This window comes from Nyctereutes procyonoides, unplaced genomic scaffold (assembly GCF_905146905.1).
Source record: "Nyctereutes procyonoides isolate TBG_1078 unplaced genomic scaffold, NYPRO_anot_genome, whole genome shotgun sequence".
Taxonomy (NCBI): Eukaryota; Metazoa; Chordata; class Mammalia; order Carnivora; family Canidae; genus Nyctereutes; species Nyctereutes procyonoides.
In genome coordinates, this window is record NW_026575048.1 from 5,839,105 (window position 1) to 6,127,462 (window position 288,358).

Sequence of the window (288,358 nt, forward strand, 5' to 3'; positions counted from 1 at the left end):
CCATCTGACCACAACTGCACGCAAGACCCTGAGTGAGAACACCTGGCGAAACCCAGTCAGCCCCAGAACTGTAAGAAAAATTATATATATATATATATATATATATATATATATATATACACATACATATATATAACATAGCATAGAGTCATTGTTTATGCCATCCAGTTTGGGGTGATTTCCTACACAGCAATTGGTAACCTGCACATGAGCTGAAAAAATAAGACATTATGCTGTTTAAGAAGGGTAAGCTTGGGGCCCCTGGTAGCTCAGTCGGTTAAGGGTCTAACTCTTGGTTTCAGCTCAGGTCATGATACTGGGGTCGTGAGATCAGGCCTTGTGTTGGGCTCTGAGCTCTGTGAGAAGTATGCTAAAGTTTCTCTCTCCTTCTCCTTTGCCCTCCCTATGCTTGCACTTGCACACTCTCTCAAATAAGTAAATAAATCTTTAAAAAAAAAAAAAAGGATAATCTTAAAATATCTTGTTCATGTAATCTCCTGCAAGGACTTTGAAAAACCATGTATCTGCCCACACCTTTTTAAGTTGCTTTCTACAATTTTTGTTATACCTTTAAATGGCTGCAAAATAAAATTTCACACAAAATCATTACATCATTCTCTTAAGTACATCCACTAGAATATCCACACAATTTGATAGCTATGATCACCCATGTTTAAAATATAAGAACCTGGGCAGCCCGCGTGACTCAGTGGTTTAGTGTTGCCTTTGGCCCAGGGTGTGAGCCTGTAGACCTGGGATCGTGTCCCACATCAGGCTCCCTGCGTGGAGCCTGCTTCTCCCTTTGCCTGTGTCTCTGTCTCTGTCTCTCTCTCTCTGTATGTCCTATGAATAAATAAATAAAATCTTAAAAAATAATAAAATAATAAAATACAAGAACCTCGGGCACCTGGGTGGCTCAGTCGGGTAAGTGTCTGCCCTGGAATCAGGCCATGATCTCAGGGTCCTGGGATCGAGCCCCGCGTTGAGCTCCCTGTTCAACAGGGAGTCTGCTTCTCCTTCTCCCCCTCCCCCAATTCATGCTCTCTCTCTCAAATAAATAAATAAAATATTTAAAAAATAAAATACAAGAACCATTTCTCCTTTTGGAGTCAGAAATTTCACATTGTTCCTTTTTTTCCTTGACCTGGTGTTACTAGTCCGAGCCCCTCACAAAGTTTCATTCTGTGTTTGCATTTGAAAATCATTTCTCATCCTATTGTGCCTTTCTGCAAAAGGAATATATGCATGCACGTACATATCGAAATTATAAGTGTTTTTGTTTCCAGTTATCATTCCTCAATGCTTAAAAATTTTTATACACATTAAGATAATATTTTACAGAAAATAACATGGGTAAAAACTGTTTTTCAGTTATTTTAAGTATCCACGGATGAATATTACTATTGTATGGAATAAGCCAGAGTTCAACATGAAATTTAATCCCTGTTTGTATTTGTATAGATTTAAGTGCCAAGAAATCTCACTCACATAAAGAAGTAGATGGAGTTGGAAGCAGTTTTGATAGAGCAATGTCATTGATTCTTTCAACCTCGTCCAAGTCACATGCTAAAAATTGCACAGCAATTCAGTCTCAAAGTTTATTTTTAGTGTTCTATACCATGACAACTCGGTCACATCCAGCTTCCATTTTATTGGTGGCAAAGAACTGGAAATCACTTGGCTTGAACATTTCCTGGGGAAACGTTCTGGAGACTGACGGGAGGAGGAGAGGGCTTTAGAGGGCGATGGGAACGTCAGCCAGCCTTCAGTTCCCCTAGGAGGTGGAACCCTCTAGGGGGTTCCACATTTCACCTCTGCCTCTAGGGGGTGACCCTGGGCTTCCTGGGCCATGCGGGGCTTGCCAACTCTCTTCTCTGCAGGGGCCCCCTGGCAAACATGGGTTACAGTGTGTGTCTCTGCTTTCCAGACTCCTGTCCTTGTGGGTCGACATGTCTGGATGGAGAGGAAAAAGCTGCATGTGATCCTTCTCCCCCACTCTTAACTGGTACCGAAGTCACTACTTAACAGAAAGTGGAGTTCTTAGACTTACCCATACGAATGTCTTACACTCTAGAGCCTTGGGTGGAAATCATTTACACAGGAACAACATGATTTTTTGAACATGCTCAGCAACAGATTTTCTATATTGAAATTTCTGGAAGTCATTTGGAGGAAATGCCTCAATTAAGCCAGGCTCATTACAGGATGTTCTGTGGAATACTGTCCTACACCAGGCTCAAGGGAAACAGAGTTTGGGGTAGGATTTGATTGGAAGAGATCGCACACCATTCTATCTCCTTGAAGTTTTGAAACATACATTGAAAGTTTTAATAAATTCTGTAACAAAGAAACCCATTTGACTGGATTTTCTAAGCCCATCGGACCACGAATCCAGACTGTCCTCACATAACCAGTCTTCCCCAAACGTCCGAGGTAAAGGCTAAAGTCTGTGACAAATTTGGTGACAGATTTTGGTTAGAAATTGTTCAGCTGGGTCCTGGTGTGGAGAAGCCAAAAGACCCCACTCAACCCTTCACTTTGCAAGGCATCCTGTGGCTCTTCAGCATGTGTGCATGACGGGATTGATGGGCTTTTGACCTCCAGTTTGAACCATCCCACAGATGGCAGAGAGACAAAGCAATGTGCTCTTTATTTGTGATTTTGACATGTGTGCTTTGGGGGATACTGGGAATGTTGTAATTTTCCAGAGCAAACTTTGACATTTTGTTTCTGGGTCACAGAGAAAGCACCACCTCTCATCACCAATTACTGTTTTCCTCAAATCCATGCTATTTTTGTCCAGTTTCCTTTGAAATACCAGAACAAATGCTAAGCCTTTGGTTTTTCCTCTTGTCATTCAAATGAATGGTACAGATTTTTTTTTGGGGGTGGGGTGGGGAGTCTTACCTTGGGTTCAAGTTGTCCTTCAGAACACATGAGTGGCTCTCAAAAGCCAACTCTTCTCCCAGCACCTGTCTCGTTGCTAGAATCACAGCTCTTACTTCTTTCATGACAGTGTCACCAACTGTTTACTTGGATGATCATCGATATCATCTGTACCTTGTTTAATTTTCAGGGTCACACTCTCGCTTTTGATATCATTTGTGTCCAATCAAATCTCCTTTTATGTATCTACAGTTTACATGAGAAACTGACTTCACGTGGTCATTGATGCTCTTCACTCCAGCTAATGATCATTTCTTTTTAGGCCAGTGCGTCGTAATGCAGTCCTCTGTTAAGGCTGCTAGAACAAGATCAGTTTAGACAATGTTGAGATTAATGCTGTTGCAAGTTGAAACAAGTTGTGACATGCTGGGAAACACTCTGAGTCCGATTTTTTAATTTACAAATGAAGGGTGTTAGACTCAAATCTTTTCAGGTCTCTTTGGAGAACTTTATGCTTCTGTATGTTGCTAAGCTCAGGACTCTTCTATTTCCTTAAGTAATGTGATAGCATTCTTAATCACCTATCATTCATTAAATTCATCTAAAATGTTTGAGATCCAATTACTTTTCAATTTACTGCAACTCCTTCAGCAAAATATTCTGTTTACTCGCTACACACCAAGTTCCAGTTTGACTCTCGTCCCCATACCTTGCATGTGTGGTGGCTGCATGCATAAGGGCACAAATAACACTCCCTGGGCTTGTGAAAAGTTTCTAAGCAAGCTTTAAGGGAAATCCCAGACAACTGCATTTCAATAGGATATCGTGTCAAGAACATACAACACCCAGCACATGAGGAAGAGAAGAGCACACACCTGAGCATGGATGAAGTGAGGATAAACCCACAAAATAAGGATCCTCTGTGAATTTAGTTTTCTGAAGATCTTTGTAATACTCAGGAAAATCTAGGTAAGTGGGCAACTTTACCTTAGAAATCAATTTGCACAGGAGTAAATTGGGGCCATAACTTATTTGCAGAGTCTTGAGTATCCCTGGAAGGTCACTATAATTGGATACCTGGCGTGGCCAGAGAGGCATCACCACTGTTCAGCAGGAAATGATGAACGCCGTGATTTGGGGGCTCTGTCAGTATTTGTGTGCAGTCAATGAAGAAGGGAAGAGTGGGAGGCAAGTGATGGTGGGGGCTAGTTTCAAGGTGAAGACACCCTAAAGGGCAATTCTGGAGAGACATTACAGAGTACAGCTAAGAGCTTGGTTACAGATGGGATGAGAGGATGGGAGAGACAGGAGGCAAAGATAACTCTCTTTTCAGAAAGCCTGAGTAAGGACATCATTATGGCACCAATGACCAGGAGGAAAACACAGAAGGGAGAATTGGTTTGGGGGAACAGTTTTGAGGTCAGTGTTAGGCCAGGACAGGAGATGACTGCCCACATCCAGGTGGTGTCCCGCCAGTGCTGGAGGAAGGGCAGGTCTGGAGTTTTGGGGCTTTCTGTGCACACACACGATTTCCTGGCCATACCCATCGCAAGGCCAGTGCCTTGGGTCACAGTTATTTTTTTCCTTACATCATTCCAAAATGAAAGGTCCCAATTTTGGTCTGTTTCCAAACAGCAATTTCTTGTGCTGTCACTCACTGTTGATACTTGCTCCCAGCTCCAAATACCTTTGTTAAGATTTCACGATGGTCACAGCACTCTAGACACAGATGTACCCCAGGGGGGTTCAGAGATCTAATAAACCTAGGAGAGTCTCTTCTGTTTGTACTATTCTCCTGATTACAAAAATACATGTTTCTTCTAGAAATAACTCAAACCCAGAAATTTGAACATAAAAAGCCCAAACTCTTGCACCTGTATACTAGGAGACATGTGAAACACATTTGTACAAACACTGTGATAAAAATTAGAAACAAACCAATATCCAATAAGGTAAATAAGGAAGTTATAAATATTTATGTCATATAATACTATTCTTCAATGACGATTAATGACTCATAACTATGTACAGCACTACGGCTAAATCTTAGTGTTCAATGAAAAGGGCACGTCAAGGGTAAATACAAAGTATGATTTTATTTATATGAGATCAAAATAGTCACACATAAGCAAATCACATACATAAATACTATGAGTGATATTATTTGTATGAGATCAAAAGCAGGCAAAATTGTTCCAGGAGAGAGACACAAGTGGTAACGTCATAAAGCTAAGCAAGGAGAGGATAGTTCAAGCAAGGGAATGGTACTTTTGGGGTACTTCCAGAAGAGACACACACAAGGCGTCTAAGATATTGGCAGTTTCTATTTCTTAACCTTGCTGTGGTTACATTGATATTTGCTTTATTATTGTGGCACAATAAGAAAAAAATATATATATATAATAAAATATATGTATATATTTGATCTTTGACCCAGGTTCCTGACAGAGCTCCTGAATCCCCTGGAATTTCCTGGGGCAGAGGCACAACTTGCCTTAGATGACTCTCGGTGGGTTCCTGGATGGCTTCAGGATGCAACCCATCGCCACAAAGACCAAGCCATGATTAGAAGCGTGAAACTTTCAGCCCCATCCCCCATCCTCCAGGGAGGCACAAGGGGATACGTCTGGAAGATTCAGTGGCTGCTTTGAAGTTTGAATAGTGCCTCTAGGTCCTGGAGGGAAGATCACCTTGTTTCCAGTGATAAGGGACCACCTGCAAGAGGGGTCCTAATGGGTGAGCGGGTCCAGGGTGAGCCGCTAATTCTTGACCTAACGCTAAGGCTGAGTCTGGCTGGACACCACACGCTGCGACCTGGCCTTCCCTGTTCTCTGCCAGGCCTATCACTCAAGCCCTGCCACTCAGTTCTGGGTTCCTTCACCAGTGATGGATTGGCCAGCCAACCCCTAATTCAGTGACGGGCTCAATCAAAGCAGCTATCTGGCAAGGTGAAATTTTATTTTTTCAAAAAAGATTTATTTATTTATTTATTTATTTATTTATTTATTTATTTATTTATTTATTTATTTCAAGCAAGCAAGCACACAAGCAAGAAGGGAGGTGTAGAGGGAAAGGGAGAGACTCCCAGCTGAGCAGGGAGCCCAGCACAGGACTCGATTCCAGGACCCTGGGATCATGACCTGAGCCAAAGGCAGACGCTTAACCTCCGAAGCCACCCAGGTACCCAAGGTGAAATTTTAATACACACACATTGCATACACATGCAAGCGCGCGCGCACACACACAACCAGTTTCGACATTTCAACTTGGTCATTTATACCAAATGAATAGAGTTCAGTTCAGGAGATCCTGTCAATGAGGACAACGTAGCCAGACAGGGCACTCATTCTGAGATACTCGAGGATTTGCAGGTGTGGGATGACCTGATGGACTCCTTCACTGCCAGGCATCAAAGCTGCTGAGTTCTGGGGAACAGCACCGAGACAGTATGTGAGAGCTTCTATGGGAAACCTGAGAATCATTCAGCTGAGTGTGAGGACTCGGATGGGTTTACTGCTCTCCACTAACATTTTCTCTGACAAGGGAATATGGAAAACAGAAGCATTGCAGACCCATGCAGCACCCGGGGAGGGGTACTGGGGGAAGAGAGGTAGGCAATGTGGTGTTTCATGGGAAAATCAGGAAATCTGGAGGCAGAAAACCCAGGTTGGTGCTTTTGTTCTGTTTACTTGCTGGATGATCCTGGGGGTGGAGGGTCAGGGATGGGATGGGCCTCCAACCCTGGAATCTTCAGGTTTCTCAAAAACAAAGATAATACTATTAACGCCAGCGTTTTAGGGAACAGTTATAAATATATAATGCATGTAAATTTATGCAAAAATTACAACTTCCTGCATTGCAGTCTCTGCATCCTTAAGGTAGAGATGATAGATAACAGGATCTACTTTATCGGTGGGTTAGAATGTAATGTTAGCCCATGTGAACTACTTACAACAGTATCTGGCTCAAGTAAGCACTCACATCATTAGGCAGACAATTATATAAAGCTGGGCACCATCTCAATGCACTGCCTACCCACTATTATTGATGTATCTATTAGCTTCTTGCCATTGTGACTAGTTGTTTTGAAATACAAAGAGTCCAGCTTTGCCTATTTTCCTTTCTTATCTTCTTAGGAGGCAGTGACCAGAGTCACTTAAAAATAAAAAAATAAAAACTCTACTGCAGTAATGATTTTTAAATAGACATATATTACTTATCTCTTAACATTTATTAAGCATTAATTCTGGCCAATAATAGGATTTAAATTAAAAATACATATAGTGGTATTTAGGATTATAATCTAACATAGTATGTTGATAATAGACATAAAGAAGAACAAGTGTATGAAAGCCATATAACAACAAGTCTGCAAATAAAATCAATATTTTCAACATAATGTGCAAACTTTAATGTAATGGTCTCTAATCCATGAATACTACTACTACTACTACTAATAATAATACCTTTTTTAAAAAGTCAATAAATTTTTAACCAAAAATCCAACATTGTTCCAAAATAATTGGAACAACGATGTTTGATGTTAAACAATTTTTTCTCTACAAACGTTATTTACATGGCTATAGATTTTTTTTTAGGTCTTTATCTTTCTAAAACAAAACAGCTTTTTGAGAGACCCCGAACTCTATTTTAAAACAAAGAGACGATGATACAGTAAATAAAGCTAAAATTAAAATCTATCTCAGAATATGTAAGAATTGATTCAGCCCTAATGAGCTAAAGAACAATAAAGATAAACATAGCATGAAGAGGGGGCATTCTGGAGACACACTGCCTGGGCTTGATTCATGGCCTTCACTGCTTAGTAACTGTGGGACCTTGGGAAATCACTTAACCTCTCTGTCACTCAGTTTCTCGTTTGCAAATTGAGAATAATAGTAATTACTTCATGAAGTTATTGTGAAGATTAAATTGGTTAATACATGTAGAGTTCTTAGAATATTGTCAGGTGCATGTGTGTTCAATAAATGTAAGCTATTTTTATTACAATAAATGCCTAACAATATTTTAAATACCCAAAATGAATACAGGATGAGTAATAATGGAGGACACAAATATTCAGCACAAGATGTTGAATTTTGGAGGTCAGTTAGATACACATAATCACTAGCTCATTGCTCTGGCTAAAGGTGCAATCCAGCGTGACCATGCCGTATAGTGAAGTCATATCGTGCTTTATCAACCCTAACAGGCCTCCATCAACTGTAGGGTATATCCTTACTTTCGGAAACATTAAGGGAAAACGTTGCCATTAATGATGTCGGTCGTCAAGACATTTCGGAAAAGTCAAGATGATCTGGAACCACAAACATGCATCTTGGAACCCACAAAATACTGGTAGGAAAAAACTTTCAAGTGGTCAATGGAGCAGATTGCTGAAGTGTTCATTTGAAAACAAAACTGTGGACCTGAAGTCTAATTTTTCACTGACTTCTGAGGGCGGGAGCACTATTTCCCGGACAGGGATGGTCGCTAGCAGGGGGCTTAGCTTCTCTGGGAAGCAGCAGTCACCCCGCAGCAGCACACGGAGCCATCTCTCACCATGGGAAAAGCAACTCAGAGAGTCACTGTGGGCCCTGCTCTAGGAGCAAGAGATTGCAGAGAATGGATTCTGGACTGAGAGTCTTTGGAGAGAAGAGCACTCTAGAGGAGTTGTGAAACTTCATTCTTTTCCCACTCGTCACACTGCTTAGATCTCCCTGCAATCGGTCCCTGTCAGAAATCTGTTAGGTTTCTCCATTGTCCAGAAGGAACCGGCTTATTGAAAACCAACCTGCCCTAAAAGCCTTCTTCTAGGTTAGGTGTTATGATTTTAATGGACTTCCCTACCAGAAGGAAAAACTGCATACAAAGGAAAATTTAATAGAAATGTCCACAAAAAGAAGGAACTATTAAAGTTGAAAACAAAATGAGCCGCAATGTTTCATCTGCCACAGATCATTCACGTCAAGTATCTAAGTAGGAAAGGCTCCTACATGCTCACTAAAACGTTTGCTCTTCCTTCAGGGCAAGCGCTTCTCCTCACATCCCAGCCTCCCCTGCAGGGCATGCGGTTCACCTCACATCCCAGCCTCCCCTGCAAGGCATGCAGTTCACCCAGCATCCCAGCCTCCCCTGCAGGGCATGCAGTTCACCCAGCATCCCAGCCTCCCCTGCAGGGCATGCAGTTCACCCAGCATCCCAGCCTCCCCTGCAGCCCGGTGCTGCGTCATGACTCAGGGAGGCCCCTGGCAGGGGTGTACACCACCTCCAGTCCTGGACCATGTGCACTGGACTGTGTGTGGTCCTCCACCCTCTCTGCTTCCCTCTGTGTCCGCGCACTGCAGGAGATGGCCCAGAGGACTCGGAAGCCTTGGAGACTGGTGAAGCCACAGATGGAGGAGCATGGGTCCCCAAGTCTTTATGTCAACTTAGAGGACAGTGAACTGTCACAGGAACAAGAAATAAACTTTAACTGTATTAAGTCAATGAGATCAGGGGGTTGTTAGCCTACCTTATTCAGAAATTCTCAAACAATATGCACTGGCCCACTCATCTGTAATAGTCAGTATAGAATCCCCAAATAACATGCTCAGTCTTGCTCAAACTGAGAGTGAGCAACGTGAGAGACAGAAATGGCAGAGAGCAATGAAGGGTGCTCAGTGAGAACAATAATGCTACTAAAAGAAAGGCTGAAAGACTGAGCTATAGATAGAGTAAACCTACGTACCAGGTTCTCTGAGATGGCCCTGGTATTAAATGTTCTCATTATAATGATTTATCCTCTGGGGGCTCTGAGAAATCATGCTCATGCCAGGTTATTTATTTTCAACCCCCTAACGTAAGATGGATTTATGGTGAAGCATTTTGATTTGACTCCACAATTACATTAACTGCTGAGATGGGCACCTCCACAAAGTACTAAACCAAGGGCTTAAAGGGCATGAGGATTACAAACACACCCACGTGGAACCCGCAGCCCTGGCACTCTTTCAAGTGGTGGGGCTCCTCGGGATGGGCTGTGGGTCCTCCTCCCCAAGAGTTCTTGACAAAGCCAGGTGTATGACAGACCCCCACAGCCACAAACAGGACAGTGGACAGGGCCCAGACAGCAAGCACGGCAGGTACAAGGTGATGGGGAGCCCTGGGGCCTGTAGGGCACTATATAGCACAAAGCCACCATGTTAAGGCTTTCCAACTCTGCATTTTTAAGACACATTGTAGGATTTGTGGGCAGGTCCTCCAGGTTTACCGTAACCTTTATTCACTCACTGGACAAGGACTGACTGGATGTCCACTGGCTATCTGAAATCCCAGATTTAGTCTAAAAGCCGTCTTGAGGTACTGTCCTGTTGTTCTGCTCTAAGGAACGCTTTATAGTAAAATAGGATGAATATATGAGGTAAAAAAAAAAACACTTAAGACAAAAAAAAGAGCAAAAAAAGTGAGGTTAAAGGCAGAGGAAGAAAAGCACAAAGAGCTCAGAAAGAAAGAGTTTGTTTTTTTTAAAATACAAGGAGTTTAATGTGCATTAACTGTAACAATACATAGTGTATGAATTCTCAGAATCAACTAAAGACGTGCGAGTGCCAGGAGCTATAATTTTGAAAATAACAATCTAACTTTGTATTAGCTATTTGACCAAGAAGATGCTAGAAGATACGAAATGTCAGGTTATGTCGAGTTCATTTACATGCTTTTTGCTATACATTTGGGCTTTTATCTAGAATTTCATAAGCGGAAAACTTCATTAAAACTAAGTTTTACAGCTATTAGGAACAAAGAAAACTGGTAGAGGTGAACAAATCTCTTCTGCAGCGACTGCGTAGCAGGATTACTGAGTGGTAGGTAGTATCTTCTTTACCCCCTTAGGTTTGGTGAGGAAGCCGACCGTGAGAAGCTAACCGAATTGTCACGAGAAATGGTCTACGGGCAGGGTACTAAGATCTAGAGCCCTTGTTGCCTTGAAAGAAAACAAGGTAAATAAGTATAAAATATATGTTAAAATTAGAAAATGATAGTGGGTAATCAAGACGATCCTAATTTCAAACAGCTTCTTAATTTGAATATGGAGCATATAATTCTATATTCTTTTTAAAAGTAAAATGTCATTTATTTAAGTTTTAATAATTCAGTTTATCATTTCACATTTTGTTAAATCTTGGAAAACTAAGAAAGGGCTCCTGATATCTATCACTGGTGTAAATAGCACTACAAAAACCATATTCAGCCTCAGAAAATTCAGGACTGACGTGTGTTCTCTGTAAACAAATGACTGCTGATTACACTCCACAGGCACATCAGAATACTGTATGCTCGAAAACAATCACACCGTCTTTATCACACAGTATTGTGTAACACGTTTCTGCCAACTTTGGTCTTCACTCCAGTGAGGTAAATTGTTGACTGTTTATGGACTTTTCAAAGAGTCCTGGACATAATTGCTCTTCCTTCTCCAGGACCCTTTTTATATGCTTATGAATCCTTTATTTTCTTAATGCCGCACTGTACCTGGAAATTCAGGATGGAGCTAACCACATACGCCACCCAAGCCCCATTCAAGCAGTTCTCTGTTCCGAGTTGAGTAAGGGCACGTTAGTGAAGCCTTTCAGCCACCACAGGGACCTGGCACAGCAGACTCAGGATAGTGTAAACCAAGGCTGTGCTTTACTAGTAATTTTACTTACAAAGCTTTGGCCGTGTAGGTGACAGTGGTTCATTTCCAGCGATGGTTTTGGATGTTTCTTACTTAATTCTGTTTTTCTTTAAGTAGTAAGCATATAAATTCTCTAGGTGGCGAGAATTGTGTCCAACAGCTGGCTTAAAACCTAGTTGAGTGTGAAAACTCATTTTTTACATACCTTAGTTTAAAATGGATCCTCTGAAGATGTATCTATCTCAAGGGCCGCATTTTCTTCCTAGACATGAAAGGGTTTAAAATTATGTAAGATTTTAACTTCTCTTTCTACTTAATCATTCTCAACCAAGGATTCTCAACCTTTCTGAAGTGCTGAACCATTAAAAGACCATCCAGTGTGGGCTCACTGTTAAATTTCTATTTTTCAATTAATTTTATTATGGCCTATGCTTGAAATTATGGGGTAGGAAGGATAGGGGGCACCACCGCCTGGAAATTAAAAACGCAATAGTTTCAACTAGCCAGCCCTCACCCGTATCCCCAAGCAAGAAAATTTCCCCACCTGCTTCTTCCCTTCTGCCAAGTGTCAGCATAAATCTAGAAAGGCAGGTGGGCAATAAGGGAGCCTAGATGTTCAGTCTCAAGTCCTTGCCAAAGTTAATTTCATCACACCTTCCCTTTTACCTGCTTTTCCCTCAATGTCACTCATCCACAAAGTGAAGGGACAGTGACCTCTAGTTCCCTTTTCTCAGGGTAGTTGTGTTGATTTACTCAAGAGTGAGCCAGGAATTCAAGGATTTTTAAACTCTGGGATACTTCTAAATAGGCTGAGAATTCCTGGTGTAACCAAAAATTATGTAGTTGTAAAAAGCTTTTTAAGTTTAGTATTTTAGCTGGAAGAATAAAGAATTTAATTTCATTCAAACAGCATTTTATAATGGTTAGTATTTGTAAGGAAAAAAATGATTACAAATGTATTTTACTGCAGCACTACAACATGCAAATGATCTAAAGAGTTCTCAAGTTGAGGATTTTAACAAATAAATTTCTAAAATTACTTGGCTAGGCAATTAAAATTATTGACTGCTATCTAAAACTCACATAAAATAAAACACAAAACAGATTTTCCCATCAATTTTGGAAATGCTGGTTCAGATACAAATGCTTAAATTTCCCAGAATTTGAGGGCTGACCTCACATGTTCAGCACTGTGAAAACTGTTTATCAATTGAGAGATGTCAATAGCTCCTTCCATTTCCAGGATGCCCTGAAGGAGGGCCATAATCATACGTACCCTCCACATGTCCAAGGTGAGTGACTGGGCTTAATGTTCTGTTCAATGAACAGAACTATCTGTGGCTTATAGTGAAGGTAAAATGGCTTATAAAATACGGTAAAACTCTAAGTGATACAGAATTGAAGTAAGACTAGCAAGATTAAAGCACCAATTTTCTTTCCTATCATTTTCTACCCAGCTTAAAGCAGAGTTTTGTATATGTGAGGATCAGACTGAGCTATATAGTATAAATAGATACACATACACGCACACATAGACACACAGATTCAAAGGAATGATGGTGTGACTCAATAAGCCATCTGGCTTGTCAATTTCTGTAGCAGTAGGAGAAAAGAAAACTTTTCCATAATGCTCATACAATAATTAAATCGATATCCGGACAACCTACTTCTTGTAGCTACAGAAATGCACAGTACAGAGTCATGCTGTTGGGCACTAATGCTGCGGTACAGCACCATTCAGCCACAAGGACCTAGGAGCCATGCTCTCTCCAAAAGACTAGAGGGGCAGCTCAGCAAACAGCCAGCTGTGTGACTGCTACATGAACCTGAACATTTTTCACAAACTGTACACACGTAGGACAAAACAAACACACAAATTACTCTTTTATTTGTAATCAAAATGTGAATCATCATCGCTGTAGTGAATAAAAATTCATGAGTCAGAATAACATGCAATTTTTTTATTGTTTTCTAAATCTATTTGTACACTTAATACTCTAGTATTAACTTCACAAACAGTGTAAAGAATGTACTACAATGATAATAGGCTGCATCTACTCACCGGAAAGAGAACAAAATATTGCCTCTGAAATAATTACTAATTATACAATATTGCAAATGAAAGCACTATAAATACTAAAATGTTAACAGTTCAATATATGTCAATAACATCCTGCCTTTTTTAAATTGGTTAAAAACATTTGTTAAAGTCATGCGAAATAAACACTTTAAGGAAATGTTAGATTATACTCAAACATCAAAGCAATGAAACCCAAAACAGCAACTATTTAGTGCACTGACTGGTCAACTAAATAATTTATTCATCATATTAATAAAAATCTATTAAGTGAAAACCATCACAAATGTAACACTAAATTTGGGTAATTGCACATTCTATGATCTCATCATCTATGATCTTATCTGTGACTGAGGATATACTGCCAAAATTAATTCTACATAAATAACCTATACTAAAACAACAAAAAAATTCAATGCATGATTACAGGGTCCACTTCTAGTCCATATGATACTTAAATGTGCTCATTCTCTTAACCCTGCTAACAATAAATGGAAAGTCTCATCAGTTCTATCTGCTTTCTTACTCTTGCTTTGTTACATTTTTAAACTTTTTAAAGAAGTGTACCCTTTCTTATGGTCCTCCCCCAGGGTCAGCATGCTAATTTTGGAATAGTTGAAGTAGACAGACATACTCTACCCTGTAGAGGGCAATAATTTAATTTTACCTAATTTAATATTTCCTTGTCATTTGTCAAGTGACACTGATCTTTGATATAATTATTTCCTCATTCTTTTGGTCCATGAATATTTATTAGATCCTATTATTACCCATGTCTTTCTAATTCTCCAGAGAAAGAATTCATGTTTTTCCTCATTGGTAGGCTAAGAAACTTGGGCACACCATTTAAAAGAGTCACAGAAGAGACCAGGTTCTCAAGCTGGTTCTCAAGCTGGTACTTGTAGCCAGGTCTGGGATTTGGAGGAGAGCATCCAGGTCCTAAGGAGGTTCTTGGCCCCTCCCCACAACCATTCTCCTAGCAGCTCATAAAGGTCTCATCACTGGGGCTTCATTTTGAGTACTATTCATTCATCTTCTTATCAATTTTTAAAGCCCTTGTTAAACAATTTGTCTATTATATACAACACTGGTTCTCAATTTATAGAGCATTTAGTCTCTGGACTACTCCATAACCTATAAACTTTTATCTGTTACCCTCTAAGAGCAAAATTTGATTCTAGTTCACCTAACACCATGTCTTCCTTTGAATATTTGACAAGTGAATGTTGTACAAAGAGAGAGTCTCTACCTTTCTATTTTTACACCCTTTCCATCTAAGAAAATATTTCTGACTTATCTTTATACTCAGATCTTGTCTCAAAAAATTTTACGGGGGTCATGTGCCAATTAAAGGTACAATAACAATAGTGAGTTTTCACCTAATTAAAAAGACAGTGGAAGCTGATTAATAAACCATCCTTTCTTATACTTTCCTTTGTTGTATAGTGTGTTTCTTTTACCAAAGACCTTTCCACTCATTATTTGTGAATGAAACATACAAAGATGACGCACATGGATGGATTCATTATAAACTCAGGTCAATTTTGTCATAGGGGTATAGTAATACTATTCTGCTTTTGCTTGTTTCTCTTAAAGAATGCTTTCTCTTTCCTCTCCAAAGCCTGTACTATCAGAAGAGGCCACTGCATGGAGCTCTGAAGAATCCTTGGAAAGCCTTGTGTAACTTGAACGTTGGCTTCGCTTATGCGTCATGCTTTTTAGGTTTTCATTCTGAATAGCAGTTGGGTTGGAACTGGAACCAGGCCTCAGAATGACTTGGGAAGTCTCCCTCATTCCTTCCATGTCATCAAAATTCTGATTGGATCTGTTAGCTGGCGCACTGTTGTTGTTCAGGGTCACAGTACTGGGTGTTCGATTCAGGTTGTAGGCTTTTTGACACGCTGGCCAATTTTCTTCAGGACTGCTGGCTATCAAGCTACATTCAGAAGGGCTTTTCTTGTCTTCGGAACAAATGGACATCCGAGCTATAATTGGATCTTGTAGGCCACTCAAGCTATGTGGTATTCCCCTTTTTCCACTGTGGCTATCATCTTCAAGCTCAATGAGATTTGCCTTTTCAAGCTGGGAATCATCAGCCCCCTCATTGTGAAGAGAGTGATTGGGAGAACTTTCGCTGGATCTCACTCCTGAATCAGATGAGTCTTTTTTGTCAAGGAGGGCATCTGACAAATATTCTTTTGCTTTAATGAAGGTTCTAATCGGCTCAGCGCTGTGTTCTGGAGACTTTGATACTCTTTCTACTTTCCCTTCAACTTTTTTATCTTTATCATCTTTGAGCAGTGGAGTATTATCTGATTCTTCTGTCCCAGATTCATCCTCATCACTTGGAAGTTTTTGATAGCGCAATCCACTTCCCTTAAGCTTCAAATCTGTCTGGAAGAGACTTGACCTTTCTGAAGACTTCTTGCCTGGGAGAAGCTTACTGCCTGACTGATCAGATTTCTCATCTTCTTCAGTTATAGGATCCAGGGGTGAGGCATCATTAGTGGAAACCCCTGATGAAGAATAATCTATAACATCTCCCCTCTTCATTAAAAATGACTTCCTTCCATCATCTTGCTTTGGTTCACTATCCTTCCCTTTTTCTGGTTCTAGATTAGAATGAATGGAGCCCCCTGATGAACTCTGACCCATATAATATGTGCTATGTGGAGAAGATCTGCCACTAATTGTTGTGGAACCTGTACCCCCTTCTAACTGAGACATCTGAGCAATATATTCTCTATAGGCATCTCTATACTCGGCCTGCACCTTATCAGTAAGCTTTGAAATTTCAATACTGGAATCCTGGGAATTGAGACTCGAAAGACTTGGGGTTCTGCGAGTTTGTGACTGTGAAGACAGAAAAAAATAAATTTAAGAATTCAAATAAGCAAAAAAAAAAGGCATAATAAATATCAGCTTAGGAAATATATATGTACACTCAGAATTTTTAAAGTCCTCAAAATACCAAATTCTTTTAAAAGAATTCTACATAAAGAATTAAACATAACAGTTTAATAAATGCTGAGAACTTATGGATAATTTTACTGTTATTAGAAAGCTTTATATAAGTTTTAATAAAGTTATTTTATTATTAATATTTAAAAGTATAATTAAAGGTTGTATTAACAAATAATCTTAGCATCTGTTTTTATAAATTCAAACTTTTAGCTTTTATTTAAGGCAAAAGTCACTTTCGCTGATAAAATTTCTCTTAGAAAATACAAAGATTAGAGTTAAGATATATCTCAAACACAAAATACTCAAGTCTTCAATGTATGTTAAAAAGAACCTTTCCCTAATGAGCACTGGTTATTGTATGGAAGTGCTGTTTCACTATATTGTACACCTGTAACTAATATTACACTGTATGTTAACTAATTGGAATTTTTAAACAATTTTTTAAATAGAAAAAATAATTATTCACTAAATGTCCTTGAAATTTAAAAAAAAAAAGCAGCTTTCTCAACCTGTACAACGTAATTTCAATTGAGTAAGAAAATGTACTCTAAATGCCAAAATAATAGTAATAATTTAAAAGGAGTAAAGTATAGAGTACAAAAGAAAAGACAAATACAGACTCCAAATGAACAGAAATGGAAGCCATGAGGCCAACAGTCAAGTCCTAGTAAACAGAGAAATGAAGTATTTTTAAAAGTTTGATTTCCGATGTGAAGTTTTGGGATTAGAATTGCTTCAGATCTCAGAAAACCTAATAGGGGAGTAATAAAGAATACAGATTAGGAAAAAGAGGAGGGAAATGGAAGAAAAAGAACCAAGGAAGTCTAAGAAGGTATACGATAAAGGCTGAAGCAAAGAAGCAGAAATAAGGCCAAGAGTCTTCCTCCCACAGGGAAAAAATGACCCCTCTCCTCGAGAAGGTCCCCTGCTACTGGATTCACACTATATGGAGCCACTGTCCATTTTTTTTTTTTTTTAGATTTCATTTATTTATTCATGAGGGACAGAGAGAGAGAGAGAGAGAGAGAGAGAGAGAGAGAGGAAGAGACACAGGTAGAGGGAGAAGCAGGCTCCACGCAGGGAGCCTGATGTGGGACTCGATCCCGGGTCTCCAGGATCACACCCTGGGTGGAAGGCAGACTCAACCGCTGAGCCACCCAGGGATCCCCCACTGTCCATTCTCAAATGCACTGTGTACACAGGACTTCGGGTACCCAGGAGGTCTAAACAATTCTCATAGGAGCGGCACAGGACGTTAACAGTGCTTCTCACTCTCCCTCAAAGAGTGTCTGGTGGAGTTTCTTAGAGGCTCCCCGATATGTGAGGTCAGATTTAATCAGAAGCAGATTGTTGGGGGCAGGGCAGGGGAAGGGGGCCTCTGGCCGCCTTCTAGTGAACCAAAAATTAAAGAGATTGTGCAAAGCCAACCCATTTTCACTTAAGTTTGTCTTGTTTTGGAAGATATTGTCATTTCTCATAAAAATGTTATTTATGTTAACACAGAAGTGGTTTATTTTTAAATAAATATTTCTAAAGTTTCTCAGTTTTTATTTCTAATGCAGTAAATATGGACAGATACAACTTACATAAATAAAAGCTCTCTGGGGTCTTCAATCATTTTAAAAGTGCAAGGGATACTCTGAGATTACAAGACATTTTGAGCAGCAGTTTGAGAGTTGTTGCATGCATAGAAAGGCCTGGAGTTTCCAGGTCACAGGAGGAAATACCAAGTGTGGAAAAGCAGAGAAGGAGGATTTTTTATGAAACACTAAAAGGAATCCCAGGGAAAAGAAAGGAAGCACTGCCGCAGAAGCACAGGGACAAAAGGGTCAGGCGTGAACTTATCTTCTTATAAAAGAATTTTTATCTCAATCAGTACCCAATTATAAAATGGTTTCCCATCAAGAAAAAGTACCTGGTAATATAAAAAGATAATGACAACAAAAAATGTTTTTACTACCAAGCCAAACCAAACCGTCTTAAAAATGGCAGACCTACCAGGTGCTGCTTTTCCTAATAGAGCTCCCTGTCAGCACAGTTTCTCTTTAGCTACTCACTGTATTTCCTCCGGGGCTTGTCTCTTCTTTTCTGCATCATGCTCTGTTTTTCCCAAGTTTATTTTTCTTATTCTCTCCTTTTTCCCTCTCATGTGTCTCTCACTTTCCTCCTAATTCCTGATCCTCCCCTGCCCCTGTCTGCTAAGAACATCCAAAGAAGAAACACCCATAATCAGATAATAAAAAATGAATTTCCATAAACACTGGGTACAGCTACTGAGAACCAGGTTATGCTGCTCAAAGGGATAATATGTGGCAATTTTCCACTAGAGATGTATCCTATCCTAGCCACCAATGGATGAATTTAACAAGAAAACAACATGTGAAGCCTGAACTCTGCTAACCAGCCTAACCAAAGCAGGCCTGTTCTCATTTACTCTCTGTGCCATTACCCTAGTTGATTGTTTTGACAGTTCTTACCAATTTCCAAAATGATCTTATTGCTTTTCTTTCTTTTACTCACTGTTCTCTTCAGAAAAATACAGTTCCTCAAGAATAGGGAGCCCTCTGTCTTGTTCACTGAAGTACTCATTAAGTATTTTCCAAATGACTACATAAATGCACCAACATATTCTCAGTGAATTGAAATCACCATATTTCTCTTCAGTAATATGAAAAATGACATTTAATAAATACCTGCCAACTTAGATGACTGTGACGTGGAGCACCTTCATCAAGGCCAAGTGTATTCAGCTCCTCAAAGCTGAAGTTCAGTGTGTAGGGAGTTTGACTGGAAAGCTCGGTATGAGGCAATTCATTGTGTGAAGAGCGACGAGCAGATTCACCATGAGGAACTGGGCCACTGCTGTTTTCATTAAGTAAACGTGGGTCTTCAGAGACCACTTGGTTTTCTGCATTTCTCATTTCCAGTACCTAAACAGAAGGAAAAAATAACATTAATATCCACACTGACAAATCACATTTTAGAAGCCTTAGAAATTATTTTTAAACATAAAACATTATAAAGTTATTATAATGAAAATGAGAAAGCAGACTTCTTGTGACCTTCTAATGAATTTGAAATAATATATCTGCTTACCTCTCATTTCAATTATACTAAAAGAAGTAATGGCAAAACCATCATATATATATTATACTCTAAAAATGTCCATTTGTTATTATTACTTTAGTTTAAATAATATATAACTGGAGAACAAAACAATGCAACTGTAGTGTGTTGAAGAGAACCACAGCTGGACAGTAGCTAATGCAGTGAAAGCAGATTCTAATCAGAAACTACTACAATTGGGGAAAAGCAACCTCGGATAGCACTGGCCTCCATCCAGAAAGCAAAATGGACAAGCGGGCATTTATAGCAGGCAGTGGGGTCGGGGTCAGTGGGTAGAAAACTGCTAAGAGGAAACATCAAGATTAAGGGGGAGTTCTTGCTGAACCAACTTGACAGGATTCCCACCAAAGGCAGGCCAGTGTGATCAGATGTCATCTGGGGGTGGGAGGTGGGAATGAGGAGTTTGATCAGGTACCAAGGATGATCAGATGGTGAGGGTAGAGACTGTTTCTAAAATGACTTAACATGATCCTTGCTAAAACTGGGCGATGCAAGCCTGAGAAGAACAGACACCAAGGTCGAGGCTTAGGGAGCCTGACTCGAGGCAGGTCAGAGAGAAAGCCTTTGTCAGTGAAAGCATGGAAAATCTGCAGGTCACCGCTTCCCCAAATTTCCAAGTGAAATGCCCAAAGACAAAGACTGCCACATGTTGCTGTGTATATTCTGCATGACAAAACAAACAAGGGTTGTATGTAAGTGTAAAACACAGTTTTTACATGTTTTTAAAAAATGCAGAAAAAGAGCAGTTTGAACCAATAATGATTACTACTTGCTGTATACAATACTGTAAATAATTCTATAAATATAAGATATCTTACTGTGCTTCTAAAAAGATGCCAGTCCCCAAAATTCATACTCATCTCTTTCTTCAGTTCATCAATGTTACACTGAGCTAATACACGGCCATTTATGTTTGCCTGAATAAAAATAAATGCAAGGATAAAGACAAAATATGAGATACCTGAATTATTAGTGATTAAAAAGTACATTTATATTTAATACTAAGAATGTTATTACAGACTAGAAAATATTGACCTAAAAAAGACTACCATCCTATGTAATATTATAGTAAACAAGCTGACTTTGAACATCAGCCACGCCATATTTTTCCAAGAGTCCTAGGCGCACAAGTAAAACAAATTACTCCTCAGGGACCAACCTAAGAGCTAACCCTCCCAACTATTTCCAAAACTACCTACACCCTGTCATGAGCAATAAAAAAACCCGTTAGTTCTTCTCCTCTAATCTTGTAAAATATGAACATGAAGGAAGCTCCCGGGACAGGACAAAGACATCTGTCCTTGTATGTGCATCAGTCACAGACAAAGTTCTAAATGAAGTAAGCCCTGACAAGCTTGTTTATCAATTATATTAGATAACTTCAGCCATAAAGAATGTCCACCAACTAATTTCCCAATTTATTAAATTTACCAGAAATGACTGTATCACTATAGGGTCTCTGTAATTCTAATTTCCCCCGAAGAAGAACAGATGGAATTTTCTTTATTAATAGGTAGCTTGCTGATTTCACAAACTACAAAACCTGGCTTTATTAACTATGGTAAAATTATGGAATATTCATGTTTAAAACCAATGGAATTTTCAGTCTCCAGGTTAATTCTGAAGATACGAGTGTACAGAGCAGGCCTGTGACAGAGGTCCTGCTGCAGAAATGCAAGGCAGCTGAAACACTTCAGAGACCAGGTGCCAAGACGGGCCTGGAAAGCCAGCTGAGGGGGAGGAATATGCTATCATAATGGAAACAAAATGCCAAGGATTCAAATTGGAGGTTTCATCCATTCCTGAGATGCCCAGGCTGCCAAAGGAGTCAGGCTTGCACCTCAGAAAAGCAGTGTTTGATGCATCTGCAAACAGGGATTAGCACTAACCAGATCCATAAGGAAACCGATGTAAATGAAGTAGGTTGAGATTAGTAACATGCTATCTATACCTGCTTGTAATTCTTTACAAAACATTTTAGATGCCATTCTTTAAAGTACATAAACAGTAGAGGTTTGTTATTAATGTTCTACTTTACTGTAGTTCTCTGCTAGAAAAAGTATAAAAAAGCGTATTTCGTGGAAATATTTACTGTAACAGGGATGCAGCCTTGTATAATATGGGAAGCCTTCCCTGAATCCCAGGCATCACTGTCCAACTTTGTGGTAGCTACTAGAATGGCAAGAACAGGATCTACAAAGAAAGAAACTTCCCCAAATGTGTTAGCTTTACAAACCAAACCTATGAGGTTCATCAAATGGGACACACTCCTAAGTCCTATTAAGACATGAAAATGACGGTTTGGGGAAAATGAAGCAAGTGTGGTTTACTCTAATAATTATTAAGTTACAAATAAATAATATAATCAAAGAAAATAATGCATAAAAAGCCTTCAAACAGGGATCCCTGGGTGGCTCAGAGGTTTGGTGCCTGTCTTCGGCCCAGGGCATGATCCTGGAGTCCCGGGATAAAGTCACACATCAGGCTCCATGTGTGGAGCCTGCTTCTCCCCTCTGCCTGTGTCTCTGCCTCTCTCTCTCTCTCTGTGTCTCTCATGAATAAATAAATAAAATCTTAAAAAAAAAAAGGCCTTCAAACATTCTATGCTGCATACTGGAGATGTGAGTTATTGTTTCCCTAACTGTGAAGCTAAAACCAAAGCGTTCATTGTCCACATAGCCCAATTTCCCATGCCCTCAGCCAGGCTTCGAGTCAGCAGGTAAGTGTGTACATCACCTTTTTGATTGTTGCACAATACTGAGGCAGCATACTCTGGTCCAGCCCTTCTATTTGTTTCAGTTTCTCACATACTGCATCCACATTCATTGAATTCAGTGATATCACTGCTCCTGAGGCTGGGCCTGACCCCTAGATGAGCCATGGAAAAATACACGTGTGAATAGCATTTAATACCAGATGTATGCACCACATGACAGAAACACTCGTGGAGTGGCACTGTGAAGTACTCTGATTAATAACAAATATTCAAACTAGAATTAAAAACAGCAAATGTGTATAATATAGAAAATGCCATTAGCAAATAGATTTAGATACTGTTTTACTTTAATGAGTAGCCTTTATTATTGCAAATACAGTGTGATAACAACCACTGTTCTAAGAAGATAGAACATCCCATGAATCAAGTATAGGCCAACTTGTCAGATGTTTGCAGCCTGACTGTGGAAGAATAGGGTGCAGCCCTTAAGAGCAGGGGTTTAAAAAAAAAGAAAAGGAACAAAGAGGGAAAACTACTGATGCCTATATTATAAAAATACAAAATGTAAAAATATAAAAATCTATGAAATAATTTTTAAGTACCTACAGTAAACAGCTTTAAATGTCTCTACATACTACCTTAATAGTCTATGACAGCTGAAGTTTTCAGATCTTGATATTTTATATCCAAGGAATTTAAAACTTCCCTTTAAGAATCCATATATAAGCATATAAATATAAAACAATATTACTCAATATTACTTCTTAACACATGCAAAAGTAAATACAATCCATTAAAATTTGGTCTTATTTAAAAGAAAAATCACAATAATATATAATTTCATATTTACTTAGAAGAAAAATGTTTTGTGAATGTGGTAACATACGAAAGTACCAGCCCTTGGCCCATTATATACAGATCACCTCAATTACAGATGTGGACACTGAGGTCTAAAGAGGTTAAGTTTTAGCTTCAAAGTCACAGAATAAATAGCTTGTTAGTAGAAGATTTGGGCCAGAACCCTAACTTATGAGGTTCTTAACAACTTCCTACTTTCCTTATTCCAACTATTTTTGAAAATTTTAAAGAAACTATAACCACAATGAAGAGAAGACAAACCAACTCATATAGCAGATAAGGAGAATGTTCCAAATGATCTGCCCTGTTTATTATTCAATCTAACCTTAAAAAAAATACAATTTATCCTATCCTCAAGGATGTGTATTTATATTTTCTACTTCCTCTTTTACCATACTGAGGACAAAAGTACACTGTAACACAGCCAAAACTGCCTAGTAGCCAGTTGTTAAACTCTATTTGTAACGTAAAAGCAAAAGCATAAATAATACTGTCGTACAAACTGGTAAGTAAATATATACAAATAGCATATATACAGTGTATATCTATATTACATATAAATACAGCAAGGTGATAAGACCATATTGAACAGAGAGTTGGAGTATTCATTTTATGACAGGGAGTCTCTCAGCAAGTGAACAAGCATGAGATGAGCATATAAAAGTCCTGAAATTAATGATTTGGAATATCCTGCACCAAATACGTTTACTCAGTTTATTTTTAATTAAATATAAATTTTAAATATGCCATATAGTATATGGTCTGAGGTACAATGCTTCAAAAATAGTAATAACAAAACACTAGTATTTCCATAATTTAGTTTTCATATCTCTATGCGTAGTTCTAATTTCTGCCTGAATGAGTATAGCCAGTATTCAGAGTGCTAATTTTCCAGTATTTACAACAGAAATTTAAAATGCTTTCTATGAATTTCTAATAACCATATTTGTTTTATCTTCCTTTCCTTTTAAACAGCTTTATTGAGTTATAATTCACATACCCTACCATTCACCCTTTTAAAGTGTATGATTCAATGGTTTTTAGTATATTTGCATAGTTATAAAACCATCACCACGATTCACTTTAAGACATTTTCACATCCCTAAACCGAAATGCCTGTATCCATTAGCAGTCATGCTCCATCCCTCCAACATCCAGCCTCAGCCCCAGTCAACTAGGAATCTTTGTTGTCTCCAGATATGTCTTTCCTAGACATTTTATATAAATGGAGCCACACAACATATGACCTTTTGTATCTGGCTTCCTTCACTTAGGATAATGTTGTCAAGCTTCATCCATGTGATCGCATGTACTAGCACTTCATTCTTTTTTATTGCTGAATAATATTTAAAATGATCTTTAATAGTGTCTTCCAAACACTCTTACTCCTTAACCTGTCTCTTCTCTCTAGATATGTTTCTACTTTATATATTCTTGGTTCAAAAATCACAAATGAACAGTTTGATCACAAAAATAAATAACTATCATACTGTATTATAGCTTATTCTATACAGAATGAGTCTATACTGATAGAAATAATTGAATAGGTGAAAATAAATCATTGAATAAATGAGGAATAAAAGACAGCTTTTTCTTATAGAGTTGGATTAATAAATGTGAAAGGAAAGAGAAAATTATCATTAAGAAAACACCACAGTAATAGTGGTTATACATAAGATACATCAAAGTATACTAAAATTAATGGGCAAAAGTACAAGCAGAAACAGGTTATTTGCAGAGGGTCAAGGTCTCTCCCTCCCAAGGTATTTATTCGTTACAAGGGAAAAATAAAACTTCACAGTGCTGAAATCTGGCAGATGCCACCTTAACCAACTTACTACGGTTAGCACCACCAACAGTAAGACTGTGGCCCAGCACAGACCCTCTAATAGAACATTCTGAAGAGGGGGTCTCTTCCCAGACATACAGAACCTCCAACTGACAAACCCAAGTAGAGGAAAAGTCTCCAAAACACCAGACCAGGATTCTTCAAAAATGGCAAATTAAAGTCAAGAAAGACAAGGAAGGACCAAGGAATTGTCACAGACGAGAGAACTCTGAGAACTAACTAGCAACAAACACAACTGGAGTAGATCTTGGATCAGAAAAATGACATCAGTGAAAAAATCTGGAGAAATTAAAGTCCATAGTTAGTCAACAGAATTGTACCAATTTTCATTTCCTGCTCTGAACGGTATACTACAGTTAGGAAAGATGCTAACATGAAGGGAACACTATTTTTGTACCTTCTCTTTAAGTCAAATTATTTTAAAGTAAAAATTTTTTTAATCCCCAAAAAACTCTATTTCTGACTGTGCTAAAAAGGAAAAGTATAATAGACATGGAACAAATGAACTCTGCCAGCTTAGGGGGAAATGTAAATGTTTAGAGTATCTTATTTCCACAGGGGAATCTGAGAACTCAGCAACAGAGACCTGCTGCTGCTATGCTTGTCCTGTGAAAGACCAGTAATTTTACTCTTATGAGCCTTTTAAACTTGCATTTTATCAGTTATTTTAAAACATAATTTCTCAAAAAAACCCATAATTTATCATTGGGGATTATGTGGAAAATATATATTCCCTGAATGACTTTTAGAAATTTTATAAGATAGACACATACGTGAATGTAAGATCCCAGTAACTCCATCAAAGCTAGTCTTGGCCCTTGATTAGATTTAAGTAGGGCTTTATGAAGATAAAGAGTAAATTATCAGTAAATTAAAATATGTTATAAGATGCTTCTTTGAGTAGGAGAAATGGTAATTACCTGCCAGGTCTTTTCTAAAGTAATCACATGTAATACAATTATTTTGAAACTAAATCAATCTTAGTGACCAAAATAATGATTTTTGGTTGGAAATCTCATAAAAGGAAGGAGAAGAGTATAAAAGTGATACAGAAAAAGGCATACTTAATAATTCAACAGGTAAATTAATAGAAAACTAATTATATTACTTTGACAACACAAAGAATGGTAATACTTTCAAGTTTATCATGCATTGTTACTTAAAATATACCTGCTATATATCTAGAACAGATCATTTCAACAAATATCACAATTTATTTTTTTTAATTTCTAATGCAGATATTTGAATATAGAAGGTGTTAGTTTATTTAAACTGTTAAATATAAACTTCAAAATGCATACAAATTAGAATTTCTTCAGGAAAAAGCAAAGATAACAAAACAGACTAGAATTACCTTGATGTAACTGTATTATTTTATATTGTAAGTAGATTGAAACTATACTCTGAAACATTATCATTTTGGTAAATTTATTAATAAGCTCAGAATTGATTAGCCAGAATGAGTGCCATGCAAAGGCTGAAAGCAGCTATTAAAATAAATCCAAGGCACTGAAATAAGCACAGATTTATCAACAGCCCAGCGTGAAGGAGCCAATGATTGCTTCTAATAGTCTAGTAAGAAGTGAATAGATTTCACTGAAAGTTTCTGTACCTGTCTTTGTTTGTTAAACCCAGAGTCACACGGCTTTAAGGAAGGAATAAAACAGAATGAACGACACAAGCTTAAGTAAAACATCAAACAGGTACATATAATAAACACATGCAGCACACGTGTCATTCCTCAGACATTCTGTAACTTTGAACATACCTCTGCAAGCAGCACAAAGCAAAGGATGCTCACATGCACACACACGCACACACATACTATAGTTTAATGACATTAACATGTGCTTGGTAACTTTAAAATTGTACTGTCAAAATCTATAGTCTTCCCATTAAAAGAATGAATCATGGGCCATACATTCAACAAGAAAACTGGCTACATAAAATTTGTTCTGAAAGTCAGTATTCCCACCACATATCAACATAAAATTAGTATCTAAATATTCTGATTAAAACATTACAACTAAAGTTAACCAATTTAATAAGATTTAAGCACTTGGAATTCACGTGATGACTTCATTATACGAAATATTATCTAGCCACACTATACTTAATATTCAGAAACGGACTTTTCAAACGGGTTTTGTTTCAGTGGGCATTCGGCACAGGACAGATGCACTAAAACACCATTTGAAAAAAAAAGGCCTTGGGATGCCTGCGTGGCTCAATCAATTAAGGGTCTACCTTCGGCTCAGATCATGATTCCAGGATCCTGGGATTGAGCTTCGCATCAGGCTCCCTGCTTTGCAGGAAGTTTGCTTCTCCCTCTCCCTTGAGCATGCTCTCTCCCAAATAAATAAAATTTAAAAAAAGAAAAAAAGGTCTTCACAGCCTTACAGTTCTAGAAACCATAAAGGTAATGGTGAAAATATCTGCATACCATGATTAACTAACTATTCTGGTGATGTGGATTTTTTAAAACTCCCATTCAAAGCAGATGCCACTGCTGTTAATTATTTTTCTATGCCCATTAGGTTGGTAGCAAAAATTGTTAAATAGTCCAAATAATCTACAGATGACTGACAATATTGATTCAAAATTAATTTCCAATTTTTTAAATAAAGGGCAGGGCTTTGTTAGTCTAATGTTAGATGTTCTCAATATCTGCAATAACTAATGGAAATCTTTCTAATTTACATATCGTTATAAATAGGATTTTGAGAAAGTTACTATGTATCTATCTATATTACTGTGAAGACTTGAAAAAACATCAAAAAGGAGTCCTAATGAAATTATGGCTTAGCCAAAGATACCCAAAAAATAAAAGAAAACTACTATTAACCTAGTTGGAAAATATAACTTACTCTTCAAATCACATGAGAAATAATAATGTGGTCAAAGTTTGACAGATAAGGCTTAACACTACATTTTAAGGGCAATCTTTAAAAAACAAAAATACTAAAAACCACAATATTATTTTGTTATTTTTAACTTCTAATTGTACTCTAGTATCTCCGTGATCTCCCAACTACAGTATATATCTGTGGAAATCTCCATCAATTTTGTGGCAGTTTATTAATCGTTTAGGGGAAAAAGTTTTCTTGAGTTTAAATCTGGCACAAAGATTTTCAAGACCGAAGCAAATACAATTTTCCACTATATTATTAAAGGAAAAATAAGTGAATTCTTTTTCACATTGAAATAGAATAATAAAAATGCACTTCTAGTATACTTTAGAAAGTGTGGATGACCCTGAGAAAAGCCACCTGAGAGGTAGCAGTGAGTATCCAGATCCTACACGTTAAACAAAACCTAAAACATGCCCATTCCTTACCCATGGCATCTTTAACTTTCTTGTCCAATTCTGCTCCTGAACAATGAGAGACAGCTTGATTTGGACATACATTTGTTCAAAAACAGGTTAAAAGTTCTAAGCCAGTGGTGGAAATAAAAATTATCTATAGTCGAGCCCATCTTTTTTTACTTTACTTTTTTTTTACTTTTTACTTAGCTACCTAGTTACTGTGCCAATTGGATCCAGTTTAATGAAAACCAAGACCTTCATTTTTAATACTTTTATTAATTCAGCAATTTTCATTGATCTTTAATAACACACTGGAAATAAGGATACTATCAGTGAAACTGCCTTTGCAATTCTGAAGTTCTTCCCAATGACACTGGGTACTAACTCTTCTTGCCTTTTCAACATGGTATATAAGTGTTCTAAATATAGCTGCCTAAAGGTTATCGAGTAAACCCTGTGGCACAGAAGGCTAAGAAAGAATAGTATCAGAGCCTTGTATAATTCCGTTGGCAGTCTTCGAACCCACAAGCTCAAGGTGGACAGGAGTTTCATCATTTTTGTTCACTACTGTCCCACTAGGATAGTGCCCAGTAGACACTCAATAAATTTGTTTAGCCAATGAGTGATCACATAGGCATCTATAGAACTCAGTGCTAAATAATTCAAGGAAGAATAAGAGAAAATAGAAATGCTATGTCGTCCCTGCTTTTGAAGAACTGCTTTCCAGTGAAATATAGTTTCCACCATGAACAGCATACCTTAAATTTAAAAAAAAAATGACTATAGTAGTCCTAAGAGCAACTCTGAAAAACCATAGCAAAATGCCACTGAGGTGCCCTTGCCTGAGATGAGCCCTCCCTGTTGGGTTCCTCCCTGGTCCTCCCCTTTGTGATCACAGAATGCTCAGAAGCTACTACTTCCTACCTAGTGGGACCCAGACTGAAAGAAAGCACAGGCACCAAGTAAATTCCCCAGAAAGCTGTCAACCATTTTTTAAGTATTTGGAGCATTCAAATAACCCAGAAATCCTTCTAAATTCTAAGAAAACAAACTAATTGATAGCTTTTGGGCCAGAGAAGCATCAACAGATAAAAGGCTGAGTTAATCTACACAATTTTGTGTATCTGTACACTCCTCCTACTACTGAGACAGAAGTAATTAACATGAAACAGTTTTAGTTCCTGAGTCTTTCTTTAAAGCTCCATGAAATTTGGCCTTTGGTGTAGTAAAAATAATAATAATAATAATTAAGTCCTTAAAGTGTCCTAAGGCTGAGTAATTCTTACATCAGACCTATGTGGTAGGTCTGCTTTTTCCAGATGATGAAGATGGCTATCCAAGAGTTGAAGTAATTTGTCCAAGGCAAAGAGCTAACCACCAGGGTCTATTTAACTTAAGATCAAATACTTAAGTCATGCTTAGTATTAACAGGAGCAAAGGCAGCAGCATGGTTTGAGGAATGGGCTGTGACACACACCACGTGGATTCTAGTCCCACATCTGGGGCACCACTTCTGTGGGCTTCAGGCAAGTCTCACTGACCCAGGCCTCAATGTTCTTCTGTACTGCGGAGCTCAATGAGACCATGGGTCCTAATGTTCCTGAGGATCCTCAAGAGGGAAGGCAACTTCAGGGTGTAGGCCATACTTCTGCTTTTACTGGTTTTATGAAGTAGCATTCTGATTAATAAATATTTCATTTCTGAAAAAAAATTCTCTGCCTAGAAGTTTGAAAATCACTGGTCCTTTCTAGCTCTAATATTCTGGGGAGCATATCTTGAGTCCAATGTTAATTCCCCCCCCCCCAGTTTTATAAGATTTGGCACATGGCACATATTTTTTCTATGTAAAATTATTTTTTAAAGTTAGCATAGAGTCTTATATTTTACATCTTCCCTTTGGTGAAACACTTGGATGTATCTATAACTTCTCTGGAAAATCCTTGGCTGGCCTTCACAAGTTATAATCATTCTAATGTTCCTTAATGTGAGGAAACCCAATTGTTTCATTAGGATCTGCTTTTTAAAGATTACCAGAATTCCTTGTAGTAAAAAAAGATGGGACCACTTACACTGAAAATACCAATTGGTTAACTCTTTATGGTCTTGCTCTATTGGTGGTGGTGTTTATTTTTACTCATTACTCTGTGTCTGTAATGACAAGACAATTTATCCAAAAGTGTTTGTTAGCTCTTGACACTTATCTATAAGCAGCTCTTGTCAACTCTTGCATACAGGGGGACAGTTGAATGAGCAGATAGACGTAATCCACACTCCTGCTATCTTGGAAATATAAAACTTTCTACTATAGGACTGGAAAGCAGTATTTGCCACGAGGGGCTAAATAATTTTTATATTAACTTCTATGGTGATTGAGCCATAAAGATTCTAGACAATGTTCCCAGGTACAGGTACTTCACATTTCCACCACTGCTTTTGATTTGGCTTTGAACTAAGTGTCTATTTTTACTAGTCTTCTACCAAACAAATTTTACATGCTATTGTCATTGTTAATTTCTTAAAAGCAAAAAAAGCTTGGTAAGCATTAATTATTCACTAAGCCAATCACAAAACTATCTTTTAATATTAAAAGAAGAGCAAATAGTATGGTTATTATGCTAAACAAAGGCACTAATATATGCAGAGCTCCTTTATTCTTTGTTATTGGGTTTCTAAACACATCACAAGATTTGCATTATTTCCCCTTCCCCAAAAACTCATTTCAAATTTGCTTAATGCTCCTTCACTGGTCCCTAAAAGAAACTACAAATATCTTTTAATTACAAGTGTTTGTCCACATACTCAAGCATAGGAATAGCTACTAATTTCAGCATGTCTGTGTCATTAAGACCATCAAATTCTTCACAGTATCTGATTTTCATCAAAAGTTTGCTAAGGAATTTCAGCTTAGAGAATTGCATTACATGCATGAATGTATGTATGAAGAGCTCTCTGACTAAACTAAAAGTCATTCTTGCATATAGTGGCAATGATCCACGCATTAAAGATTCCCCAACACCCAAACAAAATGATTATGGTTTACTGTGTCTATTATTCCTGGATAATTGGAGTCACTCAAACACTTCATCTGAAATGTTAATGACTTAAAAAGAATCATCAGCTCCTCAATGAAAACACCAAAATGGTTCTCTTTCTCTCTTTTACTACCATTAACTCAAAGAAAATTAAAAAAACTACTGCCAACCCAAATGCAAGTTTTAACTTAAAAATTATGGATAAGCTCAGGATGTAGTATTTCCCCCACATTAATTCTAATCATCATGCCACATTTCAGCAGAGCTCTAGATTAAATTGATCGTGTCCACATGGGCATAACATTCTGTAAATATATCAAGAGAAGTTAAAATACAAGTTGGGTTCTAAATTCCACATTGAATAAATGAAGATATTAAGGCTCATCATATTAAAGATATTTCTTATTAAACACAAAGTCTGGAATAATAAATACATGGAGTGATTTCCTATAGAAGTTTTTTTAAAAAATTCACTGTAAGGTGTTGGCCCCAAAAGGTTTAAATAATTCCCTTTACATAATGAACTACCTCTTGTTTATCTAAAAATTTTATTTTAATAAATATACCTATAAAGAAAAATAGTACTATATTCACACTAAGGTTTCATAAACTGTGGACACCCAAATTAAGAATGAGTCACTACAGATCCATTTGATCTGTACCATCTAGCTTATAATGTCCTTTTGTGGTCTCAAGGGTGATTTTGAATCTTTCAAAAGTATTCTATGTGTGCAGTACCAATTGTTTAAGAAAAACAATCAAAGGACGGCCTGGGTGGCTCAGCGGTTTAGCACCGCCTTCAGCCCAGTGCCTGATCGTAGAGACCTGGGATCGAGTCCCAGATCAGGCTCTCTGCATGGAGCCTGCTTCTCCCTCTGCCTGTGTCTCTGCACCCCTCTGTGTGTGTGTGTGTGTGTCTCTCATTAATAAATAAAATCTTAAAAAAAAAAAGGTGAAAATATTGCTCAACACTAAGGGACAAATACCAACTAACTTCTCCTGATGGCTGCTAGAAAACCCATCCTTCTTGGACAATAAAAAAAAAAAAAAAAAAAAAGCCCATCCCATGTCATTGAAAAAGGGGAAAAACAGGAGGAAATAAAGGGTAAAGTTAAACATTAGCTTTTAAATTAATCTATGAAATATAATTATTAGTATTCAGCTACTCTACTCTAGTGGCCATCACAGCATGGATGCAGAGTTAGGGGACTGCTGTCACCACAACTAAGACAATTGTTACTGCTGCAGAAGCAATGACAGGCTCTTGTTCCCACCACAAGACTACTCCGTTACCCGCAAGGAGTCTGTGGGTGAAGGAAGCCCCTCAGCAGCATCCTCCTTGATAACCTCCTAACAACACAAAACAACAGTGTGGGTGAAAGGTGAGGGGGGGCCAAACTAGGATGATGAACACGATGCTAACATGATCACAGACAACACTGAAACCTGAACGTGATTAGAGTTTCCCTCAGTGACATTTAAATTTGAAGTAACAGTTTAAGTTCTATACCTTTTACCTTCTACTTTATAAAAATATATTAACAGGGAATTTCTATTTTTAAATTGTTAAACTAAGCTGACCATCAGAAACATGTAGTATTTTACAATGTATTTTGTTTTGGATTAGAGACAATCATACATTTGAATAATTCCCTTAGCCTACTTAACTTCTGCCATTAGATTAAAATGCTCTTCCAATGTATCCTCGAATTTTTATACCATAGGGCTAACACACAACACACACAACACACATATATATATATGTGTGTGTGTGTTTTATATATATATGTATATATATATACATACACACACACATGCACACACACAGATACCATGTATATATGTTTTTTTTAACATATTAGAAATTAGCAGATGTAAAGGTTTAATTTTTTAAAGTTTTGGTAATAGACTCTGCGCTATAAGCCAGAAACTCTGGTTGTAAACAACTCAACATTTATTCACTGAGGCTGCTAGTAATTTTCCTTCCATAGACATTTACTAGAAATGAAAACAAAATACACTTTATGTTAGTAATAGCTTATGTGTCTTAAAACTATTTATAAAATAAGTTGCATTCTTTTGCTACAGAAAGGAAATAACCAAACTTCTACTGCTGTCTATGTGTCTTATTAGATTAATACTTTAGTTACCCTTTTTTATACTTACTAGGCCATTGCTCTGATCTCTGGGCAAACTCGTTTTTACTGATGGACGTGAGATGAGGTGTTGGGAGCCGCCAGGGTAATACCTTGGCGTGTAAAGGTAGGGGGCAAAGAATGGCTATGGAAAAAACACGTAACAAAAGAAGGGGATAAACAATTACAGAAATCAAAGTGTGATGAGATTTATCAAATGAAACTAACCAATAAAATACAACTCCAAATTTTTAATAATGCAAATGACAAAACAAAAGAAAAAGAGCCTTACTCATAGTCTGTAAGATATCAAACCCAAATTTAAGACCCAGTGTTTAAACTGTCATATTGTTGATTTAACATAAGATTTTTTAAACAACTAAAAGTTTTATACCTTACAATCTGAAAAGAATTTCTCCTAAACATTTTTATGGGCTTATCATGTGTCACTTCTTAAGTGATTTACAAATATTCACTCTTAAAATCTCTTAATAAAAAAAAAAGCAGAATGGACTCTTAATAAAATACTATTCTTTATCAAAAAAAGAAAAGAAAAAAAAAGGCTAGCCTTAAGTAAAACCAAAAAAAAAAAAAAAAAACCAACAACAACAAAAAAACTCAATACATATGAGAACACCCCAACATGGAGTCCAAGAATATTGTTACTTTAAGTTCCTAGAGCTTACTTTATGTCCTATACCCATTTTTCTAATGGGGAATACATTGTTTAGCGAGATTTATAACTACAGCATTTATTTGTAGCCAACTTCACATAAACAGGAGATATCAGATTATATGGGCTAAACATAAAGATTAAAACTCATTAAGCTTCATTACACTGAAATAACATCTTACTCTACCTTTTTACTGCTGCCATTTAGGAAAATTATTCCCCTTTTAACTTTCAGACTAAAAACCTCAAATAACTAGAACAAAAAATAACTAGACCTAAAAACATGAGAAAACTTTAAGTGTTTTTAAATGATAAAATGCTATTAAAGTACATCAGCCGAAATGGTATGGTAAATTAAAAAAAAAAATTTCTTGGTTTCAAAACCTCAACTGTCATCTACTGATCAATGAGCCATTTTATGTAAAATTACAGCAGATTTTAAGACTGCTAAATAAAACCCTGCATTTCAACACTGTCTACCACACAGTTAAATTTTACAAGGATGGAATACATTATAAAATGCTATTGTTCCACCTTCTTTCTCCTTGTCTGAATATAAGAGTAGAATAACATCCATAGGACCTCTCTGAATAGTGCCCCTCATTACAGTTGAGCTTGAACAACACAGGGTTCAGGAGTGCTGACTCCTCTCCCGCACTGTGTACTTGAAAATCTGTGTATAACTTTTGACTTCCCAAAAACTTAACCACTAATAGCCTACTGGCAATTGGAAGCCTTATTGACAACATAAATAGTCGAATATACATATTTTGTAAGTTGTATGTACTATATACTGTATTCTTAAAATAAAGCAAGCTAGAGAACAGAAAATATTAAGAAAATCATAAGGAAAACACATTTACAGTACTGTACTGTATATAAAAAAAATGCTGTGTCTAAGTGGACCCACACAGCTCAGACTACTGTTGTTCAAGAGTCAACTGTACTTCTATGGCCAACATTTTTTTAAAACTGAAAATTCAATTTAAATTCTGGAATTCCTTCCTTGCCACATTTATTATTCTAAACTTCGCTTTCTTCCTAGCTCATGTGACATTTACTTAGGCATGCAGTTGGCTTCTGTGAATCCTAGTCCCTACGTTTTTCTCAAATTAGACTAAAGAGGGAGACAAAAAAAAAATAAGAAAACTGTAATGGACCTTAGTGTACAGTTCCAGAAAGTATAATACTAGGGCTCAAGCTTCATTATCCTACAGGAAATACTAGTGTTTAAGATCAGTAAGATGGGTATAGCTCAGGCCACTAAACTTGATAAGGTCTGTATACCAGTGATCATTGTACTTTCATCTCTTTCAGTAGAAAATGATATTTATATAAGTAAACAATTACGCAGGACTACAAATAACTTGAAATAGAATTCTAGAAATGGGCTACAGTGCTATTATTTGGCAATAACATCTGAATCCTACAAGCAGCATCTTCCATCTCACATTTAAAAAGTTGTAATACATATTAAATATAGATTTACTGAATACTGAGGAAATTTAAGTTTAAGTTAAATCATTGTTTTAAATGCCAATATAATTACACAAAATATAACAAACATAATAAATGTTTATGAACAAATAGAGAAACAGTTCCCTTTGTTGCACAGGTTAGTCACTGATGACCCCGGAGTTCACTTTCTTATAAAAGCAAAAAGCATTTCTAACATTCAAGATTCAGTTGAGATCTAGAACCCATTAAAGTTAGAAATTTTTGATTTTTTAAAAAATCATATATTTTAAATTCAAACTTAACATTTTTCCTATTTTAAAGCTAAAGTGGCTTCAAGACAATAATAGAATCCGTCATAGAAAACTTCTGATATTCCTCGCCCCGCCCTTTCTTAAAATTAAAGATTTCTAGCACTTTCTTACTCTGTTGTAGAATGGATGCTGAGGTCCTGTCATCCCACTGTAATAGCTGCTGTGCGGCTGTGGTGACACAACCCCACCTCCAAATGGTCCATTGAATGAAGTGGAAGAAGAACAGACAGATGGAGGCTGACTGTACCCTGACGGTGGTCTAGGAGGAGCTTCGTGTAAAGGCAGTGGAGGATACGCAAGTCCTCCGATGTTAATCTGGTCTCTTGCAGCACGAACATCTAAAAGATTAAATGGCACCCCAGAAGGCAAAAGAAAACAGACTTTAGTAATTAATCCAACTATCACTTTTTCATTTAGTTACCAGATAGAAACATGCTTTTTTCACTCTTACCAAGGATTCCAACTGACATAAAAGAGACAGGAAATCCTGACTCAAAAAGTCTTGCCCAAAGACATCTAGCGAGAAAAACTCAACAACTTTGCATAAAAGCTTTTGTCACTATTTGAAAAGTCACCAACATCTGGATTCTTCTCTTTATAGTTACCAGAACAATAATTATTTCTGACTTTTTAAGGTATTTGTGCTATTCTAATAATGGTTATGATCCATAAAGAATTACTATTAAAAACACACACTTGTCTAATTTATTAATTTATTAAAATATAATGACCATTAAACTGTGGGTTTGCAAACTGTATGATTTATTCTTCTCTGAACAAACAATTCCACAGCCACAAAATACACCTTGATATTAGTCTTGTAACTGGTACCTAAAAAAGAATGTAGAAGTAGTTTTAAGCTTTCTCATCATAACCCCCAGAAAACTCAAAGGTGGGTCAGCAATGCCACACAAAAGATGATGTTCCAATTAAGGTTCTGTGTGTACAGGGGCAGCTGGTGGTGCCTCAAGAACAAACGAAATTATTACAAAACTTTAATGTCACTATCCTCAAGTTCCAATCTACAAGTTCAAGTTAAAGTTTAGAAAGTAATATAAAGATATTTTTGCTACTTTGGATAGAGACCCCTATTAAGAATAGTCCCAGGAAAATTACAATGGACCAATATCTTAAAGTGGTGACTCTATCTTAAGAGGAATTTGGTTCCAAAGAAGCAGCCAGGTGTGTGAGCTGAGAAACATATTAAAATGGTTTAACAAGTAACATTTTCTTGACATTCTCTAAAGGATGTCAAGATCCCTAATGTTCCATTTCATTAATTCTCCTGTGTAGTGCTTGGTTTAGTATATCCTGGTTTTTCATGGAGTAAGACAAACTTACATAGCTAAGTTAGAAATGGGATTTTGAGGACTTCAGATAAGACAAATTAAATTCACTACAAATACCCACCTGCAATAATTTCCCGTAGCTTGGGGTCTAAGTTTACAGTGCATGGCAAAAAGGTTTTTACATCTCGAGCCACAAGAACTGGGGTCCTTGAAGACAAAAACACTTCAAAGTTTCTTATATCTCCATCTATTTCAAGCAGTGGCTCAACATCTTTAGTTGTTGGAATATTCTTTGATATTCTTCAAGCAAGAAATAAATGAAAAATATCATTAATATCACATTAAAAAGGAAAATTCCACATGTCCCATAAAATTTATTTATAAAAATAAATAACACACCTTGTTCTCATTAAAATTTTTCTTAAGGAAAAAAGGGAACAATAAACTTGGTACATTTATAAAATTACTAAGATAACAAGTATGAGGTCAGAATTATAATGCATTTGACCAAAGGCAAGACTGGGGCTAGGAACCAGGAAGGAGGGCAGTGTATTCTAGGCACTTCACATGTTGAAGAGGCCCTACCAGTGAATATTAAATGAATTATCATTATCATTACACACAAGGAGAGTGAGCTTCAGACAAATGAGGCAGCCTGCCTAAAGCCGCACAACTGCGCAAGAGAAACTGATCGGCTCTAAACTCCATGCTTATTATGGGATACCGTGCTTCTTGCCTTCACAAAGGAAAGAAGAAATAAACAATTTTTAAAGAAATTGCATAAACTAGAAAAAAGTTAGTATAGGTTTTTCCTTTTTCAAAAAAGGTTTTATTCTCTGTTTCTTCACTGCTCAGACCCAATCCTGGGCTAGTAGCCAAACATTAAAAGCCATCTGAGGGAAAATCCAGAGAACAAAATTAGCAAACAAGAAAAGAATAGTGTGCTGGTGAGAAGATAAGGACAGCAATTTTGTCTTCATGAATTTCAGGGAGTCCCTCTTACAGACTCATGCACATATGCACAAAACAGAAAAGCCCTCTGAAACAGGATTACTTAATAAACTAGAATGGCATTCAAACTGATTATTAATGTATTTTAAATGGTAGGAAAAATTTGGAGAACTGTTACCAAGAATTATTTAATGGAAGTGGCCAAAATTTCAGAGCTTAAACAGTTAAAAAGGTAGTTCATCTGTTTCAGGAGTTTAACATAAAATACTAAGAAGAGAAGCTAGAAAGATTTAGATAAAAACACACAGCTGACAAGTCACATGAAACAAATTAACTGAATTTTAATGCCAGCTCTGCTTAAACTTGAATGTGAACAGTGTTCTCAATATGATGAACAATACTGCTGTTCACAAGCCAACAGTCTACTGCTGGTTTCCAGATTGAAGTCTCGATTCTAACCTTTTGAGCTCAATACATTAAGCTCTTCTACTGAAAGAGATATTTATGTAAATGATAATCTTTTGGCAGTGGGCCACTAAAATCATATGTGTCTTTATTTTTCAGATATTTTTCCAAAGGTTAGTATTTAAAGAATTTAAGTAACTTCACTTTTCAATTAAGAGTGAATTTAAATTTCCAGTATTATGAATCATGTGAATTAAAGTTGCCAGCAGTTAAATGGCCCACAGAAAGCATTATGAAACCTCAGGCATCCATGAGCTCCTAGTAAGTTTAAATGCAGTTTCTTTCTATGCTACCAATCTAGCAGCACTTGTTAATGCCAACATCAATGTAAGTTAAAAGCATTTTGATTATAAACGACAGTGGTTTATAGAAAGTCCATATTAATTCCTTGGCAGAAATTACATAAGCCATTCAAATCACTTCCATTCAAAATGAGGTCTTAAATTACAGGGAAAAAATTTCCTATTTTAAATAAAAATATAAACAGATTCTAAAAGCATAATTTATGAAGAAGGCATTATTTATCATATTTTATCTAAAAGTAGCCACCTAATAATGTCATTATTTAATCATTGGAGGTTAAAAATAAGTTTTCTTTAAAAAACAGGGAAAACTCTCACCTGCCTCAGAATTTTTTACCTTAAAACAAATTTAATCCCTAGTTGACTCAAATACTTTCTATCAGTGAAGGCCCATTTATTAAATAATGTTCTATGCATTCTGGTTAAGAGATGGAACGTACAGACTGAAAACAGCTACTCTGCACTGTAGACAACGGGCGAGAAACAAAAGACGAAACAAAGTACACATCTGTGGAAACACAAACCAAAACCCCTAACGCATTCGGAGCTAAGTATGGTCTTGTGTTCTGTCTTCATCCAGTTAATTCCTACTGGTCCTTCATATCACCCAACTCACCCATTCAAGGAAGTCTTTCCCAAGACCAGACCGTCACAGCACAGACGCTTTCTTGCACACCACGTATCACAACTGGAATTTTATGATCATTAGTGGAATTATTTTATTACCGTCTACTCCCCCTCTGGAGTCTAAGTTCCTTTAAAGCTGGCAACAAGTCTGGTTTTGTCACTATTACATCTCCAGTGCCTCGAGGCAGAATACTGTCTTATCGCTTTTTCTTAATACACACACACGGAAAAATGCATTGTTCCCAAAGAACTCTTCTTTCATAATAATTTTCACTTTAATTACCCTTTCTGATATTGGAAAAAAAAAGTATGCTTGGAAAAGAGTAGGTCGATCCACTTTTAGTTAATCTTTGCACATGTTGTGAGACAGAGGTCCAACTCCATTCTTTTGCATGTGGAAACCTCTTCCCAGCCCCATGTGTGGAAGAGACTATTCTTTCCCCTATGAAACGGAATTAGCACCCTTCTCAAAGCTCAATTGGCCATAGATGTAGGAGTTCATTTCTGAACTCTCAATTCTATCCATTGGCCTATATGCCTATCAGTAGGCCAGTGCCTCATTGTATTGATTACTGTAGTTTTGTAGTAAGTTTTGAAATGAGAAATGTGAGCTCCCTCCAACTTTATTCTTTTTCAAGATTGTTTTTGGCTACTTGGGATCTCTTGCAATTTCATAGGAATCTGAGGATCAGGTTTCTATTTCTGCAAAAAAGGCTACTGGAATTTTAGTAGGGATTGTGTTGAATCTGTGTATCATTTGAGTAGTACTGACATCTTACTATTTAGTCTTTCTGTCAATGAACAGGAGTCAGATTTGTGTTTACTTAAATTTTTTCTAGATCTTCTTTAACTTAGCAATTTGTAGTTCTCAGTGTACAAGTCTTTAATCTTGTTGGTCAAATTTATTCCTGGGTATTTTATTCTTTTAGCTGCTATAGTACACAGAATTGCTTTCTTAATTTCCTTTCAGATTGTTCATTTCAGGGGTTTAGAAACAACTGATTTTTGTGTTGATCTGTAGCCTGCAAGTCTGCTGAATTTATTAGCTCTAGCAGCTTTCCTGTGGATTCCTTGGGATTTTCTATATAAAGGATCATGTCATTTGCAATACAAGATAGTTTTATTTCTTCCTTCCCAATTTTGATCCTTTTACTTTGTTTCTTGCCTAACTGCACTCACTAGAACTTCCAGGATAACAGTGAATAGCAGTGGTGAAAGTGGGTGTCTAGTCAACTCGGGCTGCTATAACAAAACACCACAGACTGAGTAGTTTAATGAACATTTATTTCTCACAGTTCTTGGAGTCTGGAAGTGTAAGATCAGAGTGCCAGCTCAGTCAGGTTCTGATGAGAACCCTTTCCCTGGTTTGTAGCTAGCTCTCTGGTCCTACTTTATAAGGATGCTAATCCCATCATGAGGACTCTACCCTCATGACCTTATCTGAACCTCCTTACCTCCCAAAGGCTCCATCTCTAATATGACCACATAGAGGAACAGCGCTTCAACATATGAATTTTGGAGGGATACATGCAGTCCAGAGCAAAGATCCTTGTCATGTTCAGTCTTAGTGGGGAAATTTGCAGTGTTTTACCATTGAGAATGAGGTTAGCTGTGGGTCTTTTACAAATGCCCTTTTTTATGTTGCGTAAGTTCCCATGTATTCCCAGTTTTCTGAGTGTTTTTATCATGAATGGATGCTGGATTTTGTCAAATGCCTTTCCTGCACCCACTGAATATTCTCTTGCAATCCTTTTTATTTCTGTATGACTGGTGGTAATGTCTCCACTTTCTGATTTTAGTTGTGTCTTTTTCTCTGTCTAGAAAAAGGTTTATCAATCTTGTCAATCTTTTTCAAAGAAACAACTTGTAGTTTTTGTCAATTCTCATTATTGTTATTCTATTCTCTATCTCAGCTCAAATCTTCATTATTTCATTCCTTCTGCTAGCTTTGAAATTTTTTAAATTTGTTTTTTTTCCTAGTTCCTTAAAGTCTAAAAAGTTAGGCTATTTAGGACTTTCTTCTTTTTTAATGTAGGCATTTATAGCTATACATTTCCCTCTGAGCTCTGCCTTTGCTGCATCCCTTAAATTTTAATCACTTCTACAATTCTTATAAAAGTACCTTAGTAACAATTCATGGGCCACCTTTCATATTATGTTGGAAAGGCCATAAGCCTAGGGGGTGAGAAAAATAGACATATTCCTTAGCTATAGCTAAAGTAAAGTAATAAAGTAGTAAGAGTAAAAACTGCCCAAATGCAGAAGGCTGTGTTGAGTGCAAAACAAACTCAATGGAGCAAAGACCTTGTTAGAAAATGAAGAGGCATCTGCATGCAGTGGTCAGAGCTGATTCTCAAGACAACAGTGCACACAGTGTCAAGTATTCTCAGTAATACTACTTTTCAAAGCTTACAAAAGTAATATTGTATCGTAAAAGCATCCTATTCAGTAAGTGCACTAGGCAACAACAAAGCGCTTGTATATGTGGCACAGAGAATGCATAATTATCCCAAACCTTCAGGTTCATTTCTGGTTTCAAGTATTTAATGTGTTTATGTGTCCAATTTAGGGTTATTATATTATACAAACCATAAAAGTACTTGTCTGTTTCCAAATAAACCACTGAGAAAACTAAACAATGTTATTCTTTTACCAGAGAGCTTATTCTACATTAAAAAAAAATTATTTCACACCAAAGGTGTATACATCCAAGAAGATGTATATTTCCTATCTGGTTGAAATATTAGGGCCAAAGATTTTTTTTTTTTTTACACTGGAGGAAACATGTAGTCATATATATTTTTTTTAATGTTCAATACACAAACTTTGTAGACTATCATTAGGAACACAATATGCATATCTGCAGCTGGGCTTCAGCTAGATCTACAGGGGCAGCACAAGATAAGACCTTGGTGGCAGAGATACCACTATATCCAAGACCTCATGTGACACAGCTCCCCCTTTTCCCAGTTATGTTCCCACTTCTGAATTAGAAGTCAGTATTGCTGGCCATATCTTGTTTTTATGTTTCAGCTGTTCTTATTTCTTGCTTTGAGTATAAATAACAAATATAGTCAGAAACTAAAAAACAAACTAGGCCTAGAAATAATAGGAAAATTTTATGACCATAAAAATCTCCTTGGGATTAAGAGTACATTTATTGTGATGACCACTGATAATATATAGAGTTGTTGTATTACTATATTGTACTAATATAACACTGTACATTAATTATACTGAAATTCAAAAAATCTCCTTTATAAATTTTTTTAAAAGCACTGTATTATTTTGACACAGAAGCATTTACACTCGAAAAGAAATGCAGCTTAATAATCTCTAGTGATGATTCAATTCAATCCAGTGATGAACATGTGTGTTCAACTGCCAAGGACACTTTGTATACCAAAGTCTGGGGTAAAAACCTCCCTTTGAAGCTATTATATCAACTTACTACATATTTACATATTAGATGCTTTCCATTAAAGGTAGTCATTTTTAGGAATACAAGCAACTTGGCTGGATTCTGATAGGACAGAACAGAGTATTTACTGCAATGGCTTTCCTTAAATCCAGATTTGACCATCTCAGAGAAGTCAGAAAAAGGCTATGATATCTGACAATTAAAAGTAAAAGCAATGAGGGGCGCCTGGGTGCTCAGTCGGCTAAGCATCTGCCTGCCTTCAATTCAGGTCATGATCTCAGGGTTCTGGGATTGAGCCGGCTGGGGCTCCGTGCTCAGTGGGGAGTCTACTCTTCCCTCTCCTTTTGCCCCTCCCCCTACTCATGCTCTCTCTCTGAAATAAATAAAATCTTTAAAAAAATTAAAAGCAACCAGTTTAATTTTTTTACAAGGCCTAACAAAATTTATTTAAAGTCTAGGTCACTTGTTAATAACTGTGTGATATGGGACAAATCATGTAACCTCTCTTGATTCCAGTTTCCTTGTTTCAGAGGGCTGAAGCAGATCTCTCAGATCCTGTCAATAGTCCTGTAGATGCTTCCCACAAACTGCCATGTGGGAGATGGTCTTTCTCTCAAAGTAATGAAGAAAAGCACTGGCCTACACAATCCCTTCCACTTTTGAACTCCCTTGGTTTGTGGTATAAAAATGACACTGGAAGCACAACGTCACTTGGCTTTAAGGTTGCAATTCTGATAACTACAGGGATGAGAAAGGATCAACAGACAAGCAGGGTGAAACATGAAAGCTCAAAGAGGTATCTGCCTGCCTACATTACTGATAAGGCACTGCCTTCATTTATGTGTGTTGTGGGAAAACGCTCTGAGGAACATATCCCTTTTCATACATACAATCTAACAGGAAGATTATCTTTGCAAGTCCTAAAAGACTTGAGAAGAAAATTTTAAAAATAACTAGTATATGTAGAATACCTGCAACCTGCCATTCTCTGAGCCAGGTGTTTGGTCTAGTTCATCTAATTTCTATCTCCCAGTATTCCATGAGGTATTTCAATTTTTAAAATGAGAAAACTGAGGTTTGGAGATGTGAAGCAACTGGCCTGACATTACCTCAGATGTAAGTGGTACAGCTGGAACCTATCTAGCCTGATTCAAAAGCCTGTGCTCTGTTCCCTGCATCAGTTCAAACTGGATGCCACAGATATGGTTCAAAATTCTTAATGATTTACATATTTGTAACTCCTTAAAATATAATAAAACAGAATGTTATTACATACTAAATTTTAACACACTGAAGACCAACACAGAAGCCTATAGTACCAAGTCAGCCTGGTTTTTTGTTTTAATTTTTTGCAGACTCTGAAATAAAGTTTCTCCTCCATCTTTATGTGCATAAGTTCTTTCATTTTTTTAAATCCAGTTTTTCTGTTCATAAAATTAGGCAAGTAAGTGCAGTATTATTCCACTCTATCTGCCTGAGTGCAGAGTGTAAATAACAGAAAGTCACAATGTGGGGCATCTGGGTGGCTCAGTTGGTTAAGCCTTCGGCTCAGGTCATGATCCCAGATCCTGAGATCAAGCCCCACATTGGGCTCCTTGCTCAGCAGGGTGTCTGCTTCTCCCTCTCCCTCTGCTTGTGTGCTCTCTGTCTTGCTTACTCTCTCTCTCTCAAGTAAATAAGTAAAATCTTAAGGAAAAAAAGGGAACAAAAAAAAAGAAAATCACAATGTTAATTCACACAACCCAGGTGATAGGACCCAGTCGGAAAAGCAGCACCCAACACTTCAACCAATTAGAAATGTGAGCAATTCTAATACTGGTGATTGACCTATGAAGCCAACTTAATTGAAAATATCCTGCTACTGCAAAGCAGGTTTAAAAATTGGTAACACTTGTATCTACTTAGGATTTAGAATTTCCTTGATATCACAAAACTAAGTAGAAAAACAGAGATTTTTTTTTTAAAAGATTTTATTTAATTATTCATGATAGTCACACAGAGAGAGACAGAGTCACAGGCAGAGAGAGAAGCAGGCTCCATGCACCGGTAGCCTGATGTGGGATTCGATCCCAGGTCTCCAGGATCGCGCCCTGGGCCAAAGGCAGGCGCCAAACCGCTGCACCACCCAGGGATCCCGAAAAACAGAGATGTTTAAACCAATGTATGACTGCAAGGATCAACCATGTTTCAATTCCAATCTTCTTCGGCACAACTCGTTTTTTCTTACTAACTGAATTTATTAGGAAATGTTGTAATTTGAATCAATTTATATTCATCCTACTCTACGTACTGGGATTGTGCCTAAGATTTGATTCACAAAAGAGTTTCCACTAGGGGGAAAAAGCCTAAAAAACAATGTACTACAACATGATGCCTACCTAATTTTTAAGACTGCAAGTGATCAGATAATACCAATTCAAATGGTAAAAGAAGAGTTTCAAGGCAGAATAGTAAGAGAAGACTTCAGTAAAAAGGCTAAGAGAGGCAAAATAATTCACAACTGACTCAATATAAAAACAGTATCAGGGATCCCTGGGTGGCGCAGCGGTTTGGCGCCTGCCTTTGGCCCAGGGCGCGATCCTGGAGACCCAGGATCGAATCCCATGTCGGGCTCCCGGTGCATGGAGCCTGCTTCTCCCTCTGCCTATGTCTCTGCCTCTCTCTCTCTGCATGTGACTACCATAAATAAATAAAAATTAAAAAAAAACACAGTATCATAAAAAAGTAAAAACCACTGTTTTATATCAAGTTTGTATTATGATATTATGATGTATTTAAAAAATACCTGACAAAAGTAAATGAGATCCAATTTTCATAGCTGTTGGAGGAGCATTAATAGTATTGTAAGGTGCTACCAAGCAGTAAGAGATACTTATGTCATCGTTTCCTTTTAGGAATTTTATAAATTGTTTCATTAACCAGATAGAGGAAGCAAATGTTTTGCAGTAAAACTCTGAAGAGCAGATACGGAGAATGGAGGCTTTGAAATCAAAGCCTGGGGATCCCTGGGTGGTGCAGCGGTTTGGCGCCTGCCTTTGGCCCAGGGCACGATCCGGGAGACCCTGGATCGAATCCCATGTCGGGCTCCTGGTGCATGGAGCCTGCTTCTCCCTCTGCCTGTGTCTCTGCCTCTCTCTCTCTCTCTGTGTGTGTGACTATCATAAATAAATAAAAAAAATTTAAAAAAAAATGAAATCAAAGCCTGTATGAATATGCCTCAGATTAAAGCAAAAACCTTTATTAGACAAGTTATCTTGAAGATTTAATGTCCAATAAGCATAGAATCCAAGATCTACAATGGTTTGAATACTTTTTCATCCAAATACAAATTTTTAAGCAGATCAATTTTAAACTTTTCTTTTTCATGTCTACCCTTTTCCTAAAAACTAATTTAAAAGCATTTTAGGAGAAATAGGTATTACCAAACTTAATAAAGACTATGCCATATGATCAGATAAGCTTTCATTTGCCTATGATCTTGATTCTCAGTGCTTATGAATGTCCTATGAAGCCATTTAAAAAATAGGAATAGAAATTAAAGTTTAAAATATTCATATTTAAACTCAGTCATGTTTTCCTTGTTTTTCTGCTATGGAAAGAGAAAAGCAAAATGTGTTATATCTTATTTCTTGGCTGAACATGCTAATAATGTCTCTAGTGAAATACTCCCATCTTGTGGACTTCTCAGATACTGCTAACAGAAGCTGCTTGAAGCATGGCTTTACAGTAGCATCTCACCTTAGTGTTTCAATTATGTAGCATTTTTGTTGTTTATTCTCATATTTCAAGGAGTTTTAAACCTATTTTGATTTGATATTCTGAAATCATAAACCTCTGTTGAAAAAAATAACTTCAGGTAAAAAAAAATTTGATCTTTGAAAACATATATATACATATATATATATGTTCTCTCTATATATAGACTATAAATATATATATATATTTATGGTTTGGTGGCAAATGTGAATTCTTAAATAATCAGAGTTAGGTTTTCTTAATATAAATGTGCATATGCTCTTACTGTATTACAAAATAAACTGTAAGCCTTTGTAGGTAATATTTTTGTTTCACATATTAAAACATATACTTTAGAGAAATTAATTTTTCTATTTCTGTGTTTTCAAATAACCTTAGCTAATACACTTGATCTTCTTGTTGGAGTTAGAAACACATAACTTTGGAATATTTAAAATTCTTTCTTTGTTCTACATTACCATAAAATTACTGAACATGGCCATCAGGAGTTTAAATAAGAAAATATTTTAAAAATCAACTTTATCCTATTTAAGGCAAAAGAAAAGTTATTGAAAAGCTACCTAAAAAATATTACAGCCAATTAGTGTATATAAAAGTGGTATAAAGTTAAACAAACAGATGTACCAGCTGTTTAAGTGCCAAATATTACAACTGATTTTTTTAAGCAATCCCTACAAAACCTACTGCAGTTACTAGACACAATTAGAACTGAATAAAACATTTACTTGGGCTTTACACAATTGGTAAGAAGTTGCATTTTTTAATAGATAATATATCCAATCCTCTGGAAAAATTTCTATCTGCCCACCGATACATAATAACATTCCCATGGATATATAATAAATGAGTCTAAATATTTATTTGAAAAAATGAGTAAAATATATTTAGAAATAAAAATAAAATTAGCATTTTAAAAATAAAATTCTGTATTTCTAATCTCAGAACTAGTGCTCCACTATGTAGTGACAGACCATCTCCTGGCTTCCAGAAATAGGCCGGGGGAAAGTCCAACAGTGATAGCTTGTGATCTTAGGTAACCCTCACTTTCTGCCTCCCAGAGTTAGTATTAAATCAAATAACCTATGTAAAATGCTTATTAATCCAATGTGTGACATATACTGAGGACTCAAGTAATACTAACTAGTACTTTTATTAGCATGTACCCAGTACTTAGTAGACTCTATAAATATTTGCTTAATGAATGAACCCAATCAAAATGTTTAGCATGACAATAATGGAGTCCAGCTAATTCATAAGGCCTTTCTAAAACAATACTGACAACAGTCTGTAAGTAGGGACTGAAGTGGGAGGGACCTGTCGAAAAGCATGCCAATATGAAGCAATTCCAAACCATGGCATTCATAAAAGGATTATAAATGCAGGAAACCTTAGAAATGCAGCTGAACTCAGAGCTACAGGGAAATGCCTATGAAAACCTGGCTTTCATTTTAGTATCACCCAACAAAAGGTGGAAACCACTAGGTGTTAACTGAAATATGTAGTCACCATTCAATTGCGTGTACTCAGAACTTAGCCTGACCCAGGGATATGCTGGCATAATAACAAAGGAAACATTTTACCCACATTTAGAACCAAAGAACAAGTGTTGGTATGAATAGATTTCTCAAGATAAAATGTGGCTTCTTGCTTACCACCCTCCTCAATCCATGCTTTCCTCAAGCCAAATGTCATCAACATACTACTTTACTCTTTCAGAAATAGTCACCACTGCTGACTCTATACCAAGTGTGTCTAGAAGCAAGGGATTCAGCAAGGTTTAAGGAAATTACAGTCCATGGATTTAATAGTCTAGTTCAAGAAACAAATATTAAAGAAAGCAATGCAAATATTTAAAGAAGCATAAGTATGGTAAGTGCTATGAAGGAAAATACCAGTATAGAATTAACACATCTAGGAAAATCCTGAAAGAACGGGATATGCCTAGTCACAAAGGCTTCCTGAGGTTGTGGTATTTAAGATGTGAAGGAGGTAGGAGAGGGGAGGATGGACCACAAAGAAGCGCAGGTGGGAAGGCGAAAAGCAAGCAAGAGAAGCATGAGAACAGGCTAGAGAGCCAGGCTAGGCCTGTTTAGAACTCCAGATAAATCTGATTCCTATGTATCAAATTTTGACCAATTCCTTCTCTTTATCCTTAGACCTCAAGTTGACATGCTATGACCATCATTTCCATCTTATAGTATTCATAAATCAAATTCAGTATTACTCTACAAGCACCTCACTAGTTGTTCTCTACACCTAACAGTCAATGCTATGGAAACTACCTTTCATTTAGTCTCAACCAGGGGTTTAAATGTGAAGAGTATAGGACAAGTCATGCAGCTGTCAAGTCCAAAGGAGCAAAGGCAATTTAAAAAATGATTCCAAGGACGCCTGGGTGGCTCAGTGGTTGAACGTCTGCCTTCGGCTCAGAGTGTGATCCTGGAGTCCCGGGATCAAGTCCCACATGGGCTTCCCTCCACGGCACCTGCTTCTCCATCTGTGTCTCTGCCTCTCTCTGTCTCTCATGAATAAATAAATAAAATCTTAAAAAAAAAAAAGGATTCCAAAAGTAGGCTTCTAAATCCAATATTTTACTAGAAAATAAGGAATAAATGATCCTAAGAAACTATTAGAACAGTAAAGATATATAGGGAAATTATTGGAGATGTTTAGAAAAACTAAACATTTTCTTTAGTACATTGCAATAAGACTACAGAGAATGTTCACTTCTTAGCTTTTTCATATTCATATCTATGGGCCATTCTCTATCACTCTTTCATCTTTATCGTGGGATCCCCACCTACTTTCTGCACAACTTGCCATTTACCCTAACTTTCCCACCGAGATTCCTTTCTATCCCCTTCCCAGCACAAGATTATCAAAATATGTTCCCTTATGTCAACAGAATTCCCAAACTCAGGCCAAGTTATATTGATGCAACAAAATACTAAGGGCATGGATACAATTTTTTCAAGACTGCAACAGATCTCCTTTTCACTCAGGGTAAAAGCTAAAACCTTTACAATGATCCACCATGTCCCATACTCCTCTGACCTCATCTCCCACCTCCTTCTCTTTACTGAATCCTCTCTAGCTGCACCAAATCCCTTTTCTTGCTATTACTGGTATATTCCTGGTACTCTCTGGTCTTAGGACCTTTGTCCATACTATTCCCTCTCTCTAGAAATACTTTCCATACATAACTGCTTGCTAATTCTCTCACTTCCTTCAAAGTCTTTGCTCAACTTTTTCCTTCTCAACAAGAACTACCTTGAAAACAGTATTTACATCATATATATTAAGGGGAACTGTGCTTGGAGGAAAAAAAAACCAATAACTATATACAAGACAGTAATTTAATAAATGTTGAATGGCAACAACACCAAAACACACAGAGAAGTCACTCATATCAAAAAGAATTTCATTAAGATTCTAAACTACATATAAATAAGCACCAAAACAACACACATGGAATGTTTGGCGTAAATATTTCTAGTATCTCAAAATCTAAATTAGAGATATCATCAGTACAAAGGATGTACTTTGTACTACAAAAGAGATGAAACAAGTTCTTCACAAATCTAAACTAACCAGTATCTGGTTTTTCATGCTATTGAAATTCATGACTTAAATCCACATGCAACAGAAATAAACCTGTGCATAACCTGGGTTACATGACGGGCAGAGAGGCAACAAATAATCACCCAGAAATGAAGGAAAGAGGAAGGAGGTCAGTGAGGGCTAAGGGAGGCATGAGGTAACTAGAAATGAGCAAATTAAACTCAGAAAAATTTTGGCTGAATATCAAATAAAATCATAAGATATGAGGTTTTATTATGAAAATGTCAAGTAGAGAAATACCACTACTTGAATAATTTAAAGATACTGAATTGAGTATAAATGTTATAAATTAAATGTCTATATGCCTATTCAGGAAACAGCTATTTCAGTGAAATGGAACATGGCTACCATTCCAAGTCTCTCTCAAAACTTATTCAATTGTTTTAAATAATCAAAATAAAGTATGGCACTATCCTTATCACAAAACTATTCTGACCATATATCATCCTGAGTAAAAGACTGCTTGAGTAGTGTCAAAACAGAAATCTAAAACATTATCTTCACGAAAACTACTTAAATTGATCTTTTAAAAACCTCTACAATTGCTTAAAATGCTTACTGAAAAATACCAGAAATAAAGTCTTATACTAAAATGTTTCAATGGTTATCTAAAACGTTGTAATAAAAAGTAGACTGAAAATCTTTATCTATAGTTTTTATTTTACTCCCTTTCTTCTTACTAAATGTATGTTAACAAAAAAAACCCCTCAAATGATCTAGACAAAAGCTTTTAGCTCAACACATAATTGCAAGAAAATTACAATAATTGTACCAATTAAAATAATCTTGAATGAACAGTATGTCATCTTAATGTTCCAATGGTTTATAGAGGGATCTACTTAATTAGCTGAAATTGCTTTCCAGTGTTAGTATCAAATGTCATTTGTTAAAAGTTGAACAATTTAGAAAATAATTTAACAAAGCAATTTTACCAAACACCAAGAACCAACATTTTCTTTTTCAGCTGAATAAAGCAAGCAGATGTGTCATCAAATTGCTATAAAAATAAATGAAGCTTTTTATGGATTAAAAAATAAATTTTACTACTAGCGTTAAAAATACTATTTTCTGATTGTTTTTATCAAATCAGATTTCTTTAATAAAATAAATGAATATCAATTATATACTGCTGCTTTTGTCTGCTGTAAATAAAACTTTTTATTATTCAAATGACAAGCAATGGTATCAAAGAACTCAACTATGTTTTACTAGAAATAGTCATCTAACTTATTCTAACATATCCCAATATATGATCTTTCAATATGTTCATCAAATTGTCTTTCCATAGTTTTTCATTCCAAATCACCTGAAATTCAATTATTAAGTCAATTCCTTAATGAATTCTTAGAGATTCTTACTATATTGTTTTTATCTCTCTTCCTTAGACTAGCTACAAAATATTCTTTGTAAGTATTTGTACGCATATAAACACAATTTTTTTCTCAAAGAAAAAAAAAATCTAAAAACCCCTCTGAATCCAACCCATTAATGAATAGCAGGCCCAGCAAGTGCTGGAGTCTAAAATAATGGATCAATTTGATGGCAAAACAAAGTTCTGATTACTTCAGAGTATCTCCAATAAAGAATATTCTACATTTACTTGAACAAAATATTCCCCCTACAGAATTTTACTCCAAATTATTGCTTTATATGATGAAAAAACACCCCATCAAAAAGATTTCTTTGGCAAATATTCTATTTCATAAATAGGATGAAAAAATTACTACTTTAAGCTATAGGTGGGTGATATATTTTCTTTGTAGGATACATTTTATTAAAAATGTAAACTTTTGAACATTTCCTTGAACATTGTAAGTCATACAGCTTGACAGTCCAGCAATTTTCTATCAGCAAAGAACAGTTGTATCTATCATCCAGAAAGTGTTCTATCATCCAGAAAACAATGTTTCAGCCTGATGCTGATGAAACTTAACTGCCTGATTGTTTGAGCTATCATATATTTACTTTCCTCCCAACTATTTCCAGTGTGTATGTTTTACCCTCAATCTAAATTTAAGTTCCTCAACACATGTATTAAGTATTTAGAGATAAAAGATATGTGGTATGTAAGTTACCTTCTAATGGTTTAAAAAAAAGTGTGTGTGGGGGAGTGAGGAGCCAGCAAAGTAGACAGTGTGAAACTAATGAAAAAGCAAAGACAGAACCTCAAATGCAAATCAACTGAAGAAAGGGCATAGAAGGTTTTCTGTTATACTGTTATTCTTGTAACTTTCTTGTAAGTTTGAAGGCATTTTCAAATGGAAAAAAAATTAATTAAAAAACATGTAAGTTCCTCAAGGGCATAATATACTCATTATATTTATTCCTCTTCTCACCCCACCTCCTGTTCCCCTACAACACTAGAAAGCATAAAGGAAAACCACATAAGCCTTTGACCCAGAGTAAAAATTCACACTAAACACATGATGAGTGGAGAAAATTAACTAGAATGGAGAAACAAAAATCAAGAGAAGCCATAGGGCCTTTATCCCTTACTCATCTTGGTTTCTTCAAGAAAAAAAGAGGCAAGATTTTTAGAAAACATATTGTCTTCAAATGATAGTATCTAAAATGAAATCAAATTACTGCTCATCCTTTCGTATCTTTCACCTTCCTGCCACCATCCCAGCAAAGATTAATAGGAAACTCCCTAACTAGAACTTCTAATTCAAAGTACTGCACAACAATAAGTTAAAAGCTCTGCTTTGTAAAAATATGCTCAGCATTTTCTATTTAGTTTAACAACGTGCTGGACTAAGAAATTCTCTGCAAAGAACTGGACACTGTGGATTTTTTAAAATCTCTAACTTCACCTGAATAACTTATTAACCTGAGAGTTGCAGTCTAATCATACTTGACCTCATTGATGGACTGTCCATCTTCCTTCCTTACTGCAGGATCTGAAGTGGCTAACTGGGCTTCTTAACACTTGTAGATTTCAGTTCTTAACACACTAATGAGTGCTGCGCCTTCTGCATCCACCAGTACCTTTTAAGGGGTACTGGTACTGACATTAGAATCAATCAAACAACCAAGTGTGGTTTGTGATTCACCCTGCCACCATGAAACAAAACATTGTTTTGTTTTGTTTTTTAAGCTTTCAATGAAACTATGCATATATACATAATGATTCTCAACTGTATGCGGCATGTGTGTAAAGGTTACTGAACTCATATGAGTGTATTAAGAAGTACAGCTCTTGAGTGCATTCAATTTAAACTATGTCCTTAGGTAAAAATGTCAGCAAAGCAACAAATATTTATTATTCAATATCTGTATCTCATTTCTCCCACAAGGAAAATACTAGTTGCCCAAATTATCTATTTATTTATTCATTTACTCTATTCTACAATATGTTCAAAAGGACTGTGAAAGTATAATTGCAGTACTACTACCAACAACAAATCTACTAAATTCAAGATTTCTTTGCAGTTAATCTTGTCCTCAGGATATATTCTATTAAGAATAAAGAGAGTACTAAGTTCAAAGGTGACTGATTTATTTTCTCTGTGTGGTTATGTTATCAATTTCATATATTGTTAGGATTATTTCTTTCTGTTTGTATTTGATACCAGGATTCACTTTTTTCCATCCTCTTTATTTTGGAATATTACTGAGAGTCTCACCACATGAAAATGTACAGAGATGCACCATCTTCCATCTCTGCATCTGTGATAGGCAAGCATTCTCACCAGGTTCTAGTTTACCCTTTCTAGGAGTTTGTTTTCTACTTTTACAAAAAAAGAATATCTATATATAAATGTTCTTATTCCTCCTTCTTTCTTATATAAACCCTATCATGTTGTACATCATTCACACTTTGCTATTTTCACCTAATATATCCTGCAAATTCCTCCATATCAATTACAAAAGTTTTTTTCTCATTCATTTCTACAGTTAGAAAATACTAGGGTGTAGATGTGCTAAAATTTATTCAACCAATGTTCCTATACATGTACGCATGGTTTTGTATTTGTGGAGGTGTATATTCAGAGTAAATTTCTGCAAGTAGGATTACCAGATTGAAGGTAAATACACAAGTACTTATTCACTACTGTAGCTCCAGCATCCATCAGTAGGACCCACAAATAACAAACACAATAAATTTTTGTTGGATTGAACTGAAATATGAATTTTTTGGGGGGACTTTAAAACCCCTGTATTCATTTTCACAACTCTCCTGCTTCTGTCTCTGAGGACCCAGACTTTCATCACTTCCTACCCTCTTCACAGAGCATATAGAAGGCCCAGTGCCTGGGCCCTCGAAATGTAAAAAGTTGATCAGTGTTTCTGTAATCCTGAGATACAATGTACTTCTAAGCAATATACTCAACTAAAGAAAGGTAAAGAGCCTGACCTGAGTCCTCTTCTGTACCCAAACCATAGACTGACATGAACTATATATACTTGTTAAAAGGGGGAAAAAAAACCTGAAAAACACAACATAATCACTAACAGTTTATTTTAAATAGAGAAAACTGGTATTTTTACAAAGGCAAAGAAAAATTGTAGAAAACATAATATAGCAATGCCTGCTTAATAGATTAGTTGTCACTGGAGTAAATAAGACAATTTATATTAAACATCTTATATATTAAATAGAGTATTACTATCTTATAATATTCTAGAAAGAAATGGAGAACACAGAAACATAAAAACTTCAGACACTTCATTTTCATCATAAATTTTCAGTGTCTTAAGTATTCCAGACAAAGCTACAGCTTAAGAAAATTTAGATGACAATACCTGCCTCTCACACTGCCTATGAGAGGCAGTGCCCTCCACATGTGAACTCTGGAGCCAGGTACCCAGCTCTACCACTGAGGCTGTGAGATATCAGGAAGTGACTCACCTTCTCTGGGCTTCGATTTCTCATGTGTAAAATAAGAATAATGACACTTAGTGCGTCATAGATTGTGAGAACAAAAGGTGTGAAAACGAAGTGTTTAGAACCATGACAGGCACTTGGAAACAGCAATACTACTACTTAAGAGCTAAGTAACTTTGGGAAGTGACGTATACTTTCTGAACCATAATCTTCCTTGTTAATAAATAACATGGAACCATTTTAACCACTGTGCTTTATGAAACTTTAAGAGAACTAAGGCACCTGGCAGAGAACCTGGTGCTTGAGGAAGAAAGGTAGGAGATATGCATGCCAAAGGAGAAAATGCTAATGATGATGATTTAAGGAATGCAACCCTTCCTTAAATGAGGACCCCTGTGAGATGAGCAGCTCTCCTGTTGCCATGATGTCAAATCTCTTGAAAACAAATGTATTAATCTAGGAAAAATACCAATTCAGACAGACTCCAAAAATCCCGTTTATAGTTCCTAAATGAGGCTTATTAGTCTTTTCTCAGACATATTTTCATTTACACAAATAATAATTTCTCAAAGATAAGTTGAAGTGCCAGAGGACTATCTGTTCATGTTAATTAGTGCTTTGTGTAAAAAATATACCATATGAAAAATAAGTCCCATTATATTAGTATGAATTATATTTAAGAAGTTAAAATATTTAAAAAGTTACATTTTAACTATTTAATAACTGTGCTCATATAGCAAACATTGTGTTATGACGCAAAATTTATTCATGAAATAAAACAAATTTTTCTATTCAACCAAGAGAAAAACCAATTATGTCTCTTATAAGAAAAAGATAATTTCTAAAATATCAAAGAGTAGATGCAATACTACTTCTCTATAGCATGTGGTAATTATGTATCACTGCCATCTACTGGAATACCTACTTGAGACAGCACACAGTTTAAAGAATTGATCATTTTAGTATAAATTAAAAGGCGAAACCAACAAGAGCTCATATCTGTACACTATTACCACATTATCCTCTAGAATTCTAAAGCTAATAATTTAACTAAGAAAACATTAAATAAAATACGTACATGAAAAATGGGGAGGAACACCTAAGTGGCTCAATTGGTTAAGTGACAGACTCAATTTCAGCTGAGGTCATAATCTCAGGGTCATGAGATGGAGCCCCATATTGGGCTCTGTGCCCAGTATGGAGTCTGCTTGAGATTCCTTTCCCTGTCCCTCACCCTCGATCCCTCCCCCTACACTCTCTCTCTCTAAAATAAATAAAATCTTTAAAAAATATGTGGATTGAAAAATAAGAAAAACCATATGCCGACAGTACTTTAAGAAAATTTTTTTGTAATCTTAAAGGTTGCAATATATGAATTATACACTAAATGCTTTGTTAGACTTAGCATTTCATTTATATGTTAAAATAATCATTTTGGTTATACTGAGTTTATAAAATTGTAAAATTTCTTCATACTTTTTTCTAAGAGATAGTTTATTTAGCACAGCAATTGAACACTTTGAAGGAATTAAGTGTTCTGGAAAACAAAAAAATTTACTATTTCATTTATGAATTTGATAAGAAATTGTCAACTCTTAAAACTTTATATACTTGAAGTTTCACTGAACCTTACTTAACTGCGTGTCTTTCAGGAATAAATTTAATTTCTTATCAGAAGAAAACAATTTAAAAGTACTTCAAATGACTGACCTTAAAGGAACAATAAATTCTTTCATTGTTTAATGCAAAGAATGTTTTCCACTCTATATTCGATTTCAAAAATCCTCCAGATACAAAACTGAAAATACCTGCACTAATGAATGCTCTGAAAAATGTAACCACCTTAATATTCAATGAGACACTTAAAGTAAAACATAAAATGGAAAAAATAACATTTCAAGATCTGCATTTTGTGTATTTATAAACACAAAGGATATAAAAGGATGATTAATTAAACTCCTTTTACCATGTAAGTTACAATAACCAGGGAAGAATATATCCAACTAACGCTGTAAATTTTACATGAGATATTTACCTGTGCTAATACAACTCTACAATTGTAATGGAATTAATGAGAATGATTGGTTGAATCCAGAAATACATATTTCATGCATATTATTTTGTATTCATTTTGCTTTATATGCATTAACTTTTTTCTAAGAAGTCAACTAAAGCTAAGATAAAATCAAATATAAAGAGGTCAGACAAAGTACCTTTCATAGATGGTTTTTAATGTCATTTGATCTGGAATACCTTCAGTCTCTTCCAAATACAATATGAGCCAAGAAGTTCGGTATGGCCACTGCTCAGTAAGGTTGATCCAGCTAGCAAGCCTGTCCCAGTTGAAACTAATCTGATTGGCTCTCAGTAACCGCCCTTTAAGAAAATGTATAAATATTTAAAAATTAATAGATGTGTAATATTATACTAATCAAAACATTTAACATATTGACAAGTAATTTAAATTTTTAAAAGTTGCAATTTAATTTACATTACAAATTGAAATTTACTATTTATATAGCTTCTATAATCCAAAGAGCTGTACTGGAAAACTTCTAGGGATTAAACACAATTCTGTTTAATTCTAAAGTAATTTTTTTGTATCATTTGCCATTAGTGCTATAAACCGCTTTGACCATGTACATGTAGGCAAAAAGCTTTCGGAACTATGTGTCAGACAGTCTCAACACTCACTGCCCAAGATCAGACAGCAGAACATCAGTGCACCCATGATGGACCTTATCTTTTAAAATGCCATCTAAGTTGGTAAGTAAATGATATAGTGCATTAAAGGTGATCAGTTCTTTGGAATAAGTTAATAAAGCAAGGAGTATTGATGAAGGAAGTGTAATTTTATATAAAATAACAAAGGAAGGTCTTGTTGAAAGCTGACATTTAAGTAAAGACTTAAAAGGAGATGCGAAAGTCCATTAGGCATCTCTCCAAAGATAGATCATTACAGGCAGAAGCTCCTTAGGCAGGAGCATGCATGGCAGTTTCAGGGAACAGCAAAGAGGTCAGTAAGGGATGGAAGAGGGGAATAGAAGATGAGGTCAGAGGTAGGCAAAGAGGTCAAGAGAGAGACCTCAAAAAGGGCCTTGTAAGAAACAGTAAGGACTTAAGATTTTTATCTTTAGCAAAATGGAAACATAATAGAGTTTTGAGCAGAGAAATAACATGATTGGCTTCTATTTCAGTCACTGTAGCTGCCACATGGAGAATAAACTAGAGGAAAAAGTAGGAGCAGGGAGATGTTAGGCTACTACTATAATTAAGAGATAAGACATAATGATGTAATGGATAAGGGTAGTATGTTACAAATCATGAAAAGTGGTCAGATTCTGGACATAGTCCGAAAATAGAGTTAAAGAAGGTAGTACAGATTGGAGGTGGTGTAGGAAAAAAAGATATCAAGTTTTTCTTTGCCCAGGCACTGGAAAAAGAGTTGATTAACTGAGTTGGGAGACTACGGGTGGACTAAGTTTGGGGCAGAGGATGAGACATTCAGTTTTGGACATGGTAAATATCAGACATATATATTAGACCCCACTAGATATTAAATAGGTAGCTGGAGAGCAACAAGGTTGAAGATACACATTTGAGAATCCTATACATGTAGACGGTATGTAAACCTTTGGGACAAAATGAGATTACCAAAGGAGCTGGTTTAGATGGAAAAGGAAAGAAGCAATGCCCGCACCAGGAGCATTCCAACACTCAGTGGTAAGGGAAAATGATGTTTTTATGGCACTTACTGTTACACGACTTTATATCTTCTGTCTTCACCAATAGGGCAACTTTATCTTGTTCACTGCTTATCTCCACAATACCCAGACTGTTATCTGGCATATCTAGATACTCACCATATATTTGTGAAATACATATAAAGATACTGATGATACATCTACAATTATGTTACATGAAATTGTAGAACATAATAAATTTAATAAAGTTTGAGACCTCACTCGAAGGGATTTAATTATCAAAAATATTGTACATTTTTAGATACAACTACCCTTGGAATCTAGTTCATAGCATGCACCTCAACCTTAGTCTAAGAGCAAATTCCAGTGTAACTATCATAACAGTGTCGACATTATTCAATATTACAAAGTATCATTCAATATCATGCAAAGAAAGAAACATATACTTACATACTAAATTACAAGTATTTATATTTATATATAAGCATTAACATGGTGAAGAGCAGAATTCTATATAAAGAATTTGGTCATAGGGCAATGATCTTCAATATTATTGTCATATTTTTTAATTTAAAATATCATTTGAAAACTAAAACAGTAACATAAAAAATCTGAATTTCAACATTTTAAATTATAAGTTATTAAGACATCCCATGTTCATGGATTGGAAGACTTAATATTGTTAGAATGTCAACATTACCAAAGCCATCTACAGATCCAATGCGATCCCTGTCAAAATTTCCAATGACTTTTTTTCAAAAGTAGAAAAACCCATCATAAAATTCATATGGAATCTTAAGTGATAATAGCCAAAACAAACTTGAAAAAGAAGAACAAAACTGAAGGACACATACTTCCTTATTTCCAAACTAACTATAAAGCTACATTAATCAAAACAGTGTAGACTGGTATAAACACAAGCATACAGACGAATAGAATAGAATAAAATAGAATAGAATAGAATAGAATGCCCAGAAATAAGTCCTTACATATATGGTCAAATGATTTTTGACAAAGGTGTCAAGATCATTAGATAGGAAAGGACAGTCTTGTCAATAAATGGTGCTAGGGAAACTGGAGATCCACTTGCAAAAGAAGGAATTTGAACACGTACCTGACACCATATATAAAAATTAACTCAAAATGAATCAAGTTACCTAAATGTAACTTAAAACAATAAAACACTCAATAGAACAAAAAACTTCTCAACATGGATTTGGCAGTGATTTCTTGAATAAAATACCAAAGGCACACAAAAAAAATAAGACAAACTTCATAAAAACTTTAAAATTTTTTACATCAAATACCACTGTCCACAAAGTAAAAACACAACCTACAGAATGTCAGAAAATGTTTGCAAGTCATGTATCATATACCTGATAAGGGATTAATATCCACAAAAAACAGAGAACTCCTAAATCTCAAAAATAAAAACCTAAACAATCCAATTAAAAAATGGACAAAGGACCTGAATAAACATTTCTCCAAAGAAGAAATAGGAATGGTCAATAAGCATATGAAAAGATGCTCAACATGATTAATCATTAAGGAAATGCAAATCCAATCTACTATGAGGTACTACCACTCACCTATTAGGACAGCTACTTTAAAAAAAAACAAACATGTGTTGGCAAGGATGTAGAGAAATTAGAACCTTTGTGTATTGGTGGGAATATAAAATGGTGCATCAATGGAAAACAGAATGAGGATTCTTCAAAAAATTAAAAATAGAAATACCACATTACCCAGCAATTCCATCCACTTCTGGGTATATATCCAAGAGAAATGAAAATAGGTTCTCAAAAAATATTAAGATACACTCATGTTTATAAGCAGCATTAGTCATAATAGCTAAGACATGGAAGCAATCACATGTCCATCAGTAGATAGATAAACCAAAATGTGGTATATACATACAATGGAATATTATTCAGTCTTTAAAAGGAAGGAAATTCTACATGCTACAACATGGTGAACCTTGAAGACATGAAATACATCAGTCAACACAAAGATAAATACTATATTATTCCATTTATATGAGGTACTTAGAATAGTCCTATTCTGTAGAGACAGAAAGTAGAACTGTGGTCGTGAGGAGCTGAGGGCGGGTAGGGAGAATTATAGAACAGGTATAGAGTTTCAGTTTTTCAAGATGAAAAGAATTATGGGGGTGGATGGTGGTGATGGCTGCACAACAGTGTGTATGCATATAATACCACCAAACTGTACCCTTAAATATGATTAGGACAGTAAATTTTGCTATGTGTATTTTATTTAACACAATAAAAAAGAAAAAATATCTATCACTTGAAAACTAAAAAAGAATAGCAGCGTACAAAATCTGAATGTCAACATTTTAAATTATAAGTTAATTATACTCAGTCATACAAATTAGCATAAAATTATCTTTATACAAAGAGAAAAATTAAACCTGAGGTGAAATAAAAGATTTTTTAAATCACCAAGTTTTAAAAATAACAATGTACAACCGATGGTTGATCTTCACTGTCAAAACTAATGCATGTTGTATTAGATACGCTTACTGCAAATACAAGTGATATAAGCAGTATAAACATAGGAACACAGTACATCCTTTTGCTTCTGAAATTGCTTTGTTAAGGTGTTCAAGTTTATTATCTACCATAAGACAGGAAGAAACAAAAGTTACCTGTCACAGAAACGATATTAAGTAATCTTCTCATGGTCTGAGGACTTATGTCACTGAACCAGTCCTCGGTAACCAGCAGTTTTGTAAGATCAAAGGACATCTGCCGAGTAATGGTCCGCTGCATCTGCCGCCTTCGGTAAGTATCCTGAAAGATTGTATCAACAGTGAGAATGAACCAAATTCTCCAAGCCTGAGAACTTAAGACTTTTTGAGAATATATGTTTATGATGACAACAAAAATAATCCAAAATTTTAGAGAAAAATTCTAATAATAACAGGCCTTATAATTATTATGATTATTCCCCGAGGCAGGATCCTTATAGAGCAGCTATACAGTAATATTAGCAGCAACTGCATCAAATGGTGTAGTTTAGCTTCAGGTGTATTCTGATTTATAGCTGTATAGTTAGAGAAAGCTAAATGCCTTGAAGATTATAAATAGGCAGAATTATGCAAAGAGAACTCAAGTCAAACTCTTATAGGAGTTCCATTTTTTTTTTTAAGATTTTATTTATTCATAAGAGACACACAGAGAGAGAGGCAGAGACACAGGCAGAGGGAGAAGCAGGCTCCATGCAGGGAGCCGGATGTGGGACTCAATCCCGGGACCCCAGGATTATACCCTGGGCCGAAGGTAGGCACTAAACCGCTGAGCCACTCAGGCTGCCAGGAGTTCCATTTTTTTAAAAATTTTTTTAAAGTTTTATTTATTTATGATAGTCACAGAGAGAGAAAGAGAGACAGGCAGAGACATAGGCAGAGGAAGAAGCAGGCTCCATGCACCGGGAGCCCGACGTGGGATTCGATCCCGGGTCTCCAGGATCGCGCCCTGGGCCAAAGGCAGGCGCCAAACCGCTGCGCCACCCAGGGATCCCAGGAGTTCCATTTTTATAAGAGCCCTAAATAATAAAGCAAATAACTTCTTGTCTAGTTTTAAGATTTCAGCATTTTGATGTTTAGGTTATTTTAAAATGTGTGACAACTACTCCCACATCTGCATGAGAAATAAAGGCACTCTAGTGGTCAGAGTAGGGTAGAGAATCCCTTGTAATGGCAGGAAGAACCAGGCACAACAAAGGTGACTTGTCATCTGAAGTCATGGTATATGCAACCACAGGGAGCCCAAATGGCCAGACTCCCAGAAGACAAATTCAAAATGTGAAATTATACCCTCTTCTTAATTTAGTACTACCAAATATCGTACATTAATTTTGCACTCATACTCGTATAGGATAGAAACATAAAATCACAATGTCATTGAAGACACATTTTTTATATAAAATGTCCCAAATTTAATGGTAGCAAATGAGGAAAAAGAAAACAGTGCTACTGCCAGCCCAATCACTGTAACTTCCCTGCAAGTGGACATCTTCCTGTCTTGTAATACTCCCTCAATCTACACAAAAGAGAGTTCTAGGAATAGGGTAAGACAGGGAAAGCACAAGCATTCCAAGAGAAACCCAAGGTGGCTGGGTAGGACACAACATCACTATGTGGGTGTAAAAGAAAAGGCCACACCTCACAGTCATCAGGGCAGGAGGAAGGCCAGCAGGAAGAGCATGAAGCTCTTCTCTTATAAGCCTTGTTGTCCTATGCAGCTCTGGTGGCAACAGGCATCCAGAACGGGTACAACCTGGCCTAGAATGAATACAGGGGTTCTCAACCCTGGATGATATCATCTGGAGAGCTTTAAAATCTCAGTCCCAGAGATTCTCATTCAGCTGGTCTGAGGACGGGCACCTGGGAACAGGTTAGGACAGGATGGGCACTACCACACAAACCCCAGCTCCTACAAGCTCTAGGCTCACAAATTTCCTAAAAAGCCACCTGAAACCAAAAGGAAATTCAATAATAAAATTTATTTGATGAACTTAATTCAATATTTACAGTAGTATCACCTTTACTTTATTCAAACAACAGCAGTACAAACACGTGGCTCAAGACAAGGTGGCATCTTACCCGTCTATTAAGGGCTGTCTTGCTACCAAGCTTAGTCATCTCTCCAAGGCTGTTCTGTGAAACTCTTCTGTCAGCATCTTCCTGTATCCCTTAATGAATTTGTAGAGAGATCACCATTTGCATTAAAATTCCGTTGTACACGATTTTTTTTCGTTGTACATGATATTTAAGAGAAACATCAATAGTATTTTTCAAGGTAAAAGGTAAGCCACCATAAAATACACGGACTACTTCAAACCTGAAGCAGCTGAGGACTGGATCTTTACCTGTAGTATCTGTGCAGGGAATGTCCCCATTTGTTGTTGAAGTCACAAGAAATTTTCTTGCATTGCTTAGTCCACGACTATTAAGGAAAACAGGTAAATGAACTATATTGCGCATATAGTCATGTCCATTTATATTTGAGTCACGAAGCACGCTGTTGAGGTTCTGGTTAATTGCCTTTATAATAATATGTGGATCACTTGCAAAAATGGCAATGAATGGGCCTTTTGAAAACAGAACTCGGACCTGTGGTAGAAGAAATGTGTATTTATGTTATAAATTTAAAAATATCCAAAGTAACAATAAGTCTCTTCCAAATCTGTATTACCCTTTGGTGACTATATTTTTTCAAAACTGTTTTTTTTTCCGAAATATTATTTCACATGAAAACAAATTTCATTAAAGCTTCAATCTGGTTTTTCACCATCTGACAATTTTTCACCACCTGACAGTGATAAAACCTCCAAAGAAAACAATTAGGTCTATCCTATTTTAGATATTTATGGTCTACATAAAAGGAAAGATCGATACACAGAAATATTTGTGAACCTACATGAGGTGCTGGACAGACTGGTCTCTACCCACAGCTACACACTATTGCTGTAACATACCTTACAGAGAGCCACTGACGTATCCCTACTTTAACAAAAACTACAGATTTTGCAAGTTCCCTACTGTTGCCTCTGACTCTAACCACAACTACATGCAAAGGAGAGCTGGAGTCACACTATGGTCTTCAGAGCTACTCTCTCATTTTCTCATAGCCATTGAGCTAAAATTGTTTGAATCTGTCTGTGAGGAGACATTTACTCTTGCTATGCTTCTGCACTAAAAAAAAAAAAAAAAAAGGTTGGTTTTACAAAAGAAAAAGTACTATTCAAATTCCATTCGAGAAATTCATGAAGTCATTCCTCTCAGCTTCCACATGTGACAATATAAGTTTCAACAGGGCTAAGACCTACAGTGTCCAGCATCTGCAGTACTTTGTCCTGCTCGCAGGCATCTAATCCATCAATGATAACCACCAGCCTTGTCTGATTCTGAGTGAAGCTGTCAATGGTTTTTGCCATCCTGGCCATCAATTCCACTTCACACTTAAGAACCTACACAAAAAAAAGGACAGAAGCACTGAAGATATATGAAATTTAAGTACATTTCTTTAAAAGCCTGACAGAAACTCATCTAATAGGAAGAAAAGAAATCCTAAGTCTCACTGCCAGTTGTGGTTCCACTTAAAACTGCAGTGACTGCTTCACAATTTATAAAGTGACTTTATATAAATCAGAGCATTTTACCCTTAAAATAAGGTAGCTACATATCCATTTTAAAAGGACAAACTGGGCTAACTGACTTATTTGCCAAGATCAAATGCTCTGAAAGGCAAAAGACTAGGAATTGAATGCAAATTCAAATGATCTAAACACCACACTACAGTTGGTTCCTGATAGCATGTGACCTTGATCAAAGAAAGGGGCCCCAGATATTGTAATGAAGTCCCTTTTGATTCTAAAGTATGGTCCTATTGTACATGTTTTGGTGGTTTAATCTGCTTCCTCTATCAGTTTCTAGAGGAGCCCATATCATTAGGCAGGAAACCATTTACTATTAGGTAGGTAGTGACCTGTGGAGCCATCTGCTAACTGCTAGGAGTACCTTATAAAAGTCTATTTGATAAAAACCTGTTTTTAATTTTTCCCACTTCACATGTACATTTCCCCAGGGCAAATCTGGAATAAAACTAAAAAACACTGCAACATTTTGAGAGTCCACGCCCTAATGTCCCATATCAGGGTCATGGTAGCATACTCATATTACAATTACTTTCTAATGGTCAATGAGTACTTACCTTCATGAATCCTTCACTTTTCAGTTTGTGCAGTTTGGAAGCAGCATTATGGAGGCGTTTCCTTTGAGAATTCAAGAGAGAGTCTAGTACCTGCCACCACGTACGACAGTTCAGCACAAAGGCTAATCCCACTATTGACGCAATTGATATGAGGACAGCATTCACTGTCAGATGTTTTGGGTCAACTCTAAAGATAGCCAGGAGGGTAATTCCCGCAATAATGCAGCCAAAGATAAAAAGGAAGATGACAAAAGATGGCAGGCAACACGTTTTTTTCCATTTCTTTTTGCCTGTAAGACAACAAATGGTTTTACCAATTATTTACAGCCCAAGTATCTAGAAGACCCTAACCATGACAGTCATAGCATATGAATTTCTGATGTTTGATTTGTGTTTTCACAGAAATGCACTGAACATTCATCCCATCCTCATCCCCTACATGCACAAACAAAGAAGGAGGAGGAAGGAACTCCTACCTTGAGTATCTTCAGTCTTAAATACACGAAAGAGCCTGGTTGCCAAAAAGCCAAATTCTCTCTCACAAGCATCCGAGAGAGTCGCAATCATTTCAGCCATCGATGTTTCTCCACCAACACTGGACAGCCTGTTGTAATCTGTAAACAAAAACCTAGGGGGAAAGGGGAATGAAACATTACTCAGCTATCTAAAGAAAGAAATTTCCACATACTGTCATCTCTGTATCACCTACCCTACATTTTCTTAATGTCTCTTTTAAAACATTGTCATTACAGTTCCAAGGAGGGAAAAGAACTTGTCATTGGGTTCCTTTTACTTCTAATATTGTACATATTTGTCTTAGAAAAAGGCAATAACCAAAAGAAAGGCAGCAGAGCTGCATGAAGTTAATTAATTCTAAGGATAGCGGGGTAACAAGTGGCAGCAGAGCTCAGACCAGGCCTCAGAACCCCTAGCACAGGGCCTGGGACCCCAGCACAGCCGCAGGTGCAGAGCCTGAATGGGGCGCACAGAGAACGTGTGTGAGGCAGCAACAGAGAGACCAGAAGGCTGACAGACTACTCCAGTCATTAAGAATTTAAGGCCACGGGCAGCCCCGGTGGTGCAGCGGGTTAGCGCCGCCTGCAGCCCAGGGCATGATCCTGGAGTCCCAGGATCGAGTCCCACGTCAGGCTCTCTGCATGGAGCCTGCTTCTCCCTCTGCCTGTGTCTCTGCCTTCTCTCTCTACATCTCTATGAGTAAATCTTAAAAAAAAAAAAAAAAAAAAAAAAGAATTTAAGGCCACTGCAAAATTCAAGTTTTTAGAATGTTTGATTTATAGCTTACACATTTACCAAGGATTTAAAAATGAGGTGTCAAAGATTTTCACTGTTGTTCTTTGAGCTAACTGAATAATTTGTATGATCCTCTGAGTGGATAGGATTTCTACATTTGCTCCTTTCTCCCCTTCAATCCCTAAACTAAATGCTCATCTCAATCCAAAAGATAAGAGCTGCTTTCAAAATACAACCTAGGATCACACAATACTTTCTTGTGTGATCTTGGCTTTGGCTTATGTTATTTTAATTGTTTTTTAAAATACCATCTTATTAATTTAAAATATATTTTCTGTAAAAATATCTCCAATTATTTTATTCTACTCTCTCTGTTTTCTAACCTTTTCATTTGTAAATCCTTCTCCTAATGCTTAATCATATATGCTAATTACACAAGTTTTTATCTTTATCTCTTATATTCATAGTTTTGCTGTTTCATCTGGTTTAGCCTATTTATTTTCATTTTAAGTTTCACATCTTATAATTTTATGATTCTTAATCATTTAGTACACATTTAACTATTCTGCTCATTTCTATTGTATTCCTTTTGCTTTCAATTCTCTACCTTTTTTGGTTTTTCACTTGACATTCCTCTGGGGTCCTCTACCTTTCCTTTTTTCTTGACATACATGTTTTTCACCTTTTCTGAACTGTTTTCTCCTACATTTCCTATATGACATTAATACCAATTTTAGAGAGGCAAGTCATTTTATTTCCACAAGCGAGGAAAGAGTGGCTCAGAGAGCATGCTCATTTGCCAAGGTAACACACTAATGCAAGGGGATGCCAGGACTGCATCCTAGGTCCTGTGCTCTCTTCAAAGTGTTCCCATAGGATAGAAAAGATGTCATGAGTGGGGCAGGGGGAGGAGCAGGAAATTTATACTCAGATCAAATTTGGTAAATCAAAGTTAACCACAGGTGTCTCTGATCTTTTTATGTACAAGAGGAAGAAGAAGATACAATATGAAGTGTTTCTCAAACCTATTTTACCAGGACACATTGTTTTAGTTCTCATATATAAAGTTCCAGAAATCAATGTTTTTTTGGAACGTATACTGAGAAATGATACCTTATAAGTTTATTTTTGCTTCACCTTATTAAAAACTACTTCTGTCATAAGGGACCAACTCACCTCACAGGTAAAGCTTTAGTGGTTTGCTCTGGCAGTTCAGGTGGATTCACAAACATCAATTTGAGGAGAAGTTCCAAATATCCAATATGTCTTGCCAATCTAGTGCTGAGGACCCAAGCCCAATTCCAACTCTCTCCTTCCCTTCGTCCACCAAAGTAAATGACAACTGAAATGCACAGTTTAAAAAAATTACTCAAAGCAATCATTACTCAAGTAGCCTCTTTTCTCACATTGTCAAATATCAAGTAAGGAAAGATAGGTTTACATGACTTTCCCTGGTCCCTAACTACTTCTCAAAGAACTCAACTAATTAACCGACACAGAAAAGGTATATGGAAAACAGAAAGTAAACTAACTAAAATATAATGTAACAAACATAATCAGAAAGATAAAGCCTGGGCAGCCCTGGTGGCGCAGCGGTTTGGCACTGCCTACAGCCTGGGGTATGATCCTGGAGACCTGGGATCGAGTCCCACATCAGACTCCCTGCATGGAGCCTGCTTCTCCCTCTGCCGGTGTCTGCCTCTCTCTCTCTCTCTGTGTCTATGAATAAATAAATAAAATTATAAAAAAAAGAAAGAAATATAAAGCCTTAAACAGAAGCATATCACTTAGTTCAGACTCAAATGTAAATGATTTGGGGTTCCATCACTTTTTTGCACCTATGGAAGTTTGACCAGTTCCTCCGATAGTGAATCTATTTCCTTTGCTACGACTAATGCTATCCCCTAAGAACAGGACTGTAATGGATTTTTTTACTTTGCTTTCAGATGAAATAAAGATGATAGGAATGATCAAAATGCCCAAGAGAATGCCACTGATGGCTCTAAAGACTTATTTTTTAAAAAGACTTAAAAATAATAAATCATTAACATATAAAAAAGTCAGTATAATAAATCAGAGTTCTCCTTCAGTATTAAAGAGCAATACATCAGTGTTTAAAGCTACTACAACCAGATTGTAGACAATGTCTCTTTAGGACAACTTATAAAATAGCAAAAAGATATGAAAAACCTTAATTAATTATGAAAATCACTAATTACTTAAGAAAATCAACCTCAGGAGAGATACAGATGTTTTATATTTTACAAATATAGATACATAAATATAAAATATTAAGATAATATTTTAAATAAAACAAAGAGTCTTAACATTGTCTCTATTTTTTGAAAAAAATAAAAAGCAAAAACTTACTAAAAAATATATATAAGAGAGCCAAGAAGCTCAATGATACTGCTATTCCAAGATTCAGGTCCACTGTAAAAGCAAACAACAAACCAAGCCCTCCACAAAGTAGCAAGGTCAGAAATACTATAAGCCAGGAAAACTGAAAAAGAGGTTCAATCTGTTGTCCTGCAAAAGTCTTCATTTCATCTGAAAGAGAAACAGGAAAACTTTAATCTTATTTTAAAAAATACAACTTCTTTTCCCTGCCCTCCGAGTGTTTATTTAAATTCCAGTTAGTTAATGTACTGTAATACTAGTTTCAGGTGTAGTTTTGGTTTTTTCTCTCAAGTTTTTAAGAAATACAACTTCTAACTCAATTAAAAATTTTCAATATAAACGTTTATTGGGCACTAAGTCCCTAAATAGAATGTTGCTACTTAACCATGTCATCCAATTTTCTCTTTAGAGAAACATCCAAACCTCATTCCCCAGGGGTATACCTACCCTTGTTTCACCCACTTTCTTGCTTCATACTGAGGATGCACAAATCCTTTTTCATATATTCCCATTTGTCAAGATTTTTTTTTTTTTGTGGTTTATATTATATAAGCAACAAGGTATTTTTCCACATACAAAATGGGAAAATATTACTTTGCTCTATGTCTTCATACTACAGACCACCACTCCTCCTCTGTGGCACCCCTCCTCACCCCTTTTTCCTCCAATCACATTTGAGAATCACTGCTCTTAAAGCTATGTTGTATGAGGAGCCCAAACGAGCCCTGAACAAGTCATCTTTTCTACAAAACTTGATAAAAATTTTACAGGCAATACCTATCATTGAAGAAACCTATCCTTGAAGGAGTAAGATTTTGCCAATCAAAGGAGTGGTGGGAGGAGCCATCTAGAAAGTTCCTAACAAAGGTAGCAACCCAGGAAAAGTATCTAGTGTGTTCTTGCAAGAACCAACAGCCCTCTGGGAGTGCAGCACAAGGCATACACGTGAGGCAGCGCTGGTAGGTATGCCATGCAAAGTGACAAGTTTAGGAAGGGCTCGATATGACGATTATAAACAGCATGTACAGGAGCACCTGGCTGACTCAGTTAGTGGAACATGTGTAACTCTTGATCTTGGGTTCAAGTCTATGTTGGGTGTGGAGCCCATCTGCTACCAAGGTGTCTTAGGAATGTTACAATACAACTGAATCTTTGTTTTAGGAAGAGAACTCAAATTATTGTGGAAGGAGTAACACATTCAGTTAGTAAACCGTGCAACACACATACCCATACATGAAAATCAATTTTGCATTACTTCAGAAAAAAAACACCAGAGGAGCCTCGTTATTCATACAGACTTTTTACACACATGCCCTTTACCTTCTAGTTTCTTGAGTAAGAAGGATTTCCCACTCCCCCACTGTGCATACAGCCCCACACAAATGGGCGGCTGCATGGTAGGCTCGCTGAGAATGTCTGCCAGGGCACTGCTATACAAATCATAACCAAGCATGTCACCGTCTGTTTCAGTGGGAGACAAGTGTCCTATAATTATAAACACACCATATCCTTACATTAAAAAGAGACATTACCACTAGAAAGAACATCAATTCTCAATTATCAATTGTTTATTTAATTAGAAAAAAACCTTTATGTTAAATGGTTAGAACTGTGTAAAAATAGATTAAAAGATTCTTGAACACCATATTTCACTGAACTTAAGATACCTACTTATTGTAAGAAACACTATTATGTATAACTAAGAAAGAAAAAAATATGTTGCCAAATTGTGACATAAAGCTCTCTTACCCATCAATTAAAAGACACGTTCCAATTTCAGAGATGTTAAAACGTGAAATAATGTACATTGTAGAATCAATAAAATATAATTAATATACAAACTAGTACATAGGAATAAATTTAATGTGTAATACCTATATAAAGAAAGCTATTAAATGTTACTGAAAATTAAATACAGTAATCAAAGAAAAAGAGACATTATATGGCTCCAGGCAGAAAGGTTCAATGACTTCAAGAAAGCAATTCTCAAAAAAAAAAAAAAGAAAGAAAGCAATTCTCAACAAATTAAATTACACTTTAAGACAACTCCAATCAAAATCCACGGGAATTTTTGAAAAACTGAAAAGCAGAAGAACACATAAGAATAGCTAAGAAAAAATTTTAAAAGATTACCAGAGAAAGACTAGTTGTCTTTGGAGGAAAACCAAAATATACTATAAAATTACAATAATTAAAACATCATACAACCAGCACAAGATATTAGCATAAGTGGCATTTCAAACCAGTGGGCAAGGGAGGAATTAGTAAGTGATTCTGGAAGGAGCTAACCACTCATCTAAAAAAAAAAAAAAAACGAAATGAAAACTCTATACATCTTATACCTTAAAAAAAAAGTTTCAGAAACATTAAAAAAATAATGTAAAAAATCATAAAAATACTAGAAGAAAATATAAGGGAAAATATTTTTTAATCTCAGATAGAAAAGGCCTTTCTTTCTCAATATAATATTAAAGCCAGAACTGCAGGAAAGGACCAACAAATAAACTGCAAAACTGCCTAACTTTTAGATGGGGAATAAAAAACCCATCACCATAAACAAAGCAGCAGCTGGGAGGGAGGTGCAACATATAGGATGGACCCAGGACCTACATCCATAACATACAGACACTTAAAATCAACTTTTAAAAAATACCAAAAACTCAAGAGAAAATAGGCAAAGGATACAAACAGGAAAATGGCAATAATAAAAATATCCTGTGAACATATGAAAAGATTACAATCTAGTAACATCATAATGCAAATTACGTGAGATTTTTTTTCTCGTATTGATCTGATTAGCAAAGATTAAGGAGGCTAGAGCTCTCTAGTATTCACAAGGTTAGGGGAGCTACACTATAGTACATCGTCCAAGACAGAAGAAATTGTTATAGTTGTATGGAAAGTCTCCCAAAACTGTGAGCATCTCTGACTTGCCTATTCTACTTCTGGGCATTTATTCTAAGAAATAATCCTAAAAGCAATAGTTAATGAATACAATTACAAAGATGTTTACTGTACCACTAGCTTTTAAACATAGTTCGCTATTAAATACTTTTATAATAGGGGGGGGGGGCGCCTGGGTGGCTCAGTGGGTTGGGTGTCAGCCTTTGGCTTGCGTTGTGATCCTTGGGTCCCGAGGTCAAGCCCCACATTGAGCTCCCTGCCCTGGAGGGAATCTGCTTCTCCCTCTCCCTCTCCCTGCTTGCTCCCCCTGTTTGTTCTCTCTGCCAAATAAACAAATAAAATCTTAAAAAGAAAAAAAAATTTATAATATGGGATTACCCTATTATTAATTGTTAAATTTTTAACAAATTAATTATTAATTAATTTAAAAACATTTTTAGAAATGTACAGAAAATCCTACAGGGTCATTCAAACAGCTATGAATTAAGAGATAGGAGACGATGGGAAATTTGCACTTTCTACTATATTTGTGTCTTCAGTTTTGAAATGTAAGAATGTATAGTATAATCACAATCAGAAAAATTATTTTAAACTATAAGAACTCATAATACAATAGAAGCATACTTAAAAACAATCTGTAAGTAAGAAACTCAACTGAGAGGTCGTGGCATTCTACCTCTTTTGTAATTTGAGTAAAAAGGTGTTCCATATTTCAAAACACCACATATGATTACATACTCATATACATTCTTCTCAAACAAAAACTATTTGAGTACAATATTCAAAGAATTATGCTATATGTTACAGAGGACACAAAGAAGAAATAGTCCCTGTTGTGAAGAACTTGGAATCTGAAGGGAGAAAATTCTAAAAGAAATAAAAGGCCATGTATAACAAGTATTAAAAAAAGAAATATAAACACAAGTGCTTGCTTAAGTATTCAAACAAGGCAAAAATTTTGTCCAGTTTAGGCAGATCAGTTAAAATTCACCGAGAAGGGAACAACTGACAGCAGCCTTGGAGAGAGAAGATTTGGACAAGAAACCTCCATGGACAGAGGGCAGACCTGTGGCAGGCATAACAAGCAAATATGGAGAACTGAGTTCTCAAAGGACTCAGGCCACAGAGAAAATGGAGCATGTTTTGATAAAAGCAAAATATACCTGGGAGAATAAGAGGGAAAAGATTTTTAGAAAAGCAGACTAGATTTTTAGAGGTCTTTAAAGTTGATGGATAATTCTGAATGTAAATGTACTTCACATAATTGCTACAGGACAATGCAGAAGAGCTCTAGACAGGAAGGAGTATTTTTCCACAGCAAAGTAATAACTTTCTCAACTTCCATAATCTCCAGTTAAATGATAAGTGCAAAACTGCAATTGGTCTCTTAATTTTTCATGTAACGCTTATCTTTTAAAAGCAGTCAGGAATAAAACCCAATACTTACTGGCTCCAAATATTTGAGTTAAAATACTTTTTTGATGGCTACAGTCAATGTTGTAAGGAGTCTCGCCTGCTTTGTTGGGCCTATAAAGTAACCTTCCATCTTTGGGATTTCTTAGAAGAAGTTCTGCCAGTTTCCGACTCCTCCCACGAATAGCAATATGCAAAGGAGTGTCTCCTTTCTGGAAAATAGGGTATTTGAACTTTCATATACTTTACATATAGTATTTACAAAGTAACAATTTTCATCTTCTGTAAAATAATGAAACATCTAAACTTTTCATATTATTCATATAGGGTGAATAAAATCTGAATTTTTATCTCTTTCTTCACTGTAATTTTTTTTAAAAGTTCCTTTCCTAGCTTTTCTTCGGTATTATTTCTCCCACAGCCCTCTAAAATGAAGGTCATTCTTCTCCCCTCCCCTCAACTCACTGGAAGGAGAAGCAACAGGCTTTCTCCTTACAGCACCTGCCGGGCCATGGACCTACCTCTATCCATCATCCAAATATTTATTGTTCACAATGTCCTCCATTTTTCTCAACTAATTTAAATTCTACTGTACAATTTTCCTCTGCGTTTGTCTAGAAAGCTTCATAATCCACACTAATATCCCATCTAACAGGAGTAATCTCATCTACTCCATGCCCTTTGCCAACCAACCCTTAAACTTCATTCTATACTTCTCTCCCTTAGTGTCCTTCAGATCACATCTATCCATCTTTTGCCAGTACAACCTCTTCTTCCCTCCTCACCTGTCAATTCTTCCTACATTAAGCTACCTTCTTCCCTTATTAAAATCCCCAATCACATTAGCAATCATATCCAATACTAATGAAAACATGTACAAACAGGCAAAAAAAAAAAAAAAAAGACCTTAGGTCTGCACTGTGTTCTCCCACTTTTTACTTTACAAACATTTCTCTTGAAGACAATGACCCAAAAAGTTAACAACTTAAGTTCTCAGTGCTCATCGACCCTGATCTCTCTAGAACACTAAATGAAAATGACCCACAGTATATTCTCCGTATAGCTTTGATGGCACAACCTTATCTCGATTTTGACTTTCCTCTTCTGCTTTGGGTATACTTCTTCCTTTTCTAGGTTCTCTTTCCACATTCTAAATACATTACACAATAACTATGTATTGAGCTGACTCTATATAAGGCACTGTGCTCGGTACCCTAGAGGATATAAATATGGAAGACAAACAGTCCCTGACCTTAACAGCTTACAATATAACAGGAAGAAATTAGATAAATAGGCAATTATAAAACAAATGAGAATGTGACATGTGCCATAAGAAAAATAAAGTTCTGACCTCAGTTTTCATCTTTCTTGCCAGGAAATATGGAAACTTTTCTATAAAGCTAAATGTATTCAACTGAAAAATCTCTTAACTTTATGCCATTCCTAGTTTTCAATATCAAAGTTTCCCTTTTTTTATAAGAAATTATATAAACATGGTAATAATAGGGAAGATTTTGGTTTTGTTTTCTTAAACAATGTTGTTTCTTGCTAAAATAAAAAAGCAAATACATATTGATTCTGTGTTTTTTGTGTAATTGCCTCATAAATAATAAAAAGATAAACTTTATTACAGATTAGGAGAGCCCAAATCATACCATACGTTTAAATGGAAACATTTATATTTCTTATTTCATATATAAATCAATTCACTCCTTTTATGGGAGGAAATCAATTGAAGTAAAGAAAGAATTCCATTTAAAATGAAAACAAAATCAAACTAGGAATCAATTCTGTATGAAGTATTAAGCAATTCAGAGTTAAATTTACCACGGAAAATATGAACATTTCTCTAGAAGGATCATGGTGAGGACACAACAGAACACTGTATCTGCTGTTAGTGGACATTAACACTAGTCTGCTCTGAATCTGTCTTTTCCAGCCCCTTGGGTTCTTTCCCCTTGTTTGCAACAAGCGCTACATCTGATGACATCCTCTTTAAATGGTGATCAATGGCAGCTCCCCATAACTGGTATGAGCAACAGAAGGGAAATCTAACACAGCCTCTATAATCAGAACAGAATCAGCTATCAGAACAGCCAAGAAGATATCATAGCACCAAAATGCCACACACACAGCCCCGCAAGTAAACTCTCCCTCCACAAAATAAAACCAGACCCCCTTAAGTCCAACAAATATATAGGTCAGTCTACCAAGAGCCTTCCAAAGAGTTTTCTCTCTGCACAGATGTTTTACCTTATCTACAGCAGACACTTTAGCTCCTTTATCTAGCAGCAGCTCTACTACTTCAATATTTCTCATCTTGGTAGCCTTTATAAGTGGTGTTTCACCATCCTGTGGGGGCAGATAAGAAGGTTTGCCAGATTAATAGCTTTACTCCTAAATGTTTAAAGTCACATAAATGCACATGTAAGAATTCAAATATTCGACTCTAGTACAGTCTATATTGGAAATGTTCTCAAGAAAACATAGCTGCAAAAACTAATGGCAAAAATGCTTTTCCCTTCAAAACCAATCATTTGTATCAAAATAATTTTATATCACTCAGCCAAGAATGGGATATGCCCAGCTACTTACTAGCCATATCTGGCAACAGTCTCTTGCCCCTCACTGATATGACCATTCCCCATGTTCTACCACTAACACGAGGGGCAGCCCCTCCAGAAATTACTCCCCATTCACACCAACTCCCCACCAACCAACCCACAGCTTGGCAAGTCAATGTCCAGGCAAGCCAGTGCCAAGATTTTTCAGAGATCTGTACCAGCATCACTTCAGTTCTCTGTATACCTGACAACGGGTGTGAAATAGGGAAATAATTTGGTACAATAAGCATGCCTCTGGAAAACTTCAAAAAAGTTCATGATTGCTTCCAAAATCAAATTAGGGGATAATGGAAGAGACCATAGTTCAGCACTGAATTAGGAAAGACAGAAACCTGGTCAGAACCCACACATGGTCACAGCGGCTGACACATAGGTTCAAAAACAAAAATTATTATCAAGGTGTCACCCACAAACCAAAAGGCATCCCAGGAAACTTTCTGTCCTAGGATACTGAAGTTACCATAGTATAAAAAGATGCTAGTCTCAACCTCTAGCAGATAAAATAGTAATATCTTCTGGGTAACTCCACAAGTTTGTTTACTCATTAAGAATTCCTGCCACTTCAATCCAAATACATTCATTCCAAATATATTTTCCCCATGAAAAACGATAACACATTAAGGCTAAATACAATCCTAAAGTCTTATATAGTTTTATAATTTTCACATGATTTGAGAAAAACAGACAAAAGTGACTGGTTTGGGGAGCTAAGAACCATTCACATTGGTCTTTTAAAAGGAAATGTGCTCTGCATTCCAAACAAAAGCATAGAATTATGAGAAAAAAAAAAAAACCTGCCCACACTTACGAATAACTGATATATTTTCTGAAAGTACTTAATTAAAGTAACAAATTGCACACTATATTTTCCTGTGAATAAAGAACTTCAAAAGGGATACAAAATTACTCCCCAATTTGATATAGACTATTACCAGTAAAAATCAGTATAATTCTAGTATCAAACAAAAAACAATTGAAAAAAAATAAGCAGTACTGGGTATGACTAAGAGAACAGAAATGTCCTTGATACCTTTGTGCATATCTCAGTGTCAGGATTGCACTGTAAGATATCTCTCACCATTGTTGCATTTCCTTTCTCTACAGCCCAATACAAAGCTGTTTTGTTGTCCTGTATAACAGAAAACAATAATCACTTCATTTAAGATACAATATTGGCAACTACTATTTGTAAACATAAAACATCATTTTTAACATTTCTGCCAGAAAGCATTGACAGGTCTTACCAACAAACAAGAAATAATATTAATCCTTACTCTATCTTGGATTTACTCGAGAAATTCTTTATGAAATAAGCCTAAGAAAACAATATTACTATGTACAAAGCAGCAATGCCATGTATTTGATAAGGTAAAGTATGCTTCTGTTAATGTGGTTGGATTTCTGGGTCATGCAATGGAAGTCATCAATACCTGAGCTCATCCTTAAACAAGTCAAATATTCTACAAATATTCTGACCCCTGGCTTTCCATTTGCCCCATCTTTTCAAAAGATAATGCATGAGAATATACTACAGCAACAGAAGGTGAATGGTTTTTACCATGTTTTATTTTCTTAATCCCTACTCACCCTGCACCCATAAACCAATCCTGATCTGATCCTTTAAAATCCCATCTAGTTCAAAAACCAAAAATAGATCCAATAGACCCTGAAAGGAGAGCCAGAGAACAGAATAAGTGACTAAAATGTAGGAAAACAGGATTGAGAGACAAAAAGAAACTAGGTAAAATCTAAATAGGTGAGCCAGTAACCTTCATTCAGTGAAAATATGATTTTAATGTAAAAGACAGTGAATGACTTTCTGCTCTGCCACATTAAGTTTCCCATACCAGGGACACCTGAGTGGCTCAGTGGTTGAACATCTGTGCCTTCAGCTCAGGGTATGATCCTGGGGTCGAGTCCTGCATCAGGCTCCCTGGAAGGAGCCTGCTTCTCCTTCTGCCTATGCCTCTGCCTCTCTATGTCTCTCATGAATAAATACATAGAATCTTAAAAAAAAAAAAAGTTTCCCACACCCAACTTTCTCTAGTGAAGATCCCCCCTCAAAATTGTGCATCCCAACATTCCTAGCCTTGCCCTCAGACCTCTCCCTGCCCTGCCCCTTTCTATTTTTGCCTCCACCTCCACAGCTAGAGTACAGTCTTTCACTTCCCCCGCTCTTGAATTTCCTCATCCTATTATTCCACCATCTTTGCCTGAAATACCAGCCTATCTTCTATCTATCTAAATCCAGCCTATCTTTCAAACTTCGCTCAAATTCTACCTTCTCTCAGAAGCCTTCCTTAAGGCCTTCTCTCCCCACCTCAAGACTCTTACACTGGAACCTTTTACTGGGCCACCTTATACCAAAAGGCATCACTTCGTATGTGTAGTAAAAACACAAAAATAAACATAAAACAAAGTAAAACCTCCCTAACTTAAAATAATGTCTCTTACAGGCAAGTGTTCCATGTTAAGTCCCTCATAGCATTTGGCATAATATTTATTGGTTTGATTTAAAATAGATTTGGATACAAGCTAAATTCAAAGGAAAACTAAGCAGAAATGTAGACTCACCAACAACAAAATGGGTTATTAAGTATAGATTTTTTTTTTTTACCTAAAGCTCTTGAAATATTGGATGAATTCACAAGTTAAGGGGAGCTTTTGCCTAATATTAGTAACCTTTGAAGCTCTGTGAGCTATGACTGCCTTAAGCAAAGTCCATAGGCACTATTTGGGGGTCCTAGGAAAGGCAAGCAGAATGGGGAGGAAGAAGAAAAAAGATAAAAGAGCAAGAATGGAAGAATAACATATGGACAAAGAAGACAAAACAGAGGGAAAATACTAAAGAAAATAAACAAATTGCATACATTCCAAGTACCAACAACTGTCTCAGTATCATAAACTATTCATTTCAGGATTGAAAATATTTATGTATGAGTAAGAGAGGTATATTTAAAAAATATGAGCTTTGAACATGCTCCAAAGTTATCGAATGTGACATTAATAGAAAAATTCTGTAATAAAGGCAGTGAAACTTAATTAAGCATCCATTATATTAGGGTCTATTAGCTCATTTCCAGAGGAAAATCAGAAGAATGACCATGTCATCAGTCATTATGTACAAGTCATTCTGCACAAAGATGACAGTAGGATGGGAATCACACACCTGTCCTCTAATGTCTATATCAGCGTATTTCTGGAGAAGTGCTCGAACAATTTCCACATGACCACCTCTGACAGCGCCAATCAACACAGTATCCCCACTCTAAAATGACAAAAAAAGAAAAAGGTAAACTGATAATAAGAATATAAACACTTCTGAAGTTAATCACCAGATATTTCTCTGAAAATTTCTTGGAAAAAGAATATCTCAGAGTAAGAAAAAAATTTTAGTTAACTAATATTATTAATGGACATTAATAGCCCTGGAGTAAGAGAAAGTTATACCTCAAAATGAGGACTCTGAAATTCCACAACAAAAGTTTAGAAAGTCGAGTTACCCTGAATAATAAGCCATACTCTTTGAAGGTGACCAACTTCCCATTATAAATGTAAATTAAATAAAATTACACGAGAGCTATCAACAAGCCAAATGAACATTCAGAAATAACGTAATATAAAACCTTTGAAATAATGTTATGTGACAAAAACTACAGATTGTGAAAAAGAGAGTTGTAGGGCTAGAGCCATCAGTCGGTCTATAAGCACATTTCATCAAGGGAGAGGGTAGTTCCCAGACCAGTATCCATAGCCTAAGCAATGTGGCATTACAGGCTAACAGGCATAAGACTGACTCATTCCCCATGACAAGGATTAAATGTAGTTCATTACCTCATAGAGATATCGCTTTGCCCTAAAATTATATTCACCAAGCAACAAACACTATTAATTATATCTTCCTACTAATTCAAATGTAAAATGGCTATTTTGGCAATGGCAGAACTTTTTAACTCTAAACTACGCAACAGTTGCAGAAATTTGAGTTGGGAAAGTCCCCGAGCTATGGCTCATCTCAATCCTTAGTGGGCCTTGATGGGCTATAAATCAAGAGGCAAATCCTTAAAGATTGAATTTGGCACCCTAGAATATCTTAACTACTACATTAAAAGCAGAAATAAACCCAAAGCAAACCAATTTTTAGTTGAGAATGTTAGCATTAATATGGTGCCAGAGTGGTAAGTTAATAAAAGGTCATAAATATTTCATTGCTTACTATGTGCCATGTATTGTTCTAGGTACTGGAAAACAAGACAGATGAGTTCCCAGCTCAAGAAGAACTATCTACAGGAGACAGACAACATATAATAAACACAAACAAAAAATCAGACAAATGCCATGTAAATAAATTAAAATATAGTAATATGACAGAAAGTGACTGGACAGCAACTTTAGGTCATTGGAGAAGATCTTTCTGAGGAGCTCATATTTAAGATGAGGTCAGACAAGGAGACAGCCACGTAGTGATCGTGAAGATTAGTATCCCCAACAGAGAATAGCTGGTACAGAGGTCCCAAAGCAGCAAAAGATTAGTGTGTTCAAGAAAGGAAAAAAGTTAGTATTGTGGCAACCTATTAAAATAGAGGTTAGAGTGATGCAAAATGAGGACAAAGAGTTAGGTGAGGACAATGTCATGTAGTGTTTATAAACTAAAAAAGTAACATCTATTCTACATGCAAGAGGGTGACTTTAAATAAAGGAGTACACATGAGATTTATTGCTTTAAAGATCACTCTGAAAAAAAATAAAGATCACTCTGAGAACAGAGAACAAATTAGAGACAGAAGGGAACCCAGTTAAGATGTTATTGCTATAACAATGGAAGATGGTGACTGGGACTAGGGAGGTAGTTGTGGAAATGAAGGGAAGCAGACAGATACTGGATGTGTTCTAGAGGTAGAGGCAACCAGACCAGCTGAAGAATTAGATGTGATAAGTGAGGAAGAGAAATCAATGCTAATGCATAGAACTTGAGGCTATAACAACAGAGTGAATGGTGATGCCACTGACCCAGATGAAGAAGACTGAAGGAAAAACAGGGTTGGGATGAACCAAACAAGACATCTGCTTTGCTGTAACTTTTAAGCGCATCAGACATTCAAGCAGACAGTTCAGGTGGAAATACAAGTGTAGAGTTCTGAGAAGAGGTACAATTTTGAAAATTCTAAGTGAAGCTGAAAGTCTTGGGAAAGTGAGTAACATCAGCCATGAACACCACAGTCACAGACATCAAGGATGGTTACAGACTAATAGTACATGTGACATCTTCAGTAACAATATTATTTGACAAAGATTAAAAAGAACACCCTTCACAAAGATGGAATATATTTTAACTTCTTAGTTCCAAGGGTAGAAATAAAACTTATCTTTTATTAAAACAAATGTATGGCATACATGAAGAATCCCGAAAGGTGTGAGAAGTTAATCTTCCATCATGTTACCACTAGAAGACAAATCTCAAACAAGTAACCTACCCTATCAGGTATATTCACATATGTTCCAGCATCGAGGAGATCCTGTACAATCTCTGTATGTCCCTCCTTTGATGCAATCATCAAAGCTGTATTTCCATCCTTATCTGTTAAATTTACATTTGGGTTCCTTTTCAAAATTTCTTTTACTGACTGTGTGTAGCCTCCTTTTACTGCTACAATCAATGCAGTCATTGAGTTCTAAAAAACAAAAGCCCAAGAAATCAGTTAAATCTAGAAAACATATGATTTATACCACAGTCATAAAACTGATGTTTTCAAAAAGGCAGTCTATTATTAACAGTGATTTATGATAATAAATGTCAACATAAATAACCAGTCACATACCAAATACTGGCTAGAAAGTCTATTTTCTGTTATTGAAGGTACATTAATTTTCTTGAGTCAATAGGACAGTTATAACATTCAATTCCTCAAATGATAATCTGAAATTGGATTCGCTAACAATGAACGGATCCCCTCACTAATATGATGAGATGGGATGATTCAAAATTAAACACATTCTATTTTTTTTAAAAGATTTTATTTATTTATTCATGGGAGACACAGAGAGAGAGGCAGTGACACAGGCAGAGGGAGAAGCAGACTCCATGCAGGAAGCCCAATGTGGGACTCATGCCCTGAGCCAAAGGCAAACGCTCAACCGCTGAACCACCCAGGTGTCCCAATTAAACACACAGATCAGTCAGGCTTCAAAGAATTGTTTATAATAAAATATATAGGAAAAACTGAAGTAAAATAATGAATTAATAGCTATAGGGTACTTCAACACAATAAAGTATAATATATTCTTCTGTCTTTCACAAAGATCTAGAAACCACATTTTCTTTTTTTTTTTTTTTTTAATTTTTTTTTTTTTTTAATTTTTTATTTATGATAGTCACAGAGTGAGAGAGAGAGAGGCAGAGACATAGGCAGAGGGAGAAGCAGGTTCCATGCACCGGGAGCCTGACGTGGGATTCGATCCCGGGTCTCCAGGATCGCGCCCTGGGCCAAAGGCAAGCGCCAAACCGCTGCGCCACCCAGGGATCCCTAGAAACCACATTTTCAAATCTGATCTCATTTTTAGTGGTTTTTTAAAAAGCTGCACATCTGGGACACCTGGGTGGCTCAGATGATTAAGTGGCCAACTCTTGATTTCAGCTCAGGTCATGATCTCAGGGTCCTGGGACAGAGTCCCACATCAGGCTCAGTGGGGAGTCTGCTTGAGGATTTCTTTCTCTCTCTTTCCCTCTGCCCCTTCCCCTGCTTGCATGCTTTAAAATAAATCTTTAACAAAAATAAAAGCTGCATATCTTATTTATAAAATAAATCACCTAACAGAAGAAAGTGACTCATTTAAGAAAGTATTTAAGCTGCTTCCTAAGAAACTGATCTATATTGAGACGTCATATGATTTCCTTATAGAAATATTAGATCAAGAATGCCTGGGTGGCTCAGAGGTTGAGTGTCTGCCTTAAGCTCAGGGCATGATCCTGGGATCCAGGATCGAGTCCCACATCGGGGTCTTTGCAGGGGGCCTGCTTCTCCCTCTGCCTGTGTGTCTTGCCCCTCTCTCTCTGTCTCTCATGAATAAATAAATAAATAAAAACAATCTTTAAAAAAAAAAAGAAATATTAGATCAGCCCCCAAAACTGAGTTATAATTCTTTCACATATTAAAATAACATAACCTTTTAAAATCCTATTAAGAGTCAAAAATCAGGGGCACCTGAGTGGTTCAGTGGTTGAGCATCTGCCTTTGGCTCAGGTTGTGATCCTGGGGTCCGAGGATCAAGTCCCAAACCAGGCTCCCCACAGGGAGCCTGCTTCTCCTTCTGCCTATGTCTCTACCTCTTTCTCTGTGTCTCTCATGAATACATAAAATCTTTCAAAAAAAATAAAAATTAAATTTTAAAAAAGATTCAAAAATCATAGAAATAAGCCACTTATCCACTTGATAAATTGTCCAAAGAAAAGGAAAGTAAAAGGTATGAATTTCATGGCTAAGAATCCTGTTTTCCCACACAGCACTAAAAATATTATATACTCCTTAAAAAGATCAGCAATTAGCAGTTCTGTCAATGTGGAAAATAGGAAGAACTGGTTGGTATTATGTCAAGAAGCCAAGTATGATTTAGAGTTCACTTTTGTTACAGAGATTATTGCAGCCAGAGATTTGGTACTATCCTTTCTCCAAATACTTTATGATCCATCTCACATAATTTTGCAAAGAATACTCTGTATTAATCATTTCTTGTGCATAAATATCATTTTAATGATATTAAAACTGATATTAAAATGATATAATTATATCATTAAAATATTAAAAATTATATTTAAAAATGATATTAAAATAATATTATTATTTAATTATAATCTCACAAGGTCAAGGGAAAAGCCTCTGTTAGGCTTCTCCGGTACCCCCAGCACATTTGGCACAGGGCTGCATGTATAACAGGTGCTCAATAAGGAATTAATAACTGCTACTCAGTAGGATGTATTGAACCAATTTTTAAGCTTTCTAGGTTTTGACCGCTGCTTTCTGACCTTTTTAAATCTATTGGAGGAAGAAAGTAAGTCACAGCTAAAAATATCCTAAAAATTACAATATTATTTTAGATTTTTTAAAAAAGGTATTTTAACAGAACATAACTATTTTCCCTCAATTAATAGTATTTCAAACTACTTAATTTGAAGAGTATTTCAATACTGATTCAATCAAGAGCAAGATTAGAATAAGTTTTTTATATTTTAGCCTCCCAAAATTTATGTGTATTAGCAAAGGATGCTTAAAAGCATATATTTATAGTACATACAACCTAGAACATAATATATTTGTCAAGATAATAGGAAGAAAATGCTTGTTTTTCTAAGTATCACTTATGAACTATAGGGAAAATTTTCTAGACATATACTAAGAAAGAATATTCTCTCCCTTAAAACTAAAAACATATCTAATAGAAATATGTTAACCATGGGTTAAACAGAAAAGATACTTACAGCTCCTTCTTGATCAACATCAGCTCCCATGGCCAATAAATGTTTTACACACTCCAAATGACCTTTCCGTGCGGCCCAAACCAGAGGGGTAGTTCCATACTATAAAAAAAACAGTAAATTTAAAACTATTATCAGAACTGTAGTAAAAGAAACTTTCTCAACATGATTTCTGAGAAAAATCATACTGAGTATTCTTAAATTACTGTTTATACAAATTTTAATTTTAATCCTAGATAAGCCATATTTTCCCCCACTTTCTTTCTCCTAAAGAGATGATTAACCATTGTATAAAACCTCTTTTAACTAACTTTGACTTTTATAATTAGTGACAATTTTTCTATCACAAAGTCAAAGTCATACAGCCTCTAATTTTCAACAAGCTTTCATTGCTTCCTGTATCTTGTGAAATACAATTTAAAGTCCAACAGTCTTACTACAGGCAAAAACAGTAACAAGCAAATGATATGTAGAATTCCAAGTACTTTACATAGGTTAACTCATGTAATCCCTATCAGAAGAATAAGGAAAATTTGAAGCATCACATTTTCACAGACAGCAAATGAGACCCTGAGAAATTAATTACAGGCTTGAAGTCACAAAGCTACTAAGAGGTGGAGTAAGACCTATGACCCCAACAAACCTGCTTCAGTCTGAGCTTTTAACCACTACCCTCAAATCAGCCTCTATACTAGATAAAATAAACTTTCCTAGAAACTGCACTCAAAGGCACCTTCAGCTTGAATGTGATTCAAAAGACATCAAAGAATGTATGCTATGCATAAAAGCAATTCCCAACGTCTTTGGGGAGTCTGGTAATTAAAAGACATATGAATACCCACAATGATCTTTCACTACATGAGCTACATGAGACTACAGATTGAAATAAACATACAATAAATGCCTACTTTCTATAACAGCTCTGTCCAACAAAACTTTCTATGCTGATGGAAATGCTCTATGATTCTACACTGGCCAATACAGTAGCCACTAGTCTCATATGGCTACTGAGCATTTGAAATGTGGCAAGTATGACTGAGGAACTCTGGTTTTGTATACTCTGTGTTTAGTACAGATATAGGGCATTGCACACACTACTAAACATTTTCTCAAAACGTCAGAGTGACAGACTAGGTAGCATAATACCTGATTCTGGAAAGGCCTTGAATGCCAGGTCATGTGAAGCATTTTTCAATAGGCCAAGAGGAGAAATTAAAGATTTCATCATCATATTAAAGTGTCAAATCAGAAACATCAACAAAGAGAACCATATCCACTTCAGACATAAAATAAAACCTCTCCTATCTGAATTAAAAGACAGCCAATCTTGATGAGCACAGGTATTGTATGTAAGTGATGAATCACTAAATTCTACTCCTGAAACCAACACTGCATGAATGTTAACTAGAATTTAAATAAAAATTTGAAAAAAAATAGAAGGCAGCCAATCTGAATTAACGAACAGTCTCCAATACAATACTTTTAAGTGCCATACTGTTAAGTATTTGCAATGATCTCTTTATAGTCCTTGCTAACCTATTATTTTAGGTAATACTCTTTTTAAAATGAGCATAAGCTGCATAAAGTGTATAAAATACATCAGTCTAGGGGCACCTAGGTGTCTTAGTTGGTTAACCATCTGACTTGGCTCAGGTCATCTTAGGGTCCTGGGATTGAGCCCCATGTGTCAGGCTCCGTGCTCAGCAGGGAGTCTGCTTCTCCTTCTTCCTTTGCCCCTTCCCCTACTTTCTCTCCCACTCTTTTTCTGTCTCAAATAAACAAATAAAATCTAAAAAATAAATAAAATGCATCAATCTTAAATATACTACTTGCCTTTTTTATACATATGTATACATACACCCATAAAAGCACAATCCAGATTAATATAAGGATGATTCCTAATATTCCGATCAGATTAAGCAATACTACTTTACTTAAATTCATGCTCAGAATATATTCCAATTATCAAAAATGTCTAATTATTAGATATTTTCCTATATTTCGCTGAAATGTTATTAATTTGAAAAGATTACAGTTACCCACAATATCTCATATTCTAATTAAATAAACACTTATTAAATGTTTGGGATGAATATTAAGGATTTAAAAAAAAGGAACAAAACAAAATTCTGGTAAACTTTCTGAAGCAGATGGCAAATAAGCTGAGTGTGAAGGATAAACAGAAAGTAAAGCAGACGAGGAGGAGGGAGCTCTCCACACTGAAAGAGCACATGCAAAGGCAAGAAGGAAGGGCTAAGAATAGATGAATCCAGACATCCACATCCTTTGGTGGTCTAGCAGGAAAGGCAGTTTTGGGGTTCAGATGGCAAGAGAAAGGGCAGAGGGAGCCAAGGCCTATCTTCACACATCATACCAGGGATTGATGTCTTCAGCATTTTAAGCATGAGAAACAGAAAACTAAACTTGAATTTTAGTAAAGACCATTCTGGCAACAATACTTTGAAAGCAGCTAGGACTGAAGGTAGGAATAAGAGTTACAATAGAAAACTTCAAATAATAAAAATAGGGAATCATCCCTATTTTCCAGAGAATGATGAATATAATATAAAAGACAATGGAGGAACATCTAGTAGGTATTATGTATAAGGGATCCACTTAGGAGATATCTATATAAAATACATTCATATACATAAATAGAAGATTCACCAGCACAGTCATGAGATCACATGAAAAAACTTGTATTTAGACATACTGAGTGGACATAATATGGACTGGACCTGGAAAGATCCTGCTGACCTACCTTATCAGAGCAGTTGACTTTAGCACCATTTTGCAGTAAAAGATGCACTATATCTGCATGGCCTCTCCCTGCTGCCCAAATGATTGGGTAAACACTGTACTGCTGGGAGACAGGTAGGTGGGGAAGTAGGCAGACAGAAAAGAAGTTGAGGAAGGACGATGCAAGGAGGGAGGAAAAGAAAAATCTTTTAGGTGGATATTTACAACACACATTTGCTAAGAAAAGTAAATAATAAAGGGAGTAATACAAAATAATATGTTAAAAAATCAAGTCACAGATCATTCTCCATTTTAAAAAAAACATAATACTCATCAGACATAATCAGCTAATAAAATGCATTCAACTTTAAATACATATATATTATTAACACATTTATTTTTACAGATTAATACATTTAATGTGATTACCTAGCTAAAGGCAAGACTAATAAGAGAAATGTATAATATACTCCTTCCATTAACTTATATAATCTTTCCATTAACTTGAATAAGTTTCTCCTTTTTTAGCTTTATTGAGGAATAACTGACAAAATCACAAGATAAATAAAGTGTACAACATGATTTTTTGACATATGTGTACAGTAATAAAAGGATATCCCTCATTAGTAAGATAATTTCTCAATCTTCAGTCTGAGATCAAGTCTTAAGTAGAGTAGTAATGCATGTATTACCACATAAAGACATGTACAGAAAAATGGTATGGATATTTGGTCAACATCTCCTTTCTTTAAGTAAGTTTAGATTAAGAAGGCATACCCAGAAAAAACAGGCAAGATGAATTAAGGATTTCAAATTCTCCTTTGAAATGTTGAATAGTTATAATTAAAGTTTAAGCTCCAAGAGTTGCCCTTTTGTTGATAAAATCGAGAAGCTTACCTTGACTTCATTGTGATTTGAAATTATATCCTCCATTACTATCTTTAATAAGATCTAGATAATTTCTATCCAATATGAAGTCTAAAATATAACCAGCCTTAAGCACTACCTAAGAGAACTTACCGCTTGTATTACAGTGAAATTTTTAACGCTTACCAAACCAGTGACACTTGGATTGGCACCATGAGAAAGCAGCAACTCTACCACTTCCGTACGGCCTTTATAACATGCCCACATAAGAGCTGTCCAACCTCCCTAAGGAAAAAAAGGGGGTGGGGGGACTTTTGGTCATCTCCAAGCACAAAAATGCCATTCATGAAGTTCCTTCTTTGAACATTTCTATATAAAACCATTGTGTATGAAGGCACTACTATGTAGCTTTAAATTCCCAAACTTCACAAATACACAATAGGATCTGAAACAGGTCAAATCTCTTAATTCCAAAAATGATTACTCCAAATTTTCACTATATCATGGAAACTGAAAGAGAACATTCATATTAGATTTTTTAAATTTCCAATATTTAAAAATAAATAAATGAATTTCCAATATTTATTTTGGCTGTTTAAAAATTTTTTCTTTGGAACACTTTCTATGTCCCTAGATATTCTTCTTGTATGAGTCTAGACTTTTTCTAGAGAGGAATTCCAGCAGTCATATTCAACTCCTGCATTTAAACATATCCTATAAATCCCAGATCATTACAGCACCTCTTGCCAAAAAAAGAGGATACTGAGGCAGAGATCTGTAGATCACGGATTTCCAGGGTGAAGTCACCACGTATGAATGAACAGCATGATGACGTTCTATTTTCTAAATTACAGGAGCAATTTTCTTTTCTTTTTTTATTTTAAGCAATTTTCTCTTCAGTCATAATGCAGTTTAGTAAGAAAGATCAATGTAATCAAATTATACTGAGAAATGAATGTTTTGGGCTTTTTTAAACCATTTAAATCCACATTTGGTTCTGAGACTATAAATCACTTAATCCTTCTGATTCTCTTTCATCATCATGAAAAAGGAGATTAAAAAAATACTTGCCCTGATCAGAAAAGGGCACAACTGCAGAAAGAGAAAACAGATCAGTGGTGGCCAGCGGCTAAGGAGTGGGTGGACTGGATAATTATAAAGGAGCAGTCTAAGGGTACTGTTAAGGTGGTTTAACTGCTCTGTACAGAAGGTGGTGGTAGACATAAGACATTTGCACTTGGCAAAACCCATAGAAGTGTATACCCCAAGAGTGAATTTTACTGTATGCAAATTTTTTGAAAATCAACCAGAATATGGAGAGAAAAACTGAATACAGACTGGGCCAAAAGAATCTAACTATATTACAAATGAACCACATAATCACATAACTACTTAGGAGCTAACCCCAGGTAACTTTGGAAAGCAATATTTTGCCTGAATACTATAATGTTAAAGACAGAAAGTAAAATAGTTCTGTGTCTTCCCATCTACTTCATCAAGTTTGAGAATACATATAAGATTATAGAGATAAACAGACTATGTAAATTATAATTATAATAGTAAGTACAAGATGGTAGAATGCTACAGTTCCTTAAAGCTCAGACCGCTGGCACTTCATAAAGCATTATCAGCAAAGAAGTACATGTTTTATACATCAAGGCAGAGCAATTCCTTCCTCTATTCCACTGTTAAAATTAACTTTGGAAAAGGGCAAACATTTTGCAAAATAAATAAGCTAGAAATTATCTTTCTTCATCTTTATGCTTTAAGCAGATGTCTGAAGCAAATTAAGACCTAAGATGATTAAGAATCATATCTTGTTCAACCTGTAATATATATGGATGGCATGTCTGAATACAATTACATTTTAAAAATAAACTTATAAACATTATTCTGAAAATTGTAACTTCAAACAACTGAAAATATTTTTAAAACTATACTGTCCCTCTTAAAGGTCCTCTTAAAGAAAACAATTCTCTAAGTTTGAAAACACTAATATATTGGAAATTATTGCGTTGTTTTTAATAATATTTTAGAATTTTAAACTCTGAAATAAACTGAAAATGATAACCAAGAATATTCTAAAAGGTCATTATCTCACCTGGGTTTTTACACATTCTTGAGGGTTGTTTCAATGCCCGGCCCCAAATCGTAAAAGTGATGTTTTAATATCACCTCATGCACAAAAGTACAAGGTTCCAGACGTACCTGCTACTGATTAAGATTCCAGCTAATTAAACAGCACATCATAAGTGACGCACATACCATATCACGGTGCTCCAAGTTGACCCCACACTTAAGCAGTTCTTCTACAATGTGCACGTGCCCTTCCTTGGATGCCGATATAAGTGCTGTCCAGTTATCCTTGAACACACAGTCACCAATGTTACCATTTCAAAACCAAAAATCACAACGCATAGTGAGGGAAGTAAATTCAAGTTTACGTACCAAATGATCATACCAAATTGACATGACCTGACCCACTCTAAACTACTCTAAAATAACACCAAAGCATAAGCTCTGTTAAGAATTTATCAGTGTATCACCGCAGTGGTGCAGAAGTGCTTTCACAACTGCTCGTTCAGTCTTTTCACTGAACATCTAATTACATATTGCATTTTTTTAAAAAAAAGACAAGATGACTATCAAAACCTTAAAGTTAATCCTTGTGGCTGCCAACCATTACTATAAACTGAAATTAAAGAGCCGTCATCAGATTTAAGAGCACATTCACAGGCTATTAAACTAACGTGATCCCATGATATATTTAGAAACTACATGATAAAAAAAACTACTGTCCTTTATTTTTAAATAAAGGCTACAAGTATCTAAGTATATGTGCTCCCTATTCAGCCAGTACCATCTATATATAAAAAACAAAGAGCTGAGACTTTTCATTGAAAGTAAAAATTTCTCCTGCATCACCCCTTTAAAAAACTGACTTTGCATATTAGGCAAAGTTAAGATAGACCTGAAAGAACAACTGTAATCTACTAATTTTAAATCACTTCTTAAAAACAACAAAGTTAAGGAAAAGACAACAAATAGATTATTTTAATATATACCAGATCTTCCAGATTGCAATTAGCTCCATTCTTAATTAACTCCTTCACTATTTCCAGATTGCCTTGTTCAGCGGCTATCATCAACGGGGTCTGGCCACACTAGAAAATATAAAAGACACAAAGGGCTTTATGAAATGCCACAGTTAAATATACCACACTTGTGTTTCCACAATGTTATGTTAAACATTGTTTACAGAATTTCTCAAATTTAGAAACACCTTTGAAATCTTAAGTTTTCAGTTTGCTAATAACATCGAAGTCAAAGAGAAAATGAAACTTTTGACTAAAGCATTAGTAGTCTGGTTTTGGCACTACAATTTCATTCAAAACAAGAAAAGATGAATACTAGGCTCTGAGAAGTATTTACCACAATGTATATAAAAATCTTAGCATATCTATGGTAACCAAATTCTCTAACAATACCAGATAAAAATATGATACAGAATGTTATTTTAACCATATATGTAAGATGTTCGTCAGGGCAAGAGAGAGGAAAGTAAAACAATACATAAAAACCTCCAGTTGCCCCCTATGTGCCTAGAATGAGACACAGTAGTAAGAGACAGTACATCTAAGCCCTGAGAAAATGGCAGGCCTGGGGAGCCAGATCCTGGGATGGGTTCCTTCCACAAGCAGGACTCATCTACCACAAGGACAATACACACACGATCATCTTCTGTAAGGGCCATGGTAAGAAACAGATGAGCAGCAGTGGGCGAACAATGATAGTACTAAAAGTGTTAAAACATACTAAGGTATATGAGAAAAAAATCTACACCAAAAATTAAGTTCAATTAGACAAATATTTAAGTATCTACTTACTATGTATAGATCAGTGTGGGGTCACTGATATATGTGTTAAATGGTAACATGACATCGTTTCTGTGTAAAATCCCCAGTAACCACTATTGCTCTTTTGGATCAGAAACAAAATACTTACAGCGGCCATGGCAGGACTACCTCAAAACTTACTCTGTCCCATTCCCTCCTCACCAACATACTCCTAAGCTCTTTCCCACCTCTGGACCCTCACAACAGTTTTCCCTCTGTCCCACCCAATTAACTACCACCCATCCTTCAGCTCTTGGGTCAAACATCAACCCCTCAAGGAAGTCTGACTAAGCCCCTCTAATTCTCCTTTATTATACTAAACTTTGTGATTATATTTGTGTGATTAACAACTGATAACTGTCCATTTCTCCTAAAGGCTCTAAATTCCATGAGGGCAAGATGCATGTCTGTTTTTTATTTTGTTTTTTTATTTAATACTGTATTCTCCCAAAAAGAGAAGCAACCAAGAAACAGACTCTTAAGTATAGAGAACACACTGATGGTTACCAGAGAAAAGGTGGGTGGGGGTGGGGTTAAAGAGGGGATGAGCATCAGGTGTTGTATGGAAGTGCTAAATCACTAAATTGTACACCTGAAACTGGTATTACACTATATGAAAAGAATAAACACAAGTGTAGATGTAAAAATAATAATGTATCACCAGTGTGAAGGACAGTAATTGTCACACAGATATTCAAATATCTGTTGAGTAAATGAGTGAGCAAAAGCTCAAAGAATTAAAAAAATCTGTCAATGGCAACATACAAAGAAGCAAATACAATAACTGGTAAAATACAACAGATGCTATTATAAGAATAATACAAGCAAAGACTTAAAACACAAATATTGGTTTAAGCAAAGTATAAAAGTAAATTGCTTTAGAGACATTCTTATATAACAGTGGATATTAAATTATGCATCATTCAACCAAGGTCATCAGGGAATGAGGTATTATTCACAAATAGATTTTTCCAGGTGAAAAAGCTTATCCTTTAAACATTAAATTTGATTATGTATTTTATGATAACTATTAGTTTAAAAAGCAATGCACACATTACTTACTACTTGTTAAACAGATTACCTTAAACATTATGTTTGCAATTGAGTCATAACTACAGACATCAATTACTACACCAAGCTTGCTTCTGTCAGCTGTAACTTCTTCGACAAACTTTCTATAGCAACCTTTTCCTTCCTAATCGACCGTGATAAAAAGTGAGATAACAAAGACATTGATATAATACACAAATTAAAACCAAGTAATCCTGAATCCATGGCCCTAAGGATATATGAATTTTACATCAGAGTTTTCAGATTAGTAATTCCAGAGACTCAGAATTTTCCTGTTTACTTTCTGGGGTCACAGTCATTTCAGAAAGTTCACAGAGATAGGTGCTTCTTGAGTATGAGGGAGAAAATAATGTAGATGTGCATAAATATCTATAAGACAAATAAGAAACATGGTATAAATTTGATTAACTAGAAACAAGCCAAATTTATTTATTTTTAAAGATTTTTTTATTCATTTATTCATGAGAGACACAGAGGCAGAGACACAGGCAGAGGGAGAAGCAGTCTCCATGCAGGGAGCCCGATGTGGGACTCAATCCCGGAACCCCGGGACCACACGGAGCTGAAGGTAGATGCTCTTCCACTGAACGACCCAGGCATCCTGAAACAAGCCAAATTTAAAACTTGAATAGTCATTACTTTCTCTTGCAGAAACTATTAGTGGTCTCTCCAGCATTCAAAGTGACAGGATTTTGTTTAGGGGCAGCAATGTGCTCAGCTAAAAAAAACCCACACTGTTCAGCCTCACTTGCAGCTGGAAATCATCCTATGCTACTGCTCGAGCTAAGTCTCCCAGGACAGCTCAGCAATTAGACGAGCTCAGCTGCCTTCTTCCTTTTTCTTGCCCCATATGTAGACACATTGGTGAACATGGCAAGATGGCTGATGTGCAGTTACCAGCACACAGTGCAGAGTAGAGAGAGAGGCAGAAGGAACCTGGGAAGATTTCCGGAAGCCAACATATCAACCTTGGAATGGTTCCTCCAGCTTGTCCTCCCGTGCAAAAAATGAGACCTTAATTTGATTAAGACATTGTTTTAGGATCTATTACATGTAATCCTACATAATTCTTAACTAATACACCTTTACAGCTACACTAAAATCAAAAAGATAAATAACTGTCAAAAGAGGCTACCATGAAGTTTTATTAGATTCTCAAAGAAGAAAAGTTACATTAAGCAAGGCTTATAACAAAATATTTATTCTATAGTTCTTGCTTAACCAATCTTATAACTACGCTTGTAGAGACAGAGTAACTTGGAATCAGCCATGACAACTTTATTCTTCCACTTCAAAATGAATCAGTACAAGCCCCTTCAGTACAAAATGAATCAGTACAGGATTAGGCATGGCTTGCACATCCCAGTAAACCCCAAGTCCATTGCTTTCCAAAATACAGAGAATCACAGAACCCACATGACCTCTACTCCACTTATAAAGATATCCCAAGCCAAAACACATTATAACAAACATTGCACCAACAGAAGTTCCCTCAACAGGTACCATACTTATCTCAGCTTCCCAGAAGACTAGAATGCAAAAACATTTCCTATTCACCATCTCTTTGCTCTGCCCAATTCCTAGAGAAACTACTTCTACTTATTTGGGTGTACTAAAGCCTCAATAACCACTGCCCTTTAAAGTAAACCTTTAGAGAATATATACTTCTTCTGATAATTGTAGTGAAACTAAAATATTTTTATTTTTTTAAACTTATCAGTTTTTTTTCCTTTTAAAAGATTTTATTTATTTATTCATAAGAGACACAGAGAGAGAAGCAGGGGGACTCAATCCCAGGACCCTGGGATCACGACCTGAGCCAAAGGCAGACACTCAACCACTGAGACACCCAGGCATCCCAAAACTAAAATATTTTTAAATTCTCCTTTGAAATTTCCCTCAGAGCCTATTTCTAAGCATATAAACAAATCCATCCCTCGAATTTGGAGTCCCACTTTATTTTCTTGGGAAAATGGTGTCCTACCTCAGCACTATAATCTTGTACCAAGAAGAGCTGAGAGTAATTTTCTGTTCTTTCTAAAATAAAAGTCCTTCACTATCCTACCAAGGGCAAAAATCTGCCATCATTGAGAACATTCACAGGCCAAGAGCTACCTAGTTTACAAATAAAGCTCAGAGGAAAGAATGCAGGAAATTAGCATATTTACTGAGGGTAGCTAACTGTATGCTAAATACAGTACAACAATTTTTCCCACATTATTTTATTTTATTGATGTAATCTTTAAGAGAACTTTTCAAAACTGATAACCAAAACACATTAATATAAAGTAAAATATAAAGGGAGGAAAAAAAGAGAATCCATACAACTTTACAGAATTCTATAAAATTTAAATTTTATCAGAAGCCATAGAAGCAAAATACCCCAAAAAAGCCTGGAGAAAGCTACTTTCTCTCCAACTCTCACACTGAGCCATAATTAACAATCCAGGTTGCTTCAGATCATTATTTTAAAACTCTAATTTCAATTGATGCAACCCTAAACTAGATAAAAATACCATTAATGTCAGGGATGCCTGGGTAGCTCATTCAGCTAAGCAGGTGACTCTTGATTTCACCTCAGATCATGATCTCAGAGTTGTGAGATCAACCCCTGGCCTTGGGCTCCAAACTCAGTGCAGTCTGCTTGAGAGTCTCCCTCTCCCTCTGCACGCACCTCCCCCTGCTTGTACACTCTTTAAATAAATAAATAAAAATTAAAAATAAAAAAATAATAAATAACATTAATACCAGTTAAATGCTACCACATGCACGACTTAGTGAAGCTCTCTATACCAAATATGCTTCATTCTTTATGGGAAAGATTAATAATTTTGTGCTTACTGATATGCTATATTTCTCCTTCCAAGTGAAACTATTTCCTTGGTATTCTTATAGAAAATATCTATGAAGTAATATTTAATCTTTTTAAACTATCATCCTTTTGTTATTTCAAATATGCTAATAAATGCTAATAAAATGACCACTTTTTAAAGTAACTATAACAATGAACAATCTCCAATTATAAATTCTCTTACCTATTGAGAACAATTATTGACAACTTGCATAACCACAGAAGAGTTACCTAACCAAAATCTATTATATTCAATACAGAAACACTGAAAATATGGCATATCATTAGATTGAACTTACTCTGAAAACTCAAAGAATGGCAACAGAGCATAAACAGGTTATACTTTGAAATAAAACAGAACAGCATTCAAATTTGGGTTCTACCAGGTAGTAACTTGGATAGGAAACTGGCCATTTAACTGTAAATCAAGATAAATAACAGTATTATTCTTTATAGAGTTGCTATGCAATTTAAATGAGCTGATTCAATTAAAAACATTAACTATCGGGATCCCTGGGTGGCGCAGCGGTTTGGCGCCTGCCTTTGGCCCAGGGCAAGATCCTGGAGACCCGGGATCGAATCCCACATCGGGCTCCCAGTGCATGGAGCCTGCTTCTCCCTCTCTCTCTCTCTCTCTCTCTCTCTCTGTTTCTGTGACAATCATAAATAAAAAAAAAAACATTAACTATCATAAGATTATAGCAGCAACAATTTCTGTATGCAATAACAAAATTTTTATGTTAAGATTTCCTTGTGACAGTTACTAACATTTAAAGAAATTAGGTACCCTATGTCAAAAATAATTATCATAAAATAACTGCTGATTCCACTTTAAACATTTATAATATTTGCATATTCATGTTCATAGCAGCACTATTCACAATAGACAAGAGGAAGAAAAAATACTCAAATGTCCATCAATAGATAAATGCATAAAAAAAATACAATGGAATGGTATTCAACTCTATTAAAAGGAAAGAAATCTTGTCATATGCTACATGATTGAACCTTAAGAATATTATGCTAAGTGAAATCAGCCATTATAAAAAGACAAATACTGTTTGATCCCACTTATATGAGGTATCAAGAGTAGTCAAATTTATAGAAACAGAAAGTAGAAGAGTAGTTACCAGGGGCTGGGGAGAAAAGAAATAGGGAGTTGCTGTTTAACCAACATGGAGTTTTTGACTTGAAAAAGATCTGGAGATATTTCAGAACATTATAAATTAGTTACATGACTGAACACAAATGAATTATACACTTAAAAATGGTTAAGATGATAAATTTTGTTTTTTCCCCCTACAATAAAAAAACTGAAACTTCTTTACATGTCTACACACACAGATACATATATGTACACACATACATACATATGTATCACTCCTCATTCACTGGCAAAAAAAAAATTACATTGAAAATACAGCTTTAAGAAGCTTTTTCCTTTTTTTCTTAAGTCTTTTTTTAAATTTATTTTTAAGTAATCTCTACATCCAATGTGGGACTTAAACTCATCATCATGAGATCAATCGTCACATGCTCTTCCAGCTGAGCTGGTCTGGTGCCCCGAAAGTTTTATTTTTCTTAAGTAAAATACATACAAACATACAAAAAGTATGTTTGTAAGTAAAAGTAAAAGTATGTTTGTAAGTAAAAGTACGTAAGTAAAATCCATAAAATACATACAAACTTTGACACTTAAAAAATTCATACAAAAAGTATGTTTGTAAGTAAAAGTATGTAAGTAAGTAAAATCCATAAAATACATACAAACTTTGACACTTAAAAAATTCATACAAAAAGTTTTTTAGTCCCTAAAATGCTGCAGTATGGTGCTTCATGATTAGATAAGATCAACAGTCTATTTACTTATTTTGTTGAATAGAAATATCTAATAGAAGTTAATGAAAATGGTAAATATATATTTCTCTATCTTATTAAACAAAACACATAACCTATTTAACTATCCCTTAAAGATGTAGGCTCTTTAAAATCCCTAAGTGCATGAAATGAATAACTTAGAGAACCAAGGTACCATTAAAGAAAATATTTTTAAAATTTTGTCTAATCTATTTCTAGGAAGAGTGGGTCTAGAAACTCTCTAAAACTTCCTAGAAATACTTCAGACTTTAGTAATCAAACTTCCCAAATATTGGTTATTCCATCTAAAAAAAAAAATCAATCATAAATCTAAACTCCACATTCAATCAGATATATGAGTTCAAATGTATTCCAAAAGTACAGAATTTGAAGTACTTTGAACAATTTTACCAGAGCTAAGAACTTTGTATTTCATATTCACCTGTATCCTTGTACACAGAAGTCACTAGTTAACAAATATTCATGAAAAGAATTTAATTTTAGAAACTCGGTCTTAGGGGTGCCAGTCTGGCTCAATCAGTAGAGCACCTGACTCTTGATCCCAGGGTCCTGAGTTCAAGCGCCATATTGGGTGTGGAAAAAAAAAAAGAAAGAAAGAAAAGAAAAGAAAAGGAAAAGAAAAGAAAAGAAAAGAAAAGAAAAGAAAAGAAAAGAAAAGAAAGAGAAAAAAGAAAGAAAGAAAGAAAGAAAGAAAGAAAGAAAGAAAGAAAGAAAGAAAGAAAGAAAGAAAGAAAGAAAGAAAGAAAGAAAACTTGGTCTTACCTCATTTCTCTCATCTACATCTTTGCATTTTTCAAGAAGAGCTTTCAGGGCAGGAATGTTTTCTTCTTCTACATAATTTATTACACTCTGTGATATCAGAACTGACATTTTCACAAAAAGCTGTAGTTATCCTTAATCCAATACCTGTTAAAAGTAGATTAGATAAAATACACATAATTTGTGATTAGGAAAAAACTAATTTTCTACTATCTTATCATTTTTAACCTTACACCTGTACAAGGCCCTACAGCTCAGCTGTCAAAATGCCCACCCCTCCCTTCCCAAGACTCACACACATCTCAATCTTAACTCATCCAAATCCTAAACTCCAAATGCATCCCTCAATCCATCCTCCTCATCACCACCCCTTAATAGAAGAAAGTGCTCCACGGCTCCTCCATCTCTGTAAATGGCTGTTCCAGCTCCATCCTTCCATGGAACCACCCGACTTATCTCATTCTCTACAGTCTACACTCAATTTATTAGCAAATCTTAGTAGATTGGCTTTACCTATAAAACATATTTTAAATCTAACTACTGCTCACCATCTCCAACACAGTCACTGTGGTCCAAGCCACTAGGACTTCTCATCTAGATCCCAACTGCTCTTCCTACTTCCATTTGCCTTCTCTACAGTCCATCCTCCACAAGGCAACCACAGTGATATTCTGAAAACCTAAGTCTGACCAGAGCTTCTTAAACCACGACATGCATCAAAATCACCTAGAGAGCTTGCAAAACCCAGATGCCTAGGCCTTACCCTCAGACGTTTAAGTAAAAAGTGCTAAGATTGGAAAGAGGGTGGCTGGTTAGATCTGTAACTTCTTCAAGGACAAGGGCTGTCTCTCCTTTGTTCTTTTATCCCCAGAACCTACCACAGGAATAGACCAAGTAGAAACATTATAGGTAACTGTCAAATCGAAATAACTGCATAGGTGTTCTAAACGCGCCTAGTCTATAGGCCTTTGCCTGCCCACAGGCTCTGCTACCCTGTTTTCTACATCAGCCATTACCAGGGATGGGCACATGATCTAGGACATGTGAATGTTCAAAAACATAAGCCAGGCCAATGAGATTCCTCTTTTTAGAACTGGGAATTAGAAACCCAAGACTCAGTCATTATGAGCCATGTGCCAAATGATACCGTTTTGAGACAGCTAGTCAGCAGAGAGAACCTAACAGATATGAATAGAGAAAAAGATTCCTCATAAGCCAAGAAAACAAATGTGGCCCTGAGAGAGAGAGAGAGAGAGAGAGAGAGAGAGAGAGAGAGAGGTGAAGTGGCCTTGGATTCTGATTTCTTGCTGATTCTCATTAAGTCCTATAAATTTCCTTTTCCTTGAGGTAAAAGAGTAAGTATCTATTCTTGCCTTTTAAACAGCACTAATACAGTAACAGATAAATCTAAGAAACTGAGTTTTTGAGCAAAAGCAGGAAGAGGGAGATGGCACACTGGCATGATCGTAGGCAAGTTCATTTCCCAGCAGGGTATGTGGCCAGACCAGAAAAACACAAAGAATTAGAACTCTGAACACCAGTCAGGAAACCACCAAAACAACCCACAGGAAAGGGATGGGTGGTGGGAATAAAGAAAAATGGCTGATATGAGCTTGAACAATATAAAATCCCTGATATTTGACCTTTTAACCTACCAAAATATCCAGCAGAGAGATTATGGATGTAAAAATCAAAGAAACTATGTGACTGGAGATTAAAAAATCAAGGACAACTAGATGTCAAGCACAGGTGACTGGAGGAGGACATACCCATTAACAAAAAGGGGAAGTCAGGATTTTTCTCTTCAGGGTTATGGCCCCCTCCTTCCCCACCACTCCTGCCACGGATGCTTTGGCCAGGCGGAAGCTGAGGTGCTCCAAAAAAGCTAGGTTGGTTAATCCACACGGTAGCCATAAAAACAGATCTGGAAATCATTCACACAAAGAATGCAGAACAAGGATTCTCAAACTTGTGTGCACCAGAGCTACTTGGGAAGTTTGCCAAACACAAATATTCCTTGGCTTCTCCACCAAAACATCCCATCCGGTAGATCTGCGGTGGGCCCAGAATTGCCATTTTAACAAGCACCCCAAAATGATTCTGAGAGTGTCCTTGTGACTAATGCAGAGAACAAAGAACACAACCTGGCCGCCCCATTTCTCCCCCTGGCTCTCCATCAGCTCCCGAAGGGGTATTAACCATCTTTAGACGTTCGGTCCTCAGTGTTGCCAGAGTGTGGGCAATGACAAAACATCAGAATCGCCCCCCGTGGACTCGGAAGGGGTGATTCCAGAGCCACACCCCAGGCCAGCCGAATGGGAATTTCTGAGGGTAAGGCTAGGAAACCTACATTTTTAGCCAGCGCCCCTAGCGGCTGGCAGACACGGTTCCATAAACAGTTGCAAATAAGAAAACGTTCTTCATTGGTTTAAACCTTTCTCCATGTTAAAACAACTTGAAAGAAAAATAATCCATATTCCTGGCTGACAAAGAAATCGTTTCCCTATAAATAAACTGTGGAAGCGCCGTCATCAACGGCTTGGGGATGTCTTGCCAGGCGCTTCAAGGCCTGCACAGGACAATGGAGCAACGAAGCCCGATAAGAAAGCAAAGGAGGAAAACCGACCACCTCCCCGCTGGACGCCCGGGGAAAGGCACCTGGGACACCTGCCTTAACGGTACCAGCCGAGGCGGGTCCCGACACGGAGCGTGTGCCAGCGGCTGCCGCACAGCCCAAAACAAATGGTTTCACTGAGGCGAGGCCCGGCCCCTCCCCCAGCCCAGCCCCTCTCCGCCCGCCGGCTCACCGACCGCCGCGGACAGCACGCCCGAGGCCTCCCGGGAAACGCCAGACCTCCAGGGCCCCAGGGCCCCAGGGCCCCAGGGCCCCAGCGCCCAGCGGCAGGCCCCGCGCCCGGCCTCGCCCTCGCCCTCGCCCTCGCCCTCGCCCTCGCCCTCGCCCTCGCCCTCGCCCTCGCCCTCACCCTCGCCCTCTCCGCGCCCCGACCCGCCCTGCCTCGCCGGGCCCCTCCTCACCCACCCTCTCCTCACCAGGCCGCGGGCGCGCACACCCCGCCTCCCCCTCCTCACCCGGCCGCCTCACAGGGCCCCAGCCCCTCCTCCTCCCCCCCTCGGCCGCAGGGCCCCCACACCCCGCCTCCCCCCTCCTCACCTGGCCGCGGCCCTACCTCACCCGCCCCAGCCCCTCCCCCTTCCCCCCGGCCGCGGGCGCGCACACCCCGCCTCCCCCTCCTCACCCCTCCTCACCAGGCCGCGGGCGCGCACACCCCGCCTCCCCCCTCCTCACCCTCCCCTTCCTCACCAGGCCGCGAGCCCCCACACCCCCCCTCCTCACCTGGCCGCGGCCCTGCCTCACCCGCCCCAGCCCCGCCCCCCGGCCGCGGGCGCGCACACCCCGCCTCCCCCTCCTCACCCCTCCTCACCAGGCCGCGGGCGCGCACACCCCGCCTCCCCTCTCCTCACCTGGCCGCGGCCCTGCCTCACAGGCCCCAGCCCCTCCCCCTCCTCCCCCGGCCCTGGGCCCCCACACCCCGCCTCGCCCCCTCCCCACCTGGCCCCGGGCCCTCCACTCTCGGCCTCGCCCACCCAGATTCGTGGCCTCGCCCCCTCCCCGCTGGGCTCGGCCCCCACCTCCTCTCCCCGTCACCCGGCGAAGCCGACCGTCGCACTGACCGTCTCACAACCCGGCCTGGGGACCGCGCCCACGGCGTGAACAGAAAGGGTTTCCTTTGCCGCAGGTGCTGTCAGAAAACGGGAAAGGGAGAGACGGCGGCTTCCAGCGCTTCGTCCTCCCCAAACCCGGCGGCCATCTTCCTCCCTCTCCGCGCACTGACAGGTCACGTGGGCGCGGGGCGGGGCGGGCGGCAGTGGCCACGCCCCGGAGGCGGGGCTGGATGGGTGGCCACGCCCTCTGAGGGCGGGGACGGGGCGGGCGGCAGTGGCCACGCCCCCGAAGAGCGGGGGCAGGAGGGAGCGGGGCGCCGTGGGCGCCGCGTGGGGCCAGCAACTCGCCGGACTCAGCGGCCTCTGGCCTCCAAATGGGTGTATTTTTGACAAGGGCAATATTTGCTTCCTTCGGTGTCACTCCTTTAATTACAGTTAATTTATGATCCCTAGTCACCGTTGCAATCAAAATTTGGGGAGAGAGGGGATCCCTGGGTGGCTCAGCGGTTCAGCGCCGCCTTTGGCCCAGGGCGTGATCCTGGAGTCCTGGGATCGAGTCCCGCATCGGGCTCCCTGCGTGGAGCCTGCTTCTCCCTCTGCATGTGTCTCTTCCCCTCTCTCTGTGTCTCTCATGAATTAATAAATAAACAAAATCTTTTAAAGAAAATTTTAAGGAGAGAAATAAACCCAGTGGTAACCAGCAGGCATTGCTGAGACGTCGCGAACTAAGACCCGCTGAAGTCTCTTGCTCCGGAACCCAGAGGCCGGGTGTCCTCCCCGTCGGGGCGCCCGGGGCATCTCCGTCTACCCTGGTCTTCCAGGGAGCCCACCGCCTCCCTGCCCCGCTCCCCAGGCCCCTGCGCAGCCCAGGCGCCTGGCGTCCACCTGCCTCTGCCGAGGGTACCTTGGACTTGCCTGAGGCCAAAAGCGATTGACAGCTTTCAGCCCACATCCCACTGTGGACTCCTTTCCAGACTCCCTCCTGGAATGTTCCACTCCCTGTGCTTCTGTGACTCTCTCTCTCCTGGTTATCCTCCCATTTCTCTGGCTGCTGCTCTCAGATTCCACCTCCCTGCACTTGGTGACGTGTCCAGAGCTCAGCACAAAGCTGGACTCTTCACCATCCCCAACCAGTGTGATCCTCCTCCTGTGCTGGTCTGGTCTCGGGACTTGGCTCCTGTCCCCATCCACGGAGACCAGAACTGGAAGTCATTTTATACACCTCCCCTTCCCCTCCCCAATGTCATCCAGTCAGTCACTTCATCAACCCTGATCTGTCTTTATTTTTTTTAAAGATTTTATTTATTTATTCATGAGAGACATACGCACACACAGAGACAGACATAGGCAAAGAGAGAAGCAGGCTCTCTGCAGGGAACCTGACGTGGGACTCGATCTCAGGACCTTGGTATCACACCCTGAGCCGAAGGTGGACGCTCAACCACTGAGCCACCCAGGTGCCCCTACCCCAATACAGTGGCTGCAGAAGCTCTCTACAAGGACTGTCCTAAGAGTCCTCAACTCTCTCCTGCCTCTGCTGGTGTCCCACTAACTGATGCTCCAGGAGATGGCTCCCTCAGGTTCCTTCTTTGATTAAATTCCTCAACAGCCTTCCATTTCTATAGAATAAATTCCCAGCAAGTACTTAGCATGCAAGACTCCTCAGGAGCTGGCTCCTGCCAGACTTCCTGCCGTTGGTCTCTTCACTACTCTCCTCCTATCCTGCCCCCACCCCCAGGCTGGCAAGTATTTGCAGTTCCTGGAACATTGGGCCATACTGTCTCTCCTCTCCATTCTTTGCACAGTATTGTTTCCTTCCCTGGACATTCTTCCCTCCGTCTTGTCCAGCTGATTTGAAAGGATGCAACTGAAGTGGTCCCCAATTTGGTGTAGCTTCCTGGATGGCCTCAAGCAGAGTTGTATAGTCCATCTTCTGAATCTGCCGTCTTACTCCCTAATGCCTAGTAGGTACTCAGAGATCTTGTGTTAAAGCATATTTTCCTGTTTACCTGTCTTCTTCCCACGATGAGGTTCACCCCATCCTTATTCCACACCAACTCCCTTATTCTGTTTGGAACAGTGTGTGGCCTAAGCAAGCCACTAAGGAAGAAACCACACTATTTACAACCCTGTCATATGATCTGGGGAAATGTCTCCTTGTCTCTTGCATGTCACACCAACATCTGATGTAGCCATATTCCTTGTTGGCTTTTACCGAGAGTTGCTGGATTGATCCACTGGGAAATATTTATCAATGGTTCCCAACCTTGGCAAGTCAGAATCACCAGTGGACCTTCTTAAAAATTAAGGTCACATTTGGGGACTTAAAAATAACTCCCCAGAAGGGGCACCTGGGTTGCTCAGTGGTTGAGCATCTGCCTTTGGCCCAGGGTGTGATCCCAGGATCCTGGGATCAAGTTCCGCATTGGACTCCCCACAGGGAGCCTGCTTCTCCCTCTGCCTGTGTCTCTGCCTCTCTCTCTCTCTCTCTCTCTCTCTCTCTCTCTCTCTGTTTTGCATGAATACATAAATAAAATCTTTAGAAAACAAAATCTCCCCAGCAGATTCCAATGACATACCATTCTCAGTCTTGGGTTTGAGTCCTATTGTCTCCAAATCAATGATTTCAATATGAATATACTGTTATAATGTCAAATAATTTTTTGAGGGCCTACATATGATACAAGGTGACATTTTAGTAGCCACTGATTGTGAAAGTGGCATGGGAATTGGAATTTGCGGTTTCATAAGGATCTGTAGCCTCTGTGTACGAGCAACCTGTGCTCTAACCATAATGAACTCTGAGTAGTCCGCAAGGTATCTGACAGGTCTTCTTGATGAATTTGTGAACATAGAGAAAATGTGGATTGGGTCAAAAGGCACTGAAGATCTCGCTGCAGTGTTGGCTAGTGAAACCACAACTCAGGCAGATGGGGTTCTTCAATCCTTGTGTGCCTCTCCATGGGGGACACCATGATGAGAGGAGCTACCCCCATGATAATCCCCACTTCACCACTCCTCCCCCCAGCCCTTGTACCCCCTAATTTTTGTAAGGGCAGCAGCAGCATTGCCTCCACAACAAGGCCAGGGGCTTCTGCATCAGCTGAGCTGTGCCCACCACACGTGAGTCCTGCTGAGTGCCATGAACCAGCACACCAGAAGGCCTCTCTTGGGGAAAATTGGAATATACAACAGTAAGCAAGATCGGGGAGGTGGGGCAGGAAGCTGTCCATCTCTGGCTTAGGTGGCCCCAAGCACCTCTGCACTGCAGTGGGGAGTTCTCAGGTAAGAGCCTTGCAAACCACATCCTAGAAGTGGGACATGCAGTCCCAGATGCTGAAAGGACCATTGCCTCTGCTATGAGAACCTCCTCCCCGCCTCCTCCCCCTAAATAAAAATCCCTGAAGATACTCTGTGTACAAGTTGTTCTTTTAAGGAGTTGGTTTTTTTTTTTTTTTTTTTTTTAAACAGTCCAGATAACTGCCTGGGAAGAACAGGCTTTACTCCAGCCCACATTTTAATGGAGGACTAGAGGAGGGTGGGATTCCAGGGAGGCAGAGTGGGAGGAAAGAGAAGCAATGAAGGAGACAAAACACTCACCAAGTAGGGTTCCCCCTCCATCGCAAGTCTGACCTGGGGACGGGGTTTTACTATTATACCAGGCCAAGCGTTTAATTACCAAAATGATAGTTTTTACTGACTAAAAGTGACTAGATACGATCTAAGAGTGAGGAGACCTGCTGGAAATTTCATCCAGGGGTGGGAGGCCGCAAGTACTGCGAAGCGTTTACAGGTGCAGTCCTGAGGAAAAATCAAGTTACTTTATAATCTCACTGTATCCCCTTCTCTTCTATCAACATACCGGTTACATTTAGGAAATTATATCTATTTAGATAATGAGTATTTCCTAAGTCATGCCAAATGCTGCTTATTCCTTTCATACTCAAGGACTCTAACACTCCTATCTTGCCACAATGGAACTCTTGCAAAATAGAAGTGAAATGCTTTCCCCTCAGCTTTCTTTCAAACATCTCTCTCAGGATGAACCTCTGCCTTTGGCTCAGGGCGAGACCCCGGGTCCTGGGATCGAGTCCCACATCAGGCTCCCTGCAGGGAGCCTGCTTCTCCCTCTGGCTGTGTCTCTGCCTCTCTCTGTGTGTCTCTCGTGAGTCAATAAATCTGAAAAAAATAAAATAAAAATCTCTCTCTTTCCACGTTCCTTGGTCTTTTTGCAGTTTATACGGCTTGCCTAAATCTTTCTGGCAAACCCATCGTAAGGCTTTCTTGCTTCAGCAGAACACTTAAATCACTCCAAGAGTCTGACTTTTCGACTTGTTATGTGCTATTATGGGGAAGGAAAACTAGGAGTTATCGTTCCATCCCTTACCACCTTCCCATCAACACTGTAATTTTAATCACCCTTTCATCTTTTTTTTTAACAGTATCAGCATATTGCAATGAGGATTTCAGCAGTCTGATCTCCTTAACATCGCTTTGATTTCCTTGTATATGAGCTTTTTCATAGAAATATTAAGAAGTTATGGGACCCCTGGGAGGCTCAGTCTGCTGGGCATCTGACTCTTGGTTTTGGCTCAGATGGGATCAAGCCCTGTGTTGGGCTCCACACTCAGCCGGGAGTCTGCTGCTTCCTCCCTCTCTCCCTTTGCTCCTTTCCCCACTCACACTCTCTCTCTAAAATAAACAAATAAAAATACTTTTTAGAAAAGAAATCTTAAGAAGTTACACACTATCTTGCTTTCCAAACTGCTTTCCTCTGATTATAAAAGGAACATGTGTTCATCACAAAGAATTTGGAAAATACAAAAAAATTGGAAGAATCATCCCCCCTAATCTTACCACACAGAATTCTCTACCTTTTTGAACAGTTTGAAACAAAAACATCATTGACCAAAGTTATTGCTTTAAATAGCCACTACTGAAAAGGGGCAGACTAACAAGGATGCTCCTGAGATGTCATTTTTTCCGCCTTAATTCATGGTGGTGTTGCTATCACTTCTCTTGTATCTTTGCCAGCTTCCTCCCTGACCAGTTTGATTAGTATTTTCCTTCTACATTAACACACACACACACACACACACACACAGAAGTTTCTTTCACCCTACGATGGCACCAGAAAGAAGAGAAACGTAAGACCCTGTGTTCACATGGAGTGGGGAGATAGAGGGAGAGACAGGGAGAGAGCTGGAGGAAAGAAAGTTATAACGGAGTTAATTACCAAATAAGGCTACCAGCACAGCAGACACATTTTCATGTTGCCAGCCAAGGAGTCTACTTCAAGGGACAACAGGAAGAGGGAAAGAGAGAAATTAAGGATGCAGTTAATAGGAAGGTGGGGGGGGGGGGTTGGGGTAATTGGGTGATGGGCCCTGAGGAGGGCACTTGATGGGATAAGCATTGGGTGTTATACTATATGTTGGCAAATTGAATTTAAATTTAAAAATGTAAAAAAAAAGGGGGAGGGGATGCCTGGGTGGTTCATGGTTGGATGTCAGCCTTCGGCTTAGCGCGTGATCCTGGAGTCACGGGATCGAGTCCCACGTTGGGCTCCCTGCATGGAGCCTGCTTCTCCCTCTGCCTGTGTCTCTGCCGATCTCTCTCTCTCTGTGTCTCTTATGAATAAATAAATAAAATCTTTTAAAAAAATAAAATAAAAAATGTAAAAAAAATATGCAATTAATATGCAGATCAAAGAAGCTGCATATCCATTGAACCCCACTCCAACCCATAAAAATGGAAAATAAGTCATCAAGTTACATTTATACGTGTATTTGAGGCAGTTAGAGCATAAGTCACATGTACCTCCCTATCTTTACACTGGGGCACAGGCTTTTCCCAGGAGTAATTCTCTGACACAGGTCGGCCATAAACAGATAAAATTAATTTAAACTTTGATTGACTTTTATCAAGAATAACAGAAAAATTAGACAATCAGATGATTCAAAATACACCCAATAGAAGGAAATAGCCCAAATGACTATCATCTGACTTTCTGAATCAGTTTGCTCAGGGAGAAACTGACTAACAATGAAAAACTATAGAATTTTATTCCAACAATCATGTGCTCCTGACATTTTATTCCATTAGGCATTTGGACCCATAAACTACAGTGGGAGTAGGTATTTTTAGTATATGATGGTGGTGCTTTTTTGTTGGAAATTCCTATACGAATGGCTAAGCCATCCAGACCTCATGCTGCCACAGTGATTGCGTGGAAGTTTGTCTTGTGTAGAGCATAGCGTTTCAATATATTTATGTTGGCCAAATCATCTCTGTTTCCCCCAGTATTGAAAGTGGAAACCTTGCTATCCCCATGCAGCTGGGCACGGCCTCTCTTCCACACCCTCCCTCCCTCTCCCACACCCTACTCCCCAACACCTGCCACTGTCCCTGGAATTTATGCCACTTTGTTGGTAAAATACCCCCTACCTCCTCAAGTGCTTCCCTTCCATGTTCCCTCCCATGAAAACCCAGATCACTCATGAGGTCATGACTTTCCTTGCAGACCTCTTAAGTGTTAGCTGGTTTCCCTCTCTCATCACTGGGCCTGGAGGCGAGGAAGGTGCCCTCCTTCCTCCTCATTATCACATGCAAAAAAATGGGCCCTGCTTCCTTCCTAAAACACTAGAGTTTAGAAGTTCATGCCATTCCCTCCTTGCTGCCGACACCTGGGTCACTCCCCACTAAAAAATATTGGAACCTGGTTATCATCACTCTCTCCAACACATGATACTTGATGATTTCAGTATCTTTACAGAAGAACCTTCCAGCACTCTGGCCTCCCAGATCTGCCTTTCCACAAAGATCTTGTCTGCCATTCTACGTCAGGCCACCAGTAGGCGTGCTTCAGACCTTGTTGTCAACCAAAAGTTGATTACAAACTCCCTGCTCTCAACCTCCTCTCAAGCTTCCATCTCACTCCCCCTGGTACACAGGCTCCATCTGTTCTGGCACCACTACGTGTATATCCCATGACCTGAGCCCACGTTCTTACTCCTCTCCCTTACCTTGCTTAGACCCTGGTCTGTAAATAGTACTGGACTACCGCTACAGTGAGAACACTGCTCTAAAAGCACAGGGATTCTGAGGAATTTTATTTTGTGGGGTACAACAACAACAAAGTATGGTGCATCAGTAATGGTATGTGTTAAATCACTGAAATATATATATATAAATTTATTTTAGAATAGTTTTACAGGAAATGAGGTAAAGATAGTATACAGTTCCCACATACCCCACATTTCCCAAATTATTTTTTTAAGCTTTATTTATTTATTTGAGAGATTGAGAGAGGGATGTAGAGGCAGAGGTTGAAGGAAAGAGAAATTCTAAGCAGACTCCACGCTCAGCTCTGATGTGGGGCTCGATCCCATGACCCACAGATCAGACCCAGAGATCACAACCTGAGCTGAAGCCAAGAGTCAGATGCTTAACTGACTGTCCCACCCAGGCTCCTCTGTTTCCCAAATGGTTAACATTTTATTTTAGATGGTACATTTGTCATAACTTAGACCAATGCTGATACATTATTAACTAAAGCCCCCACTCTATTCAGGTTTCCTTAGCCTTTTTTTTTTAGCCTAATGCCCTTCACAGAATCCCATGCAGGATACATTACATTTAGTCGTTATGTCTCCTTAGGCTCCTTTGCCTGACAATTTCTTAGGCCTTCCTTATTTTTGATGGCCTTGACAGCTTTGAGGTGTACTGGTCGGGTTATTTCATAGAATGTCTCCCCGTTGCGATGTGCTGTTTTTCTGCTGTTTTTCTCTTGAATAAATTTTGGCAGAAGACAACTTCCTTTTTGACCAGGTATAGATCTTCCATTTATAATTTTACACATGTAATGACTGAAAAGTCATTTCAAATGCTAGCATGACAAGCCAGGAGGCTGGCTTTAGGCAGGCCCAGGCTCATGCCTCGACCTCAGAGAAAAGTAGCTCATGTTTGAAGGCTCAGTATTCATCATTATTCCTGGCACATAGTTTAAGCTCATTGAACATTTCCTGACGAGCGACAATGCGGCTGTATTCTGATGATGAAAGCAGGGTTAGCCAGGCAGGACAGGTGGTGGGGATGTGGTAGGGAGGGGAATTCTGGGTAAAGGGAAGAGCAGGTACAAAGACTGGGTGAGAGGCAGGAGAGAGAGGAGACTGGAGGAAATAGAACTATCCAACGTGGCTGGAGCATAACATAGGTGAGTGCCTTAGTCCATTCAGGCTGTTTAACAAAGTACCACAGACTAGGTGGCTTAGAACCAACAGAAACTTCTTCCTCACGGTTCTGTAGGTTGGAAGTTTAAGATCAGGGTGCCAGCTTGGTCAAGTCCGCGTGAGTTATAAGCAACTTATAAGTTGCTTTCTGCCCACATTTCACTGTGCCGTTCGTGCTGGAAGAGGCAAGGGAGCGCTCTGGGGTCTCTTTTACAAGGACACTAACCCCATTTCAAGGGCCCCCCCTCGTGACCTCAGCACCTCTCAAAGCCCCACCTCCTCGCGCCGTCACCCTGGGCTTGGGATTCCAGCGTAATTTCACGGGGGACACATTCGGTCCACAGCAGTACGTGTGTGCTGGGAGGGGCATAAATCAGGAGAGAAAAGCACCAAGAAGGATGGGCAGGGGTGAGATCATAGATTTTTATGCCAGACGTAAGAGTTTGAACTTATCAGAAAGGTTTGGGGCAACAGCTTTAGTTTTGAAGCAGGAAAATGAAACAGGCTGATTGTGGAAAGATGGCTCAAGGCTGCGGGTTAGAGGATGGGCTGGAGGAAGACAGGCCCAGAGCGTGGGGGGCAAGTGGGCTCCAAGCTGGGTGACCAATGAGGAGGTGGGGGCAGCGGAGGGGCAGCTGCACGGGACACATGTTAGCTACCTGGGAGTTGTGGAGGGTAAGGAAGGCCAGGGTGGTGCTCAGATCTCTGATCTGGGTAACCACGGGAATATTCGTGAAGCCTGATGAGACAGGCACTATGAGAGGCACCCCAGGTTCTGGGATGATGAAACTAGAGGATGGGTTTGGATGTCCTACATTTGGGGTGCCTGTGATTCTGGGGTGTGGGGGATAGAAGGGGCACTGAGGAAGTAGGACAGAAAGGTGTGTGAACGGGGAGTCTGGCCTGGGGTCTCCGCAGATGGTGATCATCCAGAAGCAGGAGGAGAAGCACAGGACAATTCAACAGACGGGAGGAAAGATCTTGAGAAGACCGTGGTCAACAGAGCCCAATGCGAAGATCACGTGACACCAAAAAAAGGGAAACCCACATGGCGATTCACCAACAGAGGTCAGAGGGTGTTCAGCAGAGGGTTGGGGAGGGGTAAGGAAGCAGAGGGGCCTGTGCTCACTGCTCTTTTAAGCAGCTTTAGTGTACAGGCTGGATTGTAGGATGGTGTTGCAGTACTTGTTTGTTTGGTTTTTTTTTTTTTTTCTTGGATGGGAGAAGCTCAATCCTAAGGCAGTGTGTTTATAACATTCTTCCTGAGGCGGATGATTCATGAATTTAAAAGGTGCGGAGTGACAAACAGGAACCCAGCTTTCTTGAGGGATTGGTGGCCCCCTTGGCCAGCCCTGGGGGCCTCATCATCTCACCAGCCCTTGGCCTCTGGGTGCTGGGCAGCTGCTTTCCCCATTGACGGTATGAATAGCTGGCACGTAAGCTCAGATCTTAGGCCTGGGTGTTTTGTTGTTGTAATTGTTTTTTTAGGGTACTCTCATACTTACTCTGCAAAAAGGATGGCAGCCAGCAAACGGCATCTTTCTGCTGGACACAGTGTCCCCGCGCTGGCAGATGAGGGCCTGCCTTTCTGCTGATAGTGAGTCTCAGCCTGTGCTCATGGAAACCACTGGTATTACTCTGAAGGAGGTGACCAAAAAAAGATAACACAAGCACAAAACAAAGCATATTTGAAAAAAGAAAAGATACATAATAAGAAAATAGAAAAGATTTTACCAGGGAGGAGAAATGCAATATTTTAATGACAACAATCGGAGCTGACATCTGGCTACAGCAACAAGCTAACTGAGCCAACACAACCCATCCTGCTACAGACACCTAGGAAAGCTATACCAAATAGAACACACAATTATTTTTTAAGTCATACAGCTAAGTTTAAAAGAAAGAAAGGCAACCAAATGAAAATATAACCAAAAGAGGCTCATACTGACACAGTTGTTACTTCTGAGGGAGGAAGAAGGGGAAGGTGTGCTGGTCTTATGTCCAATGTACTTTTTTAAGTACACAGAGAGACTGTGAGACACAGAGAGACAGAGAGAGCAGGCAGAGACACAGGCAGAGGGAGAGGGAGTCTCCACACAAGGAGCCCAATGTGGGACTTGAACCTGGGAATCCGAGATCGCGCCCTGAGCTAAAGGCAGGTGCCCAACCACTGAGCCACTCAGGCATCCCAACTTTTTATTAAAAAAAAAAAAAAAAAAAAAGCAAATGTTGAATCTAATGTGGTAAAAGCACCTGTTCCATCTGAGCAGTGGGCACATGAATGTGTATTATAGTGTTCTATAGTGAACCAACCATATGCTTGAAAAATTTGGGAAGTTTTATTTTTTATTTAAAAAAAATTGTCAACTCAATTTTTCCCTGTTATTCCTTTTTCTAACTGGAGGGAAGATAAGTTATTATTGGGTAGTTGGCACATAGTGGACATAAACGTGTTTTCTTCTCTGTGTCATACGGTATCATTCTTGACATAGGCTTTTTTTCTTCCTCTAATAATGCCCCTCCCACATCTTTTGCAGCCAGAAAAACACTTCCTCCCAAACCCAAGTGCCAGCTCCTCTGCACAGCTCTCCCCAGCTCTTCCCAGGCTCCCTGCCCCCTTCGGATTCCACAGGCCCTTTGTGCATGGCTTGAATAAAGCACTTACTGTACTATATGGTAATCATTTATTAGCTTCTTGAAGCCAAGGGCAGTGATTTATTTTGCAGTTACCCAGCACATGGGTAGGAACTCATTAAATAATTGTGGAATGAACAGTTCAAAGACAAAATACAAAATATATTACAATGTCCATCTACATATAATAGGAGGCCTGCTATCAACTGGCCTTCCGGGGCCTTCCTGACTGTGAAGCAAATTGAGTTACTGAAGCCGTCTGTCGTGCTTGTCAAGATAAACGCATGGAAGGGATGTGCTGGCAGGCAGCTCGGCTGCTGTGTCCATACTCATGGCCCAATTTCAGCACAGCCCTGCATCTCAAAATGGGGTCATTGAATCTGCCATCACAGCCTAAGGCCTTCCAGTGAGAAAGCACCAAGACAGGACTTCCTTGGACGTGTTCAGCCTGGCATCTTTGTGCAACAGTGCAAGTTTAGAGCGGCTTCCTCCACAATTGTTCATGACAGAGCCTAGAAGAGCCTCTGGAAGCATACTTCACAGTTCCCTGGAGTTTGGAATCATGCACAGAAATCTAGTGGGAGTGCCTGTGCTCTGCTATGGATACCATATACTAATTTAAAGCTTTTGTTCTGTTTTTTAAAAGGAAGTGTTATGCCCAATATGGGGCTTGGACTTGCAACCCCGAAATCAAGAGTCACATGCTCTATCAACTCAGCGAGCCAGGCACCCGTGAGTTTGTTTTAACTGTCTTCCAAAGTGCCTACAATGTGACTACATTTTGTTTTAAATAATTTTTAAGCAGTTAGAAGAGTCAATGACTCCTTAGAATATTACCATCATATTGAAGAATCCTTCAATTTAAAAAAAAGGGGGGGGGTATCACCTCTCATGATGGGAAAGGCCCGGTGTTCAGTTCTATAGACAGAATTTAAAGCCTCTGGAGTTAGCAAACACACCCACACACAACACACAAAAGTATTTTTAAACTACAGTTTAATCATTTTTAAAGACACACAAATTAGAAAAAAACATTTATATGTAAGTTAAAAACATCTTTAAAACCCAGCAATAAGCCAGCAGTGCAGCGCTGAGGACACAGACTGGAAAAAAATGAGCAGTAATGAAATCATCACATCACAGTGTAACTGACACGGGGGTAGTTTAAACTTAGAACCATACAACAAGAACTAATTTATGGATCTGTTGAAAAATAACACTTCTTTAAAAAAATATTTTGGAATAATAAAAACAAAAAGCACAGGACGCCACGTTCTAGTCTCACCCAGGGAAGGCAGACGAGCACTGTAAATACTGGCTGCGGAGCTGGGGCCCTCCCCGTTTGGGCGACACTGTCCAACTACTCCCAGGCAGGGATCAGGATACAGCTCTTAAAGGAAGGCAGGAATGAACTCACACAATCTCACTCTTCATGTGGAAGGGTTCTCTTGTTTCACCTGAATTATTCTTACTTTCATTCCTACTGCTTTATAGAAGCGTGCCCTTCTGGTTCGGAGAGGTGGTCGTGCCCCGGTGCCCAGGTGCCAGGGATGGAGGCTGGCTTGGAACATGTTTGGTTGCAGGGGGGAGGCTGGATTCCTTCCTCTTTGTGACAAGAAGCCAGGGCAAATGTACTTTGTTGACAAATCTGCACATACGGAACCAAAAATACTTCAAATTGGGAAGAGGCCTATCTTCTAAGTCTGTCGAACTCTTTTACATGTGTTTGTCTTTGAGCAAGGAAGGACAAAAAGGGATACTACCAAATTAATTTCTCAAAGAAGTTACCCCAAACAGAGACTGGGCAGGACACAGTCATTTACGACTCCGGTAAAAGGCAGCCAGTCACTTTTTCCATCTCAAACGTGTTCTTAGGAAAACGGCTAGTCATTCTACTGATGTTGCTCTGTGTCTTTCGGTTTTTCATTATTTTATTTCCATTTCTTTTCACAGGAGCAAAAATCTGGTAAAACATGCATCATTGAGTGAGCTTTAGACAGTGATTTCGCATGGATCTTTATATTATTCTTTATAGAACTACATAGTCTTGGGGTTGTTTTGATTTTGCCTTACAAAAGGGTTACCAGAAGACAACGAGTATAGTGAGTTTTAAAGGTAAGACAAATTACTCGGCAAAGAAGTGTGTGTCTTCAGGCTTCCACTCCAGAAAGTCCTCCCTATCAGTAACCTACAGAGCTTGTCAGTTGTTTACTAGGATTTCCATATTAAAAATCTATTAAAATAAATATTATTTCAAAACATATAAAAACATTAATAAGCAGCCCACCGATTAAAATGTAATTGGCTGCATCCTCTGTACAACGAGAGCCTCAAAAAAGCAGCCTAGTCATTGATTTTAAGAGCATTCCTACAAAATACCAACGTGTAAGATTTCATTTTAAATTTTCTTCTGTAATGAGAGTTACTGTAAATCGATTCGAACACACGGTGCTGCAGAAACACTGTACAGACCTCGACACGCTGATCATTCAAATCCAGGTTTCAGGTGCAACCTAGCAAATCTCTTCCTTCACCATCAGGAACATGCATGCTCTGGTACAAACCGGTCTTAGAAGGACCACTGCAGAAAACAGAACTTTCTGCATCTTAGATACCTGTAGCAATGATAAGCCATTCACTAAATGTACACTGGGTTCAGAGTAAGAGTTTAATAAGGTACTTGAGGGCAGTTAAGATTACATTTCACAGTGTTATGTTGAATTCCGCACCTATGTTAAATCTGATGTACTCAATTTCAGCCAAGATAGACTAGGGTGGCTGAGAAAACCTCCATAAAATACTGGTTTATATTTAAAACTCCGGACAAATCCTTCATTGACATCACAGTAACGGGCACCATTCCGAAATAATTATTCTCCCCAATAATCTTTTTCTTTCAATCATAACATAGAACTCTTACAGTCAATTAACTAACAATCTGAAAGTTTATAACAAGGAAACAAAACAGTATAAATGTCCAGAGCTGCTCATGAATATACAAATTAAAATTTACAAGGTAGGAATTTTAAATAGGAAAAACTTTTTTGTCCTAGATGTCATCTAGTCCTTGAATAAAAGTATACATTTTGTAATTATTTTAATGGCAAAATTTTAATGTCATTTCTTTTGTAGTTTAAAATGTGCAACTAAATTAAATGTGCCTTAACTATCTTTGAATGAAATAATATTTGAGAAGTTACATGATGGTAAGATCCTGTCCAGTAAACTTGATGGTTTGTACTAACATTTTTCTAGCGTAGAGCACCTTCAGCTTCACCTAGCACAACCAACCAAAGAAGCAGAGAAAGCAAAAGGAGAATAGGTTGCCTTCAATAGAGACCATTTCATTTTCAAAAGTTCTCTTTAAGGGCTACATTCAGGGGAAATGGTATGGCGCCACGCCTTCTGATTTAACAGACTGTAAGGTTTTCCTCTGTTGCCAAGAAAACCTTTTGAAAAGTCAGGGCTTTGAGCTCAATAAAAATAAATAACTACAATAACAGTTGTGACTGTGAATCTGCCTTTGTCCATGACTCTTACAAGTCTTGCTAATGGCTTCCACTCATTACATACACAACTGGTCATAAACTTACGGAACTGATCCTTTAATTTCTTATTAAGGAACTTTCATTTAGAAGACAAGTAACTTGCCCAAATCCCAACTGATTAATAAAAGAGCCAGATGAACATCCAGGTCTCCTCCCAGGGCAATGAGTGCTTCAATGCGAGTTACCTTTGCTTTTTTAGAGAACCATTCTCTTTTACTGCAAATTTTTCTGAAAACTGGTATCTGTGGAAATCCTGTATGTGAATGTCACACATGGCAGGGGTTGATGACACAAATACTTTTTAACTAAAAGTATGGTGGTAGCCGGACATTGTTGAAGCCAAATAAACCCTCTCTATCAGGCTAGATGTTTTAGAAGGTAAGTACATTTCCCCAATTACCCTGAGTTCCAATAAAAACGCTTTTTTAAAAAACTGAGGATAAGTTACTTGTAAAATGGTGATACCTGACATACATGAAATTAACTGTTACTGTTTTAAGAAAATGAAACTGAGGGAAGAGTAATTATTTTTGTTCAATTTTTTTTCCCTGAGTAGTATAATAATGAACCTGAACCAAAAGTCTAAGTATGATGGTCACAGATCATCTCTGGAGTGATTTCATGACAACTAAAGAGTGGAGAAATAATATAAATATGTACTGCATCTTGTTCTGTTGATTAAAAGACCAGGGAGCACATAGTACAATGAATCCCTTTATACTTAACAGTATGTAGAGATATACACCAGTTTTCAAATCTTCTACTCTAAGTAGAAGGGAAGCATTAACCCTTGTAACACTCCAAGCAGATATATTCATTTCATAGAACACAAAAAGTTTCTTCTTGAGGAGAAAAGTCAAGTTGAGAATTAGAATTATTTCTTTAGCTTTTCTACTAGGTTACAAACTTATTTTAATTCCTCCAAAATTAGAGAAAAGCTATCCAAAACCCATTTCATACCAAAAAAAAAAAACCCCAAGAAACAAACAAACAAAACTTAGTTGATCCAGGGGACGAAAATCACTCAAATTGTATAGATAATGTATTATCTTCAAAGGAACTGGAGAATTCTTAGTCATCTTGCTCTCTGCAATGACAGCGTCATGAAATAGGTAACAGTGATTTTAGGTTTTGAGGCTGAGAAATGACACAGGTAATAGAAATAAATAGTGATTATTTATAAATGGCCACTTGGGCTGAGAAAGAGTTTTGTTAAGCTTTCTTGTTTTTACTTACAACATGTCTAGACTTGTCCTTTAAACCCTAAATTTATCTACCTTTTTTTTAAAGTAGTTATCAGATCTCTGCAGCATTAATTAAGGAGATCTTTTAGGGGCAGATACTTTCCATGATTATTCTTTTCTATCCTCTCAAACCCCACAGCTGGCTTAATTTCAGTGTGTGGGAAAACAGAGAAAATTTATTTAGCTACCTCTCCTTTTCTGGGAAGTAACAGGGTTTGGCTAACCTCGGCAGGTGGAAAAAATTTACCTTTAGAAAAATAAAAACATCTTACATAATCGAAGACTAGGATATTTCTAAAGTTCTAAAAAAGATCCACTGATATTTTTGCTGATGAGGACCTCAAAAGTTCCTGGTATAGTTGTTATTCTTTCTTCTTTAAATGAAAAACCACAGAGCTTAAGCCAGATGGCTGTTCTGCGGTAACTGCATTTGCAAACTTATTCACGACAAAAATTAAAAAATATATATATATACTCACCATAGACAATTTGCATTTCATTGAAAATTTAAGGCAAGAAAGGAAATAAAGTGGTCAAATAAAGGTGGAGTCAGAAGGCCCCGCTCACCTCCTCTCTCACCTCCAAGTCTTGTGCCTGAAGCCCATACCAGGGTGGCCTTGCCGCCCACTCTTCTGCTTTCAGCCACTGCGGCCACCCCAAGACTGTGGGGTTAACAGAGACATCTGATAATTCAATGAGATTAACTGTGGTGAAAATGGTCTATATGCTAGAAGCATGTTTTTTTCCTACTCATAGAACCTAAAACTCATTAAAAAGTGTTAAGAGCCAAATTTGAAAGTGAGAATTTAAGAGTTTGGAAACTAATTTCTTTTATTCTCTAAAAAGGTGGGTCAGACCCGATGACTGTAAGTTTTCATTTCCCTAAAACGTTCCCAATTATGACTTAAGCTGTCAAGGATAAGGAAGCGATTAGACAGATTGTTACCTTAACCCAGTGATTTCTCCTACACAGCCCTCGTGCCATCTACCACTATTATTTTCCTAATCCTGCCATAATTATATATGATTTTTGCCTGGCAAATTTCATTTAAAAGTCCAACATATTAAAAAGTCATTACACTTCTACATCTTACAGAATCAAAAAGAACTCAGATACATGAAGGGGAAAAGCACTCTGCTGAGCACCTGGTCTGTGCCCTGCCCCAGCTGCCACCAGCTCCAGTCCACATGGTGCTTTCTTCATCCATGCCTGCCTGCCTTCCTTCCTTCCTTCCTTCCTTCATCATCTTCTCTTGTTCTCTTTCCTTTTTTTTTTTTTAAGAAAATAAGTTTAAAATATCGCATTACCAACCTTTAATTATGTTGAAGAAATTCTCCCTTGATGGGCTCTGACCGACACAAAGTAATTAAATTCTCCAGGAAAATAAGCTACCTATAATTTGGCATCCCTTTCTGTTTAGTTTCGCTACGTACAATGGTCATTTCAGGTACTTTAAGAAAACCCTTCAAATACTGAGATGTTTATTGCATTTTTAAAGTGTCCACGATCTTAAATATCCTGTTTCAAATTCCTCTGGAATTCCTTTACAAGACCATGACATCAAATATTGAAATAGCGTTCTTACAATATTACACTTGAAAATACCATTTAGGAACAATATGGTAGGAAATAGAGGGTTTAAGGCAAGACATTCATTTGGAAAAGTCAATTTTTGTCCATCCTCCAGATTGACACGGTTACCCTTTCACCCCGTCAGTGCCTTGGGATACGCAACATACATTCAGCAAGAGGGGCACACGTACCACCCTACAACATCTGCAGAGGTCCTGAGTGCCCATTGAGATCATGGAAATATTTTTATATAAGGCGTGGCCCCCAGGGACATGGCATGGGAGGGGTTATTCGCTCCATTCCCAATCTGGTATACTGGAAACTCCCCATCTAGATCTGTCCCATTTGCCCCCCACTTCATCTCTTTTCAAACGAACACAAATCCCTCCAAAAGGTGCTAAGATTGGTTTCTGTTAACAGAGACAAAATAGCCATCAGAGTGTTTTCCCCTTCATTGCTTTAATGATGAATGTCTAGAGGCTATTTCTTGATTCTGATTGCAAACATTGTTTGTTGTGGAAAAACTATTCTGTCCCAAAGAATTTTCTCTTTCATCGAACTTTCTGGATGGCGACAGCTGCACATTTTCATGTGTAGTCTTTCCTCTTTGAGTTTTTTTCACCGGCAGCAACAATAATATTAAGATCCCAGCAATGTGCAGGCAGTAATACCAGGAGCTAAGAGCAAAATGGACAAAGTTGACTTTATTAAATTTTGAGAATTAATCCTTAGCAACGGCACCCTTGTCAAAATGTCACATGCGCCACGGAGGATGTGCAGATTTACTCCGTTAATCTTGCATTCCCGCCCCCCTCCCCCAGCCCCACCCAGAGATGAAGCTCTCCAGTGGGTATTTATAAAGCACCCTATAAACCCAGGCCACTTATAAGCATGATACTAGCTATCATATTACATTCCTTTGTAAGGGTCATAAGTCCATGGCTGCACAGAACAAAAACAAAAAGGTACTTATTAGCAGCTGTAGTGACCTGAAAATAATCTCTCAAATCCACAGAATTGAATATTGAGAGCGAACAAAGAGGACGCAGAGCTGGTAAAGACCTTAATGCTCTGGCCTCCTCTGCTGTGTATGGTCCCTAATTAAGTTACAAATATTCCAGTGATGTGAGTAACAGATAACACTGCCTCTTAATGGCCACTGTCACATAATAAAGGAAGGCCATCTTATTAAAAATATTATTAGAAGCATCATTCCCGAAATCAAATATAAATCAAATATAAATCAAATGTGACCTAGGCTGCTTTTACAGTTGTAAATTCAAGTGAGTATGAACAAAGTGTACTTCCGATAGAAAATCTAACCAACAGCTCAATCACATTTAAATATATGTAATAGTTTTGCGAAAAGGGGAATTTTCGCTGGAGTTACTTGATGTCTTTCTGTACAAGTAACGCCACAGTCAGTGCAAAAATTTGTGACCACATTCCCTGTGCTGTCGTTCTAAATGCTGGGGTAATGAAAACGTTATAAAAGGTGAAGTTTTTGATCTCCAAGATATCACTAACACGTTGAGAGTGGAATCTGGTGGGTGGGCGAGAGAATACAGAGATCAAGCATGGAACTGAAGATGAGAATTTCTATGATACAGAGAAGACAAAGTACTCGGGAAACGTGTAAAACAGTAAGAAGGGAACAAATTCTTGAAATAGAAGTAATTTATTTTTCTTTTGACGAAAGCAATTAAGAGAATTCACAATTCCTTGTAAAGAACGAGCTACACTTTTTTCTTTTTTTAAAACCACTCTGTCATATTCTCTATTGTTCATCTTATTTCAAGCTGCCCTATCCTTTCGTCTCTGGAGTTAACAGTCTGGCGGCCTGGACTCTCGGTGGGCAGACCTTACCAGCACTTACTCATGATTATCGGAGGATGTATTTTGCTTCCGCTCCCAGAATATCCCCAGTGACTCACACGCCTCTGCTCTAACACATCAACCCCTACACCTTGACCCCAGAGCAGGGGTGAGCAAACTCTAGCCCATGGCCACATCTAGCCCTGACGTCACAGCTTTAACTTGAGGCATAACTGACCTGTAACATTATGTTAGCCTCAGGTGTACAATATAATGATTTGATAGATGTACATATAGCAAAAAAAAAAAAAAAAGATCACTGTGATAAGTCTAGTTAACATCCAACTATAAAAAGAACAGCTATACTTCCAGTTAAACCTCTTGGAGAGATCTGAGGTGGGGGTTACCCAGCTGATACTTCTCTGTCTTTATCACACTCATCTCAGGGGTGAGTGGTGTGAATCATTCCATAAAAAACTTGAGACCTCTTGGTTTAAAATGAAAAAGTAACCACAGAGAGTACGGCTGTGGTGCTATTTTTCTATGCTACCCAATGGCAAAGCGCTTGCTCTTAAAAACAAAGTTATTCCCCCTGGCATATATTTGTAAGAGTGACACTTACCTGTAAAACATGAATGATGGTTTTATGGAAAGAAGTACAAATGGCACAACTGTATAACTTATTGCTATTTGAGTCATTATCCACGTTAAAACATCATACAATAATTTAAGTTGGGGAGGTTCGATGAAATAATGTCTAAAGTTATTTCTCATCTGAAATAAAGAAACAAAAATATTGGCTTGGTCTTTAACATTGCTTATAAAACTACAATTACTGCATCCAACTGTTTCAAGCATGTGGAGTGACTGAAATTGTCACACGTTGCTGTGGGACATCGGAAATGGTGCCACCACTACGGGAGAAGTTGGTTCGGGAAAAACAAATACACAGATGTATAAAAAATATGGAGAGCGCAAAACGTGGGAATCTGGGTAGAGGGCATGTGGGAGTGCTTTGCAACTTTTCTGTAGATCTAAAGTTGTATTCAAATTAAAAGTTTCTAAAAAAAAAAAGTTAAAAACAACACTCTTCGAGTTCCTCAAATCATATTTGGTAAACTATAATATATAAATAAAGTTCTGTTTTCACTTCTTCTGCTACACTGAGATATCTTTTCCTCTTCTTTAAACTCTGCATTTGTGAGAGACAGATGGCTCTCGATACCCTGAGCTTAGGTCAAAACACACTTATCAGAATAAATGGCAACGACGAACATTATTCTCAAAATAGGCGTTTCCTAATCACCACTCTTTACACATTTTTTTAGCTTCCATAAAGGTCAAAACATTGCAGTTTTGGAATGTGTAAACTTAACCATTATTTCCTTTTTGCAACTCTGTTCCCTGCTTTGTCTAACGTGGTCAGAGGTGAAACACGGCCCTGCTATGAGGATGCCACCAAGTTTTCCAGAAGTAACCTGGTGTATGGTTAACGGCTCTCCCATGGAGAGACCATGGTTCCTAGTGGCGGGAACAGACCCTGGCACCCACCACGTCTTGCCCGGATCACCGCCACAGCAGCTACCTGCCCTCTTCCCTTCCGATCACGGATGGCAAATCAATCCTCCTGAAGCACGGCTTTCGGCATTCCATCCCTCAGCTTACAAACCTCCTCTGACCCCCAGGTATGCAGACAGAAAGAGCATTAGGCCTGTCCCCAGGCTGGCACCCAAATCCTGCTATGATTGCCCTCCCCCTGCTCCCCTGCACTCCCTTTGCCTTTCCAGAATTATCCACGATTTAGGACTTCACGACGTCTTTGCTTCAGCCAGATTTACTTGTCATTTCTAAATACACCAGGTACTTTCAAACGTGGTTCTGTTAATGTCATTTATGTGCCTAGAACGTCATGTTCCTCCCCCATCATGCTTCCCTCACTTTTGAAACAACGTTTATCTTTTCAAAGCCCAAATCCAAACTTTCCTAATGAGGCCATCTTGGGTCAACCCAACCAAAAGGATTTCTCTCACCTCTGAACGACTCCGTTACTTACTACAGAACCCACAGGATGTATCACATACGCCCCGTGGTGTTTGCGTACTCACGTGTACATATACCTTATGCCCCAATCAGGCCACAAACGAGCAGAAGGTACAGCCCTTAGAGTTAGCACTTCTCGGAGTTTCCCCTCATACACCCCCCCAAGGTACCTGACAACTGAATAAATATCTGCTAGTTTGTTAACTGAAGGCTTCTCGCCTGTAAGCGCTGCACGCAGCCGGTTCAGGCACCATCTCTGTCACGTCACTTTCTTCTGATGGACTTTCAAGGACTTAAACTAAATGTCCTTCTTTGCCCACCCATGTCAGCAACCTCATTTCTCAACTGTTTCCCAAAATATCACCCTGGGTTCCAACCAAGGACTGTGTCCCGCTTCCAGTGTGGTGCCCACCACCCCAGGGATGGCCCACCCAGTTTTCTACACCCAATTGCACCCCACTCTTCATCTAAAAGATGACTCTCAAAGGTGACCACTTTCAGGACACGTTCCTAAAGTAAACCCACCCTTCTGATCACCTTTATTTAACTCTGTTTTCAGCTCTCGTTCAGAAAATTCCGTAAAGACAATGAACGCTCTGTGGGTACCTCCCACGTGCCAACTCTTCCCCTCAGATGAACCAAGTGTGGAGCCCCTGGGAGCACTCAACAAACACGCCAGTTGCACGCCTCACTTGCGGCCAGAGTGGAGCACCGACTGGGGCCCAGAAACAGGGTCTGCCTAGGGAGGGTGTCCTCAGCCTCTTACGCCAGCCAGCTCAAGGGGACTGCACTGAAGTATGAAACGGAATTCGGGATACTTACGGCTCGCGCTGCCAGCGTCATCACCACTCCTGTTAGAAACGTCAGATAATATCCTGGGTACACCCCGTGCCAAATGGCAGACAGAATGAACGTCTGGATGGTTGGACTCAAGGAGGCTCGTTCATAACACACCCTAGAAACCAGAAAACCACAGGGAGCCAAGGGGAGCGAGTGATCAGAGTTTAGATAGTCCACAGTGATCATTCTTTTCTTATCTGACAGGAGACAGAGTAATCAGGAAAATAGCCGACGCCTAATGGCAGCAATAACTTGACCTGTGACATCAGGGAGGTGACAGCTGCAAAATATTCCTATTTCTTTAGGAAAATAAACTTGACTTTCATCTCTTTGTGGTATATGTAATAGCTAAAATAATCATTGCCAAGTGGTTAGAAATCTACACGATTCACCAAAAAACCTTTAATATTAAATATATTTTATGTTATTTTATTATTTTCTTTAATGATTTTTATTTAATTAAGAACTTTCAACTGACCTAGTAATATTTCTTTCTGGCAAGTCTGGAGGCGCTCAGTCTAAAATTTCCCTTGGTAACAGAGTAGAGGACTCAGATGAAAATAAGATTTTTCCAAAGATATCAAATTTATTTATTTCTCTATGGCCAGCGTGGGGCTGGAACTCACGACCCTGAGATCAAGCATCACGTGCTCCACCGACTGAGCCAACCAGGTGCCCCCAAAGGTGTCAAATTTAAATATAACAATAACAAAAAGCACACAACAGATCTGCTCAGAGAATCTGCAGCCACTCGGGAGACTGCAAAGTATCATGTGATGGGTATTTCAAGGGATAAAGATCCTCAACTTAGGGCAGCCCTGGTGGCTCAGCGGTTTAGTGCTGCCTTCAGCCCAGGGCGTGATCCTGGAAACCTGGGATCGAGTCCCACATTGGGCTCCTTCCATGGAGCTTGCTTCTCCCTCTGCCTGTGTCTCTGCCTCTCTCTCTTTCTCTCTCTGTGTGTCTCTCATGAATAAATAAAATCTTAAAAAAAAAAAAAGTTCCTCAACTTGTCACAAAATAAAAGACATTCCCCAGAAAAGGCTGCTTTCCACAGAACATGCTTAGTGCTATACCATCACAGGGTAAATATCTCATAAAATAAACTCGAGGTAGAGACCCATGTCTCATTGGGAACATGGAGACAGAGTCGCTGGGAGTTTCTATGCAATTTCCTAATGTTGCTGGGCTTGGGCTGCCTGTACGGACCTCCCTCCTCTCGTCCTTGTCCTTGGCCAACTCCTAGCCCCTGATCCCAGCACCAGCAAGCCCCTCCCCGTGCCCACCTGCCCCGCTCACTCTCCCTGCTGCTCCTCACTACAGGGAAAGGCACCTGTAGGGGACGCTGCTGTGCATCTGACAAGCTCCTGAACTCTCTGGCTGAGGAGGCTGGGACTTTTTGTCTGCCGGACTCATCTTTGTGTCCTGTGCCTAACAGGACGTTTGACAGAAACATATGTCAAATGGAAATATTTTAAAACTGGAACTGTTCTGGAAACTCTAGGGCATCTGCATAGTGGTTGTGTGGCTACTTTGTTTTTATTTAACCACATCTCCAGTGAATGAGAGGAGGACACTGATGATCTCAGGCCTCGGAAAGATGCTCGGGAGGGCGGCTGAGAGGCCGGCGATAACTGTATCTACCACCTGGGCCGGAAAGTTCTCCTGTTTGATAGACTCTTGCTGCGGGAGGATGTTAACAGTGTTTCCTGGCTGACATCGAGGTCACAATGTCACTCAACACAGTGTTTTTAATCAAGAATCTAACTCAGTGAAGCTCAAGTATTATTAGATACCGTGGCACAGCTCCTGAAGGCACATACCTTTTGAGCCAAAGAGCTGTCTGAATATTCCAATTATCAAGAAACATCTTGAAACTTGTTGACATCTGAAAAACAAAGAACTTTTTTTCTTTGGCCAACAAAATAACGAAGCTTGAAATATAAGTAATAATGTTTTATTGTGCTAAAAATGTGTTACTTGGCATTGATGGTCATGTACTGGTCTCTTTTCTTAATATTGCTTTTCTAATACAGTAACATCATTGTGGAACTGGGATTTGGGTATTGTAAAAGCCATCTATAAGATAAATGGATTATCACCATTTTCTCCTTATATGTTATCAGGGTCGTCATGGAATTATCCCAAAGACATTCCCAATATGTAATTGACCTTTCAGGGCCCCTTTAATGACTCTTTCACTGGGGACTGGACCCATCCCATCAAGCCACAGTCCCTTACTTCCCCACCTCTATGCCTCTTCGGCCACCATCTATGACCACCCGGAACCTTGGCCCCACTTGGAACTACCACCATCTTCCCACCCTTCTAGGCTCATCACACAAGCCTCCCCCATAAAAGCTTCCTCTAGACGTCAAAGGTTCCTCTGGTCCCCTATCTCTCCTTCTTCCCTCAATAACTATCCCCTCCTGTGTCTTCACTTCCTTCCCACCATGTAGATTCCATGATCCACTATTTACTATCCCCATCAAAATTCTTGATGTGTTTGTTTCTTTTTCCTTTTAACTCACCTACCTATCAAAATCCTAACCCCAGATCAACCACACTTTCCACCTTCCCTACTCATAACCTCTGAATTCACATGCAGAGTATCATACAGCACTAGAGACTTTGGTCCTAAACCCATACTTCTTGCTATCAGTTGAGCCTCAACCTTGCAGGTAATCCTTGTTTCCCTACACAGTTCATTCTCCTCTTCCTAAAAACAGCTATTGGATTGAACCATTTTAAATTGTCTTTTTTTTTTTTTTTTTGGTAAGTCAAAAGCAGGTAAAAATCAGCAATCCCATGAGATCCCAATGAATACTTCACAAGTTCCCCCCTTTCTTATCTCTGGTCCTATCACTTTTTCCCACTTGCCCTCCCACCCTCACAACAGGTAACTTTGCCTCCAACTTTATTGAGATGACATAAACCATCAGACTCCAACATCTCATATCAAAATTACAAAGTCAGTTGCCTCCACACATCCCTTTCTCCGTCCCTGGTTCCTCTTTCACTTGGACAATCCCTGCACCTGTCTTCTTATATCCCCTCCCTCCACCTTCCTAGGGACCTCATGTGTCCATCAGCCTCTCTCCTCCTCTACCATATTTTCACACAGTCTTCAAATACTCTAACTGGTAAACATGTGTCAATCTCTCCATTTTATTTTTTTTTAATTTTTTTTAATCTCTCCATTTTAAAACAAAATTAAACAAAACAAAAATCCCTCCTTCAACTACTTGTTCTCCTCAGCTATGACCTTATCTCTACCCTCCTTCCTTGTACAGGTAATAAATGCCTTCGGATTATATAACCTGGCTTTAATGTCTATCCCTCCCTGGAAACTGTTACCAAAATCATCAATAAACTCCCATGTTGTTAGAGCTGATGGCACTCGGGAGTCCTCCTCTTACTGCACATCTTCAGCAGCGTTTAACGCTGATTTCCTTTAGAAAAACTAACTCCTTTGTTCTTTACTTTCTCTTATCCTGTGCATCCTCAACAAGAGTGATACTGCTCCCAAGAGGATAAAAACCAGTTCTTAGGAACAAAAAAGTCTTACTCTTCTCACGTATAAAGCGCATGTATACATAAAGTACACACACGGATATACAGTATATGTGGTACAACGGTTCATGGGGGGTTGATTAGGAAACACATGTCTCAAAGTCTCTGTAGGTCCCAATAATGAACACAAGAGTTAGAAACACTGCCACATATTTATACATTCATCAATTTCCAAAATTAGCCGTTTTTTCTTCCCCTTCCCCATTTATTACTGACATTATTATGAGAATTTCAGAGCAAATGCCAGATGTCTTATTTCACCTGTAAATAGTTCAAAATTTATTGGACTTTTAAAAAACCAAGATCAGACCTAACAAAACGAATTATTACTCTTTAACATCATCTAATACTCATTTTGTGTTCAAATATCCCTGATTGTTTAAAAACATGTTTTCCCGGTTGTCTGTTCAATCAAGGCCCAAACATGGTGCACACTGTGCGTTTGGCTAAAATCCCTTTTAATCTCGAAGAGCTCCTCTCTGACCCCTGCTTTTCCCAGGTCCTTTATTTGTTGAGAAAAATTGGGTCATTTGTCTGTAGAATTTCCCACTTCTGGATCTGGTGTGTTTAACTTATTTCCCTAAACTCTACACTCCCTCTAAATTTAGCAAGAGCAAGAGACCTACTCGGGTTTAAGCGTCTCGGCAAATACTGGAGAGACAGGGCTGTATCCCCCCTGGCATCACACCCACGGGCGCTTAGCGACCGACTGTCCCACTTTTAGGGACGAACCCTCAGTGATGCTAAGGTGCATTGGTGGGTCCATCCTGACCCATTCATTATAAACCTGTCTGTCAACCCTTCACCTTAAGTTTTAGTGATTTCTACCCTTGGATCAATTCTCCCAGGTTAGCAAACTGATGTCCCTTTTTGGTTTTCTTCTTCTCTCTCTGGCTCCTCCTCCTGACCTGCCTCTTCCTCTCCCAGTCTGTAAGCACAGGTGCTCCTGTGGAGCAGGGGGATGCAGAGGGGTGTGGGAGGTTTGGGGGGTGTCTCATCCCTTCTGGGTCTCTCAGTGCTCTCTCATGACTACTCTCTGGTTTCTCCCAAAACTTGAAATGCTACACGCTGACAGTTCCCCAATTATGATCTCAAGCTCAGCAGTTGAGGCTAGTGCCTGGTCTTTTATGTGCCTGCTGGGCAACTTAGTTAAGTCTGAAATCTGAACACACAGTGGCTTTCCCTCCAAACCTAGGCTTGTTCATTGTTCCTTCTCCCAGTGAAAGGCATCACCATGACACTGGTCCCGATTCATGACTCATTCTCTCTTGCTGATGTCGATGTAACACCGAGCACTGCTGAGTCTCTGGAACAGCCCACCCAGGTGTTTAGGTCTTTCCAGCCCCACTGGCCCTACCCTGGTTTAGGGCACCATCATCAACACAACACTCCCAACAGACCACTCTGTCCCACGAGAGCAACTCATTCTACCTGATGTAGCCAGATCCTTCCAAACCACAGCTGTGATCACCTCACTTGCCTGCGTAAAACCCACCCAGCAACACTCCATTGCTCTCGTAAGAGCTCCAAACCCCCTATATGGCCTCTGAAACTGTCTGGGCCTGCCTCTGACTTCTGCTGGCTCATCTGTCACCACTCTGCGTTGTGAGCCACACACCACTTCTCACCCCAAGGGCACCCCTCCTTCTACTTGGAGTGTCAGGCGACCTCTTCCTTATCTTTTAGGACTCAGCTTAAGGCACTATTTCTTTCAGGACCCCTCCCTGACCTATCTCACCTGAGTTGGAGCCTCTCTTGTAGCACGCACACACCCTACACCTTTCTGACCACAACCTATCCTTCTGTGTCCCTGTAGCCCTCATTAGATTAAAGCTCCACAAGGGCCCAGATCACACCAATCTTACTTATTAGATCCCCTAATTAGATGGGTATTATTAACAAATAGACTTCAATACCACTCTTGGAACATCACATCATAACTCATAAAAGCAAAGCATGGTATGTAAAGTATCACATGGTAACTAACTTGTAAATGATCTACTCACCTCTATTTGTTGAATTCTCAAATTGGAAATCAAGTCCCAACGAGCTGTTCCATTTTCATCATATCCTCTGAAGCCAAAGCCTGCAGCATTATTAATTGCATCAGCTGCAGTAAACAAAGTGAAAAGACAGTATTAAGAATCCATGTAACAATCTACCACATTCTCCCAAAACATACGTTACTATATACTAGGATTTTTTTATTCTGAAACAGTAAAAGTAGATTTATTCATGCTTATTTTTATCTGATATTGTAACAAAATGAGCCTTGATCCAGTTTCTAGGATATCCTAACCGGTTTTAGGCTATTTCCTTGTATTTAGGATAGGAGTTGTCAAGTTTGTTTCTTCTAATACAGGACTCTAGTCTTTTCCAATTGGTCTTTAACTATGTATCCTCAAGAGGGCACCCTCCCAGCTAGCTACAGGGTAGGGTACATCTCAACACAGCAACAGTCAGGTTTACTCAGACGTGACTTACCTAACGTCCATGCAAAATAGTATTTGGGTCTGGCGGCCAAAAGAGAGACGTAGAGATAGACAACTTTTGTCGGCCACGAGGCTGTAGCTTGAAAACGCTCATCAATGTTATACTCCACAGATAATGTTTTAGAGATGGTCAAGTGAAATAATAAGGAAAGTCCACAGATTAAGAGTTTCTGAATAACTGCGATCTGAAAGGACAAGACAGGATTTCAAAAGCTTAATCCATACCCCTTCTAATTCATTTGACAAACTACTGCCAGGTTAATCTTCCTGAATGCAGTATGAACTTTCTTACTCTCCTTTAGTCAAAAATCATAAACTGCGTGGTGCTCAGCATTTCAAGCCCTCAGAGTCTCACAGCAGGAAAATTTCCAGCCTCTTCTCTCTGACTACTCCCTCTGGATTAGGACTCAAGTCACACTAGAAACCTTAATTTGTGTTTTCAAAGCTTTCAGTTAAAAAAAATATCTGAGGGATGCCTGGGTGGCTCAGTGGTTGAGTGTCTGCCTTCACCTCAGGTCATGATCCTGGGGTCCTGGGATCGAGTCCCGCATTGGGCTCCCCCACAGGGAGCCTGCTTCTCCCTCTGCCTGTGTCTCTGCCTCTCTCTGTGTGTCTCTCATGAATAAATAAATAAAATCTTAAAAAAGAAAAAAATCTGAAAGCAAACACAGGCATATAGGTGTGAATACACAAAAATATTCACAGTAACTTTTGGTAGTGGGTTTTATATTATACGCACACAAACACACATGGCTTATTTTTCCATTGTGCTTTCCCTATATTTTTCAAATGCTATATGTATTTCACAGACATTATTTTTACAATAAACAATTTAATGCATCTCTTTACATCTGAAAGCTCTGTCATGAAATTTCGTTCACAAATGATAAACCAAAAGAGTTACACACCCAAGAAGACAAAAAGATTTGCAAAGAAGATTCTGATGGGGGGAAAAAAGGCCACTCTTTATTATATCCTGGTAAGGTTAAATCACCTTAGAAGAATCCAACTCATGGGGACGCCTGGGTGGCTCAGCTGGCTAGGTGTCTGCCTTTGGCTCAGGTCATGATCTTGGGTTCCTGGGATCAAGCCATCAAGCCCCAAGTCAGGCTCCTCTACCCAGTGGCAAGTCTGCTTCTCCCTCTCCCTCTGTAATCTCACTCTCTCTCAAATAAATAAATAAAATCTTTAAAAAAAATCCAATTCATGGTGGTTTTGTATTTTTAATAGGCCAGAATATTTGAATCTGACTCAATATAGGGGAGATTATAAAACCTGCCAAAGGAAAGAAACAAGTGGAAGAAAGGAAAAGCTACATCCAGGTAATGGAACATAACAAAATACCTGGATTTTGAGTGTCCTGCATTGTAATCAAACAGTATTCAAAAAAAACAAACAAAAAAACAAACAGTATTCAAATTAATCTGCCAAAGAGTATTCCTATTTTCACACTTTCTGTAACAGTGCCCGAAGAAAGGGCTCAGAGGCAAGAGTCAAAGCACATACCAGAGTCACTGCATTTCTGAAAAAGCTGTGTTTGCTCTCAGGCGGCTCACTGGAGGTATTGTGTGCTTGAGGAATCTCTGCTGCAGCCAGCCCCCATTCTCACCTTCCTCAATGTTTTTTAAAGCTTTCTCCAGTATGGTAAGGCTACCTTTTCTTTATCCGTCCCCCAAATATCTAAGCTGTGCATTTGAGAAGAGATTTAAAACAAGAGAAAAATTGGAATTGTAAATGCAGTGAGATGAAACAAATAGCCTCACACATTAACATAAAAATTGGGTGGATCATCTTAGTGTCACAATGAGCAATACTGCAGCCATTAGACTAGACCCAATTTTCCAGGCCTTAGTTTAAAAACAAAAATTAAAGTAGCCTCTAGCTGATCTCAATGACCAGGTGGCGCATACACACGCCATAAGAGTCCCCACAAAGGCTCAGGCAATGTGGGGTCAGGTACCTCGGAAGGAGGGAGATGGGGCATGACCCCTGGTTCCCACGGCCTCTCTGCTTGGTCGAGTGCCACCCAGCCACCATACAGGCAGGAGGCCAGAGCTTAACTCTCAGAGAAGCCGAAGACCCAGGCTTAGGGACATGAGTCCAGAGTGGGGGACTGGGTAAGTGCTAGAATGAGAACGTGGAAACTCTGGAGGAAGTCCATATCCTAAGAGGTGAAATCCTCAGCCCCTGTGCCCAGGCCAGCTCCAGAAACCAGCAGTCAAGTTTGTATCCACCTCGTAAGATTGTAGGAGACCGAAGGATCCTTCACTAAGAAGGGACCCAGCTCCAGAGAAAAGTCCTACAGACATCACAACAGAGACTGACAAGTGTTCCCCCGGAGCCACCCTCCCCTTCTTGCACAATGATGGAATTTTTATTTGAGCACGTCTAGCTAAATTTTTATTTGACCACACAACCACGGTCCCCTCCACAGCCAAGTGTAGCCATGCGGTCCATGGATGTCAGCTCAAGTAACGTGCACAGCGCTGAGTCGAGCCAGCTTACACCGTGTGCTTGCATTTCCACCCCCAGGATGGCAGAAACAGGGGAGAGCCTGGATCCTCGACCCATGGAGCCACCACATTACTGACTGACAACTGATGCTTTGGATGTCATGTGAGGGGAAAAAGAAACTTCTACCTCGTTTCAGCACCTAAACCCGTTATCTGATTTAGACCAAGATAATTGAGAATTCCAACAAAAAGGCCACTGGCTATCTGACTGCCCTACTTTGGATCATAAGAGCCTACATACCCGACGGATGCACACAGAGCTTCCAAATGCCTTTGAGGGATTTGTAAATAACTACCACTTCTGTGTGAACTTTGTACGTGTGGAATTTAAACTCAAAACATAGTAAGACAGTACGATAGCAGATTAAGAATATTTGCCACTGCCAACAACCTCTGATTTATGATGTCTACCACCCAAGAGAGGAAACGTGGCATTTTATAAGAGTGAAAACCCATTAAAATTCAGGGTCAGGTGATAGAATATATAAATGTGAATTATTCTTTGTTGGGTTTGATTTACTAGTACTCCAAAGTTTATAGCACTTGAGATTTTTTTCAAATATTTTACATTATGTTCAGTACCTTGATTCCTAGCTTTCGGTCCTCTTTCCAGAATTCCAGAATCTTATTCTGGAATATCAAAGCTATCTATATATAATAACCCTTTCTTTCTCCTGTGGCAGTGAGACTTCTAAAGGTCTCTAAAGGGTTAAGTGGTCAGCCTGAGACACAAAAATAGTCAATGGGAGAGATGTGAATGTACTCAATTTCAAGTGTGAAATTCAACCCAGTATGATACGGCATTTATCAATTAACATTTAGCCAGTAATAGAAAGGATGAAGATAAAAGGACCATTTTGGTATAAAACACAATGAGTCACATGGCAGAAAAGAGATAAAATAGGAGCCTTTGTGAATGTGTGCACCTTTCCTCACTCATGCTTCATTCTGTAATAACTTAGGGAAGGAAGGTGATCCTTTGCTCCAAGCTCCACATTCAGAAAAAACACACTAGCCCCCTTTCTCGTCTCTCAGACCTTTTGTATCGGTTTCTGTTTCTCATGGGACTCTTAAATTTTACCAGATCAAATCCAACAGAAACTCAGCCTACACAAAGCTTCAGAGTCTTTCTTGACACAGGAGCATCTATATCCCAGCAGCTCAAGGGAAATAAAGCTTATATTGAGCTGTGAGGCAATCCAGCACAGACTTTGTACTCAGGACTGTCGGGGTCTGAATTCCAGTTTCCTACTGCCAACCTGGGACATCTCCATCAAATTACGTAGGCCTGGTTTCCTCATCTGTTAAGCAGTGAACTACCTACCTTGTGTTGTGAGCTTGGAGAGAGTAAGTGAAGTGTCCCCAGCAGGGCCAGGCAGGGGGGGAAGTGCTACCAAAGTGGAAACTATTGTTAACTTTTTTATTGTGGGAAATCAGGAAAACTTCTATGGAAAAGGTGATATTTGATATAGACCTTTATTTTTTAAAATATTTTACTTATTTATTCATGAGAGACTCACAGAGAGAGGCAGAGACACGGGCAGAGGGAGAAACAGGCTCCCCACAGATGTGGGATTCCATCCCAAGATCCCAGAATTAGGACCTGAGCCAAAGGCAGACACTCAACCACTAAGCCACTCAGGTGCCCTGATGTGGACCTTTGAAGATGAGCAAGATTTCAACTAGTGATGACCAGGAAGAGGAGAGGGAAGTCAGGAGAGGAGAACACCCTGAATTAGCTGGAACTTCAGCAAAGGGAAGGAAAAACCCTAGGAAACTTGGCTGGGTCAGTTCTGCACACACAGCTTTCCTGTAAAATACTTGGTAACTGTGAAGCACCATTCTCACTCAGGAGCTCAGCATCGCTTGTTTTTGTTTGTTTTTAAGATTTTACTCATTTATTTGAGAGAGCACAAGAGCACAAGCAGGGGGAGTAGCAGAGGGAGAGAGAGAAGCAGACACCCCGCTGAGCAGGGAGCCTGACACAGTGCTCAACCCCAGGACCCTGAGATCATGACCTGAGCGGAAGGCAGATGCTTAAATGACTGAGCCTCCCAAGTGCCCCTCAGCACCGCTTCTTAAGTAACCTTAGTTTTGTTCTTTGAGCACGATCGTGCTGCTACCAGGCATCACTACTAGGTGCGCTGTGAAGAGTCATTTATCTTAAAAATAGTTTCAAAGACATAGTAAGTTCAAACCTTGAAGACATTAGTATCTTTAAGCAAACAACACGATCAACACATGCCATCAAGGCTCAGATCAATCTCGTGGGCTTACGTTCGGGGACGGCTCTGCTCTCTCACATGGCATTTCCTCTTTCCCACTTGGGCTTGGCTGTGCCCTGTGTTGCGCCCGGCCCTCGATGAAGATGATGTAGTCTCTGTAGGAGCAGAGCGGGCCCGCCAGGATGCCCATGAAGTTGCAGGTGTAGCTCAGGTACTCCAGGAGGCTCGGCATGCGCCTGTGGGTAAAACACGCAGCTCGTGAGATGTGACACAAGCTCTCCGAAAATCCAGCAGTAATCACGGCCTTCCATCTCGTTGCTCTTCCCATTTCCTCAACGAAACGAGCTTTCATTTTCACTGGCATTCGTACGATAAGAATTTAAAAGATGAGGGTGCAGTAATGCTCAACAGTATTGCTGGATGAGAGTTTTCATACAGATCTCTGTGAGCAAGTACAAAGGGTTGCTACTGAACTTCTTCATTATAAAACAAACCTAAGACAGACCAGATATGGCATAAAGAATCATCCCTCACTAGCTCATGATTCACTCACTCAACAAATCCATGTGTGCACCAACTATGTGCCCACATGCCCCAGGGTCTAGAGAGACTGCAGTAAACAAAACAGAGGAATATTCTGCATTCACAGAGCTCACATAACAGATGCAGAAAGCAGATAATTAAAATATACATATAAAAAGTATTTTCAGAAGTGTTGGGTACTACGAAAATAAAGGGTTTTTATTATTATTATTACATTAACAAGTCAAAGAAGACCTCTTATAAGGCAACAGCTGAGCAGAGACCGGAAGGCAGTGAGACAGGGAGCTGTGTGAGTATCTGAGATAAGGATTTCAGGGGGAGGGGTCAGTGCAAAATCCCTGAAGGGGGCAGTCCAGCAGCAGGGAGGCTGGTGTTGCTGAACCAGGGAGACAGGAGGAAAATCAGAGACAATGGAGGTGATATTATCTAGGGCTTGCCTTATAAGTCATGGTAGGAACTTGGGACTTTACTCTGAATGCAATGAAAAACAACAGTAGGGTTTTTTAAAGACCATGTTTCCAAAGAATCCCTCTAGCCTCTGAGTGTGGACGGGACAAGAGTGGAAGTCAGAAGGCCAGGCAGGCACCACTGGGATCTCCAGGAGGAGGCAACAGTGGCTGGGAGCAGTGGGGGAGGCAGCACCCACATATAGTCTGCGAGATAGCCTGGTGGTTTGCCTGTAGACTAGATGTGGGTGCAAGAGAAAAAGGAATGAAGGATGTCTTGCAACGTTTTTCACTCAACTGCTTTGAGGTCTATCCAGGTAGCACATGGCATCTAAAGTTTACCGAGCTTTCTAGTTCTTAATGCAAGGAATCAGGTAAAAAAAAAATACCTAGCAACACAGGAGCCCATGTTGACCATATATATACATCATCATACAGGTGAATTATCAGCCTCTGTTTTTCTTTTCTTTTTTTTTTCTTTTCTTTTTTTTTTTTTTTTTTGAGACAGAAAAAGGGAGAGAGCATGTGTGAGAAAACAGGGGGAAGGGCTGAGGGAAACAGAATTTCAAACAGACTTCCTGATTAGCTTGGAGCCTACTGTGGGGCTTGAACTCATGACCTGAACTGAAATCAAGAGTTGGACACTTAACTGAGCCACCCAGGAGCCCCTTATTTATTTTCTACCAGCAGCTTCATTTACTAAGTCTGCTTCCCGCTGACAATTCTAAACTATCATAAATAGAAGAACTACACCTGAGGATGGGAAGCAGGCTTCTGGAAGATGTTACGATCCTTCCTTCCTCTGAGAAGCGGTTTCCTTAAAAAGCACAAACACTCTTCTGTGGCCAAGAGAAGCTCACAGATCCCTTCATATGTATCTTTATAAAAAACAATACAAAAGAAAACAAGGCTTCCTGTCCATCTGATACTAGCTATGTCACTAAAACTCCTTTTTTAGATTTTTTTTTCCAGAATTATTATTCTACTTTTAAAAGCATTTTGAGCCTTACATATTTTCTCTTGAAGGCTCAAAATTGAGGAGCGAAAATTGTTGCTGGCAGATTTTCTCTTGCATTTTTTTTTTCTGTAATACTGAAACAGAATGCTCTGCCTCAAACACTGGGGTGAGCTCCCTACAATCAAATCCACAATAGAACTTCCTGTGCTCCCATGACAGCTCCATCTCAACACCAATTACTTCAAGGCCCAACCAATGCCAGGTTATCAAGGCGCAGCCCAGTCCTCCCAAGTCAAACTATGTATCACAAATGCAAGGACAGGAGATAACTCTGAACCATGAAATTTGCTGAGGTAATTTCTGGCTCAACTGTCCTATCAAATGAGAAGTCATTTTTGGTAGTAAGTAGATAATTATGATGTTCGCTATTAAAATGAGAACAAAGCATGACTGCAATACTTCATTTATGACATTAAGTGAAAGAACCATCCTTTCGTTCCATGTTTATTTGGGATCAACTCCACATTGTTCTGGGTTCGAGCTTCTCAATCTCAGCATTATGGACTTTTCTGGACAATACTTCTTCGTTGGAGGGGGCGCTGCAGGATGTCCAGGGGCACCCTGGCCTCCACCCACTAAATGTCAGTAGCACCACCGCCTCTCCTCTCCACTGTGACAACCAAAAATGTCTCCAGACACTGAGGGACACAGGCGTCCTCAGTAGAGAACTGCTATCCAAGTGACAAGGATATAATGATAAATGGGAAGTTCTATCCTCACAGAGTTTACCTGAGGGAGGTAGAGGGAGGGACAAGCAAAAGAAATATCTAACATCAGACAGTTAACACACGTTATGAAGAGAAATAAAGCCGGGCCAAGGGCCAGAGAGTGACGGCAGGGAAGGGGGGTTTCTGACGAGACGTCTGCGCAGTTACGAGCTACCAGCTCCCGTCGGGCCTCGTGCCAGGTGGTCCTAAGCGAGTCAGTGGACTCCCAGGTAATTACCTGAGGAGCAGCGGAGGGGCCTCCCTCACGGGAGGGGCGTAATATAATCCAACACACATTACAAGACGTCTGGCTGCTGAGAGGAGAGCAGGCTGGGGGGAAAGAACACAGAAGACTGAGCCCTGCGGGTGAGGCTGCCCCAGTAGACCAAGTAGAGCTCGAGGGTCCGGCTGGGGGGCTCTTGGCGGGAGTGGCGAGAGGCCGGTCCGATCAGAGACAGTCAGATGTCACGGACAGGTGAGACACAGGCCTCCCAGGAGAGGGAATGAATCTGCAGTGAAGCGGATCTGCAGTAAGAACATGTGAGTTTGCCTAGGTTTTCGCCCTAAAAACACCAGCGACAAATGGTGCTGCGGTGAACTAGACGGGTGGTAGGCTGGGGAGAGGGAAGGGGAGACAGGAATCACGAGTTCCCCCTTGAAATGTGCTCCACTGAGATGCCTGCTCAGATCCGCGCCGGGACGCTGAAACGGCAGTTGGCTATGAGGCCGGAGCTCGGGAGACAGGTGTCGTGGGAGGACGGTTCCGACCTCAAATACGTGGACACCACTTAAGGTCACCGGGCTGCACGGGATCCCCAGAGGATGGTGAAGTCCACGGGTGAAGCCCACGAACACTCAGTGGTGAACCTCAGAGGGGAGGATTCTGGCAAGAAGACAGAAGGAAAGAGCCAGAGGCAGGAAGAGAACCCAGGTGAGGAAGGTACTTCCGGGACCGAGGGGTCCCCTGGGTGGGACGGGGTGGAGAGGCTGACGGTCACACCCACAGAGATTAAGGGTCACCCTGAAACATGCTGTCAGACCTGTGGTGAGGACAAACCCGACTGTGAGGGGGCTGAGGTGGGAATGGGGGACCAGGAAGGGGAGACTCTCACAGAGTCTGGCTCTAAAGGCTGCGGAGTAATGGGGAGGGAGCTGGAAGGGCAAGTGAGGTCAAGATGTTTCTCCTTCCAGGGAGTGGGAAAGACAGGGAGAAGCGATGAGTGACAATGCGAGGGATGGGATAGCTGAAGGAGAAAATCCCCAAGTTCAAAGAGAAGCCGCTGGAGTCAGTGAGAAGCGAGAAGCTGGCCTTGGACTGGATTATGGACAGTTAATACTCGGTATGGGGCAGAAAGGGGAGTATTTTGTAGCAGATTTAGTGGGAGCAGAAGGAAGTAGAGCTGCCTTTATTTTCTCCAGGAGTCAAACTTTGCTACCATCCTAAGTGAGTGCGGGGGAGGGAGTGCTGGCAGTCTGAGGAAGGAACACACCAGCTCACGGGTGGGAGGGCGAGGGGACAGATGCAGTGGAACTCCTAGCAACACTCCGGCCGTAATCCCAAATTTGTGGGAACATGCTCAGAACAAGTCCAATCAACAATGAATGTTTTTCCACTCCGCTTTCTTCCACTGTTTGGGGAGGCGGAGAGTTGAATTTAATAGGGTTTGGGGTTTTGCCAGGTGGGGGTGTGGGAGGGAAAGGCCGAAATGGGGGCTGAGTGTCTATTAGGGAGAGGTTACAGTGGTTGGGCAAAAGTCTCCTAAGATCAGAGAACCCAGATGAAAGGAATCTCTCATCACCTAAGTGTATTCCAGTATACGTTTACTGGTATGTAAACAATGGCTGTAGAGAGTATCAAAATAGAATAACCATAAAGATGGAGAAATTGTAAGAAGATTCCCAAGACACGTTACCAAAAGTGAACACTCAGGGTAGGGTCTCTCTACGCTTACAAACTGAACCTTATTCCTCTGACAGCCATGCATCTCTTAGTTCTAGATTTACAAAAAACAAGGGGCTTCCTGGGAATTTTTTCTTTAGGTAAAAATACATATTCGATTCTTAATTATATTAGGTTAGGGCAGACCCTCCTGAGAAATTAAGCTATTCCTCAGATTAGTCAACAGAATACTACAATAAATGAAGTAGAAACCCACCCAGAATGAATTCCTCAAATATCAAGGACAGCTTACTGGTTCAAAACATGGCATCTATGTAATATATTAACACATCTTAGCCCAGTACCTGCCATTAAGTTATTGGTCTATAAATGGAAGCAGTGATTATCACTCATTACTATATGGCAGACATGAAAACTATATGATCTTCTTGTCTTCAGGGAACTCAGAAAATCATAGGAGAGACAGAAAATGTACTGATATCCTCATGGTGCATAAGAGGCACATACTGTAGGATGATCTATCCAAAGTGCCACGGGAGCCCTAGGAGGGGTAGACAGCCTAGCCTAGCAAGATTTGGTGGCAGGGAGGTATGTGGAGGGAGGCAGGTTTGGTTTTCATGAAGTCAGTACCTCTAGCGGGACGAATCTGCCTTAACCATGAGAGTAAAGTATATCCTAGGCAGAGACAGCATGGACCATGGCAGGACACGATAAGGGGGCACGTACCTTACAGCTAAACCTCTCTGTGATGAAGTCAGTTCCTCATCCTTTCGAAACATCCCTGAAAAATACAAACAGGTACTGTAATCAATTATGGTTTCCCCCAAGAAAAGAATGGTATTTTCTCCCATTCACACTTCTTCCCCTTTTCTCATTGGAAATTCAAGCTCTAATCCCAATTTTGGAATAACAGGTTCCTTTCTTTCTCCCTGCCACATAGGTTCGATCACGTCAAAGGACCACCATGTGGACCAACATGTCTAGGTCTGTATAAGATAAATAACACTCATCGGTGCACAAATCTCACTCTTCTCTAGAGGAAATTATTACCAAAAAATTTCAAATTGCTAAATTGCTAACATATTTTAGAGTAAACACTATGACTTTCAAAAGAAGGTATTAAAGTGTTTCTATTATTAGATATTTTTTAAGTGACTAATATCAGTATTATGGGCTAGAAGCTCAACACAAAGCAAGGAATGATTTCCTTACCTCTCTACGATGCTAAGGAATGAAAAAGGTACTCCTATACCATCTCCATCCATTTCTTTACCTTCTCTCCTCAGAGAGGAGGATATGGTTTCTTATTAGATCCTAAGCCCGTTAATTTAAAGACCAGAGGAGGACTGAACTAAGAAGTAACGATATACTTAAAAATTATTTGTAGGTCTTCCTTAACAGATGGTACAGGATGGGTGATCTATACAGTGAGGCTAAAAACCCTGTGCAAGAAGCTCCCTAGACCACTACAAATGACTGGTCTGATGGGGATGCTCCTCCAGCCTGTGAAGAAACCAGAGCCAACTCATGACTCATAGCCCACACCATTAGCATTTCCTATGGCAAGGTGTCCATTCACTGAAAATATAAAATAGGAATATGCAAATATTTATGCTAAAAACATATATAACTGTGTGTATGTATTGTATGTATCATATAATAAGGGATAAGGGACACGGGGGAAAACATTCAAATATTAATAAAAATGTAACACGAGATGAAGCAGGGATTAATACAACTTGATTTAGATCAAATGTCTATTTCCTTTACATTTTAAATCGCCACTAATGCGGGTCATATGACAGGATCCCATTCTTATACTCTGTTTTTGTCACTGAATCAAGTGTGAAACCAAGATGAAACACTGCAGAAAAATAAACACACACAGAGTTAAATATTCCCTTTTCTAAACTCCCCTAATACAAGAGCGGAAAGTTAGGGTCATATCTCAGGCAAAAGTACATTTGAATAGGATTTCTTTCAGTGACGAAAATTTAATTTCTAGATTCTTACCATCATGAATCTCGTAAGCCAAACTAGTGATCTTCTGGGTAATTATCATCATTGGGCTGTGACAAAATAAAAAATAAGTATTTAAAAGCAGAAACTTAAAAAATACTTGTGATGTATGAAAAAGAGTTTACTCTGCTTATACAACTGCAAAATCCTGACATTTTTTTTAACATAAAAAAAGACCTCCAAGGGATTGCAAAGACATAATCCAGGGGCTGCCATGTTTGGGGAAGGCATGGGAGCTAGATCTAGGCCTTCTCCCTTGCTTTGAAAAAAGCAGGAAGGGAGAAAGGAAGGAAAGGGATGGGACGGAGGCAGAGAGAGAGAAACCACGAGAGACCCTGTGTGAGCAGCGCTGCTGCCCGACTGCGCCGACACCAGGCCACAGGGTTACCCGGGCATCAGGCGTGGCCCTGGTTTCATGATTTTGACTTTCCAACATACCATGCTGCCTTCTGCCTCAGCTGACTTACAGGTGGAAAGTGAGTTGGGAAAAGGGGAATAGGTAGAAAATTAAAGGAGGTTGGGTGAGAAATGCAGAACAAAACAGGAGGGATGGGCGAGGAAGAAACAGGACAATGTCTGTCCCGCTTGTCTGAGACCAGGGGCTAAGGGCTCGTGAGAGCTGCCCTAGGGACAACACCTAAAGCCCTTTATTTTTTTTTTTTAAGATTTTATTTATTTATTCATGAAAGACACACAGAGAGGGGCAGAGACACAGGCAGAGGGAGAAGCAGGCTCCCTGTGGGGAGCCTGATGCAGCAGCATTTGATTCCAGGACCCTGGGATCATGCCCTGAGCCAAAGGCAGACGCTCAACCACTGAGCCACCCAAGTGCCCAATAAAGCCCCCCTTCAATGAGGGCGCTAAATCATGTCATAATTAAGATGGTAATATCTTTTTATATTTTATAATCTGTAATTGAATGGATAACTTGGAAAGGAAAAATAAGTCAATCCACATAAGAAAGCCACCAGGATATACCTTTATCCTTTATCACGTTAGCTTAGACATTCATATCACAGAACAATTAATCACAAGGTATTTATTTATATTTTGGGAATTTCCCTAAAACCAGGAAATGGTGTTTTGCCTACAGGTAGAGTGTGAGCTCTATCTTCTCGGGGTACGCATGGCCACCGCCACCGCACAGCCAAGGAGAGGCCCTCAGAACAGGCCAGCCACACAGCCAGCGAGCGGCAGGAGGAAGCTCAGACCCCACCACGGGGACCCAGTGCTCTTCCACCTGTCCCCACCACTCAGAGCTCGAGACTGCTCGGTGTGGACTCCACCTCTGGCCGAACGCGAGGATCCTTCCACTCCTAAAGAAAGAAGAACACCATCCAAGGCAATGAGACGCACAGACCTGGGCCCCAGAACTGCTCATTCTACTGACCTGACAGGCAAGATCACATACACACACACACACACACACACACACACACGCACCCGTCATATGACAACTGCTCTCAAACTCAAAGTGCATAACGGAGGAGATTCCCCTTGGGTTCCCTTACAAGTCAGTTCCTACCTCTCCACCACTCACTCTGGGGAAATGATCCCTCAGACAACCTATCCCCCCCCAGGCTGCCAGGAACACCCAGCTGCCGTGTTAGCTTGCAGGATGTTTTCTAAGCCTCTGAGGTTTGTAAAAATAATGACTCCCACTTCCCTGGGGGCAAAGAATCACTTTTCTCATCCTGCCTCATTCTCTTCATCGTATAGCTCACCCAAGAATTACAAAATACTCTTGGGTTCTAAATTCGAATTCCTATTTTCTCTCAAAACATAATAAAAACGACTGATCAAATAACGAAGTTCATCAACTCAGTGACACACACACGTATATGATGATCCCAAACCTGCAGCTGTGTGCTTTCTGAGTGCGCGCCCGTCTTGTGGCCCCGGCGTCGGGGCATCCCCGTGTCAGGTGTGGGGGCTCCTGTGGCTGCCAGGTGTGCAGGCTGCAGCCGGCTCATGGAAATGAGCTGGGCGGGGAGGACGGGGCGTGCGAGCCTGTGGTGCTAGATCCGAGAACCATGCTCCCCGCCAGGGATGGAGGGAAGGCAGGGAGCAGAGGTGAAGGCTCCAGAGTCTTTCCAAACGTTGCTCCGTCTACTTAGACCACTCTTTCTGTTTTGCCAAGACAGCCCCTTCTTCAAGTCCCAGCCGAGAAGCTACTTTGTCCTAGGGGCCCACAGGACAGCGCCACCTCTAGTGGCCCCTCTGCCACAATGCCCACACCTGCCCTTCATTTAACCTTTGTTTGCCTCCTTCAAAATATTTTCAGGTTCATGGGTGCTTCGTTAATCAAATTACAGCGGTTGTTGTTAAATCTGTCTTTCCTTTCTAGAAAGCCCATGAGGTAAGGAACCAACAGTCTTTTTCACCTCTGAATTCCCAGGGCCTGGCTCAAGATATGTGCTAAATAAATATTTTTAAAATGCCAAATAAACAGACTCTTCTAAGTGTCCAATCAAGATCCCCTACTCCTTCTACAGGTTAATCAGGCTCCCTCCCACCTGCCCGTTCTCATCTGTGCTTGAAAGCATTCATCATACTGTTTTTTAATTTTTTGTTTACTTTCCTGTCACCACAAAAGTCACGGGCCACTGAACACCAGAACTCTGCCTTAGTTAACTCTGCACCTTTGATACTTGGCATATACAGGGCTCAAAGAACCAACTGGTTTGCAAAACATCTCAACAAACATCTCTGTTTCCTTTACCAGTGGTCATTAGCCCTGAATATTCCCTTGGGTTTTAAATAGGTGGTAGTTCCACTGCCTCTGGTCCAACCTGTCATGGGGTGGGTTCAGGGAGTGGCAAATGTGAGAGTAAAACGCTAGAAGGCAGAATTACTACAGAGAGACCCTGAAGGAGTAAGTTACAGATGAAAGTAAGATAGTACTGAAGTAAGAGGTTCAGTAAGGCACGGACAGATTAATGGGAGCTCAGAAAAGTAAACCAGAGGGGAAAACGGAGAGATGAGTCCAATACAGGCGTGTGTGTGACCAGGAAACAAAACAGAGTGATGGGGAAGGAGAACCACCCTCACCTCACCACAGCTGAACCAGGATGCAGAGAAAACATGTCTAAACGCAAACACATTACTGCCAGTGCATCTTCTTTTAAATGCAAACAACTCCAATGTTCTCAAACAGATTACGGGCAGTGCATCTTCTTAGCAGCGCACTTTGTTCATAAATACTTGTTTCGGTGACTCATACATTATTTCACTTGTAGCTTTTAACTATATTTTAACTACCTGCTGACTTTGCATCTAGTGGAGCCTCCAATAGCTAATCACTTCCTGGGTCCTGAAAGTCTGAGATCACTTGATGCAAATCAGAAAGACTCTGGCTTTTCCCCCAGGGTGGAATCTGAGGGATGGAGGAGGGAGAGGAGGTGGGTGGCCTCCAGCGAGTGAGCTCAGGGCTGTGGACAGAGCCACCATACCTTCTACATGAAGACATCTCTGTATTCAAGTGTAAGGACGCATATTTACTCCTGCTGGCACTCTGCGAGGAATGTGGGAAAATATGGAATCTAACTGTTCAAAATAAACACCGCAACTGATGAAAGAGTTGCAGGTAATATTTTTTTAAAAAGCCTTATCTGATGTAAAGAACAAAAGTTTTACACTTCCTGAAACTTAAAAAAAACAGATGCAGGAGTTAAAAATCTTTTATATGCATTTCTTTTTGGTCTCTACAAATAATGAGAATGGGATTTAGTTCTATCACACAGAATTCAATGGTAGTTAAACATTATTAGAAAATGAATGCTAAAGGGATCCCTGGGTGGCGCAGCGGTTTGGCGCCTGCCTTTGGCCCAGGGCGCGATCCTGGAGACCCGGGATCGAATCCCACATCGGGCTCCCGGTGCATGGAGCCTGCTTCTCCCTCTGCCTGTGTCTCTGCCTCTCTCTCTCTCACTGTGTGCCTATCATAAATAAATAAAACAAACAAAAAAAAAAGTTTAAAAAAAAAAAAAAGAAAATGAATGCTAAAAAGAATAGTCACTTTCTTAACTGTCCATCTCTTAGGAGACTATCTCTAAAGACATCTGCATACGAATGAGATAAAGCAACACACCTGCCAGGTCAAAGGTCAGTTTGCCACCAGGGTACAAGTCACCTGACAACAGAGAGCCCCACACACAGAATGCCAAAGATCACACAGGGAGACGTGATGGAAAAGGGCATGGGTTTCCGAGCCATTCACCTTACTCTCTCATTCAGAAACAGGTGTTCAACAAGCACCCAAAATAAACCAGATGTTAGAGACACAACCATGCACAAGATGAAGTTCTCGCTGCCACGGCCCTCACAATGTACCGGACGGAGAGAGAGAATAAAGGAATAAACAGGCAAATGCATCGTATGCCAGATGCTGCCCAGGGCTGAGCCCAGGAACAAGGCAGGGCAGGGGAAGAGGGAGTGCCAGCACATGGTGATATATAACCGGCCTCGCCTGAAGGTGACATTTCAAGGGAGAACAAGGCAGAGAGCAACCTGTGGAGGTAAGAAGGTTCAGGAAGGGAGGGAAGCAGTTCAACAGCCCTCAGGCAGAACTGTGACTGGTATGTGGGGAGACAGGAGGACGCTGACAGGCCTGGAGCAGGTGCAGAGGGCGGACAGGGCAGATGCCTGAGGCAGGAGGGGCAGCGGTCAGACCCAGGCGGGTTCTGCAGGGGCGAGTGAGGCCTGGCTCTGAACTGAGTGACACACGGACTGGACGGCTCTCAGCACGTAGTAACCTGGTTTTAAATGGACGTTTTCTGGCTCTGGGCTGAAAAAGACTGAGAAGCCACAGTGGGATAAGTGGGCAGGAGAGGATGGAGGCTCAGACCAGGGTGACAGCACGTGGGGTCTGACGTGGTGCCCAGCTGTCATCTGAAGGTAGAGATGACAGGATCTGCTGGCGACCTGACAAGGGGTTTGATGCAGGGTTTGAGATCCAATGCCGCCAAGGTTTTTGACCAGAGCAACCACCTAGAAGGATAGAGGTGCCCCCTGGAGCTCTGGGTGGAGGTGTGGGTGGTGAACTCACAGCTGGTAACCTGAGTCTGAAAACTGCCTATATCCTGCCCCCACCGGCGATCGCTTATGGGAGACTGGGGAGCTAGTTAAGTCCCCCCAAAAAATTATTATCTAAAATATCAAAGTAGGGCGGGGGATGGGGTGACTGGGTGACAGGCACTGAGGGGGGCACCTGACAGGATGAGCACTGGGTATTATGCTATATGTTGGCAAACTGAACTCCAATAAAAATTTTTTTAAAAAAATAAAATATCAATATAATGATGCCATTGTGCAGATTAAATAAAGTAGCAACATGAAAAATACCTGGAATGGTACCTGAGACACAGCAAATGTCTGACAAAACCTTCCTTTAATAAATACTGGAACTGCTACCAGGCATCAGGCACTGAAGGGACATGATAATTAGCTGTAAAGTGTGGTCTCCAGAGAGGCTTTCTCACTAAAACGGGAGATAAACAGGTATGTGAATAACTATATAAAAGTGTTATGAGCCAGATGAGCCATCTGAAGGAATGTGTGCAGAGATGAGAAAGAGCTTTACAACGAGGGCAAAACCTGGGGTCCAAGTCACGTCATATCCCCTGGGCCTGTGGGCCAAGGGGCGCTGGGTGTGTGCGGACAGCTGGCCTGCGAGGGCGCCCCAAGCAGGGAGAACAGTCCAGAGATGGTGAGGAAGACAGCGGGGACGGGGCTGAGGGGCAGGCCGGGCACACCCCGTGGGGGCTCAGAGCCTCAGGAACCCGCAGACTTCCAATACATAGTTACAGCACGCTGCCTTGCAAGCAGACAGAACAGTGGAGAAGGATCCGGGAGGGCAGAGGCCGGACAAATCAAGCCGTCTAGTGCCCTGCTCGCTCTTGCTAACTCGACCTAGGTTAGTAGCAGCTGGACAGAAGGATTCCTCCCACCAAATGTAGGTCAAGGTGTGGGAGACACTCCCCCAGGATGAAACAGGATCAACGGAACATTAAGGTTGAGCAATTGAATAATTCACATCTACCCCACTTACAACACAGTCAGTGGGCGCCGTGTGACAGGAGGGTGATGAAAGCGGGGATCTTCTAGAACTCAGCACGGAGCACAGAGAGACATCTACAACTGACTCTCAGCTTGAACAAAGCTTTCCCAAAGGAGCGCACCTAGGACACCTAGCTAGCTCACTGCGCTGAGTGTCCAACTCTTGATTTTGGCTCAGGTCATGCATGATCTCAGGGTCATGAGACTGAGTCCTGCATCCAGTTTCCTGCTGTGGGTGTAACCTGCTTAAGATTCTTTCTCTCCCTCTGCCTCTGTACCCCCCTCCCCGTCTGAAAAAATAAATAAATAAATAAATAAATAAATAAATAAATAAATAAATAAATAAATAAATAAATAAATAAATGAGGTGCATCTAGCAATCACACCTATAGCTTTTAGACCAAATGGTCTGTCCCTTATGCTGGACAGGACTGTCACCTACAAAAGTACTTCGCACCTAACAAAATGTACAGCATGTGCTCCATAAATCCTAGCTGAATGAACACACAGGAGTAAGCAGTAACAAAATGTTTGCTGAGCATCTGATACTACGTGGTTAGCTCTAAAACACATCCTTAATCCGAATGGAAAATTATGTCATGTACATCTCGTTTGGTGGATGCATTAAGCTATCCCTTTAGCACCATAAAAATCGACATCAGAACTCATCACCTTCCTGCCAAAAAAAAAAATCTGTTCTCACTTCCATCTACAAGTTATTTATCTACAAAGAAGGCAAGGATTTACCTTTCATTCTTCCGTCTCAATACCATTTACTGAATAATCAAGAAGAGCTTTCCCCACTGGATCTATAATCCCACCACTTCTATTCCGTACCTTTATTTCTCAGATCCCATGGGGCCGTTTCTCTGCCCTGGCTTTATGATTCCTGTTAGTCCTGTAATATTTAAGTGACTGCTACTTGACAAACAGTAGTGTTTTGTACTGAAATTGCTACTTGCACGCGCTCAAACTTCTAGAGAAACTTTTCAGTTCATCCAATGTCCCTCAACACCCCACCTAGAACTGCATGACACCTACAGATTAACCTGAAAGGAATTATTATCTTTATAATACTGAATTTTGCCATCTGAATAACAAGATGTTTCTCCAGTTAGTGTCCTTTCATATCCTACAGTAAAGTTTTATTGTCTTCTACAGAGGTCCTGTGCATTTCTTTTTACATGTATTCCTAGACATACCAGAGTTTTAACTGCTTGTGAAACTAGGATCCTTTAACTATTATATTTGCTAACTGGTTATTGCTGATATAAAAGGCAGCTAATTAATTATTTTATACTTTTCCTGTACCTATTTTCTGAGGCTAGCACAAAAGTCAAGACTTCAGTAGCTTCTCAACCTTTCTGTGAAAAGAAACTTCTACTAAGAAATGAGTCCCTTAGGGGCACCTGGGGGGCTCATCTGTTATGTGCCTGCCTTTAGCTCAGGTCATGATCTCAGGGTCCTAGGATCGAGTCCTGCATTGGGGTCCCTGCTCAGTGGGGAGTCTGCTTTTCCCTCTGCCCCTCCTCATCACTTGCGCTCTCTCTCGAATAAATAAATTAATTTTTAAAAAAAGCAAGTCCCTTTTATCTGATTGACATTTTAAATACATCTTGAACTCATGCCTAACTACACACGCGCAGCGCGCCACACACACACACACACACACACACACACAGTTTCCCATATATCATGCAAGTAAGATTGCCCTGTACAAAAGAGCCCCCATGTGATTCCTCAGCAAGAGCCTGGCTTTGCTTTCTGTGCTGCCAGTTTCAGGGCTGCAGGAGCGCTAAGGATAAAGGATGGTTCACTGTATTCAATACTACCTTCTGCAGACATCATGCATTTTGGATATTTACCCTAATTAGGATCAAGTTAGCATCTTTTATGCTCATGTGTTAAATACATTCAGGACTTCTAAACACCTAAATATTTCATTAGGGGAAGAGTCTGCCTCTAGGTGGCTTCTTCTCTGTCCTGTGTCCAATTAAAAAAAAAAAAATCCTTCAACTTAGTTCGGTCAGATGGCCTCCTTCAGCTAATTTGTCTTTGCCTAATCTTTATCAGTTTACTGGTGATGGTCAAATGCTTCCTCCTAATGGATAAAAATTATACATTAAACTGGGAGTTTTATATCAGGTTGTCCATCTTTAACATGCTATGTTGTTTTTCTTCCACATAAACATTTTAAATTATACTTAAATATTTAAATGACATTTTAAGTCTCAGCAAAATACTTAAAGCCATGTCATATAAAGTTATTTTTAAGCATGCATGTTGCTCTTACTGCAAAACTACCCCCTAATTTGTGGGCCACGTACAGAGTCCTTTCCAATAGGAAGTAAGCAGCAGTGGTGAGGACGCATGCACTCTCCGTTTGCTCATCAACAGGGCCTCCGTTCACTGTTCACCAAGAGGATTCCTGAGATGCTGAAGGAGGTGAAGCCCCAAGAATCTTCCCTAAATGACTGTGTGAAGCAAAGGCTCCCTCCTCAGTGGACTAAGAAATAAGTATGTATTATGCTGAGCCACTGAAGTTGTGCTGTTGTTCTAACAGCAGTTAGCCTCTCCCCAGCTAGAGACTAGTAGTAAACAAGAGTTTAGAATATCAGGTACCAGAAATAAGAAAGTTAACTACTAAGATCAAACCAAAGGGGGGGAGGGTAGGAGGACCCAGGAAACACCGTGTTCTGCAAATCTGTACTCATGCCAACCACATTCGTGAGCTCAATTTAGCTATGTTAATTACTTTTGAAATCTGACAATTTAAAAATATAAGCAGCACAGTATTTCTAAATGAAGTATTATGTGGAATCCCAAAATATAAGCTAGAGACACAGAGCAGTTGTGGTCAGAGGGTACCTCACCTGGTTAGCCCCTACCCGGTACTTGGCTAGTGTATCTGAGAACTCAAGAAGGCAATTTGCAAATTCATGGTTTACAGTGTTAACTTCCAGCTGCTAATGTTAACATTTCTGTTATCAACATGCATAGACTGAATTAGTCAACAGTATTCTTTATGTTTCAATTTCATACTAAATGCTTAATTCATTTCTAAATTCATTATAATGCAAGCACTAAAGCTATGAATTTATCTCTTAGATAGCACAGCTTCACCCACATGGCTCAGGTTTTTCTGCACTGTGATTGTTATTTCCCCTCATTCTTCTTGGTGTATTTTCTACCTTCTTCTTTACTAAGTAGTATTATTATTGTTTCAGTGTCTATTTAACACCACTACGTGCTAAGCACTAAGGATACCCCCCAATGAACAAGACCAGTAGGGTAACTGCACCCAGGAAGATTAAACTAAGTGGCCTTAACTGTTGTAAACATTCACAACTTGTTCCTACTTTCATTATACCCTAATGACAACCTGTGACCTGGCTTACATCTTCAAATTCCAAAGATTTTTAATGGCCCAATATATTCACTGATTCTGTCCATTAGCTCTTTTTCTGCAAGAATATCTATTATTTATAAGCCAGATTGCCAGCATCTAGTCTCCTTTTCTGAATTCCAGGTACATTTCTCTATTCTACCCAATATATCACTAATTTAAGGAGTTTTTTTAGTGTATTAATCAGTTCATTTCGGCTGGGTTGTGTTTGTTCTTTTGTATGCAGCCTCCTTTCGTTTAAGTCTATTTTTTAAATCAGTTTTTAAGGGCTCCTGGGTGGCATAGTCAGTGAAGCATCTGCTTCTGGCTCAGGTCATGATCCCGGGGTCCTGGGATCAAGTCCCACATGGGGTTCTCTGCTCAATGCAGAGTCTGCTTCTCCCTCTCCCTCTGCCTGCTGCTTGCCCTGCTTGCACTCTCTCTCTCTCTCTCAAATAAATAAATACAATCTTTAATAATAATAAATCAGTTTTTAAAAGTAAAACCTACTTGAATCCCATTAAGGAAAAAAGAAATTTCATCTTCTAAAATTCTCTTGTTCCATAGCAGTAATTTTTCTCTAAGCTTATACAACTTTGGTCCATTTCTAATGTTGAGTAACTTTTTTTTCCATACGTGCCATGATATACTTTATTTTTTCCACTTTGTTCATCCTTAGCCGAGGTCCCTTTATAAAGATGGTGCGCACGTTAGCTCTTAGGGACTTGGACTACATTTATCTTGGAGCATTTAATCAGTTTTGTTACAGGACATAGAGTACCATGGAGGGACTACCTTCCCTTTGAAAGAACTTTAAAAAGGCAGAAGTTATTTCCATGACTCAGTTGAATACTAGACATAAGAATGTAGAACATTCCATAAAAGTGAAATGCACACAAGTAAAATACATGCTCAAGTGTCTTCTCTAGGATATTCAGAAGACAAAGCTAGGCCAAGGACCTCTGGTCCAAAAAAAAAGTCTCAGGGGTGTTAAGAAGCAAGAAGAAGGGGTGCCAGGGTGGCTCAGCAGTTGAGCATCTGCCTTCGGCCCAGGGCATGATCCTGGAGACCCAGGATTGAGTCCCACATCAGGGTCCCTGCATGGAGCCTGCTTCTCCCTCTGCCTGTGTCTCTGCCTCTCTCTCTCTCTCTCTCTCTGTGTGTCTCTCATGAATAAATAAATAAAATCTTAAAAAAAAAAGTAGCAAGAAAAAGTGATCAGATCGTATACAGAAGCTGGTAAATGACTGTACAGAAGACTCTCAGGAGAAGAAAGAAACAGAGTCAAAGACACAAACTCCAGGGGGCTGGCTTTCAATAGTTAAAACTGATGGCAGAAATTTCCATAAAGTTAGAGAATGCTTCCAGTATCAGAATCCCATACAACAAATTTAATTGCTACATATTGGAAAGTGTATATAAGTCAACTTAAAAAGACAGGTTATTTTTGTGACTTACACAGAACCATAAAAGACCACTTCATAAGAAAATGTCTAAATTTGGGGCACCTGGGTTGGCTCCATCAGTTAAGCATCCAATTCTTGATTTCGGCTTAAGTCATGATTTCAGAGTTCTGCTGGAGATTTTCTCTCTCTCTTTCTCTCTCTATCCCTCTGCCCCTCCCCCAACTTAACGCTCACCTGCGTGGTGCATGTGCACATGCTCTCTCTTAAATAATTTTTTAAAAAAAGAAAATATCTAAATTCATAAAGGAATTTCCAACCAAAATGTTTGTCAATCACTTTTCATTTGAACTACTTAATGCAACTGTATGTTGTCTTCTCACCAATATGTTAGAATAGATAAAACAGGCTACTGAGTCAAAGTGTTCATCTTACCCTGAAAAATCAGCAGAATATTGTCCATAATCAAAGATATAGACTCTAGTAATTTGGCACACTGTGAGGTATCCCAAAGCAAACACAAAACAATATCTGGAAAACAAAAACAAACTAGATTAGTGAAAATAAAAGATTTATTTTGTTAAATAATACATTTCAAAGCAATTTATTAACCATATGATTCAAAATTTAAATGGTTCAAAACTTAAATATTTCTAGATCTATTCCACAAATAGCTTTCTTTAATAAACTGTAACAACTCTTAACTAGTATCTACTTAAGTCTACTTTTGTAAAGTTTGTACCATCTTCAATGGTAAATGCATCTAATTACTGCTTTTATTAATTTTTTCCTTCTGAAAGACCTCCAGGAATCAAACTATATATTTGAAAGTCATGTTCACAAGTATAAAACTGTGAGTATTGGTATTTCTTCTATTTATTTCTCTTCCTTTTTAGAAAACACAATTTAGCCCAAAGATTTTTGGCTAAATTCTACATTAAACAAATTCTTAATAGGATTTTAAAAACTTTCTCTCAACAGTCTAAAATCATACATCCTTAGTGTGGATCAGATGGCATTTACTCACATTTTATAGGTATGAACATTTAGTGAACATTTACTTCCACATTCTCAAGGTGCTTGGGACAGAGCTACAATAATTAAACACATAGTATGGAAAAGAATTTATGTATCAATATGAAAATAACAGAAATTCTAGAACATGATAAAGGCTGCGATGCAAATGAGCAGGGAGGGATTATTATCTAAATAGTCAATATAATTCTAGAGAAACTAAAGAATTACTGTACAACAGAAAAACCAGAACACATAGGAAATGTGGATAAATATTCAAATGTTCTCAAATTGGGGAAGGACTTTTTAAACACTGTTAAAATTTTAAGTTTCCTGGTATAGGCAATTTAGGCAGTTTCATGAAAGAAATCTTTTAAACTTGGGGCACCTAGGTGGCTCAGCCGGTTGAGCATCGGACTCCTGATTTCGGCTCAGGTCATGATCTCAGGGTCCTGGGATCGAGCCCTGCATCAGGCTCCCACTCAGCGGGGGAGTATGCTTAAAGATTCTCTCTCTCCCTCTCCCTGCCCTTCCCAACTTACATGCCAACATTCTCTCTCTCTCTCTCTCTCAAATAAATTAATTAAAAATTAAAAAAGAAATCTTTTAAACTTTAAACACATAGGTTAATTTTAATCTACTTGAATTAGTCCTGGGAGGGGGCAGAGGGAGATAGCTTCCTAATTCAAATTTTTACAAAACATATATACTCTTGATAACCATATTTGACAAAATAGCACACATACATACTCACACACACAGGAGTGACAAATCAAAATAATTTCTAAAAATCATGTGGCTGATGGTGTTTCCTAAAAATGATCATAACATCTCCCATTTCATATGCTCTTCGACAACCTGACCTGACCTTCTGCTCCCCCCACCCCGTTATGAATAAGAGTCTATTTCTCTATCCACTTAGAGTCTGGGTTGGCCTTTCAGCTCCTCTGACCAGCAGATTATGGCAGAAATAACACTTTGCTAGTTCCAGGCATGGCCCATAATTAGCCTGGTGATTTCTACTTCTCGCTTTGTGGAAGTTGTGACTCTCCTGAGACCCTGAAAAGAAGTGTGACTATCCTGAAACCACCACATGCAGAGGCTCTGGAGGACGAAACACCATCTAGGAGAGACAGACACCAGATAGTAAGATACGTGGGTGAAGCAGCTGATGCCATATCAAAAAGAGATGATCTATCCAGTCGAACCTTTCCTGAATTTCTGTCCCACAAAATCATTAGTAAAATAACATACCTATTTGTTTTAGGCCCCCATAGTTTAGTGGAGTGATAGGATCAGAACCGAAATTGGTAAGTGAAAATGAGGCACTACCATGATAAAAAATCTGGAACACATAGCCCTGGCTTTAGGACTGGGTGCAGGTGGGACGTGTAAAGGCCTTAAGGAGATTGCTAGTGAGGATCTGAAGGGCAGTAAGGAAACTGTCACTGGAAGCTATGGAACTTGGGTAACACTGGTACTCACTGGTTCCTTTCAGATGCATACGACAAGGTATGGATATAGAGAAATGAGCTAAAAAGGAGAACTATTGAGGTTTTTAGCAAAATTTAGAAAAAAACAAAAGAGAAAGGGCTCAGGACAGTCTTTCCAGTCACAAAACATTCTTACAATAATCACAGTAAAGATGAAGTCAAGAGGACTCTTTAATGATACCTCAGGAAGATGTAAGGGCACATCTTCAGAGAACCTCTCAGAAAAAAAACAACAGCTTCCAAGAATCTTAACGTTATGTCTCTTAGACTCTCTGCTAGACGAGAACGTTTTCAAGAACCTGAAGGATGCTATCCCACAGCACTTTCAGGCCACAGTAAAAGGAGATTAGGAGAGGTCTATGGGAGTGGCTTCTGTCTGTCTAATGCAGGAGATTTATAGAGACAAAGGACGCCCACACCCGTTTTTAAGAGAGTTGTACAAGACTGGAGGGGAAGGGAGAAAGTTCAGATGAAGAGATCTTTCTGTCCCCAATTATCCACTGGTATGTAGAGGACTAAGAAAGCTGTTCAACTGCAAAATCTGGCTATTTCTTATATCAAAGGAAGGACAGCTCAGGGTGTGGACAAAGAGCCACAGAGACCAACTCACAGGGATGAGATGGGGCCACTACTCAAGGAACAGGTAACGGGTGTCCCGATGGACTTCATAATTGCTATGTACCAGAGACTGTTAAGCACCTTGCATTCCTCTCCCTTTTTAACGAAGGATCTGCCATAATTATCCTACCACTATTCACCATTGTATATTCATTACTGGGTGGAGGGGTACAAAACTTGCCCCATTAGCGCACTGGTCCTCACATGGAGAAGAGCTATATTTGAAGAACCACACTGAAGCCTCATCCATAGTAGACCTGATTTAGATGACCAGAGGGAGGTGTCAAATTTGATGCCATAAGGAGGTGACGAGGTGACACTCTGGGGTCTTGAGAGGAAGTGAGAACATGCAAGATGGATGTAAATTTTGGGGGCCAAAGGACTGTCTCCAAAGATTGCTGCCCCAAGCAACAACCCGTGCATGTGTAGCTCTGAACAGCAAGAGACGGAATATAATCCTCTTCCCCTTGAATCTGAGCTGGACTTAATAATTTAGTTTACTAACAGAATACAATGAAAATGACTTCTTGAAACGTCAAGGCCCAGTCATGAGAAGTCTTGCAGCTTCCTCCATTTCATTCTTGAAATGCTTGTCCTTAGCATACTGTGAGCCCAGCTATCACATGTGCATCGAGAGTTAACATTCCCAGTCAACAATCCCAGGTGATCTCCCAACCAACAGTCAACACTGACTGCCAGAAGGGAACCATCTTGGATGCCAAGAGGTCAGGCTTTCAAATGATCACAGTTCCAGTCAACATGTAATAGCACCCACATAAGTCCTCGAGCAAAGATTCTCTAGCTAAGTCTGGCCAACATACAAAACCAAGAAAAACAGTAATAAACTGTTGTTAAGCCACTGACTTTGGGTGGTTTGTCATGCTGCAGAAGATAATTGAAGTAATTCCTTAGTAAAAGTTTAGCAAGCTACAACTTATAGTAATTTAAAATAAAATACCTCAATCAGGTAGGGCTTATTTGAGAAATGCAGGCATGATTCACTATAAAAGGACTAGTAATATCTATCATCACAGTGATGAGTCAAAGGGAAAAAGTTATAATTAATACAGAGAATGCCATTTAATAAAATTTAATATTACCATGTAAGAATTAGAACTCTCAGCAAACTAAGAGAAAAGGATCCTTTCTTAATGAATATATATTAAAAAAAATCTGTCAAAATACTCAATATTTTGTCAGCCCTGAGACACTACTAATTTGTGAGGGAAAGCATACGACAGTTTCTGAAGTGGGAAAGAAGCAGTGTATGTGTTAGTATAAGACTTATTTTGAAAATTCAAATAACATAAAGTCCACTCTTCTCAATTTAATCCCTAAATTTAATATTGGAACCTCTATCAAAAATCCTAACAATACTTTTTGGTGGAACTTGACCAGCTGACTTTCAAGGTCTTCTGGAAAACTAAACAAACATTTGATGAGGAGAACTTGCCCAACCCCAGCAGATAAAAGAACACATCAGAGTGATTTATAATGTAGTATTGTTTCATAAACAGATCAAAAGATTAACCAAACAGAGAGAAGAAAGTTATAAAAAAAAGACTCATCCAACTGGAAGTTTTTGTTTATTTTAAAGCTGGCATATGAAATTAGTGGGAGAAGGATGAATGAGGTAAATGAGATCAAAAACTTAGCTCTTGTTTCAGAAATAAAAACAGTTTCCTGGTTTGCACTACACATACACATACAAAAATCCAGATTATGAACAGATCTTAATGTTAAAAATAGGACAATAAAAAGTACCAAAATAAAATACAAAGGAATATCCTCAAAATCTTGGCATGGAAAAATCTTCCTAAGCATGACAAAAATCAAAAATGCCATGAAGATGACATCTGACCAATATTTACTATATAAACACTGGTAATTTCTATAGGAGAGATAACAGAACATTAAATAAGCAACAGAAATTGTTTACTATGTATAGTAGGTTACTATCTTTAATTTAAAAATCCTACAAATCAACAAAAAAAGGATTAAGAAATCAAGTGAAAATGGGTGAGAATGTGAATGAGTAAATAATAGAGTTAAAAAAATTATAAAGTCAGTCCATTTAGAAAAATAAATGGCTCAGCTGGAGAAGAGGATGACTCTTGACCTCGGGGTCATGGGTTTGAGCCCCACCTTGGGTGTAGAGATTACTAATAAAACATAAACTTAAGAAAATGAAATGAGATTCAAGATAAGGAAAAATCAGGAAATCTTAATAATTATAATCCAGAAGAGCACATTAGAGGCTCCTGGGTGGCTTCGTCGGTTAAGCATCTGACTCATGGTTTCAGCTCAGGTCATGATCTCAGGGTCATGAGACTGAACCCTGTGTTGGGCTCCATGCTGGGGATGGAATCTGCTTGGGATTTTCTCTCTCCCCCTCTGCCTCATCAAGTGCTATACATACATATATACATACATAAATACATAAATAAATAAAATGATAATATTTGTCCAGTATCAAAAGTTTAAAAATAGGCAATATCCAGTTTGGGTAGGGAAAACACGCATTCTCAAATGCAGTTGGTGGGGATGAAATTTTAACCAGCCCTTATTTTGGTGAGTGATTTTTGCAGTATACATCAGGATTTGTACAGACTCTGCCAATTTCGCTTTCTGGACTCTCCTAAAAAAACAAAAATACTTACATATATTTACAAGGATTTATACATACTCACTAAAGCACTGTATTTTAATGATAAACAGAAAACCAACCATCTCCAATATGATATTAAGTAAAATAAATGGAAATAATAAATAGAAAGCCCCACTATAGAATTCAATAATAGTGAATAAGGAGACATCTATAAGTACATACAAAATCAATTAAGCAGAAAAAGTGAACTAAAGAATCATCCCACCTTAGGTACTAAAAACCCTTACACAGATGTATCTATCTATCTACACACATTTGTGTTTATATAAACATATACTGATACATTATGGAAAAAGTTCTAGATAAACTGTAGTAGACACTCTAGGCTGACTCATTCCATGTACATTTCTGTCTCCATTGTCCCCTGCCTTCCTCTATCACAGAGGCAAAAAGTCTAATAAATACTCAATGCCCAGGTGCTCTTGCAACTAGAGGTGGCATGACACACGGATCTTGCCTGGGAGATGGATGCGGAAGTCTGCGGAGGTTCCCGGAAAAGATTTAGATCTGTGCTGTCCAATATGGTCTCCGCTGGCAAGAGTGTTCTAGGTCTGGGTCATACCAGCTCATGAAAGCTGTTGGTTTAAGAATTTTTGTAAACTGGTTGTTAAACACAGCCATTATTAAAAATTAAATGTGAACATAAAGCTAAATAAATAGTATTACAAACGCATTAAATATTCAAAACTCACCACTTCTCAGTTCCTTCTTATCATCTGTTTTCTGTGTTCTTGATGCTATTCACATATCCTGCATCTGCACGATGGAAATACCCTATAATGGTGAGCTCCTGAGCATTTCTTCCCAACCCCCACTCAGGGACTTCAAGTCAATCACTCCAAAGCTACTGTGGTAGAATCATTTACACTATAAAAACCAGAAATCACTATAAGCCTCCCTGATCATTTAAACTAAGGATCAACACACTAAAGGCTGTAGACCAAACTTCACTCCCTGCCTGGGTTTCTAAGTATCATTTTATTTGGCCACATCCAACCTCATTTGTTTATGTGTGTCTGTGGCTGCTTTTGCCTTACAACAGCAGAGCTGAATGGTTGCAATAGCAACTGTAATGATCCTCAAGGCCTAAAATATTTATGGGGTAGTTTATTAACCTGAATGAGAATTAAAATGATGAACAAAACAATGGGGGGGGGGTAAAGAAGAAAATGCTAGTAATGCACGTTAAACTTTTAAAAGGGTGTCATGACTATCTAGAGCCACTGTACTGTGAACAAGAAAGAAAGAGGAAATAGTCTTCCATTCTGTAAAACCTCTTACTGAGGCAGCAAAGAAGCTGCTCACACATAAACAGATGGGTGAAGTTCCAACATACGTCTTCCTTGTCTGATTTTCATCTTACTCATTAACATAAACAGAAATATCAACCAACAAACCAACATTCATAATAGAACTCCATTTGTTTGTCAATGATATAAGCAACTTCTTTACTGAACTGAACGGTTACCACACATTTATTTGTAATCTGAGATTTTGTCAAATCATGGTTGAAGTACAACCCCAGGTGAGCTGTAAGAGTTTGGCAAAAATCAACGAAAGCTTTCTGTAAGAATCAACTGGCTCTGTGGAATTTACAATGAAGAGTATTGTCTATTTTATTATTATTTTTAAATTATGTACTATATATCCACTATATTAGTAAAATTTATGATAAAGTTACACATGTATATGTATGCATCATGCTTCCCCAGAAAGCCCGTTTAGTTGCCAACATTTCCCAGGGTACCACCGACTAGCCACATGTCATTAGGGAGCACTTGAAATGTGACTAGTCTAAATTGAGATGTGCCATAGCTGTAAAACACACTCTGCTTTTTGAAGACTTCACAAAGAATTTAAGATATATCATTAATAATTTTTACACTGACTATATCTTGAAATGATAATATTTTGGGCATATTGAATAAAATATATTCTTTTTTTTCCTTTTTAAACTGCAAGTATTGGAAAATTCAGAATTACATCTGTGGCTCACAATGTATTTCTAATGTATAGTGCTAGATAGTTTTCCTGAAAACAAAAAAGGGGATAGACAGCTGGTGTGGCTTTTCACTTTTGAATTCTTTCTGCCCAGAAAACAGATGTAATGGTTGTTGTAGCAACCATCTTGCATCCGTGAGGTGGCAAACAGGCTAAGATAGCACAAAAGAACAAGAGAAGAATCCTGCTTCTTTAATGACACAATGAGCTGCTACACTGGCTCTGAACAACCTAAGCCAGAATGAATTTGCAGGTGGCAGATTTTTTCCCCTATTATCTGCAACCAAAATGCATTTCGAACTGATGGCAAAGCACATTAAACTTCTGTTATTTTCTTCTGCATTCGATCGCAGGGCAAAGTGATGGGGCAAGCCTCTGACTTTTCACACACACATCAGCAGAGGAAAGCAGACATACGAGCCAATGTGTATGTGTGTGGTATTATCATAAGAGCTATGCTCACGGTATGAGATTCACTGAATGCCTGCCTTCACACAGAAAAATATACATGCAAATCAACTCCAGGCAGAACTGACCTAGATGTAAATAATGGCCCCATCCCTTTAATGATTCCTACCTGTGACAATACAAGAGTCACTTACAAAAGGTAGACACACAGGGATCCTGACGACTCTAACTCAACTATGATTTTGTCCTCATTGCCACTGACTGGTTTATGGGGAGGCATGAGGCTGAGGTCTGGACAATGAAACTTGACACAGAGCTTCTGGAAAGCTCTGTCTATATTTTCTCCTTCTTGAAGTATGACCCTTGCTATTGTCATGCCTGTAAGTACGGCAGCCACTGTTAGCTTAATGGACAATGAAACTTGACACAGAGCTTCTGTTCCTCTGTCTATATTTTCTCCTTCTTGAAGTATGACCCTTGCTATTGTCATGCCTGTAAGTACGGCAGCCACTGTTAGCTTAAAAAAGAAGCTAGCCTATGGACAAAGTCAATACACTAGGATGGCAAAATAAAGTAGAACAAAAAGTAGAGCTTTTTTATGCCCTCATTAAGACCAAGTTGCTGAATTAACCAAAATGAGCTGCCTTGCCTCATGACTTCTTGCTTTGAGAGGTAAATCTTTCTATACTGTTCACACCACTATGCCATCACGAGCTGGGATTTCTGCTCTTTGCAGCCAAAAGCGCCATGATATAATTATTACTCATAACAAAATTAAAGCAACAGCATTTGAAGAGTTCTAGAACAGAACATTCTCTTATTTGTTGAAATATAAATGTTGAATTACTGCTTCATTTCAAAGAGAGAAATCACATCTAAAATATTTATTCATTTAGAGACAGCTACAGAGTAGAGACTGTTCTGGAAAAAACAGAGAGCTCAGGGATTATGGGATTAATGAACCAGAAATGCTGAGGGAAAATGAAAAAGAATTCTTCCCAAATAAGGAAAACAGGTAACATCACCCAAAGATTCAAGATCCTAATGGCAGTAAATACAAAATTGAATGAATGAATGAATAATTGTTTTACTGTGCTTAAATCAAATTAAACTGTTTGCTTTCCAAGGTGCATGAGCCCAGATGACCTTGGTTGTCACTCAGCTTTAGAAAAGGCCTGCACGTCTGTATTCTAACTTACTGCTTTCTTATTTTGCCTCTCCCTCTGTCTATATTTTCCCAGACTCTGTTTGTTTATACTTAGGTCTTGAAATCAGGTATTTATACTTAGTTTTGAAACTTCGAAACTTTGCTCTTTCAAACACATACTATTGGCTAGTCTGTAGTCTTTGTATTTCTATGTAATATTTGAAACAACTTTAAAAATACATGGAACACTATAAAACAAAAAAGCATAAAAGCATATAGGGTCTTGGAGAATATACACAGAGGGGAAGGCAAAATAAGGAGAAAGTCAAGTCAGTATTCTACTGCGTACAGCCTCTGAAAGGTTACTCACATGGATCAATAAGCAGAATAGAGTCCAGAAGCCAAGCCACACATACAGATGAGCAGAGAGCTAATACAGAAAAGATGGTATCTGCAATGAACAATGCTGAGACAAATTGATATATGTATAGAAAATAAAGTTAATTTTAACCTTTAACTCATAACCTACACAAAAAATAGCTCAGAATGGATCAAGTCATCTAAGCCTAAACTATAAAACTTCTAAAATAAAATGTTTGTAATCTTAGGGCAGATGAAGATTTCTTAGAAAAGACACAAAAAGCTCTAAACTATAAGAAATTGTTAAACTGACTTCATCAAAATTTCAAAGTTCTGTTTCTCAAAAATCACCACTAAGGTACACTTATCATGATGAGCACTGAGCAATGTACAGAAGTGTTGAATCACTATATTGTACACCTCAAAGTCCTATAATAACACTGTACGTCAACCACACTGGAATTAAAATTAAAACTTAATTTTAAAAATCCCCACTAGGAAAAAAAAATCCCCACTAGGAAAATGAAAAGGCAAGTCACAGATGAGGAAATACTCATAATTCATAAAATTGACCACAGACATATCCAAATATAAAAAGAAGGAATTATAATAATAAAGTTTTGAGTCAGAAGATTTGAACAGACATGTACCAAAAGAAGGTGTCCAACTAACTGTTCAATTAGCACAAGAAAAATATGCCTGATAACTAACATTAATCATGAGAAATCTAAGTTAAAATCATAGTGAGATACCACTAAACACTCATTAGAATGACTAAAATAATAAAATAGAAAAGAATGATAAGACCAAGTGTTTTTTAGAATGTAAAGCAACAGGTACCCTCATACTTCACCAGTGGGAATGAAAATTCATATAACCACTTTGGAAAAGTTTGGCCGTTTCTTATACGTTTACCCTAGGTCCCAAAAATTCTTCTCCTGCTAAACACATCCAGGAGAGACAAAAACATATATTCATCAGAGACTTGTACGAAAATGTTTTAGAAGTTTTATTCATAATAGCCTCCATTTTGAAACAACCCAAATGTCCATTAATACACAGATGAAGGGATCCCTGGGTGGCGCAGCGGTTTGGCGCCTGCCTTTGGCCCAGGGCGCGATCCTGGAGACCCAGGATCGAATCCCACGTCAGGCTCCCGGTGCGTGGAGCCTGCTTCTCCCTCTGCCTGTGTCTCTGCCCCTCTCTCTATCTGTGTGACTATCATAAATAAAATAAAAATTAAAAAAAATACACAGATGAAAAGATACATAAGTTATGGTCCATATATTCTATGCAATGGAAAGCCACTCAGCAATAAAAGGAACAATCTGTTGATAAACACAATGACATGGATGAATTTTAAAACATTAAGCTGCGTTAAAAGAGAGGGGGGCCAGACACAATAGATTACATACTGTAGAGTTCCATTTATACAAAACTCTAAAACCAGCAAAACTAACTTTAGTGACACAAAGCAGATCACTGGCTGCAGGAGCCGGAGCCGGACTGATGACACATGGAAAGGAAGAAACTTCTGGGGATGAGTAAAAATGTTCTCTATCTTGATTTGGGTGGTGGTTACACGGTTTATGCATTTGTCCAATGACTATACTGGAACTGAACTGGTGGTTTTGTTTTTGGTGAATTATACCTAATGTTGATTACAACTTATTTTGGAAACAAACACATTTTATACACTCTTCCTTGCATATTCCTTCTCATCCTGGGGCCTCAGGTTGTTTTTTTTTTTAAGATTTTATTTATTTATTCATGAGAGACAAAGAGACAGAGAGAGAGAGAGAGCACAGACACAGGCAGAGGGAGAAGCAGGCTCCATGCAGGGAGCCTGACGTGGGACTCGATCCTGGGTCCCCAGGATCACACCCTGGACTAAAGGTGGCACTAAACCGCTGAGCCACCAAACCCAGGCTGCCCCAAGGTTTGGTTTTCTTCTCCAGTTACACGGATTTCCTGGAGGATGTCACCCTGCCCCATGATTTTACGTACCCATGGTATACTAACAGTTCCCAGGTTCTCAATCTCCAGCCTAGATATCCCTCCTAATCTCCAAACTCAAACAACCAACAAGCTACTTAACATCACTAGGTGTAGCCTAGTAAGTAAACATCTGAAACTAGAAATCCTAATCCCACCAAAATCACCTTTGCCCTAGTTTTTTCCATCCTACTAAACGGTATCATCTCTCATGCAGTGGCTTTGCCCCAAAAACTAGTCCTTTTTGATGTATTTTTGGGACTCCCATCCCCACATTCCAGATCTCCAAATCCATCTTCATACTGCATATCATTATGACTCATATCCACACCCAAATCTATCTACAAAATATCATTGGACTGAGTAATTCCCACTGGGAGCAGGTCTGGGCCTGCTCTAACAGCATCCTGCCTCCTCTTCCCTCCCCCAATCCCTCCTTGGTCTGTTATAAACACAGCATCCAGAGTGCTCAACACTCCCCAGCAGCTACCCAGCATACCCAGAACAAATCCAAGTTTCTTCAAGAATGTTTGTTAACCCGGGATCTAATTTAAAAAACAAAACTCATCTTTGGTTCTACTGAATGAATGATACACATTTACAAAGATTTTTAATTACAATCAGGGAATTAGAATTCTTGAAGACTGATAACATTAGGACATTACTGAGCTCAGAGAAGCCTGGCAACACTCCAAGCACCCATCACATGTGTGCACAGGCAGATCATGGAAATTCCAGCAATTCGGGGGAAGGACAAGTTAGTTACCATCAGTGTTGTCTAAAGTTGGTCATAATTTTCAATTGGTGCTATTTTCGTGTTAATTAATTTGGGGAGATAGGGCTCCATTTCATTTTAAAAATAATTTTGTTCTTGTATAATTGTTGCTAAACCACTGGTTCCTCTATTTGATTCCTCTCCCTCTGTCTCCTTGGCACTGTGGGGTGAAAACATGAAGCTGACAGCAGTAAACTCAGGTTAAAACTGCTAGTGGGTCACAAAAGCCTTTAAGTCAAGGATCGAGTTTTGGTATCTCCAAACCTTACCTCTACTTGCTGGCACACGATCCTGAAGCCCATATGTTATCTCATAATTTTGAAAAGAGACTTCACTCACTCGAAACAAACACCTGTAAGTAAATAATTCTCCAAAGCCTATCAAATCCACTTCTCTCAAAATCTATCCCCAAATTTCTATCCACAATTACACACTTCCACTTCCAGAATGGATCACTTCAAATTAAATAACTACAATTCACCCAAACTAGCTAGCCTTTTTATTGTTTATCTAAACAGCAATAAACAGAAGCCAAGGGATGCCTGGGTGGCTCAGCGGTTGAGCATCTGCCTTCGGCCCAGGGCATAATCCTGGAGTCACGGGATCGAGTCCCACATCGGGCTCCCTGAATGGTGCCTGTTTATCTCTCTGCCTGTGTCTCTGCTTCTCTCTCTCTGTGTGCGTCTCTCATGAATAAATAAAACCTTAAAAAAAAAGGAAATTAAAAAAAAAAAAAAACCACAGAAGCCGAGAACTGAAAAATACTGGTGGGGGGCATTAGATTTAACTCTAAAGATGGCACTAATGAGCAATACAGACTGAAAGTGTTCAGTAGCAGTGGAAAGATCACTGCTTAAAAATGATTAATGTTTCCTATTTTAAAAATTTATGATTAACCAAGTTTGTCCATTTTCACTCACAGCAGTTTTGATGTGGAAGGAGACCCAAAGAATTATTTTTCTATGTGATGCCATCTGAAAGTGCCATAGCCATTGCATGCTATTATTCTCAAGTCAACATCACAAAGGGAGCTCACCTCTTCTTTCGTCCCTACTGATATCAAATTCATATCTGCACAGAGTTTCAAAGTCATCACGACCGAGCTGTGTCCAGGCCCGCACACCCACCCACTCTCCCTGACTGATCCCTGGACGGCAGGACAGCCAGGCCCCTCCACAGCACCATCCTCTGCAAGTGCTTCTGGCTTCAGCTCTTCTGACACCTTCATCTCAATACCTCTGGTAGTTTACTACCATTTCAGTGGAGTTTCAGGTAAATAAATGTGTGTTTAATCTGCTACATATGACTCAAAAGTTCATTTTATTTATTTTTAAAGATTTTATTTATTTATTCATGAGAGACACACACAGAGAGAGAGAGAGGCAGAGACAAAGGCAGAGAGAGAAGCAGGCTCCACGCAGGGAGCCCAACGAGGGACCCGATCCCGGGTCTCCAGGATCACGCCCTGGGCCAAAGGCAGCGCTAAACCACTGAGCCACCGGGGCCGCCCCAAAATTTCATTTTAAAACCACTAACAAAACGTTGAGTTTCTAAAATCTTTTCGATAATTTCTTGAATTTTACTCTAATAATCTAGGATCTCTAGTTATAAATTTAATGGAATTTTAATAAATGTGATACTGTTCTTATTTTTTTATTTTTTTTTTTTACTCTGTGTGCAGTAACACATACTAAGATATACTGTTTCTGCTGCGGTATTACAATGAACGTTTAATTTAGCCTCAGAAAACCAATAGGTGATAAACCAACTAGCCACGTGGTCTCTCTAAGAACCAAATTTGAAAGCTCCTTCCACTATTACCACATTTATAAACATACCCTCTTAAAGATACACAATGGCCATTCTTCACATTTTAAGGTCACATGTCTCATCCTTTCCTAGAGTCGGTTGTTAAAGACGTCATTTTGACTCAATACACTTGCCTTTTATGGCGGAATAGAAAGAACAGAAAGATACAACTTCTCCAGTTCAAGAACCTACCATCAAGTCAGGGATGCTGTCACAATGTCTGATAGCCAATCATGAGTAACAATGCTGGGTTTTGGAGCATTAGCTCTAGATGCCAGTCGCTCCCATCTCAATATATCCATGGTGCTCCATTTTGAAGAGCTTTACCACACTTTGTAAAAACTGGTTTCTCAGCTCCACGTCCTTCATGACGCTGAGCTCCTCCGAGGACCTCAGACATCTGACTCTGAGTGCCTAGCACTGAGCATGACAAAGAAGACATTCTCTTCAGTTCTGTTGTCTGGGACATGTGCATGTGAGGGGATGGTACTCAGAAGATGAATGTGGGTACTACAGAATTAGTGTGAAAAGATCACCAAACTAATCGTGTGGATGGAATGGAAGGCTCCCCCCAGGATGACAATGTTGATGTAGGCCCCAAACCCAGAACAAGAGAGACACAGAAGATGGCGCTTCCCAGCTAAGGTGAATGTGCAGAGCCAAGGGTCAGTATATCATCATGCCATGGCCAGAATGACATCTATCCAGCAAAAACTGGGAAAAACAACAGGGAATAAGTTTAGTTGGTAAAACAAGGTTCAAAATATTCTGAAGGGCATGAATTTCTTGAATATGAGTATTTTGGGTATTCTCCTGCAGGCATTCAAAGGTTTTTGAGCAAAGAAGTAATAGAATGAAATAGTTACTTGGAGAATAATAAAGCCTAATCGATGTGTATGATGGATTATAAGAAAAAAGACGTCTGGAAATCACAAGAACAGTTAAACAGCTGGAGAAAAGTAATCCCTGGCTAAGAGAATGTGAAAGAAAGTGCTAAGGATTTCCAAGGAAAACTAAAAAGAACTCCAACTTTTTATAACATGCTGCCTATAGAAAGTGAGAGGAAAGGTCAAGTTTTTAAATTAAGGGGTCTCAAGAAAACACGGAAGTTGATTCTGGAGTAAAGAAAAGACCCAGGTTGGGGGCACCTGGGTGGCTAAGTTGGTGAAGAGTCTGCATTCAGCTCAGATCATGATCCTGAGAACCTGGGATCGAGTCCCCCATCAGACTCCCTGCTTAGCCCGGAGTCTGCTTCTCCCTCTCCCCCTCCTCCCTCTCTCATGCTCTCTCAAATAAATAAATAAAATCTCAAAATCTCAAAAAAATAAAAATAAAAATAAAAAGAATGACCTCAACTGGAACACTGGCTTGGCCTCTTACTGGCTGTGACTTGAGAAAAGTTGCTTGCACAAAGCCTCAGCCTTCTCTTATTTTTAGCAATTTTCCCCCTGGAAGATTTCATCTAAGGCTCAAAAGCCTTTACCCGATGACCAGGCTCGTCTGCCGGGCACCCGGCACAGCCACCAGAGTCCGTTCAGCAGAGCCAGCACCTCGTGTGCACGCCCTACCCGCCCCCAACCCCCCAACAGCTCGGGCCTCCAGAGGCCCACTCCGCCTTCGCTTCGTGCCCCATAGCCAACCCTCCACCCAACCCTTCGTACTGCCTCTATCATCTCCGCCTACCCGTCCGCCGCTCTCCACGGCCCCCTCCTGGTCCCATGCTACCATCAGTCTGGCCTGGCTCCCTGGTCCCTGTGACCGACGCTCCCGCTCCACGCTCCCGGCAACCATCCCATCCACGCAGCACTGGGAGCCGGAGCCTGACAAAGTACGTCCCTGCCCAAGGTGCCCGGGGGTTCCCACCGTACTTACAGCTGCAACCGGCCCAGCCTGCCTCTCTGCCTTCATCTTCTAGCACCAGCGACCTTGCTCACCAGGCCCCCCAAAGACTGGGCCTCTTTCCGGTCTCTGACTACACCCGACACTCCGCAGGGCCGGGGGGCTCCCTCCTGTCCCAGGGCTCCCACTCTGGGTCTGTGATCTGCTGGCTCGTGGCATCAGCTCTCTCCAAAGACACCCAAGTTATTTCCTTCATCTCTCTCTGAAATAGCTCCTGTGTTGCTGACCCGCCTGCGGTCTGCCTCCCCCCCTTTACGGTACCTCCAGGACGGCAGGCGTGGCACCGGTCTTCATCTAGAACAGACTATGGCACAAAGCAGGTGCTCGGGTATCTGAGGACTTGTTGACTATAGCCTCAATTGGCTTCTCTTTGCATTGAGCTGTAAAAGTTCTTTACATATTCTGGATGAAGTCCTGAAGCACGTCTATGGTTTGCAAATATCCTCTCCCAGCTGCTTGCCTTGTTATTGTTTTAAAAGTGTCTTTTGAAGAGAAAAAGGTTTTCATTCTGAGGAAGTACAATCAGTCAATTTTTTGTGGGGGCCATTCTTTGAGTGTCACATATAAGAAGACTTTGCCTAACCCAAAGTCATAAAGAGCTCCTATATTTTCACATTTTATAGTTTAAGGTGTCACGTTTAGGTCTCTGACACATTCTGAGTAACTTTTTATGGATGGGGTGAGGGACGGTCTACATTCAGTTCTTCACATATTCGGCTGTCCCAGCACCATCTATTGAAAGATCCTTTCCCAACCTAATGACCAAGGCACTTTTGCTGAAAATCAACTGACCATACATAAAGGGTTTGTTTCTAGACTCTCGATTTTGTTTCAGTGATATAGGTGCCCATCCCTACACCATTATCACAGCACCTTTATCACTCTACCATAGTGTACAACCAACTTTGTTGTTCTTTTTTAAGAAATTATTTTGTTATTCAAGATCCTTTGTAATTTCGCATAAATTTTATGATTGGCCTGTCAATTTCTATTTAAAATGCTTTATGAAATTTTTGTGAGAGATTGCATTAAATTTATAGATCAGTTTGGGGAGTACTGCCATCTTAACAATATTAGCCTTCCAACCCAACCCATGAATATGAAATACCTCTCCACTTAATAATTTTTTAAAGTAAGCTCCACACCCAACGTGGGGCCTGAACTCACAACCCCAAGATCAAGAGTTGCACGCTTTCCAACAGAGCCAGACAGGCAGCCCCGTTTAATCCCTTTTAATTTCTCTCAGAGATGTTTTTAAGTGCAGTTGCAGATCTTTTGTTAGATTTATTCTGGAGTATTTGATTCCTTTTGATACTACTATGAATGGAATTAATTGCTTTTGTACTTTCATTTTCGGACTATCTGGAATATATAGAAATATAATTGATTTTGTCTACTCCTCTTGTATCCCTGCAGCTTTATTTCTGCAGTCTTTTGTAGCCACTCTAGCACTTGTTTGGTTACTGTTTGCAAGATACATCTTATCTATTCTTACTTTCAGGCTCTTTGTGTCTTCTAAAGAATGTGTCTTGCAGATAGCATATGATTAGGTGTTATTTTTTTTAATCCTGTCTGCCTTTTGAGTTACATTTACTGTAATTACTGATGTGGTTAGATTTATATCTGCCATTTTGTTATTTGTCTCAGGTCTTTTCTGTTCCTCCTTTACTGCCTCATTTTGTGTGTGTGTTTTTTTTTAAAGGTTTAGTAGCATACTGCTTTAATTCCTATGTTGATTTTTTTCACTATACATTTTTTAGTTATTTTCTCAGTGATCACTCTAGGGATCTCACAGTATGCATCTTAGCAGACTCTCTTTCAGATTAATGGTGACTTAACTCTGATAAAATACAGCAAGTCTGCTCCAGTGTAGCTCCATTTCCTCCCTTGTCCTCCATACGACTATTATTACATATGTGGCATCTATATATGCTATAATCCTAATAACACAGTGTTGTAATTATTGCTTCATGTAGCCCTTTAGATAAATTAGGAAAATGTATATGTATGGCATCTTTTATATTCACCACCCGTATTTACCATTTCTGGGGCTCTTCACTGCTTCCTGTGGATTCCAGTTACTGCCTCTCATATTACCTTTCAACTCAGACAACGTCCTTTAGAATTTCTTGTAAGACAGGTCTTTGTGTATTGGGAATGTCTTTATTTCACCTTCATTTTTGAAGGATAATCTTGCTGGCTATAGAACTCAGGGTTGAGAATTTTTCTTTCAGCATTGAGAGCATTGTCATTCTACTTCCTTTCAGCCTCCGATGTTTCCAGTAAGAACTGGACTGGTCCGCCTGCTGCTTTCCAGGTGTCCTCATTCTCAGTCTTTTAACAGTGTGATTACACGGTATCTTAGTGAAGATCTGTTTGTTTAGCCTACTTGGGGTTTTCTGAGCTTCTTGGGTATGCAGATTAATGTTTTTCATCAAGTTTGGGAAGCTGATGGACATTATTTCTTCAAATGCTTTTCCTCTTTTTTTTTTTAAGATTTTTATTTATCCAAGGTTTTCATCAAGTTTGGGAAGCTGATGGACATTATTTCTTCAAATGCTTTTCCTTTTTTTTTTTAAGATTTTTATTAAGAGAGAGAGAGAGAGAGGCAGAGACACAGGCAGAGGGAGAAGCAGGCTCCACACAGGGAGCCCAATGCAGGACTCGATCCCAGGACTCCAGGATCACGCCCTGGGCCAAAGGCAGGCACTAGACTACTGAGCCACCCAGGGATCCCCTGCTTTTCCTCTTTCCACTCTCCTTTGGGAACACCGACTATGCACATGTTGATATGTGTGATGTTGTCCGGTAGGACTCTGAAGCTCCTTGTTTTTCTTCACTATGTTTTACATCTTCTACGGATGGGCTAATATCTATTGATCCACCTCTAAGTTTACTGATCCTTTCTTTGGCCATCACAAATCACCAGGTAGCACATCTAGTACATTTTTTACTTCAGTTATTAACTTTTCAACTCTAGAACTTTCATTTGGTTCTTCTGAATAGTTTCTAATTCTTTTCGTGATAGTCCCTGCTTATTGACTCATGGTCATTGTATCTTTTATTTCTTTGAACATATTTATAATCGCTGCTTCGAAGTCTTTAGTAAATTCAACATCTATTTAGAGGCAGTTTCAGTGGACTGCCTTTTCCCCATTTGTCCTAATTTTTTGTTTAAAACTGGACATAGTAAACGATATAGTAACTTAATTTTTATTTATTTTTATTTCTTGGGCATTATTGTTGTGCTATTTTTGTTTTTTAGCTTGGACTTAATCCACTGAACCTTTCTCACTCATGGTATGTAGCACCTGATGTCTCTGCTCAGTTTTTAAATACTTGGGTTTTATTTTTTAGTCTCACTCTAGGGGCCATCCCGTGTCTGCAAAGCTCAGTGGTCAGCTAGGCTTAGTCAGAGCTTGTGTTCAAACACCTTCAGCCAGTAAGGCACTTCCCGTCTGCCTGTATATCTGCATGTGGCTTAGAGAACTCATTCACAGTCCAGCATTTGTCAGGTCTGTCCCAGCTTGTAGTTCCCCCTATCCCAGGCCCTCTCGGGCCTCCCCTGGGCATGGATGCAGCCTCCAGGCAGCCAGTGTTGCATGGAAATCTTCTCAAATCCCTTCACAGCTTCCTTATGTCCAGTATCTCCCCATTCAATGCATGTCCCACCTCTGCAGGAGAGCAGAGCTGGAGGCAGCCTCTGTTAGCCACTACATGTTTTCTGCCCTCCACTCCAAACCAGGTCAGCTGCCTTTGGTATGAAAGCTTCTGTTTCCATGGCCAGCCCTAGAGCAGCAGTTGCTCTGCCAAAGAGTAACGAGTCGAGATATTCCCAGGCAAGGCCACCACAGATTCCCACTATTCTTACACCAAGTTTAGCAGTTTCTTTTAATGAACAAGTGCTTCTCAAAACGTTGTTTGCTTCTGGTCAATTTCCAGAGCCTTAAAATGGTTTTAACAAGTTTTTCCAGTTTTATAGCTGTTTTGGTGGGGGAAGAAAATTTGTCAACCTCTTTTTTTTTCTCAATAGCTCAATATCCATCAGTTAGGATAGGTTTGGGAGGCTAGCATAGAAATGTTGTATGTGTGAGAGGTAAATTAAACTTCTAATATAGACCCAGAAATTAAGAAACTTACCTAAACCAACTAAAGTCTTGATGGCAAGAGGAGATTGCCAGACCTCTCTAGGAAGAGTGAACTATGTTTATCAATGGGAAATCATCTTTCTATTTACTACTCTAACAGAAGAATTTTAAAACACTAGAAAACAACCTGCTTTACCAGCAAAAGGCAGTCATGCCATCTTCACACAAGATTCAGAGGTCCCTCATCTTGTTCGCAGTCACTTTAGGATGCTGTTGTCCTCCTCTGTAGAGTAAAGGAACCATCTCTACAGATCCCCACTTTAAGGCTTCTCCCCGAGTACAGAATCCAGTGTTTGGTGACCAGAACATACTCTTGATTCCTTCCTAGAGACATGCAGGTAATCTTATGTTCCTTATGAAAAGCCCACTGTGGTTGGGAAGCCTGGGCTTGCTGGGAGATCTACCCTGCCTTGCTGACCAGGTGTTCTCTCAGCCGGAACAAAGAGACCTCACTGAGTTACAAATATAATAAAAGTCATGAGGGATTTCGTGTGTTCTTTCACAAAGCCTTATTCATGAAAAAAATGGAAAGGAGCTTAGCTGTATTCACTAGACCAGACACAATAGTGACACTGATATACGAGTCACTCAATTCTTTCCTGTTCTCACTTTGTTTACAGATGACTGAAACCAACCAAACCACCCAGCTACTGTTCAGCTTTAAAAAAAAAAAAAAAAATCCAACTTTTGCTCTCTCACCTGTTCAGTAACATAATGAAGTCACTTGACTGTTCTCAAAGCTGACTCAAATATCCAAATAAAAATTGGGTTTGGGCTGTTAGCATTAAGCAAGATTATTTTATCTTTCAACATAGACACTTCTATAGTTTACACTGAGATTTAAGATCTTTGGATTCTAGTTCAAAATATTATCTGATTAGTGGCCTCTCCTAGTAAGCCAATAAATATGCATAAACTTAAAAGCTTTTAATTGCATCAAGAACTATATCTGACAGTGTAATGAGAGATCTTGGGAGCAACTGAGAAAGACAATTATCCATAAAAAGCACATGCAGATTTCAGCCTGTTCTCACTGCTAATAAAACCAGGACTCTAAAAAAAAAAAAAAAAAAAAAAAAAAAAAAAAAGATGTTTGGAAAAGGCTTCACATCACCCCTATCAGTTCTCAATTTAAAGATCCTGGGCGTCTACCAGCCAGGAGATTAGGAACCTTTCACTCTGTCTCTCAGGGGCTGCATCTTAATACAGGGGGTCCTGGCCTCCCTCCTCACCCACACAAAAGACCACTCATCTTTCTTCTATTATACTTCAGGGTAAAAAATATGTATAGGAGGAACGTGGGGGGGAAAAGTGATTCATTAATTCTTCAAAGCTCTTTTTTAAAATAACAATTTGGTACTTCAGTTTTTTTCCCAAAGATTTTTATTCATTTGAGAGAGAGAGAGTAAGAGTGAGAGAGGGTGGGACACCTGGGTGGCTCAGTAGTTGGGCGTCTGCCTTTGGCCCAGAGCGTGATCCCTGGATCCGGGATCGAGTCCCACATCAGGCTCCTTGCAGGGAGCCTGCTTCTCCCTCAGCCTCTGTCTCTCATTGTGTCATTCATAAATAAATAAAAATCTTAAAAAAAAATTAAAAATAAATTTAAAAAGAGGGAGAGAAGGAGAGGGAGAGGGAGAAGTAGGCTCCCCCTGGAGCAGGGAGCTTGACGTGGAACTCGCTCCCAGGACCTTAAGATCAAGACCTGAGCCAAAGGCAGACGCTTCACTAGCTGAGCCACCATGCGCCCCTAATTCTTCAAAGCTCTTAAAAACAAAAGACTGTCAATTACAGTCTTGCATAATCCACATTTTATCTCATAATACCAAAGATCTAAGAAGTGGGAACAGGAAGACACCACCAGAGCTGAGCAAAAGCTGAGCTGGTCAGCTTCATACCAACTTCTCAGAAATTGGGACCCAGAAGGAGAGGAATGTACTTCAGTCTCAGCCCTCCGGTTGCAGCTGCGAGAAAATGGTCAGCTCGTGAGCAGAGGCCATCCAGCTGTGTTCAAATACACGTTCTAATCACTAGTGCTGTCGGGCGAGATTCGAGGACACAAAGTCAAACGCAGCTCAGCCCCTGTGCTCTCGGGTTCCAAGTCCCGTATGGGAAGTGAGCGCGATCCGGCCAGCACACACCTGGCACTGGCCCCGCACCACCCAAGCGGCTCTGCCTACTGTTTCTCCCTGAATCGGGCACTCACGTATTTTCCCATTTTAGCATCTTTGAAATCAAGAACGCTCTCCCAACTGACAGCAACTACTCCTCAGTAGTGGTAGAAAAAGAATAATGGCACGTCTTAGAATCTGTGGCACCCTACATTTAATGAAATACAGTATCCCTCATCTTCGCCACAGTCTTAGGAAGTAGAAATTATTACTCCTCTTGTACAAACGAGGAAACTGAGGAGAGAGAGAGGCTAAGCAACTCAGGGTGACCAAGCTGCTAAGCAGGTGCACAGGGTGGGGGGTGCTGCAGGGGAGCCTGCAGCCAGGATCCCAGCCAGCCGCCTTGTCCTTGTCCTGTACAAGTGAACAACGTGTACAGCACAGCGCCCCATGCGACATCTGGGGGCCTACAGGGGGAGGGCGACTAACCCAGCAGGGAGGAGCGGAGGGGAGGGCCTGGGCCCACGGTCACGCCCTGTGAGGCCGGCAGGACCGCACACTGGGGTGGGGGCTCCCTGCGGACACAGAGGCACCAGGCCTGGCCGAGCCGGGGTGAGGGCGGCAGTCGGGGGGGGCCCGCGCCGTCGGGGCAGAGCGCCAGGGCCAGGCCGGGGTTCAGGGGACCGGCGGGGCGGCGGAGGGCGGCAGCGGATGGGGCCTGCGGAGCAGGAGTGGCCCCGAGGCCTGGGGGGGACCCGGGGGAGGGCTCGCTACGCCGGCAGGCGCGGCTACAGGCCTCACAGGCATCTCCTCTCCGAAACACCCCGAGAGGAGACGGAGCACCCGGAGCCCCGGGACGGCCGGACGCGGGTGACCAGGAGGACCAGGCTCTGCTCCCGGGTGGGCCTCGGCCGCTCGGCGGGCGAGGCCAGAGCGCGGCGGGCGAGGAAGAAGGGAGCTGATGCGAGGGGCGCTCGGTCCCCCGGGTCGGCCGGCGTGGAAGGAGCGGCCGAGGGAAGGACACCTGCTCGGCGGGGCTCGCTCCCTCCTCCTCCTCCTAACACCTTACCCTGCATCCTGAAGGATTCTCCCCCAAGGATTAGCTTGATCTCCATCCCACAACTCGGAATCGTGAACTTCCACGGCCTGCTGAGTGTGAGAGGGTGGAGATGAGGTGCATGACTTGACGGTCACCGAGATTTGGGCTGGTCTTTGAATGGAATGGGACACGGAACTGAAAACCATCAGGGAAAATAGTTTGCGAGCAAACTAAAGACTCAAGTGAACTAAGGAATCGCGAGTGCCCAGTAGCCCCACGTGGTCTCTCTCACGCACGGGCCTGCCTGTCCACCCATGACTGGACCTTTGCCCGGCGGCGTCTGGGACGATGCGGACGTTGTGAGAAAGGCTGAGAGAAACAGAGAGCGAGGTCAGAAGACCCCGCCCGGGAGGACCGGGGACGGTGGAGTGGACACGGCGTTCCCTCCAGCGTGTGTCTGGGCTCCGGATGCCCGTGTCTCGTGGTTCCACAGTCCACCAGGCGGGCGGCCCGGCGTGTGTGGATCCGGGGGGCAAGGGGCAGGCAAGCACAGAGGCAGGAGGCTGTGCTCTCCGCGGCTTCCAGAACTTACAGATTTCAGCAGCAGAGCGGCACCAGACGAGTGGACAGCAAGAGCGCAAGTGTAAGGGACACGGGCGAGGAGCTCGGACGGCTCCGAGGACCGAGGCTGGGTGAGAGCTCCGCGAGCCCTGAGAGGCCTGAAGGGATCGGCCGCTGCTCTCCGATCTTTTGGGCTCAGGATCCTTTACCCACTTAAAAATTACTGAGGAAACCAAAGAAGCATAACCCACATCAACAAGAGCCACCAATCTTCACCACAGAATAAAACTGAGAATTTAAAAAATACTGAATTCAAAAATGACGATAAACCAACGTCAGGCCAATATAGGCAACACTTTTAGGGAAAATATATTTTCTTTTTTTTAAAAAAATGTATTTTTTCTAAATATATTTTCCAGAAAGATTAATAATAAGAATGGCAGTGTTTTACACCTGTGTGAGCGTCCTTAACGTCTGAAGTCACAAATGCTCTACTGCAACGTCCCACAGCGCGGAGCCTCCGGAGGAAGCCCCACCGCCTACCCCTGAGAGAATGAAAATGAAAAAGGCAAAAAACGTTCAAATGTCATTAAGAAGATAGTTTTGACCTTCCTATACCCTAGGACGATCTCAGAGACTCCCAGGGGTCTCTGGACCACAGTCCACAAACTACTGGTCTAGACAGAGGAGGACAGACAGTGGTGACTCAGAGATGAAGAAGAGCAGCCAAATAAACCCCAAGATGGAAAAAGCATTAGGGGGAGGGGAGAGAACGGCTGCCTCACGCCAGCAGACATACAAATTAAATCAGATGTCAAATTCCGTTGGCACTCTTTTTGTTTCATTGTTTGGTGGAGGTGGAGGGGTGCGATAGATCAGAACCATGATGTCATTCCTCTAAATTCTGGTATGACCTCCCTTTATTCCCAAGAGCTGACAATCACTGCCATAGAAATCATATTGCTAATTAAAGGTATGTTCTGTTAGGTACTGGGGGGTAAGAAAAATGATTTACTTCCAGAAGCCATCAAATTAAGCACAGGGAAATTAAGAAACTAACCCCACAGGGGTGCCTGGGGGGCACGAGGTCAGTTCTGACTCTTGGTTTGGGCTCAGGTTGTGAGAGCAAGCCCTGCGTTGGGCTGCGTGCTCAGCATGGAGTCCGCTTGAGAGTCTCTCTCCCTCTCCCTCTGCCCCTCCCACTCATGCATGTGCATGTGTATTCTCTCTCTCTCTCTCTCTCTCTCTCTCTCTCTCTCTCTCTCTCTCCTTTCTGTCTAATAAATAAATCTCAAAAAAACCCCAAGAATTAGAATTAGAAGCTTTAGTTTCCCAATACAGTGTTCAAACTAAGATTAAATTACATGACTTGCAGACACACCAATTAACAATGAAGGAAAAGAACCCTGAAATAAAAGGATGGGACACTGATCGTTTCCCACAGAAAATCCACACATTGATACAGTGGGGGAGGAGCAGAGTTCAGCGGCCAGGCGCATGGGTTTCAAACTCTGAGCCTGCTTCCGACCAGCTGTATAGACCTGGGGCAGGTGTGTGGCTCTGAGTCTCTGTTCTCTCAACCATGAAGCTGAGAGAACGGTCTTCTAGCCAGGGTGGTCCTGAGAACCGTATGGGAATTCACTTCAGCATTTAATGTGTATCTGACATAGAATCTGGATTTAATAAATGTTAGCTATGAATAGTAATTTAGCTATTACCAGTAATTTTTTAATGATTAATGTTCTGTTGTCCTTCAGGGATTTTACCCCATTCACTTTACTTTTATCCTTCTCTTTCATTGGATTTTATTTTCTTTCTTTTTTTAAAAAAAGATTTTATTTATTTATTCATGAGAGACACACAGAGAGGCAGAGACACAGGCAGAGGGAGAAGCAGGCTCCCTGTGAGAACCCCAATGCAGGACCCGATCCCAGGACCCTGGGAATCATACCCTGAGCTGAAGGCAGATGCTCAACCACTGAACCACCCAGGTGCCCCCTGGATTTTATTTGCAATCCTTTAAGTCTGTTTTCTAAACAGTTTAATGCTCTCATGTTTAAGAAAAAAGGTTCTGCATAGTAATCTAAGTGATAGCTCTCTAATCACTGGAGTTTTATCCCCCCCCCCCCCCCACTGGAGTTTTAAAAGGAAACTGTTCCAACAACCTGAGTTCCATACAAGATTTTCCAAAACTCTGAAAGGCAAATAGCGCGAAGACCAGCCTGATACTGTCTTCTTCCCAAGACAAGTCATGCTAAGGGCACGTCCTTTGTAATACCCACAAGGTTAATTTTGGGTCAGAAAAAGATATGTAATGCCATCTCTTTCTTCATTAAGTTTAAGCAAAAGCTCAGTTTCTCAGTTTTCACAGTGAAAAACAGACACTGGGCTCACTTGCTGTCATACACTTTCACCAAAATGCCTGGCCATTTTCTGGGTCAACAGATAGGTCCTCTATTACCCTCCATCTTTCCATAACTGTTGTAAATGTGAATTATTTAATAAGCTAGCAACAAATAGGAGGAGGTCAGTACTTTTTTTCCTTACATAAATTAATTTATCTGAAAATATTTTTAAATTCTATTTTTTGTCAATTGACATTAAAACAGCATTTTAGAATCTGTATTTATTATGCATTTTGATAAACATTGACCTAAGGTAGAGCACTTATAAAAGTCCAAACAAGTTTAAAGAATGGGAGAGGTTTTAGAGATTAAAATCACTGTTATCTGGATACTTATTTAAAGCTTAGAGCCTTTTAAAAAGACCCCAACATTTCATTCTACTGGAGGAAGACTAAGAAAAAGCCAGTCATGACACAACGTCTCAACCATGCTTGTTATGCTTCCAAAAAACAACTAGAATTCGTATGCTGTCTGGTAAACAGTGAAAATCTTTTGTTTCTCCAACTAAAAACAACAACAGAAATCTTGAAAGGAATGTTGGTAAATAACCTAACAACACACACCAATTTCATGGACTTCCAGGCCTGACAGTTACTGGCTTTGTGACTGTGTTCCAGTGAACTGACCTCTGGTACCTCAGTTTCCTGGTCTGTATATAAGGAACACCTCCTCAGCAGGCCTGGGTAGACAGTTAATTGGGATATTTGTAAAAAGCCCTCCACAGAGTGACTGGGACCTAGAAGTCACTCCATCATTCAAATGCCAAAGTCCAATTGCTCCCTCGTAGGTCATACTGTTTCTTACACTGTGAAGACAAAACTCACACATGTGCACGTAGTTGCATAGCGGTACACCATCAGTTAGCAGGCCCTAATCTTCCAAAACCATTTTCCCACTTCTTACTCAAGAGTTAAAAAGAAAAAAAAAGTCACAAAAGCTTTTATTCTCACAAAACTTCGACAAGGATCACATATTTTATGTAAGTGGCATGTGTTATGACATATAACTGAATGATTTTGCTCGTCATCCTAACAGATGGTTATGCGAGTTTTTAATTTTTCTTTCAACATTCTGGCAAGGATGAAGATCTTAATGTAAAAGTAAAATTAGTTTCCAGCAGTACCTAAAACCACAAGATGCATCCTTACACTTTTCCAATGGAAAGTACTCTTATTTTTAATTATCACAACTATCCAGTTATTTTTAAATAATGTATGACTCGTTATCGTCAAAAGGAATCTACTGCTTAATTGGATAGTATCTCCAAAACCCTCTTTTGTCTTTTAGGTGATTAATCTGGGGTATTAGCTATCACTCCAACACTTTTAGACAGACCTACCGCAGTAGAACCTCACTAAACAAGTAATCTGTGCAAATTTCTCTTTATTCTAACACATTCAGATGAGCAGCATCGCCCAGAGTAAGGCCTTTATTTACCAAGAGATGTGTGTTCGTCTTATTAGCATCGCTGCATTAATATAATCCCTCTACTTTGTATAAAAACCTCTGCTTAATCCTAAGGAAAAAAAGCTTCCCTCATTTGCTCAAGGATAATTGAACCCTCCTCCTTACCAGAAAGATCCAGTATACAATTAGAAATAAAACTTAGAAATCAAGTATCTCCAAAAGAGATACTATAACTGACTGAATAGTATAAAGGAAACTGAATCACACCCTTTCCTGAGTGTAGGATTTTATGCAATGATGCTGTGTCCTCAAGAATTTTCATAAATCAAAATAAAAAAAGAATTTTCATAAATCCAATGGAACCTGGACATCTTGTTACCTATCACTATGTAACAGGTTTTCCTCCTTCTTAGAATTGAGAATATTTAAAAACCTTAGATCCTAAGCACAATATGCCACATGGTCACTGCGTCTTTTCGGATAAAGATATCTGCATCTTTGTTCTAAGAAAGAATGACAACCGCATACAAACCTCTGCCTTTGTTGGGGACCCTGGTAGTTCTCATTACTTTTTCTCCAACAATTTACAGTATTTTTTTTTAATGACACATTCTCATAATCATAATGCTTAGGGCTTAGAAGTAATCTAATGCAGAGGCAAAAAGCTTGGGCCCTGGGTAAAGGCAGACACACTAGTTCCAATCCCAAATCCATTGCTTCCTAAGCTTTGTTTCCCTGTGGAACGGGTCGACTGCACTCACCTCCAAAGGAGGTGCCAATGCGTGTGCTTTGCGCAGTGAATACAGAATCATCACTGAAGCACTAACTGTTATAAAAATAAGATAACATAAAAAATGGATTTTAGAATTACGGTTTTCCAACCAAAATTCGACTTTTGGCAGAGCAATACCAAAAGGGTCTGCACCTTTATCCCAAAGCACTGCAAGGCTTTCAAACATGGTCCACAGAGAGCATAAAGGAAAAAAAAAAAATCTAAGAGTCCAGTTTCCTTCCTGCTACATTTTATTCCCTCTCATGGGAGCATGAGATTGTCCTCACTCAAGTTAATATTTTCCCCACAGAGTTCCCACTGAGCCACTACCCGCTGCTAATTAACTTCATGAGGACAAATTTTCAAGTGACTTGAGGCTTCTGCCTGCCAGATGGCATCTCCAAGATCATCGCTCCTTCCTCGTAGAGTTCAGGCAGTTCCTAATGCCATTTTTATCCAAGGATCCATATGGTAGGAGTCTCGTTAGAGCCCGCAGATAGTATGTGAATACGAACCTGTGCTACTAGCTCCTGGGGTCGTCCAGGACAGAGATCAGGGCCAGGTCAGCTACACCTGCATTCTCTCTTGCCCCAGCACCCCCCCCCAACCCCCAGAGCTTCCACTCTACTGGGAAGAAGGAAGAGGAAGTGAACAGGAAACATGAACAGAGCTGCAAGTCAACCCATCAAGCATGCCATTCAAAGCCGATGGCAGGAATGAATATAATGTTTGGAAATACCATAACCAAAAACATGACAAAAAATACTCAAAAGCAAGAGGCAAAAAAACAAACAAACAAAAAAAAAAACAAAAAAAAAAGCAAGAGGCAGAGAATAATCAGAACAGAAGAGATAACCTCACCTACTGAGAGCTTCTATCATCTGGATGCTCAACCATGAGATTAAAAAATAAGTTAAAGATCCCTGCCAAGGAATTCACATCCTGGAAAGAAAAGATGAATTACAGTGCATAGAGGCGAGGGTGCCTACAATGAGCTCTGACATGACATCAGGAGGGGAAAAAAACCCCCAGCAAAATATGTGTAACTAAGAATGACCTCAGAAAGCATCTCATCCAGAATGTGAACACCTCTTCTTCTAGCTGAACCCTGTGTGCAAACAGGAGTATCCCTGGACGCCAGGAGTATGAAGCTAACTTGGTTTAATCCAAGTTAGACCCAAAAAGTTTAAGTGACTAAGCTTAAGGTCCCAAAGCTAATGAGAATTTAGCAGAGTCTGAATCCAAACCCATATATACAGACTCCCAACCTGTACTTATCCAGTCAACCACCAAGGCCACCCAGTAGAAGGCAGAGTCTGTGTTCGATCTTTATCCATGACCTAGCCTGCTGTTCAATTTCATCATCAATAAAGGAGGCATGTGGGGTAAGTATGTGTCAAGATTTCTCAGTTATTAAAAATATGCTTTAGCTTAATTCCTACATAACACCAAATACCTGTATTCTGTTCCCAAATGGGTTCTTCTAGTGGACAGACAGTAAATGGCTGATACATGGACGCCTGGGTTTTCCTACTTTCCCAGCTAGTCATCCCGTCCTTTATGCTTCCCCAGCCCTGAGTATATTCTTTTTTTTTCTAACCCTCATCACCATGTGGACAGTAGTTCAAGTAATAAGCATCTCGCTGAGACAGAAGATGTCCCAGTACCCGTCATGGCATCCCAGCATCAGCTAAGAAATACCTCCAACCCAACAGTACATTTGAGAGGACCACATGTCCGTTACCCTTAGATTTCTGGAAACACTGTGGCACACAAGAAATGTTTGTTCAAATTGCTGGGGAGGCAAGGCAATACACTACTTTCCTACTTCTTCTACAATATAACCTTCCACAGCTTGGCAACCCATTACCTACACCTCTTACATTTTTTCTTTACATCACCTGTTTTGCTGAAAATTACTTGCCAACTTGTAAAGAAAACACTTGAGCTTAACTTCTCTAGGTTAACGGGCTTTTCTACTCCTTCTGCTTGACCATCCCACATTTCTGCTGTTTGTATTTAAATAATGGCAGTTCCTTTGTGCTGTGTTCCAGAAGTCTGAGAATTTTTAGAACCCAAAACAAGTTTTCCCATAGAAAAGTCAGAAAACAAAACACTGACATGAAGGATGCTTAGGTTCCCACGCCCGTCCACAAAGGCTTATTTTGCACATCAGAACAGCACAGAGCCAAGCCACACTGTGCTGCCTTCTCCAGGGACAATGTCTTCCTAATTCCAGGAGTAAGCCCAAAATACATTTCTACTCCCCCTCCTCTTCTACAGCCTACACCCATTCTCTCATTCCCATCCTTTCTGCCCCACCCCCATTCCACTCTCTCTGGGGACCGAGATTGAGGTCAAGCCCAGCACAGGTGTCCAGGTTTAATAATTAGGTCTGGGACTTTGCTGCAGGTAGAGGAGGAGACGTGCTACTGTAATGGCAGCCCCGAGATGGAACTCAGGGATGCTCAAGGAGGCAGAGGCTGTGGCCCAGAAGCAAGAGCTTTAGGAGACTACCAGGAAAGAGCTTCATGTCAAACAGAAGTCATAGTATCATTCATTTGTTCACTCATTCATTCATTCATTCATTCATTCAACAGATGCTTAATGAGAACTCCTAGACAGTGCATTATATTCAGAAAACACAACAAAAAAACTCAATATGGCTGCTGTTTTGCCTCCCAAGGGACATTTGAATATATCTGGAAATGTTCACAGTTGTCATAACTTGGGGATGGGGGCTGCTACCAGCACCTAGTGGGTGGAGGCCAAGGTGCATAGGACAGCCCTCACATCTAAGAATTATCTGGCCTAAGATGTCAACAGTGCTGAGGCTGGGAAAGGCTGCTTTAAGTAATTTATGACAGCTTTTCCTGAGAAAATTATCACAACTCAGAATAGTTTTTAATGTAATAGAACTGCATTTTGATCTAATACTATTATAGTGAAATACATATGGATACGTGAATAAAGAGGAACACTTACTTGTGCATGTTCTCCACTCCTATTACGATCATGATACAGTAGGAAATTCCACTTTGTACAAGAAAATGTAAGGCATACCTACAAAAAGTAAGAGCGCTGTTAGAAGGGGGCACCCATTCACAAACATTAGGTTGAAACCACTGAGGCTACAAAGTGCTTATGTATCACACAGAACATACCCAGGTAAAAAGTAAGGAATCTAACTTCTGCAGCCCAAAATTCTGTGAACATCTTAGAGGGACTCCTCTATCGCAAGTCCCAGAAGAGCTGGAAACATAAAATGAAACCCCATCAAGGCACACTCGGTGCCCTGGCATTCCACATCTCCTAGCTACGTGAAAGCATTGTGGGGTTATGTGGCTCAAGGATTACAGCTTTTTCCATAACTCAAGGCACAATGATGAAAAGGAGCAATAAATCTGGATTTCAGAATAATCCTGACAGAACATTAGTTATTTGTTTTCCCAAGTACCTAAAACAGTTTCTCACAAAGCAACAAAAAGGACCAAATATTAGTATCTACTAAAAACCAGTTACACCCAAATCTACTCTGAAAACATGATGGCTCAAATTAAATGATCTTCTAACCCATCATCTCCAGTCATCCATCTATAAAAGATTCTGGCTGAGGTGACACAGAATGTCCCAACGTGGAAACCCACCATTTAGTGAGAGAACTAACTGACCCCTTCCTTTCACAAAATTCAGGCAAACATGACTAAGACCCCTGGTTTCAAACTCAAGCCAAACTATCCCTGAGATGATGCATACATGGGCACACAGGCATGAACTCACTATTTTCTTTCCCTTTGGTGGCATGAATAATTTATGAAAAAATTTTCAAACCATTGTACACCGATTAAAATATAAATAAGGATCTTAACCTGTGATGAAAATTGCTTTTTAACCTAATCATTAAAGAATAATGGGCATCTCCAGTGTGGAAATAGTTAAACTTTTGAATAAATCTTCCCATAGAAATATTATAAATCAGAAGCAGGCTCCAAGGGAGGACTGCAGAAGGAACCTATTTATCCCCCTGAACAGAGTATGTCTGTCTGTCTGTCCCCCCTCTAACACACAGAACGCATGGGAACACAATGCTGGCCTGTGATACCACCGTAACTAGCAAGTCATGAGAAAGCAGGTGAACATATATGCGTACAAACTGGAACAGAAGGAAGCTTTAAAAACATGATTAAAACACTTACTTTTCTAATTAATTATCCACCTCCCATCTGTGGCCAGCATTAACAATTCACTAAGATTTAATGTGGAAATGCTGAAGAGGATTGCCACATACTTTTAAGGGCTTTATTAATTGGGAGTTGAAATCTTTAAAGATACTGGTCTTAAGAAAATTTATTTGAGGACCTTTGGGAAATTTTTTTTTCCTTTTGCATGAGGAAATTTCCTTGGAACATGGGGGACATACAATTTTACAAGCTAAGAGTTTTATTTCTCAAATGAAACCACGGTTCCTTCTATTGCTTGAAAATGCCCACTCCCCTGGCATCACTGTTCAGATGACATGCTTGGCCATCTTCTAGGGTGCGTCATCACGCTTGGCCAGCCTTCTGTTGTTGTACCAGGCTTCGTTACTGTGACAGCACAAGTCTGTCCATATGAAGCACATGGGCGTGTGTCTCTGTGTCATCGACCTCCACAACAAGCCTCAAGTTGCTTTTCCACTCATTTATGGCACTGGTGACTTTCTTCATAATCCCCCACATGCAGCCACTCCACTTGCTCTCAGTAAAAGGAGCATAATAAATACAGAGGAGCCACTTAGTATTTTTCAGGCTTAAGAGATCATGTGTACAAGGTGCTGACTTGGGTAACTGGCACACAGTAAGCACTCAACTATTAAGTATTTTTAGTGAAGGAGAAATTCAAGATAGGAGGTATCTTAGAAGTCTATAATCCAATCCTCATCATTTTACAGTGGAGGAAACTAAGTACTAAAAGTCACGTACTTCGTTAGTACCCTGACATTAAAACTCAACTAGTTTCTCTCTGGGCAACTCACCCACTGGCTGACTCCTCAAGGGGCGGGCGGGACTCACACACTGAACATCACACATCACGCATCACGCATCACGCATCACACATCACACCTCTCAAGCAGCTCGAGGACTTTGAGAACAAAGCGATCCTTTATCTCGAAACTTCAATTTGTTTTTAGATAACGCGTCTTATTTTGAATTTCAAATCACACTAAATACAGGTAATAAATAAAAAATGTTTAGTAAAAAAGAATACAAGTTTTAAAAAGGTTGAGAAACACCTCTCCGATTATTCAACTGATCTGTGCAGAACGTGTGTGCTGTCTGGCAGGCATTGTCCTGCATAGTAGGAATAAAGAGTCAACACGACAAGGTCTCTGTCCTCAGAGAACATCCAGTCTAGAGGTGAAGACACACAAACAACAGACTACATTTTAATACCGTGTGACAGGGGCACTTGGGGGGCTCAATTGGTTAAGTATCTGCCTTCGGTTCAGGTCATGATCCTGGGGTCCTGGGATCCAGCCCTGCATCAGGTTCTCTGCATAGCAAGGAGTCTGCTTCTCCCTCTCCCTCTGCCTTTCCCATCCCCCCCTCCCAACTCATGCCCTCTCTCAAATAAATAAATAAAATCTTTAAAAAAAATACTATGTGACAAACAGTAAAAGAGTAATTGGATAAACATAAAATTTTCAACCTGGGCAGCCAACTGGACAATGGTAGTAACAGATAATGACAACAATGGTCTTGCCCCTGGGTGACCTTCCAGGTTCACCGTGAGCTGGCCGTGGTGCTACGCTCCTCTCTGTGGTATTAAACCTTTCAGATCTCACCATGATCACGGATTCCCTTTCACACACAATGAAGGTAAAGCCAAAAGGGTTTGAATGCCATGTCCAGAGTAACAGAGCGACCTGACCAAGGTGCCCAGAGCAGAATACGGGTCTGACTTCAGAGTTCCCGCTCTACTGCACTAGCCTTCACAGTAATCAAAGACAGTTAAATAAATAATTAAAAGTATATGGAAAATCTCAATCAAAACAAACTTGCAGATGATAGTTCTAAAAAAAAAAAAAAAAGCTGAGACCAAATAGAAGTAGGTATAATGATCAATTCTATTTAGAGTACTACTAACATATGTCTTCCGAAAGAGAAGTTATCAAAATCAATAGCAGATATGACTGCCTTTGAGCCTAAAAAATCAAAGTGCTACACTGCAAATTGAAAGGATACTCTACTTCCTCTACTCATTCCAATTAGCAAAAAGTTACTGAGACCTGGTACAGAGAAGTAAAAAAAAACGTATCTTCCCAAAGGAAGAAATATAAAACATTTCTTCTTCAAGAAAAACAAAACACCAAAAAAAAAAAAAAAAAACCCAGAGAACTCTATTTTTAAAAATAGAGTTATCATATGATTTGAAATACTAAGGATTATATAAGGTCAGGTTCCTCGTGGTTCTGTGTATACAGTACCTGAGGAGGCTTCACAGCAAGAAAACATCTCCTCAGGACAAACCCCTAAAGGAAGAGAGCATGCTCATCTTCATACTGCTCCAAGTTGCATGACCACAAAGGAGACTACTTACATTTCAATTCTCTACACTGTTTACAGTGTTCTGTTTACCCTGACCATGGTGTGAATGGTGTCCCTGGAGCTGGCCATTCTGAACTAAAGCCTTCCCCAACCCCTCTGTAAAATGTGTCCCCCAGGGACCCCTGGGTGGCTCATTCAGTTAAGTGTCCAACTCTTGATTTCAGCTCAGGTCATGATCTCGGGGTCCTGGGATCAAGCCCCACGTTGGGCTCCATGCTCAGCAAGGAGTCCACTTGAAGATTTTCTTTCCCTCTGCTCCTTCCCCTCCTCACATGTGCGCATGCTCAGGCACTCTCTCTCAAATAAGTAAATCAATCCTTAAAAAATACATTAAAAAAAAAAAACAAAAAATGTGTCCCGTAAGTACTGGAGCATGTATGGGTGAAATATGTAGACTGGGATATAATTTTAATTAATCCAGAAAAATAAGTTAGGGAACAAATAAAAATGGTGGAATTTTAAAAACTGTTGAAGCTAGGTAATGGATATATAAGGGTTTATTTTTCTCTGTATGTCTGCATTTGAAAAATTTCATTATAAAAGTACACACACACACACACACACACACACACTCTAACCCCATGGCATGACTGATGAGAAATTCAAATAGAACCATCCAAGAAAACTACAAAAACTTTGAAGCTACAAATCTGATGTCATCGAGGAAGCAGAAAAGACCGTGCGTGGGAATGAAGAGACCATCTCTAAATCTCAGGACTACACCCTTACCTACAACTGGCAGTGCCTTTCAGAGGACTGGCCACATGGCGATATGGTAGAGGCTGAATAAATTATCCCTGAGTGATTTTCATTTGTTTCTAGGAAACATTTGCAATTGCCAGAGGCAAACATTAGATTAAGAAATACCAGTATATTCCAACCCTCGCCAGAATAAAAAAAAAAAAAAAAAAAAAAACCATCCTAAGCGCAAACACAGAGGCCTTCTCAAAGTCCCGCGGATTCCACACCCCACGGCGAAAACTACTAAAGCGCAGATCAAGTGAGCGCTTTCTCCCCTCTCGGGGAATTTTCATCTCAAACAAGAGTCTACAGAAGAGCAGACCTACAAAGCCTTATCTGTGAGCGTGTTACCGATACAGCAAAGGAGCAAGCAGCCTAAGCTCTGACTTAAAAAGGAAAATTCAGAAGAGATCACAAAGAAGCCCTTCCACTCAGTCTCTGCTGCTTCGCCAAGACTGGGCGCTCTTCTGATTTTCCTCTGTTGCGACTAGTCACCTGGAACAAACAGAAGTGGGGTGTTTCTGTGTTTAAGGCTCTCAGGGAAGCCCTGGCAAGTAAGGAGGGAGCAGCCTGAAGGTAACACACACACGCACCTGAAGGGTCAAGGGTCATACTTGAAAACTTTCCATCATAAATGATTCTTCCCCACCAGAACCAACCAACCAATCCCTTTTACACACAGCAGAAATTTAAAACTGGTAATAGAGTTCTACTACTGGGCTTCACCGGACTCTTAAAAGCCGCTTGCACAGAAAGAAAAATACTCTTTTAAGCGGTTTATTTGTCTTAGCTTCAAAGATGTGCAAAATGGGTGAAAAAGAACTACTCGCGACAGAAGAAAATGTTTGTATGTCTCTTCTTCATGTGTCCTGTTTCAGACATTATAAATAGTAAACTGCCCTCCGAGCCCAAACTGCAGAGACTGAGTTTATTCTCCACACTTTTTTTTTTCTATTAAAAATAAAAATAGAAAACTTTGCATGTAAGTATAAGAACAAAACCCCATCTAATGTATCCTTGTGCACACTGAATCACAAAGACGTCCAAAGTCTTCATTTAAATATCAAAATAATTACTTACCATCCAAAGCAAAAAAGTGCAAGATAAAGGCCCAAAAGGGTAGCAACGACATGTCTTATAAAAGAGCTAGTTTTGCTTGAATGTAGATAAGTTCGAAACCAAATGGCTGCTAGCAAGGCAAAGAGTTGGCACACTACAAAGTTGACCTGTAAAGAAAAATTGAAATTTCAAATTAGCAATACAGACTTGAATTTTTCATTTGACGTCACATTTAAATTCTCAGGACAAACAAGCCACGGCTATATAAAATGAAGATCTTCTGAGTTTATAAGAGAAACCAACACAAAACCAAAACTTAGGGCCTTCGCGGGGATGACAGCTCCAAGTTCTAGGAGATGGGCTGGTGCATGCTGGGAGCACCCAGCGTAGGAAGGTCTAGAGGGCCACCTGGGACAATCTGAAGGACATGAGGGTGCAGACACAGAAACTCAGGGTACCCTGTGGCTTAAGGGAAAGAGAAACTGGTCTTAATGACACAGACAACCCTATAACTGGTAGAAAAGAATGGCTGGGTTTCTCCAAAAATCCCCTGGGTCAAGATCTGGTCACGATCCCTGAGGGTCTTCCATTTGGGAACCCCATTTCACAGCCACTCCTGGCAGAGGGTGTCAACATGGGAGCTGGTCTAGAACCACCAGAGGAAGAGCAGGGACCAGCTGCCTCTGCTCTGGATGATCTCAAGCACTGGTTCAGGAAGCAAATGGATGTATGACAACAGAGGAAGGAGCCTTCAGGAAGCAGCAAGGAAAAACATGTACCCTCAAGTGCACCAGTATCAGCTTTTAATTTTCTTCATAACTCGCAGTGATGCTGGTCTTAACTGCGGGAATGAGGTTCAGGCTGGCAACAGTCTAATACTTCTGCCCTGGCAAAATGGGGCATAAAAGGCTAAGAGTAAGAAGCTATTTATGGGATTTAAAGACTCAAGCAGAATCTCCATTTCTTTCTCATGAAATATATTCTCGGAGATGATTAAGGAAAATGTCTTAAAAATCCAAATAAAAGAAAAAAATCCATTTGACATTAGGAACTTGTAAAAAAAAAAAACACAAAACAACAACAAAATCACTGTTTCAGGGGCCTCAATTATGAACGAATCACACTATCTACATGTAGATGCTGCCATAGTTCCATAGAGATATCTCTGCCTAAAGACACAGACAACTATGTGCTTTTTCTTGCATTACAAGGAGAAACACAGTTGAACATTGTTGTACTTTGTCTAAGAGACCATTGTTCTTTGAAACAGACTCACTAAAAGCAAATTGTCATTCCAACAGGTTCTAAGCACTTTTTCCCTACTAAAAGGTCCTAACAATACTTTCTTAAGCAAAAAGGAAATACATCGGGAAAATGTATATTTTCTATATATATATACTACTCACATCTGCAAAGCTTCTTACAGTTTAAAAACTTCCTTTCAAATATCCTTGAATTCACCAAAAATTTATAAAGCATCTACTATGGGCAGGGCATAGGAAACTGAAGAATATGCAAGTCCCATGCTAGCCCTGGGTAACTCTAGAATCTAATGAAAAAAGCAAATAGGTACACAAGGAACCTCAACTCAATTATTAAAACATCTTTTTAGAGGTTATATGAGAAAGTGTTTTTAAAAACAGGGCACCAGGGCACCTGGGTGGCTCAGTGGGTTAAGCATCTACCTTCAGCTCAGGTCATGACCCTGGGGTGCTGGGATTGTGCCCCACATCAGGCTCCCTGCTCAGTGGGGAGCCTGCTTCTCCCTCTGCATCTTCCCTGGCTCATGTTCTCTCTCTCTCTCTCTCTCTCTCTCTCTCTCTCTCTCAAATAAATAAATATTTTAAAACAAAACAACAACAACAAAAACAGGGCACCAAAGGAAAGAGTATAAAGGAATGAATGTCACAAGGCAGCTGACATGAGTTCCTAATCATAGCAGATACTCACAACCATCTGAGGAGTTTCTCCCTGTCTCCCTCCCTCCTCCTCTCTCTCCTCCCTTTCTCTTTTCATTAGTGTCCAACATAAGACAAAGTGTGATAATTATTATAGAAGCATTCTAGGGCCACTGATATATAGAGTGTTCTACCTTTGTAAAACACCCATTTCAACACTGTCATCTTGCAGATAAAGAAAATGAAATCAGGTCTCACTCCAGACTCTGAATCAATTTCTTTAAGGGTAAACCCAAAAGTTGATATAAAAAACAAAAAAGAAAAAAACAACCACAGGTCTTGATAATACTCAAGGTGTGAGAACAAATAGTGTTGCAAAATTAGGAAAAGGGTGTTTTAAATAAATGACAAAAAAAGAAAGAAAGAAAGAAAGAAAGCCCACCACCACCACCAAACAAACAAACAAAAATAATGTGAAAGAACCACTGAGAAATGAAAATGCAAATGAGCACAATGGGGAATCCCAGGAGGGGGTTAGGATGAGGGGGTGGGCTTGGAAAGTGAGGGCTTTGCATGTCAGGTCAGGCTGAGGTGTTGACAGTTGAGGTGTTGACAGTTGAGCCCGTAAGTACTGAAAAACCACCAGAAGTTTTTAAAATAAAAAAGTGATGGTGATGTGGTCCACCCTCTGCTTCTGCAAAGGCAGGAGCAGAACAGACAAGAGGCTGCTATATCAGCCCCCCTGAGAAAGGAGCCTGCAGTTGCAGGGGCACAAAGAGGGAATCAATTCAAACGATGCTCAGGCCGGTAGACTGTCAGGTATGATCACGAGATGAGGGGATGAGGGAATGTGAAGGGCAACAAGTCATTAATAAATGGTAGCATGGTAAGAAAGGACAAGGTGGGGGAAACGTCCAGAGCAGAAAGCCACATTTTATAGATAAGGAAAGTAAGTCTTAATGCTTAGGTGACCTAAAATAATACAGCTTAAGAATAATTCATAAATTATCCACTAACAGCCAGAATAACTGCAGGAGATACAAAGATGCATGAGATGTGGTCCTATCCCAAAAGAACCAAAAGAGTGAGTCATAGACACAGAACCAGAGTACAGTTTAAGCGCTAAGGCTCAGACCCAGGAAGTCAGAGGAGGAGCACACCATCCCCTGGACCTAGGGAAGCATCCCCAAGGCATAGCCAGTGTTTGAGCCTTGTGTCTAGGCCTGGGAGGATAAGGAATTGGTCAGACAAAGCCATGAACTCCAGGAACAGGAGCAGCAAAACTCGCATTCAGAAAAGAAGCTATAGGTCATCCAGACACAGAAGTCCACACTGCTACCTTACATAGGAAAAACTAGAACAAATACATACCCTAACATTCAAATAACAGTTTAGAAAGGTCTTAAAGTCAAAATTTTGCCAAACTGAAACCCATATCTTGGTCATTCTTTCTTGGGTAGGGTAGGGCTGGGGAGGCCAATGATTACTGGAGAGGGACAGAGAGCAAGAAAGAAGGACCGTGCCTACAATGTCTGGAGATCCATCACGTGCTGGACACCTGACATTGCTTATCTCGTTTACTCCCCAGGACAAGGTGCCATATCTCCATTTTACTCAACCAATTCCAGGTCACTTATAGTAACAGGTGGTGCCCCAGACTCAAATCCAAGTCCGACCAGTTCTAGGCTGTTCAATGGCTTCCTCTCTACTTCCAGAGAATGTCTGAAGGTCAAACTTGATTCCTATAAGCAAGACTTTTAGGAACAATGCTATCTGCAAAATACTGTCATCCTATTTAACAAAACATCAAACTGGCCACTTCCTGTTGCTAATAAACACAATATAAAAGATCTTATGTGGAGTTCACGTGCATTTGTTTTGCCTTGTTACGGGTCAACCCTTTCTACAAGCTTTCTTTTAGATGGAAAGAAATTTTGACTAAGAAACTTAATGATCTTTTTGCAAAACTGTTCTGTTGAAAATATATACATATGACATGATGTGCCTTCAAAGAACCTGCCGCCAGTAATTTGGGAGTTGAGGGGGACAGGTGGGAGGGTAGGCATAGAGGAAGGGAGAAAGAAGACTGGGAAACCTTAAGCTAATTTAAGACTTACTGGTAAAATACTTCATTTTATACAAAAGAAGCCTTTTTTTGAAAAGTTGCACAAAAAAGTCCTTATAAAAGCAACAGTTGTAGACATATCAGAGGATGCTCTTTAAGGAGCATTTTTACATGAGCTGGTAAGAGAAGTATTTTCTTCAACACCAAATGATGTGGCTTGATCTCACAATTAAGTTAGTTGTCTCAGGACTCAGGTTAAAAGCCAACTACTCAATAATTTATGACACTTCAAAGTAATAGCAACAAGATTAACTATTTTTAAGGACATTCAAAGAAATGCTGAATATCCAAAAATAAACTTGTAAGCGCATTTAGGGAGAAAAGGGCCCAAGAGAATGACATAGGAGGCTCAGAATTCACCTCTGCCCAAGGACACACCACAACTCAGAATCCACAGCTACGGAGAGATTTAAGCATGGGAAGTGTTGGATGGTAACTAACTTCTTGATCATTTCACAATATGCCATATACCAAGTCATTATGTTGTACACCTTACACTTATATCTCAATAAAACTGGGAGGAAAAGTATTGAGGTAGTTTAAAAGCTATTTCAAAGATATAGACATTATGAAAGAAAAGACTAGTAGATCTTACCATATAAAGATTTTTAAATTATGTACGGCAAAACGCAAAAAAAAAAAAAATGTCAAAGGAAAAGTGGGAAAATATTTGCAAAACATATGAGTAAAAAATGAGTCATTTACTTAACATACAAAGAACTTTTACATATCCACAAGAAAACTGAACTATTGAATAGAAAATTAAGCAAAAAGCATGAACACTTACAAATGTCAGTATCTAATAAAGATCTGAAAAATCCTTTCTCTCAGTTCCAAGTAAAGCCCTGCAGATTCGCTGTCAGGGAGGCACGAAGCCTGGGCTGAGGGGCAGGGAGGCTGGTGCTCTTCACTGCTGGCATCGTGGAACTTGGTGAGGCTCTCCAGAGGAAGTTTGACAACGATCATCAAAACTTAAGCTGTACTACTTTTGACTCCGAAATTCAACGTCCACAGCACGATCCCAGATCAAGTGGCACAAACACACCATGGGTTGTTTATACAAGAGGGTCCACTGTAGCACTAATGTTTACAACAGACATGAACAGTGCCCGTCACCAGGACGCTATTAAATAGATGGTGCATCTCCCATCAGTAGAAAGAAAGCTCTACAATTAATGTAACTAGGGTAAAGGACTCCTCTTCGGGAAAAACTGAAGTCACACTCCATTTCCTAAGCTCTGTGCTGACACCTGCCTGCATTTTTACTGTGGCCCAGGTGTGAGGATGCACCTCTCAGGTCTCCACCTGACCAATGGTTGCTTGCTAAGCCCTTGACACCTGTCACCAGGGCCCACCAAGGCCCCATTTCCAGGGGCCTCCCAGTCAGTGGGTGAGGGAGGAAAAGAAGCCAGGCCCATTTCTAGGACACAAGAGACTGGCTTTGCGGACCCCCCTCTGCACGACTCAGACCCGCAGGCGGCTGGCTCTCCCACCTCTTCAGGCCCTTCCAGCATTCCATCCAAGCACTGCGCCAGGTAGATCTCATCTAACTGCTCCCCGGCATCTACTCTTCGAGGACCCAAACTAACACAATCATTCCAAGCCCTTTAAAATTACCTACGTAATTCTCATACAAATCCTCTAAGATGGGGGATCCCTGGGTGGCGCAGCGGTTTAGCGCCTGCCTTTGGCCCAGGGCGCGATCCCGGAGACCCAGGATCGAATCCCACATCGGGCTCCCGGTGCATGGAGCCTGCTTCTCCAGAGCCTATGTCTCTGCCTCTCTCTCTCTCTCTCTCTCTCTCTCTGTGACTATCATAAATAAATTAAAAAAAATCCTCTAAGATGTGCGCTACTCTTTGTTTTAGAGATGAAGAAACCAATGTACTGCCTCCTACACTTAAAACAAATTCCAGATGAATTATCCATACTCAACCATGGTGGTCATTAATGCTCTTCACCCACAGCTGCTTCTCCTTTCTTTCTGGGCAGAGGGAAGAATGAATGTCCTGACTCCCTGTCATCACGAGCCATGGCCAGTGAGCTGTGAGCAGAGTGATGTGTGTCACCTCTTAATTACTAGAGCAAGAAGCTCCAGAGTTGTCTTCCCATCTGCAATGTTCCAGAAACTGAGCAAAGCCCCCCTGCCAACTGGTAATTAGACAAGTAGCAAGACAGACCTTTGTTGTTCTAATAAGCCTGTGAGATTTAGAGATGATTGTCACCACAGCAAAATCTAGTTTATCCTGACTTGCTATGATAACTAAAACTATGTATGTCCTAGACAAGAATTTAAGAGACTATATAAGCTTATTATGTAATATAAACAATAAATGTTAATTTTACATAATAAACAAATTTGCTACACAAAAGTCAAAACCTTCTACACAAAAGAACATAAAAATAATAAATAACAATCTGGAAGAAAAAATACACACATGAGATATATAACAAAGGGTTTTAATATTCAAAATTCAGAAAGAACTGAAAGTCAATAGGAAAAACATAATTTAAAAAATGCTAAGGGGCGCTGGGTGGCTCAGTTATTTGCCTTCAGCTCAGGTCATGATCCCAGGGTCCTGGGACAGAGCCCTGCACTGGGTGCCCTGCACTCAAGAGTCTGCGTCTCCCTCTCCCTCTGCCCCACCCTCTGCTCCTGCTCTCTCTCACGTACGCGTGCTCTCTCTCAAAATAAACAAATAAAACCTTTTTTAAAAAATGGGAAAAGAGGGGTGTCTGGGTGGCTCAGTTGGCTGAGCGTCCAACTCTTGATTTCAGCTCAGGTCATGATCTCAAGGTCGTGGGATCAAGCCCAGAGTCAGGCTCTGGACTCAAACTCAGAGTCTGCTTGTCCTTCTCCTTCTGTTTCCTCCTCTTCTCTCTCTCTCCCTCCCTCCCTCCAAAATAAATAAAATCTTTTTTAAAAAGGGAAAAGAAATAATTCTCAGAAAGAAACTAAAAATTAAATTGGATTTTTAAAATGTGGTTAAAAGAATTGCAGAGATCTGTATGTTTTGATGTGCAAGATCACCAAGATGTTCTCGTGAGGGAGAAGCACAAGCTGCAGAACGGGAGAAAGATCCCAACTACATATACAGTCATTCCTTACACACACGTGTGCTGTACTTATTACGAACCGACGACGCACCCACGGTGTGCTAGACATCAGCATGGCCTCCACACCATCTATTCGTGAGTGCCACACTTCCCTAAGTGTAAGTGCTCAACAAACAGCAGGTATGCTCCAGCCACAGGCCATGTCCGTGCGACCCTGAGGACCACCCTGGGGATGCAGGTCCCGGCAGCTCACTGCACGCTGCTCTGCTTCCCTATGCACATGCACAGAGCCAGGCATCGACGGTCAGACCTGTCACCCCTAAGAAGGAGGTAATGGAGAAGAAATGGACTTGAAACACCCCAGTATTTCCAATACCAATGTACAGTGAAGCCCCCTCTGCAAACCCCTTTCTGATTCTATTCCCTCCATTCCTCCCGCCAAGAAGAACTACCAGCCTTCAGATGGAGCACTCTCCCAAGTATCTTCATACTTCTACCACGATTTACATATTGTGCTGCTATGAAATGTTTAAAAAAATTTTTTTGAAGATTTTATTTATTTGAGAGAGAGAGACAGAGAGAGAGAGAGAGAGCGAGCCTGAGCGGGGGCGGGGAGCAGAGGGAGAGGGAGAAGCAGACTCCCCGCTGAGCAGGGAGCCCCATTCAGGACTCGATCCCAGGACCCTGAGATCATGACCTGAGCTGAAGGCTTCACCGACGGAGCTACCCTCTTTCTTACACTTAAGATTACACTCCAAAATTCTAGTTCCACTGCCCCATATTCGTGACGATCCTTGCTACTGTTGACGATCCTTGCTACTGTCAGACTTGTAATTTTTGCCAAGCCAATCGATGTAAAATGTGTTTTGTTTTGGAGTACGGTTGACACACAGTGTTACAGCAATTTCAGGTGTGCAACACTGATGTCACTGTTCCACAAGCTTACACACTATGCTCTATGCACCAGTGCAGCTACCCTCTCCTCCCAGACAGTGCTGTGTCTGTTATCCCTGGGGCTTATCCATTCCATGCCTGGAAGCCTGTTCCTCCCACGCCCCCTCGCCCACTCGGCCCACCCCCCACCATTTTTAGCCTTTGTTTCCTGCACTACACATACAATTGTATTTATTTCATGAATACATGGACACATACCCATCTACTTTGGGAGTTAGTTTTTTAAAAAGAAGCAGAAAACAGTTCGAGTGTGATCTTATCACTGAATGAAATCAAACCCAGGATTCTGAATTTTCTACTTTTAAGGTATTAAAACACTTCTGTGTCTATTACTACTTAAATCAAATATCTTAACCCAGCACTAACGTTTTCTGATGCTGTATAATAAACGTTACCACAATTCACAAAACCTAAGTTACCCTCACAATATTCATGGGAGATCAATGTTATCTTTACTTTAAAAGAAACAGCAAGCAGGGAAGATTTGGGATCCAGACCTTGTGGCTCTGTCTTAGGCTTTTTTCTTTTAGTTCCAAAGTTGAACCTGATCCTACCATTTTCTCATTTTTACCACGGGTGCCTACACTTTAACGTGTAACTAAGAAAATGCTATGCTTCAAATTTCCTCCCTTTCCTGGAAGAGGAGGAGGGGATTCTGGAGGTGTTCAAAATGCATCAAGTTATACACCTATCACTGTGCAATTTTCTGAACTGTCAATTTTCTGTGCTATCAAATAGGAGCTCACCAGCTACACGTGAGCACTTACACGTGGCTACTAGAAATCGAGATGTCAAAAACACACCAGACTTCAATGACATAGTATGAAAAAGAAATGTAAAATGCCTCATTAAAAATTATATTACATATTGAAATATTTTAAACATACTAAATAAAATATGAGCATTAATTTCACCTGTTCCTTTTCACCTTCTCAATGTGTCTACTAGAAAATTTAAAGTTATATGTATAGTTAACATCTGTGTATCACATTGTATTTTTATTGGACAGCCACTGGCAAATTTGATATATTTTATTTTTTATTTAAATTCCTTAATATATAGCATCACATTAATTTCAAGTGTACAATATAATGATTCATCAATTCTATAGATTACTCAGTGCTCATCATGGTAAATGCACTCCTAATCCCCATCATCTGTATCACCCACCTTCCCTCTGGTAACCACCAGTTTGTTAGTGGTGGTCAAGAGTCAACAGTCAAGAGTCTGCTTTTTGGTTTGTCTTTTTCTTTGTTCATTTGTTTAGTTTCTTCAATTCCACATATGAGTGAAATCATATGCTATTTATCTTTCTCTGACTTATCTCACTTACCATTATGCCCTCTATGCCCCTGTTGAAATGGCAAGATTTCACTCTTTCTTATGGTTGAGTAATATTCCACACACATCTTCTTTACTCTTTTGTCAATCGATGGACATTGGGCTGCTTCCATAGGTTTGGCAGCAATATACATGGGAGCACATATATCTTTTCAAATTAGTATTTTTGTATTCTTTGGCTAAATACCCAGTGGTTTGGTTACTGGACCGTAGTATAGTTCTATCTTTAACTTTCTGAGGAACCCCCATACTGTTTTCCAGAGGGGCTGTACCAGTTTGCATTCCCACCAACAGTGCAAGAGGGTTCCCCTTTCTCCACATCCTCACCAACATTTGTTTCTGATACACTTTATTTCAAAAGCTTAAAAATGTTCCTCCTCCTATGAAAAAAATGTGTACTTAAACTGCCACATGTGCCCAACAACACTTTGTCAATGATCACTACATCAGAACTAAGCACTCTATAGGCCAACAATTGACTTATTTTAGAATAGAAATAGAATTTTTTAAAAAAACTTAAGTTTGGAGTAAAAAAACATAAATCTCAAGGCAATGCAAATGTAAAACTCGAGGAGTACGATCCTCAACATATTAACAAGAGTGGCCCAAAGTATCAATTGCTACCTCAATATCCCTTATCAAAGGAATACAAAAATGTTTTTATGTTCTCTTCTATAGTATAAGTGGCTTTTAGATAGTACATTTACATTCTCAGTCAGTGTCTTCCAAGGTAAACAGCCAGGCTTTGGGAGACCTCCCACTGGTGCGGTGGGGAGTGGGCACACAGCCTGGGGCCAGGAAACAAAGGGTTCTCAAGGCTCCACAGATTAAACAAACATTAGTGTCATTGGCCCTATGCTCAAATCTACCTGTGTTAAGTCCAGCTGTGTAATCATCACCCAGAGAGCCAGTTAGAGATGGATTCTTGGATACTGGCCCCAGAATTTTTATTCCCCCAGCCTAAACCAGGACCTGAATTTTTTTTTTTTTAATTCCCTAGGCAAAACTTGCGTGCAGCTATGTGTGGGAAACATGTCCTCATCAACCAATCTCAAATCCAAGTAGACAGGATGGGCCCCACAGGCAAGACAAAAAAGAAAAAGAAAAAAAAAAAACCAAACCAACCAAACAAAAAAACACTTTTTAAATCTTTAGGAAATAATACAAATGAAATCCATATAAGATACGATTAGATACCCACCAGATTTGCCAAAATTTTAAAGTCTGACAACACCAAGCATAGACTGCAGTGTGGACAGTGAGATCTCATACAATGCTAACACAACTACTTTGGAAAACAACTATATTCTCTTACAGGACTGAAACTATTCATACCCTATGACTCAGCCACTTCACTACTTAAGAGGTATAGAATGGGGACCAGGAGACATGTACAAGGATATTCAAAACAGCATGGCTCCCAAGCCAAATGCTAGAAAAACTCAAAGCCCATTAGGGGTGCCTGGGTGGCTCATCTGTTGAGCATCCGACTCGTGACTTCATCTCAGGTCATGATCTCATGGTCATGAGATCCAGCCTCAAGTCAGGCTTCATGCTGGGCGTGGAGAGTAAGATTCTTTTCTCTCCTTTCCCCTCTACTTCTCCCCCTCCGCTTGTGCTCGCTCTCACTATTAAAAAAATAATAATAATAATAACCAGTAAAATGGCTAAATATATTGTGGTATATTCATACAATAGGAGACTACACAGAACAATGAAAATGAAAGAATCATAGATTTTTTCACAACACATGGATTAAATTCAACACACAATGCTGTGCAAAAGAAACCACACATCTCTTGATCTCATTCAGAGGTATACAAAAAACATAAAAACGTGCATTCATAAATAGTTCCAAAACACAAGCAACAACCCCCATGGGTGGGGGATGGCTGCATGAGTGGTAAAGCTATGAAGAAGAGCATGAAGTGATCATCCTGAAGCCACTAAAGTGATGACTATGGAGGAAGGGATCAGGTTATAATGAGGAACACACAGGGTGGTCATATTCTATTTCTTTCCCACGGTGGTTACAGAGATACTCACTTTTTCATTTTCTGTTCAACTTTATGTGTGAGCTATGGTGACATTCAGTGCTGTCATAAACAGGCCCACAAAAATATGTAATGGCTCCAACAAAACTGGGTGTGAGGCGGGTTCTCCTGGCTGTGGGCAGCCCTCCTAGCCGGGTGATTCCAGGGGTCCTGGCTCCCTCCGTTCTGTGAGGTCATTATCCAGAACCTCATCACAGCCATGGGAAGGGAAACAGGAGAGGGTGGACAAGGCCGACTTGCTTCTAAAGAGCTCCTGCCGGGAAGTGGGACACAGATGGCTGTGGGCAGAGCTGGTGGTGGAGGCCCCCCACCGCAGCCACACTGCAAGGCCGCCTGGGCCATGGGGTTGGGCTGTGTGCCAGGACAGGGGAAACACTGACTCCTGCTCAGCAGGCTCCACCACACTTTGTCGTGTTGCATACACTTGCCTACCCTGGGGCATTACATTTCACAATTAAAGAAGTAAAATGAAAAACTATAGCTGTATCTGTCCAAGTGAGTCTGCCCCAAGAAAGAAATTCAAAATGTCCTTTTACAGATGCAATGAAATTAGGAAGGCAAGGCATGAAATTGAGAGCAGTAAATTGTTATGTGTATATCTGTACCTCAAGGTTATTATGGATGTTTAAACCCACAGAAATCTTAAAATTACAAGTGTCCTAAAAGACCAGCCAGTCCTACCCTCAGGCCATTTAGTGTTTCCTATAGTGTATAGGGTCAGTCATCCATCTTCGGACTTTCAGAGACAGGACGCTCATTGCTTCACAAGCCAGTTTGTTCCATCATCAGAAACTACTAACTTTTCAAAAGTTCTTCCTGACCGAGACCCAAACTCTTCATCTGAGAAGTCCTCCTTGAATGCTGGTCTCTGTCCCAACCTGGGCCAAGGCGAGCACCCTCTGTGGCCCCCCCAGAACCCACACACACTCGGTGTGCGTGCCTATTGTGTGCGCTTCTCCACGTCCGTCTCTACGCTCCTCCAGGGGGCACAGAATCTGGTACACAGTAAACAAACTTTTGTTTGAAAGAATTGGCCTATTTCGTGTCTTCTAGAAAGACATAAAATAAGCCTCATTAGCTTTCCACAAGGATAACCCCTTTGAAGACGCACAAACTCCTTTCCACAATAAGCCACGGAAACTCAACAAATGCTATTTGCAGAACAGCTTTCCAGTCTTTTTACCAACTTTGTCCAAATCATTTAGACACTACTCAAATAGAGAAAAACAGGTATTTCTCTGATTCTGGTATGACAATTTCTGAATCCTACGACACCAATATACAGCTTTCTTAAATTCACAAACTGATGCTTTAACTAAATTTTAGAAAACAGAATACTGCTTAGGAATTTATTACCTACTCTGACACCTACCAGAAATGTTACAAGTCATTAAAAATAATTCTAAATACAAAGTTCTAAGGATTAACTAAAGACTAAACAACGGGAACCCCTTGTGAGCATGTTCGGTATCATGGTGGAGAACCAAGAGGGCCTCTAACTGTAACAATGTTCATGGTTGTGATTTTTTTAAATAAAATTCCAAATGTTTATAAACAAAAAAAAGTTCTAAGGAAATATAAGTGGAGGAAAAAAATTGAAGAAACAAAGTTTAGCTTAGAATGATATTTTTTTTTTGGAGAACAGGTTAAAAAGAGAGTTCAGTCCTCATTTTAAATGGTTCCATTCTCAGAGTGGGGAAATAGAACTTTCTATGCACTCTCAACACTAACGGCTTTTAAATGCTCAAATTAAAGTAAATAATTATATAATATCTCAATAGTACTGACATATACAACATCTCAAAACAAATTTCAATAGATTTCTCCTTTTCTTTATAAACTTAGCTAATAATCTTATTAGTCCTAAATATTAAATACCATTCCTGTTCATAAATTATTGTTCTCAGACTGAAAAGATATTACATAAACCCAGTTTTCCAAACTGTAACTGAAATAGTCTACCAGAAAACATAACAAAATTTGATGCCTTCTGGTGTAGCAGGTGAACATCAGGTCCAATGTCACTTAGCAAAATATATCATGACTATACAAATAAGAAGAGGGAAGAGTTCAATATAGACTAAGGAGCAAAGCATTAGACACACTAATTTAAAACACCTCAAATTTTCTAATGATTGGGGAATGTGAACAAGAAAAAAAAATAACTTCCCAACAAAAGCTTTTTGCTTAGGGTTTAAATGTCACTCCAAATACACCAATATAGGGATGCCAGGGCGGCTCAGTCAGTAAAGCATCTGTCTTTGGCTCAGATCATGATCTCAGGGTCCTGGGATCAAGCCCCACATCAGGATCCCTGCTCAGCGGGGAGTCTGCTTCTCCCTCTCCCTCTGCTCCTCCCCCTGCTTGTGATTTCTCTCTCTCAAATACATAAAATCTTTTAAAAAAATTTTTTTAAATGAACATACCAATATAATTCCCGTTTGTAATAAAGTTGGTTTTAATTGTTTGGGTGTTCTGAAAAGCTAAGCAGAGCATTAGAACCAAAACAGAATGAGGGTAGGAAGATGATAAGGCAAAACAGAATGAAGCAGCATAACAGGCTTTGGAGTCCAACTGCTGTTAACTTGTTTAATATCTCTTAACTTCAACTTAGAAGCCAACATCTTCATACAGACAAATAACCACCAGCTAGAAGATGGAATGGAAGGGAAAAACCCACAGACAACAGCAACTAGAAATATTAACTAGAGGGAGGGGCAAGATGGCGGAAGAGCAGGGTCCCCAAATCACCTGTCCCCACCAAATGACCTAGATAACCTTCAAACCATCCTGAAAATTTACGAATTCGGCCTGAGATGTAAAGAGAGACCAGCTGGAACGCTACAGTGAGAAGAGTCCGCGCTTCTATCAAGGTAGGAAGACGGGGAAAAAGAAATAAAGACACAAAAGGCCTCGGAGGGGGAGGGGCCCCGCGGGGAGCCGGGCTGAGGCCGGGGCGAGTGTCCCCAGGACAGGAGAGCCCCGTCCCGGAGGAGCAGGAGCTGCACCAACCTTCCCGGGCGGGCGGAAAGGGGCTAGCAGGGAGTTGGAGCAGGACCCAGGAGGGCGGGGATGCCATCGGGCTCCCGGGGACACTAACAGGCACCTGCGAGCGCAGGAGAGTGCTCCGAGCTCCCTAAGGGCTGCAGCGCGCACGGCGGGGCCGGAGCAGCTCGGAGGGGCTCGGGCGGCGGCTCCGCGGACGGGGCTGCGGGGCGGGAGCGCGAATCCAACAACGCAGGCCCCGGAGCACAGGGCGCCGGGACACAGCCCAGGATCCGGCCTCCCCCGGGACAGGCAGAGGCCGGGAGGGCCCGAGACAGCAAGGACGCTCCTGCCCCGAGCTGAGCAGATCAGCGGCCCCGCCCCGGAGCCTCCAGGCCCTGCGGACGGAGAACCGAGAGCCCCGAGCCCGAGCCCCGTAGTTCCTGCGGAGGCTGAATCCAGGCTTCCAGAGCTGCCATAGCAACTGCTGCTGTTCCTCCTGGGGCCTGGCGGGGTAAACAACCCCCGCTGAGCCCTGCAGCAGGCAGGGGCAGAGCAGCTCCCCCAAGTGCTAACACCTGAAAATCAGCACAGCAGGCCCCTCCCCCAGAAGACCCGCTGGACGGACCAGTGATACTCCCCCGTGTTCCAATACAACTTGTTTTTGGCCACTCTGCACTGAGCAAAATGACTAGAAGGAAAACCTCACCTCAAAAGAAAGAATCAGAAACAGCCCTCGCTCCCACAGAGTTACAAAATCTGGATTACACTTCAATGTCAGAAAGCCAATTCAGAAGCACTATTCTACAGCTACTGGTGGCTCTAGAAAAAAGCATTAAGGCCTCACGAGACTTCATGACTGCAGAATTTAGATCCAATCAGGCAGAAATTAAGAATCAACTGAATGAGATGCAATCCAAACTAGAAGTCCTAACGACGAGGGTTAACGAGGTGGAAGAACGAGTGAGTGACATAGAAGACAAGTTAATGGCAAAGAGGGAAACTGAGGAAAAAAGAGATAAACAATTAAAGAACCACGAAGACAGATTAAGGCAAATAAATGACACTCTAAGGAAGAAAAACCTACGTTTAATTGGGGTTCCCGAGGGAGCCGAAAGGGACAGAGGGCCAGAATATGTATTTGAACAAATCCTAGCTGAAAACTTTCCCAATCTGGGAAGGGAAACAGGCATTCAGATCCAGGAAATAGAGAGATCCCCCCCTAAAATCAATAAAAACCGTTCAACACCTCGACATCTAATAGTGAAGCTTGCAAATTCCAAAGATAAAGAGAAGATCCTTAAAGCAGCAAGAGACAAGAAGTCCCTGACTTTCATGGGGAGGAATATTAGGGTAACAGCAGACCTCTCCACAGAGACCTGGCAGGCCAGAAAGGGCTGGCAGGATATATTCAGGGTCCTAAATGAGAAGAACATGCAACCAAGAATACTTTATCCAGCAAGGCTCTCATTCAAAATGGAAGGAGAGATAAAGAGCTTCCAAGACAGGCAGGAACTGAAAGAATATGTGACCTCCAAACCAGCTCTGCAAGAAATTTTAAGGGGGACTCTTGAAACTCCCCTTTAAGAAGAAGGTCAGTGGAACAATCCACAAAAACAAGGACTAAATAGATATCATGATGACACTAAACTCATATCTGTCAATAGTAACTCTGAACGTGAATGGGCTTAATGACCCCATCAAAAGGCGCAGAGTACCATGGACTTTCTTCAGAGACTTAGAACAAATTATTTTAAGATTCGTGTGGAATCAGAAAAGACCCCAAACAGCCAGGGGAATTTTAAAAAAAAGAAAACCATATCTGGGGGCATCACAATGCCAGATTTCAGGTTGTACTACAAAGCTGTGTTCATCAAGACAGTGTGGTACTGGCACAAAAACAGACACATAGATCAATGGAACAGAATAGAGAACCCAGAAGTGGACCCTGAACTTTATGCTCAACTAATATACGATAAAGGAGGAAAGACGATCCACTAGAAGAAAGACAGGGGGATCCCTGGGTGGCGCAGCGGTTTAGCGCCTGCCTTTGGCCCAGGGCGTGATCTTGGTGACCCGGGATCGAATCCCACATCGGGTTCCCGGTGCATGGAGCCTGCTTCTCCCTCTGCCTGTGTCTCTGCCTCTCTCTCTCTCTCTCTCTGTGACTATCATAAAAAAAAAAAAAAAAAAAAAAAAAAAAAAAAAAAGAAAGACAGTCTCTTCAATAAATGGTGCTGGGAAAATTGGACATCCACATGCAGAAGAATGAAACTGGACCACTCTCTTGCACCATACACAAAGATAAACTCAAAATAGATGAAAGATCTAAATGTGAGACAAGATTCCATCAAAATCCCAGAGAAGAACTCAGGCAACACCCTTTTTGAACTTGGCCACAGTAACCGGAGAAGGACAAACAGTGTATGTTCTCATTCATTTGGGGAATAGGAATAATAGCGAAAGGGAATATAAGGGAAGGGAGAAGAAATGTGTGAGAAATATCAGAAAGGGAGACAGAACATAAAGACTTCTAACTCTGGGAAATGAACTAGGGGTGGTGGAGGGGGAGGAGGGTGGGGGGTGGGGGTGAATGGGTGACGGGCACTGAGGGGGACACTTGATGGGATGAGCACTGGGTGTTATTCTGTATGTTGGTAAATTGAACACCAATAAAAATTAATTTATAAAAAAAAAAAAAAAAAAAAAAAGAAATATTAACTAAAAATAATCTTGAAAGAAATGGACAATACTAATGAAGTAAATTTTAAAATGCTATATTAAAAAAAATAAATAAATAAAATAAAATGCTATATTACAGGATGAGATCCGAAAACCACCTGACTACAAAGGGTAGCCATTCTTGGATAGGAAGACTCCAGTAGTATAAAAGATGTTAACTGCTCCCTACATCAATCATTACATTTAAGTCCAGCACAATAAAAATGTCAATAGGCTTTTTAGGAAAAAAAAAAAAAAGTTGATCTTAATATATAGACATTAGTGAAACAGCCAGGAAATTTACAGTGAGAAAAGACTTCCCATATTGAAGAATAAAGCAAATTCAAAAACTAGAATGAGGACCAGATGAAGAGAAAGATCAATAAAACAGAACTGGAAGTCCAGAGACAGATTCCAACACATCAAGGGCAGGTAGAATATGGTAAAAGTAACATTTTAAAGACGTTCTGGGGCAAAACCAATTTAAAAAATTAAAAGCAATTCCATTACATAAATATAAAAAATTCCTAGTTGCCAAGCACTATAAGCAAAGTAAAAAGATAAACAACAAACCTGAAAGGAGTAGTTAGAAACCATACCATAAAAAGCTACTTTCCTCAATATATATAAAGCTCCTACAAATCAATAGTTTAAAAAAGTAACAGGGGCACCTGGCTGGCTCTGTCGGTGGAGCCTGAAACTCCTGATCTTGGAGTTGTAAGTTCAAGCCCCACGTTGGGTATAGAGATTACTTAAAAATAAAATCTCTAAAAAAAAAAGTAATAAAATAGTAGAAAAATTGACAGATATATGTATCGTCAGTTCTCATTCATATTTTTTAAAAAGTGCCCAAACTCTATAATAAATGGAAATTAAGATCAGAATAAAGTAACACTTCACCTGCCTAATTGAGTAAAATAAACTTCAAAAGCCCTCTATACTGTCAAGTGCAAAAGGAAACAGGAACTGTAAGACACTGCTGGTGGCGGTGCATATTAACAGAATGCTGGTGGAGAGCAATTTGGCAATGTGGGAGAGTATGTATTTAATATTATGTATATGCACGGCAACATTCTATAAAGGGAAAAACTGGCAAAGACAGAGACTAGTTTAAGTATGGTACATTAAGTCAATGAAATGCTAAACAACCATCAAAAAGAATGAGGCAACCCCGTAAGTACTAAGATGAAATGATCTAGATTTCCTGTAACAGCAGACCTTTCTCCTTGCCAAGAAAACACTGATTTGGTTCAGTTACCAGGGAGCCGCCTGCTTTGAGAAAAGCTAGACCCTTCCCTAGTGCCAGGGGGTGAACAGTGACTGGTCTCGGACAATCCCTGCCAACAACCAGTTCAGGGCATGCAGTGTGCTGCTGCGGTGCTGGTGCGTGAGGAATGAAGCTGAGGACGGTTGAGAAAGGCTTCCTCACATGTACAAATGGACACAACACCCATATACGGGGCTTGTCCCCCTGACTTTGGGATTTACGTGAGACCCACTGAATGGGAAAGGTGCCTGGGAGTCAGGCGGGGCACAGCCTAAGAGAAATAAATAGGGAAGCAGAAGAAAAAGACCAAAGAAGCAGGCCTTGATGACAGCATTAAGCTGCTGAGCTCACCGATTCTGGAAGTGTGCTATCCCTGGGTTTCCACAAGGTCACAGACATCCCCTTGGGGACAACTCTCAAAGGATCCCCCAGAAACTGGTAACCGTGGTTGCCTTTCAGGGTAGGGGGAAAGGGTAAAGGGAGACTTTTCATCATATATTTCTGTCTACTTTTTTTATTTTATTTTACACCTTGGGCATTTATAATCTACCCCCAAATAATTAAATTTTTTAAAGTGATAACTGCTTGTGGGGTGTGCCTGTGTGGCACAGTTGGTTGAGCGTCTGATTCTTGGTTTCAGCTCAGGTCATGATCTCAGGGTCATGAGATCGAGTCTAACTCTGTGCTACGTGCAGAATCTGCTTGAGATTCTCTCTCCCTCTGCCCTTCCCGCTCATGCTCTACTCTCTCTCAAATAAATCTTTTTTTAAAAAAGTGATATATGGGGATCCCTGGGTGGTGCAGCGGTTTAGCGCCTGCCTTTGGCCCAGGGCGCGATCCTGGAGACCCGGGATCGAATCCCACGTCGGGCTCCTGGTGCATGGAGCCTGCTTCACCCCCTGCCTGTGTCTCTGCCTCTCTCTCTCTCTCTCATTGTGTGCCTATCATAAATAAATAAAAGTTAAAAAAAATTATAAAAAAAAGTGACATATGCTTGTTTTCAAATTTCCAAACAAAAAACTTGAGCACCAAGATTGAGGATCACAATTACCTCATCTCCCTACACTGCCTCTGCATGGCTAGTTTCATCCCGCTAAATGTCAAGTCGGAGCAGCAGGTCTTAAAGGACATGAGCATTTTCGAATGTGATTTGGTCACTGCCATAAATGAACAACTCTTTCAACACACATAAAGTAAACTGAACCCCACCACTGTGGGAAGCAACTCTGGTAAGATAACACAAAACTCCTAATTTGAGAACTACGACCTCCCCACAAATAGTAAAATAAATTCAAACCAAAAATCTGGAAAACGAGTTTTTATAAACCACCAGAAAAACCTACAGATTCCCCAATAAGAATAACATTCTTCACAAAACTCAAATTGGACACAGAGACTGAAGTCTTTACTGTGCCCTTCCCACCTCCTCATCCTACCAAAACTGCCCCCTCCCTCTTGGGGCCCCAACTTAGGTAATGGGATCACTTGCACCCAGCTCCTCGACTAGACACTGTGTACCACTCACTCATATTTTGGGGGCTCCAAAACACGTCTTAAATCACTCCTCTATAGCACCTGTCACTTCCTGGCCTACTAGTCTGATTTTCCTTTAGACTGTGAGCTTCTCAAGGCCTGGGAACAAATTCCGTTCATCTATACATTCCCACCCACCCCCGGACGGAGTGTCAGGCTCCACGCATGCTTCCAATTTATTGAAAGAAAAAGTGGGGGGAGGGGGGAGAAATCATGCCTCAGAGTTTGCTTCAAATGAAGGAGAGCAGACTGTTAAGAACATAACAGCTCATATTTATCTTCCATCTTTGCGAGAGGCTTAAAGCTCTTAATATTAATTCTACCATTAGAAACTTCATAACCAGAAATTTAAAAATAAACATAGAAGCATAGAGATGAATTCTATTCACCATTCAACACTTACTGTTCAGGTACAGCGAACCCCGCAGACATGGTACCTCCTGCGCTCTCAGAATCTTCTGGCAGCAAGCAGATGTGCAAATGACCAACAGGGATGGCTGCTAAGCAGGATGGTAGTTGGGGTGAGGACTGGCACCATAAGAACACAAAGTAAAAGGACATGCACGGCATGCCTCTGGGGACTATATCCTGTCTCGTGAATTATACAGCAACGGCCTGAATTATATGGCAACCCCCACGTAAACAAAACACACTGGGTTTGGCCAGCAAAGAGCCCTGCTCTACCAGGACAAGCACATACTGATAGAACAGTCTCTCCTCTTCCTTCCCAGACAATGGCATACACAACCGCAAGGCAAGAGCCAGACCTCCCATAACCTCCTACCCCGTAGTGAATTCCGCATCATTTAAAACAGCCAGACTCCCAGGGGTTTATTAACTGACAGATCCTGAAGCATATTCTCAGATCATCCACAGAAACCGAAAAGCAGTAAGCTTTTCCAAACGCACAGGGGAAAAGCAAGTGATCTCATCAAGACCTCGCAGAGGTTAAAAGTACCTGTCCTCTACCTTCCAGATTAATGAGAGCTCATCTCCTTTAATCTCACTCTTAACCCATCTATATAAAACTCCTAGGAACTAATTAAGAGGAATTTATTTATATTTGCCTATGAAATTAACAGGTGCTAGATTAACTACATCCACAGCTGCTAAATTATGAAGCTCAAGTAAAGGCAATCTGCTGAAACAAATTTAATCCAGATAAAAATAAATAAACTCAATACACACACACATCCCAAAATATCATATGAGCACAGACACAAAGAAGGGGTTAGTCTGCTTATCATCCACAACACTTGTCAACTTACTCTGACATATGACTAACAAGCTGCTCATCCCTGAATAGGCTAAAGGGGGGTAAATATAAGAACAAGGAACTACCACCCCTTTTATTAAGAGGGTTTAGAGCACACGTGTGTGCATGTCTATGTGTACACACGAATACTTGTCTCTCCCACGGTCACAAATAATACTAGCAAATCAGAAGACCTGCAAAGGGAAAAAGACAAGTCTATACTAACAGTGACTGGATAAACAAATCATACGGTAGGATATACAATAGGATATACCTACCAATAACAAGGAATGAACTATTATGACACACGTGACGACATGGATAAATCTCAAAAAAAAAAATATACTGAGAAACGTAAAAAAAGAAAAAGAAGAAAAGGACTGAGGTATGACTCTATACAAATTTCTGGGACAGAGCAAACTATTTTATAATGACTAACAGCAGTGGTTGCTTGGGGGGCAGGGCAAGGGGCAGATGTTACTAAGGGGCACAAGAGCCTCAGGGGTGATGGATATGGGCATTATCTTGTTGCGGTGACATGTGATGGATGGATACGTATGTCAAAACATCCAATATTACGCTTTAAATATATACAGTTTAGGGGCGCCGGGGTGGCTTAGCAGTTGATTTGGCTCAGGGTGTGATCCCAGAGTCCCGGGATCAAGTCCCGCATCAGACTTCCTGCATGGAGTCTGCTTCTCCTCTGCCTGTGTCTCTATCTCTCATGAATAAATACATAAAATCTTTAAAATATACACACACACACAGTTTATTGTGTGTCCAATTATACCTCAAAACAGCTGTTTCAGGGGTGCCTGTGGCACACTCCAGGTTGAGTGTCCAACTCTTGAATTTGACATAGGTCTTTATCTTAGGGTTGTGGGATTTTAAAGTTGTTTAAAATTTTTTAAATAAAAATCAATTCACATTGACCATCGTGGGGGTTTCCATGAGAATGAGTGAGATTATTCTTGGCATGAGTGAGATCACCTTTACTTTTAGAAGGATGTCATTTCAGTTACATACCATACTTTGTGGACAAGCCACAGACAGCAATTTTGGAACAAATACAGATAGGGAACACCTACAGGCTTATATTTCCTTCCTGGTCATGACTTCCACAGTTTAAATAGACCCATTTTAGTGAAACTTAAAATTTCTCAGAAAGAGTCTCTGTGATTCAATAAATGTCTGGTTTTCACAAAGAAGGGAGCTTAAAGACCACCCAGTCCCACTTCCTCACTTTAAAGAAGTAGACTTGAAGAAGATCTCTCCCTTGGGGAGTTCATCTCTGCTCCCTGACACCTGACTTTGTAATCTTAGTCTTGACCTCTCTGCCAGGCATCAGACTCATTTATTCAACTGCCAACTAAACTACCTCACCTGAATGTCTAATAATATCTAAAACTTACAATGGCCCAAAAGGGAACTCTTGATTCCCCATCACCAATGTCTCCCCCAAATTTATACATCTCAGTAAAGGCATCATCACAAGTTTAATCACTCAACTGGAAACCTAGTAATCAACCCTACTACTACTCACTTCTTCTCTTCCAGATTGAATCCATTCTTAAATCCTTTCAGTTCTCTCTCCAAGTTGTACCCAGCCATGCACCTGGTCTCCATCTCTATAGCCACGCACACCTCTCCCCCAGACACCCATGTAGTCACCCTATTCCCTCTCTTGTCTCTACATGTCAGCTACCACGGCAGCCAGTCATGTGACCACATCAGTCCCCAGCTTCAAAATTAGCTAGTAGACTGCTCATCATCATTAAAATAAACTCATACATCTTTACCCTGCTCCCAAAGAACCAGGCCCCCTCCATAGCCTCATCTATGACTATTTCTCTCAAGGACAGCCTTTAAACCATACTGAACTCCCAACATACCAAACTCATTTCCACCTCAAAGCCAAAGTAGCCCAACCCCACACCTGGAATGCAGAAAATGGGTAGTTCACCATTCACACCTAAACTCAAGGAGTGCCTGGGTACCTGAGTCATTGAGCGTCTGACTTGGGTTCAAGTCTCAAGTCGTGATCTCAGGGTCCTGAGGTTCAGACCGGCCTGGAGCACCTCCTCAGGGCCCCAAGCTCAGTGGGGAACCTGCTTCTTTTCTCCCTCTGCCCCTCCCTCTGCTTGTGCATTCTCTCTCTCTCAAATAAACTTGTTTGTGTATTTATTATATTTGCTAAAAAGATTTATTTTTTAACTTAAATTACTCATTCATTCCTGCTATCTATCAGAAGCATTAGCCCAAATAATAATAGTGATCCTCTCCTAATTTACCTTGAAAGCATTCATATCCAGGAGCCTACATACTACTAGGTAAAAAACACCCACCCTAAAAAAAAACAAAGTCAATCTCAATGCTCCTATTAATTTTACAAGGTTTTGAATTATGCAAAAAACTCCTTGTTCTCCTGGGTTGCCACATTAGCATGAGATTTCACTTCAGTACAGTATCAACTTACACATATGTTGATTTGATTCTGAAATTATACTACCTCCCACCAAAACAGTATACTTTTCAATAAGGATCATGTCAATATAAAAAGTATTAACTTCTAATGATTAGCTTGAGCTCTGAGATGCTGCTCTTGGAATATTTAGCCATTAAGCATTTATATATAATCCAAATGAGCCAATGTAAGCATTTTTTATTTTTCACTTACTTAAGAACTTAAAGGTTTCAGACATTGCTATAAAAAAAAATCACAAGTAATCATTATGTCTTAATGTCAAATATTGCAAATTATTCTATGGTAAATCTTTAAAAATAATCCCTAGAATGTACATTTCATGAGAACAGAGATTTTCTATATTTTGTTTACTGTATCCATTAGCACCTACTCCTGGCATACAACCAGCATGTAACAAATACGTGTTAGTTAAATACTTGCAAACTCACATTTGGTTTCATCTTTTTCAGACCACCTTATTATTTCAAATTTAAGAATAATCTCTTCCTCCTATTGCTTGGTGTCACTTTAATATTAAGCATGAGCTAAAAAGTAATTCTTTGATGTAATCACAACAAATATTTGACTTCCAAATTATGTCATGACACCCAGTGAGGTGATCACAAGAGATCAGTATCTCTCCTCTTAGGGAGGGTATGTGGAGAAGGCAAGACTCCACACAGTTGTGATACACTGACTCTACTGCCAAACTCCTAACAAGAGTTTCTGCTCCCAGGCTCGAGAGGAAACCACAGCTGGAAGACCATCTGTACGTCCCAAATTATCAAATATTTACACCAACTCCGAGGTGAATGTTAAGTAGCTCCATACAGCTGATAAAGAAAGTCAACATAATTAAGAAGTCAAAGACAGCAATTATGAATCATAGGAAAGTTGTTCAGTTTTGAGGTGTGTCACTCATAATTTATCACTAATGAAAATTAAAATAGTCGAGTTTGTGAACAATTTGCTTTAACAACGTTTATCCCCAAAACATTACTCTTGCCCTCCCATTTCTAAGAAAAAAAGCAGTAGCGATGTCACTGGTTTGCTGGGAACTGGATGTGACACACGGTTCAGAAATTGGAATGTGTCTCATATGAATGTCACCCAGCATATCACAGCAGGCTGACAACTGTAGATCTAAAGTAGGCAGCATATTATTACCTAATAAACTATAAATACAAACCTTTGCTCCAGCCATAACCAAGTAACCTCTGGCATTCATAACCTCTTTATGTCATAGTTTCTTAATAGGAAAAAAGGAATAAACTCTATCTACATTTGTGGATGAAATTTACAAAGAAAAAGGCACAGACTTCCCTTCCTTCACCCAACACGGTCTGCCGGCCTGGCCACCTGCGCTGGGGCAGAGCAGGTTCAGACCCCACACAGGGGAGCTCCATTTAGATAAGACATCTGGAATAGTCAAATTCATAGAAATGGGAAGTAGAATAGTTACAAGGTGCTGGAGGAAGGAGAGGTGAAGAGTTGCTGTTTAATGAGTATATGGTTTCCATTTTGCAAGACGAGAAAGTTCTTGAGATCTGTTGTACAACAACGTGAATATACTGAACACTATTAAACCATACAGTTAAAAACAGTTAAAGTGGCAAATTTTATACATTTACATATGCTATATGTTATCACAGTTTTCAAATTTTTTAAGTCATTTTAAGAAATAAATAATCAAGGGGCAGTTAAGTGTTCGACTCTTGGCTTTGGCTCAGGTCATGATCTCAGGATCATGAGATCGAGCCCCACCCTGGGCCTCTGTGCTGGGTGTGGAGCCTGCTTAAGATTCTCTCTCCCTCTCCCTCTGCCCCTCCCCACACTAAAAAAATAATAAATTCTTAAAAAAGAATCAAGAACTTCATCGAAAGACATCATAAAGAAAATGAAAAACCATACTACAAACTAAAAGAAGGTATTTTACAACATAAATAATGGATAAAGAATTCAAATCCAGAACAGAGACAGAATCTTTAAAACCGTTAGAAAAAAACTACTCAATTTTTAAAAAGAATAAGCATTTCACAAAAGAGAAATACAAATGCCAGGAGCTATGTGACAAAATACTAACCATATTGTGTTCAGGAAAAATGAAAATTAAAACCACAAAATATATTTTTATACTCAAAAGAAGTGAGTATAGGCCGAAGTGTTTCAACCTGATAATCTGGGTGCTGATGAGGATGTGGAACAGGAGAATCTTAATATGCTGTTGGTTGGGGCATATACTGGTATAATCACTTTGGAAAACAGTTCGGCAGTATTTAATAGAGCTGAGGATACATTCTCCATGACTATTAATTCCATCCAAGGTAGATAAACCTTAGAGAAATTCTTGCACATGTGACAAGGAGACATGAACAAGAACTTCACTACAGTCTTACTTATAAACAGTAAAAAACTGTCAACTGCCCCAATGGCCTTGGTTGGGAGAACACAAACAAGTTCTAGCATATTCACACTCAAGAGAAGTGGGAACAGAAGAACTGCAGCTAAGCTACCAAAAGACATGTATCTGGCAAACATGATATTGATGTAAAAAGCAAGACTCAGGGACGCCTGGGTGGCTCAGTCTGCTAAGTAGACTTGATTTCAGCTCAGGTCAGGACCTCAGGGTCGTGGGATCCCGCCCAGTGTCAGGCTCTGTGCTCAGCACGGAGTCTGCTTGTCCCCTCCTTCTGCTCCTCCCTAGCCCGCTCTCTATCTCTCAAATGAGTAAAATAAAAAGCAAGACTCAGAAGAAAACATATGGCACAAAGCATTTAAATAAAGGTCAAAAGTCAAAACCGAGCAAAAGTAAACACCATGCTGTTTAAAGATACACACGTTTCTGGTTAATACTACAAAAAGGAAATGATAAACCCCAAATTCCAGAAGTGGCTCCTCTCCTGAGTGAGTTCTGCAAGGGGCGCCAGGGAGCTTGAAAAGGTCTCCCTGAACTTGGAAGCACAGGTGAGGATTTCATCATCCTCTAATAACATGGTGGTTGCTTCTAATCCCCTGCAAATCTAATTTTTAAAATCAACTCCCCAGAAAAGAGAGGATGTACTAGGATAAAAGGCTCTAAAAATGAGTAAAGAACTTTGGGGGATGGAAGGGGAAAGGAGAAAACTATAAATCCCCCAATATTATTAACTTTGTCTTCTAAGTAATAACCTACCAACTTCGCTTGACATCATCTGTAGCGCTGGTCAAATGTCGTGGGATTTTAATGTGTAACTGCCAACGTGTTTTAAGATTCCTCCCGTGGCCCCAAACTGAATAAATCCTTCAGCCTCCCTATCTTCACCATCACAAGAGGAGGAATCAAGGTAGGAGAGCCAGGTGCCCCCCAAGAGCAGGGAGAGAGGCTCCTGCGGGCAGCTCCGCGCCCCCCACTCCTGCTGGCAGCCCTCTGAGCCAGAGAACGTAACACGCTGCACGCCGGCTGGCTGTGAGGCCCCAAGACACATGCACGCAGTTCCTCAGGGAAAAACTAAAATTTCCAACGTCTCTTCCTGAGAGCTTACAGCATCCAGTTCAAACTCCGAGTTTCCCACTGCTCAGCGGGCTGTCTTAGCTGGGAGCCGAAGCCAGACAGAGCCACTGACGCTGTCCGAAAGATCACCTGCTTTCGTCGTTGGATTCACAATGCTCTCAGAAAGGCTGTGTTTGTTTGGTTTTAATTTTTCTCATCATTCTAATCAAATCACCACCGGCTCTTTATTCTATCAAACCAAAACCTGAGTCTGAAAGCACAATGACACCCTTTAATTGAATCCTGGGCCTTCCCCTTTCTTGAGCTCCAGACTCACTCTACTCAACATTTTTACTTCACAGTCTAGCTGGCATCTCCAACTTAACACGCCGAGGGAAAATCCTTCTTATCTACCCTTTCCCGTGCTCCAAAGCCACTCTCTTCCCTCCTCCATCATTTGCCCAGGTGCTTAGGCCAAAAGCCTAGGAGCAGGTGCCATCCTACTCTTCTATCTCCTGTGCACCTCAGATCCATCAGGGAGCACCTCTGGCCCCGCCCCCAGCACACTGGGAACCCCGCCTGCCTCACCCCCAAAGGCCGGCACACCACTGGCCCCATCCCCAGCACACCACAATCCTACCCTCCCTCCCCTCTTCCCCCTGCCACACTGCTGGCCCAGTCCACCAAGCACACCACTGGTCCCCAGCACAACCCATGTGTGGCTGCTCAGAATGACTTCTTCCAATGAGTATAGTATGCAAAGTGGGGGTAAAAAAGAATATTCAATGGAGAACCCAGACAATCATTGCCTCAGCCTGGTGATCAAAATTATACCAACAGTGATAAGTCAAGCTGAAAATGTGCACACTTGATGTGAAGTGATTAAAACAAGACAGTACCTCTGTGGCCTTCCGAACACCCACAAGCCCTGGTAGCTCAAAACAAATAACAACATCTCTTTTTCTCGTGAAGCTGCAATTTGAGCACAGTTGGACAGGGAGAGCTCGGAGCTCATCCCTGCTTGGTCTGGCATCAGCCAAGGACTGAAATTACCTAAAGGCTCACTCACTCATGTGTCAGCTCATTGGCGCTTGCCATCTGAGACCTTTGCTGGGGCTGTAGGTTGAAATACCTATACCTGGCCTCTCTGTGAGCCCTGGACTTTCTCACAGCATGGTGATGGGTTTCATGGACAAGCACTCTGAGAAAGAGAAATAGAAACAGAGGTACACATACTAGTGGAAGCTGTAGACTTTTACTGACCTAACCCTGGAAGTCATAACTTCCAAGTTATAGCATAACTTCCACTATATTCTGTTAGTTGGAGCCATCATAAGCCTATCCCAGTTTAATGGGACAGAAAATAAACATCCTTGATAAGAAGTGACAAGTACTGGAAACGGTGCCATGACCATTTTTGGAAAGTAAAATTTACCACAGGTTGAAATACAAAGTTAAAGACATGGATAGCAAGAGAGAATATAGAGAGACTTAATTCATCCAAGATGTCACTATCTGACAAATAAGAATTCCAAAAAGAAAAGCAATAGAAAGAGAAGGAGAAGATATCTAAGAAACAATTCCAGAGGGTTTCCAGTGTTAAAGAACGTGCATCCTCAAACTGAAAGAACTTACCAAGAATCCACGCTGAGATAATGTGAAACTTGACAACATCAAGAAAAACAGAAAATCTTATGAGTCTTCATGGGAAAAAAATCAGGTCAACTACAGTTTGGAGAACAGACTAGCATCAGACTTCTCATCATCAATATCATATGCTGAAAAATAACAACACGATGCCTTAAGAGTTATAAGGCATTTTCAACCTAAGGTTCTATGAAGATACTTTCAAATACATAAAGATTCAGAAAGCTGACTTTTCACGTGTTCTTAGGAAGTCAGTTGGATATGTGCTTCAGCAAAATAAAAGTCTAAACCAAGAAAGATGCCACAGGATTAAAGAAATAATAAATTTGGCTCATATATGCAGTCAAAAGAAGCTGAATGACAATATTGCAATAGGCCAATAGAGCAGCCAATCCAGATTAGAGGTGGAAAATAGAAGTCTCCAGAAGACAATTCTCCAAGGAAAGAAAAATAAATTCTCAAAGTGTAGATGTTATTCCTAAGAATCTGGAATTCACATTTTAAATTAGCAATATACTTTCCAAATTTCTATAATGGGCAGTATTACTAATTTTCATCAGAAAAAAATTATATAAAGAAAATTTTAAGATAGCAAATTTAAAGGACAGAAAACTATTAAGAATAGAGGTTTTTAATCTTAAATTGACTGTTTCTCTGCCTAAAACTAAGTCTTTGGAAGTTTTTTCCTCCCCAAAGAGAAATAATGACCATTAAAATCTTATGCTCTCCAACCCACAAAACAAAGGAATTTTCTGGGGGATGCCTGGGTGGCTCAGGGATTAAGTATCTGCCTTCAGTTCAGGATATGATCCTGGGGTCCCAGGACTGAGTTTCACATCGAGCTCCCTGCATGGAGCCTGCTTCTCCCTCTGCCTATGTCTCTGCTTCTCTCCCTCCTTGTGTCTCTCATGAATACATAAATAAAAACTTAAAAAAGAATTTTCTGTTTCATTGCCAATGAAAACTATCAGTTTTTAAGGGTTCCATTTAATGTCCTAGAAGAAGTAGTTTCCAAAATATACATAATTCTAAAAAAAATGAGATTTTATTGCTTTCTAGCTGGTAAATTCACACAAAAACCATCTCCATCGTATAACTTCATTCATTTTAGAAGTAACCACTCTGGGGTAACTAATTGTCTCTGTTGGTTGAGTATTTGACTCCTGATACCAGTTCAGATCATGATCTGGGGGACTGAGCCCTGCATCAGGCTCTGCACTCAGCAAGGAGTCAGCTTCTCTCCTCCCTCTCTCCCTGCCCCTCCCCCTACCCGAGAGCGCGCGCTCTCTGTGGAATAAATAAATCTTAAAAAAAAAAAAAAAAAAAAGGAAGAAGCAACCACCTGCTGAAAGCATTTATGTGTCCATGTACACACTGCAGTGAGAACGACTCAGTACACACCTCATCTGATCCAAGTTCTGATCCAAGTTCTAGAGCCCCCCTGCTCAGCAGCTGGAAGGGCCTGGAGGCACAGGGACAGTACCAATACTGTCTATCTGAACATGAATGCTATTCGGATTGTGGTGGATTTGTGGGTTTGTGGTGCTGTTGGGAGGGACAAGGGAGTGAACATAAGGTCTGAGAAGGAACTAGCACTCGCCAGCACAGAGTAGGCACCCATGAAAAGGAAGCTCTTTCACACAATTCGCCCATATGCTGAAAGGATGATCAGTAATCACTGCCATTTGTTGAGCAGCTACAATATACTAGGGTGTCTGACAGCCTCCATTACCTGTATAATGCTCTCGGTAACCTGGAAAATAGTTACTAATCTCCCCATTTTTTAAATGAGGAAATGGAAGCTCATTAGATTCAAGTACTGTGACAATGTCAGAGAGCAGGGAAGCCAGATTCAAGCTGAGGCCAAAACCAAAGATCATGCTCAGTCCATTCTGCCCCCCAATTTGCATATAACTAATTTACAACAGTTTGGAGAAAGCATGATGAAAAAGAAAATCAACATTTTCTAATATACAAAGGCTAACTCTGGACCATGAGACTTCACCTACCAGTAAGGTTCGAGATCCAGGGCCAAATCAGGTGAAACCTCCCTCATCTGGTAAATCAGGAGGATCTCTGGGCTGGTATCCCTCCCTCCCCGTGGCCATCTGGATCTTGACACCACACCTGATTTTGAGACCCTGTCTGGAGTGTTTGCCAGATGACATTTGAGTGTGCAGGTGCCATCATGACTGGAAAAGACCAGGGAAGCTCCAGGGTGAAGAAAGTCTGTTTCTGCTGGAGTTATAACAGGTAATACTCTCCACCCTAGAAGGGAGGGCCAGCACCATTACAACGTGCGCCTTGTCACCATGCACAGTCAGAACAATATGTGACAACGCTGCCAGGGCACAGAGAATGCTAGAACAGAAGCAACGCTGAGGACAACAGGGAGCTCAGATTCAAGGATGTCTAACAGAGAAGACAGCTGGGACAGCTAGCGATTGTCTAGTAATGTTATCTGCCATTGACCAGAACTTACTGTCGTCTTAAATTTGATCAACATACATACACTCTCCCATACGGTATTTGCTGATGACGGTTCAATGTTAATGAGGTATACCCAAAAAAAGACTTCACTGTAGTTTTTCAGTGTTAATTTCTCCTACTTTGTCTTTACTTTTTAATTAGAAAATACATCCTAATATTAACATTTGCAAATTACCCATCACTCTGCAGGAGCCTAACTTCTTTCCTACTACCTATTCACGAGAAGAAAAACACTGTAAAATCTAGACGAAATATTCAAGGTCTGTGTTATTTTGCTTACCTGCATTCTTCGATGAAACAGAAGTTATTTTAACTACTACTGTTGAAAGCCTTAAATATATATGTATTAGTCAAGTTTCCTTTCTTGGTGTTTACTTTTTTTGTGTCTCCTCTTGGTTTAAAAAAGAATTTAAAGCAGGTACCTCTTTTTCTGACTCCAATGCCCTATGTACATTGACCATGCCGTACTTCTCAAACAAATACCTAGTCCCTGACTGCTACATACCAACACGAAATCACCTAGCACCGGAGATTCAAGAGAGAACCAAGAGTTTCTTCTCCCAAGAGCTTGTAAGCTAGTCTAGTAAGTACATAGGGAAAAAAAATATTACAGTCCATTATGATAAAGAGGTATTACAACACTAATTATGACTAATAGTCATTCAGTACTTCCTATGCTCCAAACTCTGCACCAAGCAAAGATCTTATAAAAGCCCTCATCACAGTATGTACCACCTGTTAGGGGGACCCTCTATTCTCTGGGGTGTCATGTTTCTCCTAGTAACACACCTGCCTGCCCTACTCCTTCCCATCAGAGGAGGAGCGATTTCACTTAACCTTCTGGGCTTTCTTTAAACCTGCCAGCCTACACCCTATTTCGCTATGTGGGAAGTTTGCTGGGAAGCTGTGTTTCTTCTAGGGGAAACCTGCAGACACCCAGCTCTGTCTGCACTGGGGGAGTTATATTTACTTCCAGGAGCAAAGCACTAGGAACTCCGCCGGGCAGCACCTGTAAGTCACAGCTTCCAGGCCAGGTTCTGTCCATAGGCTGACAATCTTATCCACTGTCTAGCGACTCTTATAAATCTCCCTCTCTCTCTCTCTCTCACTCTCTCTCTCTGGTCTAAATTTGGCAAAAGCGGGCTATTAATGACTAAATCCTAAAACTCTTCAACATTACCTTTATCTCTACTCTACATACAAGGAAACTGAAGCATCTCCAGTTTAGAGGTTAAATGACTAGTTTCAGGTTTTCTACCTAAAAAGCAGCCCTACCACCATTTTACACTGCTGCCTCTAAACAAGAAAAAAAATACATTTCCCAATTGATAATGCATTAAAGTAAAATGACAAAAAGGAAACAGAAGTTAATGCTAAGACAGGTCGTCATCTCCATCATTTGCTGCTGATAAATGATGTTCGGTTAGCTTTAGGAAATGAAACCTAAAAAATACAAATAATCATCAGGTTCATAGTTCATTTATAAATACGTATTAAGCAACTGCTATGTGCCAGGCCTTGTCCCAGATGCTACTGGAAAAAACAAAGTCCCTTCTCATGGAGATTACATTTTAGTAAGAGAAATGGACAGTAAACAAATGAATATATAATACAAAAATATATAAAATAATGTAAGGTCAATATTTCTAAAAACACAACAGAAACAGAAAAATGACAGGAGTTTTTTTTTCTTTTTAAGATTTTGTTTATTTGCTTTTAGAAAGAGACAAATTAGAAGACAGAGCACAAGTGGGAGGAGGAGCAGAGAGAGACGGGAAGAGAGAATCTCAAAACTAACTCCTAAGCGCAGGGCCCAATGCCAGACTCAATTTCATGACTCTGAGAACATTACCTGAGCAGAAATCAAGAGTTGGACGCTTAACCGACTGAGCCACCCAGGCACCCCAAAATGACTGGAGTTTCTATTTTCAAATGGGGAGTTCAGAGAAGGCCTCCTCTAGAAGGCCTTGAGCGAGAGAGTAAGCCATACAGATACCTTGAGCAAGAATACCAAGTGCAAAGGCCTTGAGGCAGGAACATGCTTCAAATATTCAAAGAACTGTGAGAAGGCCAGTGTAGATGAAACCGAAAGGAGAAAAACCTCTAAGAAATTAGGTTAAACAAGTTGGCAGGGCCCAATCATTGCAGGACTTCGGGCTCTAGTCTCCCCAAGGAACCCTGAGCAAGCACTGGACCTATGACTTGTCCTAAATATCTATCTTCACTTTCTTTACATTTCCTAAAGTAATATGACAATTTTTGTTTCTTCTTCGTGTACAGGTAGAGAACCAAGGAGGAGTGGAATCTCCCTATTATTGTCAGAAACATGAGGCAGGACTCACTGAAAGGAGAACAAAGGAAAAATGTACGTGTCTGTTCAGTTAACCATGACACCTCATTAGAGGTAGTTCAGGGTGACCTCTGAGCATAAGGCAGGCAGATATCCAGCCTCCAGCGTCCCCGGACCATACCATCCAATCCACAAGTGGCGTGGTTCCTTTTCATGTTAAAGTCTAACTCACCACCACACAAAGTGGAGTAAGAAACCAGGAGCCTGGAATGAGAACATGTAAGCAAATACCATGAAGACATTAAGCATGACACTGAAATTCTAGAAATGCTTTTGAGTAACTGATTTGTTTTAAAAACAAACAAAAAAAAATGCTGGTAGACTTCCAAATGGTTTGGAGGCTTAAAAATTAATTTAGTACCTTTTTTCTAAAAATTGGAACTATCATCCTAAAACCTGAAGGCAATGTAGACATCTGACAAACGCCTGCAGACGTAGGCAGGCACGTTGAACGGATCCCTCGTTCTTGCACCAAAACCTTGCTCAGTCTAGTCGGGGAAACAACCTGGTAAACCAACGCTTACAAAAACAGTGTACAAAAAAATTCCTCGCTCAGTGCCAGCCAGAGGCAAGGGATATAAAGAGCCACACACCACCTACGATGGGGCCTCTTCCTAATCCTTCAACCAAGTGGTGGAGGTGGAGGGGCAAGGGAAGCACATTCCCAGTTGTGAGTAGACACTCACCCAAGCTGGGCAGCCCTGACAACTTTCCTACGCACAAAACATTCCCACACAGGAGAACAAGACAAGGTAACTTCTTTTTAACTAAGTTCGAACTCATGGCAGTGAGATCAAGACCTGAACCAAGATCAAGAGTCAGAAGCTTAAGAGCACCTGGGTGGTTCAGTTGGTTAAGCATCTGCCTTCGGCTCAGATCATGATCCCTGGTACCTAGGATCGAGTCCCACATCAGGCTTCTTGCTCTGCGAGGAGTCTGCTGCTCCCTCTCTCTCTCTCTGCCTGCTGCTCCTCCTGCTTGTGCGCTCTCGCGCTCTCTCTCTCTCTCTCTCTCTCTCTGTCAAATAAATAATTAAATAATAAAATCTTAAAAAAGAAATTTTTTTAAGTTGGTTCCCTAACCAACTGAGCTGCCCAGGTGCCCCAAGACAAGGTAACTTCTAAAGGGTGTAAGTATGAAGAAATTTTCAAAAGTGAAAACATGATTAAAAATATTAAAGAAGAAAATAAACTGTGGTAATTAAAAGAAAAGTTCTCATAATTATTTTTAAAAAAACAGTAATTTTGCCTATTGCCTCAAACCTAAGAAATTTCTTATTCTAAGGAAATAAACAGGTATTTGTACCAAATGTATATATAAGGAAGTTTATTGCAAAATGATAACAAAGTACTATATACAACCTGAGGAATAATTAAACTATGTACACCCAAATGTTGGAATATTATATAGGTTTTGGAAAGCGATTTTGCTAAGATTTTTTTTTTATTCATTTATTCATGAGAAAAACAGAGAGAAAGAGGCAAAGACACAGGCAGAGGGAGAAGCAGGCTCCATGCAGGGAGCCCGACGTGGGACTTGATCCTGGGACTCCAGGATCACGCCCTGAACCAAAGGCAGACGCTCAACCACTGAGCCACCCAGGCATCCCTGGAAAGAAATTTAATAAAATTGGAAATGACTCTCAAAATGTTAAGTAAAAATAAAAGGTCACAAAAATTTAATATTTAGGATGCACTCAATTTTGTTTAAATACATAAATGTGTACACATACATATACACACTCATACAGGAGTCAGCAAAAGTAGCCTCTGAGTTGGAAGAATAATGGGTGATTTTCCAATTTTTATCTCTATACTCTGTATCTTACAAATTTTACACAAGGAATTATGTATTACTTTTTAAATCAGATAGAAAATATACAAACTAAGTTCAATTGCCTAGAGTGTACATAATACATCGTTGGTAAAAATACAAATGAAATAAAAATGCACAAATATCAAATGAATTTATATGTAATATAAGAAGACTCAGCTCCCAAAGAACAAAAAAAAAAAAATATGAAATGCCTAATTTCATCCACTTCTCAAGTTACAGATGAACTGAAGTTTGGTTTTGCCCTGCTGACTCAGCCTAAAGCCACTGCTCTGCTTTGGTTTGGGTCTTAGCCGGTAAAAGGCCTATTTCCTGGTATCCTTGAATTTTTCACTTATCTCAATTTTATCTCCCGAGATAACCTAACCTATCATTATCTCCAAGCAGCCAAGTAACACCAATAATACAAACAATGCATGTCATTCACATTTATTTTTCATGATGAATATTTACTTTCAAATATATATAGTTAAGCATTATACATTTAACTTGTAAATTCACCTTATAGGATTTTCACATTACTATCTATCAGGTGAGCTATAACTACACATTTCTTACCACAGGAGTAAACTGCTGTTATAATTAATAAGTGCCAAAACTGTTATTTAGTTCCATTCAAGTCATGAAAAATGACCTTTTTTTAATGAAAATGCTCTATTTGGGAATTCTACACATCTTCTAAGAATGAATTAAAAACAGAATAATCAGCTCCACCATCTCAATTTCACAAGCAGAAAAACTCTAAATTCACAATAAGAACCACAATGAATCATACACACACAATAAAAATACCTCAGGACTATGAAGAAAAGGGAGGTGTGAATGAGAACTAGGGTATCCAAAACATGTTTTGTTCTCGCTAATTAAACCCTCAAGTCAACAGTCTTCATAAGAATGTTTAAGAAGAGAATTCCTACTGTTTCAAATCTATGGAGGGAAACAAATGTTTGCCGAAATAACTAGAAGACATTGTCAATCATTTTTAGGAGTTGAAGACAGAGAAACTCTTGAGATTTGCCTAGATAATATTCAGCTTTAACTTACTGTTGATTTTAACCATTCAGCCATCAGACATCTGATCAAAAATGTGACTTGATGGACACAAGATTTAAACACAATCTTAGATGACACATTTCCAGCATTTCACCCATGTTCTTCAGGTATACTCTTTTTTTTCCACACCTGAACAATAAGCCAGCTGTGTACAATGAGGCCACTGGGTCGTAAACAGTGGCATTTGGGGCATGCCCAATGGTTTCCATCATTATCTATCATATCATGATCATTCAAATGTATCATTTATGAGAACATGCTCCATTACTCAATCAGTAATTTTGTTTTTATTATTTCATACATATTAGTAAATAATAGAGGCAAAAAGCAATAAATCTTCAAACGAGTATGCCAACGATGCAATACTCTCAAGAGAGCAACACTTGGAAACTGAACGTGTAGCTGCAGGGCATCCATCCCAGGAGAGCTACAAGTATTCACGCATAAGCCCATGCATTCCATATTAGAAAATGGAGGGGTACCGAAATCTAATTTACTAAAGTGCAGTTGCTCATCGGCCAACCATGGAAAGAAAGAATGGAATGTCTCCAATGACCTGAAAGGTGACCATGAAGAAATGGGCTTAATAAGAGCATTTCTGGATTATTTCAGAAAGTTTATGGGCCCCAGGATAACAAACTCCCTCACATCTACAGCTATCCAGAAGTGGAACTGGCCAAATAAAGGAAGCAGGTTCTCCATCACAGAGGTGCTCAAGGAGAAGCCAGACAGCCATCCAGCAGAGACTTCCTAGCGAAGATTTTGTTTCACGCGAGCAGTGCCCACCAAAGGTGCAATGGGAGCCATCGTTCATGGAGCGCTTGCTCTGTGGTACAGAAGTGAGGCCCAAGCGACGCACATGGCTTGTCTGCTTAGTGGCAGAACCACAACCTGAATCCGCGCGGACTCCTGCACCTATGATCTTAACCACTGGAGTCTTAATGCATGAAGCATATTTGCTTTTTAATCAGCGGCATCATGAGCCCCTGCCCTTCTACTCTGACTCCCTGCAGTACCAGGCCTCACACAAAGCCTGACCAGCAACCAGTATTTACTGAAGGAGTGAGCCTGCCCTCCTTTCCTTTGCAAACAGTTTCCTGAAATGCAAGTTGTGCAGCCTCCCTGGGAAGTCAGGAAAATTCAACCCTCAAGATTCTATCTCCAGTGTTACCTTGCATGGCCAAACCAGCCCTGAGTTACAGCTGTTTTTCCCTAGATGATTCCAGAGTGGGGTGGAGCCTGTCCTGCTCTTACACAGTAGCAGAAGTGTGGCTGGACACGGCTGCCCAGGTAGGTGACATTTACCAGCCCCTAGACCCACTCCCAACCATCCCCTTGCTGTGACCTGTGGCCATGAGACAAAGCTCTAGCAAAAGGAATGTGAGTCACAGTGATACGTATGTGCCACTTCTGGCCAATGACTGACCACTTGGGTTCTCTCTCCTTCTTTCCTGTTGGAGGACTGGAATCCTCCAAGATCTCAAAGTATGGTCCCCAGGGCAGCAGCAGTAACATCACCTGTGAACCCAGTACACTTGGCAAATTGTCAGGACCCGATCTGGACCCTGTTCATAGGGCACAGCAATGTGTTTCAGCAAGTGCAGCAGAGGATCCTTGTGCCACCTCTAGCTTAAGGACGACCACTGCCATACACAAACCAGCCTCATCAGGCTGATAATAAGGCCCCAGTAGAAGAACAATGTGCTGAAAGAAATACGGGTATTTGGATGACCAGGTGGTGCCTAACTATCCACCAGTCTAGGCCATTTGCATCAAACTGATACCTAAGAAAAATAAACTATCTCAAAGTCACTGACATTATTGGGCTTCTCCGTTGTAGCAGCTTTATCCAAACTAATCCCAACATCTCCTCTGATACTCAAGTACATGCTGTAAACATTTGTCAATCTTTCTCTTAGTGCTACACAAGCAGCTCAAGAGCCAGAACCAGCTCTTACTCATCTTCACATCCAGGACCTAATAAACCCCTGGCCTACAACGTACTCAGTAAGCCATTATCTACTTATCCTTCTTTCTCTTTCCCACCAAAATGGTGATTCCTAACACCTCAAGTGTTACCATCACCCAGCAACTTTCCTCTTTAAAAAAAAAAAAAATGTTCTGGGGCAGCCCTGGTGGCTCAGTGGTTTAACACCTCCTACAGCCTAGGGCCTGATCCTGGAGACCTGGGATCGAGTCCCACATCGGGCTCCCTGCATGGAGCCTGCTTCTCCTCCCTCTGCCTCTGCCTCTGCCTCTGCCTCTGCCTCTGCCTCTGCCTCTGCCTCTGCCTCTGTCTCTGCCTGTGCGTGTGTGTGTGTGTGTGTGTGTTTCTCACGAATAAATAAATAATGTCTTTTAAAAAAATGTTCTAAAAGTACGAACATTCGCTGCAGATTACCACCTCCAACAATTTACAAATTTCCATAGTCACTCTCAGAATGATACCAATTTATCAAAGGGTTTATCTCCTACATGACTACTATCTCGTTAACTTGATCCCCAGTTTCAGAGAAGGCTCTGGATTTTGGTCATTGTCCACCGTCCCAGGATAGGACTTACAGTAATACACCACACACTTGGCCTTCCTTTGCTGGGCCGGGCCCTGTTGCACACTGTCTGTTGTCCAAAACAGAGATGGCTAATCTACTTGCTAATCCACGTCACCAACCTAGCCAAGGCACACTGACCTATAGGGCCTTTTTTCGTTTTACAAGAGCTAAAACTTCAATATCATACATCTCCCTAATCTAGAATTAGGAACAAAATAGGGATGTGCAGTTTAACATTTTCATTGTTTTCCAGAGGTCCTTGTTTTCAATAAAATCAATACAGAAAGGAAAATAATCCAGGACCAGCTTTGGGCATTATTTCAATTTATTCTGTCTTTGCTGAAATGGTCCCAAAATCCTTTGGTCTTTAATATTCTGAGGACTTTTTTTTTTTAAATCTACTCAAGTGTTGGCTACCAAAATTACTTTATAAATTACTTTATATCCTATGTGGTAAACTCTGAGTCTGTGCCAAAAACCTTCTTAGAACACTGTATTTCTCCATTAATTTATATTTCCTGCACTTTAAAAAAGAAACCACTTTAGAATGGAATCCTTCCAAGCCATATTGCAAATTGTAACAAATATCCAGTTTGACAATACCCAAAATTCTCTTTCAATTTTGATTAGTTTATCAGAATTTGCATTCAAATCCAATGGAAGGCTGAAGCTCAATTTCTTGATGCCAAATATACCAAGACTTTCTCTTACTATGTGATTTTAAAATATTTTACAAGAACAAAATTATCATCTTAGACTAGGGACTTCTTATCTACGAAGATACTAAGGATCAGCAAGGGAATCTTCACTCTGCCCTCCACCTTCATCTTCTCAGCTCTACTCAGACACTGAAAGTCTTCGTTATTTCTATTCTTGGTAAGCAGCTAACATGAACAGCTGTGCCAGTCCTAGTATTAGAAAAGGCATGCTAAGACTCACAGTGAAGCAACTGTAGATTAAACTTAAACTCCAAACCCTGAATAGTTATCACAAGACAAAACACACCAGCCAAAATTCAATGTACACTCTAACAAAACTGAAAAAGTGGCAGGGGCTTATACAATCAAATATTTTCAAATATTACTTTATTCCCTATTAGACAGATTTTTTTTTTAATGTCACACCCCACAAAACAGCCTGGACAACTTAGATCAATTAATCTAATCTGTAATACTAGATCTGCCTAAAGAATGAAATGATAGTTGTGTAAGAGTCCAACCTTCCCTCTTTAGAGGGATATTAACTCTCTGGGGCACCTGGGTGGCACAATCAGTTGGGCATCTAAGCCTTGGTTTTTGCTCAGGTCCGGGACTCACAGTGGTAGGATCAAGCCCCACATCCCGCATTCAGCTCCATGCTTAGTGCAGAGTCTGCTTCGAATTCTTTCCCCTTCTGTCTGCCCCTCCCTACTTGTTAGCTCTCTCTAAAATAAATGGATAAAATATTTTAAAAATAAAAAATAGAGGGATATCAACTTTCAAGATTATTTCCAAGACGTGACCCACTCCCAAGGAAAAGAACTAGTCAGGTGAAACTTAATTTGAAATTCTATTGGCCAATTTAAGGATGAAATTACCAAGTGATGAAATAAAAGAATTGCTTCTTCACTGCATGACAGAGACTCTCTAGTCCTGGGTGCTGACTATGGTTATAATCTGGTTGGTTCATGTTCCAGACCGATATACTTCAGAGCAGACTCCCCACCCTCAACTGTAACAGAAACTGCTACATACTTCTTAATGGCCAATAAGCTAAATCTGGCCTACACGTGTTGTTCGAGCTCAAAGAAAGAAAACATAAGCATATTTTAGCCAAAATTTTAAAAATCGTATTTTCACAAAAATCTAGCATTCCAGCTTCCCTTGAAAAATCAGCTTTGGTAACCATGAGAAAGAGGGAGGGCTTTCCTTTTAGAGTGGACACGGGCTTTCCAGATGGCCATGCTGTCCACACCTCATAAAAGGCTGCACCTACATTTATGTTCATTTACATTCCTTGCCCAGTGACCTCTAGACGCCAAATTTGGAATTTAATTTGGCGTTACTACTTCACCTAACCTGTGACCTGGTCAGCTAAATGGCACCTTCCAATCAACAAAAACTCTCCCAAGGTTTACTCATAAAATTTAATGCTGGTCTCAGGCCATTCTCCTTTTATACAATTAATTTCTAGAACTTCATTGCAGGACTTTACATTTATCTTTGAAATTTAATATTGTCAAATTCAATGCATTCAATTCAATCACCACTGAGCACCCACTAGACCCGTGGTTTTGCAAAAAAGGCAGAGCCTTTCTCTCCATTCAGTTTTAACAAAATAAGTATCCGTCTGAAACTAATGATACGCTGTATGTTAACTTAATTTAAATAAGTTAAAAAAAAGAAAAACCTAGGTATCACCTAAGTATCTTTCATGTATGTAGATTTACATATAATTTAGTTTCAAAAAGAAAAGGATTCAAGGCAGCCTGAGTGGCTCAGCAGTTCAGCGCCGCCTTCAGCCCAGGTCGTGATCCTGGGGTCCCAGGATCGAGTCCCACATCGGGCTCCCTGCAGGGAGCCTGCTTCTCCCTCTGCCTGTGTCTCTGCCTCTCTCTGTGTCTCTCATGAATAAATAAATAAATAAAATATTTTTTAAAAAAAGGAAAAGGATTCAGAGTTTGTTGTTTGTATAAGCAGAGAGTTATTCAATACACATATAACTGAGTAACTTAAATATACCTAAAATTATACATTTTCTGTAAGTCCAGTCTTCCACAAATACCTAGTTTCACACAGAAATCCTCTAGAAACTAAGTTTCTATGGGGTTGTGGATTAAAATAAAGTATGTGACATTTTGTCCACTGCCTAGAGAGGGGCAAGACGAGCTGGTCAGAGGCCTGTGTCTTCACAGAAAAGTCAGGTCCATCTGTTTGGCAGCTGGGGGTCCCCTGGCTTCCTCAGTCCACAAGGACGCTGGCTGCCAGAGGGGATCCAGTGGTGGCACCTGCTGCTGGCCCGGGCTTCCCTGGATCGGCTGGTCCTGGGCCAGGGGGCATATACCCCAAAGGAGTCCTTCTGGAAGGGGAGAGGGCACAGCACCCACAGCAGCCCTTTGTTCTTTCTGAATAAAGACAATTACGCAGTCTGAAGGCTTTCTTCCCAATCTCTTGATAAAGCCTCTCTTCACAGCCAGCCCTAATCTCCCGTATCACCAGACGCTGCAGTCATTTCGCTGAGAATGCTGGTACCTCTTGGGGTTATCTTCATTTCCTTTGGGACGATCGTCGCAGCCCTCCAAAGTTCTTCTAGGCTTTCCCAATCTCCTTTTAAGTTACCAAAAAAATAAAGTCAGCCAAAAGGCTTGGTGGAGCTTCCTGGGAACGACGGGTCGGCTGTGCAGGCTTCAGTAAGCCTCACAGGCCGGGGATGCTGGAGGTCACCAAGTCACGGGGGGACCTGAACCCCACGCGGGGAGCCCCTGGCCAGCTGGGCTGCAGAGGCAAGGAAGCGCGTCACCCAGTGAAGGGCCACCACGAAAACGATCCCGGAGTCCCGTGGAGCACAAGTGCACAGGCCCCCTGCCCGCTCCTCGGAGCTCCTCACCCAGACCCTCCACCCGATCCCGGGCACCGGCTCCCCCTGCTAGCGGTGCTTCTGGAATAGTCTTAAAATCACTGCTCTAGGCTGCAGCCACTTTCTTCTCCAGATCCGCAGGGCCAGCACACTGTCCGGCACACCGGACGCTCAAACACGGGCACCGGGGACGGCCGCAAACGCACCCCCAGACCCCCGAGCTCACGGGCCGACGCTGTGGCGGCCACCACCTGGGAAAGGCACCTGCGGAGTCCGGGAGCCACCAGCGAGCTTCGGCCGCGCCCAGGGAGCCACCTCCGCCCTGCCAAGCCCACCCTGAGGCGCAGGGCCCACCAGCTGCCCCATTCCAGAGACCAGGACCCTCCCGCCTACCAGAGATCCGTGGATGCCAAGGCCACAGCTAGTAAGTGACGGTCACCGGTGCCAATCTGTGCTCTTGGCCGTGGGGTGCCCTAGTCCCAAGCGCGGCCTAAGTGAGCCAGCGCTGGTCCGAAGCATGAGGAGCACACGTGAGTAAGAGGAGGGCCCGATTCGTAGGCAACTGATGGCCCAGCAGGGAGAAAATGAAATAAATGAAATAAAATAAGCAAATGAAATCATCTGGGTAAAAGTGCTGCAGGTGCCCTCAGAGGTGAAAGCAGGAGGGACACGAGGCAGTTGCTGGGACGCTCTCATCAGCGACGGTGGCCAAACCCCCGAAACCAAACAGGGCTTCCTAGAGTGGGCAGGAAACCACGTGTGAGAAGGAGCCCCAGGAAAGGGGGGAGCCCCGAGATGTGCCCATTAACGCCTCCCAAAGACAGATCTGGATGACGGGGGGGGGGGGGGGGGCTTCTGCTCCACTCCCACGGAGGGACCAACGGGTGGGAGCCCAGAGCCGAGGGGAGAGGCGGAGCGGGAGGGCTACAGGGGAAACAGCTTACTCCAAGGCGGAGTCAAAAGACAGGAAAAGCATCGGAAGGAACATCAAGTGACTGAGGACACAGGTACCGCAAGCAGCAGCCGACTGGGCTTGAAACTCCCGCTCCACCACCTGTAGACGCGAGGCCTTGGGCACGCTGTCGCCCGGTCTGGCTGGGGCGGCCGTGCTCTGGATAATATAAGGGAGTGAGCGGCCACACTAAGAGGTTCCCAGCCCGCTGTCCGAGGTTCTCAAAGTAGGGCTGGCAATCGGGGGGGACAGCACCTCTCACCGGGCAGGCCTCATATCCGGGGAGGAGCCCACCTTCTGACTCCTGACACTGTCTATACCTGAGGTTATACACAGTCACGAGAGATAAACAACAGGATTGAAGCGAGGCGTGTACCTCATTCAACAAAAAACCTGCCCCATTCCAGGCCCATACCGCCTGGAGAACACTATGAATTTTATTTTTCCAAATCTTGCGATCCTACTGCCAATAGCACCATAATCCTGTGTTCTATTTTAGAGGCTACACATTAAATAATCAAATACAAACGTTTTAAAAACACATCACATGTTTCTAGCTTTTGAGTTAATATGGAGAACCTTAAAAAGCTTTCTGATGGGGGGTGGGGTTGGGGGTGGGGGTAGGAAAGAGCCTGGTCAAAAACACTGGTTCCCCTGGCCCTCATCTCATGCAGGAGGTTCTAGGTAGACACTGGGAATCCGTATTTTTAACAACAGCCCCGAGGGACTTTTGATACAAGCGGTCTCAGAGCCACACTTGAAAGCGCACCGCCGCAGGCAGCGTGGAGGCCACGAGGAGTGTGACACAGGCAAGTGACCGATGAGTGCATCTCTTCAAGTCGCCGCTGGACCCGGCTGTTAGTGTTGGAGGCAGCAGACTGACTGCAACGGTTCTAAGAGTGAACAGGAATTAGGAAAACGAAACAGCAAGAATCAACTATTCTTTCAAAATGAATAACTGAGAAAAAGACAGAATGGGGATGTGACAAAAGGTTTTTTTTAATCTGTATTCAGCAGGTCGAGAAATGAGTAAAATTGTAAGATACTTACTAGTAATCATATTGTTGTGGGTATTTAAATGCCCTTCCAGATCCACCCTCCACTTCAATTCTGCGGCCCCAAAGCATTGAGCGCCCTCAAAGGAGACACCAGCAGGAGATGGAGGATGGGAGGGGTGCAAGGGATCATTCACCTCTCCCACCCCTTCTCAAGCAGGCCTCTGGGAGCAGCCCCCCGGGCTCCCCCTTAGGGTTCTGCTCCATTTCCTCCCAGTCTCTCTAGGCCTAGTGGAGCTGGTCCTGGGGGACTGGGCTCCTCCTTGCTGATTTCCCTAAACCTGCCCTTATCTCAGTAAATAGTCTTAAGGTCTCCTTGGTTACCTAGTTCAACCTGGCTCCCACCAGAACCCTGCCTGATACATAGATAAGCAGAATAAATGCCGGAACTGTATCAAATCCAAAATGCTTCTGTGGTTCGAATAAGAAATCAGTCACTTCGGAGAGGACTCAGAAAGATTTATTCGCAAGGTGCATGGGACACAGAATTGGAAGAATGGTTAGGATTCTGATAAGCCCAGAAAGAAGAAGGCGTGCGTGCTGGCGCCTATTCGGATCTCCTGAATCCTGATTCAACCTTTCACACACTAGTGATCCTCGCCCTCCTTTTCCACACCCTACATATTTACCAAAGCTGGGCTTCAGGCTAGACCCATGTCATCCTTAAAATCATGAAACGATCCCTCTTGCAAGGACTGTGGTTATGGCTTGTTTTATTTTAAAGAAATCTTACCAAGTTCTCTCATTGTGGAATCTCACCTGTTAACTGACTGCAGGCAAAAGCTGTGTGTGTGTGAGTCGTTTTGATGACTTCCCTGGAAAGTCAGCCCTGATGGACCCCCCCATAAACAGAGACTAGGGTTATTTGTACCTCTCAAGGCAGGGCCAACACAGGAAGTTTTAAAGCAGGGGACAAAAGAACTCTTGAAGCGGTAAAGAGGCAGGAAAACCACTTCTGACTCCAAATTCAAAACTAGATTTTTTAATCCTAATTTAATCACTGTGTGGGCATATGACTGAACCTCAACCTCCTATTTCCCTTCCTAAAAAAGGAAGTCCTAAAGATGAAAACTGGAATACATATGAACAGATGTTAACTTACATACAGTTCCTAACGCGTGGAGAGGAAAGGTGTAACAAACATACGAGGAGCCAGGCGCTTTACAGAGACTTTGTGTTTTAATCTTCACAATAATCTACAAGTAGGTGTTATTTATTATTTGTTTTACAGATGAGGAGACTGGGGCTCGAAGAAAAACAGTAATCTGCCAAAGAGCACAGGGCTGGCGGAGTCTGGCTGCAGACCCAATCTTGCCTCTGCCACCCCACCACCACACTACTACTTCCTACAGATAAAGGGACAGAATTCAGGGAAACCAGCGTTAACTGCAATTTTCAGGGCATGTGGTTATTTTGCTTAGCTGCTTCAGATTAAAGAAAGGCAGTTTCAATTCTCACTGTTGCAAACTTCTTCAAAATTTATTAGTCCATTTTTCCTCCCTCAAGTTTTTATTTATATTCCCTCCAACTCAGTCCAGAAAGAATTTGGGGCAGCTTCCTCAGCTAATGAAACAAACACAGGATCATGGAATTTTAAAACTAAGCGCAACACACATTTTACACAGAAGGGAACTCATTTATGTAAAGTGACATATCTAAAATTAGTTAACTGACAGGGCCTAAAATACAGATTCAAGATTCCTAGTTCCATATGCCTTCCTTATTAAAAGGAATCTTCCACAGCAGATTGTCTCAGTATTTTCTGGGTTCTCGTGATGAAGACTGATGCTCATTACGGGTGTAAAAGTAGACAGGACAGACAAATGAGTTAAATATTTATGTCCTAAACCTAAAGCGTTCAAGTGGCAGCTTTAAAATAAAATCAATCCTTGATTGGCTTGTTTCGTTGTTACTCACCTTCTTCCCCCTAAAAGTCGTATTCTTACAAAGGCCCAATGCTGAAAACTCCACTTATTTCTTCATCTGTAAAATGGGGTTCATCATAGCACAGAACTATGGGAGGATTAAATAAGCTAATATTTGAAACTACTCTTTTCCCAGACATATTCCTTCACTCCATTGGATGCCTATATCGTACAGTGGGGAAAATATACAGAAAAGGTCAATCAACGAATTGACCAAAAACAAAACAGGATTTTATAAGCCTCCATTCACACTTCTTTCTCTCTTACAGACACACACAGTTTTCTCTATTCCAACAATTACCACCAGAACTTCAGTATTTGGTAAGTTCTTTATCTCCACTATCTCCCCCCAAAATATACTGGCAATCCAGATCTACAACAGTGATCTGCCAAAATTATTTGCCACATGTTAAAGACTATAAGTTAAAACTGAGCTCCTACTCAAATGGTTAATACCATAATATGTACGACATATATATAACATATATACATCCAGCTAAAATATATCAGACCTTGAATCTCATCTGACTTCACAAGGTATTGTGAGGCTCAATTACATCATACAATGCTGTGAAAGAGACCTGTAAACTGTAAGGTGTCACCCACTGTAATGATGACCTGACTTTGCAGGATTAGCTGCAACAGGTCATCTTCCTTCCCCCACCCATCATTTTCTTCCTACTCCAAACTTTTCAAAATATCTGAGTCTCCCTCTTGTCCTCTCTCCACCCAAATAGCTCCATCCCTAAACCGATGGCCCTGTCTCCAAATGGGACCATGTGATGGGGCCAACTGGCTGCCAAGAATGCCACCCTGGATACCCCATCGCTGGGGATATTTTACCATAGCTGCTCTGGGGCTACCAGAGCAGACTCAGTCTGGTAACTCAGAGTGAAGTCAATCAAATGTAGCAGAACATATGATATGATGAGATTTAAAAAAATAAAAATAAAAAACTCTAAAAAATAGTTTGATCTGGGACATGTAATCATTCTCACTTTGGGGGTCTTTTAAAAATTCACCACATCAGCGCCTTAATAAAGAACACAATTATATTCACTGACATCTGATGGCTTCTCCACAGCACGTCCGGCCCTCGTCCTGGCACAGCTCTCTCTCAGTCCTAACTCAAAATCCACTCTCCATCCACCCCTTTCACGATAACCACCCTAGAAATGAAGTCACCTGGAATCCAAGGCCTAGAAAGGGGCAACATCAGAGGCTTAAAGTATCATTTACCCTCACTCCATATTGGAGTTAATATTTTTATTTAAACGTAAGGCATGCTGAGAAATACTATGGTTACCTCAAGGTCACTTTGCAATTCTCAGGATTAACCAACTCAGGAGTCTAAGGCAAGATCTGCCCCTTTGCTTTGCCTGGTCTCACTGCAAAACATTTCTCCTTCTCTCTTACCTTACAGCCTGCAATGTACATTTGTATACTCCATACAGACAAGTATTTTCTATCATTTTGTAAATTCTATGCTCACTCTCGTACAAGAGTTCAACTATTTCTCTGGCCCCACGGTCTTTTTCTTCCTCTGACATTAAACACCTGCTTTTATAATTTCCTAAATTTTCGAAACACTGTTAATTAGCACATACCAAATTAACATACTAACAAGTTATATTTTTACACTTTTCATTTCCTGATTTGTCTTTTTCCTGTTGAATCACACTATTTGATTACAAGTAATTCTTAGGCTTCCTCTCAACTTGGACTCAATTACTTACATGTTAGAAAAATTAATTTCTGTTTTGCTCAATCTTAATGATTAAATGACTCTTTACCCAATCTACAACATGAGTTTTTAATTATTCCAAGAGTTTTCTCAGCAAAAAAAAGTCGATTTTTTGTGCTTCAAATTAATAGTTTATTATCACTATAAAAAGTTAAGCATGTGTGGTTATTAATCCAACATCTTCAGATTAGCTTAGAGAAAAGGAAACAACTCAAAATACAACTGGCTGCAAAAATTGAGAGTAGTCCCCAGAGAAAGAAAGTTGTCCAAGATACCAAATCAGGACCTACAGGTAATAAGAAGGAAAGTCAAAATCTCTAGTCCTGTCACCCTTCCTGGAGATTCCTGTTTATTTCAGTACTGAGAAGAGCTTGCTCTGGATTGCTGAGATATTTACAAGAGTTCATTAATACTACATCACTTTAAAAAGTCATAAGCATTATATAATTAAAAGGTATTAGCAGAGTAAAAAAAAAAAAAAAAAAACCACACATCATGGTAGGCGGAGCAAGAAAGAATACACCTGTTCCCTAAAATTAATGAAAAAGTTATATAGTGACAGATGGTAACTACACTTATCTGGTGAGCACTGTGTAATGTACAGAATTGTCCAATCACTATGTTGTACACGTGAAACTAATAGAGCACTGTATGCCAACTACACCTCAACTAAAAAGAAAAAAGTCTGAGGCCTAGCTTCCCATCATCAAAAAAATTTTTAAACAGATGCCTATCCTGCATCCCTGCCATTTGCTGCTACCGTGGCAGCAACCTACTTAAGTCAGTAGTGTAATACACTAAAAGGTCATACTGTACTTCAGTTTGGAAAAGTGAGAATCCTCCACAGAGCCAAGAAGATTTAAAAAAAAAAAAAACAACAACCCTAGGTTCTCATCAGTTTATTAATAAACAGAGAGGACTACTTTCTTAGAGTACATGATTAATTTCACGGCTCGTATTTCATTAGCATGACAGCGTTAGAACTGTTGCTCAAGATTTGCAGGGCATAGATACTTTACCAGGAATCAAAAATCAGGACTGAAATAGAAATAAGGGATTCAGGCCCAAACAGGAGGCAGAAATTTTTATATACTCAGGCACACTTCAGTCTTCAAAAAAAAAAAAAAAACAGTCGAGCACAAAGCAAGTTAATGTCATAATGTCAGGCCCAGGAGTGGTTTCCCATCTCGCTGCTATGAAACCGAGTCTGGACACAGAGGAATCCTGTCTTATAAATGAAATCCCTGATGACATGACAGCAACACTCCCAAGAAAAGGAACCAGGACCCCTTGCAAAGTACAACCCCCTCCTGGATGGAGTACACCTGGAATACTTTTAAGCAAAAATTTCAGTTAATCACCTCTAGCCCGGGGCTAGGGCAATTCTCCAGCTCCGCCGCCCCCTTCCCCAACCACTACCCTAAATGTCACTCGGAGAAATTACTTCCAAACTTTTTTCTCCACAAAAATGGCGCTGCTTTTGCCATCACAATCCTGCTTGTTCCTTAACAACCCTGAGGCCTTTCGCACACACTCGGGCGGGCCTCCCTTGACATGCCCCCTTCCCTCCACCGGGTCCGGTCGTTTCTTCGAGGGGGCGGGAGAGAGGAGGGGGTAAGGGCGCCTCCTCGCCAACGACACGGTTGCAACTTTCTCAGCTGGAAATCCTGGGAGGATCACCCCGCTCTGACTTCCCTTCCCAACCTCTGCCTTCCCCGCAAACTGTTGCCTCCCGTTCCGCAAGCCGCGCTTGAACGCAAACTGTCCCAGGGCGCAGGTCGCGGCGCCCTGAGCCGGCCTCCCCCGCGCCTCGCTCGCGCGCCCGGGGCCCCCTCTCCTGCGAGGCACGTCCGATGCGGCTTCCCCGAGGGGCACGCTCGGTGACACGCGCGCGCGGGGGGCACGGACACCCCGGCCTCCCTGCGCCGCGCACCCCGCTGCCCGCACGCCCTGCGAGCGGCCCCGGGACGCCGGGTCGCGGGGTCCGGGCGCGGCTGCGGCGGGCAGCAGGGCCGGGCATGCACGCGCGCACGTCGGTGCCCGGAGCCCCCCCGGGCTGCACGGGCACGGCCGGGGTGGGGGCTGGGTGGGCACGGCGGGGAGGGGCGGCTGGCGCGAGGTGGCGCGCGGACAATACCAGGCGGGTCGCCCCCTCCCCGGCAGGCTCGCGCGCGGATGGCACCCGGCCGGGGAGGGGGCGGCGAGGGCGCGCCGCCAGCAGGGCCGCCGCGGGTACCTGGTCGATGGGCAGCTGCACGGCGTTGCTGAGGGGCTGCAGCAGGGTGGAGCCCGTGGTGCTGGTGGTGGCCATGGCCGGCCTGGCGCTCCGCCCGCCGCGCTCCGGCCGCCCGCGCCCGCTCGCCCGCGCGCCGAGCCGGGCGACGCCGAGGATGGGGATGCAGCCGGCGCGCCTGCCCCCTGGCCGCCCGCGGTGTGAGCGGCGCGGGGCGGGGCGGGGCCGGGCCGGGGCGGGGCCGGGGGCGGGGACCGGCCCGGCCCGGCCCGGCCCGCCCCCCGGCGCCCCCGCGCGCCCGCGCCCCCGCCCGCGCCCCCGCGCGCCCGCGCCCCCGCGCCCGCCCCGCGCCCCCGGCCGCCCGCGCCCGCGCCCGCCCCGCCCCCTGACTTCCAGCAGCTTCCAGCGCCCCCTCCCCACCTCGCGCGCCCGCGCGCAGACAGCCCGGCCGCCCAATCGCGGCGCGGCGCCTCGACGCCCGCAGCCAATCAGAGGGCGCGGGCCGCGCCGCGCCCCGCCCCCCTCCCGGGCCTCGGCGAGGGCCCGCGGGGCGGCGGGGCGGCGGGGCTGCGGCCGGGGCTGTCGGCGGGCGCCCCGCGCGGCGGGAGTGCGGCGCTTCGGCCCTCGCCGCGTCCTCCGTGCGTCGCGACAGCCGGGGGCAGCCTCGCTTCCCGGGAGGAAGCCCTGACAACAGAGCGGGGACGAGGTGGCCGCCAGACAAAGGGGCGACGTGCGGGTCGCCGTCGAGCCAGCGCAGGGCGAAGTCGGGGCCCGCGGGGAGGCCGCCAGCCAGGAACGCGACCTGGAGCAGGCGTCCCTCCGCCTCCGGGGGGAGCCCACGCTTGAAGCCAGCTCCCATCCCGTGTGTGCCCCGGGGCCGCGCCCACGACCCCTGGCCGTGCAGCTGGAGCCCGGGTCAGGACACCCCACCCCGCACCCCCGGAGCCACTCTCGGCCGCCCCAGGACCGCCTGACACCCCGCGGTCACCTGCTCGCCCAACCGCCAGCCCGGGCCCCGCTGGGCGCGGTCTCCGCGCACCTGCCCGCCGCCCGCCTGCTGGTCTGTAGGTGATGGGGGCGTCTGAGCTGTCTGTCCGGACTTGATAAAAGTGAACCATTTGAGTCCCTTGAAAATGCAAGTGTCAGCTTTTGTCTACAAGACTCGGATTCCTGCAAGAGAGTATCAAGGAAAGCGCAACCGGCAACGATTTAGCAATCTGAAATTTGGGGTGGAAACAGCTAATGGTTAAAGGGAGTTCAGCCACAGGTTACACAGTGCTCTGAAGGCCTGAAAGGTATCGATGTCCACACCAAACCAAACCGTGGGCCATGAGTACCATTACCACCCGCAAGTCAGACGGAGTCCCAGAGAAGTGCGGCAAGGTGCCACAAGAGCACAGCTAACAGCGCAGAAAGGACTGAGATCCAAGTAGTCTATTTTTTTAGTTTTATCTTTGAAACACGAGGCCCTCTTCTTCCTCATCTTTTTTTTTTTTTAAGATTTTATTTATTTATGCATGAGAGACACACAGAGCGAGGCAGAGACATAGAGAAGCAGGCTTCCCACAGGGAGCCCCACGTGGGACTCCATACCAGGACCGGGGATGACGACCTGGGCCAAAGGCAGACCTCAACCACTGAGCCACCCAGGTGCCCCCTCTTCCTCACCCTTAAACCTACTCCAGAAATTCTCATCAGCTGTCAGGGGCTCCGTTGACTAGACCATCACCTAGAGTCTTGGATGATGGGACAGCACAGATATGAACATATGCACCTCTAAATCCCCTGGACCTCACCTATCGCTCTGGAAAGGAGGCAATTGAGCTAGAGGTTCAATCCTTTTCTGCCTAGCAATCCTTGGTTGTTGGGTTAGCTTAATCCTAACAACCAAACTGACTAAAGGACAGAAGGAAAAAGCAAAATGTCTGGGAGTTCGTTCTCCCTGGAGTAGTGTTCCCATGGGAGTTGTAATCAATTAGAGAGCGAACCTGTTCAATGGGCTGCTCATTAAAATATACCAGTAATCTGGAGCTCTCTATTAATATAATGTTAAAAAATATTCCTTTTCTGCACTGTGAGGAATCGTAGAGAAAGCTTACAGGTGTCTGAGCACACAAACTGATGGAAAAATTAAAATACCATTTAAAAAACTCAAAAGGTGGGTGTTGGGAACATATTGCAACCTAAATAAAGTAGCATCCAGATACAGCCTCAGGTCTAGAACAAATAATGTCTACAAAAAGGAGTTTCCTTAGACTGAATTTTTATCTTAGTAGGACATGATACACCTCTATTTGGGGTGGCCACATATCTACAATAGGGAGGACTTTAGCCATCTGGAAAATTTGGCTGTCAGAGTTGTAAAGCTATAGGTAAAATACAATGTAATACTAATACTTACATTTTGGAGTCAGACCTAGGTTTTCAGCTGTGTCTGCCTTTGATTAGCTGCAAAATCTTGGGCTACTTAACCTTTCTAAGCCTCAGATTCCCGTGTATGAAAATGAGGATAATAATAGCACCAAAACCATGGGTTGTGAGGTTATAAAAGCTTACCTAAATGAAGAGCTCAGAGCTGTGCCTGGTGTATGGTAAAACTTAAGAACTCTTCATTACCAGCCAAGAAATGTAATTCTGAAAATGGAAACTAGTTTTCTCATATTAAAAACACTACCCCTTCATGTTTTTAATGAAGAAACTGAGGCCTGTATCTTGAGCTAATAACTGTGATGATAGCGGAAATTTGGTGCAGGCCTTCCGCCCACTGTCTGCTAATTAGACTAGAATGCTCTTACACTGTGATGAAGGGGGAAATAATTGAACTAATTATATACAATGCCTCACTGTCCTACCTCAGATCACATCCATCCTGTAAGAGTGATTCTCACATTCTTAATTCTTAAAAAAGAAAAAAAAAAATTGAGTACTTGCTATGCCCATGAACTTTGTGGGGTGCCATAATCGAAAAAAGAAAACAGTCATTCACAAAACAGAGAATAAAGTGCTGTAAGGAAAGTTCCAAATAAGATCCTTTTTCTAATGTTAAAATCAAAAGAACATGTCCAGAAAGACCCGAATTTTAGTCCTGCCGTTTCCACTAAATAACTGTGAACTTGAGAAATCTGCTTAACTTTACTGTGCCTCAACTTTCTCGTTGTTAAACTGGATCATGTAACTTCCTCCTACCCTACAGGAGTATTCTATGAACGTGAAATTAACAATAGGCTTACTTATTTTTAAGGTACGAGTAGTATTTGCGTTAGAGACAAGAACTCACATGGAAGAGGTTTCCATATAGCAACTGCATTTTAACAAGAGTTGCTCAGACCAAGTTGTAAGAGCACCGAGCAGAGTTCACATATAATAAAATGACTGTCTACCTTGCTCTTCCCTCCTAAAACGGCTCTGGTAGTTAAAGATTGCTAACATAAACTTATTTTTAACTTTGAAGAAACCACGTAAAAGAAATGAATAGTCTGCCAAGCTGCTTTTGTTTCATAAAAATGGTATGGGTCATGAAAGGAGAGTTCTTAGGCAATCATTCTGCCCATTATGTGCTCTTTTATCTTAGAATAATTTGGATGATGAAGGGCATTAGATTATACACGTAATAAAAGCCCCACTTAACTGATTGGCATCTTTAAGCACTTACAAACTAACCCTAACAGACCAAAAAAATGTCATTCAGGAAGTCACCCTTTAAGACCTAACATGCTTCAGTTAGGACATCACAAAGTACGCTGAACACGAGGTAACAAACACAGGAAACTGTAAAGGTAGGAGACCTGCACTGAAGTCCTGGCTCCGCTGTTTTCTGGCTCTGCCACTTACGAGGCCCTATAACAGCGAACAAATTGCTTTGGTTTCCTCCGTGTACACATTAGATTTAGAAACTAATCTCACAGTGACTTCTCTGCCGAAAATTATATGATTCCCAAGGATTTCTAGATTTTTTTTTCTGTCTCCCTAAGCCTACCTTCAGTCTAGGTTTATGTGACTAGGAGCTGCACACAAAACTATTACTCACCAGTTTGAGAATTGCATTGCTCTGGTTTCAGAACTACCTCTAATTTATCTCTAACCAGACCTTCTTCTTCAAGAAGTCTATGATTTTCAGCGACCCGTGATGACTTCTGAGTTATATCTGTGCATCATCTCGGGGAAACATTCCACCTTCCTCATAGATTTATTCAGCTCTTTCACCTTTAGATGAATGAGTAAAGTCCCAATAAAAAAAGAACAGCACCTTAGTGCTTATTTTTTATAAGTATGACGTCTGAAAACTTTGATCCTTATATAGCAGCGGTTACAAACCCTCATGCTTCCACACGTTTGCATAATGGCATTTGTGTCCAAATTATGAAACACATTAAATTTAAGTCATAATTCCCACCCCAGATTTCATCATAATTACCATCACCCTGAAGAACACTGACTGCATCTACTTGGGGTACCATGCTGGGCAAGAAGGCCTCATTTTCTCAGTTCTGCTTAATATTTCAGGTTCTTTTCTTGTTTACCTGTAATTATAAGAAGAGTTCCCTTCCTTAGATATGTTGACATATCACTGCTCTTCTAAATAGTCTAGTCTGACTAGCGGAGTTGCCAGCTCCGCAACAAAGAGAGAGCCTTTGGTGGTTCTTCAGCCCACCACGTTTCTGTGTAAGTCCCCCAGAGGCCTAACACTTTGAGCAAATTTCCTTCTTCGTGGGTAAATGTGTCAAAGAACATATTGTGTTGTAGGTATTTTCTGCTCAAACCCTTCCTCCATTTCTGTCATTTTTCAGATGCTGGGTTTTGCTTCACAGATTACAATACTGATGCTAGAGCCCGAGGCAGTAAAGAATTAGGAATGAGAATCATCTCTGCATATAAAGTCTGTGGTTACCACATCTAACCTAGTTTGCTTGTCAAAGGACTTGCTCTTCTGGACAGATGACTCTTCTGGCTAAACATAAGGTACATGCTAAGGAATGCCTTGTAATCAGATGGTGGCCTGGTTTCGATTTCATCAAATTATATTTCAATTTATTTTCCATTTGAAAGCTGATAGCTATTCTCTGTTATTTGTGTTTTTATAAGTCAATTCTGACCTGGGCTTTAAATACTGAATACCGCGAGAGAGTTCCTATTAAAATCACATTAGAGGGCACCTGGGTGGCTCAGTGAGTTAAGCCTCCGACTCTTGATTTTGGCTCAGGTCATGGTCTCAGGGTTGTGAGATTGAGTCCTGCATGGGCTCCACACTGGACATGGGGCCTACTTCTCTCCCTCTATCTCTGCCTCTCCCTTGCTCACTGTCTCTTGAGCTCTCTCTCTCTCTTTCTCTCTAAAATAAATAAATCTTTTTTAAAAATAGGTAAATAAAGTAAAATCACAACACACTAAAATTAAGTGGAAATCCAGGATGCCTGTCTACCTCAGTTGGTAGAGCATGTGACTCATGGTCTCGGGGTGGTGAGTTCAAGCCCCATTTTGGGCATACAGGTTACTTAAAAAACAAAATAAAATTGAGTCATAATTGACAAGATATTAAAAAAGTAGAAATCTGTAATGAAAGAGGTACCAAATGTTCCCAAGATAGATTAAACCAACTATATTACCAGATTTATAAATAGTGTTACCACATCCAAAATGAGAATGCAGATCGGGCGAAAATACTACCAGTAGAAGCTCCTTTCTTAGATTCTTCATTTGAAATATTATCCCTAATTTTCGGGAGACATTGAGAGGGTAGCATTACAGAAAATACTAGGTAAAGAAGTTGGGCACTAGAACCAGATTTCTTGAATTGGAAGCCTACTTGTTACTTATTTGTTTGGGGCAAGCTATGTAATCTCCTTGGACCTCAACCTTTCCATCTATAAAATGGGAATAACAATGATCTGTGCCATTCAAATACGTGATGCCTGTCACACTCTAAGCTCTCAATAAACATTATCCATCATTACTTCCATCATCATCATCATCCTCGCCACTGTTATTATAGGAGTCTCAGGTCTCACAGTATATGGTCACATTTACAAGGGAAAACACAGACCAACCAGAAGTGTAGAGTAACAACAAAAAGTTAGTTTAGTCAGCTTATCTCTTGAGAGGGAAAACAAAACCAGTGAGGAGGGATCCCTGGGTGGTGCAGCGGTTTAGCGCCTGCCTTTGGCCCAGGGCACGATCCTGGAGACCAGGGATCGAATCCCACATCGGGCTCCCGGTGCATGGAGCCTGCTTCTCCCTCTGCCTGTGTCTCTGCCTCTCTCTCTCTATCTGTGTGACTGTCATAAATAAATAAAAATTAAAAAAAAAAACCAGTGAGGACTAAAATTTGAGGTAAAAAGAGTTCATTTGGGCAGCCCTGGTGGCTCAGCGGTTTAGTGCCGCCTTCAGCCCAGGGCGTGATCCTGGGGGCCCGGGATCAAGTCCAACGTTAGGCTCCCTGCATGGAGCCTGCTTCTCCCTCTGCCTGTGTCTCTGCCTCTCTCTCTTTGTGTCTCTCATGAATAAATAAATAAAATCTTTTAAAAAAAAGAGTTCATTTATTTTTAATTTTTAAAATTTTTTAAGTTTTTTAAGTTCTGCTTAGTTAACACATACAGTTAGTTTCAAATGTACAATGTAGCAGTTCAATACTTCCACTCACCTGGTGCTCATCACAAGTGCCCTCCTTAATCCCCATCACCTCTTTAACCCATCCACCCATCTACCTCCCTTCCGATGACCATCAGTTTGCTGTCTATACTTTAGAGTTTCTTGGTTTGCTTGTCTCTCTCTGTTTTTTCCCCTTTGCTCATTTGTTTTGATTATTAAATTCTACATATGAATAAAATCATATGGCATTTGTCTTTCTCTGACTTATGCAAATGGCAAGATTTCATTCTTTTTTATGGCTGAGTAATATTCCATTGTGTATATATACCACACCTTCTTTACCCATTCATCACTCAGTGGACACTTGGGCTGTTTCAGTAAATTGGCTACTGTAGATAATGCTGCTATAAATAAACACCAGGGTGCATGTCTCCCTTCCAATTAGTATTTTTGTATTCTTTGGGTAAATACCCCATAGTGCAATTACTGAATCACAGAATAGGTCTATTTTCTAATATTTTGAGGAACCTCCATACTGTTCTCCAAAGTAGTTGCACCAGTTTGCATTCCCACCAGTGTAAGAGAGTTCTCCTTTCTCCACATCCTCACCAACACCTATTATTTCTTGTGTTGTTGACATTAGCCATTCTGACCTGTGTGAGGTGATATCTCATTGTAGTTTCGATTTGCATTTCCCTGATAATCAGTGATGTTGAGCATCTTTTCATGTGTCTGTTGGCCATTTGTATGTCTTCTTTGGAAAAATGTCTTTTCATGTCATCTGCCCATTTTTAAATTGGATTATTCGGGTTTTTTGGGTTTAGTTTTACAGGTTCTTTGTATATTTTGGATACTAACTCTTTATCAGATAATGTAATTTACAAATATCTTCTCCCATTCTGTAGGTTGCCTTTTAGCTTTGTTGATAGTTTCCTTTGCGTGCAGAAGCTTTTTACTTTGATGAAGTCTCAGTAGTTTATTTTTGCTTTTGTTTCCTGTGCCCCAGGAGATATATCTAGAAAGAAGTTGCTATGGCTAATGTCAAAGAAGTTACTGCCTGTATTCTCTTCTAGGATTTTTATGGTTTCAGTTCTCACACTTGGGTCTTTAATCCATTTTAAGTCTATTTTTGTGTATGGTGTAAGAATGTGGTCTAGTTTCATTCTTTTGCACATTACCATCCAGTTTTCCCAACTCTATTTGTTGAAGAACAGTCTTTGTTTCATTGGATACTCTTCCTTTGACAAAGATTGATTGGCCACATAATTGTGGATTTATTTCTGAGTTTTCTATCCTTCCATTGTCCATTTTTGTGCCGCTACCATACTGTTTTGATTACCACAGCTTTGTAATATAACTTTAGTTGTGATACCTCCAACTTTGCTTTTTTCAAGATTTCTTTGGCTATTTGTGGTCTTTTATGGTTCCCTACAAATTTTAGGATTGTTGAGAACATTAATTTAAATGATTGATCACAGTCCTGGCCTACCTCACCTGAAACAGAGCTTTATATTCACAGAAATAGATCAGATGACAAGTAAACTTTATCTTCTTCATAAATCTTGGAATATACTGTGGTTAATTAGATTATTTTGTTTTTCAACTGTCAGTATCAATTCCAAGCCTTTTACAATATACACAGTAGAAAAAATATGAAGAAAAAGGCAAACAGTAATTAATATAAGGATTTCATGGAGAACTGAGCAAATGAATGTATAATTTATCATTTGGAGTATTACTTTGTGAAACATTTAAAAATTATTACTCTGGGGGTACCTGGGTGGCTCAGTCAATTAAGCATCCAACTCTTGATTTTGGTTTAGTTCATGATCTCAGGGATTCTTCTGAGATTGACCCTGCCATCAGGCTCCATATTGGGTGCAGAGTCTGCTTAAGATTCTCTCTCTCCCTCTCCCTCTGCCCCCCACCTAAAAAGTAAAAATTAAAAAATTATTACTCTGAATGGTGATGTTGAAAATCCCAGTTACCATTAGACTTCATCTCTCTGTATAGTATTTCTTTAAATACCATCTCTCTGAATCCACAAATACTTATCTTCTTTTGGTCAGCGTCCAACTGGTAACCAATGAAATGATCTTATATTATTCTAGGACAGGAGCCAGGAATTTGATCTTATTGCATAAAGCTACTCTATTCCTCTTTGTGCAAAATATATTCAGCCTCTGGTCCCTGGATACTTATCTGAGAGAGTACTTAAAATTATTCCCTCTAGAGTTGCTTGAGTATCATTGAGAAATAAATTAAAAGAAAAAAAAAGCCAACACAAATATGTCTGACACAACCCAACAAGTCAGTGTGTCTCAGTGGCTTCCACGCAACTTCCTTTACCAGAATCACTGAGAACAGTTGTTTAAAATCCAGATTTCTGGACAATACCAAACACATGGAGAATCAGAATTTGAAGAAGGAGAAGGAGAGTGGGGAAGGGCAGGATTTAAAGGTCAGGGCCCTGGAATCTGCATTTTACCAACATCCATGGTTAATTCCTAAGCACACATAGAAGTTTAAGAGCCATTGCTCTAGGGTCTTACTTTGTTAAGAACCTCATTTTAATTAAGCAGATACAGAAATAAGTCACAGATCTTGACTCTTCTACCAGAATAAGTAAATTAACTAGGTTCTATTGTCATTCAAATTTATAAATAATCAATCAATAACCCTTTTTCTATGTCAAAATAACTAAATCCACTAATGCTAAATAAGTAATGATAACTATGACAACTAACATTACTAGACTCATGCTGTTATTTAGATGAAATCAAAATGAAATGCTCAAATTCTTGATTGTATATGTGTAATAAGGATATAAATATTCTTCTATGTTTCTGGTAACTGGTTTCTACAAAAATCATAAATCTGCCAACTTTGAGATCCTGCATTTGAGAGCCAGCATGGGCCAATATACCATTCATATGATAGAGTATTTGGACCAGGAAGAGAATGTGGGTAGGAAAGGGAATTCATTTACCACAGTGTTCAGTTTTAAGAGGCTCATTTAGATCAAGACCTATAAATAATATGCATATCTAATGTTTTCCCAAGGAATGGCAAATGCCGGGACTTCTATGAAGAAAAAGCCATTGTATACAAATATTAACGAGATCATCCAGGGAGAGGATGAAAAGAGAAGCAGTTAATAGGCCTTAGAACAGTACAGGCAAAAATAATAATAATAATAACAGTACAGGCATTTTTTCTTTTGCTTTTATTTTTTGAATTTCACTGCATTTATGTGTATGTAAATGGCAATTCACGTGCAAGTTAAAAACCTAATAGCAACATAAGACATTAACAAGGAAGGTCACCTAACAAGCCCTGATTTCTCCCCACTCCTGATTTTTGCTTCCCATAGTTAACATTTTCAACTCTTAAAACTGTTCCGTTGTCTTCTGAATTTTATTTTTTTTTTAAAAAAAGCATATACTGCTATTCCAAAACTTTCTCATTTTAAGCAATATACATTGCCCACTTTACTATGGATGGTGGGAATACAGCTCTTTTTCCACCCTTCCTTCGAACCTATCCTCCCAGTATAATTATATCACCACTGTGGGTTAAATAAATATTCAGAGTTTCCATTATTATAACCTCATAAATATTCTTCAAAGATGAGCCACATAATATACTATGATTATGTTTCCATTACTTTGTGTTTGTCCTGGAGTTAACATTTACCTTTTTCTTCATTCAATTTTCTGTGTAACTATCACTAATTCATCTCCAAATCTGACCACACAACTCTAAAACATCTATTAACAGAGTTGCATGCATGGGGTAATCTATCAGTTTTATGGTTCCCTAGATGTTCTGCTACATTCCCCTGCCCCATTCTGGACTGGGTGCTCTCTTGAGTTCTAATGCAAGCCTTCAGCCTAAGGTTTTCATTTGGTGTCATGGAAGAATTTCTCTCAGTTTTTTCCTATGTTGGAACACCTGGGTGTTACACAGCCAAGAACAACACTCAATCACCCCATTGGACTGTTCTAATAGCAACCCCACTGCCAATGCCACCTGCTGTTTGGTACTTATGATTCTAGGGATGAGAGAGTACATGATTTCTCAGCAGGCACAATATTCCCCCAATAGAGGCAAAAACTGTTTTGGGAGGGAATGAGTAGGCAAAAATACTATTTCAAAATATAAAACATATACTGAGGCACCTGAGTGTTGCAGTCAATTGGTTTTGGCTCAGGGTTGAGGTGGAGCCCTACATCTGGCTCTGCACTGAGCAGGGCATCTACTTCAGATTCTCTTTTCTTTTCGCTCTGCCCATCCCACTGGTGCATTCTCATTCTCTGTCTCTGTCTCTCTCAAAATAAATAAATAAATAAATCTTTAAAAAAATAAAATATAAAACGTATATATAGTACAAAAATGGTTAGACAATGTACCTGTGGTATTACAATATCATAGATGGGAATAATTGGGGAGGGAAATATCTAAAAAGGCTCCTCAGGGGAGCAATAATAAAAAGAAAACGGTTGAGATACACTGAGACACAGATGTCACAGAAGGCCTAATACCCCATGTAGCCGCTCACACATCTCCACCTTCCAAGTCCCTCATGGTGGGTTCGCTTGATAGGACCTTGGTAAGTCATAGCACTTTTGCTGCAAGGGAACCTGGGGAGTAGTTTTTTTTTTAATTTTGTTTTGTTTTGTTTTTTAGCTTTGGAGTACTTAAAGCAGAGGAAGGCAGTTAGGAAGAGGAAAGAGGGGGAGTGGCTGTTGAGTGCACGGATCTGTAACATCCGCCAAAGCTCCGTCTGGAATTTTAGGTTGAAACTCTTTTGCACTTAGAATCTCAAAGGCATTACTCCATTTGATTACAACCTCCAATGAGGCTGTTAAGAAATGCCACTTTAATTCCTGAATCTTTGTATGTGATCTGTTTTTTTCTTCTTCTTTTTCTTTATTTAATAACATTTTGGATATTCTTTTTATCATTAATATTCTGAAATTTTAGGGATGTGTCTTGGAGGATCTTTTCTAGTTCTTGTACTGGGTATTTTAGGGTCCTGCTCACTTCCAGAAACACATGACCTTCAATTCAGGGAAATTTTCTTAAGTCTTTGATCATTTCTCCACTTCCTTATCTCTGTTCTCTATGGACTTCTTACTTATAAGCTATTAGACTTCCTGAACTGATCCTCTCATTCAATTCAATTTTTTTTCTTATTTTCCAGCTCTTTGTCTTATTTAACACTTTCTCAACTTTGTCTTCGTGATTTACTGTTTTTTTCCACCAAATATTTTCCATTAAATTGGTCACAAAAATTACATACATTTCCCTCATTGAAAATCCTTTTTTTTAAAAAACTTTGGTAATGAATAAAAGTAACAAAATGCAATAACAATGCAATATGGTGTAAGCAGTTAAAAATCTCTTGTTATGAGAAAAGGAATTTGTACAACAAAAGAAAACAAGCGGTCACAACAAACCCAAACCACAGGCAAAGCTGATGCACTCATCGACTAAATCACGGTATTCCACTGTTTATATGATTACTAAATCAACCACTTATAAAATGTAAGTGAGAACATTAAAAAATAAGAAATCCACCTCATGTTTCTGATTTTCACAGTAGCAGCACTCAACTTATAACAGCATCTTTGACACTAAATGTTAAATGTTTACAAAGTAAAAATAAACTTGATTCCTAAACTCTGCTAAGCAGGTTTTACTGAAATAGTGCATTTTTTTATACTTACAAGGAGAATCTGATTCAACAGAGTAAAAAAAATAGCATGACTAATAAACAACATCAAATAAATATCACTAAAAGTAATGGTTACACATATTAAAGTATTGATTTGAACTGTGTTCTAACTGAATTTAAGTGGCCATTAAATCAGCCAACTTTACATTATCATCAGACATAGCATCATATCAAAGCATATGAATTCACCCATAAATAGTTTCCAGGTCTATTATACCTAACCCTAAATTAATAGTTGTACAATTGTTATGGCTGTTAAAAACAACAGTTTAGGGATCCCTGGGTGGCGCAGCGGTTTAGCGCCTTGCCTTTGGCCCAGGGCGCGATCCTGGAGACCCGGGATCGAATCCAACGTCGGGCTCCCGGTGCATGGAGCCTGCTTCTCCCTCTGCCTGTGTCTCTGCCTCTCTCTCTCTCACTGTGTGCCTATCATAAATAAATAAAAATTAAAAAATAAATAAATAAAAAGAAAAAAGAAATTTAAAAAAACAGTTTATTTAGAAAGAAAAAACAGAAACGAACATGCATGCATCTTTATCATTTAAAATATTTCACATTACACATTAACAGTGTTCAGATTTAAGTTTTGAACCAAGTTTACTTTTTCTGAATTATGTTTATGTATCGAGTCTTTCTTATAAAGATAATTGTTAAATGTTTGAATTAGACAAACCTATAGTAGTATTTCCAATGCTCCAATTGTTCCTATTGAGATGCGAAAGTATAAACCTATTCTGAATACAGATATTTGTCAAGATTTGGGGTGTCAACATTTTGTCAGGCCAACAATTTAGTGAACAAAAATTGACCTTTTCCTTAAAATGTATGCCACAGAATAGTAAGCCCCTAGACTTCCAAGTTGAAATAGATCTCAAATTTCTAGAGAAGACACACACTTCATTCAAAAGGAGGAGGGTGAGTTATAAATTCACCAATGTATTGAAAAGCCATTAGTTATAAAGAAACCAATACTGCTTTTGAAGATGTGGGCAGTGGGTTATAACATGGACATGAATTTCACACAATATTAATTCTCTACTTCAATGGTATTCCTGTAGAAGGTGAAATATATCTTTGAACTTGGGCAGTGGTCTCATTCAATGGTCTGTGTAATATCTTTGATTCTATATATGTAAACCAAGCATTTTTCCCCAAGATGTCATATTCACAAAGTAAAAAATTATAGTTCTATTTAAAGAAGCAATAATGATAGAGTGAAATGGACCATCACTCACTCTTTGCTGCTGGCAAGGTAGAAATTCTGAACAATATTTTCACCAGCAGCCATTCCGTTATCTGTAACAGCTATGGCACAAGATAAAATTCTCGCCAACCTTTAAAAAGTATAATGAAAACAATAGGTCACTTGTGGAGGGTTTTCCACTATTCCCAATACACGGTCAATTAATCAATATAAAGCACAAGTGCAATAATGTAGTAATGGAAAATTAAGGCCTCAGTAGTGACACAGAATTACACAAAAGAATGTTTCTTCTGAAGTCATAACTATTCTGATTTACTACAATATTCCCAACTGGAGAATTAAATCTGATTCAATCTGAATAGCTAAGGAAAATTAACATGAGTGGTCTCAGCATTAGAACTTTCAGGGACCCCATTTTTGCTTTTAAAACTTCACAGATGATATAATCAGGATGAAACCAATTCACGACTATAATGAGTACTAACTAAACTTTTTTGAAAATGTTAAGAAATTGCATGCACTCAGTATTAGTTATTATAGTTATATTTTCTTTAGTATTAGTTACTGTCTATTCATTTATCTACAAAATATTTGTGTTTACTGAAGAGATAATAGAAACATATCTAACAGTGTTTCCATGAACCACAAACCTCCTTTACTATGTGGCTAACCTCAGTGCACATACAAATTCCACTTAGCTCTCATACGCATTGTGGGAGCTTTGACAATTGGAAACTGTGACACTCCACATACATTTTTATTAGCGAAACTGTGACACTCCACATACATTTTTATTAGCCGCGATTTTGTTTCTACTTAGAGATAAAACTTAAAGTACATTTTGTTACTATATTGGTGGACACCTTTGAAAATTCTAATATGATGGTAGATTGGTTAGATATGAAACAGGCAAAGATGAAATTAAAAAGAGAGAACTTACTTCAATCAATAAAAGAGAAGGAATCTTTTCTTATGCCCATTATTTTAATCTTTCAGGAGCAAAAATGTACTTGAACGAGACTTCTTATAGCTTCAATCTGAAAACTGAGCGATTTTTGGCCCTGAGAAGGAGGAAAAAAAGAAGACTGAAATTCTATGGGCTTTTGCTCTAGACACTTAGCCTGATCATAAAGTAAGAAATGCAGAATTATTAACTGAACATCAAACTGCTAAGGACATCAGGCACGCTTAATCACCTCAACCAAGTATCTTACAAGTGTATTTTATTAGCCACAGGGAAGCTGGGTAGAATGTGGATGGATATAAAACCAACTTAACTGCTGAAAAAAAAAAAACATTCAGGGAAATTCACTCTCTCTATGCCCACAATTACCACGCTCTTCATGGTCAAGAAAAAATGTCGCCAAAATGAAGCAAGTAGAGGTATCTATGTATAGTTCAACAAATTTGCTCAAACTTAAAAGTTTGAAAGGGTCAAGAGGTTTTGAACTCTCAAAATTGTTGCATTGCTTCTAATAGCTTCAGCCTGATACGCCATAAAGCACTTTTTTAAATACATGGAAACTCATATTCTAACTTTTAATTTTTTTACATGTTCTTCTAGAATATAAAGTTGCTTCAACATAACCAAATCTTTAAACTGGTGCTGGCCTTAAAACAAGTCACCTGTAGTCCCCCCAGCTTAACAAACTGAGGGGAAACTGAGGCACAGAGATGTCTATGGATTTGCTCAAGTTCACAGAGCAACCGAGCAGCAGAACAGAGATGTGAAGCCAAATCTTCCTGGCCAGAGGTCTCTCCAGACGTTGCAGAGCACCTGTTCTGTGCCAATGTTCTGTTGGGGACATGAAAGTTACAAAGAGCACATACCCAGCGCTTAACATGCACTTGAGAAGATAAGATACAGTCTTCCACACCCAAATCAACCAGAAACAACTGAGTAATAATATAAGGCTGTATGCAAAGATTAAAAAAACACTAGCAACATAGTTAAGTGCTGTAAGTATTCAGAGACAGGGAGGGAGATAGTTTAGTTTTGAAGACAGAGAAATGGTTTCGTAGAATTGTTAACTTTTTACCTGGAAGCCATTTCACCCTGAAAATAATTACAAATATAAAGATAGCACAAGGAACACTTGTATACCCTTTCCTCAGACTCAGACTCACCTACTGTTAACCTTTTATCCCATTTGCTCTAACATTTGTGCTGTTTTTCTTTTTTCCTTCCTTCATTCATGTTACATACACATGATTTAATAATAATACCTGAATAATTTAAGGTGAGTTATATACATTATGACCCATAACCTCTAAATACTTCAGTGTGTATTTTTTAAGATTAGGAACTTTCTCTTAAATAACCAAAATAGTTATCAACTTCATTAATTATATTGATAGGTAATGCATTTATGTAATCTAACAATCTACAGCCCATACTCCAATCTTACCAGGTGATCTAATGGGATTTTTAAATCTTAGGGCATTTTTCCCAGGACAGGATCCAGTCTAGCAGGTGTATTTAGCCTCGTTCAGTCCGGAACATTTCCACAGCCTTTCTTTGGTTTTCATGACCTTGACACTTCTGAAGACTATAGTTCTAGCTCCCATTAACTTTTCTTTTCTTTTTTTTAGTACAATATTCCTCATTTTGTGCTTACCTGATACTTCCTTTGTGGTTGGATGGAGGTAATACTGCATAGGCGGTTTTGTATTCTTTGTGTGTGATATCAGTCTCTCCCTCATAGTCATGTTCATTTTGATCACCCAGTCAAGTGGTTGTCCAAAATCTCCACTCTATAATGCTTATTTTCTCCCTTATAATAAACAATTTTACTTGAAAGTAACACATGAAAACCTCAAAAATATCCTGCTCCTCATCAATACTTCCCTTAAACTTAACAGCCCCTGATTACTGGAGTCGATCTTTAACATCATGGTTGCAAAATGGGGTTTTCCAACTCCAGTACTCACATTATATGTAGCATTTGGCTTCTGCATCCTGGCATAAGAGTAAGCCCTCCCTCCTTCTCACCCATCTATTGATTGCTTGACTGATAGGTTGATCTTTTTCTTTCCTTCTTCCTTTCCCTCTTGTCTATTATAATTTGGTAATGATTTTTTATTTTTAATTGGTTTATAATTCATTATTATACTTAATTATTTTGGTGGATGGATTGTCCTGGTTTTGGCCATGTTCCAACATGGAAAAAAAGAAAAGTTTCAGAATGCTAAATAGGAAAGGTTTATGTGACTTTTACTTGAACAACATCCTAAGTAAGTGATCAATAAATTCTTGTTCCCTATATTGAATCAGAGTTTTGTTCATGAAAGGTGAAGAGTAAAATTCAGAATTATTAGAATAGTTTCTACAAGTATCTTGATTTATTATTTTTTAAACTTTTAAAAGTTTTATTTATTTATGAGAGGCACAGAGAGAGGCAGAGACACAGAGGGAGACGCAGGCTCCCTGTGGGGAGCTTGATATGGGACTCGATCCCAGGACCCTAGGATCACGCCTTGAGCCAAAGGCAGACACTCAACCACTGAGCCATCTAGGTACCCCAAGTATCTTGACTTTAAAAATTCAGCTTAAGGGGCACCTGGGTGGCTCAGTTGGTTAAATGTCCAACTCTTGATCTCAGCTCAGGTCTTGATCTCAGGGTCATGAGCTCAAGCCCTACATTGGGCCTCATGCAGTGTGTGGAGCCTACTTTAAAAAAAAAAAATCAGCTTTAGTAAGACTGAAAATCTGGAAAAGTTTCAAGGCAGATGCATAGTAATGATTTTTTAAAGTAATTATTAGAAAATCAAAGGTCGGTGGGCAGAAAGTGGGGAGCTATGGAAGAGGATTGGGTTGCTCTTTTTTGATTCTTGTTAACTCTGTTTTCCTTCTTCAGTAAGAACAGAATGATATCACCACCAACAAAGACAGATTTGCATTTCAATATAAATAAAATCATGGTGAAAGTGAAACATGAGAAAAAATGTTTTTCCTGAAAATCCATTTCTTTATTTGATGCACATCACATACTGGGCTATGGACCAGGGAGACAAAGATGAAATAAGGTATAGTCTCTGCTTCAAGGGTAAGAAGCTCCAAGGGCAGGGACTAAAGGATTATTATGACACAAAGTGCAGAACAGAGACATGACAGAGATACCACCTGTCCAGCAGTGTTTGGATGCTGTTCAGTAAAGATGTAGGAAATCACTTTAAATAGAAACACCACAGACTAAATGATCCTTTGAATCCTATAAAAAAAATTGGCAGCAGAATGTATGTGTACAGTTTATCATACGTATTGTTTATCTTAGTTTTTTTATTTTCGCCTTTTTAAGAAAGCTTTTCAAACATACACAAAAGTAGACAGAATAGTATAATGAGCATCTATCACTCAGCTTCAATAATTATGACACAGATCAAATCTTCTTTCATCTCTACAGCCCACTCTCCTGCCCCCAGGTAGAGAACTTCAAAGCAAATCCCAGATATTATATTTAATCTGTAAACACTTCTGTTTGTATCTCTAAGGGAGACACACCTGAAGTGTTAAGAATAGAAACTTAATACCATATAATGTCAGCCAGTGTTCAAATCCCCTTGATTGTCCTATAAAACTCTTTTGTCATTTTTGTATGTTTGAATCAAGAGATAGTCAAGGTCCACATTACATTCGGTTAATGTCTCCTACATTTCTTTTAATGTATCAAAATCCTCCCTCTCTCTTTTCTGATTTCTTTCTTTATTCTTATGATTATTCTGTTGTTGTTGAGGAAACTGGGCTGCCCATTCTGTAGAATTTTCCAGTCTGGATTTGGCTAGTTGTGTCCCTGTGGTGGGGTTTAGTATATTCTTCTATCTTCTTTCTCTTCAACTGGTAGTTAGATTGAGAGCCTTAATCAGATTCAGGTTTGATTTTTCTGACAAGAATTTCCTGGGGCTGGTAATGTGGATTTCCTACAGCATGTCATCAGGAAACCTATAATACTGGGGGATTCGCTTTTTTTTTTTCTTTCTTTCTTTCTTTCTTTCTTTCTTTTTTGTTTGTTTTTTGGGATTTTGGGGGGTTTTTTGTTTTGGTTTTTTTTTTTTTTTTTTTTTGTGATGTTGAATCTGTTCTGGGGATTCAGGTGTTAATGGATGGCCCGACCCTTCCCTTACAATGCTCCCCCACGGGCCTTTGAGTTAATAGTTTCTACAGCTGTGATTTATTTTTATTTATTTTTTATTTATTTTTATTTTTTTTTAAGATTTTATTTATTTATTCATGAGAAACAGAGAGAGAGAGAGAGAGGCAGAGACACAGGCCAAGGGAGAAGCAGGCTCCATGCAGGGAGCCCGACATGGGACTCGATCCCAGGTCTCCAGGATCAGGCCCTGGGCTGAAGGCGGTGCTAAACCGCTGAGCCACCTGGGCTGCCCTGTGATTTATTTTTAATGTTATGCTTTGATAATTCTATGACATTGGATCTTTCATATTCTTTAACTAAAAGCTAAATTCTCCCCTCCAAACACACGTATGTAACACAGTAGTGTGAGAAGAGCAGGAAATCTTCATCTCCATCTATTTGGTATCTGACTCCTCTCTAATAAATCAGTCACTCTTGGGTCTCATTTGCCTCCTCTGTAAAACGAAGTTGCTGCTGGATAATAGTTATGTTCTAACTCTTGAAATTCTGTGGTCGTAATTTCCCCAGATTGTCATAGGAATGATACTGGCTCCAGAAACAACATTCAGCCTTCGCCCGTGTATACACAGGTTCCACCCACTTCCCTGTCTAAATAGCTTCAAGGGTAAGAAGCCGGGAGCGAGAATTTTTGTTGTTCCTGTTGACCCATGACTAAAATTGTGGTACTCTAGCTGCTGAGGCTGCAGTATTAGTCCTGCAAGTTCTGAGGAGTCAAACCAGTATTCCTACTCTCCAGGCAGGGGGTAAAAACAACTCTATCAGTTCATCAAGCTTGATGGGCCTTTTTTGAATGATATTTGACACTTGAGTCAATGATGGGTTTCAGGGATTTTCAAGGATAACAGTCTCAAGGGCCGCCTCGGTGGCTCAGTTGGTTAAGCCGCTGACTTTGGCTCTGGCCGTGATCAGAGGGTCTTGGGATCGAGCCCTCCAGTCGGGTGCCCTGCTCAGCAAGGAATCTGCTTCTCCCTCTCCCTCTGCCCCTGCCCACCTCATGTGTGCAGGCTTGCTCTCTCACTCTCTCATGCGTGTACTCTATCTCAAGTAAATGAATGAAATCTTCAAAAAAAAAAAAGAAAAGAAACTGTTTTGAGTTGTCCCTGGTCAGAGAGAAATCTACTTGCTAAGTGATTTTTGCATAACAGTAACTACAGTATTGTTACTATCTTTAGATGCCTGAATTTTCAGTTACCTTACTTGATACACTATTGCCGTATAGCATGTATTTCTTGAGATATAAACAGAATAGTATATTTTATTTACCTTATATGCATGTGATTTGCAAGATAAATATACTTACAACATATATCAGATAACTAACGGTGCCCTCCAATCAGTATCCAGCACACACATAGACAAGAGAAACTGTAAATCATGGCTTTTGGTTAAAAGAAAAAAAACAAACAAATGAGCCATTAGAAAGGCACCCAGATTTCTCCTGTCAAAGGAACCCCGGGGTTTAAAAATTGAGCACAAAAATACCCATCTCTGTCCCATGAGATGGGTCTGCATTAAACCAAAGGAATAGTCTACCCACGTTTTATGACCCAGGTTGCTCTTTGGGATCAGAGACAGATGTCCCAGGGACAGCCAGCGACCTACCCCTTTGTTTCATTTTGTAGATCTACACTCCCTGAGAAGATGTGAATTAAGTCTTTAGCTGAGAACTTTCTTCTTATCATCTGGAAAGCACATCATATTTCAAGTTTTGTTCTGATTATCATAGCCAGAATGAGAAGAATATTGAAGTAGAGGTATGAGGCTCAGGATAAAATCTGGATTCATTTGTGAACTGCCCCAGACGTAAACATGTTTTGGAGAATGCTTTATTGCTTAATATATAAACTGTTCTTTTGAAATATTTATAGTTAATTGCATATTAAAGAAAATAAACCAGCCTGAGGTTGAAATTTATCTTCCACTCAATCCAGCAAAATATGCCTTTGGCCAACATGGTTGTTGTTGTTTTTTTCCTGAAGTTTGCTCAGAAGCAAGAATACTTACTGGAAATGACACTCTTGATTAACGCTTTTTGGTGTGAAAAGGATTTTAGCTGATACTGTGGAGGAATACAAAAGAGAAAATCTTGAAAGGCTGAGCCACAGAGTTCTCACTTTGGATGAAAGAGGTCCAAGGCTATTTCCTAAAATGGGATGTCATGTGGGATGACACTTGACGAGTTGCCATAGAGTTGTCACCCGGTGACATTGTGATGTGGGCTAGGCCAGGCAGCTGTTGGCAGGAGCGTCCTGGAAGAGAAGGTACATGGATGGGTCTTAAACACTTACAGCACTCTTAGTATTGAACCCAAAGTTTAAGAATAAATACACTTAAGAAGGTGTTCTGATGTTTTTAGGGGCCAAAGGAAGGGAAACAAATCCGCATATATGAATTTATACTTACATTCTGTCTTCTGTTAAAGAAAAACCAGAGCTGCGTAGTAGTTAAAGCAATGAGAACAGATTTTTATTCAGGACTGTTGCAGTAGAGGGAAGAGACCTCGATAGAACCGGGCTCAGTTCTGAATATAGCATCGTCAAGTGGGAATTTCTAGTGAAGGAGAGAGGTAGGGGTCAGTGGGTAGAAAATCACTGACATCCAGGGTAAGAGGAAGATTATGGCTAAACTGACCTAGGAGGATTCTTGCTAAAAGGGGATAATGCAGAGACAAACATAAAAGCCAAAAAGCCAGGGCTATTTGAAAAGTTGAGGGGAACTGAGTAGAATTTGGTCAAGGAGAGAATCTTTGCCACCCCTTCCAAACTGGACTTGGTGCAGACTGCCATAAAAAATATGACTTTTGGGCAGCCTGGGTGGCTCAGCGGTTTAGTGCCAACTTCAGCCCAAGGCATGATCCTGGAGCCCCGGGATCGAGTCCCACATCGGGCTCCCTGCATGGAGCCTGCTTCTCCCTCTGCTTGTGTCTCAGCCTGTCTCTCTCTCTGTGTCTCTCATGAATAAATAAAATCTTTTAAAAAAAACAGAAATTATGACTGTAATAAAATCATTAATGGAACAACAAAAATAAAATGACCAAATATTAGTGAGGGAAGATCAGGATAAAATATAATAGAAATCCTGGACCGAGAAAATCTACTGCAAACAAGCATATAACCACCCGTGAGTTTCTTGGGGATGAGGACAAAGAGGGAGACAAAACATATTTTTCATTGCCTTAGAAAATGAAACATTCCAGTTTATCGTGCAACAAGCGCTTTCTGGCTCTGGAATCTGAGAGAAACTTCTCCAGTGGGTGGTGTCATGAGTAGCACACGGGACAGTGTGATTCCAGTAAGTTCACAAAGAAGGCACAGAAGTTCTATTTATGGCTGTTTCTTGTATGGCTTTTTGATAAAAGCTGAGGCAAAATGTGAAGTTTTTCTTCTGTGACAAAAGTGCCCTGGGGATTCAGCTGAGTCCGTGCTTTCTAGAGATCTATCTGGTACAGGGATAAAACGTGGAGAACCTCAAAGAACAAGGAGACCCTCCCAAAGATCATCTGTCTCACATGAACTCTGTCCAGACAGTTCGGAACTTGGGTCTCTAACAGGTAGCGGAGGGATGGATGATTCCTGTTGTAAAGTGAAGAGAGACCTAACTGCTCCAGTTACTATGTGTGAGGTGGCTTTTTGTGGACCCCAAGGAGCCTGTGTCTCATTCTTACCAAACAGAAGACTGTACAGAGATGGGCCATAGGACACAAGCAGGTACTTTAGTCACACAGATTTTTTTATTTTTCAGATTTGGCCTTTCTACTGGAACATTTGAAGGTCAATTTTACATCTGAGTTGATCCAATTGAATATCCCTGGAGGTTGTTTACAATTTTTCCATCATTATATAAAGTGTGTCTTTCCAAACCTTCCTTTCAATCTCTCTGATACTAGCATCTCTACCAAGTGGTTTCATCTACGGCACTTAAATTGGGCCTCTTCTCCAAAAAATACCTGTTTTCTTTTTTTTTTTTAAGGTTTTATTTATTTATTCACAAGAGACACACAGAGACACAGGCAGAGGGAGAAGCAGCCTCCCTGCCGGGAGCCCGATGTGGAACTCGATCCCAGGACCCCGGGATCATGACCTGAGATGAAGGCAGAGACTCAACCACTGAGCCACTCAGGTACCTCAAAATTATATTTTCCTGTTATTGAAAATTGCACAGGAAAAAAAATCATCCAGAAAGCTCATCATAAAAGTATTCAACATGATGGTTTTTGAAGAGATACTTGGTGATCAACAGTGTTTTATGTGTAGTGAGAGTCACTGGGCTTTATCTCATTGACATGACTTCTACCCTCTTATTTCCTCCCTGGACAGACATATAGGACCTACTGAGACTGTGCTGTTCAAGGTGAGAGCCATCACCCATATGTAGCTACTTAAATTTAAATTAATTAAAACCAAGTAAAATGGAAAGTTCAGCTCTACTAAAAATTCAGTTGCACTAGCCACATTTAAAGTGCTCAGTAGCCATGTTTGGCTAGTGGCTGGAGTACTGGAAAATGCAGAGAGAGAGAGAGAAAATGACAACATTTTCATTACCACAGAAAATTCTATTGGGCAGCACTGCTCCAAGAAATATAATGTATGGGCTGTTAGTACAAGAAATCATATCTGTAAAGTCATAGCTATGTGGATTAATGAAATTGGTGACAGTCAGAATGTATGTGAGACCCAAAGAGAAATATTTTTGCTCTAACAAATAAAAAATGATTAAAACAGTAGTCATTTGGGGCTAGAGGTAGAAATCGTGTGTATTAATTATAAGGATTGTAATCATAAAGGTCCAGGAGAAGGACAACCATCTGACCAGAATACAGTGTGACAGGAAATGCCCAGAAGGGGATACTTGGTGGACCTTTCTATTTATTGCACACACACAAAAAATTGTTTTGTGGTCCAATCATTCTAGAAAGGTTGAGTTACATGAAATCAGAATGATTAATTTTAATTTTCAGGACTTCTCTGAGTCTTTTGCATTCTAATATCTCTAAGGTTTGGGCAAAGTTCCTCAGTTTTATTTGAATTTGGGATCTTTTTCTAAAGTGGGTCATGTTCTGGGGAAACCGTCTGCTTTAGCACATGGTTGAGGACAGGCTCTGGTTTTGATTCTCTGGCCTGCCGGGGCCATGCTTATCCCCAAACATCCTTATAAGTAAAAATACTTAGCACAAGCTCCTCTGCTAGGTCAGTCAATGACATTTCCCTGGTTTGCAGGTGCTTACCAGTCATTTCTTACTCTGGTGTGATCTCTTTGGATGCCAGTATTCCATGTTCTGGTGGACATATATGCCCATAAATGGTGCTCCACAAAAACAATAGACCCACAGATGGTGGCAAAATGTCACACAAGCATTTCAAACTGGCTGTCAAAAATCAAATTTTACACCAAGGAGGAGAAAATGGTGAAGGAAACAGAAGTTAAGGATGAGTAGAAGTCCTATAACATTGTGTTAAAGTGCATGATAAAGTCACTGTAACCTGGGAGGATTGGTCAAAGTACCTGAATAGTGGCCAGAAGTACCAAAGGCCTGGGCATGCAGTAACTTCTAAAAGTTTAAGAGAATAAGGGTACCTGGGTGGCTCAGTCAGCTAAGCATCTGACTCTTTTTTTAAAAAAAAAAAGATTTTATTTATTAATTCATAAGATACACAAAAAGAGAGGCAGAGACACAGGCAGAGGGAGAAGCAGGCTCCATGCAGGGAGCCTGATGGGGGACTCCATCTCAGGGCCCCAGGATCACATCCTGAGCTGAAGGCAGATGCCTGACCAACTGAGCCACCCAGGCACCTTGTATCTGACTCTTGATTTCAGGTCAGGTCATGATCTCAGAGTCCTGGGGTTGGGGCCCCAATCAGGCTCCACACTCAGGTGCTCTTTCTGTCTCTCTTTCTCTAAAGTAAATAAATCTTAAGAGTTTAAGAGAATGAAAGAGCAGTTGTCAGTGTACAAGAACTCATCTTCATGAGGAATATGCAACACTTATGGTGCTAATTTGCTTATAGCTCCCACCTCCAGGATGCATCCTCTGGACTCAATGTGGGTCAAGTAGAACTCTTGCAATACAGTTGCTCCCTTTTGCTGAGTGCTTCCTACGTCCTGAGGATGAAGCTAAGCCCTTTTCAGGAACTATCTTGTTTAATCCTCACAACAACACTAGAGGATTATATTGTATCCTTACCCATTTTACAGAAAATAAAACTGAGGTATGGCAAGAATACATAACTTGACCACGGTCATACCTCTAGTAAATTGTAGAGCTAGGACTCAGAGTTCACCTTCAGAGTCTGAGCTCTCGGTCCGATATTATAGTGCCTGATATATTATATACAGTTTTGTAAAATTGTATCCTCTAACTTCCTTCATACTGCCGAGGAGAATTTAACAACCTGTCTGAACTGGGTCATGGTGGGCAGAATGAGAAAGAAGGTATGCCTAAGAAGAGATCGTTGGGAAGAAGCTAAGCCATTGAGTCTTTGATATATTTTATCTTCCTTGCAAATTTGTGGGCGGTTGGTAGCAGCAAATGACTGGTGAGATAGCGCTGTGGAGTGGCCTGAGCTTATTGTATCATATCTCGGCTTTCCTCCAGGACATCTCCATGTGAACGTTTCTCTGACGCCTCAAACTTAACACTTAAAAAACCAGGCTCCACTGGGTATTATTCTATATGTTGGCAACTGGGATTTAAAGTAAAAAACTAAAAATAAATAAATACAATCTGATTTAAAAAAAAAAAAACAGGTTCATCATCTCCCCTTCAAATAGTGATAGGAAGTTCTCAGTCCTTCACTTCTGCACTGATTCAGCTTTTTGACAATACCACATTCTCCAACCAATCTATCATTTTCTTGTCAATTTTTTTTTATTTTTATAAATTAATTTTTATTTGTGTTCAATTTACCAACATACAGAATAACACCCAGTGCTCATCCCGTCAAGTGTACCCCTCAGTGCCCGTCACCCATTCACCCCCACCCCCCACTCTCCTCCCCCTCCACCACCCCTAGTTCATTTCCCAGAGTTAGAAGTCTTTATGTTCTGTCTCCCTTTCTGATATTTCTCACACATTTCTTCTCCCTTCCCTTATATTCCCTTTCGCTATTATTCATATTCCCCAAATGAATGAGAACATACACTGTTTGTCCTTCTCCGGTTACTGTGGCCAAGTTCAAAAAGGGTGTTGCCTGAGTTCTCCTCTGGGATTTTGATGGAATCTTGTCTCACATTTAGATCTTTCATCTATTTTGAGTTTATCTTTGTGTATGGTGCAAGAGAGTGGTCCAGTTTCATTCTTCTGCATGTGGATGTCCAATTTTCCCAGCACCATTTATTGAAGAGACTGTCTTTCTTCTAGTGGATCATCTTTCCTCCTTTATCGTATATTAGTTGAGCATAAAGTTCAGGGTCCACTTCTGGGTTCTCTGTTCTGTTCCATTGATCTATATGTCTGTTTTTGTGCCAGTACCACACTGTCTTGATGAACACAGCTTTGTAGTACAACCTGAAATCTGGCATTGTGATGCCCCCAGATATGGTTTTCTTTTTTTTTAAATTCCCCTGGCTGTTTGGGGTCTTTTCTGATTCCACACAAATCTTAAAATAATTTGTTCTAAGTCTCTGAAGAAAGTCCATGGTATTTTGATAGGGATTGCATTATACGTGTAAATTGCCCTGGGTAACATTGACATTTTCACAATATTAATTCTGCCAATCCATGAGCATGGAATATTTTTCCATCTCTTTGTGTCTTCCTCAATTTCTTTCAGAAGTGTTCTGTAGTTTTTAGGGTATATTTTGAGAACCATTTGAATGGTAAATGGTTCTTGTCAATTTTTTTAAAAAGATTTTATTTATTTACTCATGAGAGACACACAGAGAGAGGCAGACACAGGCAGAGGGAGAAGCAGGCTCCCTGCGGGGAGCCCAATGTAGGACTCGATCCAGGGACCCCGGGGTCACGCCCTGAGCCAAAGGCAGACCCTCAACCACTGAGCCACCCACATGCCTCTCGTCAATTCTTTGGTCAATAGCGCTGAAAAAAAGTGCTTTGTCTTTACCATCTGTACTTTATCAACTTTAACCCAGGTCTGATCAGAAGTAGGTCAGTCTATCCTTGCACATAACATAGGAAAGCAAACACCATTTTACATGTTGAACGCAAGAACTTCCATCTCAGGACTAGGTTCTAGAACTGCTTTTAATTTCAGTTACTGCCTGGAAGAAGAGCTTATAATCGAGGACATCAAAGTATAATAATCTCTTTAGCGTTCAGAGAGTGAATGCCAAACAATTCTACTTAACAGATGAACTTGTTCAGTTGATCTAGAGGTTGTTTTCTTCTCTAGACCCTTCCAAATGCAGTCTGGCTCAAAATCATTTTTTTTTTCTTAGAGGTGTACTGCATTGAGTTAAAAGTTGGCGTTTAATAGTCAGTTTTTTGCCTAAAAATCTCTTAGGGCTTTCTTGCTTTATAGAGAGACACCTGGACTTGAATTTAGTGATAGTTTGAACATGGGAAGAGTTTCAGAAGAGCAGCAGATTGTAAGTAGACTACGGGGGAAATGCTAAGAAAGGACAATTGCGAGGGCACCTGGGTGGCTCAGTTGGTTAAGGGTCCAACCCCTGATCTCAGCTCAGATCATGATCTCAGGATTGTGAGATGGAGCTCTACACAGGGCTTCATGCTGGACATGGATTCTCTTTCCTTCTCCCTCTGCCTCTCCCCAGCTTAAAAAAAAAAAAAGTACCATTGCTTATTTCTAATATTTATTGTTGTAAGCACTTGGGATTCATCAGTAAATAAAATAAAGTCCCTGGTTTTATAAAGCTTACATTTAAATCTAGGAGGAGCTAAAAATCACAAATTGGAAAGAAACATTTTAAATAATAAAGCCAAATGTGAAAAAAAAAAATTCTAGTTTTATATCCAGTGATGTGCTTGGGAGTTTAACAACTGGTTCTGAAAAAATTAAAGAGACCTGGCTTGTGGTGTTTGCTGATTTCCATGGTGTAAATACACCCACTACGGCCAATTTCAGCTATCAACAAGATGTCACTGAGTGCAGAATTAGGAACACATGTGCAAACACAGCTCTCAGGAACTGGTGTGAGCCAACTCCAGCACACCATTGGATCTGAATCAACTCTATTATAATTTAGATTTTCAGACAGCTCAATGAAGAAAGGTTAAAAAAAATCGGAAAAAAAAACCTAAAATATACATAAGTTTTACATAACAAATAATGTGTAAAACAAATCTCCCATTCCTCTACCATCTCATATAAAAAGGAATGAGAAAACCCAAGTAGAGGTCACAAGTTCTATAAAGGTTCTATCAGTTTACCATTTAAACCTTTAAAACTGGAGAAAACTTTGTCAAATACCTTGTGGTCATTCTGAAATCCTGCAGATTCATTCTCATCTAAATGGTAGTTGGGCAGCCCCGGTGGCCCAGTGGTTTAGTGCCTGCCTTTGGCCCATGGCGTGATCCTGAGGCCCCGGGGATCGAGTCCCACATTGGGCTCCCTGCATGGAGCCTGTTTCTCCCTCTGTATGTGTCTCTGCCTCTCTCTCTCTCTCTCTCTCTCTCTCTCTCTGTCTCTCATGAATAAATAAATAAAATCTTTTTTAAAATAAATAAATGGTACAGTTAATCACAAAATTCTAGACATATGTTTTTTTCCCCATCGTGACAATGGCCATTTATTGAGTCCCTAATCTAGACCAGATATTTTCATGCATTTCCTGTACAGTAAGCCTACAAAGTAGCCATTATCCCATTTTAGAGATGAAGAAACTGAGGCCCTGAGATTAAGAGACCTAACGTCTCCTAGGAGTAAACTCGATCTGGGACTCAATTCAATGTCCCCCTGATTCAAAAGCCTGTGGTTTGTTTGTTTGTTTGTTTTCCTGTCAAATGCCTTTGGTTGGTGAGCAGGTTCAAAATACAAATCTAATTTTCATAAATACTTGATATATTCATTAATTCTCTGAGCATTTAGGGCTTAGGACTCTCCCGTAAGGTAAGATGTACTTTGAAAGCAATGGAATCAGGTCCCTTGGTAAAGGTTTATACTTCAGCTGCCCCCAGAGCACCATGGCAACACAGCATCCCTCACTAGGCCTCCAGGCAGGACCGCTGGTGATTATTCCTTTCCTTATAGCTCCTAGATTGTTGAATATTCCGAATATTTCACTTGGTGGGCACCCGGGTGTGCAGGGTCAACTCTGGGCAGCAAAACAAAAATACCTCTCCTTAACCCTGCCTTTAAGTAGCTCACAGCTTCCGTGCCGTGATGCCATGGCCCCTCCCAGTGTTACGTGTGACACCAAGACCCTGAATCAGTCCTGTGACCCCTCAAAAGGAACTGCTCTTTTAAACAAATACAACATAATAGAATTTTTTATAACCAGGTAGGACTTTAGAGGCTACCTGGTTCAATCCCTCATGTCAGAGACAAAGAAGTTGGGGTCAGTGACTTCCTACAAGTCATACAAGTAGTTAGCAACCCAGCCTAGGAGCCACCTGAGGTCTGATCCCAAGTCAGGTGCTCTTTCCACAGAGCCACGTGGCAGTCCCTGAAGAGGAAGGCAGCACGGGACCTGTCCCCCCGGAGGACACGTTTGACAGAGTTTAATGCCTTTGGGCAAAGCGGATGGATAGTATAAAAAGCTCTCTGAAATCCCAAGTTGTTGTTTTTTAAGATTTTATTTATTTATTTGAGAGAGAGAGAGAGCACCAGCGGGGGCCGGGTAGGGGGTGTTTGGGAGGCAGAAGGAGAGGGGGAAGGAAACTCCTCATCGAGCAGTGAGCCAGAGGCAGGGCTCTATCCCAGGACCCCAAGATCATGACCTGAGCTGAAGGCAGATGCTTAACCCACTGAGCCACTCCACTCAGGTGCCCCTGGACTTCCAAGTTTTGATAACATAACTAGTAAATGGCACAATAATGATATTTATAGAACATTTTTACATAATTGAAAATTCCTTTACATTATCAGTAGCATTATATTTGCTACTGATAATAGCATATATATATGACATTTTATATATATATAACATTTTATATATAACATTATATAACATTTTATAATTTGTGGAACTTTCTCACAGATCATCTTATGATTATGGAACTTACTAGTAACCAGGGATTAGTGTCTCCATTTTATAGACAAGAAAACTGAAGTTCAGAGAAGTACAGATGTCTTGCCACATGATAAATGACAAAAATAGGTCCAGAGCCCACGTCTGCCTCTGAATCCAGTGCTCCTTTCTCCTGATATCTGAGAAGAGGCATCAGAGTAGCAAATTTTGATATATTTGAATTAAAGAAAACTGAGGCACAAATCTCTCCTTTAGGGACTTTATTCTAGAGCACATATACAATCTGCAGCAGAGTTGGTCCAAGACCTAATCATCCCAAGACGTTCTCACAACTACAACATAGGACTTCCCTCACCTTTGAGGTGATCCTACAAACAGAACACTATTTATATATACCAAAAACAAGCAAGCCTCTCCAAATTTGGCAAATTTCATTCTGCTAGACAATGCCACTGGAAAATCTAATATCTCAAATGCATCTGTGCTCCTGCCAAATTTGAATCACGTGCATCCGTGACTTTTTCCATCCCTCGCAGAACGAGTTGGAATCTTTTGGATGGTGTGTCTCCCATAAGTAGAGGTAAGAGAGGTTCTTTCTCTCATGAGCCTCATGGTGAAATAATTATTTGGAAATTAACAAGCAAAATCTTTCCTGCCAGTTTGGAATTGTACCAAGAGAAGAGCTGGGGGAAATTCCAATACGCAGTTCAGAATTTGACCCTCAAAATATGAATTTTAAGAGATTATGGTTTAAAGGAAAACATTCTCTTTTCATGAGGGTGGGATGTAACTTCAGTATATCTGGTAGGGTGTATGCTTGCTTTCCTCCCTTGTGTCTGGAGAGATAAGATTTCTAGTATTTATCTCAGGAGATCATCACATAACTAAGACTGGCATGATCAAGGCTAACTGTCAGAACTTGTAGCTCTTATTTAACTGGATGGTGATAATTTGTTTTATTATCTGCAACTGTATCAGAAATATTTACTATTATAAATGTATACCTTTTGGATTGTAAAAGTTTTGAAGTAGAATCCATTAACCCTGATGCAACTATTAAAGAAATACACAAACATTTTAGACTTTGTGGAAATAGAGAAAGGCATAAAAAAAAGAAAAACATCACCCTAAGGCATTTGACATATTCTGAAGGGTGCAATTGAAACACTTGGATAAGCAATCTTTCATTTTGGTCCCAACCTTTTTGGAGATACCATTTTCCCCTAGGCCAGCTATACTATGGCATTTATTCTAATCTGCTTCCAATCCAAGCTGTGTAGCCTTGGCCAAATAGTATCTCAGCATATTCCAGAATCCTAGCTACATAACATGTAAAGTGTTTATCTCATAGCTAAATAAATTTTAACAACCCTCCTATATAAAATTTAGTTTTTAGATTATGTAATTTGTTTTTCTTAAAGATTTACTTCTTTATTTTTAGAGAGAGAGAGAGAGAGAGTGTGTGTGTGCAAGCATGTACAAACTGGAGGAGGGGGAAGAGGGAGAGGGAGCAAGAGAATCTCAAGCAGGTGCCCCACTGAGCAGGGAATCCAACATGGGACTTGATCCCACGACCTGGAGATCATGACCTGAGCCAAAACCAAGAGTCAGATGCTCAACTGACTGAGCCACCTGTGATTGGGTGCCCTGTGATTTGGGGTTTTCTCGAGTGCCATACTGCTTTTGGAAGTTCTCCCTATAGAGAATGTAGGATTTCTAGAGACACCTACAACAATTTAGGAAAAGATGTCATGGATCTGCTCTGGATGCTTGGAACAAAGCTGCAGAAGTCACTTTTACTAGTATGAGTCTGAGGCTCTAAACCGTTTCTTAGTACTAAAACTCTGTAAATAGGCAAGGTACAGAGATTTGCTAAGTACGTGAGACTATCTCAATGAGGTATGCTGATGTTAGATATGAAACAAATATACAGGGTAGCCAATAGTTTAAATAAATAATCGAATACATTTAATCCATGGTTTTAAGTTGATGATATATGAAGACACATTATACTGCTTCTCAGAATACTTTGAGAAAAGCTATTATGCCAAGCAAAATAATTTAAAAACCTGTATAGAAAGCTGGCATTTGCGTTCATTCTGCATGCCAGAATGCAATAAAACAAATCTGCTTGTCTAAATGCTCCTTGTTGAATCACACAGCTTCTTTCTTCTTGCCAATTTGTTTGCCAAGTTTGATTGATTACTTGAGACAGTCATTTTCACCTCTAGCTTTTGAGGTTTTCCTGTCCGTACATGCTACCTGATTCTCCAAGAACATGTTCACTCTGTTTCAGGTGTCATCAGACTATAGGAGTTTGTTTGAGATTAAAGACCCAGAAAGCTATGTCTCTTTTTCCAACAACATGGAACTCTTCCCAAGATAACCGAAAATCGAGTGGCATTTCACCTGCAGGGAAGAGCCATTTCTGACTCAAGAAAGGTTGGTGGAATGTGCTAGACTGTTCTCCCCAGAGGATGAAACCCTGTAATTATTCATTATACCGGTTGTGTGACTGTCACTTATGGTAACACAGTCTTGAAAATAAACAGACACATTCACAGCTTTTTGTATACTGACATTCTTTCACTGGGTCTCCAGTCTTTGGCGTCAATCTCCTTGCTTTGGGAAACACTAAAAAATTAACAAGAGACTTCCTGTTTTAAGATGATTGAAGGATGTTCCCACCTCCTTCTCCTCTTGAAAATCAACCAAAAACCAAAAAGGAATGTAAAAATTAGAGACACAAATTCCATCTTTGATAAAGTCAGGAAACTTCTGAAACCCCAAACCCAAACCCTACTCTTCTCTGACAAAGAAACTGGCTTATCACTTGATCACATGATGGTGAGGCCCAACAGTCCACAACTCCTTTTTCCAGTCCTACCCCACCCCACCCCAGCACACACACACTCACATACCACATACACACACACACCCTCACACACAAATACACACTCACACCACACCATATCCCGCACCACACACACTCCCTCCATATACACTCACACATGCTCACACACACAAATATACCACATGCTCACACACATAAACACATACCAGACACACTACACACCTACACAGGAACACACTCAACTTCCAATCAGCTTTTTTGCATCCCATTCTTAAATATAAGAATTAAAGACTGGTAGGCATTTGAGCAAATGTTTCAATAAATAAGAGGCTAAAGCTAACCATGAGAATAAAAGAATTCAGAGGAAATGAGCCAATATTAATATGAGTTAATATTAATATTATGAGAGAGATAAGAAAAGATATTGCATCCACCAAACAAAAACAGAAATTTATTTATTTTAAAAAAGGCATCATCAGAGAATAAGAAAGATCTCATCTCTTGGAAATTAAAAATACATAGCCAAGTAGATTTTTTAAAGCCACTGGAAGGATTGAAAGATAAAGTTGAGGAAATTCTTCTGAAGTAAAATAGATAGGAATGCAAAAGAAGAAAGTAAAAAATGTTGATTATCTAAGAAGTCCAACACCTGAGTAATAGGAATTCTACAGAGAAAAAACTGAGAAAGAAATGATCAGAGAAGGAATATAAGGAAATCCTTCAAACTGAACCACACAAGTCCCCAGAATGAAAGACTTATTAAATACCCGGCACAATGCATGATGAGAAAATCCAGAATATAACATATTACAGTGAAAGTTTAGAACATCAGGTAAAAAAGGTCATTAAAACTTCGGGAGAGACAAAAGGGGCCAGATATTAAGGATTCAGATGCCATATCAAAATAGCATAGACAACTCTTTTTACTTTCTTAATGGTATCTCTTGAAACACAAAAGCTTTAAATTTTAATATAGGCCAATTGATTTTCTTTCATTGCTTGTGCTTTTGATGTCGTATCTAAAAAACCACTGCTTAGTCCAAGACCACAAAGTTTACTCTTATATTTTCTTATAAGAATTTTATAGTTTTAGCCCTTACATTTAGGTCTATGAGCCATTTTGACTTAATTCTTTTGTAAATGGTGTGAGATTGGGGTCTACTTCATTCTTTTCATGTCTATATATCCATTGTCCAGTCACTATTTCAGTCAGTAGAGCATGTGACTCTTGATCTTGGGGTCATGAGTTCAAGTCCCACATTTGGAAAGAGCCTATAAAAAAGAAAGAAACTAAGAAGAAAGTAAAAAGACAGTTCATAGAATAGAAGAAAACATTTACAAATAATGTGTGTGATAAGGGACTTATATCTATGATATCAAAAGAACTCTTAGAACCCATACAACTCATCACAAAAAGGTAGCTCAATTTAAAAATGGGCAAGTGATTTGAATAGACATTTCTCCAAAAAAGATATACAAATGGACAATAAGCACATGGAAATCTGTTCAAGATCATTAGTCCTTAGGGAAGTGCAAATCAAAACCACAATGAGATACCACTTCAAGCCCACTAGAATTCCTAAAATTAAAAAGAAAAGTATTGGCAAAAATGTGGAGAACTCGGGATCTTCATATATTGCTAGTGGGAGTATAAAATGGTGCAGTCACTTTGGAAAACAATTTGGCAATTCCTCAAAAAGTTAAAAATAGAGTTACACTATGTTAGACAATTCCACTCCTAGGTATGTCCCCAAAAGAATTGAGAGCCTATTCACACAAAAACTTGTTCAAGAATGTTCAAAATTATTTATAATAGTCCCAAAGTGGAAGCAACACAAATGTCTATCAATTGATGAATACATAGAACTGTGCAGTGTGAAGCCCTCTTGTTCGAATCAAGACGACATGGGCAACCCGGGGCAACCTCTCTGACCTCTGATTTGGTCATCTGTAAATATGAGGTAATGATTATTATTCCAAGGGCTATGTATTATATAGCTCATTGGGTTGTTTTGAGGATTAAATAAGATACTGTGTAAGATAGTGACAGCCACATAAGAACCAATCAATATCAGTTTCCTTCCTCTGATTTTTTTTACAGTGCACCTCAACACCTTTTTTTCCTTAACTCTCAAAGAACCTAAAACAACCTTCCATGGTATTTTTTTCTGCATTAGTTCAAGTTCTTTTTTCTCACTTTGAGGGATGTTTGATCATCTGTCCAGATAAATTATCTCTTCTACAATTATCTAGATCGCCTTCATTCCATCCTTCCCTCCCTTTCTGTATTGCAAATACACAGAAAGGAAGAGTAATAATGTAACCAGTTCCTTAGTACTGCCAATAAACATCTTAATATTTTCCCATGTTTACCTCAAATACTTCTTTCTAAAAAGTCATGTGATAGAGTTGAAGACCGTTATTTTGAAACTGAAGTACATCATTCCAAGCCATGTTTTTAAGCTTTCATTGCACTTTACACATAGGTGTCTACGATATATGAGATGGTTTTGCAAATTTTTAAAGTTAAAGAAAATGTGTCATGCTCTTTGGAGAATTCTATGACTTGCTTTTTTCACTTGGCATTGTTCTTGAGATTTATCCCAAGCTGGTTCATTTTAGTATCCATATAAAATTCCATTATACGAATATGTAGCAACATACTCTGCATTCCTGTGAGAGACATTTAGGTTGTATCCACATTTTTACTGTTACCAACAATCAGGCGATGAACATTTTTGAACAGCTCTCCTTGTCTCTCTGCTCCAGAATTTCTCTGGAGTAGCAATTCTCAAACATGTTTGCCTCAGGACTGCTTTTCAGTCTTAAAGTTTTTGTATATGTGTATTAAAGCTACTGGTGTTTGTCACATTAGAGATTAAAACTGAGAAAATTTAAAAATATTTATTAATTCATACATTTAAAATAGCAATAATAAACCCATTGCATGTTGTTACATTCAAACTATGCATAGCTTTAAATTTATAAGATATTGTCAAATTGGGGACACCTGGGTGGCTCAGTGGTTGAGCGTCTGCCTTTAGCTCAGGTCGTGATCCTGGGGTCCTGGGATTGAGTCCAGCATCAGGCTCCCTGCAGGGAGCCTGCTTCTCCCTCTGCCTGTGTCTCTCATGAATAAATGAATCAAATCTTTTTTTTTTAAAAAAAAGATACTGTCAAATTGTTCTCCAAAGTGACCAAATGCATATTTTCATTCTAGTATGGAAGATTCCTGTTTCTTTAGATATTCTCTAACACTTGATGTGATAGGGCTTGTTGATTTCTGCCACTGATGATTAGGAAAGGTCATTTCATTATTGTTTAAATTTCCATTTCCAACAACAACAAGATCCTTTATTAACTCTTCTCAAATTACCAAGTTTGATTATGCCAGGGTCGTGATGTATGCTGCTTTATAAAATTTTGTAATTCACTTTATAAAAATGTTAACAAACATTACGGTGCTGACTTGGAGTCAGAAATGCAGCATGAATTCATGGTCTTTAAATCCTCAGATAAAGATATGATTCTGTTTGTAAGTGTGTATGTTCTGTAGTTCTGTCTGCTGGAAGGACCTAGACACCCAAGAGTAGCAAATGCACCCACTGCTCAGATGTCAGAGTCTAAGTACTGTTTTCCACTAGAAGAACTGGTGCTTCTTGAAAAAAATGGCTGATTACAAAGCTGAGGCAGGGAGAGTAACAAGATGAACCTGAAACACTTTATTAGTCTATCAACTGACAGTTAAAATAAAGAAGGGAGGGACGCCTGGGTGGCTCAGCAGTTGAGCATGTGTCTTCGGCTCAGGGCGTGATCCCAGAGTCCCAGGATTGGGTCCCACATCGGGCTCCTCCCAGGGAGTCTGCTTCTCCCTCTGCCTGTGTCTTTGCCTCTCTCTCTGTGTCTCTCATGAATAAATAAAAATCTTAAAAATAAATAAATAAAATAAAATAATATAATATAAAGAAGGGACAGCTAGCTGGCTCAGTCTGACAAAGATGTGACTCTTGATTTCGGGATCGTGAACTCCACATTGTATAGAAATGACTTAAATGGATAAATAATTTTTTTAAAAAAAGAAAGACATAAAGAAGTTTCTAAAGTATGATGAAGACATATTGAAAGGACATAGGAACCAACTTGGAGGAGCTTCCACTGACCAAGAGTTGGGAAATGTTGAACATCAAGATCAGTAATGATGATAATGGATTGTAACCCTCTGAGTAAAATAAGAAGCCATTGGTCCACACTGATTAAATAGCATAGAGGAAATGAGGGATAACTTATGTAACTAAGAAAGTTAGAGAGAATGGTGCTCTATGAAAATTACCGTTGTGCATCCATCACACAAATAACCAATTTGGCAAGACTCGTCGATGACACTTGTGGAATCTCACCACAAATTTGGGAGAACCTTCCGGGAACACTTACCACGAGCTGGGCAATGTATGTTTCATCATCTGAGCTCAGTGAGGTGGCTCCAGTTGTGGTTACCCCCATTTCACAGATTAGGAGACTGACATTTACTGGAGACAGGGCTGAGATCCAGCCATAGCTGTCCCTGCTCCCTGTGCCCTGCAGCCTCCTCCTGGGCCTGGCAGGGACTCTGGGGTGGCCCCAGCCACAGGGCAAGCTGGTCTTCGGTGTCCTGAGCTCCAGTGGGAAGAGATGGGAGGGTCCAGTCTGTGGAGAGGACACAGGGTGGTTTGCAGGAGCAGCTGGGCGAGCCGGAGGGGTGCTGCAGTCAGGGTGACGGCTGCTCGGACAGGCCCATGTTTAGTTGTCCCCAGGCCATACCCCCTTCCTCTAATTCAAGCTCAAGTCTCTTGCTTTGCCTTTAAAAGCAGAGGTAGGGAAGATGTGGCCTGAATTAGCCAGATATTCATCTCATTTTTCCATTTAGCAAGGCCCATGTAAACATGGACTCGAACTACCCCCGTCAGCAGAACTCTTGTGTATCTTGCTTCCGGAAGTGGCCATGAAGCCCAGGGTTCATCTCTTGTATTATCTGTTTACATCAGGGCCTATTTACACCCGCCTCAGATTCAGCTGTTCCCTGTTATCTCTGCGTAGATTTTATAAATAGCTACAGAGACACACCACAGGAAGAGAAGAAAATTTCCATCGTGCCACTTCAATGGTTAAATGTAAACATCAAAAATGTACCACACTTGTTATAATCCTGTTTTGAGAATGCTTATTATTATTATTTTTATTATTTTTATTTTAGGTACATTATGAGAATAGAATGGATGCAAGGCCCCTGTCTCTGGATAGTCCCAATTTATCTGTTTCCTGCTTTAGAGTGTAAATACCTTGCCATTATGCGAGAGTACATGTTGGTCAGTGGAGTTTGTTGAATAAATGAAGATCTTGTGCTATCAATTTTTTAATCAACAGATCACCAATTTTAGAAGCTCCGGAAAAAATAAGGAGACAAACTCTTAGAGAAGTATAGCAAATGGAAATTGTAGCAATCAACAGTCAAGATGACCAGCTGGCTTTTGACCAATTTGATTATTTTGCTAAAATGTCATTTCCCTCTAACCTGGTTTTTAAATCGTCTTTTTTTTTATTTATTGCTCTTCATGCTGCTTTATTTCCCTGGATTTCTTTAAGTACATTTTTTTAAAGTTTATATATTTATTTATGTAAGTAATCTCTACACTCAACGTGGGCCTCAAACTCACAACCCTGAGATCAAGAGTTGCAGGCTTGGGGTGCCTGGGTGGCTCAGTTGGTTAAACATCAGGTCATGATCCCCAGATCTTGAGATCGAGCCCCACATTGGGCTCCCTGCTCAGCGGGGAACTTGATTCTCCCTCTCCTGCCCTTCCTTGCTTGTGCTCATTCTCTCTCTCTCTCTCTGTCTCTCTCTCTCTCTCTCTCTCTCTCTCTCACCCTTTCTCAAATAAATAAAATTTTTAAATTAAAAAAAAAAAAAGAGTTACAGACTGAGCCGACCAGGGCGCCTACCTGGATTTAAAGTGGCATTTGTAGTTAGAGATTATTAAAGTGGTATTATAAGTATCTAATCAAATATCAAAAAAATCTATTAACTTCTGTTTACAACATGCTCCTTGTTCTTAATGGGTAGTTTCATGTCTTTCTGTTGGAATAAAAATTAAAGGAGTATCACCTCTTAAAGCAAAACGATTCATCACAGTAATTAACAGAAAAGGGCGGGGCACACATAGGACGGTCATACCCTTGGAGTTCAGTGTCACTGAGAAGTACTGTGTACCCCTTTGATGCCATAGAGGGCCGATATGTCTGAGATACACACTTGGTGTTGCAGGAAGAAGTTTGGACAAATCCATAAAGCCTTGGGCTTCTATAACTTAAAATACATTTGATATAAACTCTCCCCATCCCAACTCATCCCAAATTCTGATATTTTGTCCGGTGCTAAGAAGAAATTAAACCAAACTAGATGTGTTTTCACTCTTCTCCCTAAGCATGGAACATATAAGCTTCATGTTAACTAATCTCTACTATAGTCTCTTTGCAATAAATTATTGCTTTTATTTACCTTCACTTTATAACTAGAGAAGAAATTTATTTAATCAGAAGGTAAATTAGAGGCCCAAAAGGCATCTTTAAAATGAAAAAGTCAGAAACAACTTTTTTTTGAAGATCTGTCTTTACCAGGTCTGTTTTCACAAAAATCTTGTGAGATTCTCATTTTACAGCTGAGGAAAATGAAGTTATTTGCAGAATGTTACAGTGAATAAACAACAGAACTGGTGTTTAAACCCAAATCATTCTCTGTTTCACACGACACCACCCTTCGTAACTTTCTGTACTCTCTTCCTCTCCAAGCGCCTTCCCTGATGGTAACACGTTGCCAGAGAGGGCCTCCCTGACTCCCAGGAGGCCCAGAGAAGAGCGCTAGATGACGTTGTGCATCAGTGCTTTTTAGAAGCAGAATATGGGAAGTGTATGTGGCCTTTTATTCCCCACCCCCCAAACTCTCACAAGCTAGAGACTAACTGGCTTCAGTCCTGCTTTGCTTTCTGAGAGTTAACACAGTGAACTTAGTTGGGTGGATTCTGTCTTCAGGTGAGGCCAGCCCGGGGTGAGATAATTCAATTCAGGGGAATATAGCTTTCCACTTGCCACAAATGCAGGCCGTGTCTTCACCTCCTTCATTCTGGGCTCTGTGACTGTTTCTCAGCTGAATTCAAATCATAGAGCATGAGAAAGCAATGCTATGTATCTATCCCCTCCTTCTCGATGAATTCCCAACATGTGTGGAGTCTTGCTGGTTCCGTAAAATGCCTGCGACTGACAGCCTTTGACTCCAGAATGTTCTCTCCCTCTGTCAGCTCAGTTCTCTCATACTCTTCTGTCCTGTGACAGTCCGTACCCCCTGTAGTCTGGGCTCTGGGTTAGGCTCCCTGTGACCCATTTGTGTCACAACTGTCGGCTGTGAGATCTGGGGACCAGGACCCACTGTGTATCTCATCAATACCTAGCATATCAAATGTGCTCAATAAATACAGTTTAATGAATGAATATAAGGGTTATGTTTTACTCCCTTGGGCAAAAGAATAATTTTCTAGCTGAGTATAAATTTTGGGAATGGCCCTGCATCAGGAAATGTTTGTTTCTGCTTCTCCTTCAGAACACAAGCAAAAGCAGTGGTTTCTGACCCGAAGATCTTAGTTTATTCATATACACACAAAAAAATATTTAATAATGATCCAGGAGCCTATATGACAAATACCAAATCAATTGCACAAATAAGAAGTTCTATAGATCATCAAAAGAAGAGTAGTCTCCCTGGTAAAGGGAGCTTTGAAATAAGTAGGCTTTGAGAGATGACCAGGATTTAAAGAAAGAAAGTGAAATGGAGATGATATTTAAATGAGCAGAGGTGTTGTTGGAGAATAAACACGACGTTTTTCAGAATACAGAGTATGGAGACGCCTGAGGGGCTCAGTCGGGCATCTAAGTCTTGAGTTTCGGCTTGGGTCATGATCTCAGAATCTTGAGATCGAGCCCTGTGTGGGGCACCATGCTCAGCACCGAGTCTGCTTGGGATTCTCTCTCTCCCTCTGCCCCTCCCCCTGCTCATGCACTTGATCTATGTCAAATATAAATCAAACAATCAATCAATCAATCTAAAAAAGAATAGAGCATGCTGAGTTGTTTGGAGAAAGCATTTTAATTAAGAAACAGTAAGAAAAAAATAAGAAAAAAAGAAACAGTAAGAAATAAGGTTGAAAAAGGTAAGAAAAGGCTAAACTATATAAAGCTTAAAAGCAATTCTTAGGAGTTTGGACTTTGCTGTATAAGAAATAAACAGATATATTAGTTAAGATTGCTATATTAGGAAAGTTAGGATTAATTTAATACAATAAACCCAACTATTTTAGAAGTGAAAAGAAATTTTTTAGAGAATTTGGGATATCTTGTGCATGGCAATCACCTTATAGTTGTTACACTGAATTGAAGTTTTAGAATAATGTTCCTTTAAGATGGATGGGAAAACAAAGAGAAAAACCATACTATAAGATGAAGAAAAAGAGAGGGATTGTAAGAATATCTATTGGATGACCCCAAGCTCAATAAAAGAAAAGTTGAGGTCATTCTAATTCAATATTTTGCTCCACTGCTCATTCCTTGGGGTCCCTTGACCATTCCCAAAAGGCCTATTTATGACAAAGAAAAGAACTGGATCTTCTTGGCTGTTTTCTCCCTGCCCCGCTGCAACCAGAGACCTAGCGCGTCCTATTGAAGGAAAACATTTCCATAGGAGGGGTTTTTTTTCTATTCCTCTCACTTGATATTACCATCAGGCACAATACTTTCATCATGTCTCATTCTGCACAAAGCAGGACAAAGTCAGGTAATGTTAGTCCTTAAAAAAAAAAAATAAGAAAGAACAAAAGTCATAATTTTAGAGTGAATTCTCCCTAATAGTGCATCTTCATCTTATTTTATTTTGAAAATTAATTTGGAGGCAATCTTCCCTTGGCATGTTAATATTAGAAAAAGCAGCTGTGAAAGCATGAATTGTTTAAAAAGCTGTGAGTCTAGGTCAGACAAGACCAACAGTACTTCATTTGTTCAAAGAAGATAAAAAAAACAAATTCAAAGGCACGTTGAGATCAGAGAGGAAAGCAGCCTGGGAAATGTGAATGCGCAAATTTTCTCATATCCTTTTAAAAAACAGTTACTAACTTAGGCAACACTTTAGGAAAACAAACTTAACGTCATATTAAACTGCAATTACAATTAGTGCCATTTCGTTTATATTATTCCGGTTTTATTTCAAATACTTTCTTATACAATTATAAATTCTACATTGGTATGAATAAGGTAGTCCTAATATGTTGTGTCCTTTTTAAAACTGTTTATCTTTATAAACATGTCCCAGTATTGACTTTAGCTGGCACACTTGTCATTTGAATATCCCGATAGCGTTCTATCATGTTGACATAACCCCTGCCTACTTGGGAGTTTGAGAGTGAGTTAGGGTAATTTAAGTGTTGTAAGGCTTTTCTCCAACTACAAATTGACTTGGTACATGTGGAAGGACAGCAAAGTAGAACATCATAAAGGGGGAGCAAGGAAAATCCTTACGTGAAGGATTTTGTTAGGATTGTTATTTTCAGGAGTACGGGCTTCTTACTAACTTCTTCAGAGTTTTTCTTTACCATAAAAAACATACTAGGTCAAGATAATAATTTATCAGAGTGCTGGAGGAAGAGACTAAAGAGATCCGTGTGCCGGAGTCACCATCTCTCAGCTCTACATGGACTTTTAATACTTTGCCTTGTGATCCCAAACCTGGGACTCTGCAAACTCCATTTCCCTTTTGCCAATGGCTCCGTGTTTGGCTCTGTCCATAGGAGTACTCAGGGGAGTCCATAAGACTGGAGGGAAGAAGGCGTTTCTTCCTAGTTGCTTCCTGGGTGACTTCTGTCTCTAGTGTGTGACTTCCCGTCTACTTCCTGGGTGACTTCTGTCTCTAGTGTGTGACTTCCCGTCTACTTCCTGGGTGACTTCTGTCTCTAGTGTGTGACTTCCCGTCTACTTCCTGGGTGACTTCTGTCTCTAGTGTGTGACTTCCCATCTACTTCCTGGGTGACTTCTGTCTCTTGTGTGTGACTTCCCGTCGACTTCCTGGGTGACTTCTATCTCGTGTGTGACTTCCCGTCTACTTCCTGGGTGACTTCTGTCTCTAGTGTGTGACCTCCTGTCTGCTTGCTATTCCTGTGAACGTTACCTCACAACACTTCTCACCCTTGGGACAGCAGTTCCTTCCTAAAGAATTTAAATCCAATTTGCAATCTTTCTGGCACTTGCAAAACCAGCTCCATTGCCCCCCTCGCCCTCCATGCCACCCTCAGAGACTCCAGCACCAGCTGAGCAGCATTCCTCCTCAGAGAACTGGGTTTCCACTGGTCATTTTCTTAGCCTCCTTTTTTTTCTTTTTATCTGCCTTCTGTTGAAATGGTAACATTTTAAAATATCTTTTCAGAAATGAACAGAGAAAAAAAAGAAATGAAAAGAGGATGGAGGGATGGAGCCTCAGGGTGGTACTGGTCAAAGGGTATATAGTTTCATTTTTAAAAAAATGGAGTCAAACTATTACATAAATCTCACTTTGTGTTGTGAGCTGGATTGTGTCCCTCCAAAATGTGTATGTTGAAGTCCTAACTCCCAGGACCTCAGAAGGTGACCATATTTGGAGATAGGGCCTTTAAAGAGATAATCAGTTTAAGTGAGATTATTAGGATTGGCCCCAATCGATATAACTGGTGTCTTTATAAGAAGAGGAAATTGGGACACAGAGGGAAGACCAAGTGGGGACACAGGGAGAAGACAGCCATCTACAAACCAAGGAGACAGGACTCTCAGAAGAAACTAATCCTCCTGACGCCTGGATCTCAGACTTCTAGCCTCCAGAATTGTGAAAAGATAATTTCTCTTGTTTCAACTGCCCAGTCCATGGCACTTTGTTATAGAAGCTCTAGCTAACTAATATACGTAGTAATAGGTATATATTTTGATATATCACTAAATTTGTTTTTTTTGTTTTGTTTTGTTTTTTTTAAGATTTTACTTATTTATTCATGAGAGACACACAGAGAGAGGCAGAGACAGAGGCAGAGGAAGAAGCAGGCTCCATGCAGGGAGCCCGATGTGGGCCTCGATCCCGGGGTCTCCAGGATCACGCCCTGGGCCGAAGGCAGACGCTAAACCACTGAACCACCCAGGTGTCCTGATATATCATTAAATTTTATTTAGATCCATCAAACTAGATGAACTTGAGCATCTTAAAGTTATATTGTTTTGAAAATAAGTAGGTATGACTTCTGAGTTTTCTTGGGATCCACAGAAGAAGAAAAACAGGATCACACAGTAAATTACCCTGTCCAGAAAGGATTTTGGATGGTGTTGGAGAAAAGGGTCTTCAGCAGCGCTACAGTCCTTGGTTTGGGTCAGAAAATCCCCTACTCATCCATTTGTTGAGCTGCTCTTCCCTGGCAGTGGAGGAATTTCTTGATTGAGTTTTGGCCACTGGAAAGACTTGCTTTTTCTGGTTTACTAAAACACCGCATCTGAGAGGAACGCTACAAAGTCGAGAATTACCCTTTGGCTGGGAAAACACGTCAGTGAGTGTGTGAGCCTGTGTGTGCATGTGCACACGTGCCCTATCCCCAGCAGACCTCTTGTTATCTTCATTCTCTGCAGCTGGGTCTGGGAATGGCTCAAGAAGCTGAGATTCTCTATTAAGATGGGCATGGATCTCTCATCACCAGGATCAGATTGCACTTTTCTGGAGCAAGCTCCTGGAGAACCAGTGGGATGTGTGTTGGTTTCGTCTGGGGGACACAGCAAAGTCAGTGATTTGAGCTCACCCATCTCAGATTCCCCAAGAAGCTGTGCCGTGCAATGGCTAAAAGTACAGGCTCTCAAGTCACACTGACCTGTTTTGGAATTTGGCCCTTCCTAATTATCTGCTCTTGCACACGTCTTAGTTGTCTGAATCTGCTTCCCCGGCTATAGGTGGTAATAAAAAAATGTGCTTACATAAAGTCATCTGTGAATAGAGCACATAAAACTCATAGGCATGGCAAATACAAAAAAAAAAAAACCTGGGCAAATATTACTTATGGTGGTTATTTGATGTTTATTAGGCTTCTTAGCAGCAACAGCAGTAAATAAACCACGTGTTCATGGCTCCGCTTACTTAGCAACAATCTTGGCCTGGGGGTGGGTTAGCAACGTCCTCTGAACACTGTGGGCCCAAGCACACGGGGGGAGAACAGCAGGCTATGTAGCTTAGGACTTTGCTCCTGTGCACGGCCTCTGCTGCATCCCAGCTCCAACAGGTAAAAACTAGGGGGGCTTTGGGGGGGACTGGAGGTCCAAACTTCACCCCTTCACACAGGTAGTTCCAGTCCATCTGCCAGAGTGCCTACTCCTGTCTAATCCCGGTGTTGCCTTCAGACCACAGGACATTAGCTGACACAGTTCTAAAAGGTACAAAATTAATTTCTTGGTCTGCCCTACACCCTCTCAGAGCAGTGGCCCCACTTCCCTCTGTCCTTTGTATAAAGACACCTCTCAATACCCATAAATAAACTTTCATGTCAGGAATATCTTCTTTAATAATCTCTTAATTGTAGTGTCTGATTTCTTTGGTACCAATATTATTACTAGGTTGAACCTGATTCAATTATCTCGGCTGGTTCATTTCACTGGCATCTCTATCACGTGTTCACATAATTCAGTCGTAATTTGGGTTTTCTCTGCTGGCGTACTGTCAGCCCCACTGTGTCTTTGCTGCAACAGTTCTGCTCTTGACAACTCCCACTGATGTCTTAGGTTTCTCTAGAACATTTATAGTCTCTCCAAGGTACAGAGCATTCCTTTTTAACAGTGTTTCTTTTCTTTTTTATAAAAGTAGTCAAGGCTCCTTGAAACAATCTTGTTGCTTCTGCGGTGGTAGGTGTGTTGTCGGGGTTAATCTTCACTATTTTGAATACTTTTATTAAGGTTTTCTTTGATGTGGATAGCTCGGTCTATGTCACCTTTATCTTTCTGGCAAATGTTCTATAATTTATTATAGTTCCAGGAGTATATTTATATAACTTGTCTATCTCATGATGCTATGCTATGGCTGATCGTAATTTTCTCTAGGTAGGTCTGTTGAAACAAGACATATCGGGCTTTCTTATCCAGGCAGCAAAGCACTAATTTTATTATAAATCCATTCTGTCTAATTTAATCTTCAACTTGGCAGCATATTCCAAATATTGCACTTGCTCAGTTGTCTAGCGCTGTTAGAAAAGGAATTTCCATGGGAATATTACAACATTCACTGCATTGGATGGAGACACGATTGTTACCATCACTGGAAATTCTTTACCACAAAGAGACCTGAAAGCAAAGAGTGGGTGGCAGAGGGGTGGGACACTGAAAAGAAAACCCATGTCTTAAATGGATGCCACAGCTGGGTGGGTCCTAGGGCGTCCTCCATCATGGAGATTGTGTTCTCTGAGGAACACAGAACTGTTACCTTCCATAAGATGCCAGAAGCCATCCTCTTCTGCTCTATTGCTTCTCCATGACCAGGCTGGTGTTCTTTCTAAGCAAATACCTGAGAGGCAGCATTACCAAATAAAGAAACACCAGTTGTGAAATCGTGGCATCCTAGGACCCCAAGCAAAACCTACTCTAAGATTTTTACTACTTTTTTTTTTTTAATTTTTTTATTTATTTTATTTATTTATGATAGGAACACAGTGAGAGAGAGAGGCAGAGACACAGGCAGAGGGAGAAGCAGGCTCCATGCACCGGGAGCCCGACATGGGATTCGATCCCGGGTCTCCAGGATCACGCCCTGGGCCAAAGGCAGGCGCTAAACCGCTGTGCCACCCAGGGATCCCGATTTTTACTACTTTAAAAACAAACAGAAAAGCCCACAGGTTCCAGGCTCTTCTCTTGCGCTACTTCAAATCCCCTTACTCCAGCCACTGCTGCTAGGGCAGCTCCACACAGGTGCAACCGGACAGACCTAGCCAAAGACTGCACACCTGTCCCCTCCCTTCCTGCCCAGCACTTCCTGGTGAAACCCTGCATTCAGGCACGCATGACCCACAGGTGTGGGGGCTCAACACCCCACTTGACCAGGGGCTGTGAGAGTCTAGAATAGATGCTCCTCTATTCAAGCCCTGAGCAGAGCCCTGGGGTGGGGAGGGGGATTTCCTCAAGGCTCCCATGATCGCAGTGGACTGAGAGCTGGTCACCTCCCGTGATAGCTGTTAGGGAGGGAAATATAATTAGAAACAAAAATCTTCTCCCGACCCAGAAATCCTCTCCACAAAGGTAGTAGAGAAAGAAAATATTCTTGTTATTAAATAAGCATCAAACCAGATGTGATGACATCACAGGCAAGCCACTGAGAGACTGCCAAGACAGAAAGGAATCTCTCCCCCTATACGGCCAGCAGATAGACCCCACTCCGGACACGTTCTGAAGGTCAGCAGGAGCTGCTCCTCGAGGGTGATGACTTGGTTACACACGGCGCATCCCAACTTTACCTAGTTAATGGGGCGACCATCTGTGTTAGCTTATTGACTTCTTCCAGTGGGAAAACAAGCTCCTCCTAGCTCTCTGGCAGGAAGTGGTTCTGCAAGGCACCCACAGAGTGAGGATCCTCCCTTCCTACAGGAATGGGGAGATAGGGGAACTGCGTCTTATGCTCGAATTTCAAGAGATGGCCTTGAAGATGTTTGCCTTTTAAAGAGGTGGCTCCAGACTCTTGAGAAAGGCCTTCCTGGGACATAAAGCTAAAAAGAAAAAAAAAAGAAAAAGAAAAATGACAAAAAGGTCAGCTGACAAAATATTTGTCTGGTCTTCAAAGGAATGCATTTTAAAGAGATGAGAAAGTACTTCTATATTTTCTAAGGTAAATGCTCTGAGAAGAGGGAGGGGAGAGAAATCTCTTGCCCTGTTTCCAATAGGGAGACTTAAGCCTCTTAGTTTCAGGTTCTACTTGTCCTCACATAGCCCAGGTAGTAATGCTTCCTGGGGGACTGTCCCTTCTTCCTTTTTTTTAATTAAGATTTTTTTAGGGACACTGGGTGGCTCAGCAGTTTAGAGTTCACCTTCAGCCCAGGGTGTGATCCCGGGGTCATGGGATCGAGTCCCACGTCAGGTCCCCCGCAGGGAGCCTGCTTCTCCCTCTGCCTGTGTCTCTGCCTCTGTGTGTGTGTGTGTGTGTGTGTGTGTGTGTCTTATGAAGAAATAAATAAAATCTTTAAAAAAAAAGATTTTTTTTTATTCATTCATTTGAGAGAGAGAGCATGAGCAGGGGAAGGGACAGAGGGAGAGGGAGAAGCAGACTCCACGCTGAGCAGAGAGCCCGACATGGGACTCAAGGGATCATGACCTGAGCCCAAGGCAGA

General features: G+C 40.1%; 2 protein-coding genes across 13 annotated transcripts; both read right to left on the bottom strand.

The window, feature by feature from the left end:
- Positions 1-8,791: 8,791 nt before the first annotated feature.
- On the bottom strand, positions 8,792-102,711 carry KIDINS220 (kinase D interacting substrate 220). 11 transcript variants are annotated; one of them, XM_055327061.1, is made up of 31 exons: positions 102,566-102,711; positions 98,876-99,019; positions 91,483-91,581; positions 90,683-90,781; positions 88,604-88,702; positions 87,573-87,674; positions 84,815-84,913; positions 81,816-82,013; positions 79,511-79,609; positions 77,372-77,470; positions 75,971-76,069; positions 73,752-73,929; positions 70,721-70,885; positions 69,371-69,550; positions 68,177-68,342; positions 66,226-66,377; positions 65,750-66,039; positions 64,866-65,006; positions 63,906-64,149; positions 63,640-63,728; positions 61,681-61,825; positions 57,522-57,684; positions 37,459-37,637; positions 36,160-36,386; positions 33,638-33,751; positions 26,745-26,777; positions 22,446-22,577; positions 20,528-20,626; positions 19,277-19,513; positions 11,748-11,804; positions 8,792-9,332 (listed from the first exon to the last, which is right to left on the bottom strand). In XM_055327061.1, exons 2-30 carry the CDS (start codon positions 98,981-98,983, stop codon positions 11,754-11,756), a joined length of 4,086 nt encoding a protein of 1,361 aa, XP_055183036.1. In that variant the 5' UTR covers positions 98,984-99,019; positions 102,566-102,711; the 3' UTR covers positions 8,792-9,332; positions 11,748-11,753. The 11 variants fall into 11 exon arrangements, with proteins under 11 accessions (XP_055183036.1, XP_055183035.1, XP_055183039.1 ...); XM_055327060.1 differs by lacking the exon at positions 8,792-9,332 and adding an exon at positions 10,429-10,849; XM_055327062.1 differs by lacking the exons at positions 8,792-9,332; positions 26,745-26,777 and adding an exon at positions 10,430-10,849 and having other exon boundaries at positions 87,573-87,671.
- A 14,959-nt stretch (positions 102,712-117,670) lies between these two features.
- Positions 117,671-240,463, bottom strand: MBOAT2 (membrane bound O-acyltransferase domain containing 2). 2 transcript variants are annotated; one of them, XM_055327457.1, is made up of 13 exons: positions 240,292-240,455; positions 189,798-189,943; positions 184,375-184,452; positions 153,198-153,293; positions 141,912-141,967; positions 140,625-140,679; positions 135,337-135,520; positions 130,539-130,731; positions 130,061-130,164; positions 126,305-126,369; positions 124,464-124,596; positions 122,224-122,375; positions 117,671-120,463 (listed from the first exon to the last, which is right to left on the bottom strand). In XM_055327457.1, the coding sequence occupies exons 1-13, from the start codon at positions 240,364-240,366 to the stop codon at positions 120,238-120,240; spliced, it is 1,563 nt and encodes a 520-aa protein (XP_055183432.1). In that variant the 5' UTR covers positions 240,367-240,455; the 3' UTR covers positions 117,671-120,237. The 2 variants fall into 2 exon arrangements, with proteins under 2 accessions (XP_055183432.1, XP_055183433.1); XM_055327458.1 differs by lacking the exons at positions 184,375-184,452; positions 189,798-189,943 and having other exon boundaries at positions 240,292-240,463.
- Positions 240,464-288,358: the final 47,895 nt, after the last annotated feature.

What these genes read in the sequence shown, in the direction of transcription:
- KIDINS220 (XM_055327053.1), bottom strand. Translation starts at nt 98,983, where the DNA reads ATGTCAGTTCTGATATCACAGAGTGTAATAAATTATGTAGAAGAAGAA. An exon ending in TAATATCGTTTCTGTGACAG is followed by an intron (nt 57,685 to 61,680) that starts GTAACTTTTGTT and finishes ATTTTCTTAAAG; the next exon opens with GGCGGTTACTGAGAGCCAAT. An exon ending in TTAAAAACCATCTATGAAAG is followed by an intron (nt 37,638 to 57,521) that starts GTACTTTGTCTG and finishes TCTTGCTTGAAG; the next exon opens with AATATCAAAGAATATTCCAA.
- MBOAT2 (XM_055327457.1), bottom strand. Translation starts at nt 240,366, where the DNA reads ATGGCCACCACCAGCACCACGGGCTCCACCCTGCTGCAGCCCCTCAGC. An exon ending in TATTCTGCTGATTTTTCAGG is followed by an intron (nt 141,968 to 153,197) that starts GTAAGATGAACA and finishes ATTTTGTCACAG; the next exon opens with CCCAATGATGATAATTACCC. An exon ending in TGACGCTGGCAGCGCGAGCC is followed by an intron (nt 122,376 to 124,463) that starts GTAAGTATCCCG and finishes TCTTTATTTCAG; the next exon opens with ATGAGAAATAACTTTAGACA.